General features: G+C 46.7%; 1 protein-coding gene and 1 non-coding gene across 2 annotated transcripts; one reads left to right on the top strand and one right to left on the bottom strand.

Annotated features, from left to right (window-relative positions):
• Positions 1 to 839: 839 nt before the first annotated feature.
• On the bottom strand, positions 840 to 188,720 carry Vps8 (VPS8 subunit of CORVET complex). Its single transcript, XM_051150738.1, has 46 exons — positions 188,500 to 188,720; positions 187,476 to 187,544; positions 175,935 to 176,065; positions 174,326 to 174,419; positions 171,538 to 171,570; positions 170,308 to 170,362; positions 161,607 to 161,731; positions 160,293 to 160,379; positions 157,669 to 157,736; positions 156,381 to 156,534; positions 156,218 to 156,277; positions 153,908 to 154,015; positions 150,354 to 150,434; positions 148,088 to 148,258; positions 143,046 to 143,120; positions 141,831 to 141,866; positions 140,850 to 140,940; positions 140,556 to 140,602; positions 140,013 to 140,102; positions 128,646 to 128,692; positions 127,267 to 127,489; positions 124,854 to 124,943; positions 121,358 to 121,409; positions 117,222 to 117,264; positions 111,401 to 111,473; positions 110,660 to 110,779; positions 101,334 to 101,405; positions 96,836 to 96,955; positions 95,890 to 95,946; positions 91,583 to 91,665; positions 90,519 to 90,603; positions 89,790 to 89,888; positions 83,588 to 83,677; positions 81,808 to 81,854; positions 64,441 to 64,588; positions 60,056 to 60,145; positions 57,953 to 57,995; positions 54,735 to 54,838; positions 51,012 to 51,093; positions 50,635 to 50,717; positions 43,040 to 43,120; positions 40,158 to 40,327; positions 36,283 to 36,448; positions 26,368 to 26,421; positions 3,172 to 3,252; positions 840 to 1,058 (listed from the first exon to the last, which is right to left on the bottom strand). The coding sequence occupies exons 1-46, from the start codon at positions 188,650 to 188,652 to the stop codon at positions 909 to 911; spliced, it is 4,281 nt and encodes a 1,426-aa protein (XP_051006695.1). The 5' UTR covers positions 188,653 to 188,720; the 3' UTR covers positions 840 to 908.
• Positions 74,021 to 74,128, top strand: LOC127193506 (U6 spliceosomal RNA). Its single transcript, XR_007831147.1, has one exon. It is a non-coding gene; the product is annotated as a U6 spliceosomal RNA (small nuclear RNA).
• Positions 188,721 to 243,793: the final 55,073 nt, after the last annotated feature.

The raw sequence follows: 243,793 nt of genomic DNA, 5'->3' as shown, positions 1-243,793 counted from the left end.
CCTCATCTACCAGAGATGATCCATGGGGTGGGGGTGGGGTGGGGAATCTTTAAACCCCACCCTTCTGCTTCCATGTGTCAGCTAGTTAAAGTGCTTATCTCTGAACCCTGGCTGCTCATCAGGGGTCTCCATGTACTCCCCTCAGGCGGGAGGTACCACCCCACACCTTCTTCTGGGGGCAGAGCCTTTGCAGCTCTTGGGAGCTACTATCTCACAAGCCCCATTACCCAGGGCAGTCCGCTTTCTGTGTCCGCTCTGTCCACCTATTCCTCGTGGGTTGCTCAGCTGTCCCTGTGAGCTGAACCAACGGCATGGGCATCTGGGTCTCAGGGTATGGTGACCTGCCATGTCTGCTACATGATGACATAAATTTCTGGTCCAACATATCTAAGCCTTACTCTCCTTGGCTGCCCTGACCCAGCCACAGGAATGCCTGGGCGCTGAGGCCTGTGACGGAAGTGCTGCTTGTCTGAACAGTGTGAGGGTCCCCGACTAGACAGAGTGACAGCTAGGAGACTGGCAGGCATGCAGGACTCAAACCTGAGACATTTATTGGTTTGAAGGGCAGGTCTTCTGCTTAGATGGGCTTTTCAGGAACATGTCAACAGGCATGCCTGTTTCCCAGACTGCTGCTCTCTCCAGGCCAAGCTTTGCTTTTCACACTGACAAGCTCGCTGCCCGTGTTACTTAACACCTAATGCCATTGGATAAATGTTATTTTTTTTTTTTTAAAAGACGGGGCAGAATGAAATAATATTCAGAGCAAAGTGAAAGCAGCCTGTCTGCTAGGCTGATGGTGCAACAGGGACACTACACTGAGACGGAGTGTGGCAGGGTTGGGCCTCTGTGCAGGAGCGTCCAGGGGCCCTCTCCTGCCTCCTGCAGCACTGGGCTCTTCCAGGGAGGCCTCAGTCTTCAGTCACAGGTGGAGGCGCGAGCTGCAGCTGGAAGTTCTCGTTCTGGAAGATGCTGTGGAAAGCAGGGCCGCTCTGGGAGCCAGCAAATGGCCTATAGCTATCGCCGCTGCGGTTTTGGGAGAGTTCCATTAGGAGAGCCAGCTGCAAAGAGGAGGACACACGTGAGGTGTGGGAGAGCACTACCTTGTGGGAGGAGTGAGGAAGCTGGGTTTGGAGCCTAAGGTCATGTCTCATGAAAGGGGTGTGCCTCTGGGCTCAGGGCAAGGCCCCGGGTGAGGACTACACCAGGCACAGTGGCCTCCCTGTGCACTGTCTCCCTGCAGACTCCCAGCACATCTCTCCTGTAGGCTTCAGAGTTCCCACTGGCTCTGACCTCTCTCTCTGGTAACCTGGACAGCTGGCCACCAACACGGTTTAAGCTTTAGAGTAGCACTGGTGGGTCCCACCTCTCCTCGAAGCACGGCCTCCCTCTCTACAGCTGTATGTCCACCAGTGGCTTTAGTAATAGTCTGGAAAACCTGCCAGCCCACTAAAAAGCCAGGCTGTATACCGCAGCTGCCTCCTGTCACCCAGCTGACTTTCTGCAAGTCAGGGCCTGGCAGCCTGGTTCTCAGATGCCTGTGACCATCAAAGGAGGTGAGTGCGTACCCGGATGAGACCTTGCCCTGCTACACACTCTCCCACAGTGCTAACCTGAGAGTGAAACTCAGGGCCAAGATACATGCTTCCCAAACAGTGGCTGGGGCCTGCAGACTGAGCAAGGCGCCCCACTGCCACTCTTCTCAGGAGAGCTACCGGAGCTTTGGGGGAGTCTAATGGGGACTGCTGGGGTAAGTCAGCTCCGGGAATGCCTGCAAGGGCAGGACAGGCTGGGTGGTTTTCATGGACAGCGTGCCTGGTGCTCCATAGAACCCTGAGGAGTGAGTTTAGCCCGCTTGGCTACGAGCCATACAGTGGGATGCAGGACTCAGCTCAACGTGGCAGTCTCTGTTCAGACAAGCTGCCTGTGGTTACACGCCCGTCACCTGTGCCCCGCATGTCTGCCCTGACTTCTCGCTGGTCTGAATCTTCCAGGGCTCATGTTGCCACTTGGCTGGCAGTGTAACCGGGGGCTCCAATACTTAGGGAGCCTGAGGGAAGCCCACTAAGTTGTAAGGACCAGTTTATCAAAACTAACCCAGTTCTCAGTGGAGGCTCAGCAACAGGGCCACGGTCTCTCACACACTCACTGTCATGGTCAGCTTCAGAAAGCGGGCAATGTTACTAAGACTACGTCCTGCTGATTAGGGGTGTCAAGCTCCTGCCCTCGGGATATCTAATTTCTTCTTGTTTTTCTTCTTTGTGCATGACAACTTAATAAACCACAACCAATAAACAATCCACCAAAAATCTAAACCACCTCTTGGGCTCCCAGCATTTGTACCTGCTGAAAAGTTCCCAGAATTCCAAACACCACACAATTGCAGAAACTATCTGCAGCTGGCAAAATCATGCCTCTGCCAGAGCATGAGGCAAATCATAGTTATCTGCTGAAAAGTAGCCCATTATTCTCATACCTGGGATTAAAATAAAAACATACTGTTTTGTTTGTTTTTTGAGACAGGGTTTCTCTGTGTAGCCTTGGCTGTCCTGGACTCACTCTGTAGACCAGGCTGGCCTCGAACTCACAACAATCCGCCTGCCTCTGCCTCCCGAGTGCTGGGATTAAAGGCGTGCGCCACCACATCCAGCTGAAAACATATTCTTGTAATATTTCTGTGTTTTTAAAGAACCCAAAATTCTCACAACACCTGGGTGTGACCTGGAGTGGAGGTGCTGACAAGTTCTTGTTCCCTCCTTCGGGGGGCTGGGAGCCAGCATGCGCCTTGTAGAAGGGAAGGACCCAGAGAGGTGCTCACCAGTAAGACTGCACAGCCTCTGTGGAAATGAGGAACACTCCCCCAGAGCACAGGCAGCCTGAAGGGAAAATGCTTCCAGGGCCTACTCAGGGCGGCTGTGGCAGTCTCAGGTATATACAAAGGCCTCCTGAAGGAGGAACTAGGCTTTTGGCTTGCTCACCACAGAGACAGGCCACACACATGGGCCTTCTGTGTCCTCACAACCTCTCTACCGCCTTTGTCCTTTTGCCAAATCCTGAGTGTTCTTGGGGCCAGGACTGGTGGGCCATGTGGTGAGAACAGGCATGACGGGCACCTTCCGAGCTGGAGCTGGGGGCAGGACTCTAAGAAAAAAGTATCAACCACACAGACGTTACCCTAGAACTTCCTCGGTAGAGCCGGCAGAGCTGGTCAAAGGCTTGGAGTTGCTGTGGATCCAGAACCGGTTCTGAGTTTGCCTAAGAAACGAAAGAATGATCAGAGCAATAGTGACGCGTTCGTCCCTGAGCAGCCTCTGACCTTCCTTGCACGGACGATGAGAGGCACAGCAGTTTCCCTGTGCGTCTGAAGAAAGTTGTGCTCCCAGCAACTGGGAGATTTGTTGAAGCATTGAGAAGGAATAGCCTGGCTTTCCAAAGGCCTGCTGGGATGCTCCTCCCAGCTTGGCCCTCTGTCTATGGACCCTTTCCCTAGCACGACCTCTAATCTCCCCACACTCATGACCTCCCTCATGGGCTTTGGTCCACCCACTCTTGTGCACCCATATCCACCACTTAATGTGGTCACTTCCTTCTTCATTATAACTCTGGCTGAAAGATCAGTCTGCTGCCGTTTGAAGCGGGGATGCTGAAGTGCTCCCCTCCCCCACCCCCCAGGGCAGGAGCCTGCCAGTGCTGCATCGACCTTGCCTAGGAACTCCAGGGAAGGAGCCTGGGAGTCAGCAGTGTATCTGAACACTAGCTCTTGTAGGGTGTGGCCCAGAAGGTGACCCTTGGGAGGTCACTGAGAGTTAAGCTAGATGGTACTCTGCGCCCTGTCAGGCAGGAGCTCAGCTATGCTAGCTGCTCTAACCATGCCTCAGAGCACTCTCGGTTAGAGCTGTCTGTCTCAAGTGCCCTGCATTTGTGCCTGCCTAAGACTCATAAACAACTGGCCGCATTGCCGTGCACTATGAACCTCTCAGGCAGAAAGGAAAGGGGTTTCTCAAACAACGCCCCACGGACGACCAAAGGGCTTGAGTGCGGAAGCACATGGGTGTTGACGCGTTGAGGCCCAGTGCAGATACGGCCTGAGCACAGGTAACCCTGGCTGCTGAGTGTCACCTGTGGGCCATCTCACCATGTCCTCAAAAGCACTCTGGGAAAGGTCCTGGGTGATTCATTTTCCAAGTAAGAAGGATATTAACTGTAGTTAATTAATTTGGGGAGTGTGTGCATGCCATGGTGCCTGAGGAAGGCCAGAGGACAGCTTATAGGAGTCACTTTTGTCCTTTTACTGTATGACTCGTAGGGATGGAACCCAGCTTTGTCAGATAGTTTGATATACAGAAACTTTAAGAGATTTGCAAGTTACATTTGTCTTCTCAAAATGGCTCTGTTTCTTTCCCACCCTTGGGAGACTTGGGCTGGGAACAGGCAGCACTGTGTGAGACCCGCCTTGCTGGCCTGGCCTGCAGGCACCACACAGCTATCTTCTTCCGGTGGGAGGAAAGGACGTCTGAAACACCAGGAGGCAGCAGCTGAAGAGGGCTCACAGCACCTGGGTTTCTAGGGTCCCATGTGACATAATGTCATAGCTGGTCTAGCTTATGGCTACCTCAGGTCTCGATGCACTTGACAGCATGTCTGGCTGAGGGGTGGCTCTGAGGAAGTGCCGAGCAGAGCCGGAGGACTAGAGGGAGGCCTCCTGGGCGACTTTTCATCTGCCTATACTCATTTCACCAGATTGAGCACACAGAAGGAGCCCACTACAACCTGGGAGTGTTAATGTTGGATTGAGACTTTAGAAACTACTGGCCTTGATACTATTTAGTGGGAGAGAGTATGTATCACATTTCTGACAGACTTTATAAGATGCTGAAGGAGGCTCTAGGATCTGAAGATCCAATAAATAACCAAGCCTGTGAATTTAAGCCCAAGAGGGAAATACCATCACTACTAAGATACACAACTGGAAAGCACATCCCAGCACCATTTTCACATCCCTTTAGCACTAGTGGCACAGGATGGGGTTAGAAGGCAGGGGGTGGGGTGGGGAGGAGGCACACGCCCTGCACTGGCCATTCTACATCCCTGCCAAATCCCATAAAAAGGATCAGCTCTGGTTACCCCGTAGCAAGGTGTCCTAGATTCATTTCTGTTGCTGTGGCAAACAGCCAACAAAAAGCCACTCAGGGCAGAAAGGTTATCAGGTTACAATCCTGGCTTCAGTCTAATACTTCAGTGAAGTCAAGGCAGGAAGCAAGAAGCAGCCAGGGGCAGGAAGCAAGAAGCAGCCAGGGGCAGGAAGCAGGAAGCAGCCAGGGGCAGTTAGCATAAATGTGTCATCCTTGCCTGTGCTAAGCTAGCTTTCTCTTCTCTCACACTGCTCAGGAACTCTGGTCCACAATGGGCAGGGCCCTCCTACGTCAATTAACAATCAAGACAATCCCACACAGACCTGTCCGCAGGCTAACCTGATTGGGACTGACTCTTCATCAAGACTCTAGGTGGTGTCAAGATGAAAGTTAAAACTAACTAGCAGCGGTGGATGGGCTGAAGACACCAAGAGGCATATCCATCTCAGCACTGTGGCGTGCTGGGGGTGCTGCCATGATGAACAAGTATTTGGTAGATAGTTGGGAGAGAAAGAGAAGTGAACTGGTTTGTATGCTATGAGAAAAGGAGGAACTGGAAACACGAGGGTGCTGAGGATCGGCCTGATGCGAGTAGCCCACAGTGCCACCTGAGGCCATGGTGAGGTTCCAGTCTGTGCTACTGCCAAGGGCTATGTCTGGGTCCATGGCCCTGAAGCAGCAGAGATCTGTGTCAGTGTCTGTGGCCTATGTTACCACCAAAGGCCGTGCAGACCTCTGTGGTCTGGGCTTCTTCCTGGGATCATTTTGAGTTGGACGCACCCCTCACCCCACCCACACCTTTACTGCACAATGTGGGAGAGCTGACTACCCCACCCCCACCCCCTGTTCCTGCACCAGGGCTTGAAAGCTTGCTCTGCCCCTAGCTGGGGCAGTGCTGGAGAGCTGGCCTGGATGGCGTAGGAGAAGGAGAGCCTCTTCCACCTCTTGCCAGCTGCCACAAGCAGGAGAGCTGGCCGTGGCCCTCACGTGGCCCTGGCAGTACATGCACTGGAGAGCTGGTGGGCTGAACAACATAGGCACCACCCAGGCCCAGATCCAGGACTCTGAGTTGTCTCATCTCAATATCTACTCCATGCATGAACTGCTGGAGTGTGTGAAGAGGTTGGCCCTACATATCCAAAACCACAGGATCTCCATGACACAAAGTAACAAAGGGTATCAGAGAGGAGCTAGACTGAGGAGCCAATATTGACAGAGTGGCAGAAGCCAGAGGCTTCAAACCATACCAATGACTCATTGCAATGGCCATTTCCAAGTAAAACTGTTTAGGCGAAAGGGTATACTGTGTGACACACTGTGACACATGCCACAGCTTCCACAGCAAGATTTTTTTTTAATTAAATTAAATTATTTGTATTTTTTTTCCTTTTCTTCTGTGAGGGAGGTTTCAAGGGCTGAGGATGGATATGAAGGGACGAGGAGATGAGTGAGATTGGGGTGCATGATGTGAAATTCACAAAGAATCAATAAAAAGTTAAAAAAAAAAAAAAAAAGACTTTGCAAAGGCCAAGCTAACACACAGCATAGTAGCAAGGCTAAGAAAAGCTGTTCCCTCATGGAGACACTTGTCTTTGGTCTTGAAAGGATATTAAATCATGCGTCAAATCTCAGGAAACTACACTTCATGTAGAATCATGAGATAGCATGGTGGAAAATGCAAACGGTGTTGGCCACTTCTGAAGATCTACTGAGATTTCCCTCAGACCCTGTAATAAGAAAACCTATGTTGGACACTGTGATCTCTTGAGTTTTGTTACTAACTGCGTTTCCTTCCTTCCTTCCTCTTCTATTCATCCCCGGCCCATCCTCAACTAGGTCTTACCGTGAAGCCAACACTGACCTCAAACATACATTAGTCCCACCTTTGCCTCCTGAACAGCTGGGACTAGTGTGCACCATCTTGTATAGACTAGATTGCCTGCTGCCAGAGAAACAGTGACTGAAGAGAACTTGGTGGTAACTATTTCTGTCAGCTGTGAGAAACATGGGTTGTTTTATATTATTTCTCACAGACATGCAGTTCTTCAAAACCTAGATTTTTCTCATTTACTCATTTTATTCTAGCAGATGTATTTTGGATGCAATTAAGATCTTTTTTTAGGAATGTGAAGGTCATGTCACAAGGTAGCAGAATGCTACTGCTACAAACAGAACTCCGCCATCAAGCCCCTGGGAACCACTGTGCGGCATGTACGTCTATTCTGGGCACGGGATACCCCAGTGTCTGTCCTTGGGAGCTTGCTGGCCACGTCAGAAGCACAGAAATCTCAAATAAGGTTCATTTCTGACCAGCCCTTCTCAGACCTCAATGTGAAGAGAATTGCTCAGGGATGGTGTTAAATGCTGACTCCAGGGAAAATCCCAGACATTAAGGCAGAAGGATACTTTGTTCTGGGATAGCCTGGGACACATGGTGAAACTCTTTCTTTTCAAAAAGTTTTTGTAATAAAAGCAGATTCTGGCTAGCAGGTATGAAATGGGGTTTGAAGACCCACACCTCAGGCAAATGAGGGGCGGTGGTGGTGGTGGTGACTGCACAGTCCCCTGAGGGTGACAAGACACTCTTAGATTACAGGTGTTTTTTATCTCCTGGTTCAACCGTGTCCAGCCAATTAATTAGCACTTGTTTTTTCCAAGGTGACTCAATTAGGTATGCTGCTTTCAGCATCTGCTAGGTTCACATGCACCTGGCAATCCTTGTTAGGAGTCTATAACCAGACCAGAGTGTAGTTGCTACACAGTCTATTTGCATCTTACTGGCTAGAAGGCTTATATTTTTACCACATAAACAGGTTGATGTAAATTGAAGACAGTTAGGATGTTTGTCCAACAAATACATGTAACACACACATGCACGTGGGGGCCATTTTTCAAGTCACATAACATACCCAGGGGATCTGGCAAGGCTGGCACTGAGCTCTGGCCTTGCCAAGGTCCTTTTTCTCTGTTAGGCCTTTACATTTACTGGAGATGCCAAGAGAAGGGGGTTTTAATAAGGTACCTGTGGTGGCTGAACTGAGAATGGCCACATAGGCTCATATATCTGAATGCTTGGGCCCAAGTAAGTGCGACTGTTTGGGAAGGATTAGGAGGTGTGGTCTTGTTGAAGAAGATGTGTCACTGGGTTGAGCTGTGAGATTTCAAAAGCCCACACCAAGCCCAGCCTCTGTCTGTTTTCCTGTCTGTCTGTCTCTGTGTCTCTGCCTGCAACTTTCAGATCAGATGTGACTTGTCAGTTACTGTCCCAGCACCTGCTCCCACACGCTTCCTTCCAGGGACTAACCCTCTGAAACTATAAGCAAGCTGCCAAGTAAAGGCTTTATCTTATAAACTGCCTTGGTCCACATGTCTCCTCATGGCAATAGAACAGTAACTACGACAGCACCTTAGAACAGTGAAGAACACGTAACTGAAAGTGATAGGTTCTTTCTCCTATCATGAGCCTGTCATTCCAGGTACCAAAAACCTGCCCTCCTGAGGTATTGCAGGTGCCCTGAGACCACCTAGAAGTAGAGCCACTGCAGGAAAGTGATACCCCATGAATGACCAGAGCTGCACACAGTGTTGGCGGACAAGCAGACAAGCGACTCCAGGGGAAAGGAGAGCTGTCTGTTGAAGCGCGTAGGACCTCTTAGGTGCTCGCCCGCCTTCAAGCCCTTCCTGAGCTGAGCCATGAGCATTAAAATGGTAGCAGCAGTAGTGTCCACAACTGCTGAGGTGAGGACCTAAACTCCATGCTCTAGCGAGAGGGCAGTGAGGGTAGACAGAGCCTCTGGCAAACGGATATGCACCGAAGGCTGTGGCTATGAGACTCCTGCGGTGCTGACTGGCTCCCCTTCCACTACCGCCGGCCTCATAAACTGGGGTTCAGTTCTGTGGCTCAACTGATTTCTAGAGATCATGTCAGGCCATGTCAGGCGTTGGGTACAAGGTCAGACAGTACTTTCTTTTGCAAGTTGCCTTAGTCTAATAGCTAGCTCCCTGGGGAGGATTTTTTATTTTTAAAGTTAATTTTGTTGTTTGAAATTTTATACAAGTACATAATGCATTCTGATTATTCTTTTCCTGACACCCCTCTTGTCTCCCATCCCTATCGTCCCATCAGCTCTTTTCCTAGGTTTACGGCACTGGCGTCTAGCCAGGGCCATCTATGTGTACACAACTGAAGGCAACGGTTTCCTTACCCCTGAGCCACCAGTTACAAACAGCTCAGCAGTGAGAGGGAGGGCCTCTGATGGGTCCCCACACCTGGCTCACCCTAGATCTTAATTGTTCTATCCTTAGTGCTATGCACTCAAAAATGTGTTCAGCAAACATTTGCTAAAACCCCCATCATGACTTATTTTGAGCTGTCAGTTCTACAACTGGACTTCGGAAAGGTTCCTATGGTTTTTGTCCTTGTGTGCTAGTCAAACCATCAATTTTATTTTATTTAATCAAGTTTGGGGAAAGTGTTATTTTTAAATACCAGGGGGAAAAAGTTACCAAACAAAGCCTGTGCCACCACTACAGAGGCCTGGGACTAAAGTCTGTGCTTCGAGCCCATGTGCTGAAGTGAAAACTGGCTTAAACAACCACTAACCTCGCATCTTTGGGGAGTCACCCGCTCTCTCTAAGTGGATGGGTTGTTTTGACTTTTGGTAACACAGGGAAACTGATCAGAGCTCCCAATAGGAAATGGCTAAGAGGCTGGAAGGAAAGCCATGCCCAGGACTCCAAGAGCTCTCTCCTGGCCACAGAAGACAGAATGGCCTTCAGGCCCGGCATACAAAGTCTTCCTCATGCGACCTCATCCTAATATGACCAGAGACCCAGAAAGAAAGGGGGCGCTGAAGCACACTGCAGCGGCCACAGTGATGAGGCCAGGGAACGAGACGGGGGTGCTCCATGGGAAAGCGTGGACCAGGAGAGAATGAAAATGGAGGCCACACAAGGGCAGCCTGCTCGCTAGCACTGAGCTCAGCCTGGGCTGCCCAGAGGGGTGGGGAAGGTGAGCAGCAGCATTTTCACTCCTTCCACATTCAACAGCTTTCCATAATAAACCCTCTGCGATGCAGAGGGACATGGAACAGGGCTTCTGACAGCATACTCGGCTCCACCTGGAATCTAGCTGAGTTCTCTGGAGATACTTAGCTTTCCTCAGGCTGTTTTTATGACTGTGAACGTCTATGTTGCAAAGTTATTGTGAAACTTACACATCATATGGATCTGTTGCCCATTTAATGCTTAGTAAATGGTAAATGGTGACCGAGTGTCTTCTGCTGTGAGTGCCTGGTGGAAGGACCAGTGGGCTGGGGTCAGGACGCCTGTGCTCTCATCTGCTCACCAGCTTCCTGCATAACACAGTGGGCCCAAGCTCCAATCTGCTTCAGAGTATTGCCACAATGGACCACATCCCAGCATCCAAAGGATGGGGCCCAATGAGACAACGTGTATTTAGGGCAAGAGAGCTTCAAGGAGCACAGTGGTGTTTACTGAAGCCGATCATGGCTTTTAGTGAGAATCAAAGGCAAACCAGGGCAGCCAACTAGAGGCCACAAAACAGCCCCGAAGGGAAAGAAGATTGTGAGTAGAGATGCTGCACAGAGAATATGACTTGCCAAATCAGTGTCGTGCACAAAGGAGAAGTGAGAGCAACAAGAATTCCACCAGAAAACCTCTAGGAATGGAGCAGCACGTCAGCAAAGGCAGGACACACACCCGTTCTACATGCCAATAATAAGCAGTCTAAGGAACAGATCACGGACGCACTTCCAGTCACAACAACCTCAGAGCTAAAATATCTGTGAATGAACATAACCGAAGAGGTAAAAAAATATCTACAGGGAAAACTTTAAAACCTCTGAAGGAAGAGACTGAGAAGACATCGGAAGATGGAAAGACACTCCCCGTCCCAACCCATGCTCATTGATTGGTAGAATTGATCATCCATCCACAGTGCAGAGTCAGTGCAGCCCCAACTAGAATCCCTACAGCACTCTTCATAGAAATACAAAACAAAAACAAAACAAGATTCTAAAAGTCTCCTACAACATAAAGGTGCAGGAAAAGACTTTCTAAACAGGACCCCATTTGCTGAGGAATTAAGGTTAACAGTTGGCAAATGGGACTCCATAAAACTAAAATACTTCTGTCACGGCACAGGAAGCAATCAAGTGGAGAGGATGGCCACAGAGCATGAGAATCTTTGCCACCCATACATCTGAGAGAGCATTAACATCCAGGCTACAAAGAACTGAAAAATAGTCAGGAACCAAACCAAACAAACACCCCTGCCCCCCGCAAAACCAAACAAGTCAGGAATGTGCTATGAATCTGAACAGAAAGGTTTCAAAAGAAGAAATAAAAATGGCTGTGAAATACCCTCAAAAATATTCAGCGTGGGGCATGGGGCACATGCCTTAACCTGTGGGTTAGGGGCCAGCCTGATCTCTATATAGGGAGTTCCAGGCTGGTTAGGGCTACATAATGAGACCCTGCCTGTGTCCCGACGATGCCTCCCTGCAAATGTTTAGCATCCTTAGCCATCAGGCAAATCCAAATAAAGACCCGTGTCCTGCCTGTCACCTTTGTAGAGGTCCTTCAACACGCTCTGTGGTTCCTTTCTGCTTTGCTGGCCTCTGTGGTTATTTTATAATATATACTCAAATCTAAAGATTCAGAGCTAGGATCCATATATGAGAGCGAGCACATGCCATTTGTATTCACTCAGTGCAATATTTTCCAGTTCCATACATTTACCTACAGATCTCTTTTTTCTTTATAGCTGACTATTCTGTAGAATAGATGTAGCACGTTTCCGTTATCTCAGCTGAAGGGACCTTTAGGTTGTTTCCATTTCCTGCCTCTTGTGAGTACAGTGGGAATGAACACGTCAGAGCAAGCATCTGTGGAGTCAGATGTTGAGCCTTTTGTATGCTGGGTCGTATCTACTTTTGCATTTTTTAAAAAAAGAATTCACCACACTGACTTCCTCAGTGGCTACAGCAGTTTGTACCATGAGCAGCAGCAGATGAAGGTGTCTCTCCACATCCTCACCAACACATGCTGTCACTTGTTTTATTGATTGGCTAACCATCCTGACTGTCCAATTGGCCTCCTTAAGGAGGGAGTTCTTGCCTGGTACTAAAAACTTAGCCAGCTACCCACAGCTGGAGAGGTCACAGGCCCTACAGAAGAACCTCCTGCTGCCATTTTCCTAAATCTGTATAACTTCTAACTGTATTGTTCAATGCCTAAGGCTCAGGGAAAATTAGCGAAGACGGTGTGGAAAGACTGTGGAGCCAAAGACTCAGCATGCCAGCTGCAAGGCAGTGTCTACTAGACATCTTGCAAAGGCTCCCCGCCCCCCCACTCCCGCCCTTCCCCGACTCCCCCCCTGCTCCCCCCAACCCCCCGTGAAATCCCAACAGTAAGGCTGCCTAAACAAGACCTGGTTAATGACAACACCAGTTGGCATGCCAATGTGTAAGGGGACAGCTCTACAAGACTGCACTATAGATAAAAAGTTACAGGCAACCAATGGCTGCTGAGAAAGGAAGAATCAGTTTTCTCCAGGGACAAGTCCCTTGACAGGTTATAGAACGTGTGACCCCCTAAACACATGGGCATACAATGACACTAAATGGCTTCTTTAATAGGTTGTATGCGTGTGTGTGTGTGCGTGTATACAGAGATTAAAGAAGAGGTCATAAATTTGAGAGGGAGTGGGACGCAGACGGAGTTAGAGGGGCGAGGGAATGGTGGAAGAAATGTAAATACTCACATGTGAAATTCTCAAAAAAAGAAATTACAATTTAAATTACAAAGAAATTGGGAACAAAAAAGCCTGGGCAGTGTGGCAAGTCCTTCTTCATGTGGCCGAACCTTTTAGAGGAAGAAACAGTGCAGCCCTGGAAATGACCTTGCAAAGCTCAGCATTAAAGTAAATCCAGTCGAAAATGAGGTTTTGGTGATCTGTGAGAGCCCTGGGGAGAGGCACGTGGGGTGAGCACAGCGTGTCAGCATGCTGCAAAGCTGGGTGACTCACAGATGCGGTGTGAGTGAGAGCTGTAATTACATTCCCCAAAGACAACCAGCCAGGGCATTCTGGATCCACAGCCCTGCCAGCCACATACCCAGCCTCACTGCAGAAGCCACCCTGAGGGCCAGGCCCCCAGAAGAGCCGTGAGTGTGGGGGCCTTCGTGGAGCCCTGGTGGGCACAGAAGGCTGCGTCCTACTTGTCCATTTCGTGCTCACAATCCACATGCTAAGACTGCACCTCCTAATCTGTCTTCCCACCTAACATTTCTTGGAGAGCCTTGGGTGCCTGGTATACTGAACCAACAGAGCTGTGTCCATAATTTGTTGGGAGTATGGACACAACACAGACTGTATTTCTGTTTTTCTCCTGCCCGTCCTCATCTTCACTGTAATCTGCTGCAGTCCTCAGTCAGGCTTTTGCTACCATCTGAGCTGTTTAAAGCTGGAGGCCCTAACCATTTAAAGCTCTTTATTAAAATAAAACCTTGTCCTCAGAGAAAGGAGCAAACTGCGGCTCCTGCTCTGCAAACAGCAAGTGCCCTTCCTGCTGACCTGACCCTTCAGGCCCTCTTCTGTCCTGGAGACTCAGCTAATGATGAGTTAGATAATGAAATAGCAGCTTGCTGTTAAGCTGCCCGAGAGAGGGATGGGCTGAAGGTTTCCGAGATGCAATCCAGGCTCTAGGGTGATGACCTTTCATAGTGGAATGAGCAAACGCTGGCAATGCTGGCTGAAGCTTCTGTGACGTGTGACGAGGACAGCTAATACCAGCCATGGTGCAGGGTATTCTATGCACCCTCTCATCAGTCCCCACTGAACCCCAAGAGGGACTTCTGCTGCTGTCACTTTAGAGTCAAGAAAGCTAAGGTCCTGGGGTTTACGGATGCCACGGGTCACTCTGGAAGTGGACTGCAGCTCTGAGCGGCGACCATCCAGATCCAGGGTTTGATTTTGCCTGTCATGGTCTCAGTGTCAGTCTGAAAGAAGCCTGACAAAAAAGTCACTTACAAGGAACACACATGCAGCATCAAGAGCAGAAAGGGGCTGGACTGGCTCAGTCACACAGGTGGTCTCTGATCTCTAGGGAGTCTGCTCTGGACCATCAGAGCTCATCCTATCGGGCCCTTCACAGGAGGACTCGAGAGAAAGCTGGCTGGGAGGAAAGGAGCCTCACGTAAAGACAGCTGTGTGTGCACACTGGCGCTAATGATGCCTCCTGCAGCCAGGGAGCGGCTCTGAACCTGGCTCTGACACTACACATTAGTGACACTAATTAGTTGCACTGCCGCCCTCGATAGTCATCACCTCATCTATAAAGCAGGAGGAATGTCTGCACAGCTGCTTCCCAAGCTGCACTGGGGCGAAGGAAAGGGAGGGAAAGGGCACAGCCGTCCTGTTGCCCAGAACTCACAGGGCTCTTGGTCCTGTCAGATCCTTCCATGTTTAAGCATACAGTGGCAGCCCAAGGAGGAAATAGCTACTGTCTGTACATGGCAGGACGCTGAGGATCGGACATGCTACTGTTTATACACAACAGAGTGTGCCACTAAAACACAACTGTGGCAGACATAAGGTGACATGAAGTTACAAGGTGCTATGGGTTTCCCACCAGCAAATTTGTCCAATTTCCTGGGGTGTGGATTCTGCCCCTGCCCAGTATCTTCCATGTCACCAAGAGGCCAGTATTATTAAATGCTGTTGATTATAAAAAGAAGCCCCGGCGTTTCTGTGTGAAATGCTGTATGGAAGCCTGGTACTAAGGTGGATTCTCTTAGTCTTTCTCCTCCTCTCAGCCTGCCACCCCCACGCCCAGGCAGAGTCTCTTACTGCAGCCAGCTTCAGGGAACCACCTGCTTCTGCCTCCCCGGAGCTGGGCCCGCAGACCTGCTCTGCTACTCAGCTTGCAAGTGTTTCTCATCTGTTCTGCCTAACCATTTTGTGCTCTCTCTTGCATACACTGAATGTCTCTGAATTAGTGTAATGCCTCTGAAACCCGTATGTCACCCATGCACATGCTTGGCTACTCTTTGCCTAGCCTGCCGTGAAAGGCAACACCTGGGGAATGAACGCTCACAATCCTGTCACACCAGAGTGGATTTCTAAAGCTGTTTTTGACAATCTCAGAGCATACTTGGAGGGTTTAGACATGGAATGTAGCACTTTGGTCACATTCATTAACGCCTGCCTGTCATCCTGGCATTAGGGAGGGCTGGCCACAACTGCTTTCTGGGTGTGGGGTGTCACCTTGCCACCATTCTGAAGGCAGTACTCAGTCACCACTACCAGTTATCATCAGTCAGCGCAACAGAAATGAAAAAGGCCCTAGTGGCAGGGGGACTCATGGGGCTAGGACCCCAGGGCACTGGCCTAAGCAGATGAGGTGTTTTGCCATGAGGTATATACAGCCTTTCCATAACCACTTTCTGTTTCTGTCAGAAAGGGCCATGTCTGAAAAAGATTTGTTTCTCTTTTTCTTTTTTCTTTTCTTTCTTTTCTTTTATTTTTCAGAAACAGGGTTTCTCTGTGTATTCTTGGCTGTCCTGGACTCGGTTTGTAGACCAGGCTGGCCTCGAACTCACAGCGATCTGCCTGCCTCTGCCTCCCGAGTGCTGGGATTAAAGGCGTGCTCCCACCATGCCCGGCAAGATTTGTGTCTATGGGAAGTAGAGTTACAGAGAAGGCACCTTAGAGGACGGCGTTGTTCTACTTGTCAAAAGCCTTCTTTTTTCATCGTTGGCCAAATGTTTGGTCTTGCTAAAGAAATGACTCAAAACAGAGACGACTTAATTTTCATATGCCTAATTAAAGCCTGCTGTCCTCTCATCACTTAGCTGATTGTTTCTACTTAGGAAAAAGTCAGCCAGTTATCCTGATGGGCTGTTGAGGGCAGCGGCTGGGACAGGACCTGAGTCCTGGAATACATTCAGCTCTAATATTCCTGCCCATCAGAACCAAACAAACCCCAAAACAAGAGCTACAGAGAAGGAACTGGAATAATGGGTTTAGACCTAAAAATTAGTGTGTTGGTTTGAGTAAGAACGGGCTGCACAGGCTCATATATTGGATGCTCAGTCGTGAGGGAGCAGCACTACTTGAGAAGGGTAGGGGGTGTGGCCTTGTTGGAGGAAGAGTGTTATTGGGGCTTTGAGGTTTCAAAAGCCCATGGCAGGCCCAGGCTCTTCCTGTCAGCACATCAGGATGTAGCTCTCAACTACTCCAGCACCACGCCCACCATGCCTGCCACGCTGACCACCCTGCTCCCTACTTTGCTGGCAGTGGACTGAGAGTGAGGCTGTAAGTGAGCTTTCAATTAAATGTTTCTCTAATAAGAGCCGCCATGGTCAGGGTGTCTCTTCACAGCAACAGAAAAGGGATGAAGACAATTAGCAAAACCAAGTTAACAATCCAATTACAAGGCTGTGGCACAGTGATTCTCAACAGGAATTTGCTGTCTGAAAGAGACAGACGTGACTGAATTCTCTCTGCGGGACTTGGTTGTTGGCATGAGGGAAAGAAGTGAGTGCCCATCCACAAACAAACAAACAAACACATGTAAAGAAGTAAAATTAATTTAAAAAGGAACCAGGCGATCAGTGCCAGCAGTGGGTAGAATTGAAGAGCAGGGAGTGGAGTTGAGCTCTAGAAATCAATACAGGACTTACTACTCCAGTCACTAGTGCTGGCTGGACTCCAGAGGTGTGGCAGAAAATGCTGCTTGGGACTCTGAAAGGCATCTGGTAACTCCAGATGTTGCACAGTGCCGGAAGATAAGGAGATACTAATGAACCAGACTGAAAAGAGTGCGGACTAACACTCGGTAATGGAGGAGAAGCCCAGCCCGAGGCACATGTAGGATCTGGGATATTGTAAATCTATTCCCCAAACAGCTGAGAACAAAATCTCAAAAATAAATAAATAAATAAATAAATAAATAAATAAATAAAATAACAGCAACTGACAGGCAAATTCAAAAGCCCCAAAATGAAGACAACAAAATGTAGACGCTCAATAACACTGCTGTCAGTGTACGGCGTACAGTCCACAATTCCTAGACAGGAGGAGCAGAAAATGTGACTCACAGCCTAGAACACAGCAACTGTAACACTCAGATATTCTGGAACTAGCACACAAAGAACTGGAAATTATTTTACAGCAGGGCAGTTGTGGCACACGCCTTTAATCCCAGCACTTGGGAGGCAGAGGAAGGCAAATCTTTGAGTTCAAGGCCAGCCTGGTCTACAGAGGGAGTGCCAGAACAGTCAGGGCTACACAGAGAAACCCTGTCTTGGAAAAAAAACTTAAAAAAAAAATTTTTTTAAACTACCTAAAAATTTAAATTGTGTGTTTGTGTTTGTGTGTGTGTGTGTGTGAGAGAGAGAGAGAGAGAGAGAGAGGTCAGAAGACAACAGAGGCATCCGTTCTTTCCTTTCATGACACAGGTCCAGCGCTGAACTCCAATGGTCAGGCTTGAGAACAAAGAGGACAGAGAGGGAGGGCAGGGAGAGGCATGAGAGTCAGTCAAAGGGAGAATGGATGAAGAACGGGAGACCCATGACTTTGTAAGCTTTTTATTTTAAAGGGGCTAGCAAGATGTGCAGTGAGCTGCAGCATTTGCCCCAAGCCCACTGAGCCATCTCTCCAGACCAAAGGTTTTAAAGTATCTATTTTAAAAATATATTTGAAGACTTAAAAGAAAAGATGGAATTAATAAAATACACTGTAAAAAATACCACCAAATAAATGAAAACCATAAAAACAGAATTAACATGGGGGAGCTACTGAGGAGCTGTAAGATCAGAAGGTGACATGGCCTGATAAGAGCTTATTCCTAAAGTGGTGGCGCACGCCTTTAACCCCAGCATTTGGAGGAGGCAGAGGTAGGCGGATCACTGTGAGTTCTAGGGTAGCCTGGTTTACAAAGTGACAGGACAGCCAAGGCTACTCAGAGAAACCCTGTCTTGAAAAACCAAAAAGTAAAAATAAAATAAAATAAAATAAATAAAATAAAAAATTGCTTCCTCTAAACTCGCCCAAGTGTGCCGAGACATCTGGGCACACGGGCGTGTGAGAGCACATCAGAAGGCCAGGCCCAACAAAGTATGAAACACAGCATGCCAACAAAGGGCATCCTTGCCTGGACTGTTAGGCCCAAAGCAGACCCTGGCCATGCCCTGAAGGAGAGCTTGGGCTCAGCTCGGCTGGAATCTGACCAGGCAAGCAGGACTGCTATGGGATAACTGCATCTTACACTCACCATTCCTCACCAACCTTGCAAAGTGGGTTTCTGCCTTTTCTCCCTCACCTGCCCCTACAGGTAACTACCTCCAACAGTGGCACCTAGTTCCCCATCACCTAAACCAAACCTGTGACAGACCACAGTCCCCACGCTGGTGCCCTGACTTTCCTTCTGCCCGTCACCCCTTCTGTTCCCTATTCCAACTCATAGGCTGTCCTGGCTTACAGGCTCCCTCCCAGCACAAGATGTGTCTTTAAAAACTGGCAAAGCTCTCCCACCTATTGCTAGTCTCTCCACTCCCCTCCCCTCGAGATAGCCATGGCTGTTTAAATTTCCCCCAATACACCTTTCTTTGTACCCACAGCAGCCTAGTGTGATGGTTGACTATACCCTGCTTATGGGCCACGCATCTAACACTGATAGTGATGGACGCCCTAACCTGGCATTTGACCACCCAGTGTGTGAGGCAAGGAATCAGACCAACAAGGCAGAGAACTCCCAGCTACCCCTTGGGCCTCAGAATAGGCCTGCTCCCACTGCCCTCTCTGCAATCCTGCAGCAGCAGCTTTCCAGCTGAGTTAGCCGATAAGCCCAGAGTGACTCTTTGGACCTGCCTTAGCTCTCCATCTCTATTCCAGCAAAGCCTCTTGGCATCTTTAATTGTTTCGCAGCCGTTCTGCAAGGTACACATATGTACAATTAGGTGATGCCGAATATGTGACCTGACGGTTAATATTAATAACTGAGATGGAAATAAAAAGAAATTTGTGCTTACCAACAGCCAGCTAGAAAGAGAAGTCAAGACTGCTCAGCAAATGAAATGGAACCAATGTAACTTGTGAACTTCATGTCATTTGATAAATTCTGACGCTGCGAAAGACACAGACGTGTCTGTCTATGTTTTGGAGGTGGTGAGGTACAGAATTAACAGTGGAGGAAAATAAGCTTTGATAAATTACTCTAACCCATCACTAAAACATAATAAAATAATAATAAACCCCGGGGGCAGATGGACAAGCACGCTGTTCTCGAATGTTCAGTTTCCATTAAAAACCGCAAGGTGAGCAGACACAGGAAAGCGTCAACCAGAGAAACGGGCAAAGTGCACACTAGAGGAGCCGGACACCAGATTTCTCATAAGGCTTCGGAACAGTCACCGTGTATGTGCTCACAAGGTGAAGGCAGCATGAGTTAAGAAAAGAAGAAAAGAAAGGGAGGTGGGACGGCTGCTACGGCCAATGGAGAATCCCAATAAAGCAATAAGAAGACATACGACGCTAAATGGAAGGAACCGCTGGAGTCAATGCTAGACTGAAGTAAAGAAATGCTATCTAAAGAAAACTTGAACTGGCAAAAGAGTTGATGAACAGAGAGATCAGCAGAAAACTGTGAGTGTATGAAACCTGGCACTGGACAGACATTCAGTGTCTGGTTAAAGCACTTGCTGCTCTTCCAAAGGACCTGCTTTTGGTTCCAGCACCACACAGGTAGGTGGTTCCATCACTCCAGCTCGCAGTGATCAGATACCCTCTTCTGGCCTCTATGGATACCTACATGCACACACACACACATAACTGTTCTCTGTGCCCCACATTGATACAATTAAAAAAATAAAATCTTACTTTAAAAGATTACAGAAGATGAAAAGCACAGAAAGAAGAGTAGAAAGAAGGCTTGGAGAGGCGCATGGTTCCACCAGCAGCAACACAGCCAGTGAGTCTGACAGCAGGGGGTGAAAACAGAAGAAAAGTATTTGAACATTTATACTTTGAAACTTCCAAGTTCATTAAAAGTAGCAATATTTGCACCCAGCTCATGGAACTCTAAGTAGGATATGAATGAATGATAAAACAGTAACAAGGCGGAAACCACTAGTCATTTCTATGGGACAAATGGGAAGAACCCTAAGAGCAACAGCAGCAACAATGTGGCCAGAAGTCAGTGAAAGAGTATTCAAAACCTAAAAAAAAAAAAAAAAAGAAGAAGCCTGGTAGCTGAGAATCCATATTAAGCAAAGCTGTCTTCTGAAAGTGGATGTGAAACAAGGGCTTCACTAGAGAAACAAAAGCCTTGGGAGGCGTGTGGAGGTGGCTCGGCGGCTAAAGTGCTGCGCACAAGGCTGGCCACCTGAGTCGGTCCCTGGAACCCATAATGGAAGGAGAGCACAACTCCTGCAGTTGTCCTCTGGCCCCCATGTGGCACTGAGGCACACCCACACCTACCTCTCTCTCACATGATTCCAGCTATTTCAAATGCACATGGGTAAATGAGGGGAACCAGAAAAGGTACCTGTGTGACCGTAAACTACTATATAAATGCCTGTTTAAAAAGTACCTATATATTATGCACATGATGCAAATAGGACCTGCAACAAATCAGACTTATACAACTGGAACTAAGTAGCTTAAATCAGAAACAGGACTAGAAAAACGGAGATACGCACAGTAAACCAAAGAGCACCACAAACCATCCTCCCTGGAAAAAAACTTTAAAACTAAAACAAAACAAAAAGACCTAAACAAAGCGAGAAACCAATAGAGGTGTAATTAAAGAGTATATACAGGGGACAGCTAAGACGGCAGGGAGAATCAGCACCTGGGGACCAAGAGTTCGGATAGAAGGGGATCAAAACAAAAAGCTATTAACAGAAAGCATAAACAAGACAGGTGTCATTATCACCAGAAAAGCCATCTGGTACTCCTCCCCCCATCACATACACACACACACACACCACATGCACACATGCACGCACACGTGCACACACACCACTCTGCTCCCACTGAATCAGCTCCATCAGGAGCACCGAGAACTCTAAGCACAGGAGCAGCTCCTGACGCTGAAAGCCAAGCATTTTGGAGAGCTGACTGTTGGGTGAAAGATGCAAGATACTGACAACACGACATTCCAGAAAAGGCAAAACTATGGAAACAGCAAAGAGATCAGTAGTTGCCAACTGTTTGGGGGTGGACACACTGTAAAGAGGGGATGCAGAAAGATTTGGGGCTCAGTGAAACTCCCGGGGACAATCCTCAGTGGATTACACATTTGTCAGAACCCACAGAGCGCAGAGCTTCAAGCCCGAAGTAAACCACAAGCCTTGTAATATACCAAACGCACCTCTCATCCCCTGTAGTGACCACTGTAGGACATTCCCGCAAGCTCACATCACCTACACTGGCACCTCCTCCACCTCTGGAACCTACTGACAATGCCCATCCTTCCATCTAGCTCAGTGTGCTCCAGAGGTCTGAAATCAACTAGACTTCTTCACGTTGGCATAACAATCCTGGGTGAAGTCTTCCCCTGAGCCTACGCTAAAGCAAGGAGCACATCACACCCTTTGCTTCTCCTAACTTTGGTGAAATCAACTGCTCATTCTTAGGGCTGGCCAGTTTTCCTAATTTTACAGAAACGGTAGCTTGCTTTCAATTTTTTTTCTTGTAAACAACATCAAAAGAGATAAAATCCAAAAAATAAATCATGAACAGGTTTTATTGTCTATATTCCTGACATGAACAGGAGGACAAGAAACTGGGGTCTCTCAATACCTCTCATCACCACAACACCCAGGAGGAAAAAAAATCAGCTACCAATTCCTCCAACAGGCTCGGCTCTTCGGGAAACAGAGAAGCAAAGTCTTAGAGACCAAGAACTACCTGGCACCTCACCAGCTGCCACTGTCCTCAGCCCTAGCCTAGCTTCTAGGTAGGTTATTCTGAGATGTGGATGGTCCAGGGGCACCATTAGTCCAAGGGGTCTTCTGTCGAAGCAGAGCAGCTGACCCTCAGCCTCCTGCAAACACTTGGGCAGGACAGCCAGCTTTTTAAGGACATGCCTTTTCTGGGGGCTGTGCATCTAACAGGAATGAATCCATAGCGGGTGGTCCAGTGAAACGCGCAGTGAAAGACGTACCATAGTGCACTGGTCCCGGGGGCTTTACCTAATTCTCTAAGATCCTATGGTCCACTGTGACTGCTGTGGAAATTTGGATCTCTTCTAAAGACTCCCTGTGGAACAACTACTGTGTGGGCTTACAGGCCACATGGCCCGGTTCTGACCATTCATAAGCAAATCCTGAGCTGGTCCCAGGGACGCGTGTGGACCTCCCAACTCTGTTACTGCAGCTATCCGTGGGAGCTAGTGAAGCAGAAACTTTACACACACAAAGTCTATTACATACGCAATACATGTTATACATAAACTCCTGAGAAGATATAGGTGGTGCCATGTGCTGTACACTGACTGCAGGCAGAGTAGAACTCTGACCTTCTGGACAGTGACTGCTGTGTAAGGTGTGCACCCCAGGAAGTCAGCAGAGCCCTCAAGAGAGCACTGCTGCACTGCCCCTTCATAGACAGCTCATGCCCGTGGGATCTCCTTCAGAGAGGGCTCATGCCCGTGGGATCTCCTTCACAGACGGCTCATGCCCGTGGGATCTCCTTCACAGACGGCTCATGCCCGTGGGATCTCCTTCACAGACGGCTCATGCCCCTGGGATCTCCTTCACAGACGGCTCATGCCCGTGAGATCTCCTTCACAGACGGCTCATGCCCGTGGGATCTCCTTCACAGACGGCTCATGCCTGTGGGATCTCCTTACAGACGGCTCATGCCCGTGGGATCTCCTTCACAGACGGCTCATGCCTGTGGGATCTCCTTCACAGACGTCTCATGCCCGTGGGATCTCCTTCACAGACGGCTCATGCCTGTGGGATCTCCTTCACAGACGGCTCATGCCCGTGGGATCTCCTTCACAGACGGCTCATGCCTGTGGGATCTCCTTCACAGACGGCTCATGCCCGTGGGATCTCCTTCACAGACGGCTCATGCCTGTGGGATCTCCTTACAGACGGCTCATGCCCGTGGGATCTCCTTCACAGACGGCTCATGCCTGTGGGATCTCCTTCACAGACGGCTCATGCCTGTGGGATCTCCTTCATAGACGGCTCATGCCCGTGGGATCTCCTTCATAGACGGCTCATGCCTGTGGGATCTCCTTCACAGACGGCTCATGCCTGTGGGATCTCCTTCATAGACGGCTCATTTATTTGACCACAATTTTGTCAACCATCACATGACTGGTGTAAGAACAACATGAGTAAGGTGACTTCTGCCCTCAGGAGGTGCACACTCTAATGAGTCAAGACCTGGAGTAAAGAGGCAATGTCAGGTTCGGGTGGGGTGAGCTCCACGGACAAATAACTGAGGCTTACGAGGACACTGAGGAGTTTTCAGGGGTGGGGAGGGAAAGATGACACGGACTGAATTTATTTCACCCTTTTTAACTTCACTTGTGCAGCCTTAGCTTGGGGTACTTTTCTACCTGGGCAACCGCGCTGTCCTTTTAGTAGGCCTTGCTGCCTTTCACCAGACTGTGGGTGGAAACTCCTCCTCAGCATGGGAGCGGCTGTCGGAGACCGGGCTCTGTGTGGTCTGGATCCCCACATCTCCCCCCAGAGGCTTTCCTGAGCTTTGTGTTTAAGGCACATATGACCTCTTCCATTCTCTGCACTGAGCACTGCTTGCTTGGGTCTTCCTGGGACACAGCTCTCCTCCTTTGGGAAGCCTCCCCTGCCTATCCTGGGATGGGCGCCTACATTGCACATATAATGCAGTAAAGAGGCGCTGGTACATCTAAGCTTGAAGTCAGGGGTGGTGACTTGCTCTCATTAAGAGCTTACATTTCCGGAGTGGCCAGTTAGCATGAAGTCCCTGTGGCAACTTCCAAAAGTCCCTCAGCTTTTTTATATACTGACCAATACTGAAGATTCTAGAAACGAACTAAAAACAAAATCAAAGTCCTTAATTGGTAAAATGAATGGCTTGTTACCCAGTATGCTGAATGCTGGAGATAGACTCTCACTGATAAAGTAAAAGCTGTTTAAGATGTGCAGGTGAGGAAGAATTCTTGAGAAGTTGTGCCCGCTCTTGCACAGGGAAAGAACAGGTGTACACTTGACCACCTAAGAATGACACCAAAAGCCGGGCGGTAGGTAGTGGCTCATGCCTTTAGTCCCAGCACTCGGGAGGCAGGGGCAGGAGGATCACTGTGAGTTACAGGCTAGCCTGGTCTACAAAGTGAGTCTAGGACAGCAAAAGGCTACACAGAGGAACCCTGTCTCAGAAAACTATAAAGCAAAAGACCAAACCAAAACAAAAAACAAATAAAGAATAACACCAAGGGCCATGTGTATCCAGCCACACCTTGAGAAGTTTCTTTTTCCCTGGCTGGTCAGGAACTCACTACATAGACCTGCACAGACCACTAGACTCGAACTCAGCCATCCGCCTGCCTCTGCCTCCAGAGTGCTGGGATTGAAGGCGTGCGCCACCACGCCCAGCTTCTGCATTGTACTTTTACTCACAGAGAACCTAAGATTGTACCAGACTGCTCGGCCATTTGAAAACAAGGTCCCTTCTTGGTGCTGGCAGAGCATCCTGGACACTTTACCTGGCATCATCAAGCTGTCCAGTAACAGTGAGGTCACCTGTCTAGTGCTGAGATTCTTGAGGACAAAGCCTGCATTTTCATCTCCAGTCCAATGCTCAGCTCTGTATCGAGCATAAAGAAATGCCTGACAAACGAGCAACAATAAGAACCAACATGACCAACTGAAAAGGCACACGGGAGTCGCAAGGCCCATGCTAAATGGCAGCGCTCACCACAGCCTAAGTATGCACAATGTCCCCCTGTACACTTCATGTTTATTAAATGAGACTAACAAGACAGGCTCTATTATGCCCGGCTGATGACTGGACCCAAAGGCTTATGAAGGTCATCGCAGCTGTGCTCGGAGTTGCTGTGGACGTTTGGGAAGGGGCCTAACAGGGGATGCCCAAGTCCGTAGGAACTGTGAGGATCTGGTTTCATCCTCGCTTTGCTTTCTGGCTCACGGTGTGACCAGCTGTTCCAAATGTGCTCCTGTCATGGCGCATCACTTTCTCTTAAGGTCCACACCCTCGAAGCTGCCAGGACATGAGCTCACACCCACACGCTGGATGAATCTCCTCGTCTGTACGTAACCACACACCTTCACTGCAGTGGTGTGAAGCCGACTAAGTGCTCGCATGGCAGCGAGGTGAGAACCCACCGTCCACACCTCGGGCTTGCCTGCTATGCTGCTTTGACAGAGCACAGATACCCTGTAGAGCACCTTTCAGCACTTTTCAGACATTGTGTCTTGTTTCTATCCTTTTCCCATTTGAAAATGTCAGGGTTTGCAGGCTGAGAAAAAGGACTGGTGTGTGTCACGCTGCTTTGAAGCCGAAACCCGCTGTTAGTAAACAGAGCAGCCAGTTGTCATTTTTATTCAACGACTACCTTGCTGACATCAATGCTAGCTAAAATTTAAAAAGGAGGCGGCAGGGGAAAACCAAAATAAAACACCAAAAAGCAGCACCCCAACTATCAGCAGAAGAAAAGTGGTAACAGAAGGCAGCGGGAAGCCAGGCTACTTACAACCTGCAGTGAGGCAGAGAGTGGGGCTGTCAAAGACTCAGCCCATCAGGGCCTCAGGGTTCACAGGCAGGAATGCTGGCACGGAAGACAGGCCTGGTCCTGCATCTACTGACAGCCCTTTATGTGGCCCGTGCTGAAAAGCAGCACCTCAGTATCCCTAGACAGCTTATTTTGGGCTCAGCTATCTGGAGGGAAAACATGTCACTGACAAAACTAGACAGCCTTCCCTCGGAACACATTTCATCTGCTACTGTCCTCGGACACAAGGACGGACACCAACCCTGGTGGACTGATGCTAACTCCACAAGGCTTACAGTTCTTGGTTGCCAGGAAACTGATTGCTGGGCCTGCTGGAGAAGAGGCAAGGAATCCTAGCAACGTATCAAAGCATCCAATCAGAAAAGGCCTGGGAACATTAGGGTAAGTAAACACCACTGCTATTTAGACAGGACTGACAGGAGGAGTACACAGAAGGAGGGAGGGCTTTGGACAAGACTCACCTTCCTGGCAGGAAGATCCCCTTTGGACTGATGATATGATGGAGACATTTTTACCTGGGAAAAAAGGGAAACATTTCAGTAACTTTTTAGATATAGTTAAACTTTATTTGAGCCACATTCCAAAATTTTCAACTAAATGGGTATAGCTGAGCTTAAAACAACAACAGCAACAAAGCAAAAAACCAAAACAACCCACTCCCTGTCCCACCCCGAAAATCCAAGCTTCTTTCAGGGGAACAGTGAATAGAATTTTATGGAAAAAATTTCTGGAGATCAAAAAGTCAATAATGAGGCAACATAAAAATATAAGGTGTGTGTTCATGTGATTAGATGTATATATGTCTGGAGGCCAAAGGTCACGCAGTGTCTTCAGGCACATCTCTACTCACTCACTGCCTGGAGCTCACTGCCTGGCGGGCTAGGCTGGGGTGGGTTCCATGGACCCACCCCAGGGCTGAGATTACAGGTGGGTGAACAGGCACCTGGCTTTCTATGTGGGTGCTGGGGCTGAGCTGTCGCCCTTCCCTCCAAGTTGGTTTTAATCAAGCGGTGAGAAACTACATTGCTATGGAGCTGCTTAGAACAGTGGCCAATAGGAGCCCAAGCAACGCTCGGCACAGCAGGGGCCACAGTGTGGGTGAATCAGACAAAAGGTACCTATGGCTTACAGCTCTATCTAACTAAAATCCTAGAAAATGCAAAGCAATCTGGTGTGACAGAGATCTAGTGAGGTTCTGCCAGTGGCTGGAATAAGTTCTTGGTGTTGCTGGGTGGAGGCAGGAGCATGACCTTTAGTGTGGTGATAGACTCACTTCATTTGTATATTCCTCAAGCTGACACACAGTTTCTACAGTTTATATCAATTGTCACATAAAAACACTTAGGTTGTTTGCAGAATACAGCTGAATCCCTGGTTTAAAGAAACTTATAGCCAAGAAAGGCTTAAGACCAAGAATCTGCATTTCAAATTTGAGAAACTAAAGAAGATTAAGAGAAAAACCCAAACTAAGTAGAAGAAAGGAAACAATAAGAAGCAGAGACACCAAAACAATACAGGCCAGTGCTGCTGGCTGCTCTTGGCTCCCACTAGAACACGCTGATAAGACCCACAGGCACTGCTCACGGGGCATGGGGCCTGCCTTCACGGTACCAGCAGATGCTATGTAGGCCGCTGGGGTTGGGGGAGTCAGTAGCAGCCTTACCAGTTGTGAACCCTGTGAGCTACAATAATGACAGATGTGGGTGTGTGGATGGTATGGGGGTAACCAATCCGTTATTAATTAGAGTCAAGGCCTGTTTTGCAGAAGGAAAGCCATGTTTGGTACTTTAAGTCTGACTAAGAAGCCACAGTCTGGGAGCCCACAGGACCTGGGGAAGAACCCTTACTGTTACTTTTCTGGGTGGACACTCCATCAAACTTCCCTCTAAACTCCTATCCCCTTACCCACACTTTAGTGCAGCTCTTGGGCCGAGTCTCAGAAGTTTCTTTGTGCAGTGAGTGGCAGTTGGCACAGAAACTCAGCAAAGCCAATGGGATAGCTATACCACCACCCACAATGCTCAAGGACCATTACAGAAGAGGAGGCAGAAAAATAATAACAGTTGGAGGAGGCCATGGAGAACCAGAGCAAAACTGTGTCTTCTGGACCCAGCAGGACTACTGCATCCACGAACTGACAGCTGTGGCTGCCTGTGCACGGCCAGTCTAGTCAGCATGCCAACAAGCACTGGACAGAGGCTCACGAGGACCCACCCCCTAACTGAGAAACTGCCAACAGCCGAGAGCTTCTGGAGGAGGCAGCATCAGTTCTCTTTAAAGATGTGGCCTCTGGTACGTTAACCACATTGCAGTGGATGGTCCCACAGGCAGGAGTATATGGGCAGGACACACTGGACTCGGAGGGTTATTAAAAAAAGAAGAGATAGCTGGGCATGGTGGCGCACGCCTTTAATCCCAGCACTCGGGAGGCAGAGGCAGGCGGATCACTGTGAGTTCGAGGCCAGCCTGATCTACACAGTGAGTCCAGAACAGCCAAGGCTACACAGAGAAACCCTGCCTCAAAAAAAGAAGAAGAGAAAAATGTGGAAGAGGCTAGAGAGGAGGGGATAGAGAGGAGGGGGTGGCAAGGATTAGGGGTGGGGGTTTAATATGATCAAAACACATCATATGCATATGTGAATTTCTCAAAGAATAAAAATATCACATTAAACATGAACAAGAGCCAGCACAGAGCAGCATTGGCTGGAAATCAAGTCTGGAGACACAGCAGGCTGTGAGCAAATGAAGGCTGCAGTTTGTGAGTTAAGTTAGGGTCAATCAGGAAACCAATTCAAGTTGTAGCCAAAATGAGCTAGAAATGGTCAAATGGCATAAAGAAAGAAGATACAAAACAGAAATACGAAATAAGACATGACAAAGAACCAAATTAAATGCGTAAGTTATCAGATGACTGTGACTACAATGCCTCCTACAAGAGCGTGGCGACCAGCTTGCGCTGCAATTTAATACTTGAAGCTAGAGTCTCCAGGCAACCACACACGCACACACATGCACACGCGCACACACACACACACACACACGCACGCCCATGCACACGCATTTTATATTATAACTTCTGAGGTGTGTATGCGTGAAATTGTGATTCAAAATCTCATGCTGGAGGCTGGAAGTCATAACCTAATTTCCCCAGCACACGGAACGAGATTACTGCATCTAAGCAACTCCATGTGTTCCAGGAAGCATGAGCGTCCTTGAGGATTTTGAAAGCTGAGTGCATTTTCCAGAGCTCGCATTAAGAACCAGTCAGCGTCCTGAAAAGCCAGCAAGTACCTATACAGACAAGTCCTCTGTCTGTGGAGTGCTTAGGAATTTTGTGTGTGTGTGTGTGTGTGTGTGTGTGTGTGTGTGTGTAGATTTCAAAGTGAGCAGTTCTACTTTACGGGACATAAGGGGATGTAGCTACTGTTATGCCTTGATACTTACATATTTGTGCTGTTTGGTGTTTTGGTCCACATAACACAAACTGAGACATATCTGGGAAGGGGCAGTCTCACAGGAGAGAAGCGCCTCCCTGAGACTGGCCTGTAGGCAAGCCTGTCAATCATTTGCTATGAGGGGGCCCAGACCACTGTGGGTGATGCCCACCCTGGGCAGAGGTCCTGGGTTGTAGAAGAAGGCAGGATGAGCATGCCACAAGGAGCCAGTAAGCAGCATCCCTCCATGTCTCGTTCCTGCCCTGACCTCCCTCAGTGCTGGACGGTGACCCGTGAAAGGAAACAACCCCGTTCCTCCCCAAATCGCTTTTGGTTGTGGTGTTTTACAACAGCAACGAAAACGTCACTAAGACAACATCTTACTACTTACATGCAGATGATTAAAAGAAGAGGAAACATGTAACATATTGTGAGATTTTATGTGCTAAGTACCAAAGTAGACTCACCACGGGCCCGATGCTGTTTAATCTGCCCTATCTCTTCTAGTGTGGCTTCTGTTATACATTTCAGAGATAAGAAAACTAAGTAAAGTGTTTGAGGAAGACGGCGTGCTTTGAAGTGCTCTCCAAACAGATTCAAGCTGCCTGTCCCTAGGATTTAGGCTTTTAACTGCTATATTATCTAATACCTTGGCAGAGAGAAAAAAACGGAAGATGCATATATGAAAATGAGCCTCTTAAAGCATCTTGTTAAGTTTCTACAAAAGAGCTGCTTTCTATTTTACCTCGCTGAGACCAGGAGCCTGTCACATACCTAAGATAACTTGTCCAAAGGTTTTGTTTGGTTTTTTAAAGATTTACTTATTTTTATACAGTATTCTGGATGCATGTACACCTGCATGCCACAAGAGGGCGCCAGATCTCATTATGGTCGGTTGTGAGCCACCATGTGGTTGCTGGGAACTGAACTCAGGACCTTAAGCTCTGAGCTGTCTCTCCAGCCCTGTCCTAAGGTGCTGAATTACATGAGAGATGAGTTTTTTTCAATTACCTTTTGTGGAGACCCAAAATCCAATACAGGTTCATACATACTAAGAGAGTGCTTAGCAGTTACAGCCCTGCTGGCTTCATTCAAACTGTAATACGTCCGCCTGTGATGATGATCTCTTTTCCAGCAGTGTCTGTGTGATGATTAAGATACACAGAGCAATTTGCTCTGTGCTTATCAATACTAAAAGGCCCACAGTGGGAGCACCCGATGGCAGGTAGATGTCAAAAAGGACAAAATTACAGTTCTGACAGTTCCTTCATGGTTTACAATGGAAACCCCTGCCTCTACAAATTTTTGTGGTTTCTTTATATTTCAGCAAGGAAAACTGGAATAAATACAATCAAACAATGAATACTGCCTTTTTCTTCCCTCATTTTCTCTGACAATTTCATACATGTATATAATGTTATTTGGCAACAAGATATTTACCCCTTTCTGGATTTGACATGCATAAAATCACTTCAAACCCTTAAAAGATAAAATATTCTTTAAGTTTGGACTGTTAAGTAGTCAAAGTATAATTAGTCTTTGCTGTTATATAGAAATATAATTATTTTTTAATAATATTGAATTTAATACAAAAGTCTGCCAACAATTACTTATAGATTCTTGTGGTACATTCTTTGAGAAAAGTAAATAAAATTTCCAAAAAGAAAATATCAACAAAATTGATAATAAATTAAATCTAAAGGACATATTTCTTCAAATATAGAACTTTTAAGTAGAGAAACAAGCACTATGAAACAGAAAACACAAACAGCTTGTAGCTATTAAAGAAACTAAATTTCTTATAGAACAAAATTTCACATCCAGTAGTGAATTCCAGCACATATTAGTGCCCCACCTGTGAAGTCAGAATATACAATATCGACTACAAACAAAACATAGTAATTACTGTAGGCTGGCTAGCTGATCCCAGGTTCTGCATCGAAATGATGGAGAAGCAGTCTAAGGAAGTGCACTGGGTCCACAGGCTCCACGTAGCTCCCCCAGGATCCCCCAGGCTGAGAAGGCTGCTGTGGAGTGGAGCACCATGAGGGTGCAGTCACTGCTGTCACACGACCGTGGAAGCAGGAGCGCCTTCTCACTTTCGTCATGTTTTTGGAACACGGTCCAGGAACAGAGTCGTGTGAGGAGAATGTGAGTGACTGTGCGAGCTCTCCATGAACACAAGACAGGAGTATAAAGACCTGGTTCCTTTAAACACGGAATCGGTCTTGTGCTCTGCCAGGCGCAGCTGAGAGGTGTGTTTATTTCAGAGCACTCGTTAGCATTTGCTGCGGTTATTCAACTAAATGTTTAAACTATCCTTTGTGCATCCATAGAAAGACATTTTTGGCACATGTGGCTTGTCTCTGATTGTACACAGCTTGAACTCATGGGAACTTTACTCAGGTGACTGTTCTTAACCCTCAGAGTACGTTTGTCCGAGGCGCTGAATAAAGCTGGCTGTGGCAAGAGCCTTTAGTCCGCCTCACTTATTGGCTCCACTTCCCCAGCTCCCATCATCTCTACAGCCGTGACATCACATGACTTTTATGAAGTTCGGAAAGCATGACACAGATTAAGGGTAAAAAATGCCAGCTGTGTCTAGACTGTCAGGTTCAAAAAGTCTACAAGAACTGGACTTGACAGTCGTTGGAGTGACGTAGTCCGGAAAGCACAGCAGATATATGGGGTAGCTTGCAAAAAGCAATCCATTTTTAACTTCTGCTATGTTCTTTTTGAAAAGGGAGAAATAGATTTTCAAAGGAAAGTAGATATTTAAGCTTAAAAAATGACCTCATGAAAGGACCTGCAGACGTTTTAAACCGAGTGCGGAACTAGATACAGTGGTGGATGACTCACCAGAGAAGCCTGCTCTCTTGAGATTAAGTCTGGGAGCCTCTGATGTGCAACACTGGAAGTTTAGCAGCCCCAGAGAGAGGCCTTACTTAAAAAAAAAAAAAAAGAAAGATTCCCCTGGAAATGCCCCAGGCAACGCGGCTGTGCATCCAGGTGCAGAGATAGCAGATCTGGGATATGATGACAGGCTGAGTGATGGCCTTAATAACGCTGAGCGAGCCGAACCTTTGTGAGCTCTGTTAACAAAACAATCCCTGACTCGGAAGCAAAACAGGAGTAGCATCACTTTCTTTGAAAAGCTTGGCTTTTCTGACTATATTAGAAGGAATATAAACGCACTGATGGGATGCTAGAACCCAGAACAGAAGCAGTCAAATCCCACAGCAGGGACCACTATGTGAACCTGCAGTCATGCTCCTGCGGTGTCCACACTGGACATTAAATATTAGTTGCCTACATCAATATTTTCTACAATGTGGCATTTTCCATTGCTACAAAGTTCATTTGTTGCAGAGAGGTACTATAACTAATTTAACCAACTGTGAGACACTAGGATATTTTGGTTCCTTTCAAATTTTTAAATATTAAAAATATTGTCATAAGCATCCAAGTATATAACCCCTGGCACTCAGTGTGACTACCTGTTAGATGTCTGCAGCCCCGTGCCCCGAGAGCACAGCATTTGGCAGGAATGAATGACAGATATTCTCCAAAACCTTTTCCCTAAACCCCACAAGCCCTGAAACCAAAAGGATTGCTAACCAAGTAATACAAAACGAAACACCATGGTTTGGTATCAAACCTCATCTTACAGCAGAGTCTGACCTGAGCCACAGCAAGTTATGAATAGCTTTGACCAATTTCACGTGACCCTTTGGTTAGGGGGCCCGCTGGCCTCATTCACACTGAGACTATGGTGCAACACACAAGCACGGCTCGTGTTCTCTCAGTAGCAGCTGCCCCTCGCGCGTCCTCCACTCCGTTGCTATGCAAGGCCATGCACTAACCATCCTGTTGGTGACTACATCTTCAGTTTAGATGCTGCCATTTTAGTCTCCAGATGCTGACGCTCTCTAACTTTCATAGCTGTAGTCAATATATTGGATCCTCCTGTAGTTTCTGAGCGTATGGAATAAACACTATGATAACTTTAAATGTCCCCATTACTTCTATCTCCTGCATCATTTCTGGGCTAAAAGCTGTTGATGGGTTCTGCCTCCTCCTTCTGCCATGTTTTCTTGGCTCTTTGCTCAGCAGCAAGTGGGGGCTCCGCTCGCTCAGTGCCTCTCTGCAGTTCTCAGTCCCAAGAGCAGGACCCCAGCTTATGTAACTTTAGTTGCTGCCAGCACATGAACCGTGCATTTAGCCTTTAACACACCAACTTTGGAAGACGCAGTCAAGCAATACCACTTACAGATATGAATACATACATGGTCTAGAAGATGCCTCGATAGAAAAGGCACTTTCCATGCAAGTGTAAAGGTGGGAGTTCAGATCCCAGCTGGGCAGGCATGGAGGTGTGACCATAACCTCAGGCATCAGGTAACAGAGATAGGTGTACAGGATCTGGCAGTGAGAATAGCTGGACTGGGGCTCCAGCTCAGCACATGATGTCGTCTCAGTAAAAAGCAGAAGATGAGGCAGACAACAGATAGGGCAGCAACCTGTGGCCTCCGCACACAGGTACACCACATCCACACACACAGACACACACACACAGACACACACACGTAAACACATACACACATGCATGCACACATACATGCAAACACACACACACACACATGCACACACAAACACATACACAACTGCAAACATGCACACATACACATGCAAGCACACACACGATTGCAAGCATATACACACATTCACACATGCATGCACAAAAAGAGTGTTTTCAATGTGTGCGGCTTAGTAAGCATTACTAGGAACCTGCTAGCTTAGTAAGCTAAAGCAAAGATGTATTGCTATTCAACTACACTTGTTTGAACATTGGTAAGATGAGTATTTTTACATTGTTGGGCAGTAGAATTTTTAAGTTCTTACTTTATATTTTCATCAAAAATTTAGTTATGGACAATGGCTGAAGATCCTTTCTGCATCAACGTTATTCTCAGATGTCTTGGACACACGTCTCTGCTGCCTGGTGGAAATGTCACACCAGTCGTTACAACAGATATGGAGAGGAGGCGAAGACAGGTAGGTAATAGATACAGATCCATCCCCAGCCCGGTCACTGAGCTGCATCAACCCCTTTGCTTCAAAACTATCAGTGCTTCCTAAACCAAATGTATTCATCACCATACCTTCCTCACCAGTTTGTACCCCCACCCCACACACACACCACGAGTGGGAAGATGGGGGAAAAAAATACACACACACACTATTCAGTCCAAATTACTCACCTTATAGCATTCTGTTCACCACTCACATCCACTGTGTACCTATGACCACTGAGAACTGAGCACTCCTGTTCTAAGCACCCTCTCGCCCTCTTGCTGGTTACCCACCCATTACAGGGACTGGAGACACAGCTGAGCTGGTAGAGTGCTTACCTAACACACAGGAAGCTCTGGCTTTGATCCTCAACATCATACAAAACCTGGCATGGTGACATCCACCTGTGGTCCTGGTGTTTGAAATGTAGGGGTGGGAAATGGAAGTTCCAGGCCCTTAGCTGCACAGCAAGTTCAAGGTCAGCCTGGGCCTAATGAGACCTTGTTGCAAACAACAAACCAAACCCATGCATGCTATTGTACCAAGAAAGACATTTGGCCCAAGGTAGGTACATATTAAATATTGGCTGGAGTAATGGATACTTAGCACTTTAGTATAACAAGATAACTGACAATGGTCACTCTGTTAGCTAAGTTTCACTTACGCTAGAATCACCAGTCATCTCCATGAGCTTCTGAGTCACATGAGCCCTCCTTTGCTTTGTGAGTTTCACTTGGAAGATACTCTTTTGAGAAATGTTGCTATTACCAAACACTGAGACCTCATTTTTAGTATGCGTATCTTGATTTTAGCCTTTTTATAGCAGAGAACTAATACTTCCTAAAGATGGACAAATGAAAACAAGCTTCTGATTTTACTAAAAAGCAAGTTGGTTTACAGTTCTACTGCATTGTGTGGATTCAGAATAAATGAGCAGTGTGCAGAGAACACACACCTCCCTTACTGAATAATTACCTGGAAGTTATACGTTCTGCCCACTAACACTGTTTGTGAATTCATCCTCTAAGACAAGACACATTTCATCACTGAGAACAGAGAAATGAGGCCAAGCCCAATACCAAGGAGAAGCTTGTGCACTCACCCCTAAAATGTGCACAGTCCTCTCTGTGTGCATGAACAGGAAGCTCTTGGTACTTAGACGCTGGGTCCCTACAGTAAGGGCTGATTTTGAACAATATGTTATAAAACTCTTAATGTCTAAATGTCTTAACTTTTTGAAGTTTTAAAAGAATGTTTCTGGAATGTGATAATCGGCTGCTAACTTATTATCTGTTCTGAAGAAAGTCAAACCCTGGCTGCAGACACACCTCTGTGTGTGTCCTGGCTCTGAACCCCCAGTCAACACAAGCTGTGCACACGGAGTGAGTGTCTCGTCCTAGCAACCCTCTGAGGAGATGGACAGCAGAGACAGGAGAATCCCTGCGAGGTCACAGAGGATAAAGCACAAGAGACAGTGTCCCAAGCAAAGGAGATGAGGGTCAATGCCCAGGTTGTCCTCTGCCTCCTGTGTGCACCAGGACAGGCAGGCACGCACACAGACATACACAGGTGGAGCACACATGCCACAGAGAAGAAAAACAAAACAGAAGAGGGCACCAGATCTCACTGTAGATGGTTGTGAGTCACCATGTGGTTGCTGGGAATTGAACTCACAGCCCTTTGAAGAACAGACAGTGCTCTTAACCTCTGAGCCATCTCTCCAGTCGTCAATCTTTTTTTTTTTTTTTTTTTTTTTTAAATCTTGTACTTTTGTTACTTTGAATTTAATAAATGAATGAATTAAGATGAAACTGAAGCCAGTGTGGTGGTGCAAACAGACTGTCGCAGCAGCACAGAAACAACTCTTACCTGTGACGAGGTTATCCGCGCCTTCTTACTTTCAGAAGGATTCTCACTGAGTTTGCCTGCTTTGTTACTTGAGCTGCATTTGTAACACGTCCATCTGGTCTGACCCTCAACTTCTAGGGTGCACTCCTTGCTTTGTAGACAGAATGAATGATACAAATGGCCACAGCTGTAAAACGAAGAGGAACAATTTGTACTTTTTCACAAACATGAACTATGATTAGGGTGCACCTGTATGTGGTAAAGAGAAATCTCAAGTGAACTAGTGGCTGGCTTCTCGGGGACAAGAGTCAGAGGGGCCATGAGCTCATCGATGTCCTCCCCCTTCTAAGCACCCAGTCCTGCCTATCTGAACTCCTGAGTTGTGAGTACTCATGCCTCCAGGCTGCAGAAGCTGAGCTGAGCCAATGTTCATCTTCAAACTGCAGCATTCTGATGGTTATTTTCAGGTAGATTTAAAAAAAATAATTGGGAAAAATAATTATTACAGTAGCTTGTAATAGCATGAGAGCCCTGGCCATATTCAAGGCAGACTGAGTTGGACACTGACAAAGTGCCACGCTCTAAAGCTTTAACACTGTTCCTAAGGAGGCACCCCAGAGGCTGGGGACTGAGGATGCCCCTGGTGGCCACTTCTGGCCCCCTTTCTCTAACCAGAAAGCTTGGCTGAGTCTAGAAGGCAGCACCTCTTCTGTTGTCTGGTTTCCCTTCTCAGTGCTGGTCCTCTGTATAGAACCTGTTTCTCGCACAAATCTGTCTTTCCTCTACCTAGCCCTGCTCCCTCACTGATTATTTCTAGTTCCAAACCTTTACAATGCCCAGGCTCCTGACTCCCATCCGTCTCCTGTCAGTCCTGTCTCCTTGAGAACTCTACTCTGAGTACCCAATAGGACTCTTAATTTAACACATCCAAACCCAAGTTCCTAGCTTCCACTAACTGAACTCCGATTGCACACTTTCATCTAACCGCCTACATCTCAATAACAGCAACTACATTCTTCCAGTTTCTCGGGCGAAACCTTGGAGTCACCCCTGACTGTTTTCCCCCTTGTACATGATAAGCGCACCTGGAAGCAAACGCTATCAGTTCTGCCTGCACATGGCTTCCAGAATTTTCACTTCTTAGTCCTCTGCTACCGACTGCACTGGCCATCTCTCACATGGGCTACTGAAGCAGGCTTCCTGGCCACTCTACTTCTTCCCTTGACCCTCCATAGTCTGTTCTCAACACAGCAACCAATGACCCTCAACATAGCACTCCCAACCTCAAACTGCCCAGAGCCTTCTCAGAACCAAGTCTGGCTTCTGCTCTTCCCTGGGCATCCCTTTTGTCATTTCTCCTCACTCTGCGTAGACCTGCTCAGCTACCCACTCACTGCCCCTGAAGTATGCCAGGCTGGATGCTGCCTGACAGCCTCCATAGCCACACCCCTCGGCTGAGCACACCCACACATTAGGCAGCCACTTCCTTGTGACGTAAAAGCACTCAAACATCATTTAAACAGGGAGGCACTCCCCGTCTGCTCTCTATACATTAGTAGCTACCAACCTCTATACCGTTTTATTTTTATTAATGTAATCGGTAATTACATTTTAATTAAGTTTCAAAGTTGTCTGTTCAGTCATATTAACAGAGAGGCATTCTTAACCATGCTGTGTAAAACACCTAACCCCTAAACGTCTGTCTGTCTCTGCATGTCTTATCCTTTTTTCTACAATAGCTATCACTGTTTTGCATTTCACCCATGTGTTCATACTGTTCCTTAGATCTGGTACACAGTAGTGTCTTTGTTAGGGTTTCTATTGCTGTGATAAAACACCATGGCTGTGGTGGTTTGAATGCGAACGGCCCCTGTAGGCTCACGTACTTCCATGCTTCGGTCTCTAGTTGGTACAACTGTTTGGGAAGAATTAGGGAGTGTGGCCTTGTAGGAGATGTGTTACTTGGAATGGGCTTTAAGATTTCAAAAGCTTGCCAGATGTGGTGGCGCCTGCCTTTAATCCCAGCACTCGGGGAGGCAGAGGCAGGCCGATCTCTGTGAATTTGAGGCAGCCAAGGCTATACAGTGAAACCCTGTCTTGAAGAAGAAGAAGAAAAAAAATCGGATGGCCATGCCATTCCCAGTTGGCGCTCTCTGCCTCTTATTTGTAGATGACTGTGTAAGCATTTGGCCACTGCTCCAACACCCTGCCTGCCTGCCCCCATGCTCTGGCCCTGTTAATCAAGGACTCACCATTTGAAACTGTAAGCCCCAATAAAGTCTTTCTTCTATAAGTTGCCTTGGTCACAGAAATAAAAAATGTAACTAAGACAATGACTAAAAGAAACATGGAGAAGAAAGGGTTTATTTCAGCTTACAACTCTCAGGCCACACTCCATCACTCTGGTAAAACAGTGCAGGAACCTGGAGGCAGGAACCTGGAGGCAGGAACCTGGAGGCAGGAACTGAAGCAGATGCCTTTGGGCAACACTGCTTGCTGGCTGGTTCCTCGTGGCTTGCTTAGCCTGCATGCTTGCTTTTTCTTGCGTGCTTGCTTTCCTTCCTTCTTTCTTTTATTTACTTATTTGTTTGTTTTTATGTGTATGGGTGCTTTGCCTGGTACAATGGAGGCTAGAAGACATCAGAGCCCCTGGAATTTGAGTTATAGATGGGTGTGAGCTGCCATGTGGTACGGAGAACTGAATCCAGGTCTGCTGAAAGAGTGGCCAGTGCTCTTAAGCACTGAGCCACCCTCCAGCCCCAAGCCTACTTTCTTATACAACTCAGGACCACCTGCTCAAGGGTGGTACCAACCACAACACAATCACTAATAAAGCAATGCCCATGGGCTGGCCTACAGGCCAGTCTTACAGGGGTATTTTGCATTTTCTCAGGTTCCTTCATCTCAGATAACTTTAGTTTGTATTAAACTGACAAACAAACAAAGCAGGTTCTCAGCAAACACCTTTTGAAGGAATGTGTTCTCTGTGTGCTGAGAACACTTCCTTCACTCACCTCCAGACCAGCCAATCTTCCTACACAACGGGGGTTTACAAAGCACTTACTTATGCCAAGCACTTGTTGACTGATTACAGACCCTACGATGTAGGCACTGTTACTATCTCAATCTATGAAAGATAAAATTAACTTGTCCAAAGCCTCGGAGTCAGCACATGACAGAGTCAACACTTGAGCTCAGGAAGTCTCACTCTGGAGTCACACTGCTCTGCCTCTCCTCACAGATTTTGAACAAACGGTCTTTGGTCCACCCGTGTGTGAAACGGCCCCTCTCTTGGTATTGTGGCTTAAATACTATCGGTGTGCTGCTGGTTCCTAAATGTCTAGTTCCAGTCTCAACATGGCTCTAGATTTCTGACGAGAGTATGTGCATTAGATAACCCTGTTCAGAACCTGGAGCCACCTCAAGGCCACACCCTGCAGGACAGAGTAACCATTCTCACAGTTCCTTACACTGGGCCCTCCTCAGACAAGTACCGTGCTCACCCAGTTTCTCATGCCAAAGACCCGGTTTCCACCTCCACATCCAGTGCACCACCAAGATGCTCACAGCTTTCGGATCTGCTCTGAATACGGATGCTCTGCACAGTCACCTTCACCTCTCATTCCCTTACTGTGCTTTCTTAACAGCATGACTCTCCAACAACACTTCATCCTCTCCTCCTACTGCCTTGTGTTTAGTTTCACCTTAACTCTGATCTGCAGGACTTGCACCTGTCTGAGACCCTTAATCTCCCCACTTCGCACTCTGTGCAGACTGTTAGGGCTGTGGGGAAGGAACTCTGCCCATCTTGCCCACTGCTTTATCGCCGACTGGGGCTGCATGGTCACACATACTGCTGCTTGGCTACTATGACCATGAGAGTTAACATTCCTTACCTAAAGACAATGATTTCATCGGCCATTTCCTGGCGTCTTTTGTACTGCTGTAGACATATGGAACAGTAATCCTGTTTGGGGTTGAGTCCTCTGGAGACCGATGCTCTCAGGTTACATAGTGACCAGTGGAGATCTTGGTTCAGAAGGCTGGTTGTTGTTTCTAGCAAGGTCTACGGAAGTTGAGAGAGAGAGAGAGAGAGAGAGAGAGAGAGAGAGAGAGACAGAGAGAGAGAGAAAGAGAGAGAATATGAAAGATGGGGGTTAGTGAAGAACACCACACTGAAATTGGAGCACACGCTGCAGCTGATGAGAGAACCCAGCATCCAGACTCACAAACTCAGTCAGGAACCCTCCTGTGCAGTGACGATGGATGCAGATGTCACAATGCTCAAGTCTGCCACTAGCTTTTAAGTGACGTGTGCTCTGCCCTCCTGTGGCTTACCTCAGTGCCGAGGGCTTTCAGAGGCCACATCTATGCAGCATCTCAATGGCTGACGGCTGTGGTAAGAGCAGCCTTGATCCCTGCACGGGAGGGCTTCAATGCCTGCTCCTTGGGAAGCGAATGGCCATTACTCAGTGCTGATCTCCCCTAGGCAGGGATCTCATTTTCTGATCAGCACTTAAAAGTCATTTGAAGCTGTCATTAAGACATTAGGTCACTTTAGGGCTGCCTATGCTTGTGAAGTGCGCTCAGACCAGACCTGTTCTCAGCCTTCACGCACGTCACTGGGACATGTAGGCAGGGAAGGAGAGCTGGCACGGGCCACCTCTTTGCTATACAGTTTAACTCTTAACTTTATCTGAAACGCACAGCTTTTACTTAACTGTCAAGGCATGCTGCTTTCTTCTAGTTAGTCTCGCCTTCCTCTCATCCGGTTCTACAGTGGGTCAGACTCCCCCCTCCCCCCAATTCTGTTTACACTCCACTTTCCAGGGTCTGTGTCTGTGGGGGCACTGAATCCCACACTGTGTCATCTGGGGCAAAACTTCAATTTTTAAAAAAAATTAATTTATCACTTTACATCCCAATTGTAGTCCCCTCCCTGCTATCCTTCCAGTCCCATCCTCCTTCCATCTTCATCCCCCATCCCTACTCCTCCAAAAGGGGAGCCCCAACCCCAGCTCATCAAGTCCCATCAAGACTGAGCACATCCTCTTCCCCTGTCGCCTGGGGAGGCAGCCCCAACAGGGGATAGTGACCAAAAAACCAGTCCATGTCAGAGACAGCCCCAGCTCCCTTACTAGGGGGCCCACATGAAGCCTGAGCTGCCCATCTGCTACATCTGTGTAGGGGGCCAAGGTCTAGTCTGCTCATGGCCCTTGGTTGGTGCTTCAGTTTCCATAAGCCCCTCTGGACCCTGGCTAGTTGGCTCTGTTGGTCTTCTTGTGGAGCTCCTATCACCCTCAGACCTTTCTATCCATTCCCTCCACTTTCCCACAAGATTCTGGGGTTACTCTAACTGAGACTCCCAGTAGCAAGGGTCAGGGGGACTGAAGAAGACACCTTCTGACTAGACAGGACTCCTAGTGGAGGGAGGGTAACACCAACCTACCCACAACAACTTCAACCCAAAATGTGCCCTGCCTACAAGATGTGCAGAGATAAAGAAAGAGCAGAGATTGGGGGGAATGTTCAACCAAAGCCTACCCCAACCCGAGACCCACCCCATGGGAAAGAGCCAACCCCGTCACCTTAATGATTCCCTGCTATGCTCACAGTCAGAAGCCTAGCACAGCTGTTCTGAGAGGCTACATCCAGCAGCGGCTGCAAACAGATGCAGAGACTCACAGCCAAGCACTGAGAGAAGTGTACAGAGTCTTACGAAAATTTCAGTTCTTAGGCCAGGCGTGGTAGCGCTACCACGCCTTTAATCCCAGCACTCGGGAGGCAGAGCAGGCAGATCCCTGTGAGTTCAAGGACAGCCTGGTCTACAAAGTGAGTCCAAGACAGCCAGGACTATAAAGAGAAACCCTGTCTTGAAAAACCAAAACCAAAACAAAACAAAATACAAATCACCAAAACAAACAAACAAACAAAACAAAACAAAAAAAAAAACCCCAAACCTTCAATTCCTAAGGAAAACATTTAAAAACTCTACCACTCAACTTTTCTTCTCCTCACTCCTAAAATTTTTTTCTTTTCTTTTCTTTTCTTTTTTTTGAGACATGGTTTATCTGTGTAGCCTTGGCTGTCCAGGACTCACTTTATAGACCTGGCTGGCCTGGAACTCAACTCACAGAGATCTCTTTGCCTCTGTCTCCCAGAGTCACTCCTAAATTTTTAACAGAAAGCAGAGACTGTATCAACATACCTAGATGGCACTTGGTACTTTCCCCAAGGAAAAGAATAAACAAAGTCAAGCTGGCTCTGACTGGACTTTAAAGGCTATAAGCAACTTGGAGCTAAGAGAAGACTAATGACAACTGCTAGTCAGCAGCAACAATGTTTCAGAACACATCATTTCACCTTGCCATTTTTCTATAACTATATTGAGCCCTTATATGGATTAAAGACTTTTTTACTTAATCATTTTCCTAGAAAGTTTACCATACTTCCATTTTGAACATAAAATACTGGTCTGTACTTCAATATATTCATATTCATATTCATTCTCTCTCTCTCTCTCTCTCTCTCTCTCTCTCTCTCTCTCTCTCTCTCTCTCTCTCTCTCTCTCTCCCTCCCTCCCTCCCTCCCCCGAAGGAATAAATTAAGTTCACAAGTAGTGAAAAGGTTATATGTATCTCACTCTATCTTATTATAGTAAGTAGTAATTTTCAAAGACAAAAATATTCAAACATAAGGAAAAGAAAGAATAGAAAAGAAAAAACAAGATTTTCCCCCTGTATCTTAAGACAAACTGGGACACAGGCGGCTTACTCACTTGCTCATAGTTAAAGGTGTCCAGCATCCCCAGAACAAGGCCCTGGATTTCTCCAAGTTTTCCTTTTCCATAAATTGGGTCCTATTCAGGAAAAAAAAAAAAAAAAAAAAAAAAGAAATTGTTATGGCTGTTGGCATTCTAACAGTACTTGGAGTGCTTGCTAGGCTGGTGGTGCTGCTTCCATGGTGACAGCACCTCACTCTTGCTCAGGCTTGGAACTGTGAGACAAGCCAGGCTGGTATCAAACTGCACTCCTCCTGAGGCCAGGCTTGCAAGTATGAGCTACCTAGGCCAGCCACAACACACTCGTTCTCCTGGAACCGTCTCCAAAAGATGCTTAATTCGTTTCTCTTTTGGACTCTCCAGTGTTTTGGAAAATAAAATGGAGGTGACCCAAGGCCCTTCTGCAACCATCTTCTTTGCAAGTCTAATCTTACTTTTTATCACTTCTCCTCTCCAGCTTCTCTGTGTTAAGCTCTGACTCTCCTGCTGATTCATCCCCTGCATGAGAACCAACATACCTAAGGATCTGTACAGCCATCTCTCAGCACCCGCATTTTGTCATCTCTCGGTTCAAACCAACTAAGTCCCCGTCCCCCCCCCCCCCCCCCCCCCCCCGGCTTTGGAGACAAACAGCTTTCATCACGTTTGCTCTCTGATAAAGCCATACTGCTAGGTTGGAGCTAATTAGAACCCCAGGTTCCCTCTACTACCTTTCATAGTATGTATGCCAAGCTGCTTATTTATTATGCACAATCCCCTAAATACCAAGCGGACCAAGAACTCAAAACCTCCAAACTGCAACCCACCCATCCAAGACCCTGGCGCTTCGCAGCTATTCCCTCAGCCTGGTTTCTGGGAAGGGTGAAGAAGATGCGTATCTTAGCATATACAATTTGATCGTCTCATCTATTTTTTACTTAGTGTTATATTGTGAATACCCTCTGACATCATCAAATATGAGTCATGTTAAAATACAATGTTCTTCCTGACTGTTATGTCTGGGGCCTCCTCTTCCCAGCCCCACTCACCGCTATGCAAGCTGATGACTGTAATCTTGGTCTGATTCTCTGATTCTTTCTTAAGAGCACATCTCCAGAAAGGCAAAGTCCAGACTAGAGGACATTTTTTTATGGCTGCAGGTATATGCTATATTGACAAACTGTTCTTTCCAGAATGTATTATGAATTTCCATCTTAAAGCATATTTTGTATCCCTTCAAACTGTATCTTTGACTAGATTGGTAATTACAGTTTCAGGAAAGGCTACCAGAGAGCATGCCACACTCTAATATGAGGTTATGCATAACACAAATGATTTTGTCAAGTAGAGAAGTCCAGGCACACAACAAAGATCAAAGTGGGTGCTCCTTGTTAAAGGGTAGAATATGCCGAACACAGGGCAGAGCACTGTATGCTGCCTGCACCACCCCATGGCCAGGCACAGACCAGACTGTGTCTGTACATGGACAAACTTTTGTGTTGTAACTGACCACAACTATTTACATATCATTTACCCTGTGCTAGGTGTGGTAAGGGAGAGCCAGGCAACTTGTGTTTCTAGTTCTGGGGAGGTCGAGGGAGGAGGATACTGAGTTTCGCTTGGGCTACAGAGACAGAAAAATCAAACAAAATGTGTGGGCAGGATGTGCAGCTTATATGCAAACTCGTGCTTTCATATGAGTGGTTTGAACGTGCAGACATTTGTGTCTTTGGGGTTCTTAGAACCCGACAGGACCGCAGGGTCACTGAGTGCCCATCCCAGGGGTCCTTCAGGGATGAAGACACTGAGGTTGAGAGCACGCAAACTCCAGTAAAGAACCATTATGCCAAAGGACTGCAATCTGCATCTAAAGATTTCAGAAGCCACGTTTTTATAGTCTCCCACACTTATGCCACCCTCCCAAGTATAGATACTTTTTTTTAAAAAAAACCCTAATTATTCCTGGAAAATATGGGTAACTGAACTGAATGATGAATTAACAACTGTCAGAAATGCCCCTGGCAACCCTGTTATAAATCATGCTGTAAGATTGGCTGAGCTTAGAAAGAAAAACCTGGGGACTTGGTGAGTTGAACATCAGGGGTTGCTCATTTTCAATCACGGCTTCTGACCTTAGCTGTGGAAGGCTGGGCAGTGCAGCTTCCAACAGAGACTAGCACCTGTGCTTTTCAAGAGCAGCATGGAGCTGTCTCTCATGGGTTCCTCTCAGCCGTGAGATCATGTGGAAGAAATGGGAAGAGCAAAACAGCTCTGTGGTTTTGGACTAATGACCTTGTGTTAGGGCTTGAGCAGGTCCTGCCAGCTTAAACAGGTCCTGTCAGCTTAAAAAAAGAGTCTGCATCTTGAGCAGGTCCTGTCAGCTTAAGAGAAGAGTCTCCATCTTGAGCAGGTCCTGTCAGCTTAAGAGAAGAGTCTCCATCTTGAGCAGGTCCTGTCAGCTTAAGAGAAGAGTCTCCATCTTGAGCAGGTCCTGTCAGCTTAAGAGAAGAGTCTCCATCTTGAGCAGGTCCTGTCAGCTTAAGAGAAGAGTCTCTGTATCAGCTGGAGATCACATCACTGGGCTAAAGATCTTTGTACTAGTGGTGATCATTTGGCAGTCAGTCTCCACCAGACAACTTCCTCTTTTTATTTTCCTTGCATAAAAATAGATATATTTAATGCCTTCCCTCCTTATTTAATTATGCTCTGGTGAAGCTCCCATTAGATACACTTCCTAGCCACAGTGTCGATCAATAGTACAATATTATAAAAATTGAATTTAGGGGGCTGGAGAGATGGCTCAGAGGCTAAGAGCACAGACTGCTCTTCCAAAGGTCCTGAGTTTAATTCCCAGCAACCACATGGTGGCTCACAACCATCTGTAATGAGATCTGATGCCCTCTCCTGGCCTGCAGGTGTACATGCAGACAGAGCACTGTGCACATAATAATAAATAAATACATCTTTTTAAAAAATCAAATTTAACATCTACCCTAGCATGCCCACCAAGGTGCTACTGCATTAATGGTTCTGGAGTGTGACCAGAGACACTGAAGAGAAAAGATGTCTTAAGAGGTTAAATTCAGAGAAAAAGAAGATGTCTTTACAGATCATTTCTGTATCTTCTTACATTTTGCTTCAGCATACATAATTTAAGAGAGAAGCCAGCAACACTACTCACGCTGAGGCAACACATCAATTGCAGACTGCGAGGCGAGCACAAGGCCAGCACTCAGCAGCCCCCAGCTCTCATAATTATTCTGCAGCATCCAGCTACTTCTCATTTAAAAAAAAAAAAGCTGCTGATTTTTCTCTGTAACTTGCTGTTAACTACAGAGGAAGACACACTTGGTGTCCACATACAATTTCAAAAGCACACCAGAAAAAAACGAGGCTGCTGCTTTCTCCTACTGCGTTCCGGAACTTATTCTATCATGTCCATGTGATTTGTTTCCCAATTGAGCATTATCTTAAAGTCTGAGCATGGCTCTATTAAAGAGTGCACACGTCAGGCTCCCTGGTTCCTCAGAAGGACAACAGGAAGTAGCGTTCTTAGAAATCAAGAATGACTTTAGTCATATGGCAGTGTCTGTTTAAAAATCCTTGATTTTATTTATTATTATCAGTGTGTGTGTGTGTGTGTGTGTGTGTGTGAGAGAGAGAGAGAGAGAGAGAGAGAGAGAGAGAGAGAGAGAGAGATGAGAAGCCTATGTGTGTGCATGTGTGAGTGTGTGATAGGAGGCCTGTGTTTGTGCATGTGTGTGTATATGTGTATTTGAGAGATGGGAGGTCTGTGTGTGTGCACATGTGTGTAGGTGTGTGTGCATGTGTATGTGATAGGAGGCCTATGTGCATGCATGCATGTGCATATGTGCGTGTGCATGCCTGTGTGTGGGATGGGTATGTGTATGTATGCATGTGTATTCGTGTGATATGGGGATGTGTGTGTGTGTGTGAGAGAGAGAGAGATGGGGGCATGTGTATGTGTGTGCGTGTGTGGGGGGATGTGTGTGCTGCAGCCTGTGTGCAGAGGCCAGGGGATACTTTACACAGTTAGCTTTATCCTCCTACATTTACTGGATGTTCTGAACTGTCATGCTTGTTATGAAACTTCTTTCCACACTGAGCCACCTCGCCTGCCCCACCTAACGATATCTTTCTGACTTAAGAGTGTACTGACACGAATATGTGTTCCTTAAGAGCGTCCTTACTAATCAACCACTTATGTTCCTAGAGAATCTGTACAATACAGGCCCCGAGGATCACTCTGAATAAACATGCACCAGTCAAGACAATCTGAGAATCCTCAGCATGACTCATCTTTCAGGAAATTAACTTATTTCAGTTGTGTGGGGGCAACTATGTGTCTAAATAACTCCCCCTCCGTACCTTCTACCTGGGGCATTGCTAGATTAATACGAACATGAAAAATATATTGACTCATGTTAGTTACAGAGTAGAAAGCTGGAGATGCAAAGCCAGACCTGTTCTCGCTCGGGAACAGTAAGCTGAGGCAAACCCAGCAGGGCACCTTCCTCTCCAGAGAAGCGAAGTTTACTGTTCGGAGGACAGAAAAACAAGCACTCAAGGATGGGGTGTGGTTTATCACCCACAGCCTCATGTGCTGGACACTCAACTAAGCGGCAATGCTGGGACATCGTGGCCTCTGGAAAGGATCACTGTAGGTAACACCAAAAGAGTAAAAACATCAGCAGTACAAAGGCAGTTCCGAGAGAGCCCGTGCCCCTCCCCTGAGCACTGTGACTACAGAACTGCATCCATTTTGCTTTCTGGTCACTCCCTCCTGCACAAGGCCTTGCCACAGGACGCCATACACTATGAGGTCTTCTCTTGGATGGAATGGCATGGCCTGGTGTTCTACAGTGTGAGCTACATTCCATTCTTTTGTACAGGTGCCTGGGAGGTCAACTGACGAGGGATTACACAAAAGCACAGTTGAGAGGGATTGTATGCAACCCAGCTTCTGTCTTACCAATAGCTTACTACTCACAGTGGCACCTGAGAGACAAGTATTTAGTTACGCATATCATATATACCTGAATATATGGTGCATAGGAGAAAATATCTACAAAACATATATAAGATCATGGTTATTATCAAAATATAGAAAGAACCCTTCAAACTCACAGACATGGAAGCAAATACCTCAGATAAAAAGTGAGCAAAACTTCCCAAACAGACATCTCACTGATAATGCCAAACAGCATAAGGAATGTCCTTAGCAAGTCACCGAGGGACTGCAAATTTAGAAAAGAAGATGTGGCGCCCGGGTCTAGGCAAGCTCTGCACGCCTGCCACGGGGCCTCGCCTGGGAGTCCTGCCATCCTCACGCCTCCCCAGTCTTCAGATCTAGCCCAGGTCTCACATCCAGTGGCCTGGTCTGTGCCACCCCCAACTTGGGACGAGGACATACTTCATGCTGTCGGTTCATCCTCCCTGTGACCATCTGATATCATCCCTCCTGTACCACAGCCAACCTCCAGGCCCAGCCCATCCTGTTCTCCTGGTATTCTGTGTGCTCTGAGGGTGAGGGACGAGGAGTGCTAGTCACTCAGGGCAGGGCAGGCGGTCCTGACGATGACCTGTGAGCAGAGGGATCTGACCCTTTTCTCTCATGACAGCTCCTGTGGGACAGACTCTCAGTTCAGTCACACAAGCAGTCAGTGAACAGGGTAAGAAAACCTAATGCGTGTTAACTAATTTGTTCCTCAAAAACACAAACAAATGGAGGAATGCGTAAACGTTGTAATAGCTGAAGTGTATCAGGAAGCAGGAGACGCTGGAAGTGGTCCACGCCTGTCCCTCAGGACAGGGTGAGCATTTGCCTTCTCTATCCTTCGGCGTCTCTCCTTTGTCAGCAGATTTATTTTTGTTTACTTTTCTGAGATGGGATCTGATGCAACCCAGGCTGGTTATGAACTAGCTCTGAAGCCAAGGATTGCTTTGAGCTTCTAAGCCTCTTCCCCCCCTCAGGGTGATGGCTGTGCATGCATGCACCTCCACACAAGGTTTTGATGCGGTGTTGAGTGTTGGACCCAGAGCTTCTGTATGCAAGACAAGCTATCAACTGAGCTGCTCACCTGCCCTGTCAGCAGAAATGTGTATAACTGCCTTCTCTATATCAAGAGACTGTTATGAAAAAAAGTATCTTTAAAAGATTTAAAATCTTTATACATACACAGGGGTAAGTTATTATAGCAAACAAAGATGTGTACGTAAGTTTAAGAATACAGCACCTTCCTGACTGGGGAGGAGCTAAGGAGTGCTGCAAGCAGAAAGTATGATAGGGCTACAGAGAGGTCTGCCTTAAGTCACATGATGCTTTGCAAAGGAAAAGGCAGGTTTTGGTTATAGTTACATAGCACAGTGTCTGGCTAAAGCCCACGAGACAATGCACATACAGGGAAGAACCCACTTTGGGACTTAGATCCCTTTCTTCTAGCCTCATGGAAGGTTACTTTACATGTTTACAGAGCTTGTGACTAAGAGATATAAACACATGGAAATAGTCTCCCTTGAATAATTCCTCAGTAAGTGATAGCTGCCAAGGACTGAATGTGGTAGCACACTCCTGGCTGTGATGGCACACACCTTTCATCCCAGCAGGGGGTGGCAGTGAGTTCCAGACCAGCAAGGGCTACACAATGAACTTGTCTCAAAATGCAAAACAAACAAACAAAGGAAACCCATACACAATATTCACGGTTTTTTGTCCCCTTCAATACTGGTGATGCACAAAGGGCCCCACACTAAGCAAGCAAGGGCTTCACCTTGGAGCAATACCCTGAGCCCTAAATTCCTACAGACAGAGCACTGCATGCAGGGCCGTTCATCAGATGGACGCCAGACGCCTCAGAGCATGCAGGAAGGAGAGCTGGTGCGAACATTAAAATGGGGTAAAAATAGACCAGTGGTGTCCTGTCAATACTTGAGTGTGAGTGTGTGTGTGTGTGTGTGTGTGTGTGTCTGTGTCTGTGTCTGTGTGTCTGTGTGTGTCTACTGTACATAAAGTGAGAGAAGACTGGCGAGTCTAAGTCTAACTCCTGCTGTTTCTCCAAGATCGTTCACAGGTTTTTCTAAAAATACATCTTATGAGTATTTTTAGTGTTCTCTTTTTTATGAAGCTGGAAAGTTTTAAGTCTTTTTGGCAAAGAAAACAGGAGAAAGTGTTTCTTACAATAACTCTGGACAAAAGGCTAACTAGGATTTACAGCTGGGGTGAGTTTTCAACATAGAAGTATTTTTAGAATGAACTAGAAAACTAAAATAACAATCATTACTCAGGGTGCCTACACTCACTTCATTTTTAGAGAACTAACTTACTTTCTTTCTTTTAATCTGAAAGTATGATCAGCTAGAAATAAGTAACCACTTATTTCTAGGGGCTACAGCCAATAGGAAATGCATATGTGAACCCAAGGAAGCAATGCCAAGTAAGGCCATACCCATGGGGTGACAGCATGCAAGACCGGTTCAAGGTCAGTTAGAAATTTAAGTAATTCCAAAACATAATCGATATGAGCCACAGCCTCATTTACTGCTAAAATAACTGAAAGCAATCATTACTTAGCCTCCCGGCCCTTTGAGCTCACCTGCAAGATTCTCTGCAAGATGGACGGGAGGGCGATGAACGCTGCCATGCTGTTTAGAACTTGCATGGTCAAGGACTTCAGGGCTGGTGGAACAAAACGTTAGCACTAAGGCTACTTTTGCTTTTCTTTTTAGTTAGGGGGAAACCGTCGCCTTACACAGAAACTTAGCGTTTGTTATCTTAAAATTGACAGTTGGTGTCAGTTGCAAAGACTGTACATTTTCTAGATAAATTACTTGGGTTGAGGCTGTGACAAGGGCCTCGCTCAGGGAATGACGGGAGCATGTTACTGGGAAAGGACACTGTGGGGCAGGCCTGGCAGACAGAACGTGGGTTGGTGAGGCAAGGGGCCAGCCAGGGTGGTTCTGAGGGGTTTACCTTCACAGTGCTGAAGAGGAGCCGCTGAACTGCACAGCTTCTGCGGTGCCATCATCGCCTCCAACAGTGGAAACCAGAGGGCCTGTGGCATCAGAGGACCAGAACATTGGCACAGTGTTAACGGGTAAAATGTACCTGAGCTGGCAAACACCAGGCAATGAGGGAACTTGAGCTTGATCATGAAAGGACAAGAAGCCATCTTCATCAGCTTTGGGAAGTACAAGGAGGAAGGTGTGGTCTGGAGGGTGCAGGGCTGGAGGGTGTCGGCTGGAGGGTGCAGGGCTGGAGCTCTGTATCTGCAGAGTGTGGGCGAGAACAAGCCACAGAAGCTTCCTGCTAGGCTCTAACTATGGCCAAAGAAAGGAGAAAGGCCGCTTGCCTTCAATTCTGTTATCCAAACACTTTCCAACATCAAGAATTAGGCTCTTTTTCCTCAGCCACTATACATCAAGAATGGAGGTTCAGAAGAACTCGTTAACATTACCAGCTTCGTGAAGAGATAAACAGATTCACCCACTATTTAGGACTTCTATTAAGAACTGACTGACCATCCAATTTCCTACGGTCTAGCTTGAAGAAAATACTCCATAGTACTGGGTTTTCTGGTGGGCCGTCTCCGGGAAGACAGTTCACCATCAAGTTTTTGGATGTTTTAAATCTTCTGGTGACTTCACTGTCTATAGCCACAGTTCCTGCTCTCATTTTCTTCAATACAAAACAAAGAGAAACAAAGTAAATTCATAAAACTCCTCCAAACTGCAGGGCTCACAAGCCCCACCTCTAACTGAGGTGCTCCTGAGGCTGATGTCTTCTGGAGGAGGAAAAGGAGGTGGGTTTCTTTAGGGTCTAGCCCCTGGGAGGCGGAGCGCACTCCAGTGCCTGGCACCATGTGCATTAATGTATGAGTCAAACAAATTGGACCTAGTGGGTTAGGGTAAAGGGAGGGACACAGTGGGAAAGGAGCAGGGAGGAGTTAGAAGGGGGTGCAGGATGATCAAAATACGTCGGTGACATTCTCAAAGAACAAAACATATTAAAAAAGAAATTCCCTGAATTTAGTGATTTCATAAAAATAAATTTACAGAAAGAAGAGAATTTAAATATTTTGCTATTGTCATGAAAGTTGTTCAGATATGAGGCAGAAACTAGTTGTTAGTGGAAGGAGGTGCTGAAAAGTACTAGCCGGGAGGGGTCTCCAACTGAGGAGGAAGGAGGCCAACCCAGGAGAAAGAATGAAGGACAAATAAAGTAAGGTTGTTTTGACAAAGCCTTAAGAAATCATTAAATTTATCTAAAACTGTAAGTAATGTACACACACACACACACACACACACAATGGCTGACAATGTTCACCAGCTAAGGCAGAGGGAGAAGAAAATTTTCTCCATTCTCCAGTGAAACCTACAGATCTAAGGTATATGGGCAGCAAAATTGGTCTTGAAGGATTGAAAAAAAAAAAAAGACAAAAATTGTGTGGGTAGAGGAGGGATGGGTATGACAAGGGCTGTGACGATGGCCAGCACATTATATGACGCTCTCAGGGAACTGATTTTAAAAACCTGTAAGATATAAAGGGCACAGGGATGTGCCCTTCACCACAAAACAGTGACAAAGAGTTAAAGTCAAGTGTGCTTCAGTGACAGAGAAGAACCTGATGTAAGAAGGAAAGTCCCATGGTGCCTTTTCAACTAGCATAAGGGTCACAAGACTTTTCTGTAATTTCCTCCTGCTTTCAAAATTACTTATGACTGTGCCAATACAAACAGCACATTGGGGGATGAGACCAGAACACTGTGGTTTAAAGTCTAGAGGAACTAAAAGGTGAGCAAACAAAATGGGGAGATGTGGGCGGAGGGGGCAGTGTGAGGTTCCACCATCCTGAGTACTGAGCCAGTGGAAGAGAGGAAGAGGAGGCTCTCTTCAGGATTGTACGAGTGACTGCTTTGAGCTCAGGTCACAGGAGGTGGAAGAGAAGGCTCTCTTCAGGATTGTACGAGTGACTGCTTTGAGTTCAGGTGACAGTCCCACCACTTTTCTGTTTTGGTTGATGCCCCACCTTCAGGCCAGAAATAAAAACTGCTTTGTTTTCAAAACCATGCCCCAGTATTATCAACTAACTGAAGGGTGAATAAAAAACAAAGACTCAGGAATAGAAAAATTATGTTATGAGTTTGTATGAATTCTTCAATGGTACGGCATCACAGCATCACAAAACATAGCTTCATTGATAAGAATAAAATATAATCCTAGCCTCCTGAAGTTACCCAGACTTCTGATATTGGTTGGAAGGTTCATTGAGAGCTGAAAAGTTGAAGAGTTGTTTATGTGCAGTTTGGAGACCCCTCAGATCCTGGAGGGGTCAGATGCAGTGTTTTTAAGAGAAAGCCTCTTTTAGTTCATCTTTTCCCCTAAAACCTGTCAGCCTAGGCAGCGAAAAAGTACCCAGGGTGATGACATTCCCCACATGCTGATGATGGCACTAAAAAATATCCCTCTGTGTACTTTCTACATTGCATGACTTTCTCTTTTTCTTCTTTTTGCATGTAGGTGTGATGAGTGTGTGTGCGTGTGTGTCCATGTGTAGAAGGCTAGTCCTCTAACAGTTACCACAGGCACCTGGGTCTCTGAACTCCAGCCCTCTTGCTCATGGCAAGTGCTTTAACTGCTGCCTCATGCCCAAGGCTCCTTTACTACAGGGTTTTTAAGGTATTTGTATTATTTTATCAAAAAATTTTAATGAGGAAAAAATAGCATCTATATATAAATATATTTCTTATGTACACTTTTTATAATCCCTGGCAAAAGCATAATAAATTACAAGATAGTGAAAACAGAATACATACTGAGATGTATTCTTTTTATTTTAATATATATAGAGAAAATATATATGAAAATTTAAACTTAGTTTCCCACTTCAGAAACCTGGGATGCAGGAAGAGTCCCTGAGCACTGGAGGGACAAGCACAGAGCATGAAGCTGTGTGTGGTACTACCACTTAACTCTATTAGGTGGCTGAGCCCAGGCCCTCACACGCGCTAGGCAAGTGCTCTGTCACTGAACTACAACCCCAGGCACCAACTTCACTGCTAAAACCACCAGAGACTTCAGCTCTCTCATCTACCATGCTGTAACGACCATGGTAGCCAGTGCCCATGGGTACCCTCCCTTGGTTTTACGCTTTAACTCTACTCAGTCTGTGCTGTTAGTAACCTTGGCTAGCACTAGAATCGTGAACACAGGGCATTCGGACACACTGATCGCTGGGCCTCAGCCACAGCAACTGTCAGCTAATTAGATGGGGTGCAGCACAGTAAGGAAATAGTTCAAAGCCCCCAGGCCACTCCCTCGTGGTGTACCTGAGGCTGAGACCCACCATATGACAGCCTCTCTTCACCCTGTGAGCAGAAGAGATGACAACTGACAACAAAGCCCAAGGTCGGCCACCCGGCACAAACAGAAACCCCACCCCACAGACAGACCCGGCACTCGGCACACCAACACCTAACGCGCCGCAGCTGATTCGATGGATGTGAGGCCTCTGTGAAAAGAGAAGAGCTGATGCTCCTGACAGTAACGTCAAGAGCCTTACACCCCTGGGAACAGCCAAAGTGATTAAAACCCAGACAATTAAACGCAGGTGTCTGAGAGGGCAATGAAAAGAGAATTAACTCCCAGCGTCCACAAAGAACACGTTTTTAAATGCCTGTGCAGACGCCAGCCTACCTCTCGTTGCTGCTGATTCAGATTCTGTGAGTTTCTCTGGCAGAGAGCAATTGTCTCCACCATGGTGTCTTCAATGCCTTTTAGCAGGAAGTCCTCCTTGGTATCTTGATTTGGAAAGAGGATGAATGTCACTTAAAGATATGGTACTATTACCTCAGAGCCTCTGTGAAAAATGCACTTCAGTGTGTGTGTGTGTGTGTGTGTGTGTGTGTGTGTGTGTGTGTGTGTTAGGGGCAGTTTTTAAAAACTTTTAACTGAAGAGCTGGGAGACCCACCTTGAACATAAGTGTCACCACCCCAAGGGAGGAGAAGGAGGAAGAGGAGGAGGAGGAAGAGGAGGACGAGAAGGTGGAGGACGAGGACAAGGATGAGGATGAGGAAGAAGAAAAAAAGAAAAACCTTCAGAGTGTCAGTGCCCTATCTCTTCCTGACTGAAAGTCATGTGACTAGCTGCCTCAGGCTCCTGCTCCCACAGCAGGAGCTGCTCTTGCCCGACACCCTCCTCCCTCTGAAGGGCTGCACCCACAAACTATGGGCTAAAAGAACCCATCCCTCCTCAGTCACTTTGGTCAAGTGCCCCATCACAGAAAGGAAACAACCAGAGCCAGCTTACTTCGCTCATCTCAGACCTACTTCTCCCTTAATATCCAAGGAAAGTGAAGAATCGCCACCTCCAGCTCCCCGATTCATGAATCGTTCCCTCATGGATGACCCTTCTCCTCTGTACCCCTCGCTCGCTCCTCCTGTGCAGCTGCCCTGACTCTCTACCTGTCCCCATGGCTCTTCACTCAACTTGACTTCCAAACCCTGCCTTTCTGTCCTTTCATACACGTCCAATCAGATCACCTCTCTGAACAGAAACCACTAAAGTCCCCTGATCCTTAAAGCCAGAGACTCCACCTGCGTAACAGAGGAGAGAGCCAGGCTCACCTCTCCCATGTTCTCCCTGAGGTTGCTGGCCGGCCACTTCCACACACTGCCGTCCTAAGCCCCAAAGCCCCTTTCCATGCTCTGACTGGTCCCTGAATGTTCTCAACGCCGTTGCCATCCCTACAGCACCTCAGACACACTCTGTTCAACTTTCATTACATGTTTTATCTCCCTGTGTCTCCTTCATGAGACTAAACCTTCAAACGAGGGAGGGCTGTGGTGCTGTGTGTGAGGCTGTCAGCCGGGTGCTACCTGTGTGTGGGGCTGTCAGCCGGGTGCTACCTGTGTGTGGGGCTGTCAGCCGGGTGCTACCTGTGTGTGGGGCTGTCAGCCGGGTGCTACCTGTGTGTGGGGCTGTCAGCAGGGTGCTACCTGTGTGTGGGGCTGTCAGCAGGGTGCTACCTGCGTGTGAGGCTGTCAGCCGGGTGCTACCTGTGGAGACTAAGCAAAGTGCCATGCTCTTAGTAGACAGATATTTGGATTTCTTAGCACACTATCAACAGCAAATCTGAAGGGAGGAAGCTGTAACTGAACCAGTTATAAGACTGTGAACTTTGAAAACTGGTTTCTGGACGTGTTGCCTATGAATTACCACAGCAAGCAGGAAACACCCTTCTTAGTTTCCCTTGGGTATTCATATATTTGCAAAATTATTCTTATAACATAAAATTTAAGGGAAAAAAATCACAAAATGTATCAAATACAACAAAATTAGATTGATTAAACATATACAGACAGTTCAAAAGTAATAATTAAATGTTTGACCACTGATATTAAAAGTAAATCAAGTATTTTCATAAGTTCCAAAAAGCCACAGTGTATGTAATACAAGACGGCTAAGGTACAGCACAAGCTGTGTTACTAGGACCCCAGCATCAGAGAGTATGAGCGAACTGTCTCCAGAGATGCTGGAGGAATGTGTGGAGGAAAGGGCTCAAGAGACATGTTTTTAAGAGGTGTGGCCCGGCTCACCTATGCAGGGATTCCCAGACTTTCTGGCAAGGTGTGTTAGGCTGTCAAGGGATATAAAAGTAAATACTGACTAAAATGGATTGAGAAGAAGAGGAGACAAAAATGCTTCAACGGCCAGAACAAGTACATCAAAAGATGCTCGGCAAATCAAAATGGCCTGATGACACAGACAGAAACTATGGAAGGAGAGAGGGGGGGAGCGAGGAGACAGACGGGCAAGGATGAAAGCGGCAGAAAAGTGCGACGCAGCCAACCTTACACACTGCTGAGGAAGGGAGCTGTGCAGGGACTGTGGAGGCCCGATAAACGGTGCGAGAGCACTTCCCTGGCACAGGAATGAGGCTCTGGCTCCAAGTCCCAGCACAAAGTAGTCTTTAAAATTACCACTTTACCCAGCAATCCCACTCTTGTTTTTACACCCAAAAGAAATGAAAGTGAGAACCCAAAAATTATCTACATGCCAAAGGTGTTCAGAGCAGCATTATCCAGTCGACCAAAGGTGGGATAGCCCAGGTGTCTGTTAGAGGGTAAACAGACAAAGCGGCAGACACCCACTCACACAGCGGGACACTGCAGCTTCAGAAGGCCGTTCTGACATATTTTCAACATTTGTGAAGTCTAAAGACATTACACTAAGGGAAATAAGCCAATCATAAACTCAAACACAGTAGGAGCTCACTCTTATGAGTCAACCAAACTCAGACAGTGAATGCTGGAACTAGAAAGCAGACAGATGGGAGGGTGGTGTTGGGGGGGGGGGGGGGGAGACTGCTGCCACCTATGGGAATAGAGGGTCTGCCTGGGAGACAGAAAATTTGGCACTGGATGGTGGTGAAGTGTGTATTGCAATATGGTAATATTTATTGCTGTTGATAGGCTTTGTAGTTTTTTTTTTTATTTTACCAAATTTTTTAAAAATCGAAAGAAATGTCAATGAACATGACAAAACATATCTGTGTCAAGTGTTACTGCTTAGGGCCACGGTCAACCAGAAGCTCTGTGTTTAGCACAGGGCACCAAGTTTAAGCATGTTAGTTATAGACCTACACACAGAATAGAGTGAGAGTGGAGAGGACCCACGGCGGCGAGGGGTGTCACATTCCCTGTAGGGCTAGCCTCATCCCATCACAGTGCTGTGTGGCTTTCTGTCAAGCATCCCCGGTAACCACTACAACACCGTCCTACATTAAGGTAGATAACGAGTAATTATGAGAATGGCTTGGTGCACTTATTACTAAATTAAGGCAGTATATTATATAACATTTTTCAAATCGTGAGATTAGTGGAGGAAAAGCATTTTACATGCAAGAACTTACTTTCGCCCCGCTGTGTTATCTCTTGCAGCCTGCTCTGCAGTCTCTAGGAGACAAAAACACAGGAATGACAAACACTTTGATACAATCTATTTTAGAGGTGACCCCCAAGAAACAGCTGGTGGGATGGCTCATTTCCTGCAGCAAGCCTCGACGACCTGAGTGCCATCACCGGGGCCCGCACGGTGGAAGAAAGGAGCTGTTTTCGGACCTCTGCTCGCACACTGTGCTCGCACGTGCCCATATGGACACACAGATAAGCGAGTACATAAACAATGTTCTGTGGCTGTCATTCGGCATGTTTAGTCACCCACACAGTTCCAGGGAATGGCTACGAGAGATCATGTGTCCCTGACTCTGCCCATGTGCTTCTCTGTACCACTAAGCAGTCACCAGGGATGTCCCTTAAAACAGCAGCAAGGGTCTAGATTTATGCATGCTGTGGATGAGGGTGTCAAATTTTTACTAGGTCATGAGACAAATGGGTGTTCTGGGCAGGTACTAACAGAAGGATATGACGAGCCTAGCCTCATTGCCCAGGTCACACACAGCCTTAGGTCTAATGTCATCTAACATCCAGTTGCCCTGTCTCCTGCTCTGCTGACTTCTGAATTCTCACACTCCTTACCTGACACCCACAAGGCCCTCCTAACATACATCAGAGCTGGTCCTGATATGCTGCAGCCTAAAATCTCCTCCTTTTCTAAGGTGCCTTTTAGGCCAAAGTCATAGGACTTAGAATTGTGAATTTTCAGTTTATAATCAATGTCTGCATTCACCCTTTTTCTTACTCATCCCCTTCATATCATGCCATAACTGAATGATAGATAACTTCCCAGATTCACCCTCTTCTCTCCATAACCACCGCTGCAGTGGGAAGTTTTGGTTTCTTTAAAAACTCAGTTATGCTATATAAACAGGTTTTTGTTTTAGTCCCACATGTGGGATATGGAGATGCTGGCTTTTAGTTTATCCACAGCTGATAACAGCCTCGTGCAGCTCGGAGAGAGCGGGGCATGGCCTTTACCAGCTGCGGTTATATTCTGAGGACTCTGAGAGGATATAAATACCAGAGCCCAGAGGGAGGAAGAAGGATCCTGGCTCAGTCACTGTTGCTGTTGCTAGGTATCCTGATGACTGAGATTGGTATCTTCCCAAAGAACCCGACGACCCTAACCAGCCAGAACCAAGTCTAAAGAGGTCTACACACCCAACTTCTTTCTCTCCTACCGGGGTTCGGGGCCTTGGAAGGAACCCCAAATGAGTTAGAACTTAAATCTAACACCTACACACTGCCACATCCGTGTCAAAGGCTCTCATCGGCTCATACATGTATTCATGTGCTACTGTGAACGTGGATGCTGAGACAGCTCTGCAGGTGGACAGAGGCAGATGCACAGCAGCCTGACAACACTCGGCTTTGCCGAATAGTACATTTGCTACTAAGTGGCTAAAATGGTGAATTTTAGACATTACAATCATCTCTGCAATAAGATATGTTTCTTTTTAAATTGAGATAACCCCAAATACTGGGGAGAATGAGGTGTGACTCAAGCTCCTATATTGGGAGTATAAAACGGTATTGCCTTTGCAGAAAGCACTAGCACAGGAGTGATGAAGACAATTTTATTCCCAAAGACCCCAGTTCTAGAAATATACCAAGTGTCAATCAAGAGAATGGAGACACAATGACAGCTTGCTCAGAACTCAATATTACACAACATAAAATCACTGATAAATGCAATAGGAAAGAAATCTCAAAATCATTATGGTGACATAAAGGACTACACAAAAGAAAACACTGTTGAGAAAATGTGTGAGTGGTGTTCTCTGACTGTGAAGCAAAGGTTACAGTAATGATCAGTATTTTCTTTGCATACTTGACACAAATATGTGCATTTGTCAAAAAAAATCAAATGTTATACTTAAAACTGTGGGGCCTTTTCATGTATGTAACTTTAAAATGGTGCCATAAACAAATGTGGAGCTGTTCTCAGTGAGCCCCATAATAAATTACTTCTGTCTGCATTTACCTCAGAACACAAAGACAAAGACAGACCGAGGAATGAGAGGGACAGAGGGGCAGGGAGCACAGCCAAACGCTACCTCCAGCAGCAGCAGGAAGGCACCATGAACGTCCCCCTTCTTCTCCAAGAGATGGGCAGTGACTTCATGGAGCTGGTGCTTCTGTGTAATCTAGGGGAGAAGGGAAGTGCGTCTGTGAATTCCGCTTACAGCGTACAGCGAGAACAGCCATTAAGGAGTCTTGACAGCATGTGGAGGCCGTCTGAGAGCAAACCCATCCGGCAGTTCTATTTCGAACAAATTCGTTCCTTCGCTTATTTTCCAAACCTGTCACTCATCTGAATGATGTGTATCCGCTGAAGAAAAGCCAATATAAATAAACAAACAATAATGATATAAACTAGAAAGTGTCAGCTGTAACGCTACATAAAGCATTTAGAACAAAAAAATGAAAAGAGTAGATATTAACTAATGGGGCTTTTATAAAAATAAGAATATTTAAATCAGTAAAAAAATATTAAGAATGTTCAGAAATAAAAGGGGCAAGTACAGAAAATGAAAGCAAGTGATTACTAGAGAAATACTGAGGCCTCACTGTGAAGGATTGGCTTACAGACTGTCTCAGTTTCTTTTGCCACTACTGTGATAAAATACCCGACAGAAGCGACTTACAGGGAGAGGACCCACACTGCCTCTCAGTCCAAAGACATGGTCCCTATTGTGAGGAAGTTAGAACAGCTGGTCCCACCTCAGTCACAGGCAGGAAGCACAGCAGTGTGAGGCCTGCTGGTACAAGGATCTCTTTCTCCACTCACACACTCCAGGATCAGAGGTCCTGGGCAGAGTTCAGATAGTTCTTTCTCTGCCCGTTAACCTCATCAGACAAGCCTCACAGGCGCCCAGAGCCTAAAGGTGCCACACAGGTGTGCCTGGAGGCTGAGTCCCCAGGTGATGTGAGATCTGGTGAAGCTGACAATGAAAACTGACCATCACAGAGACCCGAGGAGAAAACCTCAAACATCTCAATACATGTAGAAAATCACCTGGTAAAACACAACACCTTTTCATAGCCAAATAACCAATGTGAGCAGAACTTTCTTAAGAGAAGTTATCTATGAATATCCTACGATAAACACCATATAGATAGCAAAGTACCTGCCACGTTTCCTTTAAATCAGAAGGAGGATGGAAGGCCCGCCACCGTGGCTTCTGCTCGGTAGCGTACTAGAGCGCCAGACATCTAAGAACAAGGTGAAAGACTGGACTGTCGGAAGCCCTCGACTGTTACTAGTCTTAGAAAGTATTACTGTTATAAAATATGTAGAAATAATTTGAATTGAAAAAGAATATAGTTGATTGCTAGGTGCAAACCAGTATACATAATTCCTGGTATATCAATGCCAACAACAAAAGTGTCCCAGGCATGTGTGGTGGTGCACGCCTTTATGATCATAGCACTCTAGAGACAGAGGCAGGACCTCTGTGAGACCACGCCCAGCCTGCTCTACATACCAAGTTCCAGGCTAGCCAGGGCCACAAGCCAGGTTGTGGTGATGCACACCTTTAATCCCAGCACTCGGGAGGCAGAGGCAGAGAGATGTCTGTGAGTTTGAGGCCACCCTGGTGTACAAAGTTGAGTTCCAGGACGGCCAAAGCTATACACAGATGGGGGGAAAAAAAACTCTGTCTAAAACAAAACGAAACAAAAACAACAAAGCAAGCCTTATAGAAATGTTATAATACCTTACCAAGAGACACAAAGCGCATTGTAAAAGGCAAATCTTTCTGAATGTGAGGAATCTACTCAGAGCTGTCGGTTCTCCCTGCACTGATGCAATTCAATGTCTTTTACAATCAAAGCTCCGGAAAGTCTTTAGAGAAACTTGGTATTGTGATTCCCTAAGTGATGCAGGGCTGGTTAGAGGCAGGAAGCTGCTGGAGGACTATGAAGAAAGGGAGGAGTTTCTTAATTAGTGATTGATGGGGGAGGGCCCAGCTCACTGTGGGTGGAGCCATCCCTAGACTAGTGGTCCTGGGTTCTATAAGAAAGCAGGCTGAGCAAGCCAGTAAGCAGCACCCTCCATGCCCTCTGCATCAGCTCCTGCCTCCAAGTTCCTGCGCTGTTTGAGTTCCTGTCCTGACTTCCTTCAGAGATGAACAGCTATGTGGAAATGTAAGCTAAATAAAGCCTTTCCTCAAGTTTTTGTGGTCATGGCATTTCATCACGTCAACAGTAACTGTGACTTAGAGGGCCAGTGAGATGGTTCAGTGGGTAAATGTGCCGCATAAAAACTGGTGACCCGAGTTCAATCCCTAGATCGCACAGTGGAACGAGAGCAGTGACTCTTGAAGGTTGTCCTCTGGCTTTGCCATGTGTACTGTGGCACACTAGTGTGTGTATACATACACATGTATGTGTATATATACAAACATATATACAATGATAATAATATTCTTAAAGATCAGTAGGGAAAATATCATAAAATACCATAAATATGAGCCATTCAGCATCATGTAAGGAAGAAGATATAAGCCTTTTTCTTGATCAGCCTACAGATAGATTAAAGCCTAAAATATAAAATGTTAAACTACAAAATCTAGAAGGGACATCCTTTGTATCATTAAAACAGGACTGGAAATAACACCACAAGCTTAAACCTTAGAAGAGGGATAAATCAAAACAGAAGTAAAAGCCATGTTAAAGATGCCCCAAAGCAGAACGAAGAAGTGAAGCTCACGGTCAGCAGAGAACAAGGGTGCAGAAACCACACAGACCGAGAGGGCAAAGGATAGCAGGAAAACGGCACCCACGTGAATACCTACAAGTGACATCATTATACCATTGGAAAAAAAAAACATGCTAAGTATATGCATAAGTAGAAATGCTTTTCCATTGGTTAAAAAAATAGGAATCATTGAGGCTGTGGGCAAACGACATACACCAGAACTACCGCTGAGGATGCGGAGGGGGGTGATGGGGGGGGGGTCAGGGGAGGTGCGCGACACTGGAGACATCAGCACTAAGCTGCTCTAGCAGGTGAGGCCAACCTGAGGTGCACAGGCCATGCGTGTCCCAGGAAATGTGTGATACAGCCTGGTACACATTTAGAAGTCATGTGACGTGGAAGGCCACACCTGGGCGAGCCCGTCTCCAGAAGGAAGCCGTACAGACGTATGAACGTATGCACAAGACTGCACATTTGCAGCTCTGATAATAATAGCAAAAAATCCTGGAAGCCTCTAAACATTTTTAAACATAGAAAAGAAGCAGACTGGCAGATTTCTTTTGGTAGACAACTCTGTCATCTTTAAGATGGACCAGGCAGACTTGAATTAGCATCAGCTAATTAACAACTAGAAAGAGGGCTGGAGAGATGGGTTACACTATCTGTTCTTCCAAAGGTCCTGAGGTCAACTCCCCGCTCACAATCATCTATGATGAGATCTGGTGCCCTCTTCTGGCATGCAGGTGTACATGCAAGCAAAATCCTATATACTTAATAAATAAATAAATCTATCTTTAAACAAAATAGAGGACTGCTCTTCCAGAAGACATGAGTTCAAATCTTAGCACCCACATGGCAGCAGACAACTGTCTGTAAGTCCAGAACCTGACACCCTCACACAGACATACAGGCAGGCAAACTACCAATGCACATAAAAAACAAATAAAACAACAACAAAACTAGAAAGAGTGATCAGCAATAAGACATCTTCCTTCTGATGTCATTAATACAAATTTTAAAGCATATAAAACTATCATCTACTTTATACGCGGTAAACACCACACCAAGCATTTGGTTGATGGTGACCTCATAGGAAAGGGGCAGCCAAAGGTGCTTTATCTTTAAAATAAGTTAAGGATGCCGGAGCTGACATTAAATTGGTGGGTACGTGTAGAGTTCATACTGTGCACATTCCTAAGTACCTAAAATACTTCATAATTCAACATTTTTAAAGTATGGAGGCAACTCAGGAAGTGGAAGCAGAAAACACAGGTTACTATTTGCTAAGAGCAAAAGCAATGGAGGCTCAGTGTTACCTTTTTAATGGGAAACATGCTAGCCTCATAATGAGCGTCTCTGTCTGTTTCTGTCTCTCACTCACTCAGAAGAAAACAGGTAAGAAAGTCAAGGCAAAGAGCATGCTGACGCTGCTGGGTTATTTAGCTTTCTGCACTCTGTGGCTTACCAGGACCACTTAACCATCCCTGTCTGCATCAGGAGCTTCCTGACTTCCCTTTCCCAGGCTGACTTGGCTAGTCAGAATTTCTATAAAGCTGGAACCATCACACGGATGGTCGAGTACTTCTGAAAGCTGACTATATCAACGACTCCACCCTGGGTACCAGCACTTCTGACTCCCCAGCTTCTGCGAGGAACTTCACTCCTGGGTCTCCCTGCGCCCACCCGGAAGGGAGAGACCGCAGCAAAGTCCCCTTGTCCCGTGCATGCAGCTGGCCTCACCTGAATGGTTTCCTCCAGACGGTAGCACTCGAGGACTTGCAGTGTCTCTATGACGTGGTCGGGGCTGAACTGACACAGCAAGTCAATGAACTGCTCTGTAACATGAGGCGGTATCTGCAGCAGTTCCTGACTGACATGAACACCTTCCCTGAAAGCAAAGGCAAGAGAGTCCTGAGTAAAAAGCCCTATGGAGGCACACCTATAGTCAAAGGCTGCAGGTAACACACACCATGTTAAAACAAGGTAATCTTTGTGAGATAACAATACCCACTGTGTTCTGAATAATCAATTGAACTATACTATACAAAACGTCAAGATATGTATGGCACAGGCCTCAGCTCACAAGGGATAATTAGCAAAAGTTACACTTAGTCCTAAAAGCAGTAAGACCCAATTCAGCGTAAATAATGAGAGCTAGAGTTGCTCCGCTAACGAATGGCTTCCAGGCTCAGCCAGCGGGTCCCCAGCACACTCCCCCACCCAGGCGCAACGACACCACTGCACTGGCTACTTTTTCATTAACTCATCACAGGCTATGGTCCTTTGGGAGGTGAACTGAGAAAATGCCCTCATGAGACTAGCCTGTGGGCACTTTCTTGAATAATGATTCATGTGGTGGGCCTTGTCACCCTGGCTGATGGTCCTGCGTCATATAATAAAACAAGCTGACACTCTGCCAGAACAGCCTGACTCCTACAACTTTCTCACATCATCCTCATCAGACTCCTCACCAGACAAGCTTCTCTTTACAGCAAACAGAGACCATCACAGAAAATGACAAATGGACACAATGCAGAGACCAAAGAATGGTAGGGAGCCCAGCCCCAATGGATACAAGTACATCACAGCTTCTGCATCGATGGCTCAGGGGACACTGTGGATAGGGGGCAGAAAGGCTGTAGAAGCCAAGATATCAGGAGTCTCCTGTGAAACAATCCCTCTTAGAGATGGCTGCATAAACAAGGCTGCAGCAGTGGAACAAGGGGCACATTAGTGTGGAAGGGAACTTTACGCAAGGTCCCACTCCAGACAAAGAAGGGAGAAAGAGAGCTAGCCTTTCCCTAGGATGGTTCCCTTATTGGTTGTATTACATATGCGTGTGTGTGTGTGTGTGTGTGTGTGTGTGTGTGTGTGTGTGTGTGCACACGCACGGTTATATGTATGTAACAAATATAATTAAAGAAAAAGAGGCTATCCAGTGCCGGGCCTTAAGGTCAACAGTTAATAAATGGGACCTCATGAGGCTGAGAAGCTTCTGTAAGGCAGGAGACACTGTCAACAGAACGAAGTGACAGCCTACAGACTGGGAAAAGATCTTCACCAACCCTACATCTGACAGAGGTCTAATATCCAAAATATATAAAGAACTCAAGAAATTAAACACCACCAAACCAAATAACCCATTGAGAAATGGGGCTCAGAACTAAACAGAGAATTCTCAACAGAGGAATATTGAATGGCTGAGAAACACTTAAAGAAATGCTCGACGTCTTTAGTCATCAGAGAAATGCAAATCAATACAACTCTGAGATTCCATCTTACACCCATTAGAATGGCTAAGATCAAAAATTCAAGAGACACCACATGCTGGTGAGGATGTGCAGAAAGAGAAACACTCCTTCATTGCTGGTGGGAATGCAAACTAGTACAGCCACTTTGGAAAGCTATCTGGCGCTTTCTCAGAAAACTGGGAATAGGGCTTCCTCAGATCCAGCTATTCCACTCCTTAGAATATACCCAGAAGATGCTCCAGCACACAACAAGGACATTTGCTCAACCATGTTCATAGCAGCCTTATTCATAATAGCCAGAACCTGGAAACAGCCTAAGTGTCCCTCAGTAGAAGAATGGATAAAGAAACTTTGGTACATTTACACTATGGAATACTACTCAGTTATTAAAACCAAGGAATTCCCGAAATTTGTGGGCAAATGGACTGAACTAGAAATGATCATAATGAGTGAGTTAACCCAGAAGCAGAAAGAATCAAATGGTATATACTCCCTTATATCTGCACACTAGCCCAAGGGGCATGTCCCAGGAAAGTCTTCACTTACCAGGAAAGTGGGACAGAAGGGAAGACATCCTATTGGGACTCTAGGTGAGAGAAGCATGGGAGAATGGGGAAATACAAGGATCCAGAGGGTCCTAGAAACCTACAAGAACATTATGATGGGTGGATCTGGGCCCAGGGGTCCTGCTCAAACTATGGCACCAGCCAAGGACAGTAAGTTACGTGCAGTAAACTTCAAACCCCTACCCAGATCTAGCTAAGGGACAGGACATTCTCCACAGTTGAGTGAAGAGTGGAGACTGACTTTCACACGACCTCTGGTGCCCTATATCTGACCACGTCCCTTGGATGGGGAGGCCTGGTGGCACTCAGAGGAAGGACAGCAGGCTACCAAGAAAAGACTCGATATCCTATGAGCATATACAGGGGGAGGAGGTACCCCTCAGTCACAGTCATAGGGGAGGGGAGTAGGGGGAAAGCAGGAGGGAGGGAGGAATGGAAGAATACAAGGGATGGGATAACAATTGAGATGTAATATGAATAAATTAATTTTTAAAAGATAAGGATAAAAAGAAAAAGAGGCTATCAACTTGCGAGTGAGGGAAGGCATAGGGGGTTTGAAGGGAGGGAGAAGCGATGTAATTCTATTTCAATTAAAAACATTAAAAAATTAAAACTTAAATACTTGTAAAAAGTAGGCCGAGAAAACTACGGAGAGCAAGCCAGTAAGCAGCATCCTCCATGGCCTCTGTATCAGCCCCTGCCTCCGGGTTCTTGCCTTGAGTTGCTGCGCTGACTTGCATGGATGGTGGGCTACAGCTTTAAGCTAACTTGTACTAGATGATTTATGTGCCAACTTGATGCTATTCTTTTACTCTTGCTTGCTATATGCTTAATAAACTTACTCATTCAAAACCAAGAGCACAGCCGTCACGAGTCACCACCTGAGCGTACAGGGCTGGTGTGGAAGGGCTGGTCTGCTCTCTCTCTGCACTAAAACTGGCCTGCAGAGAGGCTTCCCAACCTCCCTCAGCACTTGCTTTAACCACCTGGAGCCGCTATGCTAACTGAGTCTATCTGCTTGGAAACCCTCGCCAGTCCTTAGAGGTGGTGGCAAGCCAATGGCTACCACTTATGCTCAGGCTGAGGACTCGACTATATCTCCCAGTGCAAATTTTCACACACAGATGCAGACATGTTTTTTCAGCAGCTTTTGCTCAGGACAACTTGTTTCACACAGCCTTAAGGCTGATGTTTCAGCTGTTCAGTGTCAACCTGTCTGAAAATAACACCTTGCCACCAGATGCTACTGGTAACAGAGACGAGACCTATAAAATCTATATGGAACTGGAAAACAGTACATATGATAGTGTGTAAAACTCCACAAGCAGTGACTTAGTGTGACAGTGAACACTGTCAGCTGGGCACGATCGAGAAGTACCTAGGAGACAAGTCTCTGGGAACCTGTGTGAGGTCTCAAGATGGAGTTAAGTGAGGTGTGAGGACTCATCCACACTGTGGGAGCACCATCCTGTGGGGGCACCGTCCTGTGGGGACACCATCTGTGGGGACACCATCCTGTGGGAGCACCGTCCCGTGGGAGCACCATCCTATGGGATAGGGTCCTCACCAGAAAAGAAAGGAGAAAGTGAGCAGCCACCAGCATTCACCTGGCCATGCTTCCTGACTGCTGCAGCTCCAGGGCCATGCCTTCCCTGCCAGGGGCTGGACTGTCAAACTGTGATGGAGATAAGCCTGTCTTTCTTCCTTTGGCTGCTTTTCCTTGGCACAGGGGGATCTAGTGGCACTGATTCCTCCCTGCTACCCATAATGACGCTTCACCTTGTGACTAGTTGTCTGGACCCCCCTGTCTAATAACAGCTGCAATCCATAAGGTTTGAGTTCTTTTGTTTTGTTTTGTTTGTCTTTAATGTGGCAAACAAAGGCCAAAGCAAACAGGCATAGCATCTGTCTGACAGCCACCACTCTGCTTTATCATTCCGAAATCTGGTCACTTCCTGCTTCCTTAGTTTGACTAATCTTCAATTGTGTCAGATCTTCTAATTTCTTCTGCTTGTGGTGGTGGTGGTGGTGTGTGTGTGTGTGTGCGTGCGCGCACACATACATTAGGTGTCTTCCTCAATTGTGGTCCATTTTATTTGCTGAGGCAAGGTCTCTCAGAGAATCTGGAACACAATTCCAACAAGTCTTGCTGGCAGCTTGCCCTAGAGGTGTCTCTGCCTCCTGAGTGCTGGGACCACGGGTGCCCTTACTGCCTGTCTGGTTTTTACAAGATTCTGAGATCAAACTCTGGTCCTCACGCTTTTGTGATAGTGCCTTATCTACTGAGCCACCTTCCAACCCTCCAAGTCTTAATGAAATTTGTGTTACAGCTATGATATTCATGAAAAGGGGTACGTGTTGTGTGTCCTGCTTTCACACATGGACAAGAGTATGCACTTCATAAGCTACCTGCAGGAGGCTCACTGGTTCTCACTATGAAGGACACTGAAAACTCACCCCTGCTTCCATCAAGAGAACGAGAGACAGAGACAAACACTGCAAAATACACAAGACAGACAGAAAGAATTGGTCCAAACCACATCTGGTACAGACACTATTTGGGCCAATCCAATGCTGTGCAGACTAAATTTAAAACCCATGGGAAAGGGAGGGCCAAACACACAAACGACCCACGGGTCACTAAGCCAATGATTCCAAAGCTCTATTAAATATGTTGGTGCAAGCTCTGCAGTCACCCTCATCTCGCACATTCTCCTGGAGCCCGGAAAGAGGCACCTACACTGCTGCATCTTCCAGGTTCAGGTGTCATTCCCGTTCCCAGGCGACAGACCAGAGGCAGCTTTGTGACACCACCACAGAGACTTCCGTTAAACACGTCCCTGAAATAGTTTGGGAAGTGATGCTGGGGCAGACTCCTACACCCTGTCACTGTGAGCATGTGCCAATGTGCCAGCACACACCCAGCTTCTGGCCTGCTGTGTACAAAGCAAGGAAACAAAGAACAAACTCAAAGGCCAACGATTCTTAGTTCCACCCGAGACGTAAGGCAGCAGCGCAAGCTGGAGAGATGGGCGGGAAGACAGCATGTGGGTTCCTATGCTTCTAAGTTTACCTGCAGGAGGCTCACATTGAAAACTTCCCCCACTCCCACTTCACCAGGGGAAGCGGGAGAGACAGACATGGCAAAATACTACAATGTGCTCTTCCCAACAGGCCCCCATGATGCACAGAACCACGTCACACTCACTCCACTCATGACGCGCTGTGAGACAGTGAGCTTCTGTAGCTGGAGTTCTTGACTTCCTAACACTGCTGGGAAAGCAGCACACTTGCTCCGGAGGGGGTGCATGGGCTGGGGCTTGGCCAGCACTTAACTGACTCCCAAGAAGCACAATGGCCAACTCCAGCCTTCCTGCCTAACGTACAGTGCTGGGAGAGAAGGCCGGTGCTCCGTGAAGACGCCAAGGACAGGAGCTCAAAGACTAAAAGCCAACTGAAGATCAGTGTGCCTGCCACGCGACCTCCCACCACATCAACCGGCCATGGCACAGAAATGAGGTAATACAGGGAAACTAGCATCTCAAACTCTCAAGAAGCAGTCTCTAGGGAAGCCCAAAGGTGGGGGGGAAGGGGGGATTCCAGCCTCAGACATCAAGCAAACACTAAACACTGACTCTTATCCAGATGAACATAAGACCCTCAATTTTTTAAATTAATTTATTCAGATTACAACTAAATTGTTCTCCCATCACTCGTATTCTCCCGTTCCTCCTACCCTCCCACCCCCCCCATTACCCTCCCATAGGTCCACGCCTGAGGGGGATCTCCTCCCCCACTTTATGAAGACCCCAAATTTGAAGGTCTATTTATTCTGGTTTCTTTTACATAGAGATGACCAACTTTCATCCCAAAATTACAAGATGAAGAGACCAAGTGATGCAGTCTGAAAAGACGCAGCAAGGAACAGAAGCAGACCCGGACATCAGAGAGGCTGGAATGTGCAACAACTAACACACTGAGAGCGCTGAGAAGAAACGTGGGCAGATGGACACACACTCTAGGAAACAAGAAAATCCTAGAGAGAGAAAAATAATACAGAAATGACAAATACTTTCAGTGTGCTTATCAAGAGCCTAGACACAGCTGAGGACAGAGTCTGCAGCTTCTCTTGATGCCCACAGACATATCCAAAACTAAAAGACAAATGAAAAAAAAAAAAAAAAACAGAACAGAATATTCAAAATTTATAGTAAGGCCTTAAAGAATAAATACGCATGATGGAACTGTGAGAAGGAAAAAGAGCGTAGGAAAAGAAATAAATAGTAACTGAACTTTCCAAAATTAAAAATACATGGTAAACCATAGATCTGAGAAGGGTAAAGAATACCAAGAAGAGCTGGGCACGGTAGCTCACATCTGTGGTCCCAGCACTTGGGAGGCAGAGGCAGGTGGATCTCTGTGAGTTAGAGGCCAGCCTGTTCTACAAAGCAAGTCGGGACAGCCAGGGCTACACAAAGAAACTCTGTCTCAAACAAAACAAAACAGAATACAACACAACAAAAATACCAAGAAAATGAATGCTTAAACAACAAACAAACAAACAAACAACCCCACAGAGGGCTTCAGACCCACATAGTGGAGGGGAGGCCAGAGAAAAAAACTAAGAGACACAGATGGGGACAGCAGAGCAGAGACAGGAAGTTCGTTTAGACCTCTTCAAACACCATGCAAGCCAAGTGGGAACAGTATTTAATGTGCTGGAGGGAAAAGCAAAAGCAGCAACTGAAAATTCTGTAATTCAGCAAAATAGCCTCTTAAAAGTTGAAAGGGAACTATTTTCCCAGACAAAGAAAAATTGAAAGAATATGTTGCTGACACATCTGCTCTACAAGAACTGCTGAAGGTAGCTCTTCAGAAATCAGGGCAGACACAGGTCAGAGCCCGAATCTATAAAGACAGAGCGCTGGGGACAGGACGCATTCTATCAGACAGCACTTGACTCAGAAGAGCGATGGCCCAGGCAGCACAAGTCAGTGAGCAGAGCATGGCGTGAAATGAGTGGTGGCAGGAGGGGACAAGCGGGCAGGCTTCTGACGCCCGCAGGCTCCATGGTGCTGTGTGCAGTCAGACTCGGATCACTGTAAAGGGACCTTGCTAAATAAAGGGTAGCCACCAGAATAGGGTTTTCTTTTTTTTTAAATAATGTTGTTTCCAATGATGTACTTACTCTTATATGTGTGTGTATTTGGGAGTGGAGGTGGCCAGAGGACGGACGGCCTACAGGAATCTCTCCTTCCACCACATCAGCTCTAGGGACTGAACTCAGGACGTCAGTCTGGAGAGCAAGGGCTCGCCATGCCCACGTTCTCCTCGGATCAATGTGCTGATGCGAGTCGTTCGGGGCCTCTGGTGTTCTTCACCGTGTTGTTGTGCTTGCCAGTTTTGATTCAATTAGACTCACAAGTGTTTAATTGGCCAACTTCCCTATCTCCTTTTTAGAATGGCTTTCCCTGTTATGAATGCTAAGATGGATGGTTTTCTATCAATCATCTTAAAAAATATTTTCTAAAACAGAAATCAAATCAGATGAAGCAATCTTTATAGCCTTTACCGACATGTAGGTGAGCTCTGCTCTAGAAAACAGTGTGGAAGAAAGAGGGTGTGGACTCACGAGAGAGAGATGGAAATGGCAGTGAATCCTCCAAGCTGCTCAGGCCTGCTAAGGGGGAACAGAAAGGAGGAACAAGAGAAGGAAGCCATGAGGCGGGACACATGGACCAAGTCACCTCGGGACAAGCCTGTATGTACAAGAGTTGGGGTTTTGCTGTGGGTGGTGGGAGCAGAAAGAACTTTAAGAAAGGGGGTGACAGTTGCCGTGCTTTGCTTGCTAAGGGTGGAAGGCTACATGGAAGAGAGGGTGTGTACACAGGAGAGACGGGAGGGGCAGGTCTGTAGATTCCGACTGCTTGCTTTGCCATGTTCTCTTACCAGGTGGTCCAGGCTAGTCTCCAATGTGTGGACTCAGGCTAGCTTCATCCCCAGCCCCCAGAGTCGCCCTCACCACAGATGGGTACCATCATGCCTGGCTTGTAGATTTTAAGGACTGCCTGATTGTGTGTGGTATAACTGAGAAGTGGAACGGCAGTGGGTCACTGCCTGCATGTCAGTCTGTCCCTTCTGCAAGAGAGTAAGTTCTTTGATGCCAGGGCTCTGCTGCTGTCAGCACGTGATCTCCCACGCCAGTCCCCATGCTCAAAGGGCCTCAGGTGAAATTACTAAATGATATGAGAGGTTGATAGTCGTTTGCTAAGGAAATAAAGAGAAAGGTTTGAGTTAGGAAATGAGTAACCATAGTAATCTCCCTGTAAGTACTGAACACAGAAATAATGTACATAGGCTACACACATGGCGGGGATGGGAGCAGAGCGAGAAGGGGATGATACGACAATTAAAATGTGCAATCTGGGCTTCTGGCAACAAAGCAGCAAAGGGAGCCAAGGCTGGCCATGGTGGCAACCATGCTGAGTCTCCACTGGGGACTCACGACAGAGGACTCAATTTTTGTATGGAAAAGCTCAAGAGCATCTATTATGTTCTAACTTTTAAATTTGAGATGCCCATTTCAACATTGAGAATTGGTATCTTAAGATGTCCCTTCAAAGACACCCACAGAAACACTGGCAGTCCCAATGACAATCATTTCCATAATCTATACTTGGCTTCTTGGCAAAGTAATTCATGCTCAGTTTTCACTTTATCTTGATTGAAGACTTAAAAATATGATATGCCATTTGATGTGAGAGTTTGCCTACCAGAAAAGCTCTATTATATATCTCAGAGCCCTCAAAGATATTAGCAGAAGCCAAATGAGCGTTTACAGGCAAGCCCCCTGGGGAGGAGCTTTGGATACAAGTTCTCTACCACACTCTCTATGCTCTACATAGCTCGTGTCCTCACAAAGGCCACCAGCGTCCTTCTGCGGAATCCTTCACGCATGCCTTCCGCACAGACGCTGGTCTGTCAGGAGTCCTGCAGGGACCGGTGGTCAGCAGAAGTTGGGGCGGGGAAGTAGGCTCAGGGCAGCACCTGGCAGGCAGGGGAGGGGAACGGGAGAGGATACAGACCTTCCCAGGCTGACGCCGCCATGCAGAAGAGCACTTGTTTCCGGAGGACTACCCCTCCAGCCATTTCATCTTTCTAAGTACAGATGCTGCATGACACTAATATCTTTGTGGGTCATTTACGTCTGCTGACAAAATTGCTATATAACAGAGATAACTTGAAGGATTTGGATAAAGAAAGAAAGATATAACCAAAAAAAAAAAAAAAAGCCAGGTGCAGTGGTGCACGACTTTAATCCCAGCAGGGGAGGCAAAGGAAGGTGGATCTCTGTGAGTTCAAGGCCAGCCTGGTCTATAGAGTGAGTTCCAGGACAGCCAAGGCTACACAGAGAAAACTCTGATTTGGAAAAAAAAAAGAAAGAAAAGAAAAGAAAGATATAAATTTCAGTTAGAAAATGTGTTCCTTTAAAATGCTGTTAACGTGCTCGCTTCGGCAGCACATATACTAAAAATTGGAACGATACAGAGAAGATTAGCATGGCCCCTGCGCAAGGATGACACGCAAATTCGTGAAGCGTTCCATATTTTTACATCTGACAAAGGTCTAATATCCAAAATATATAAAGAACTCAAGAAATTAAACACCACCAAACCGAATAACCCAATTGAGAAATGGGGCTTGGAACTAAACAGAGAATTCTCAACAGAGGAGTATCAAATGGCTGAGAAACACTTAAAGAAATGCTCAACCTCCTTAGTCATCAGGGAAATGCAAATCAAAACAACTCTGAGATTCCATCTTACACCCATCAGAATGGCTAAGATCAAAAATTCAAGCGACACCACATGCTGGCGAGGATGTGGGGAGAGAGGAACACTCCTTCATTGCTGGTGGGAATGCAAACTAGTACAGCCACTTTGGAAATCTATCTGGTGCTATCTCAGAAAAATGGGAATAGGGCTTCCTCAAGACCCAGCTATTCCACTCCTTGGAATATACCCAGAAGATGCTCCAGCACACAACAAGAAAATTTGCTCAACCATGTTCATAGCAGCCTTATTCATAATAGCCAGAACATGGAAACAGCCTAAGTGTCCCTCAGTAGAAGAGTGGATAAAGAAACTGTGGTACATATACACTATGGAATACTACTCAGCTATTAAAAACAAGGAATTCCCGAAATTTGTGGATAAATGGATTGAGCTAGAAATGATCATAATGAGTGAGTTAACCCAGAAGCAGAAAGAATCAAATGGTATATACTCACTTATATCTGCATACTAGCCCAAGGGGCATGTCCCACGAAAGCCTTCACTTACCAGGAAACTGGGACAGAGGGGAAGGCATCCTATTGGGACTCTAAATGAGAGACGCATGGGAGAACAGCAAAATAAAAGGATCCAGAGGATCCTAGAAATCTACAAGTAGAACAATATGATAGGCAGATTTGGGCCCAGGGGTCCCGCTCAAACTAAGGCACCAGCCAAGGACAATACAGGAGGTAAACTTTAAACCCCTTCCCAGATCTAGCCAATGGTCAGAATATTCTCCACAGTTGAGTGGAGAGTGTGATACGACTTTCTCACATACTCTGGTGCCTCACATTTGACCATGTCCCCTGGAGGGGGAGACCTGGTGGCACTCAGAGGAAGGACAGGAAGTAGCCAAGAAGAGACTTGATACCCTATGAGAATATATAGGGGGACGTAATCCCCCTCAAGAACAGTCATAGGGGAGGGGAATAATGGGAAAATGGGGGGGGGGGAGGAATGGGAGGATACAAGGGATGGGATAAACATTGAGATGTAACAAGAATAAATTAATAAAAAAAAAATAAAATAAAATAAAACGCAATAACCCATAAAAAAAATAAAAATAAATAAAAAAATAAAAAAATAAAAATAAAATGCTGTTAACAGAATACTCCAACTAAAAACAACTCCAAGTAGTATTAAGTCAAATACGTATAAGGTGTGTGTGTGTGTGTATGTGTGTGTGTGTGTGTGTGTGTAGATCCAATTAATTGGGCCAAAGGCTATTTTACTACGATACACAACAAGCAAGCTGCCCTCACCTCAAAATGTTTTATCTTCCCTATTTCGCAGGACGCTCCCATAGATAGGTATTTCATGGAAGAATGAGAGGGCTGGAGGTATTTGGGTTTTTTAAAAGTGTTTTTCTTTTCTTTTCTTTATGTATACAGTGCTCTGCCGGCATGTAGGCCTGCAGGCCAGAGGAGGGCATCAGATCACATTATAGATAGTTGTGAGCCACCATGTGCTTGCTGGGAACTGAACTCAGGACCTCCAGAAGAGCAGTCAGTGCTCTTAACCGCTGAGCCATCTCTCCAGCCCTTAAATGTTTTCTGAAGAACAGGAAAGGAAGAAACAATGGCAAAACCATTCTATACCTGGCTGAGGCTAAGAGCTGCAGGACGGGGCAATCTGCCTATTGTGAAACTCTTGTTCCTGGCATTCCCCGTATTTCCCTAGTTCTCTACTTCTGATTAGCTCATGCCTAGGAAGGTTCTAGTCCATACCTAGGTTAGTCGGCAGGCGCAGTGGGGGCCTCAGAGAACAGTATCCAAGGCTGGAATGCTGGGATACCCACTGCGGCTAGAGCACCCTCTCCTCGGCGGTGTGAGTCCAGAGCCACTAAAGAGGAAACAATCCCTCCAGCCCATCCTGAGCCTCCCTTAGCTGAAGTCATCACAGGAAGAGAAGGTTAAGTCTGTCAACAGATGGGACAGACATCTGTCACGTGCTGCTTGCTGTCTAATCTGGTTCTATAATAAACCACTGACCATTCTAAAGACCAGAATTTGCCTGACATCACTGTATGTTATTAAACCCCACTGAATTCCCCTCAAATAACTTAGTATCCCCATAAAAACTGTCTGCATTTCTCATTCTCTCCTTCCTGGGAATGGTGTATACATACATGCTTGTATATAGTGTTGAGCATGCAAGCCCTGGAAAACCCTGCCGAAGACTGCTGGCACACCTCTGGGCACAGTGAGAAATCAAGCTGGTGCTGATCTGGAAGCTTCCTCCTTGCTGCCTAGTTTCCACAGTGCCAGAAGGTGCCGTGCAGACCACTGGGAAGGAAAGGCATAAATGGCGTAAATACCCGGAAGTGAATTCTTTGAGCTGTAATAATGACCGTCATGGTAAGATAACGCCTATTGGTGCAGTAGTGGTTATAGGGTAAGCAACTGCTTTTAGCCTGGGTTTAAGGCCTATTGCACAGAAGGGGACTCATGCTTGACCAACTTCCTGTAGAGGCCACAGGCTCTAGAGGAAAAACCACTATTACTTTTGATTACTGGACAGAGCATCAAACTGCCTTCTAAATACTTAAGCCTATACTCAGATTAGTGCAGCTCTTGGCCCTCAGCAGAGCTTTGCCTTTTGCTTGTGTCTTGCTGGTTGTTTTGGATGGTGGTTAATACAGAGGCTCACAAGAGACCAAAGAGCAGAGAGTGAGCGGCTGCAGCGTGCGCTGCTGTAAACCGGACAGGAGAGCCGCACGCAGAGGCTGAGGGAAACCTGAGGTCAGGGCAGGCTGCTGCAAAGGCTTCTGGACAGGACAGGACCCATGTACTCAGGGACTCACAGCAGCTCCCAGACCTGCACAAGATCAAACCAACGCCATTCTAGTGTGGATGGGAAGGGCCCTGTGAGGCCCCACCCCCAGCTGAGGAGCTATTGGCAGTTGGTGGCTAATGACTGACAGCAGAGGGGCAATCAGTTCTCTCTGAGGGTGCGGACCCTGGTATGTTGCCCATGCTCCAGGGGCTGGCTGGCCGGATACCCAGGCATATGGAGGTAGAGTTAACTGGGACTCGGTTGTTACAAAACATCATGTCAAACAGCAAACTGGCAAAGGAGAAGAAGAGCTGCCAGTAAGCCAGTCAACCCAAAGACCAACAAAAATCACTGGTAACAACAAACCACATTCAACAAAACTACTGAACACAAATGGCCTTAACTCACCAATCATAAGTTTAAGACTAATTGGCTTTAGAAAAAAAGAAAAAAAAAAGATCAATTATCTCCTATCTCCAAGGAGCTCATAATGGGGAAACACATTTTTAAAAACCTGAGTCAGGCTGGGCAGTGTTGTCATCATCACATCCTTTAGTCCTAACTCTCAGGAGGCAGAGGCAGGAGGATCTCTGTGAGTTCGAGGCCAGCCTGGTCTACAGAGAGTGTTACAGGACAGCCAAGGCCATGCAGAGAGACCCTGTCTCAAAAGACAAGAACAAAACCCTGAGTCAGAGCTTTGAAATTAACCTCCAAGCACATGAAAGCTGTAAACAAGTTGGCTTAGTGAGTCTCCGGTCTAAACTAGTCAGATGCAATCTGGAGGGACAGCACATGTTACAAATGTAGCAGTCCCCAGCAGACCGCAGGACTCACGCACCTGTCAATCCTGGAGCCCCAGGTTTCATGCCGATAGGTTCTGCGAGCCCAGTGCCATCATCTATACAGACCGCCCAAACAAATACCTCAGTTACAGCCAGACCAACTGGACTGAACATGGGCACAGAATGTTCTACTCGGTAGACAGGAACATACACTCTTCTTAGGGACACATAGAATCTTCCTCAAATCTGATCACATTGTAGGTCACAAAGCAATCCTTAACATTTGTTAAGATGTAGGGTTGGCAAGATGGCTCAGTGGGTAAGGGTGCTTGCTGCCAAGCCTAATGACGCAAGCTAGATCTTTGGAATTCCCATGGTAGAAGGAAAGAACTAATTTCCATAAGTTGTCCTCTGACCTCTTACACATGTACCGTGGTATTCACATGCCACATACACTAAATCTAAAATTTTAAAATGTTCCCATGCCCCCAAAACCAAGTAGTTCTCTGTATCACATCAAGCCAGAGGTGACAACAACATTAGTATATACAGACTGAATGACATACAAAAAAAAAAAAAAAAAAAAAAAAAAAAAGAAGAAGAAGAAGAAAGAAAGAAAGAAAGAAAGAAAAAAGAAAAGGAGAGAGAGATTAGCCAGGCAGTAGTGGCACACACTTTTAATCCCAGCACTTGGGAGGCAGAGGCAAGTGGGTCTCTGAGTTCGAGGCCAGCCTGATGGACAAAGCTAGTTACAGGACAACCAGAGCTACAGAGAGAAACCCTGGAGGGGGAGAGGAAGGGGGAGGGGGAGTTGGAGGGGAGGAGGGAGAGGGAAGGCAGGCAACCTAATGATGTGCTTCAGTATTCTAGACCAAGGTTCTCAGCCTTCCTGATGCTGCAACCTTTTCATCTTTAATACGGTTCCTCATGCTGTGGTAACCCCCAACCATAAATTTGTTTTCATTGACACTTCATAACTGTAATTTTGCTACTGTTATGAACCATAATATAAATATCTGATATGCAGGGTTTCTGATATCTGATCCCTGTAAAGAGCCATTGGTTCCCCCAAAGGGGTCTTGACCCACAGGTTAAGAACCTCTGCACTAGACACTGGAGAAGACAAATACACATTCAACAAAGGCAGAAAAGCAATACAATTTAGAATGGAAACCAATGAAATGGGCATTAAGAGGACAACAAACAGAGTTAACTTTTAAAAAGAGGTGGCTCTTTGAAATGACTAACAAATCCCTAGCAAAACTAAAGCAAGCAAAGAGAAGACTCATATTAGGAGTGAAGAGAGCTGTGACCACAGCCTCATCGACATGCAGAAGACAAGGGAAACTTAGAGACTTATATTCCCCACAGCTGAAAAACCTACAAGACATATGTTCATTTCTTTTTTGTTTTGTTTTTTGAGACGGGTTTCTCTGTGTAGCCTTGGCTATCCTGGACTCAAACTCACAACAATCCTCCCACCTCTGTCTCCCGCGTGCTGAGATTACAGGCGTGCACCACCATGCTTACTGAATATGTTAATTTCTAAGTGCATATAATTTGCCAAAAATTAAAACAGATGATATCAACAATTTACACAGACCCATAACAATGTATGACTGAAGCAGCAACAAAAAGTTCCACACACCAGCACTCAGGGAGCAGAGGCAGGCGGATCACTGTGAGTTTGAGGCCAGCCTGGTACACAAAGCGAGTCTAGGACAGCCAGGGCCAGATGACATCAGTCTGAATCCTACCAACTGCTAAGGAACATCTGTGACTAAGACTTCTGAATTGGTCACACAAACAGGAAGGAAAGGAACGCTACAAAAGCCACTTTTAAGAGGCTGGGATTTCCACCAGCAAAACAAGACGAGGACACACATACACATCTCACACACACAAACAGAAAGCTACACGCGACAAATCCACATCCAACATTGTACTAACCAGAGAGTTACCGACAGCTTTTTCCTCTACATACAGATCTGACAGACTTTTCAGGAAAGTTGTACTATACAAAATCAACATATAAAAAGCAGGAGCATGGTGGCGCACGCCTTTAATCCCAGCATTTGGGAGGCACAAGCAGGCAGATCGCTGTGAGCTCCAGGCCAGCCTGATCTACAAGTGAGTCCAGGACAGCCAAGGCTATACAGAGAAACTCTGTCTTGACAGGAAAAAAAAAAAAAAAACTTTTGCAAATCAAAACAAACAGACTGAGTGAAGAGACAGCGTACAGAACGGGAGAGCTCTATCAGCTATACCCCTGCAGATGAGCCATGTGTAGAATATACAAAGAACTCAAATTGAGAACAAATAACCAATAAATATAGAGAAAAAGAGAGAAGGGCAAATAAAAACTGCATTCAGATTCCATGTTTCCCTGGTTAGAATGGCAATTGTCAGGACAAGAGACAGCGAGTGCTGGAGAGGGTGAGGATAAAAGACAAGCTGCTCACACTGCTGGAGGAGTAGAAAGCACTTCTGCCACTGTGGGCGTTCCTCAACGATAAACACTAAAAATACCCTCATGTGCGCTGGATGGTTTCATGACAACTTGACACAAGCTAAAGCCATCTGAGAGGAGGGAACCTCAATTAAGAAAATGCTTCCATTAAGACTGAGCTGTAGGCAGGCCTGTAGGGCATTTTCTTAATTAGTGGTTGATGTGGAAAAGCTCAGACCATCAAGGGTGGTGGCATCCCTGGGCTGGTAGGCTGGGATTCTATAAGAAAGCAGGCTGAGCAAGCCAAGAGGAGCAAGCCAGTAAGCGCCACTCCCTGACCATAAGCTCCTGCCCTGCTTGAGTTCCTATCCTGACTTCCTTTGGTGATGAACAGTAATACGGAAATGTAAGTCAAATAAACCCATTCCACTCTAACTTGCTTTTTCGTCATGGTGTTTCATCGCAGCAGTAGAAACCCTAAGACACCATGTGACCCAAAAACCTCTAAGCTAACACATCACAGAGATGCTCATTTGCATCAGTGTTTATTGTAGCATATTCCCAATAGCTATGTGACAGAAGCAGTCCAGGTGGCCATCTGCAGATGAACGGAGAAGGAAGCATGCTTTATATGCACACTGGTATTTGTTCAGCACAAAGAAGAACAAGTCGTAACACTTGCAGGAAAATGGATGCAATGGAGAGCATCACACTAAACAAATTAAGTCTTGGAAAGACAAGTGTGCATGTTTTCTCTTATTCCTGAGTTCTGGACTTAGCTGCATAAAATCATGTGTGTACAGATGACAGGACGGTAGAAGCAGAACTGTCCTGGGGACAGAGAGGCCAACGAGAGGAGAAGGAAGTGAGGTATGGTACATGCTTGCACTGCCTTATTATGCACCTGCATAAATTGCTCACTGTAACCCAGCACCCAGAGAGCTACTTAGAGGACGCTGCACATCACCACGCCCCACCTAGTCACAGTCAAGCTTGAGGATCCCACATGCAGACCCCACTCGCTCACACACCCACTGCTAACTCCATCATCTCCTGGGGTTTGCGTCATTGTGATTTGGGTATTTTTAGAGCAGCACTGACAATCACATTGGAACTTCCCTTCCTACACTACCAAGAAGCTAATATAAACTAAACATATGAGTGAGGGTTAGTAAACTGACGGGTGGGCTGGGAACTGGGGGTTTACCCCCATACACACCACAGAATGAGGGCAGGCTGGGGAAACTAAGATAGAAACTGGTGCTTCCTAAAGGGAGCAGTCCGCATGTGGGGCTTTGTAACTTACACCAGTGGGAACTCATTGTATATGCTTATGTACTAAAAGAACTAGTCTACTGTTTGGATGCCAGGGGCTGGTATCTTAACGCCATTTTCGTTCTTTCCACCCTTCCACGTGTGTATTACAAAAGGCAAAGCTTATTAACATACCTTGGGTCAAGAAGACTCCTCAAAAATTTGAAAAGCAAAACCTGGTTCTGAATAGAAAAATAAAAAGTACAATTAAATATTGAATTTCCAAAGTTGTGCAATGCTGAAGAACCGCTCTAGATAGCCCCTTAGAACGGCAGGCGCCAGTGTCTCCAGGGCCTCACATAGCTCTCTGAGGACTCCCAACAGTGCCGATCGCTTCACTTTTGAGTGCGGGAGGATACATATACCCTGTTACCTCAGATGGACCCTTCTCAAGCAAGCTGGCCCCAGCACAAGGGACTCAGCGGCCAGCACTAGGACCTGGGCTCAGACTGCCTCAGCCTGACTCCCTGGCCTCCACCTCTCGCCAGGACCTGCTGTGAGACGGTTATTGGTGGGGAGGGTTGGGGGAGGGGGCATTTAAGGTCCAAATTAACAACAACCTCCAAAGCCCACTCATCTGTGAAACAGAATCAACCGTAACTGCAAAGTGTTAGCCATAAGCACACCATAACATCCAAATTCTACATCCAACATTCATTGGCTATATGACCACGTGACACTTAGTGTTCAGTTTCCTTATGTGGAAACCAAACCAAACCACTCCACTCCACTCAACCTCAGCTGTATCTTCCCTGCCCTTGTCAGAGTAGTGGCAATTAAATGAGCTAAAAATTCTTATACCACATTAATACAGTTTCTAAATTCTTAAGAAGCCTAAGCAAAAATGGAGGTTTTTTTCTATGTATTCAAATTTCTTCTGTATCAAGCAGGGGGCATCCAAAGTAAAAGAGTAGTATAGTTTTGACTATATTTTAAAATCTATCCATAGCTAGGGTTGTAGCACAGAGACAGAGTCCTTGCCAGCACGCACAAAACCTAAAGCTGGATCTCACACTGAAAAGGGGCACATGGCGCGCGTGCATGCACACATGTGCACGTTTATTCATGTGCATATACACAAGCATGTATGACAGCACAGAAATGCATGCTGGTTCTCGTAAACACTGACCCGTATACGGTCATTAGCCTCCGTCAGTCCTCATGTCCTGTCCTCCCTGCGCTGCTTTACTTTGTTTTACGTGACTTTCCTCCTGGTTATAGCTTAATGTTCATTCCAAGGGTCCTGGGGACTTATTCTTCAGGAGCAAATTGCATTAAAAGTCAAGGAACTACAAACGATCTCTCTAGCACTCCCTTTTGGCCATCATGGAAATAAGTCAAGTCAATGCTGGCACAGCGGTGGCAACAATGAGGGACTGCAGGCCCTGTACACAGCACTCTCACAGAGCACTCACCACATACGCAGCCACCTCTGAAGAAGCCACGACAGAGTTCTGGATAAGTAAGATGGACCATCAGCAGAATAGGATTGTGGGTCTTAAAGCCAAAAACAGAAAACAAAAACAAAAACCAACAAAAACCTAGGGAGGCTCTTCTATGGTTGTGCTTTCTAGAGCAGTGTAGCTTAGAGCTTCAGAGATGTTTCTTGACTGTCAGTATTTACCATGCAAAAATGAGCCCCTTCCTTTCAATACTCAGACACACAGCTGCTCCCATCTATACACCCCACAACACATATACAGGACACATACAACATACATACACCACACACACCCCACATCTAACACATACACACATTCATCGCATCTAACACACACATGCACGCACACATGCACGCACACACCCATGCATGCACAGCCCCATAAATCTACTACTAAGCGGTACCCGTGAACCCGGGAGCTAGCTGCAATCCCAGCCCTCAGGTACTGCTGCCTTTCCCATGCCAGGCCCTCACCTGAAGCTGTCCAATGACTACTTCAATCTGTCCCGAAAAGTGAGTAGCGACCAGCTCCGCAGCTTTACAGGGCTTCAGGGACACCAGTTCCTGTAGTCAGTGGAAAAGACAAGCAAGGCCGTTGTCAATGTACACTTAGCGGGCTACTCACAGATATGAGGCTGGATAGCTACTCACAGATATGAGGCTGGATACCATCGTTGGGCCTTAACTTAAGGGCCACATTAGCAATCAGCATGGTCGGAACGGCCCCTACTGTAAATCAGGAGTGGGCTTTTTAATTGCCCTAGACGGTCTAGACAGCGAAAGCTTTACAGAAGTCTGGCTCCTGGCTGTGGGAGCTACGGGTGAAGAGAGAGGCAAATACTCCCTAGATTCCTGTCAGGGAGCTTCGTGCTTGAGCTTCAAATGAGAGTGGTCCAGCTGTGAGGTCCTTAGCTAAGACCCTAGCTGCACCTCTGCTGCAGGATGGACTGGCAAGCCAGAACTGTTTGTGGAAAGCAACTTTTACGTCTTGAAGAGACTAAAGTCTTAGGCATTGTTAGTTGCCCATTTTTAACAGGCTTCATGTCTATCAGATCTAAGGTTTGCGCCTGTGTCTCCCTGACCTCCCTCGGCGCTTCTGGCTGCTGATTCAAGCTCTCCTTTCTGCGATTCTCTCACCTGCCTGCACGGGCTACTTGTTGCTTTGGTTTTGGTTTGGTTTGTCAATTTGACACGAACTGGAGTTCTCTGAAAAGAGGGAATCTCAACTGTAGAATTGGCTAGATGAGACTAATCCATGGGTTTGACTGGTTTTTAAGTTGATGACTAATGTGGAAGAACCCAGTCCATCGAGGGTGGCATGGTGCCCAGACAGGTGAGCTAGCTGAGAGGCTGAAGAGATGGCTCAGCAATTAAGAGCACTGGCTGCTCTTCTAGAAGACCTGGTTTTAATTCCAAGCACCCACATGACTGCTCAGAGCCATGTGTAAGTCCAGTCCCAAAGGATCTGATGCCATCTTCTGGACTCCTCAGATACTGCATGTACATAGAAAAGTATAAATAAAATTGCAAAAAGAAGAGGAGGAGGAGGAGGAAGTGGTGGTGGTGAAGGCATCTCTGTGACAAGCTGGAGATCTAAGGCAGGGTAGGCCTCTGGGAGGATATAAAGGGAACTCTAGCTGAGACTCCTAGTAGCAGGGACCATGGAGCCTGAATAGGACACCCTCTAACTAGACAAGACTCCTAGTGGATGGAGGGGAAGAACAATCCACCCACAAAAAACTTCAACCCAAAACTTAGCATGCCTACAAGATGTGCAGGGATAAAGAAAGAACAGATAGAGCAGAGATGGAGGGAATGTCCAACCAGTGCCTGGCCCCGCCCAAGACCCACCCGATAGAAGAGAGCCAACCCCCGACACTATTAATGGTACTCTGCTATGCTTACAGACAGAAGTCAAGCAGAGTTGTCCTCTGAGAGGCTTCACCCAGCAGCGGTTCAAAACAGACACTGAGACTCACAGCCAAACATTGGGTGATGCGTAGGGAGTCTTGTGGAAAAGGGAGGAAGGAGTAAATGACCTGGAGGTGACAGGAGCTCCCCAAGAAGACCAACAGAGCCAACTAACCAGGGCCAGAGGGGTTTGTGGAGTCTGAAGCACCAACCAAGGACCATGCATGGACTGGACTTAGGATCCCTATATAGATGGGCAGCTCAGGCTTCATGTCAGTCCCCTAGTAAGGGGAGAGGGGGATGTCTCTGACATGGACTCTGTTATCAGCTTGCCTTCCCTCGATGATGAACTATGGCCTGGACGTGAGATTAAATAAGCTTTCACTGTGGTGTCTATACTGAGTGGAAAGCCACCAGAACACTGCCTTTCGATTTGTACCTCTCTCTGTGGGAACGCTTTGTCCAAACACAGCAGTCAACCACAGATGCATGCAAAGATGTGTTCTGTGTTGTCAATCACTAACTGCCAACCTACAGTACTATTTCCAGAAGAGCCTTTCTTCATAACTGAAGACTAATCTTGACTGTCAACTTGACACGCCTGAGAAGAGGAAACTTCCACTGAAGAACTAACTGTCTTCACAGCCTGTGCCATGGACATGTGTAAGGGGCCATTTTCTTGAGTGATTGATGTAGGAGGGACCAGCCCACCATGGAAGGTACCACCCTGGAGAGGTGGGCCTGGGCTGTATAAAGGAACAGCTGAGCAAGCCAGGAGAAGCAAGCCGGTAAGCAGTGTGGTGTCTCGGGGTGAGTTCCCACCTTATTCCTTTGGTGCTGAACTGTAGCCTGGAAGCCAGGTAAGTCTTCCCCTCCCTGAGCTGGTTCTAGTCGGTGCTTCAGCACAGCGTCAGAAATAACTCGAGCAGAGGCTGGTACTAGAGAGTGGGTTGTTGCTCTGATGAGCCTGAGGCTTTGTGGGAAGATGGAGGAGTATGGAACTCTGGGCAGGAGAAGGCATGGAGCGCTCAGCTTAACGAGCTACTCTGTGGGAACTGAGAGATGAGAGGGCTGAAAGCAGCTGCAGGAGATGGCGGCCTGGCTTGTGACACTCTAGACGGACTGGAGTCTTTCGGCGAGAATTGGGACTTCCACGCTGCTGGGATTGTGTCTTATATTGTGGCATTAATATTAACAGGAGATCTTGGGTCCAAACCAAAAAAGGAAAGTTATCTATCTAAGCACGATGTGTTAGTGGGCCAGCCTGACAAGCAGTGAGCGGGCTCCTGACAGCTCGTCTTGGTTGTCAACTTGAGGGACTCGGAAGAGGGAACTCAGCATAGAGCTGCCTGTCAGAATGTTCCTTGGGCATGTCTGTGAGGCATTTTTCTTTTTTTTTTTTTTTTTTTTTGGTTTTTCAAGACAGGGTCTCTCTGTGTTAACTTTGGCTGTCCTGGACTGGCTTTGTAGTCCAGGCTGGCCTCGAACTCACAGCAATCCGCCTGCCTCTGCCTCCCGAGTGCTGGGATTAAAGGCGTGCGCCCCCACGCCCGGCGAGGCATTTTTCTTAATAGCTAATTAACGCAGGAGGGCCCAACACACTGTGGATGGAGCCATCCCTTGGGGCTGAGGGGTGGGCTACATTTGTATGAAAAAGATGGCAGAGGAAGAAAGTCAGCAAGCAGTGTTTCTCCGTGGTCTTGGTTCCTGCTTCAGGCTCCTAGCTGAGCTTCCTGCAATCTACTGAACCCTTCCCTTCCCCAAGTTGTCTTGGGCCAGTGTCCATCACAGCAACAGAGACTAGAACAAAGGACAAAGAAAAGACTTCCCGCGGTAGACAAACTGAATGAATTGTGACCATCAAGGTCACACTGAAGGAATCCTTTACACTGAAGAGAAGAAGAAACCCATCAATGACGTCATTTAGAAGAATAAACTACACTAAAATAGTAGGCAAGCAAAAAGAGTGGGAAAGTCCCAAACATTACAACAACAACAACATGAAAAGAATTAATGCAAACCTTTCAATGATTACTAAATGTTAATGGCCTCAATTCTCCAATGAAAAGAACCACACTAGCATATGAGATTAAAAACCAGGATCCATCAATTCGTATTTCTTGCATTCTGTCTGATCACAAGAAAAAGAACTCAGGAAAAACAAAAACAACAAAACCTCACAGAACCTGAACAGGACACCAAAGAACAGTGAATAGTCATAGAGGTGATCAGGAGGGAAATTTAAAAATTGCTAGCATTAGGTGAGGTCCATCTATCTGAATTTTTAAGCACTCCGAATACTGCTGAGGCATGGTAACTGACAATCTCTTCTGTAGGACAGACAGCTCTAGTTCACTGAGACCTACAGAGTCCCACTCTAAGAATAGCCTCTGGGGAGAGGGGTCCACGGATCTCTGAAAAATAAAGTAAATTCCTGTATGTACACGTGTTACAGTATTAAGAGGCACAGGTTAATGGCATTGATTAATGACATCTGCATTAGATTGTAATAAATAAATAAATGCCCAGATGATTTCCCCAGATTCTAAGTTTACACGGTGTATAACGTCAATGTAATGTTTTCCTGTGTTCTTGTTCATTGTATATTACTGAAGACACAGGAGTCTTTCAATAAAAACTCCATATATTTTTTAAGATATATTTTTCTTATGTCTACTGGCTCGTTGCCTGCATATGTATCTGTGTGAAGGGGTCAGAACTCCTGAAGCTGCCATGTGGGTGCTGGGAATTGAGCCCTGGGCCTCTGAAGAGCAGCCATCTCTCCAGCCCCGTTAAGATTTATTTTTACTTATGTGCCTGTGTGAGTGAATGCCACATGTGTGCATGTGTCCACAGAGGCCCAATCACCTGGAGCTGGGATTACAGACAGTTGTGAGCGGCCCAACACAGTGCTGGGAACCAAACCTGAGTCCTCTCCAAGAGCAGCAAGTGCTCTCAGCCAACCAGCCATCTCTCCAGCACTGAAAGACTCCGTAGTTTATATGCACAGCTTTAATGTCTAAGGTGAAAAAAGTGTTCAGATGTGAGGGGAAGATGGTCATCCAACAGGAAACACTTCCTGCTTCCCCGATAGGGCGCCTTGTTCACTGATTGGCTCATCACGTTCCACGTGCAGCAGATAGACATGGCTTCAGGTTGAGATTTCTAACGGATACTGCCTGATGCAGATGAGGTAAGGTGAAAAATAAGCCAAGATGTACTATGGAGACTCAAAGACAATGATGAAAAAGAAAATAAAATGAGCGAAGAGCTAAAACAGTGCAGGAAGTTCTCACTGGGTTTTTTCACCGAGACACATTCGTACTGCTGACAGGAAGCTGTTTTCACTAACAAACACACACAGCGTTCTCAGTCCTACACATGAGAGTGTGGTCATCTCAGATTAAACATCACCCGAGGGACCGAGTGCCAGCCTTCATAGCCGATGTCTCCCCTAAAACAGGACTTATCTCCCAAGGGACTGAGTCAGAGGAGGGGCTACACGACAGCTCTCATTTTACTCTTGGTCTGTCTGTGCAGCTTGGTAAGAGGCTCTGGCCTTTATAGGACATCTTTACCTTGGGACAACAGGCTATGCTAACCAGCAGACAGCTACGAGATCATTAAGGCCTTGAACAAATTTCAAAAAGGAATAAACTAGTTGAACCAATTGTGAACAGCTCTAGAGATGGACATTGTAAGCCCATTAGTCAGAGAAAGAATGCTGTCAGCCAGAGCGAAATAGTGGACTCCAGACCCCAGGGGGTCCTCTTTCTCAGGAATAGAACACATTGGCCTTTGTGAGTCCATTTTTCTTAAAACATGTGTATATATATATGCATATATACGTGTGTCTGGTATGTGTATGTGTGTCTGTTAGTGTGTGTCAGTATAGATATTCAGAGGACACACCAAATGACCAGACTTTTATCTCCTGAGCTATCTCCCCAGCCTATCATCCGTTTTTAACCGAGCTTACCGTTCTCTCTGTATCTTGCTTAATCCTCTCCAAGAAGAGTACAAGAACGGAGGCAAACTCCTGTGACCCCGGCCACTACCTGCTTAGCAAACGTTAACATGGAAAACGCCTGTTCAAATGGTAAAGTTTTAAAAGTCTGATGGACCCCAGCTCTGGTCACAATTTGAGGGAGGGAAGGCACCCACACTTCAGCCCCAGCTCTAGCTGGTCTCTGGCGATTAGTGTTGAATCCGGCCTTCATTAGTAAATCTTAGAGCAGCAGGTGGGGGTAATGCAGAGACCCAGGCCTAACTACAGCGCTGAGAAAAGTGGTGGAGGGTCGGGAACATCACAGAAGAAGGGGTAGGAGGAAGTACGAACCAGAGGAAGGGGAGATGTGCAGCAAAAAGACATCTTTTGAACATGGCACTCGTGAACTCACTGCAGGTGCGCTTATCTGCACAACACTGAGCCATCCTGGGTTCATCCTGGATGGAGGAGGGAGGGGCCCATGGGGCTCCGCCCACCCTTAGAGACCACAGCAGTAATGGTAGTTGGGGGAGGGTGTTGTTTTCTTCAGTGGTGCAGTCATTGCTCCAGTAAATAACCTCTCACCATACCTGGGCACTCAGTGGGTCACACACAAAAGGAAGACACGAGAGGAGGAGGAGGAGGAGGAACTTGAGAAGCAGGGCTCTAGTGAGAGAGGAAGGGCAATGAGAGGAGAAAGAGCCCCCAAAACGACTGAAATTCATTATGTAAACATGAAGCTGTCAAGAACACATTTTAAGGTTTTGGAGTCAGTACCTCCATGTGATCCATCGCTTTCTGCCACACAGACTGCTTCTCCTCGGCACTGTGGCCAGGGATGGATAAGATGTCGTGGATGTAGTTGAAGACTTCTTCCTGTGGAGCACAAGACAACACACTCATCCCTTCACCACGCAGAACCTGGCGACTGCTGCTGGCGGCACCAGTCTCCATAAACACGCATTGCTAGGAGAAGAAGAGCCATTGGACCTGGAGACGGCTTGTGGCATTGGAGGAAAAACTAGTGCTGAACATTGGAGCGGACTCTTAAAACGCCGTGACCCTGTTGCGCTTACACCTGATCTGCTCCGTGACCTAACCGAGCAGCATACTTTGGTTCTGGGAAACACGTGTCCGCACTCCCAATTTCACACCAAATTTCTCTTGCCCTTGTCAGCAACGCTCCATCTGAGCTGATTCTCGTTTCATGCCTGTGGAGCTCCATCGGCTCCCTGAGGGGTCCACCTCGCCCTGTCCACTCACCCACACTCCCTCCCTCTGAGTTCATTTCTGCCTGCTGTGTACACCCACCCTTCTTCCCCAGCACAGTCCATAGTCTACATTTGGTTCCTCTCAGTGTCTGTCTCAGAGCTCAGGAACTTCACATGTTAAATTAGCAATATAGATTCTAGTTATAGCAGAATCTCAACAGAAACCAAGTGCATACAGCTGGGGGAGAGAGGCTGTGGAGGGCAGACAAGGAGGTAAAGCAGTCTTTGAACTTACCTCTCGCAAAGGGTCATGCAGGTAGCAATCAATGATCTTGTCATACTGGTGTCCTCGCTCATACATAAACTCACAGATTTGATAGCTAGAATGTGGAAACAACAGACCTCAGTTGCCGATAGGCAGGTAGTGATGTGCGTTTGACATTCAGAACCTTGGTCAAGCATGTGAAAGGGAGTGGTGTCATTTCTCGTGCTAGATACAGTCTAAGGGTTTGTAGGACAAGGGCGCCTCCGACAGTAGGGACACAATAGAGCACATGCAGATATCTGACCTTGGCAAAACCCCTAGAACCTGGCCCATGCATGTCAGATAAGGGCACTTGGCCTGTATTATGTGTCTAAGAGAAAGGAGAGCCCGCCTCTCTTCTACCTACTGCCTGAAGATGATGCTGAATGCTATTTTAACAAAAGCCTTAAAGAGACAACGTGTCAATTAAATAGCTGGTACTAGGTATCAGTAATTTGAAAAATTTTTTATATTGTTTGTTCAAAACTAAATATAACAAACTAGGTAAATAAGTGTTACCACATTGTATCTTATTTACTATGCTAAATTTTATCATTTCTACTGAACACAACTGTTATAATCTAATAAACACGAGAGATAAATTCATTTTTTTAAAAACCTAGAGCTGGGCCTATGTATGGTCCCAGCACTTGGGAGGCAGAAACAGCAACATGAAAAATGCAGGATCTACAGAGCACACTCCAGGACAGCCTGCAGCTGCCCAGTGAGAACCTGCCTCAAAACACCAAAAGTAGCCATGTGAATAGATGGGGGGGTGGGGTGCACAGGCAGACTGCTTGTTCACTTTCACATTAAAGCAAATGTGCGTTTTAAAATTTATGCTATACCTTTCCGTAAATTTTGCTAATTTTCAGAATTCATGTGGAAGGCAATAAACAAAAACCCCAGCCTCCCATGCTTACATTTTTGTCACTGAGGCTGTTAATGGAATGCCCTTTCTTAGTTAAAACAGCAGAAATGCAAAATAAACTAAGTTTCACTTTAGAGAAACAACAATACTGTTGAACATTAATAGATAGCTTTACGCAGCTCACAATTCAGCCTTTTCTGCCATGCGGATGAGCCGGCTCTCTTCAAATTGAACTATGCCTCCAGCCTGCAGCAACTCTAAAAGGACCTGAAGATTTAAAACAGATGATAAAGACACTTGGAGGTTTGTTTTACTTCCTAGTTCTCTAAGAGCCCGCTCAGCCGTGCAGCCCATGGCCTCTTATGTCGTGTGTTATCACCTGGTGACAACTGGGACAGCCTTCACTGCCGCACGGTGACTCTGCTTCTCAACACGGAAGGGACACCACAGCATTTTCAGACGCAGCACCACACAGCACACTCGCCTCAAAATATCTACATATACCTGCCTAAGAAGTCTTGTTTGTTTGTATTTTGTATGTGTGAGTATGTGTACATGCACCACATGTGCACGCCTGGAGAGGCAGATGCCAGAAGAGGGTGTTGGATCCTGAAACTACAGTTACAGGTGGCTGTGAGCCAGCACAGGGGTGCTAGGACCCCTCCACATGGGAGCCCCGAGTCCTCTGCAAGAGAAGCCTGCTCCCCTAGTCACTGCACCATCTCCCCAGCCCAGCCAGTTGTCGTCTGGCACACTTATGTCTCATGGTTTGTAAAATCTATTCCATGGACAGTGTTTAGCTTTACATGCTAATTATTTTAATTAAACATTGTGTGTGTGTGTGTGTGTGTGTGTGTGTGTGTGTGTGTGTGTATCAGCAACTCTCATAACACACAAAAGATAGTAACAATTCAAATATCTGTCAAGGGATGAATGAACTAATGGGGTAACACACATACACACACACACACAACACACACACACTAACAGAAATTATTTGGTTTCAAAACAGAAGAAAAGTTGGCTATGTGGTGCAATGTGGACGAACCTTAAAGATACTGTGCTAATGAAATCACGACCAAACAGATGGACAACGAACACTGTATGACTGAACTCACACGAGGAACCAGAACGGGAGAGAAAGAAATGGCTGCAGCCGGGGGCCCAGGAATGGGAGGACTAGGAGGTACTGCTCGGAGTGACTCTAGCTCCATTTGGGAAGGTGGAGTATCCGCAGACTGCAGATGGTGGAATGACTTCCATGCCATTGGACTTTAGACTTAAAATGGCGCATTCCAGGGCTGGGAGGCAGCTCAGCTGGCAGGGGACTTGCCTAGCAGCCATGAAATTCTGAGTGTGATTCCCAGCGGTGCACGAATCACACGCATGCCTACATTCTTCAAACTCAAGAAGATAAGGAATTTAAGGTCATGTTCAGCTACACAGTGAGTTTAAGGCCAGCCTGAACCACATAAGATTTGTCTCAAGGGGACATTTTAATCCAGGTATCGTGGTGCACACATATCATCCCAGGACTCACGATGCTGAGGCAGGAGATCATAAATTGTACACTAGCCTGGGCAACAGAGAAAGACCTCATCTCAAAAACAAAGACAAAAGCAGAAACAATACAAGCCAAATCTATCGGAGGGCACATCACTTTCACCATCGTGGCCAGAGATAAAGTAAGCAGGCCAGCTGTGCAGCTAGGATCTCAGGCCTGCAAGCGAGTGCAGGACTCAAAAGGTATGAGCCTTGTCACGGTGCCCAGGAACCTTCAGTGAGAACTTTTGTCTTTTATTTTGATGTTGAACAAAAGCGATCCAAATTACATTCGAGGCCCAAATTTAATCTATCTGGAGCACTGGGATGTACTGTCATATACAACAAACCAGAATGAAACCCATTCGTTGGGTCAGTTCGGAACAAAGTAACGGAGTGTGTTGAAGCCGGTCTTACCTACTCGCTGCCCGCTGACATCAGCAGGGACTTTTGCAAGCGACTTACTCAACGGTATTAAACACTAAACTAACTTTTAACTATGCATGTTACAAGCAAAGGGAATGAAACTCGGAGCTCATCGTTTCCCAACGTTTTGTGGTGTTTGGCTACTCTGGCTGCCAGGGCATAGCCCGTGACGGCGACATCTGAGTGGCAGCTCCATGTTTAGTGGCAACACATGGGAAGGTTAAGCAAGCCATCTTGGGATCCCTGTGGATCATCAGAATGCTACTGAAGAATCTCACTTTTTGAAGGACTGTAAAAACAAGCAGCCAAACAAAAGAAGGCAGACCCACTTGTGGCCTCCACAACCTGAAATGTTTACTTTTGGTCCCTTGACAGACACAGTGGTCAGTTCCTGGTAAAGGAAGTGAAGAAAATGTTAACAGGCCAGTTAAGCTTAAAAGTGTGAATGACTGGGGCAGCAAGGAGGTAAAGGGGCTCGCCCCCACGCCTGGCAACGGAGTCCCTGGTCCATGGTGGAAGGAGAGACTTGAGTCCGGAAAGCGGTCCTCTGACATATGCCCTGTGGCCCATGCTCAAACACACACGCGAAGCCAACACATGTAACATTTTTAAAGCGTGTCTGTCTGTAGGCGTTATACTGCGAAGAGGAAGAAAAAGATCAGTGGGTTTTTTTTTTTCTAATTTAAAAGTCTTATCTGTGAGGAATGACGAGAGAGGGTTATGGGCAGGGGTGTGTGCTGTGGGGAGGTGTGGGTGTGCGATGTACAATACTGTACATTATGAGAACACTGAGGTGAAACCCGTTATCTTGTATGCTAACTGAGAGAGAAAAAAAAAACAACCTGTTATCTGATTGGGAGAAGCAGTCACTTCACTGATGAGAGAATAAAATTGTTTTACTTTCGCCTTGCTTATTTACACAAATTTATATAAATGGCAACATTCATATTGGAACTGTACTTGGGAAGCTAACTGCTGACTATGAACACATCGCTGCATAAGCAAATGCTGTGTAACAGGGGGACAATCCGTACACGGAGTGCTGGGCTGGCAGGGGAAGGAAGTCGCCAATTTGAATTGTGACCTCGAACAACTTATTCCATCAGTTTTCACTACTTCAGAAGCTGAGGAGGGGAGCCATCCAAATGGGCACCTCTGTATATAACATGGCTAAGGTGCTGCGGTTATCTGTGTGCAGACCTGGTCACATCTACTTCCTAAGAGGTTATATGCACACACCCTGCATGCCACAATCTGCCCTCGCTGCTGCAGACAAATGGTGTAAACATGAAGTTCCCTCTCTGTTATTTGTCCTCAGTGTAGCTTAATGGAAACCAATATGCTGCCTTGTTCTCTGAGCCTCCTGCAGTGGTCGCTGGGCCACAGCAGAACTACAAAAGGGCTCACTGCTGCCAGTCTACACTCTTGACCCCAGGCTCCGAGTCTGGGCTGTGTGCTGACCAGGAAAGCCAGCTCGACAGTCACAATTCTAAATCCTGGGGCTTAGTTACTTACAAAGTCTGGTATCAATTTTAGGCGGGTTGACAGTACCCATAATTTCAGTGTATAGTTTTTTTGTTTTTATTTTATTTTATTTTATGTGCATTACTGTAAAGGCATCATATCCTTTGGAACTGGACTTACAGGCAGTCACGAGCTGCCATCTGGGTTCTGGGACTTGAACCCGGGTCCTTTGGAAGAGCAGACAGTGCTCATAACTACTGAGCCATCTCTCCAGCCCGCAGTCTATAGGTTTTTAAAGCACCCCTCATGAAAGTGGTAGGAAGAAAAACAAGTGGTGGCCAGTTACTGTCCCAGTGTTAACTAGGGGTGGGTGGTGGAGCAGTGGGATTCCAGTCTGCAGAATGGAGCCCTCTGTGCAGCAGCACCTTAGGATACGCCCCAAATCAAGTGTGCCCGCACTCAGGATCCTGTAGTCTCTGTGGGTCTGGGACAGAACAGTGAGCTGGAGGGGCACGCTAGGCACTGACTTGCTATGTAAGGAGGGGGAAGACCGTGCCACGCAGACTGCAGCTCAGTGGCCAGGGCCGTCCACACTTTCCTATGGGTTAGTTAGCTTGTCCAGATCATCTCCCGTACACACAGTGACGCTGGCACACAAGAGCTTTCTGGCTCACAGACTGTGTGAAGCGCTGGTTGGCAGGATCTGCTCCGTCTAGGCAGCATGCCTGTGGGCACAGCGGGAGGCGGGAACCTTGGTCAGGCTAGCCTCTGGCCAGGCCTGTGAAGGGTCATCCTGACTGTTTACTGACTGGAAAGAGTCACCCTAAAGGGAGGCTGCACCATTCTCTGCACTTTGGTCCTGGATGGCATGAAAAAGACAAGGCTAGCCCAGGGCCAGCATCCGCCCTCTCTGCCTCTCAGCCGTGATGGAGTACATGTGAACTAAAATAAACGCTTTCTCTCTGGAAGTGCTTTTGTTAGGGCTTCTCACCACAACAACAGCAAAAGTAGGCACAACAGACGTTTCCCACAATCTTTTGCAAGTTCTAGTGTTCATACCTGCTGTCTTTCAGAGTGGCGGGAGTCATCATCGGGGCTACAGAGGAACTCAAGGACCTGGCCAAAGGGAACAGCGGCAGTTATCTTTCCGTGTCAGCAGCTCACGCCCATTCACTTGTTGCCAACGCCAGCGTGTGCGCTGTTGTCCCAGCTGATGGCCTACCATATGCATCAGGCTTCAAGGACGCCAACAATTTAGCATGTGCCCTATACATATTCCTTTACTACGGAGAAACTGGGCTGGGAGTGCTTCACTCTGAGTCCCTTAATGCCACGGTCAGCAGGCATGGGCTTCAGTCAGGATGCTTGGATCTGAATCCTAGCCTACACATAATAGTATTTTTGCTAGAAATAATAACCCCAAGCCTGGCTTTAGATGAGTTATTTAATCTTTCTGGGCTTTCTCTGAAAAAAAAAATGAGGATAAATGGACTGACTTCAGAACCTCTGGAAAACTTAATAGATGGACACAGGGCTCTCCTGGCTCTTGGGAGTCCTCAGTACAACGCATGATCAGCACTGGCTTCTCTAGACAGAAGGTGGTCTTCACACTACTGTGGACATGTAGGGGACGCTCTGACTGTGACTGAGGAATGCCTGGAGAGTCAAAGCCGTTTATGAGGAAACTCAGACCTCCCAAAGTAGCCTTTTCTCAAGACGACCAATATGGTCTTCCCATCAGTGAAAGAGATTCTTGAGTTAGCAAATTCAGAAGGCAAGAAATTCTAAAAGCCTAGAGCAACCAAATAACTATTAGATACAATATTGATAAGCCATACTCCTCTAATGCTAGGCACTGAGGACAATCGTACCACCCAGAGCATAGCATGAAAACACACACCCCTCCTTCAGGACCCAGGCTTGAGCACAGTTCCCAGCAGGCTGTCTCGCCTATGTGTGGAGAACAGAAGGAACCAGCTCCACGGTCGCTGTGAAAGACACTCACTTGATCGAAGAGGGTTCTGTTCACAAACAAGGTATTGTCGGGCTTTGCGAGCTGCCGGGCGAGGAACGTAAAGAGACACCCCACTTGTGATGGGGTAAAATCTGAATTCTCCACCATAACCTGGTGAGCAAAACAAGCCATTTAGCAATACTCAATCTGGTTCAACGTAAAAGTGTGCAAGTGTGTGTGCACATGCACACATGAATACACGCACATACACACACCTATCAACAAGAAAGTTGTTTTAGGGTTAAAAGTAAAATAACTTAACAATAAAGGAATCCCTGGAAGGAAGCCGGTGCAGCTGCCTTCACGAGGTGACTGCTTTCTGCTCAGTTGGTGGGTTGTGAATGGACTTTTACAACCACATACAGCAGGTTTCCAATAACAGCCATTCACCTGGTTTAACTTTGTTCTCATGTCTTAAGTCTCCATTGTATATATGGAGTACATATGGTGCTGTGACAGAGGCCCTTGAGGGAGTTGTGCTGGTAAGCATAGATTGTCAACTTGACAGAGCCTAGAATCTCCTGGGAGACAGACCTCTGGGCCTGCCTGCCTGTGGAGGATTATCTTGACCATGTTAAATGAGGTAGGAGACCTGTGCACTGTGGGTGCCACCATTCCCTGGCTGGGATCCTGTCCTTAATGGAGAAGGGGACTGAGCAGCAGCATTTGGAATTACAAACTAAGAAGGAAGATGAGTCAGATAAACATCCTCAAAGATGTAGTAAAATCCCATCGTTATAAAGGCACAAAAACATGGAAGCCCAATGTTTAAAAAGAAAGCAAAAACCCACATACAACAGCACATTAGATTCACTGTTACAGAAGGAATCTGCAAGAAAATAAGAAACAGCTTCTAAGCAAAGCCCTGAAGTCTACAGTAGAACCTTTGCCAAGGACTATTAATCAAGAGAAGAGAAAACAATGATGTGTGTGTGTGTGTGTGTGTGTGTGTGTGTGTGTGTGTGTGTGTGTGTGTCGGAAAACAGGACTCTGGCGGGGGAACCCTAAGCTCCACCGGGTGCAGAAGCAGAGGGAGAAGGGTAAGTCAGATGGCAGCCTCGGGACTGGGGAACATGCGACACAAACTGTGGGACAGCCAGAGGTGCTGAGGCGGAGAGTGGCTTGTGATCAGGACTGTGATGGGGGCAACGAGCCCGTGTACAAGTGGGGGATGCAGGAAGAATGTGAGGGGACCACTCTGTGAGGGCTGAGTGGGCCCAAGGGAGGAAGAGGGTCTTGGACTGCAGCAGCAGCAGCAGCAATAAGAGTGGGAGCTCAGTGCAGAAAGCAGCCAGCACAAGCGTTCCTACATATGGAGGATGTAATAGAGACTCATTCTGAGCATGACCAGTAGGTGGATAATCTTGCCACCAACAGAGAAAGAATGCAACACTGGAGGTTGAGAATTGGGCACTGTCGAGGGCTGTCGTGGTGGATTAGCTGGGGTGAATTTACCACAGGAGAGGGTATAAAGCCCAGCACATCCACTGTGAGGCTTCCAAGTTCTAGCCTTTATCTTCCATTCAGAGACAACATATGAGACCTTGCCTGCTGTGCATGTCTCCTGGGGCCTGGTCCGTCCTTCTTACTTTGGGAGCACCTGCCCCCCCTTAGCCCTCCTGCTGTGCATGTCTCCTGGGGCCTGGTCTGTCCTTCTTACTTTGGGAGCACCTGCCCTCCCTTAGCCCTCCTGCTGTACGTGTGTACTATCACTGCCAGGCTAGACTGTCAGGAAGTTTAACCCCGAGTCACACTCCAGCATGCACTCCCTGAGCATCTACGCCACCAGCCAGCTCTGACACACAGCACATGTCCCAGCCCACGATCTTCAGAGAGCTTTCCATGGCTCAGTCACCTCCCTGCTTGGTGCCCAGGTCCTTTACTAGGATTCCGATCTCTAAGCCGTGAGCCCGTCCAAACTGTCTGACCTTACACACACCTTGTACAAAAGCAGCTCCAATTCACAACTGACTCGTTTGCCAACTCAGCGATGTCTAGCTGATTCTATCCTCCAATGTCTCCATTCTTTTCCTCCAAAATATCCCAAAGGCCATGCTTACACACTTTCCTGGCATCGCTTAGTGTTGGGTTCACCCCTCTGTCTGTAACCATACAGCACACGACAAGCCCGCGTTCCTCTACCCTGCCACTCACTTGCTCTCCCACACTCAACGCCTCCCTCCAAAGCACACTCCAACACATGAGTACATCCTGTCACCAGAGAGCAGTGACCTCCATGTTCTCTCTTCATTGATTCAAGGTGAGTGTTATCGTGGCAACACAAAAGAGCAGCAACCCCAGCAGCCATAGGGGATTCTGGAGCTCCAGTCTCTGCATATGGATCATCCTACCAAACCAGGAGAGATTTAAATTCAGATTCCAACCAACTAATGTATAAATGCTTCTTAAACACCTACTAGATTCCAGGCATGGCAGAGCTCATGCTCTGGGCATGCTACGACAGTCTCCTTGAATATACTAAAGGCAGGACAACAACATCAGTGAAACTAACATACTAAATACCACTACCAATCTGCAGTTCCTGCTCTAACCAAACTAGATGCCATATGGGAGGACACAGAAAATGGTCAAAAATCTAACAGAGTAAGGGAGGGAAGAGGCATGGCGGGCTGAGCTGAGAGACAACCCATGCAAAGATGATGATGATGACGACACAGGTGAAGAATGACATGCATGTGGAGGCGGAGAGGATGATGGGAAAAGCAATCAGTTTATATTAGTCAAGGACTATAAACATGGAGGATCCTAGATGCCACGTTAAACCACCGTGATGGATATAGCAAAAATTGCTATATGTGAGGCCATGGTTTGGATGCACCTGTGCCGCAAAGGTATATGATGTGCAAGCTTGGCCACACTTGGAAAGGCGGTGGGTGTTTGATAGGCGGGGTCTAGTGGGCAGGAACTGGGTGACTGAAGACGTCACTGGGATGAGATTAACGCGGAACTGTCATATAAAGAGTGTGGCTGGTCCCTATGTCTTTGACTTCTTGACTCCCTCTCACCTTCCCTGGTACCATGATGCCATCCACCGCATTGTGGCAAGGCCAAGGGGACCTTTACTGGAAGCCAAACAGGAAGCTTACGTAGTTTTAAGATTTCTGCTTCCAACACTGTGGGCTGGGTAAGCCTCTTTCTTCATAAAGCCCCAGGTCTGTCTGAGGGTAAACTGCAGTAATGTACGCTCAAGCGTCTACTCTTCCTCCTACCTTGTACCTGAGCACATCGTGACCCTGAGTGCTTCAGTGTCTCTTAGTACTCCTCAAAGTTCTGGGTAATGTGACATAAGCAGATTTGTGGTGCACAACTTCAAAGACGTTTCCTTCAAGCCCTATTTCCTTCTGTGTCTTTGTGACGTGGGCTTCTTAACTGCAGAGGAACAGCTGGCTCTGGGCAGCTACGCTGAGCCAGACAGAAGCCGGGTGCCAAGGGTAACCCTAATGAACCAAGCTCGGCTCTGGGGGTGCTCAGGCCGCTCCATGGATAGGCTGCCTCCCTCCAGCCTAAGGAAGAATGCTACACTTCTATCACAGCTAAACTACTGTCATTTTGAGTTATCTCACAGATATAATTTAATTCCAACTGACCTACCAGAGAGATAACAGAAAAGTAGATAGATAAAGGCAGGGTTACAAATAGGTAGACTGTCTGGGAATCTAGGTGAAAATTCTTTATATGTACTACCTGGATTTAACTGGCTTTATTTAATAATTCAAAATTTCTATTCTCATAGTCATTGCCACTTACCACACAAGGCTAATAAATAGATGAATTCATATGATATGTTATATATATAGAGAGAGAGATACTGTGTACATGCTCTGCATATTACAAAGAATATTAATTATTAATGAATATTAATTCATTAACACAGATGTAATGTGTTTATGCTACATACAACTGAAAGACAATTTAATTCTGGCCTCAAGACCGAAATAATCTAAAAGGAAGGAACCTCCGTTTTACAGGCAGATGAAGACTGACAACTGTAAGCTCTCCACGGAGCCTCTGAAGAGCTGCACAGACACCAGGGACGGGGCATGTCTCTCTCTGCAGGCACTCATAGCAACAGCACGGGTCTGAAAATAGGTCTTACGTGTCACCCATCACCTTAATACCATAGCGGAAAATGGTCCTACCACAGTAGCCAACTAAGGCTGAAGAGACAACTCTTGGCGTTAGTCACGTCTTAAAGCTGTCTCTACTCTTACACACCGTACTAACAAAGCAGGCACCACAGCGAGCATTTCTCACGATCACAACTTGTAGCCCAGCACCCAGCCTAACACATTTTCAATTAATCATTAATATTCTACTCAGCTTTTGAGGACCAAACACCATAATATAATGCTAGTGCTGCACCAAATAGCTCAACTGAACAGATTATTTCAAACCCTGCTATAAAAAAAAGCAATTAGCTTGTTGTAGTACCAATCAATAGAAAGACTTTCAGTCTTTGATTACTTACTTTCAATAAAATATCCACAATACGCTGTTGGTATTCCACAGCTTGCTTGTCATTTTTAAAATCTTCAAAGGTCTAAAGGAGAGAAAGATAAAATTTTAAATGACTGTTATTTGCTAATTCTAGAAAGAAACAAGTTACTAAATCTTCCTGTCACTAGCAGGAAACACCTGAATTTATTTCCTTTTATAAAATAATGCTTAGATGATCATTAAAAACATTTGTGAAATAAAAATGTCTATATTAAAATTTTTAGGGAGTATTATCCAGTAATATTTTTCATCTCAGATACATTTTGTGGAAAAACATGCACTCAGAATGTTGCCCCCACCGCATACAGATATCTAGATCATATATATGGAGATATGTGGATATATATATCACAGGCACCCCATATATACACATGTACATATACATATGGGGGAGTGCAGGTGCCAGAGGTACTGGATACTCCTGGGACTGGAATTACAGGCGGGTGTGAGCCACCTGACGTAGTTGTGGGAAGTGAACATGCATATACATGTACCACACGCCTGCCTTGTGCCAGTGGCGGCCAGAAAAGGACATCAGATCTCCTGTAAGTGGAGTCACTGACGGCTGTGAGCTGCCATATTGTTGCTACAAACAGAACCCAAGTCTTGTGCAAGAGCAGTGAGTGCTCCTAACCACTCAGCCTAACTCCAGCCCCGGTTATTCTTATATTAATGATAAGATACTTTAATGAAATTACATAAACTATAGCACTTAATATATCATGACATCCCAAGACCTTAAAATGAATATATATATAGTTATTATTATTGTTATTATACAGCCAAAAAGAGTTTGAGAAAAAAATAAGACAATGTGACAAAAGAACAAGCAGCAAGGGGCTGTGGAGGGAGCAGCCGTCCTCGAGCTCACAGCTAAGCACTAGGGACCCTGGAATCGGGCTGTCCCTTCAAGGAAAGGAATGCGATACCTGCTATCCGCCCAGAAGGCTGGCAGTGGACATGATTTCTAGCCTGGTGATCTTTGCTCTGTTTGTGGCGGGAGACCACACCAGACCCTCCCCCAGATCATTAACATAAACTTGTTTTTCTCAGTCAATCTATCATATGGGAAATTTTTAACTAATTGTTATTTGCTATTTTTAGAAGGAAACAAATTGCTAAATCCTGCCCCCATCTCTGTACTCAATTTACAGAGCTACCTTTACAGAAGGTGTCATGTCCACAAAAAGAATTTCAACGTAGTCATGTCTGACCTTTATTTAGCTTACTTTGTTCCTCAAGGAAATTTATATACGCCTTGTTCTGCACGTAGGATTGAGTTAATTATCACTAGGATAGTTCGCCAAATTGTACTGTGGTTAAATATATACCTAAACTGAATTACTTGGGGTCAGACTCTTGAAGTTTGAACGAACACCAGCCACTGAACTGTACGAAGCAGACCGACCTCCCTGCCCCCCTGGACTATCTCTCTGCAGAGACCCATGCAGGACTGAGCAGGCTGGAACCAAGGCCTGAGAACAGAAGGGTAGGCTGCCACAGGCTTGGTGGTTTACAGCTATGCAATTCATAACAGCCAGGAAATGAAACCAGCTGTTATGTCCATCAGCAGAAGAATGGCTAAAGAAAATGTGGACCATAGACACAATCCAATTTTATGCAGCCATAAAGAAAAATAAAATTATGAAATTTGCAGGAAAATAAATGTAATTGGAAATCATTATGTGAAGGTGTTATGTTGGTGTGCAGGCAACTCAACTGCCTTCCCTCAGGGGCCTTTAAGGTCCTGACAATGTCCTATGTCACCACTTGTATCCTATGTCACCACCTGCCACCCTGACACACACACACACACATTCTCTCTCTCTCTCTCTCTCTCTCTCTCTCAGTGTGTGTGTGTGTGTGTGTGTGTGTGTGTGTGTCACTTCCTCGGCTTCTTTACCTCTCTTTGTCCCCTGGGGTGCCCCTTCCCCCTTCTTTTCTGCCCTCCTCCCTTCTACAATAAATCTCCTTTACCAAATATGTCATGTGGAGGCCTATTATCAATATTATAACATTGGAGCCGAGACTGGTGGGGCTTTTCTGGTACTGTCTGGGCACACCGGAACGCCTTCCACCTGCCACGCTGCCCACAACAGATGTGTCTTCTGTTCCACTGATCATAAGCTCTGCTCCATCCAACACTGAACGACAGATTGGTAGGTTTTCCCTTCCTGTTTGGTGTAACCAACAAAAGCCAGCAGTTTCCGTTGACCTCCTCTTGGATCCCTTCCCTGGGTCTCTCTCCTACCAACATGGTTCCCCCCCCCCCCCTTTCTCTTGCTTGAAATCCTGGTACTAGGTGAAACTGAGTCACTCGGTCTTCTGCCCTGGCCCTGGCAAACCGTGTGATAACCATGTTTGACCAGCTGGTGCCAACACATCTCCAGCCCCTCGAACCCACTGGAACACCACAGGTTGGGTTCAAGGCTTATTTCTCTCTTCACCCATGGGAATGGTATCCCCAACTCAGACCTCCAAGCTTTTTGGAAACACCTAGCTTCTAAATTGTCTCATCACACCACCCTAGTGATGGGGTGGGGGGTGGGGGCATTAAAAACCTTCCTTTTTTTCTTGCTCTAAATCTTGGTTTTTCGCTGCCTGACCATTCTCCCACACTCTCCCTTGCAGCAGGTCAGCTCCAGCAGCACACACCGACCCGCCCGTGCGTCTGCACACCACTCTGAAGCAAGCAGTTTTCTCCAGACCAGTTTTGCAGGTCTGTAGAAACTGCCGGTCTGTGAATCTAATCCTGAACTCTACTTGGTCTAATTCTTCCACTTGGAGCCGCTTGCCCTTCCCCCGACTCCTACAGCAGGCCTGCAGAATTTCCAAGCGAGCACTCTTCCCTTCCCCCTTCTTCAATTAACTCTATTTAAAACAAACAAACAAGCAAACAAACCCTGGCCTCATTAAAAGCCTAAAACAACCACAGACAGGTGATTCCCAGATTCCTAAAACTCTGTCTGCCTTTCCAAAATCTCTGATATCTAAGGTTCTTTTTCCCAACTCTTAAGATTCTCAGCTCCATGTGTTTATGTGTGTAACTTAAATGCAACTCGCTTAAAGATAAATCAACACAGACGTTTTCAAATACTCGCCATGTGACTCCATCATCTTAAGATAACCACACGGTATGAAACAACATTTATAAAACTTCTTTGTCCTAATGAACTTTCTGTCTATTATCCTATCTCCTCCTTTTAGACTAAAAAACCAGCAAGTCTCATTTCAAATTGGTATGGATTTCTGTGGAAATTCAAAGTTATATTTTTACAATATGATAGATAAATAGATAGATAGATAGATAGATAGATAGATAGATGATAGATGATTCAATCCCGGTTTGAAATTTCAAGGTTATAAAGGTCTCTTCAGATAAACAAGCTAATTTAAAATATATGTCTAATTACTTAAGTCTTTACTAGTTCTTGAATGAATGAATGAATGAATGAATGCTGTTTCTCCTTTTGCCAGCTGCCTGTGCTCAGGGTTGGCCAATGGGTTTGATATAAAAATGGGTGGTTCTTAAAAAAAAAAAAAAAAAAAAAAAAAAAAAAAAAAAAAAGGGTGGTTCCAAAGATACTTTTATATTAATTCTAGAGACATTCATTAAGCCTCCAACCTAACAGGGATGAAACCTAAAGCCCTAGTCTTTAATAATTAAGAAACACAAGTTAATAGTCACTCGTAGTATAAATGATCAAATCCTTTAACATGTCCAGAAATATATCTGTAGTCATGCAAACAACCAATGTGATTGATTTCAGGATTAAACTTTATTTAGCATCCTGTACATGCTTTCAAATTTAAATAGAAAGTAACTTTAAAAAAGCAAAATTTGTCTACTTAGATCTACTTGAGATATATGTGGTCCTCAAACAGTCATCTGTAGAATATGCCATAGCTGTAGATCATAACACTGTTTTGTTTGCAAGGTGTAGTTTACAACAAATAACTAAAGACAGACAAAGATTGCTTAAGTCAAATATGCTAACCCTCAAGCTTGTGGGCCCTCTGCTGAATATGGCATTTAGCATATGTAAGCTTATTATGACATACAGAGACTCCCAAGTCCTAACAGTAGCTCCCTATAGTCTCCGAGAAGATTTGGGCACTACAGATGACTTCGACACTGGACTGTGGTACTCTGACCACTGGGAAAGACTGCCCCCCACGGGTAGGGCCCAGCCTGACTGTGGACAAACTGGACACCCGGAGAATTACTGTCTCATGTTGCTGATAACGAGGTGAGGTCCATCCGTTTCTCTCATGTTCTTCTTCCACAGAAAAGCTTCTCGCCCTCTGTGCCTGATGGCCAGACCATCGCTGCCCGCATTGCCACAAAAACCACGGGAACCTGGAACAACTGTCTAGGTATAGACTATGAACTTAATAGTCATTTCTCTCATTTTCATAGATTCATTTAGGTTACAATTTATCCTCAGGTCTCTGATCACACTGATGGCTAAGCTAACTATGGCTTGACAACTAGAGGACAGGCAATTAGCTCCTTATCCCAAGGTAATCCACTATTGGTCAATTCATCAGCTGATTAAAAACTACTAACTACAAAAAAAAAACAAAAACAAAAAAAAAACAAAACAAAAAAAAACTACTAACTACTAGACCTCCTATTTAAAAGGCAAACAGGTCTGCCGTATTCACAGAACTCAAGTTAGACAGGATTCAGACACAGTCTGCCTTGTTACCTGACTCAAAAACCAGGTCTCAGATGTCACCTTTTACTGTCCCTTTAGCTACAGGACACTGCCTGCTCCCAGCATGGTTTCAGATAGGCGCTCCCAGTCATGCTGTGGGACCCTTTTCCTTGTCTGCCTGTGAGTGGCAATCACCACACTCCTGCACCAACACCAGCGGTTGCTGAGCCGTCCCTTCTGGCTGATGTAAATGCTTCCTGCCTGCCGTTCTCGACAACCTACATCCAAACCCTCATCTAGGACCTTCTCCTGTGGGTGAGATTTCTCCTTCTACCGGCAGTTTTGTCTCTCCCTCCTCTGCTGCTGAAAATCCCAGTACCAGGTGAAACCGTGTCTGCCCAGGCAATCATGCCCTTGGTCTCTGACCATTCGCTGATGAGCCACTGAAACAGACTGCACCAGTTTCCTCAAGTCAAACCTTGCTCTTAGGTTGCCGTGAAGGGGCACTGACTCCTCTTCCCATGGGAAGTCCATTTGCCGGTCCTTCTAGGTTCCCTTCTGGGACGCCATCTGGAGAATTTCAGATCCCTACACCCACCACCTGCTTTAAGGGCTCCTAAGCTTACACACCTCTGCAACCAAACTTGGCCTCAACATCCCTTAAATGACAGCGATCAGGTAAATGGAGGGAGCTTCCCTACATTAAAGCCTTATTTCTTCTTCATTGCAAACCTCCCCTCTCTGCTTGCTCTCCCAAAAGTTTCAAATATACACCTAAAAGAATTTTCGGGGCTGGAGAGATGGCTCAGAGGTTAAGAGCACTGACTGCTCTCCCAGAAGTCCTGAGTTCAATTCCCAGCAACCACATGGTGGCTCACAACCATCTATAATGTGATCTGCTGCCCTCTTCTGGCCTGCAGGCATACATGCAGGCAGAACAGTGTGTGTGTAATAAATCTTTAAAAAAAAAAAAAAAACCAGCCCATATATACGTTCCAATGTCCTGTCCAGGTGTTTTCCACATTCAGGTATCCACAGGTGCTCCAGTCAGCTGGACCTGCACTCTCTGTCCCAGCCACAGATGTTCTCACAGATCCCTAGACCACAGCAAAACAGCTGGCTCTCCCAGGACTTCTCCAGCCCACCCCACCCCCATTCTTTTAGGATCCCCAATGATGTCTCTGGCCCCAAGTCAGCAGGAAGTAGCCATTTTTTAACACAGCATCCTCCTTCCCACCTCACCACCCCTCCCTGGTTCCTCTCCTCATTTTTAAAAATTAAACGAAAAGGGAGAAATGTTATGTTGGTGTGCAGGCAATTCAGCTGGTCTGCCCTCAGAGGGCAACGTCCTATGTCACCACCTGTGTCCCATGTCATCACCTGAGCCAGGTGTTGTGCAGGATATAACTTGCCTGCCACTCTTGCATCGACCTGTGTGTGTGTGTGTGTGTGTGTGTGTGTGTGTGTGTGTGTGTGTGTGTGTGTGACTTCCTCAGCTTCTTTCCCTCACTTTGTCCCCCTGGGATACCCCTTCCCCACTTTTTTCTCTCCCCTCTTCCCTTCTACAATGAATCTCCTGATGCCAAATATGCTGCATGGAGGCCTATATATCAATATTGTAACAGAAGGAAATAAGCCAGACTCACAAAGACAACTATTACATCCTTTCTTCCACGTGCAGAATCTAGTTCTACAGTGTGTGTGCATGTGTGTACTTCTAGGTATACATTTGTGGGTCACAGGACTAGAAAGTGGGTCACAGAGAGGTAGAAGAGACCATCAAGAAACTGGGGTACGGGGAGGACATAAGATACATGTGAGGGGACTTCCTGGAGAAAGGAAAGGAACTAGCTGACAGGAAAATGGAGGAGGAGGAGGGCCATGATGGAGAGGAACAAATGAAAACAAAATATAATGGATACATGTGTGAAGACGCCATGAGGAAACCAAGTATTTAATATGCTAACCTTAAAGTTAATTTTAAAATGTATTTTAATAACAGTAAAAAATGCAAAAATAAAGAAAAATAATTATAGTCAGGCTGCTGAAAGGCCAAAGTTTTAAAGCCTAATTATCAGAGTTAGTTACCATACCCTCAAAACAGTACCAAGCACAGCACTTAAATATTTTATATTATTGCTTACTGTATTCTGAATATAACAAAGATTAAAAACAGTGGGTTCTAGGTGGCAGTAACATGTTAGAAAGGCACCAAGTTCACACAGGACTACACACAAAGAGATGGAAACTGAGTCACACCTAGGTGCTGAGCAGGAGTGAGAAAAGACCCTGGAACACCCTTTCCTGGCCTGCACTTAGCAGCCTGGGTTCTGAGGAATGTTAAATTAACAAAGAGCACAGTTGCTGTGTTCTCCACCAAGAAAATGGACTGCATCCTGCGCCCATGCTGTTTGTAAGGGATCTGCTCAGCCGTGCACTTTCAAGACTCTCAGTTCTACTCAAGCCAGAGGACTTGCTATGGATTTTCTCCACCTTTTCTTTCCTCTAATTGACAGGCCCTTCCCTTCCTATTTCTGCCTAGCGCATGGCAGGTGCTTTAAAAACAACCATTGAAAACAAACAAATCAAAAACATCCATTGAGTTATCTAGTTAGTTATTTACACAGAAAAGTAAAAGGTGTTAAACTTTTTCATTACTGTGCTGTGCAGTCAGCTAGCTGTGCCAAGGTCACAGGAATGATTATTAATCTGGGAAGTTCAATCAGGAGATACTTGTATACTTGGACAAGTTAATTACAACCGTGCCTGGAGAAAAGAGGATGGACATGAAAGCACTTCAGTTCCAGCTTCTGACTTATTAAAACATAAGGTACACACACATACAAACACACACCATGTACATATACACACCAGGCACACACATACCATACACACACACAATGCACACACACACAATGCACACACACACAATGCACACACACATGCACATACACACGCACACCATGCACACACCTTTCTCCCTCATTCCAGACTGCTTATAATAGATGTCACTGAAGATGCAAAGGGTACCATTTGCTACAGAAGTGCTATTCAACTAATACCCCAAAGCAAAGAGAATTAACAAATGTTCTATAGACATTGACAAGGGAAAGAATTTCCTTAGCTACTTTCCTCTTGGCAGCATGCAGTCACTACTTTGAAATACACATTGAACGTTTGTTTCTATAAACCTAGTGAAATGGTGACATAAGAGTGTGAATGCTATGATACAATGTTATGATACGGTGGTAGGAAACAGCTGCCAAATTGGCACATCACTGCTAGAGTAGCACTCGGCAAAGAAATGTAGATCTGAAACTCAAGTTCAAAGCTATCTGGAAATTTGGACATAAACAATTAAAAATTATTCTGAGGTCTGGATGATATGATGGCAAGATCAACAAACATCCTACGTGAAAGGGCCTTTCGGCAAACATGCCATACTTTGTAGGCTACATGGGGTCTCTGTTACATATGCTTTCACTTCTTTTTTACAGTCCTAATAATACAGACATTCTTAGCTTATGCAGGTTTGAGTCAAATGGGGCTGGACTTAGTCCTCAGACAACTGTTTATAGGACCCTGCCCTATCTCCTCACAGAAGCCCCCAAGTAAAATAATGTAAGAAAAATAAGCAAAAAGAATTGCTCACAATTCATGTTTAAAGGCAAAACTAGAATGGAAATAGCTCTCAGATCCTGCAAGGTTCACTGAAATAGGCTCTGAGATCCTGCAAGGTCCACTGACACAGATGGCTATCATCTCCAGGTCTGACCACGCCTGTCAGTTCTCTTCCCTTTTTCCAGACGCAATTAGTCACTGTTTCTGAAGTCAGATGATCAAATTTAACCAACACAGTCTATGATGCAATGAGCCTCTCATGGCACTCAGCTTCTTAAAGGAATTTACTCAGTTGTACACTATAACTTATAAAAGTAGTGTGTGCACACAGAGACAGGCACATCTTACAGAGCTGGCATTTGAATGTTCATCTGGTTTCATTTCTTCCAAATATTGTATCTGTAAATGTGTTTTACATACTTGTGAACTGGATGACCTTACTAAACACCATGACATAAGCAGTCTCCATCTTACAAAGCTAAACAAGAAAGTGCAATACTGCACTATCTAACTGGAAAGAGTCATCACATTTTCTATAATTATTCTTCTATACAATCATATAAAACAGAAAACCCAGTTCACCCAAATTCACCTCTAATTAAACATTTAGGAAGTGTTTTCAACAGAGACCTTCCACAGCCCACTTCAACTTCAGCTAATTCCAGTGTGTTCACGACATCTACTGCAGAGATTGCACCATCTAGCCAAAAGCTTCATAAAAGCCAAAAATGGTCCTTTTTGCTTTCTGACAAGAGAGACAAGGGAAGGAAAAGGCTGTCAGGAGAGAACAAGGGACCAGCAGTCTGAAACATTTCAGCTCCTGACTCGCTAGAGCATTATCAGGTGGGGTTCTCTGCCTAATTCACACCCAGGCACACGCATACACACACATACACACACAAACAAACACATACGCAATAAACACACGCACACGAACACACATGCGCGCACGCACACACACGTGTGCGCACACACACTTTGAATTTTAAAACTGAAGAATCAAAGTGTCCCTTACCAGTGCCAACACGTTCAGAAATTCCCTTGTGTCAAAATGTAGCAAAGTCCGAACATAAGGATAGACTTCTTCCTCCGAGGATGCTTCCACAGAATGCAGACGGATCAGAAACTCAAACACCTGCAAGTTAAAAGCAACTGTGCATTATTTTCTATCATCTTAGATCTTACTGGAGAGCAAGGATTCCCATATAGAGGAAACAAAGGCAGGATGAATTCACTTTAATCTGCCACTGACTTACCTAATGTCCCTCGTAAATTCTCTCTTAACCAAACTGTTAGCGTTGTTGACAGTGTGGACTCTTGTCCTTACAGTGGAGTTCCTTAGCTATGTGTTCAACCATAGTGTTTGTCTTCAGTCACTATGCTGACTAGCTTTATGCCAACTTGGCATAAGCTAGAGAAAAATGCCCCGCTAAGACAAGAGCATGCCTGGGAGGCATGCCATTGTAGGTGGTCCCACCCCTGGGCAGGTGGTCCTGAGTTCTATAAAAAAGAGCTGAGCAAACCATAAGGACAAGCCAATAAGGAGCACTCTTCCATGGCCTCTGCACCAGCTCCTGCCTCCGGGTTCCTGCCCTGACGCCCTCAGTGATGGACTGTGCTAGGTAACTGTAAGCTGAAACAAACCCTACACTAAGTTGGTTCTGTTGGTTTTGTTTATCACAACAAGAGAAACCATAACTAAGACGGCCATGTTAAAAGGTGAAGACAGTAAATGTGCCATGAAAAGAATGCTCACCTGGTTTTTAACCAAGGGAACAAGATCTTCAGGGATGTCACCAAGGGGGTAGGCACGGCCTGCCAGGCAACAGCTAGAAAAAAAGAAGAGCACATCTGATGCCTCAGTTTCTCCACCCTGAGATTCTGCTTCTATCATGGCTGTAGACTCAACTTTTGACAGGTTGGGTTCAGAACGAGATTACTGCTGTTCTGTAGGCAGCTGAGCACAGATAAGGACGATGCAATGGACACTTCAAAAGGCCAGAAGAAATGTATCAAAAAGAAGATGGTAAAAAGGCTGCAATGATTGGTCCAGAAAATAGCTGGCTTGTAAACTGCCTTCACAACAAGGTTTATTGTAATTAAAGTTCCTCAAGGCCATGAGGGGGCCTCAAGGTGGAAAGAGAACTTTGGACAGAAACAATACAATATGGTGATTTAAATGTAATGGTGTCTTAAAGGGAAGGGTTAGGGTTTAAAGCCTAGAGAGGAGTTTCACTGAAAGGAGAATGAGAGAGTGGAAGAGAATAAGAGAGAATAAGAGTAAGACCTGCTGGGCGCCCCGGGACAAGCCCAGGAGCGGTGAGCTAGGCTCTGTACCCTGTGCTCCATTTCCCGGCCTACAGCTCTTCCTGCATTCCTCTAGGCCTGCAGTAACAGGGACAGCCTAAGTGCACAGAGTTAGGACATAATGAACAAGAGCCAGGGCACAACGGCACCATCAGAGCCCAGCTGCCCTACTACAACAAGCCCTGGGTACCCTAACACAGCCGAAGCACAAGAAGATGATCTTGAATCCAATCATAAGATAATAGAGACCTTTAAAGAGGAAATGAATAAATCTCTTAAAGAAATACAAGGAAATACAATCAAAGAGATGAAGGAAATGAATAAAACTGTTCAAGATCTAAAAAATGAAAATAAAAGCAACAAGGAAAATACAAACTGAGAAAATCCTGGAGATGGAAAACTTAGGGAAGAAAACAGGAATGACAGACGTAAACACCACCAACAGAATACAAGAGATGGAAGAGAGAATCTCAGGCGTATACAACAGGATAGAAGAAATCAATACATCAGTCAAAAAAATCCTAAATCTAAAAAGTTCTTGACAGAAAACACCCAGAAAATCTGAAACACTATGAAGAGGCCAAACCTAAGAATAATAGAAATAAAAGAAGATTCCCAGCTCCAAGGCCCAGAAACTATTTTCAACAAAATCACAGAAGAAAAATTTTCCAGCCTAAAGACAGAGATGCCTATAAACATACAAGAAGCTTATACATCACCAAGTAGATTGGACCAGAAAAGAAAATCCTCCTGCTACATAATAATCAAAACACTAAACAAAAAAAGAATATTAAAAGCTGAAAGGGAAAATGGTCAAGGAATACATAAAGGTAGACCTATTAGAATTACACCCAACTTCTCAACAGAGACTCTAAAAGCCAGAAGGGTCCGGGCAGATAGATGTCTTACAGTCTCTAAGAGACTAAAGATGCCAACACAGACTACTATTCCCAGAAAAACTTTCAATCACCACAGATGGAGAAAACAAGATAATCCATGATAAAAACCAAATTTAAACAACACATACCCATAAATCTAGTCCTACAGAATATATCAGAAGGAAAACTGAAAAGCTTCTCTAAGGCAAAGGCCACTGTCTAAAGGACAAAACAGCAACCTACAGAATGGGAAAAGTTCTTCACCAACCCTACATCTGACAGAGGACTAACATCCAAAATATATAAAGAACTCAAGAAATCAGACATAAAGAAACCAAATATCCCCCATTAAAAAGTGGGGTACAGAGCTAAACAATTCTCATCAGAGGAATCTAACGGCTAAAAGTCATTTAAATAAATCTTCAACATCCTTAGCCACCAGGGAAATGCAAATCAAAATGACTCTGAAACCATCTCACACCCGTCAGGATGGCTAAGATAAAAAACTCAAGGGACAGCTCATGCTGGTGAGGATGTGGAAAAAGAGGAACACTCCTCCATTGCTGGTGGGAGTGCAAACCTGTACAACCACTTTGGAAATCAATTTGGCTGTTTTTCAGAAATTTGAGAATAGTTCTACCTCAAGACTCAGGTATACCATTCCTGGGCCTATACCCAAAAGACGCTCCACCATACAAGGACAGTTGTTCAACTATGTTCATAGCAGCTTTATTCATAATAGCCAGAATCTAGAAATAAGCTAGATGTCCCTCAACCGAAGAATAAAGCAAATGTGGTACATTTACACAATGGAATACTACTCAGCTACTAAAAACAAGGAAATATTGAAATTTGCATGCAAATGGATGGAACTAGAAAAGATCATCCTGAGTTAAGTAACCCAGACCCAGAAAGACAAACATGGCATATACTCACTTATAAGTTGCTATTAGCCATAAAATACAGGATAACCAGGCTACAATCCACAGACCCAAAGACGCTAAGCAATAAGGAGGCCTAAGCAGTGATGGTGGTGGTGGTGCTTCTTGAATCTCATTGAGAAGGGGAAATAAAATAGGTATCAGGAGTGATGGAGGGAGAGAAGTAGGTGGGAGAGGGGCAAGGAGGGGAACAGGGGGGATCAAGTGTGGGAGGACAAAGAAAAGGAGAACTGGAATCAGTCGGGGGAGGGGGATCTCTGCGGCAAACTAGAAATCTAGGACAATGGAACTTCCTAGGAGTCCATGAGGGTGACCCTAGCTAAGACTTCAAGCCATGGGGGACATGGAACCTAAACAGCCACCTCCTGCAGCCAAAAGAGATTTCCAACGGAAGGACGGGGACCCCACACAGCCACAGAGCCTTCAACCCACAATCCGTCCAGCCTACAAGATGTGCAGGGGCAAAGATGGAGCAGAGATTGAAGAAAGGGCCACCAATGACTGGCCCAACCTGAGACCCATGCCATGAGAGAGAGCCCACCTCTGACACTACTCCCCCCCCCCGACACTTTTAATGATGTTGTGTTACACTTGCAGACACGAGCCTAACATAACTGTCATCAAAGAGGCTTCACCCGGCCACTGATGGAATCAGATACAGAGACCCACAGCCAGACATTAGGCAGAGCTCAGGGAATCATGTGGAAGAGAGGGAGAAAGGACGGAAGAAGGCAGAGAGGGCAAGGTCGCCATAAGAAAACCTACAGAATTAACTAGCCTGGCCTACTAGGGCTCACAGAGACTAAACCACCAACCAGAGAGCATTCATGAGACAGACCAGGGCCCTCTGCACACGTGTAACAGTGTGCAGCTTGGTCATCATGTGTGACTCCTAAAAGCGGGAGCAGGGACTGTCTCTGACTGTTGCCTGCCCTTGGATCCCTGTCCCCTAACTGGGTGGCCTTGTCTAGCCTCCTGTCCCCTAACTGGGTGACCTTGTCTAGCCTCCTGTTCCCTAACTGGGTGGCCTTGTCTAACCTCCTGTCCCCTAACTGGGTGGTCTTGTCTAACCTCCTGTCCCCTAACTGGGTGGTCTTGTCTAACCTCCTGTCCCCTAACTGGGTGGCCTTGTCTAGCCTCCTGTCCCCTAACTGGGTGGCCTTGTCTAGCCTCCTGTCCCCTAACTGGGTGGCCTTGTCTAGCCTCCTGTCCCCTAACTGGGTGGCCTTGTCTAACCTCCTGTCCCCTAACTGGGTGGCCTTGTCTAACCTCCTGTCCCCTAACTGGGTGGCCTTGTCTAGCCTCAGTAGAAGATGTGCCTTGTCCTACTGCAACTTGATACACCAAGGAGGGTAGATATCCACGGAGGCCTCCCCTTCTCTGAGGAGAAAGGAAGAGGGGACGGAGGGAGGGAAGGTGGAAAGGAGGGTCTGGGAGGATAGGAGGGACAGGAAGCTATGACTGGGGTGCAAAGTTAATTAATTAATTTTTTTAAAGAATAAGAGAAAGGTGGGCTACCATGAGTGGGATGAGGAGGGGAGAAAGGTAGGCTACCATGAGTGGGATGAGGAGGGGGGAAAGGTAGGCTACCATGAGTGGATGAGGAGGGGAGAAAGGTGGGCTACCATGAGTGGGATGAGGAGGGGGCGAGAGGAACCTCTATCGGCAGCGCTTCATCTCTGGCTGTCTTCATCATTGGGCCCTAAGGACTCTTGGACCAAGGCCCAGAACAACGGGAAGCACTGACTTTCTAGAATCTTTTAAAGTAAGAAGTTTCAGAGCACTTGATTCGGCACAGCACAGAGCTGACGGGGAGCATGGTGGACAGAGGTTCCATGAATTGAGAGCTGTCCAGTCACAGCACACATAGCTCCTTCCAGGCACCTGTGGCTTGATTCAGACTGGAGGGGTCAGGTCTGAAGGTGCAGCAGGCCCACGTTCTAACAAAAAGCTTTTGACTGTTTTCACCTTAAGGCTTTGGGAGGGAATTGTATTAACTCTTGTCTTAAACATCGCACAATACAGACATTAATCAAAAACATCACATGGCAGCCTATAAATATGCGTAAGTTTTAAACTCGGCTTCCCAGGTACCGCTCGGAAACGAGCCGTGGTGATGAGCGCTGGGAAATGGCTGCTTTTAAGGAGAGCTTCAGTGTGAGAAAGAACTTGCCCTGGGGCTTCACCTCTGAATCAGGATTTCTTTCTTTTTTTTTTCTTTTAATAATTAATAGTCTGACTTATGACCTGAATTATTTATGAAAATCTGAATATGCCTCTTAATTACTTTGGTGGAGTAGGAACAAACTTTACACCTCTCTCTGAACCCGTTATCAGTTTTTAATAATAGAAACAACTTGGTACCAGACACTCTGAAGTTTAAAATATGATAAGAAAGCGCTAGGCAACCGCTGCTACACTCCTCCTCACTAACGAACGTAAGAGGTGTGAGTCTGGGGCCAGCATCTACTCCAATGTCTGCTCCAACGCTACAGGACTAAGTGATGCTCTGAGAGGATCTGCCCCCTCCCAACCTTCCTGCCAGGTCCACCCAGACTGAACCCTCACCCTCTATTAGAATGAACTCTCTTCTATAGGTCAAGACACAAACATTGCAGTTTTATCTCTGTCACTAATGTCTCGGTGACTTAAACAAAGCACTTGCCCTTATATGTAAAATTGGGGTAACACATGTCACCCAGAATTTCTGGAAGGAAAAGTAGAGTACACTACACAGCAGGTTTCTCGGCCACCAACAGAGCGTTCTTTGTTGTGGGGACCACCCTGTGCACTGTGGGGTATCAGCAGTTTGCCTGCCTTCCAGGCCTATCAATACTAACACAGAATGACTTCAGATATTGACAGACATGGAATCTGCTCTACCTAAAGTGGCTCTGAAAGAATGAAAAACACTACACAGAGACAGGATACTGTTAAACCACTTCAAACATGAGGGAGTGGGGAACACAGTCACAGACACACCAGAACCTCTCACCTGATGTACACGTGGGGGAGTGGGGAACACAGTCACAGACACACCAGGACCTCTCACCTGATGTACACGTGGGGGAGTGGGGAACACAGTCACAGACACACCAGAACCTCTCACCTGATGTACATGTGGGGGAGTGGGGAACACAGTCACAGACACACCAGGACCTCTCACCTGATGTACATGTGGGGGAGTGGGGAACACAGTCACAGACACACCAGGACCTCTCAACTGATGTACACGTGGGGGAGTGGGGAACACAGCCACAGACACACCAGGAACTCTCACCTGATGTACACGTGGGGGAGTGGGGAACACAGTCACAGACACACCAGAACCTCTCACCTGATGTACACGTTGGGGAGTGGGGAACACAGTCACAGACACACCAGGACCTCTCACCTGATGTACACGTGGGGGAGTGGGGAACACAGTAACAGACACACCAGGACCTCTCACCTGATGTACACCAGGAGCTTGTTGCCCATGACAACTTGTTCATCTGAAACAGAAAGAAAGGCACTTAGCAGTTCTTTCTCCAAACCTTTTCAGAACTGTAACATTTATGTTGGGAAAACCCTCAAAATTGGTTTTGAGGTAAATATATCTCCAAATAACATAAAATTGAGATGGCAGATTACTTTTCTCTCTTTAACTTTTCTGTTAGATTGCATTTGTAGACACATGTAGAGCTAAGTAGATGTTTGCGTATTGCTGACAGCCTGAAAGCACGGAAGTGGAGAAGGCTGATGGACGGCAGCTCATGGCCAGTTACTGGTAAGACGTAATTACGGTATGTTCCCATTGGTCACCCACACCTACAGCGCACAGGCCTCAGGAGGCCATGTTTCCAAATAATACACCTTAACTAAATCGCCAGTTATAAGCCATGCTAAGAGGTTATGTTATTTGGTGGGACTTTTAGAGCACCAAAAAGGTAGCTAGATGGTTTTAGCCTAAGGGGTAAAGGTAGCATACCGTGGGAACCATCATAAGGTGAAGTGACTAGGACACTCGTGGAGCGAGGAACACGGGACCTGTCACTGGGGGTGGTGAAGAGCTGGAACGTCTGGGTTTTACTCATGAGTCCCAGACATAATTCAGGGACGAAAATATCTTTATCAGGAATATTCATAATTATTGAAGTCTGTGATAGTCTACAAGTAAAACTGAACTTCTCAAATCTACATGAGTAGTTATTATATTTTGCCTAAATTCAAAATGTCGTTTTATCCACCTCAACTAGTATGACACAGGGCAGCAATCACCTCACTGATGCAGCAAGTTCAGGTTTACTGACTGATTAAATAAATACTCTGTGTGTGTGTGTGTGTGTGTGTGTGTGTGCGCGTGTATGTGTGCGTGTGTGCATGTGTGTGTGCGCGCGTGTGCATGTGTGTGTGCGCGCGTGTGTGTGCGTGTGTGTATGTTGTGTGCTTGTGTATATGTGTGCGTGTGTGTGTGTGTGCGTGTGTGTAGGTCAGAAGACAACGTTGGGAGCTGGAGTTACTTCTCTCCTTCACCCTGTGGGTCTGGGACTTGAATACTGTTAGCCTTGAAGGCATTGAGTCATCTCGCTAGCCCAAGATTATGTAAATACTTTATTAAAAAGCTCAGGAGAGGTATATCTAGCTTGTAGCATATTCCTAGAGAGATGACTGTGCTCGTTAGCACATCCCTCCCCACCAGCACACTCCCAGGTCTTCCTCTAGAGTGGGAAATCTGGCATCTGTACTCTAAGCATCCAGCCGTGCCTGACTATCAACAGCTGATTAGTGGATGTGCAGGAATGCAACCAAGATCGAGATGCATTCTCCACTATGCGAGTCTTCCCAGTGCATCCTGGGTAGTTTTCTACTGTAAAGACTCAACAACTCCATTTAGATTTTTCTGTGCTAAACTCCACATTCATTAAAGGTAGGTAGGTACATGTGTGAAAACCAGCTGTCAAGTCTATTTCAACAATACAAGGTTTGTGCTGTAATTAGATTTAACATATTGAGACTAAACAAAATGATTCCTGCCCCCATCATTGGTTTAAAAAAAAAGGTGTGTGTATGTTGGGGGGGGGGAAGAGAGCGAGAGGGGGGGTGGAAATCAGTCAAGGTGCGTGGGGGGTGGGGGAGAAGAAAGGGCGAAAACCCCTGAAAGCCTGCACTTAATACAGCAAGTACCTATGAGAATTAGATGCTAGAAGCCTGAGGGCATCCAGAACCCTCTTCTCACCTGAGGCCTTTCCCTGAGGTAAGCGCAGCATAAGTGACTTGCACACCTGACACAAAAGTGCTCAGAGAGCCTAAGGAAGTGACAGATGCCACCGGCAGGACGAGGGCGGTGGCTGCATCCACGTGGAGTGCAGTCCAGTGGCTCATGCTCTAGGTTTAATGCCCAGTGCCATCCAGCAGCTCAACTTATGAGACCGACAAAACAAACAAGGAAACCTCAATGGGAACAGCCGAGCCCAGGACCTCCACACACTGTCCTCCTAGTCTGGACTCAGCACCTCTAAGATGCTCTTAAGGCACTGTGAAAACAATCACTGCTGCTGTTAAACATTCAGCTGCCTGAGGCACTGTTATCTCTGAGGATTAAGAAGACCTTTTAAAGAGATAGAGTGCAGGATGAATCTGCAGGGTTTTAAAAGCCCAACACATTCCTGGACTCTTAGCAATGCTTGCCCACACGAGAGCTGCCTACTCGACAACCAAAGACTGACTCTGAAAACTCTCATCTGTCAGAGAGCTGGAAAATCCTAACAAGAGCAAGCAGCACGCAGGTCTCTGTGAGCCGAGCACCCTGGGAGGGCGGGGTCCCGTATTCCTAAGTAAGGTCAGTCTTCGGGCCACGGTTCCCTGTCCTGCTGTGGGGTCTTCCTAAATGTGCTTCTGCCATCGTAGATGGCTGCCATGAGGTCCTCACAAGTCCCAGTGAAGTCAGCACCACACCATTGGCCTCCCAGACTGGGTCTGGGCACTATGTCCCTGCTGAGCAGATGACAACCCGGACTGTGGGTGGCATCTTCAGAAGGAAAGGTGCTAAAGACAATATGGTAAGAGAGCAGCACATGTGCTGGAGGAGCCCGAGTGGCTGGCAGCAGAGACAGCAGAAAAGCACCCGAGCCCTGGGTTGTCTGGGATGACTACAGGACAGGGCCAATGCGCTGAGCACCTCATCAGAGCTGTGAAGTCCTTCTCTGTGCTTGCCACCCACTAGCTACCAATCTGTTCGCTAGGAAAAAAGTTACAGTGGACAAATGCTATGGGAGATTTCCTGCTCAAAGAGGATAGAGAGCCAGATAAAGGTCGGCTGTTCCTGACTTTGTCACTTTCCTTTATGAATGACCAGAGGAAAGACCCACGAGAGTGGGCAGAGGGCTTGCTGGGGGGGGGGGGGGGGGCAGAGAGACAGGCAGATGCCTCTCTCTGGCTGCAGCTTATTTCTGGCTGGTGGCCTGGATGGAGCAGACTCTGTCTCAGGTCTGTCTTCCCACTTCCCAGGCACAAACGCTTCGGAATTCTAAGACTTGCACTGTGTAGGATTCAGCTCAGACTTTTGTAAAGCAATAAAAAAGTTAATTATATTGTTGTTTCAGTTCAGCTACATGGCAATTAGGTAAGCCTGGCAGGAATCTGCTGTTCAAACTAAAGAAACTTTAGTATATAATGCCACCAGCTCACTTACCATGATCATAAGACATTCTGATAGCAAACAGTTACTAAGCCTTTGGAAATTACTTTACAAAGGGAGTTAGGCTACATAAAACTTGAAAAGTTAAATACCATAGTTATAAGTATTTGAAGATGCCCCATGAAGCTGTCATTCATCTAAGTGATGAATATTTTCTAGAAATTAGCTATAAAAACTGGAAGAACTGAGGCATGAGACAGAATAATGAAATAACGGTAAAGACCTCCGCAGCAGTTTCAACAACAGATCAAACAATTACAGAGGGCATGCAGGCCACAGAAGATTTGAACAGAACCATGAGCCAACAGCAATTCCAGAACATTCCATCTAACAGAATACTGTCAGTATGTGCTCCAGTGTGTTTGAAATACTCTCTAGAACAGACCAGATATTAAGCCATAAAATAAATCCTACCACAATTTAAAAGGCAGACATACAGTAATGTCTTTTCTAATGAAATGGGAAATCTTTATCAGAAGAAAATGTTTCAGGCGGTGGGGCGCAGCTGGCAAGTGAGCTTCCGTGGATAAAGAACCCGTCGCACGAGCTTGAGCACCCGAGTCTGCACCCCAGCACCTACATAAAAGCCAGTTACGGCCAAACATCCCCCTGATCTCAGCACATCCTTACAACATGCAAATGCCTAGAACAGCATTATCCCAGCCCAACAGCTCCAGGTTCAAGGAGAAATCCTGTCTCCAGACACAAGGCTGGGGAGGGGCCGTACACCAGCTCAGTGGCTGGTGCGTGCTGTATGGCGGCCTGAGTTTGATCCTGCAACCCAAGGAAAGCTGGAAGGAGATAAGCAGAGTGGCTCTGCAGTGCAAGATCGGCCACGTTGGGACAATAGTCTTTAGAAAAATAAAAAATAAAATTAAATAAAAGAGAGAGAGAAAGAAAATTAATACCTGTGAGGGTTTTTCCTGCATTCAGAGGAGGGGCAATGACTCTGAAAAGTTTCTAAATGAAAACAGAAAAACCATGGTCATTCCAAAGCACAGTACTTTTAAAGACAGCCAAGAACATCCAAGTTATGAAGCCTTTCTTTGCCAGTTAGCTATTTGCTGTGAGACTAAACATGAAACTTACTACATGAACAGAGCTTCTTAGAAGAGAAGCCAGGGACACTCCGATGCCATGTGCCCAGTTAGCGACACCAGCTACTTGAAGGTCTCTGTCTAGATCATGATTTCTGATATTAAAAAACTTAGGTTCTGAAAAGAGCTTTATTACCCCGAGAACAGCAATCAGATGAAAGAACTGCCACCCCAGCAAAGTGGCAATGCAGACACCTTTTGGCTGGAAACGTCTCAGCAGCTGCAGCCCCAGGGAGAAGCACATTACCTAAGGTCACCTCCAATATACAGGGACCCAAAGAGGCCACTGCCAGGGTCCTCCAGAGGAATTCCTGGCTGGCTTTGGATGGTCTGTAACTCATAGAAATGCCACTGCCTCAGCTTTAAGTACAAGGATTATAAGGCATGCATTTCCATGCCCAGCATTCTAGTCTGGGGGAAAAAACTGACTTGTTTTGTTTTGTTTTTTTTGTTTTTCAGGACAGGGTTTCTCTGTACAGCCCTGGCTGTCCTGGACTCAAGCTGTAGACCAGGCTGCCCTCGAACTCACAGAGATCCACCTGCTCCAGAATGCTGGGATTAAAGGTATGTAGCACCACGCCCAACAAAACCTGACTTTTTAAAAAATAAAAACTTGTGTGAATATTTATTATTTGAGATACATACCCTTTAAATTATTTACATTGTTTCTTTTGTCATATTGGGATAATGACTAAAAGCCCTTGTACAGCTGTAACCGCGGCATCCGGGTGCTCAACTGTGTAACAGTTCAGCCAGTTCATGCTGCTTACTCATCACTGTGACCGAACACAGCAACTGTTCACCACGCTTCAGGCAGGCTCACAAGCTCTAGTTACAATTTACTTTAATCCACCCTATTTAACTTTATTTTTTATTCTGATCACAGTTTTCCATTCCCCAACTCCTCCCATATAACCCCCACCTCCTCGCCTTCTTTCTCTCTCTTTAGAAAACAAACAGGCAAATAAAAACAAAATTTTTTAAAGTAGAAATATACAAAAAGCCTGAGACACACATATGCATGTATGTGTGTATATATATTCATATGTACATATAAACATATATATACATACACATACACACACACACACATGCAAAGGCCATTAAAAAATGAAATCAGAAACCATAATATAGAAGCAATAAGCCAGTAAGGTTAAAAAAAAAGTTCAAACACAGCAATGTGAAACAATGACCCTCAAGAACTACCCCTGACTTTGTTTTGAGTGGCCATCACTGCTGAGAATGGGGCCTGCCCTGTGTGGTCTGTCTCCCCAGGGAAACGTCACTAGACTGACTATTAGCACCAAAATGCGCAAATCCGTCTGTCCATTGGCACCAAGAAGCCCAAGAAGATGGAGCAGACACGTGCAGGTCCAGCCACTCCCAGTCACCCAGCGGGTGGAGGCAGGAGACTCCCAGGATGAGAGGCTAGCCCATGTGGAGAGATGCTCACATTATCTGAAAGGTCTCCTCCTGAAGCCCTAACTCTGCCCCATTCCCTTCTCCTTAAGGCTGTGGGTGTGACAGCCTCTACTTTGTGTAGTCTTAGAAGTAACCATTAGTGTGTCCCACATGCACTGGCTAATCATCCTTTTCCTCTCTGCACATTGCAGTCCCTCCTCCAATGCCCCTTGCTCCCCACCACCACTCAGACCTAAATTAGTAGAGGTGAGAGCATTCCTCCCAACACAAGGCATAGGAGATCCCAGTCTTCCATTCTGGAAAAAGGGAAAAGTTTCAAGAGGTGAGGCAGACGCACGCTGCCTTCTGACGTAGACCTCTTCAACACTAAAGCAGTCAAACCTTACACACTGGGAAAGGGAGGCACTGACAAGCCGACCGTCTACACTTCATTCTCCGAAGGTCTGCTTAATAACAAACCAGGCTGCCTACTGAAACCTGCTCAAGTAGGAAAGCACTCAGAGCCGTGAGGCAAGCTCGGCAGCCCAGTGCTCCACTGAAACACAGGGGTATAAACATAAGCCAGACTACAAAAAATAAAAGTATACAAAATGAAATCATCAAAAAACAACATAAAAACACAGCAACCATCTACATTTTCTCAATTATTTCTGTGTCTATGTGTGTGAGGGGTAATGCCACAGGATGCATGTGCCAACCAAAAGACAACTTGTTAGAGCTGGTTCTCTCCTTCCACCATGTTGCCAAGAGCCTTCACACACTGAGCCATCCCACAACCCAACCTCAACAACCATTTTTATCAATATGGAACGAATGCCTCCAGTGAGAATTGTTTTTAAGGAATTATTTTTGAGAAATACTGGAAATTGCATTACTTCTTCCTAGTAGTGGTTTAATGGTGGCATGAGTGTTCTGCATGGAGGAAGGATAGAACCTCACTGAGGGGACAGCTGACACGGCTAAAGCAAAGAACAGACTTTCAACATCAACAGTCGGGGCTAGAAACTGAACAAGAGAAAAGGGGTGTGGCCCAAATCGAAGGTGGTGTGCTCAAAGAAACAGCAACTGAATAACTACTGACCAAACCATATTAAAGTGAGTGTCTGGCTCCCCTGGGGCACCGCTGTCACCACTGCAATAAGTAGGGGCTGAGAAAGCCACACGTGTCTGCAGCCACACCATCCACAGTGACAAGATGGTTGCAATCAAAGCCTCCCCCAGTGAGGCAAACAATGAGAGCACTGTGAAAGCCTTAATGCTCGGTATTCAGCAAAGCGAAACACTGGCAAGTCACATGACTGCTGGCTACTTTCAGGACCGTCCCACAGAAACAGCACCGCCCAACACAGCATCACGCAATGCAGCAAACTTCTTTAGGAGAAGTTCTAAGAAAAAGTTAGAAGCAACGAAGATAAGAAACTGAAGACTCCTGAGACTACAGGTGCAGTGCTGCCGTAGAGAACGCACAGCACACCAGAGGTCCTGAGTTCAATCACCAGCAAAAAATAAAATAAAAATAAAAATAAAATACCACCTAGAAGTCCCAAGCCAAGGGCCAGTGAGATAGATGGCTCAGTGATGAAGGCGTCCTGGCAACCTGAGTCTAACCCCCAGGACCCCACAGCAGAAGAAAGGGAATCAACCCCGATGCACACACACACACATATGGTTGACCTGCACACACATACCTGTCCACACACAAATACAGACTTACATGCACACACACAAAAATAAATAAATGTAATAAAATTACTTTTTAAAATGAATACAGTTCTAATAAACTGATATAAGTTTTAAATTATTAGATGAAAAGAAACTGTTCAAAGTAAACGGGCAGTGGAGCAAGATTGGACAGTATTAACTGTCACGTGAGACAGTGTCTTACCTCCATTGGACTGATGAACTCATTCATGCCTCTGTTGTAGACGTAAATCACAGCGTCATACAGACGGTTTTCCCAGCACATAAGAACCACCTGGAAAAGGAACGCCCTCTTGACACGAGTTCCACACTACCACACCAAACACCCCCTTCAAGGCCTGAGGATGAAGGCCTTTCTCTTCCCTGAGCTGTGCTGCTCCCTCTTCTGTGATGGAAACTGAAATGTGGAGTCTCAGACTTTATTGGTGGGATGGCGGTGGCATTGCAGGTTCGATATTAGCTCAAGTAGTGCAAGAGCTAGGTTAAAATATCCCTTCTAATTTTGTTTCTTTGTAACCTTACCTCCTTTCAATATTCATTTTACTTTAATCAATAAGACAGTTCTTTTAAAATCTACAAAACATTTCCTTAGCACAGAACAAAGTGACAGACAGACCCGCCTGGGGCTCTACCCTCCTAGAACCTATGCTCGCTCAGCTTGGACACCCATCAAAGACAACAACATGGTGTAAGTCAGGCCTCATGAGGAGGGATACACGAGAGGTTTGAATGGAGGAAAGGAAGTGATAAGGCTTTCAAAACGTGGAGTGACTCTGCAGGAAGAGGCTGGTGACTCTGTGGGAGGAGGCTGGTGACTCTGTGGGAGGAGAGACTGACACCGAGAGATGAGAGTATGAGGGGACTTTGTTTTTTGTTTTTTTTTTTTTAATGTGGGAAAGATCAGAGCATATTACACTGTATTTAAGGAAAAGATGAAAATACTGGAAAGAAATAAAAATGTCTTCTAGATGTGACCACCACATAAAGGGAACTAATAACATGTTCTCAGAGTGCTGGGCTCTGGTCAGACTGTGCACTCTACATCAAATCACCCACATACCAGAAAGGCATGCACACAGAGGACCGGCTCTACCTCAAATGCTCACCGGCATCAGAAAAATACTAATGGTGGTCCCAAGGCTTTTGTTCTGTGTGCACTTTACAAAGGGTTTGGTCCTCCAAAGACACCTGAAAGCCACTCATATCCTAGCTATGGAAGCTTAGACTCCCAGGAGAAACACTCACTATGAGGACTAATGCAATTAAAGAACTGTGAAATGCCATAAGCCCAGAAATGACCCTCAAGTAAGAACTGAAAGCTCGCTGGACCTCAAATCTACTATCAGCCACAGCTGCCTGAGCCCAGATACACCATCAGCCACAGCTGCCTGAGCCCAGATACACCATCAGCCACAGCTGCCTGAGCCCAGATACACCATCAGCCACAGCTGCCTGAGCCCAGATACACCATCAGCCACAGCTGCCTGAGCCCAGATACACCATCAGCCACAGCTGCCTGAGCCCAGATACACCATCAGCCACAGCTGCCTGAACCCAGATACATCATCAGCCACAGCTGCCTGAGCCCAGATACATCATCAGCCACAGCTGCCTGAGCCCAGATACACCATCAGCCACAGCTGCCTGAGCCCAGATACACCATCAGCCACAGCTGCCTGAGCCCAGATACACCATCAGCCACAGCTGCCTATACCCAGATACACCATCAGCCATAGCTGCCTATACCCAGATACACCATCAGCCACAGCTGCCTGAGCCCAGATACACCATCAGCCACAGCTGCCTGAGCCCAGATACACCATCAGCCACAGCTGCCTGAGCCCAGATACACCATCAGCCACAGCTGCCTATACCCAGATACACCATCAGCCATAGCTGCCTATACCCAGATACACCATCAGCCATAGCTGCCTATACCCAGATACACCATCAGCCACAGCTACATGAACCCAGAAACACCATAGGCCACAGCTGTTGGCTTATTATAAGATATTCTGTGATTTGCCTCTCACACCAACCTCTTCATTTCAAAATGAAACTAACTGATTTTTAAAAACTATTTATTTACTTATTATGTATACAGTGCTCTGCCTGCATGTATACCTGCATGTCAGAAGAGGACACCAGATCTCAGTATAGATGGCTGTGAGCCACCATGTGGTTTCTGGGAATTGAACTCAGGACCTCTGGAAGAGCAGTCAGTGCTCTTAACCTCTGAGCCATCTCTCCTGGTCACCTAGCTGAGTTTTCAATGACATCATTCTCTTAAATGTAGAGATGCTCTATTGTTAATGAGAAGGGATCCTTGGTTGGAAATAGCCTGCCAGGTGAAAGCCATGTTACTGAGCAAACTGAGTAAGGGTCAGACAAGAAGATTTCCTGTGTGGTTTAAAGCTAAGCTGCCATGAGCTCTGAAGAAGGTTGAGGAGACAGAAGACATACGCTCTTGGGAGCATTTATTACCTAACTCTTAAGTACACAAACTGGGTCTGTAGGAGGCAGGCAGGCCTTATCCGCCGGGTGAATATGACCATGAGGGAATGGTGCCTGCCCAGGCGGGCGGACAGTCCACTCACCTGCTGAATATCCAGGCTGGTGATGTCCATGTGCACAATGAGGGCTTCCACGTTTTCCATCAGTTTTTTATCTTGGAAATGAACAATCAAGTCTTTCATGACCTGGGGTGTAATCCCCACCAATTTATCACTTAAAATATATGGCTCAAGGCACTCCAAAAACACTCCTTTCGCCACTGAATTTTCACTTAATTTGTCATACATTTGGCTAAATAAAAGATCCCTGCAACAGAAAGAAGAACAGAAAAACAGTAGTTTTAGGAATATTCTGAATACCCACTACATTCGGTCTAAATATATCACGTCATTTTCAAACTTCAACTTGCATCAGTTTAATTGAAACAAACTTTACATTGCGATACCATACAGAGCAAATCGGCGTTTACACATAAGAGATGCTGCCGGATGTGGTGGTGCCGTGACCCTATCATTCAGAAAAGTGAGGCAGCATAAGTAGGAACTCAAGGCCATAAAACAAAATGGCCTCCGAATGACCAGTGGGTGAGGGAGCTTGCCACAAAGTCTAAACTCATCTCAGGTCCCACGGGGTAGACAGACGGAGAGAAACGACTCTGCAAGCTGTCCTCTCACCTATATGCTCGGGCCCTGGAACATTCTCCCCACGGAATAAATACATTAAGTATAAAACACATGAAGTTGACGAAGTTCAGCTGCCTGCTGAAAAGCACACTGGGGATACCAGTCAGAACTGACCACAGCTCTCTGGCCTACATCCTGTGTTCAGTTCTCAGGGCAACTGCTTCTTAGGGTAGCAACACTGGTAGCAGCAGGCAGGCAAGAGGCAGACACGACAAAACAGGAAAAAAGTACCCAAGGACTGTGTGTGCGCCCTTCTCCCACCTGTGGCCCCTCAACCTTCCCAGTGACCCACAGAGTCAATAAGCTTTCTCGTCATCTCCGATCCCTCGCTCCTCCAGGGGAACTAAAAGTTCAGCAGAAAAAGTTAACAGACAGGACACAACATCTGTGATGGACGATGGGCAGCAGCATACAGTGCTGGTAAGATCAAGGCAAGACCACTCAGAGGCTGGGATCAAAAGGCCAGAAAAGCCAGGCTCAGCATGTCTTAGGCATATCGAAAGAAACGAAGATCTACAGCATGAGCTCGCTACTGGGGAGAAAACGCGCTAAGCATCAGGAAGAGAGGTCAGCACGCATGGCCTCGCCAGTTACACACTACTGTCCAGGGTGCTGACGTGGGTCCTAGAAGGGCTAACTGAAGCCTCACTGTGTACTGTTTTCAGCTTCATCTCTAAAACACAAAGTGCAAATTAGGAATAATTCTAGTTAAATTCATAGAATTCCCAAGGAAGACATTACTGCCTTCAACTAAAGCAAGACAGGCAACGGATACTCACTTCCGCTGGAGCAGGAGGCAGTAGTCCACTATGACTGGCACTGTATCCTGGAAGAGAGCATAAGCGAGCATCAGGCCTGACCCACAGCACACTGGGAAAGTGAAGGTCGGCTTCCAATGCTGTGTGACTGCTAGCAGGTGTTGGCAAGCACGCTGTCCCAGAAGCTTTAGGAATAAACACTTCAATCCAAAAATCTCCTATAAATTATCCCCAAATACATGGGTGGAGGGCTTTCTTCTTTCCTTCCCTTTTTTTTCTTTAGATTTTATTTTTGCTTTAGATGCATGGGTGTTTTGCCTTCATGAATATCTGTGCATTACATGTATGCAGCCCACAGAGGCCATAAAAGGCATTGGACCCATTAGAGTTGGAGTTACAGACAAATGTGTGCGCCGCCATGTGGGTTCCAGGAATCAAACCCGGGTCCTTTGGAAGAACAGCCAATGCCCTTACCTGCTAAGTCACCTCTCCAGTTCCCCCAAAGTCTAAATCTATCTTAGGTCTTTACTGCAGTTATGTAACAGAAGAAGAAAAAGAAGGCAATGGGGGGGGGGGGAGAAAAGCAATTAAGAAATTGTATCAAATTCAGTATGTGAATGAGAAATAGACAAGAAAAATTTTCTATTTAAATATAGCATCATCTATAGTACAAGAGTATAGAGTTTACAATGACATTAAAATAAGCAATAGACATCAAACTGAAAACATACGAAGTCCTGATGGCACTTCAAGTGGTTGAGTTACCCTGTTTTTGTCATAATGTTCTAAACTGACTGTATACTTGATTTAGCTTCTCAGTTTCGTATTTCAGAGTTCATCACATATGGACTCATATCAAGTAAGGGGAAAAGTCATAATTTTGGCCTTTTCAAGTAGTAGCTTACTATGGCTGGACACCTAAGAGCCTCAGCTTGCACTGGTAGCCTTTCACCCCCCAGAATGGGACACTACATTCAAGACACCTAGAAACTCAGCGGAAAAGCATCACCGAAGCTTACTGGACAGAGGTCACAACGGGAAGCCCTTCTTGCTCAGAGTGAGAACTCTGAGGAGAACCTGGAATCCTGAAAGACATTCAGATGTGACCACAGAGGAGCTCAGCCATGGCATGTCATAGCAAAATGTCAAAAACACAAAGCAGAAAAGCAACACTAAACCCTGTCAGGGGAAAACTCCAAATTACACATAATCTGACACCAGATCTGTCACCAACACTGAGAAGCAGGAAAACATGTTTATATATTCCAAGCACCGAAGAACAACTGTCAACTAAGACTGCTACATGAAGCCAAGTTCTCTCTTAGGACTGACAGAGAAGTGAGCGCTTCCAAAGCGAGTAAGGCAATCCCTGACAGCCGAGCCAGCGCTGCAGAAGAGGAAACCGCTTCACCCACAAGGACACAGGAGAGAATGCATTTCACAAGGAAAACAGAGAACGGAGCACTATAGCAAAGATGGAATCACCCAAGAAACAAATGAGGGGAAAAACTGCCAATGATTCACCCAAATACAACCACCAACAAAACCATAGGAAATAGCAAACCCACCCCAACAATAACCTTATATGCAAAAGGCCGTAATTAACCAAGTAAGAGTCGGAGAAAGAGACTAGATGAAAGACAGACAGACAGACAGACAGGAGCTAGGGCTGGGGACATGGTTCAGAGCTTAAAGCACAAGCCACATAGGCGTGAGACCTGGAGTTCGGATCCTTCAAACCTGTGCTGTGGCTGTATGGTGTGGTGCCCCATGGTAACCAGCACATCAGAAGCCAAGCTAACCACATCAGTGATCTTCAGGGTCAAGTGCCTCAGTAAGATGGGACACAGGAAGACTCTCCTCATGGAACATGGACCTTCACACAGGAATGCTCACGTGACCACACATGCACAAGACATATGCACCACACACATATGCACAAGGGAAAAAAAACAGTCTGTGCTGTCTGCAAAAAGCCCATGGAACTAGCAACGGGGGCCACAACCTGGGAGTCAAAGGGCAGAGAGCAACCTACCGAGCAGATGTAAGCTGTGAGCAAGCTTCCTTACAGTTTCCACATCTAACAAGCAGACAGCAAGCCAGGACTAGTCAGGGGAGACAGAGAGAGACCCATATACAGAAAGAGAAGTGCTAATGCAGCGTGTGCAGCTAACATAAGCACGCACCAGCCCCGGGACCCATTAGATTGTTCTCTGACCACCAAACATGCACTACGATATAAGTGGACACACAGACCCACTCTGACTCACTGCCGTACACATAAGTAAGTATATAAATAAATAAATACAATTTTATAATATTTTTTAATTGAACTACTTCCTTGTTTCTTGTCAGACCACAAGGGAAACTAGGAATCAACAGCAAGCGAAACCTCAGAAACTACATAAATATGTGAAGACCACAGAGGAAATTTTAAAACTGCTAGAATCAAATGAAGATGAAGAAACAATCTAGCAGCCGAGGCACACTCACATTAAAAACTCGGAGACACTGCAAAGTAAGTAACTGAACAATGCACCTCAAGGTTCTACAGAAGTAAAAAGCCTCCATAAACAAATAAGTAGAGAGCAACAAATAATAAATATTGGGGCAGAAATTAATGAAAGAGAGTAAAAGAGTAAAATACAAAATATACCACGGCCAATTCTTTGAAAATATTAACACGATTTACAATTCCGCAGCCAGACCAACAAAAACCAAGACAAACATGACCCAAATTTATGAAATTACAGATGAAAGAGAGCTGCTACCAATGAAGTACAAATCACTAGGGAACACTTTAAAAATGTATTATTCTCAAAAGTAGAAACACCTAGAAGAAATGAGTTAGTTTCTAAATGTGTACAACTTGCCCCAGTTAAAGCCAGATGACACCAACAATTTACACAGACCTCTGAGAAGCAATGGGACTGAGCAGTGGTGAGAAGTTCCCCACAGGCTGCCGCCCAGGACCAGGCGGCAGCAGTCTGAACCCCACCAGGCTGCCAGGGAACATCTATCAAGGCTTCCGAAACTCAGGGGACAGTACGCAAGTCATTCTGAGACAGTATTTCCAACAGCAAAACGAGACAAGGACACTCACACACAAACAAAACAAAACACAAAACACAACAGACAATTTCCCTGGTGAACACAGGTGCAGATGGGAAGACAACAGACTATCCATAGTTGGAAGATGACACACTTAAAAGGACCTCGGGAACTCCATAGGAACGGCTGCATCTGACAACACTTTCAATACAGGTGCGGGAGACAAGGTCAGCCTTTATATATAGCAATAATGAGTTTACTGAGAAGAAAGTCAGAAAGAATACCCCATCCACAATTGGATAAAAAAGGAACAAACATGACCAAGGCAGTAAAGGCCTCCATCATGAGAATGTTCAGACACGAGAAAAGAAACTGTACAGACACCAGGTACTCGAGAAGTCTGCCGTATTCCTGGGCAGGCAGAGTGAATATTATGGGAATGGCTATATTACTATAATCTGTATTCTACAGATTTATTTTAATACCTTCAAAATTCCAAAGACTGGCCTTTAGGAAAGGCACAACTACTAAATAGAATCACAGTCTGACTTCAAAAGACAAGCGAGGCTGCTGGCAGCAGGCATGAGGCGCCACCTGCTGGCAAAATGCAAATTAGCACAACTCACATATTAACTAATTAGGTTAGTTTATTTTTCTATTTCCAGTTACAGCTCCTTTGTTTTTTAAATTTGTTTTTCTTGAGGCAAGGTCTCAGCAACCCAAGCTAGCCTCGAGGCTATGGTTTTTCTGGCTCGGATTCCTAAGTACTAGCATTTAAGATTAAAGTACAATAAACTGCCTAGAAACTGACAAACCCAAATTATCCCACCAGCAAAGAAAGTCTTCCTTAAAGTACTACATATAGATGGAGAAAGCTACTCCCAGGAAATAAAACTATCAGAGGAAAATCCTGGGGGGTTGGGAGATGACCAAACTGGTAAGGTACTTGGCATCAGCATAAGGACTGGGTGCAGTGCCCAGCACTGGTGTAAAGCTAGGCATGGCAGCATGTGTGTAGCCCCAGCACTGGAGACACAGAGACAGGAGCAGCACTGGGGGTTGCTACCCAGTCAGGCTACTCCAGTCAATGAGCTCCAGGGTGAGTGAGAGAGCCTGTGTCAAAAAATAAGGTGGAGGGCAATGAGGGAGACACCCAGCATCAAGTTCTAGCTTTCACATGCACACACCCACACGTGCACACCCAGACACAGGCTCAGAAACAGACAGTCACACACACACAGTCCCAGACACACAGAGAGACACACACACACACAGACAGACACCATCGCAGACACAGTCACAAGCACAGACAGACACAGACACACACAGGCACAGATGCACAGAAACAGTCGCAGACAGACACACACAGACAGGCACAGGCACAGACACACACACACATAGACACCATCGCAGACACAGTCACAAACACAGATACACACAGGCACAGATGCACAGACACGGTCGCAGACAGAGACACACACAGACACAGACAGGCACAGGCACAGACACACACACACATAGACACCATCGCAGACACAGTCACAAACACAGATACACACAGGCACAGATGCACAGACACGGTCGCAGACAGAGACACACACAGACACAGACAGGCACAGGCACAGACAGACACAGACACAAACAAGAAGCAAGAAAGGAAGGAAAGAACCTAACGCTAGCAGTGGATGACGCCCTTATGAGTTGTTGCCCAGGAAGGCCTTTTTGGTCCCCAAAACAATAGAGACTGTGGCCACTGCTGCTGACTGACCACAGGAACTATATGGTAAGACCCTACTGTGCAAGACAGCAGATGCCTTCGCTGCAGGCCATAAAGAGACAAGGAGCTGGAAGCCTCCTCTCTGTTGCCATTTCAGTGCTAGAATGTGCCATGCAAGCTGCTGGGAGAGAACTGTCACAGATGGTGTCACTCGGCGGCAGGCCCACCAAGGTATACTAGGGGCCGGCCGGCCAGCCAGTCAAGGTGCACCCACTGTCGCAATTATGGGGATAAGCAACGCTCTCCTAATTGGAGTTGAGGCCCGCTCTGCAGAAGGGAAGTCACTTCTGGCACAGTCAGCCCGGTCAGAAGTCTCCTAGTGAGGAAGCTTCTACTGCTGTTTTGCTAACTGGGCGTGACGTGCTGTCAACTTGCCTTCTACATGTTCATGCTGATGCCAAAGCTACTGTGGCTCTTATGCCTGGGGAGGGAAGCTTTAGCAACAGCCCTCGGCTGCTGCAGAGAATCGGCAGCTTATCTAAGTGGTGAGAACAACAGGGTTTCTATCCACCTGCTCCAGCATGTGTTGCAGAAGAGGAGCGTAGAAAAGTGAGGACCAGAGGAAGGGTGGAGTGTCGTGGCCACTGCACTCTTGAACTCTCAGCAGCCGCTCTGCCTACACAGGCCTGCCCAGGATTCAGCCATCGACACTGTGTCCTGGCACAGAGAGGGTCCCTCCCACCTCTCCCTGTGGGTTCATGGGAGGTTTACTCATTGTTGAGGGAGGGGTCTGCAGGCTCTACACCCCCTTGAGGATCTACAGGCAGTTAGCTAAAGAAAGACAAGACGGGAGACAAGACACACGGGGGATGGGGTTAGAAGTAAGGTATGAGCAGGAAGGAAAGGGAGACAAGAGAGGACAGAAGGGGTATAATTAAAACATTACATACACACCCATGTATGGAAATATAATAAAATTAATACAATAAAAAAACTTAAAAAGAAATGCCCCTCCTAGTCAGAAGCCATCCTCTCTTGTTTGAATACATCAAACAATAGAAAGGTATAAATCCAAGAGCTATTTTTCCAGAAGCTTCAAACTGAAATGCACTGTCTCCCGCTTCTTGTCCTTCTCCTTCTCTTCCCTCCTGCCCTCCCTCTCTTCCCTCTCATCTTGCTAGGAGGCCAGATGGCCTCAAAATCACCATGGGACGGGGACAGCGTTGCACTGAATATCCCCAGGTCTCAGTCACCTCCAAGTTGGAGCTATATGAAGCGCTTCGCCACATTCAGTGCCTTCTCTTGACGTCAGCCCACTCAGACAACCCTACAGGTGGGTGCTGTGTGCTGCACACAAGTGCACAAGGCCAGATGTGCCCAGTGGCCGGCTTCCATGGGCTGCGCGCACCTCAGCCTTTGTCAGAGAGGCTTCCTTGTGCAGTGGGTGGTACTTAATGCAGAGACTCACAGCTGGTCCAAGTGCAGAGAGTAAGTGACTACTGAGTGCTTAGCCCCAAATGAAGCAGCTACGTCTTCATCTCCAAGGCCGGGGGACACCATCGGGGGTGAAGGGGGCAAAAGAATGTGAGAGCCAGACACAGGAAAGAGTATTTTAGCTTTACTCAGGTACGGGCCCTGTGTGCAACCGACCTGCCAGGCCGGGCATGTCCCTCATACAACACTGCTCTGACTGCTAAGGAGTTCATCAACCACTTCCTGGTCCATTTCAGGGCTGCTCTGGAGGAGGAAATTCACTTCTGGTACTGTAAACCTACTCAAGAGCCTGTGGCTCAGGAGGAACCCTTCAGTGATGGGGACACCAGCCCATGGCTTAGGAGGAACCTTCAGTGACAGGGACACCAGCCCATGGCTTAGGAGGAACCTTCAGTGATGGGGACACAAGGCCGTGGCTCAGGAGGAACCCTTTAGTGATGGGGACACCAACCCATGGCTTAGGAGGAAACTTCAGTGACAGGGACACTAGCCCATGGCTTAGGAGGAACCTTCAGTGATAGGGACACAAGGCCATGGCTCAGGAGGAACCCTTTAGTGATGGGGACACCAGCCCATGGCTTAGGAGGAACCTTCAGTGACAGGAACACTAGCCCATGGCTTAGGAGGAACCTTCAGTGATGGGGACACAAGGCCGTGGCTCAGGAGGAACCCTTTAGTGATGGGGACACCAGCCCATGGCTTAGGAGGAACCCTTTAGTGATGGGGACACCAGCCCATGGCTTAGGAGGAACCCTTTAGTGATGGGGACACCAGCCCATGGCTTAGGAGGAACCTTCAGTGATGGGGACACAAGGCCGTGGCTTAGGAGGAACCTTCAGTGATGGGGACGCAAGGCCAGGCTCAGGAGGAACCCTTCAGTGACAGGGACACACACCTTGCTGAGGATTGTTAGCAGTTAATGTTGGGGGCAGGGGGGAGGCATTCCCTCCAGTAAATAACCCCAAGCCATGCACACAGGAGCAACCTCCTTTAAACTCAGTGGGCCACATGGAAACAGAATGAGAAGTGCTGAGAAGAAGCTCGGCAGGCGTGCTGGGTGGTTAGGAAATACTAGGGAGGGAATACATTTTCAGTTTGAAATTTATTTTTAACTCCTATCTCACTGTATCTTTCAAATCTAGTAGACAAATTTACTTGAATCTTATGTTTCAACTTGTTAAGTTTATACATAATTATTTTGCTTGGATTTTCTTACCAAGATCATTTTCGATCTTGATTCTTGATGCCATCTACCTCTGACAGCCCTGTCACTAAACCTTTACTTAAAGCACTGATAGAAACTTGGGTATGAAGGGATGCACATGCGCGCGCACACACACACACACACACTGCATGCACATACACACACACACACACACACACACACACACACACACACACTGCATGCACACATACATAGATGCAAAGACTAATGACAGGACCGTGGCATTACCAGGCGGTAGAAGCGAGCATGTGCTCTATACAGAATGTTGTCCTGTGTCCGGCCTCAGACTCTGAAGTCTGAAGTTGATCATCAGTGTTCTTCCAGGGGAATGGGGACGTCAAATGCCACTTCTACATACAGACAGTACTATGGCAAAATGTTTACTGAAAACTGCCCTTTTCACCCTGGGAATAAACTGATCATACAGAAAAAATAACTTAATAGACAATAACAAGCCACTAAAAATGTCTTTGTGTACGGATGCTTAGGCATCCACAGTAACCCAAAGCTGCTCAGAGGTTGCTCATCGTGACTCAGTGCTCCAACCATACCTGAGATTCTAATCCTGAGTATTAAGATGTGAACTGTTGGGTGTGGTGGCGCACACCTTTAATCCCAGCACTCAGGAGGGAGAGGCAGGTGGATTTCTCTGAGTTCAAGGCCAGCCTGGTCTACCAAGTGAGTCCAGGACAGGCACGGCTACCCACAGAAACCCTGTCTTGAAAAAAACAACATCAAAAAATATGTGAACAATTACACTGTATCTATACATGTCATATATGCTGGGCTAGAGCTGTAATTTCTCTAACATGTAACATTTATCTGGACTTTTCCAACTGTGTTCTGTGCTCATGAAAAGGAGTTTTGCCCAACTGTACAATGGTGCACCACAGATATAAACCCTGGAGCTCAAATGTTCATGTTCAAATGCGGACTTCATTGCTTACTAGTCATGCGACCTAGAACAATGTCCACACCCCTCTGTGCCTCCATGTCCTTTACAGAGGCGAGCAGCAACAGCACCTACCTCAGAGGGCTCTGCTATGCATTAGGTGGGCTGACACTGCTTTAATCTGGCTCTGCCAACAGTTAACACTCACTCAAAGCCTGGTCCGAGGTGTAAGGATGCCGACTGGTGGTTGAACTTTTAGGAGATGCAGTCTGTGGGAAGTTAACTAGGTCTCTAAGAGAAATAAATGTTTTCCTCACTGGAGTGTATGAGAACAGACTGCTTAAGTGAGCCCAGGCACACACACTGACATCATGATGACATTTACCACAAAGCCCTCACCAAAGCTTACCAGACACCACTGCTAAGCTCTTGGATTTAAAAAAAAAAAAAAAGTAAGCTGAACAGATCTATTTTTTTTTATAAAGTAATTAGTCTTAGATTTTTTCATGACACTAAATAGATTAAAGTGTACTAATAGAGTCTGTCATATAATATGCATTAGATGTTTAGAAACCAAAAGATTAAGTGTTAACTAGAGTTATTTATTTTAAATTTTGAGATGGTTCCATGTAGCTTACTGGCACTGAATTTGCTACATAGCCAAAGATGACTTGAGTTTCTGAGCCATCCTCCCGCCTCCAGCTCCTGTGTGCTGTGTCTACAGGCGTGTGCTACCCAAGGCTTGGTATTTGATAGGCCGGCATTGTCCTATCCCATGAAGTTATCACTCATGGCTATCTACTTAATTCATTCCTGCTCATCTATGTTTCCTCTTGTCTGCTCTGAACGCAGCACCACATGGCTGTTAGGAGGTGGGCTGTCGAGACAGGAAGAGTCGGCTCTGTCTGAATCCAGCCTTTACCGCCTTAGCAACAGTGCTATGCTGCAAAGTAGCTTAACCTCACAAAAAGGCTGTCTACATTCTGTGGAGCTGTAGTCCAATGAAATGCAAGCCCTGCACTCCACATGCTGTCCAGTACATGCAGACTTGCTCAGTGATGACTGGTCTCTTGGCTTGCATGGCTGTTGGCTGGCAGGCTGGTGAAATTCCTCAGCACTTTCGTAGGAAAAAAATCTGAAAATAATCTCTCCTCTCTGAAACCTTAGAAGATTATTTCAGCATCTAACTTTAGGTAAATGCTTCTCTCCGCATTTGTGAATGCTGTGATTGACAACTGTTATTCTCTGAGTATGAAGCATCACCCACCGGTTCGCGTGATGAGTGCCTGGTCCCCGGCGCTGTGGTGTGTGTGACTCTGAATACATCTGCCTGTCTCTCCCTCGGTCTTGCCCCCCATCCTCTGGATGCTTCTTTGTAACAAAACATACTTCCCAGTGGTCATTCTTTCAATGAACGCCATCTTACCACCTCTTGGTGAAGTGTGTTTTTACTGAAACGTTAAAACTTGTCTTTTCTATCTACACTTCACTGCACATTTTTAATTATCAACTGTGTACATATGTGTACAAGATGTGGGGAAGGGGGGCACATACATGCGCCATGGCTTGCAAGTGGATGTCACATGACATTTTGGAGTCAGAACCCATGAGATATAAAGATCAGACCTCAATGGCCCATGAAGACACTGACTTATACAGGTCACTATTCCTAAGCAATTCTGTTCCCTTTCTTTTTGCCATGTGGCTTCCTCAACAGTTGCTTATTTCATACAAGCCAAAAAGATGACTCAGCAGATGAAGGCACCTGCGTCCAAGCCTAACGACCTGAGCTGGAGCCACAGGACGCACACAGTGAAGAGAACTAACTGGCTCCTAGGAGCTGTCTTCCGTATTCTATACACACACACCATGGCACATACTAAAAAGTGGGAGCTCGCATGCAGCTCAGTGGTGCAGTGTGGACCAGGGATGTGTCAGGCCCTCACTTCAACATCTAGCAAGAGGAGGAGGGGGAGGAGAAAGACGAGTAACAGAAGCCACTGTGACTTAAAAACACTAAAATTTACCATCTAGCTCTTTTCAGAAAAGCTGTTGTTCCTGATACTCAGTATTTATTTATAGAAGGCTTGGAATGGCTAGGGAAAGTGGTCTTGTGCTAAAGTGTTTGCCCCATGGGGCTGGAGAGATGGCTCAGTGGTTAAAAGCACTGGTTGTTCTTGCAGAGGACCTGAGTTCAATTCCTACAGCCACATGGTGGCTGGCAACCATGTGTAACTCCAGTTCTAGGTAAGCCAACACCTTCTTCTGACTTCCTTGGGCATGTGGGACACATACATACACGCAGGCAAAACATGCATATATATAAAATTAATAAATGAATCTTAAAAACTTAAAAAAATAAAGTATTTGCCCCATATAGAAGAGGGCGTAGATTTCACACACACACATACACACACAGGATGGGGGGGAGAGAACTATTGCTATAGGAATTTGTTGTAAACACTTACAACAAATATAACTTGAGATCACTGCAAATAGGAAAACTAGCATAATACATATGCGTATCTCTAAGCTCTTCCTTGGCTTGCATTTTCATTAACTTCCAAGATAATCTAAGCATCTTCATTAGCATATTTATAGACTATAATATACATAGACATGCATATATTTATATTATATATACATCTTGAGTCACAGGTGTTGTGGGAACTAAATTTAAACTGTAGCAGCTCACTCCTCCCTTAACCACCCTAGTTAACATAAATGTCAGCCATTAGCAGGATGTTATGCAAAGTAAGGTGTCAAGCCACAGGTGTGTCCTCCCCTTCACACAGCAGCGAGCAGCTACGCCTGTCTCTTCCCATCTGACCAGACGCTTCTTTAAAATTTAGTCTTGTAACTATTTCCCTGCAAATGCTGAAAACACGAAGGATGTGTAATAGCCACAAGCCAGCAGTCACATGCGTGAGGCAGGGGTGGGGTGATGAGAGCATCCTCAGCACAAAGGCCAATGGGGGCGTGAGGGCACCTGCAGCTGACGAGGCGTACCTGGAAGTGCTGCTCCATCACTTGGATTTTTCCCTGGTCTGGGCACTTTTTCAGAGCCCGATCTGCATAATGGAACAGGATCTCTACCATCTGTAAGAAAAATAGCTTTGTGTCAGAATCAAAGGGTATGGCTATATTTGTTCAATATTTATTTAACAGGCATGGCTAACTCGGAATCCTGCTTTATCACTGTACAGACGAGGAGATAGTATTAATTTGATAATCCTTCCTAAGAAATATCTGCATGGTCCAGACCTCAGTGCTCCTATATTGCTCAGGAAATCAAAACCCCAGCCGTCCTGTCCTGCAGAGGATGGGCACATCACTGAGAACCTGGGTGCCCACGTACCCCTTCTCGGTGTTCTCTTGACTGTTTGCTGTTTTCCTATCCGTGGGGAGACTTTACACAGCACTGCAGACCATGCCTGGGAATTACACTTCTCTCCTTGAGTACAGCCACTTGCCCGACCATCCCCAAAGATAGCTGCAAATGCCAAAAGCAAATCCGCACCGTGGGGTTGACGCCAGCATTGAGACACTTACCCGATCAGCAACAACAGCCTTCCTCTTACTGACATCCCCTGAGAGCCCTTCAGAGAAACAAAGTCCAACATAAAGCAGAGTTAGTGCTTGGCCTTCCCTCCACAACCCAGGCTAACACCACATACAACCACAGCAAGCCAGGTATCAAAACGCCAGGTAATGGAGTGCCTCACTCCCATCACACTAACAGCTTATCAAAGTGTGCTTCTGGTTTGTTCTCAACATAAACTTCCCTTATGGAAAGACTCTTTACAGCAACACTTCCAACTCCACTGCGTCTGCCTACTTACTTACCCACGACTGCTTTTGCCTTTCCTTCATGAAAAGACCACGCGAGAGCCAAGGCTTCTGTGAGACAATCCTGCTTCAGGAGATGATCCATTCTCTAGAATGGGGAAAGGAGACATGCCAGACCCTCTGACCAACTACCAATAGGAACCCCAATTCTACCTTCCTGGAACTGCTGTACTTCAGCAGCACCGTGCAGCATCTCAGCGTAGGACTTGGACTAAGCAAAGCGCCTGGTAAAGCCCTGGGTGCAGAAGGAGGGCCTAGACTTGAAAAGGGGACAGCAGGACTACCACAGGAGAAACGGCTGGTACTAGCACAGTAGCCATCTGCCTCGGTCTTAATAACAGGCTCTGCGCTCCCTGCAGACAGCAATGCACCAGCTAAATGCAACTCCTAAGATTTCCTTGTAACTTCTGGCACAGTGTGACGACACTCCCGTCAGCAAGTGGAAGTGCCGGCTGGTACTTTAAATGTGAACTGCCTTTAAAGGTTGGGGCTGGCCTTAATTTTTCCCTTCCTCCTTCAGGGAACCAGGGCGGAACTATCCTGGGTTATGAAGCGAGCTTGAGACTAGAATTGAAACACAAGGATGGTGAGCCGGGTCCCCACTAGGATAGAGCGCCCTTCTGCAGATTATTTCAAATGGGCATAAACTCTTGATGAAGCCATGTTATCTTAAATAGACTCAACCTCAAATCTTTTTTTACACTGGTTTGTTGTAATAACTTAACACAACAGACTGTCCCTTATAAACACTATACAAACAAAGCTGTGCTCTCCCATCAGGGATTACTAACGCACTCTTCCTCAAGCAGTGTTCTCTGATAGCAGAGCAGTCACAGCTGTGCCAAACCCAAACCAAGCACCTAACAGGCAAAGTGGCTTTTATGTGTTTTTCTGAGATAAAGGTCTGCAAGGCCAAGGACAACAGGAGGCAGCTGATGCTCCGGCTCCCACACAGATGGCCAGCCACTGTGAACTCACCTCCCTCCAGCTCCTGAGCATCATCACGTACACAGACTAGAGAACAGAAAGGAGATGAGAGGACCATTAGCAGAGTGGCTCGGAGGCACAGTTCCAGCCACGCATCTCATTGCAGGTCTCGTCAGTGATCATGCGCACATCTCAGGTGGAAATATACCCTGGAACTTACTGTAGGGCCCTCGAGTACCCACAATGAAGAGTAAAGAAACAAACACCCAAAGGAAACGCAGACAAGCCAGGCTTGCCTCCTGCACCAACTTGGCAATATTCTGGCTAAATTTTAATAATGAAGATTTATTGAATAATAAATCATAATAATGAAATAGTAAAACTGTTCATTTTATGTTAAAAAAATAAGTGGCTCTCATGCCAATTATTCTAAGTCAAACACCTCAGTGCACCTTAGTATACCTTGATTTGATCCAAACTAAAGTGCATTTAGTTCTACAAAAATATACATGATAAGGTCCTTCCAGGCTGTGGTGTCTAGGTTACTCGTCAACGTGGGAGAAGGGCCTCTGGGCACGCTTGCAGATTTTCTTGATTACATTAGCTGATGTGGGCAGGCCCATCTTAACTGTGCTTCAGGGGATCCTGAACTCCATAAATGAGAGAGGATCATGCACTCGTTTGCTCTGCTTCCCAATCGTGTGAGCGCAGCATGACCAGCTGCTGCTCGCTCCAGCTGCCCTTCCTGCCCTGTCACAATGGACCATGCCACGACGGTGAGCTCAAATAAGCCCTTCTCCTTGAGCTGCTTTCTCACAGCGTTTTCCACAACAGCACAAAAAGATCCTAGGTATCATCTTGAAACTCTTCTGAGGAAGCTGATCTCAAGCACCCTCATCCCCTACATAAATGGTCACCGAACGAGGTGGCAGGTACTCAGGTTACGACAATCGCTTAGCTAAGTATATGCTGATTAAAGCATGGCATGAGCATTCTAATCGAAAAGGAAAACTAGATACTTGATATTAAAACAAATTTTAAGGACGACTACAAAAGTATATCCCTGAATCTTATTAGCACCTAAACACAAGTAAAATTAGACCTCACCTGAAAAAGAAAAATTAAATAAGAATCCTTGGGTACATAACTGGTATAAGATTTGGATCAATGCTGATCAGAATTCACTTTGCAAATGTACTGTTCTTCAGCAGCAGCCTTCGTTCTTGTCTATCCTGATGACTCAGAAGTGGAGTGAACAGACCTCACCTTTGTTCCCAGATAGAAGATCTGACCGCCATAGCTACTGATGGACTGATAGCAAGCCTTCTCTCCAACCAAAGCCTGCAAAATGAACAAACAAGCTAAAATTACACAGACTGGAAGTTTACTTAGGATTGTCAGCCAGGGCGGTGGTGGTGCATGTCTTTAATCCCACCACTCGGGTGGCAGAGGCAAGTGGATCACTGCGAGTTCGAGGCCAGCCTGGTTTATAAAGCGAGTCTAGGACAGCCAAGGCTACACAGAGAGACCCTGTCTCGAAAAGCCAAAATAAAATAAAATAAAATAAAGATTGTCAGTTACAGGGCTGTGAGAAGCTCAGCAGGTGAACACTCACGCGCAAGCCTGATGAGCCGAGTGCCAGCCCCAGCACCTCTAAAGGAACAGAAAAAGAGCACTGACTCCACAGAGCTGTCCTCTGACCTCCACACATGCTGCTGCACACACAAGCGACAGAGAAAAGGTTTTAAAAGAATGCTGAATGCAGACACAGTTTAGGCCAGTATACTTTAAACCTATCAACAAGTAAGAAAAAAAAAACCTGTTGCTTGACTGCCAGCAGAAGTGACTGGAAAGACAAAGATCAAGAAGTCATTCATCACTTCCATAAACAGCCTTTTTCCTCCTCAGAACAATGTGGAAGGGGAAGGAAATCTCACTGCAAACTACTGCAGCCGGCCACTTTACAGGGTCATAGGGAGACAATGCTTTTGGCCAGGAGTGGGACTGCTTGAAGTGATACCTCCAAGTTCTGTGGGGTATGTGAACTGTGCCACTCCGGGGAACTGGCGTGGCCAAACCCTGGACATCTCACATTTGAGACCAGTAGGAGTCAGAACTGCTCCCTCCCTGCTCTGTGCCTACATGCCCTGGTGCACATATGGCCTCCAACTCTCCAGGTAGTCACATAGCCGGTGCATGGACGCAGATAAAGCATCACCAGCATGCCAGCCACAATCCGTGGAACACATCACCCCAAAAGCCCCTCCCCACTCCCCAAGGTTCGTATAGTATTTGCTCACCATGAAAAAATGGACATAAGTTGCTTCACCGAAAAGACCATCTAAGAGCTGCTGTTTCAGCTCGGACAGCTCTGAGCTAAGGGAGCTGTAACCCTGAACGCCTCCAAGAAAGCCTTCTCCCCACCCCACTCCCGTGCCCAGCTCTGGTGGCCCCGAGGGATGGAGTAGAACAAGGAACCACAAAGTTCTTCAGGATAAATAACACAAAACACAGGAGAGAAAGGGAAAGTAATGCAGAAAAGTAGATTTTCAGTACCAGGCATTATTTCCTGCCTGTGGAATGGCTCTTAAGTCAAATTAGACAGCTGTTGGTTGCCACCAAGATATGAGTGCCACTACTGTACCTTTAGGGCTATCATGTCATGCTGGTCACTGTAGTGGTTCAGAGGTGTCATAGCTGGGTAGGGCTACGAAAGTTTTCCTCCTCTAGCAGCTTGGATAGTACCTTCCAGTAGTCTTGAACTGGGGACAGTTTCTAGCTCCTTTAGCACACATCTCATGGTACATAGCTGTGTCCCTCAGGAAGCAGCGGGGCAGCTGTTCCTGCAGCTGGATGTGGCCACACAGCACCACCTGATAGGAAGTGCCAAGCAGAAGGCTGTCCTAAGGTTCACACATCTCAAAACTACTGCAAAAGAAGCCAAGATGCCTTTGGGCCACTTCTGCCCGATGATCTGCACGGTTGGCTCAGTCCGACCAAGGCCACCAGGCCGTGCGGTAGCAGATCACTCTGCACACCTTAACGTGGCACCATAGGTCTCCCCAGGAAATCTCACCTTGCATCTATCACTCTGTCGAGTCCGTCCATCCTTCATTCTACAATCTCTAACCAGCCGTCAGTCTCTTCCAGCAGCTCTACTTTTACCTCAAGCACTGTGGTCTTCACCACTAGATACCTGGCTTGCACCAGTTAAAGCATCTTCCATGTCTTCATCTAACTTATGAACATATGGAGCAGAGTTATACTAATGTATACACAACCCAGAGACTTGCACGTCCATGTTTGTTGTCACGATATTGACAACAGGCAGGAAATGGAACCAGCCTAGGTGTCCTTTAACAGATGAATGGATAAAGAAAATATGGTCCATATGCACAGGGAATTTTATGCAGCCATAAAGGAAAATGTACTCCTGGCATTTGCAGGAAAATGTGTACAGATGGAAATCATTATGCTAAGTCAGATAAGTCAGACTCAGAAGGATCAGAGTAACTGGTTTCTCTCATATGCAGAACCTAAATTTAAAAACTTACATATACATGTATGTCTTTGTGTAAGTGTGTTTATGTGTGTATGCATTTATGTGTGTGCATTTATATGTGTATTTATGTGTGTATATGTGTATGTGTGTGTTTGTGTATGTATGTATGTACGTGTTGTGTATGTATGTGTGTGTTTATATGGCTGTGGATTTATGTATGTGTTTATGTGTTTTTGTGTGTATGTGTGCATATTTGCATGTGTTTATGTGTGTTTATATGTGGGTATGTATTTATGTGTGCTCGTAAGTCACAGAACTAAACAGGCGATTATGAGAGGACAAGAAGAGATCTTAAGGGAGGTGACAACAGAGCATAAAGGACAACCCGCAACATGAAAGCGGAAGGGAACCAGGGAGACAGGGAGAGTGGGGGAGGAGGGGAAGGAGGAGAGGAATGAGAGCAGAGTAGAACACATCTACGTATGAAGACACCATGATGAAGCCACTGGTCTACGCTAACTTGTTAAAAATTAATACAGAAGACTGAGGGGAAAGCTGTTGCACCACCTGTGTCAGGTCTGACCTGGTTTTGACTGGTTTTCCCCTCTCCTGTGCTTTCCTCCCTCTTTGAATATCAAGCAATCCCTAATAGAAACACAGAGTGAGTTTTACTTCGGTGGTGCCTGGAAATTCCCATGTTGTATTCCTGGGGCCTGCTGTGTTCCCTGGCCTCGTGGGGATGCTTGCATGACATCCCAGGGATCGGGCCCAGGCCTCGGAGGTGCAGGCTAAGCACTGTGTCACTGAGATCATCCTCCTCATCCTGCTTCTGAGACTTGATAGTACTTACCAGCCAGCGAGTTCTCTGTGTCAAGCACAGCTGCTGAGGTGTGACGGCCCTGAGCACGCTGGCCAGCTGCCCGCTCTAGCTGGTCTCGGTGAGCACTGAGACCTGGAATCTGATGCTGCCCCTGTCCTCGGGCAGCCTCCTTATACACTGCTGCTGAAGAGCTGTCAGCAGGAGACTCCAGGAGACTGCTCGAGGACTCTCCCCAGCACTGGCCACAAACATGAGCCATCTTTCTTTTCCTGGACCCTCGTCCCTGTGTCCTCAGTGAGAGTCCGTCAGGTCTAACTGTGTTCCTCTTCCCTGAGCCACAAGCTAGAAAATCAGACGACTGGAAGGAAAGAACTAGCAAGCTCATAGCACTTGTTTCCAGCTTGGTCTAGGATTTGTCATCCGTCACTTCTGGTGTCCATGGTCCTGAGAACTGTCTGTTTTCTTCCTATGTATTAGTAGCAGTAGTGGGGTTTTTTGGTATTTTAAGCAGGAAAGTAAATCTAATTCCCATTCTCTATCTCGGTTAAATTTGTAAGTTTAAAGACCAATAGTAATCTTATTTAAGATTCATTTATTTTATTTGTGTGTATGAATGTTTTGCCTGCATCTGTGTAAGCGTGCTGTGTGAATGCCTGTTCTATGTATGTGCTCTGCGTGCATGCCTGTTCTATGTATGTGCTCTGCATGAATGCTTGTTGCCAAAGGAGACCTGAAGAGAGCACTGGCTCCTCTGGGACTGGAGTCATATGTGTTTATGAACCACCATGTGAGTGCTGGGACTCAGACCCAGGTCCTCTAGCAGAACAGCCAATGCTCTTAGCCACTAACCATCTCTCCAGCCCCTAACACCCTGCCCGCCCCAGGAATGCCCGCTGTCCATCTCTCCAGCCCCTAACACCCTGCCCGCCCAGGAATGCCTGTGTCTGAGACGTTGGCAGCTGCTGCTGCCTTAGTGCACTCTTATTGCATGACCATCTCTTATTCTGGATTTTCCTGGTTTTTACATTGTGTGGCTAGAACAGCCTTTGTATATATTTCATTCTCTGAAGTTACAAACAGGAGAAAAAGTGGAGCAAAAGCTACAGATGTGCTGTCGACACCATTAAAGACAACCATTATTACTGTTTTTATAGGATGTTTCCCACGGATCTCTCACAGTGGTATACTTTTCCTATTTGAGAATGAGCGGCTTAGCAAACACATGATCACAAGCTCAAAGTGCTTAACTACGCTCTGCTTACATAAATTGCTTAAGGCTTTATCGTAGCTGCCTTTCTGTAGCATTAATACCAATATAAGCCCTGTCCTCCCTATATTCCTGACCCAGTTCCTAAAGCATCTTTTTTCTTCTCTCCAAGCCATCTCTGCCTTTTAATGCCCAAAACTACCATGCCTGGCATATCTCCCAATGCTTCAAAAGCCTTGCAGGCTACCTGTCTCCAGTCAGTCTCTCCTTAATCTACTAGACTTACTGTCACCAGCTCAATTCCTAAAATACTTCGATTTTACAAATTCACTCTTAAAAACATTTTTTTCCTTATGAATAAAAATTAAAACTCCTTTAGGTTTTCAGATTTAGTTTTACTTTATGTATTATGGGTGTTCTGCCTGCATATGTGTTTGTGCACACTGTGCATGCAGTGCCTGTGATGGCCACAAGAGGGCGTGGGATCCCTTAGGAACTGAGTCACAGACTACCTGTTAGCTGATAAATGGGTGTCGGGAACTGAACCCAGGTCCCCTGAAAGTGCTCCTAAGCCCTGGGCCATCTCTCCAGCCTACTCTTAGTATTAAGTAACAGAAATTACTGTTTAGGGGTCATGACCCTGAATCCTTACAAACACACCCACACCCACTTCAACACGCTGAGGCAGAAAAACCTTAGCAGTCCCAATTTCAAACAAAAGAGTGGAAAACAACACCACCCTGGTGATGAGAGCAATGCTGGGGTCAGGCGGCACGTACCAGCGCCTGGCTGACGTTCCCTCCGGTGGCCAGGGACTTGAAGTGGCTGCTGTTGTAGACCAGCTGGACTTCTGAGATCTCCATTGTCTCCAGTTCTTCCTGTGTCTGCCGATCAATCACATGCAACTTCTCCACGCTGTCTAACAGCACAACTGTGCGTGAGTTTATCCACTGCAATCCAAGCACAAGACAAAAATCAAAGTAAGGACCACTGCAAACCTTTCATGAACCAAAGGGGGCTCAGCCACTCAGAATGGGACATTGAGGACCTTACGCAGCTAGTAACTTAAATAGCAGCAGAGTCACGGTAGGAGCAGCTCTGTGATGGCCCAGAGAAAACAGCACTAAGTGTCTCAGTCAGGTGACTTTCAGTCATATAAGGAGGCTGACTAAGAACTCACATACACTGCAGAATGTTGGGTCTGTTACAAGATTTTTTTGAAAGGCATGTTGGTGCAAATGACCTTAGTACAACAACAAACTTATTTCAACTTTTTACATTAGTGAAACAAAACAACTTAAATCTCACAAACCTAGATGGTCAGATGACAGTTCTTGGCACTGAAATAATGTATACTTGAAAAGACCAGCTGAGACATCCAGCCTCACGGACCAAACCACTACTGGATTCCTGGACTCTCTGGTGGCGGACAGCCATTGGTGGACTAGCTGGACCACGACCTGTAAGCACCCTATTAGATCCCTTTAAATATACATAGATATGTCAGTTCCTCTCGAGAACCCTGACTAACTCACTGAGCGCTCGAGTGCACCCGAATTTTAATAACAATTCATTGCATGATGTCTAGGGTGGAATTTTCCAATTGTCCTAACCATGCTGGTCCTCACAAAGCACTTTGGCTTTTGTCTTGTTGGATTAGAGATGTGTGGGTGGTGGTCTGAATGAGAACGGCCCCCATAGGCTCATATATCTGAATGCTTGGTCCTCGTTGGTGGAACTGTTTGGGAAGGACTAGGAGGTGTAGCCTCGTTGGAGGAGGCGTGTCAATAGGGATGGGCTTTGAGGTTTCAAAAGATAACACCATTCAAAGTTTTCTCTCTGCCTCCAATTTGTAGATGAGATGTGAACTCTCAGCTCTGGCTCCAGCACCACGCCTGCCTGCCTGCCTGCCTGCTGCCATGTTTCTCACCACGATGGTCACAGACCCACTTTCTAAAACTGTGAGCCCTTAATAAATGTTTTCTTCTATAAGTTCCCTTGGTCATAATGATTTGTCAAAGCAGTAGAACGGTAACTACGACAGGATATTCAACCTGTATTTCTAAATGAATAGAGTATGAGTGAGTTTACAGGAACAGCATGCACCAGGCATGGTGGTACACTCTGACAGTATGTGCCAGGCGTGGCGGTACACCCTGACAGTATGCGCCAGGCATGGCGGTACACCCTGACAGTATGTGCCAGGCATGGTGGTACACCCTGACAGACAGTATGTGCCAGGCATGGTGGTACACTCTGACAGTTCTAGCCTATGAGAAGTTGAAACAAGAGGAATATTTGAGCCCAGAAGTTCTGGGCCAACCAAAGAAACGTAGGAAGACTTGGCTGAAAATGTAACGTGCAACTAAGTTTATGCATCATCTAATATTTCTTAAAATACAACTATTCCAACAATATCATAAAATATTATGTATTACTGAATTGAAGGAAAAAATTTTCAGTCTTTTTACTGGATAAATGAACCAATAAATTATAATTAAAGCCAGCTATATTCATGATATATACAATGTTTTCACAGAACATCAGCTATTAGATGCTAAAACCAGTAATAATAAATACCTAGAAACATAAAACATACTATTCTCAAAATTAACCCACTAGTGAAAAAGAAAACAAAACCCGATACAGAAAGAAGTCCTGGGGACTGAGAGTTAAGGTAGAGAGAAAATTTGGTGACATTTTTAGTCACAAAAAAAAAAGGCTAAATCCTTTAAGAGAAGCTCCAAAGTGCAACCATGCGCATACACAAGCTGCGTACACACTGAGGACTCCTGAGTTCTGAACCCGACTCCCCTTCAAGGCATTAAGACCCTCAAGAAAGCCCCACCTTCCCTGCTGGTGCTCAGCAATAAGGACGTGGCATCACACCCAAGTCAGGCTCCGTGCCACAGCACTGCAGGTTGGGGGGGTGTGTGTTAGCATGTGCACTTTATACATGAACAATGGCCCTGGTGGAAGCCTTAATATGCCTGGGACTCGGGAAAACCGCATGAAATAAACTGGAACATGGTTTACGACACTCACAGTAAAGTTGATCAGATCGTAGTACAGATGAAGGTGCTTTTGCTTGGTTACGTGTATTGCGCCCGATTCGTCTCTCTTAACCTGAGGATGAGAGTGGAAACAGCCTGGATGTCAAGTTTATTGGAAGAACTTTTTAAAAAAATATTTGTATCCCACCTAGAGTATGGGTCTCATTCAGTACATAGAAACCAAAAACACTGATAGATAAATCATTATGTAAGTGAAAAACCTCAACTGCTGTGTGGTCTCCACTTGAGAGGAGCGTGGAGACAGCTCCACTGGCACCCGAGGAGCTTGCCTTCACGTCAGCCTGCATTGTCTTGCACACCCGCAGCAGTGTGACAGATGTCCTTCTTCTGGGTCTCAGTTGCTTCCCTCCCCTCTGCTCCCCTCTCTCTCCGTGTTGTCTGTGTACGGTGCCCTCTTCACTGTGTCACGTGCCCATGAACACATGAGCTCTGACCACAGCTGTAGCCATGCAGGAGTCGCTTACTTCTGGGGTTCCCAACTGTGGCACCATGCTGCACTTTACATGCTATAGGTACCAAGTGTCTCATACACTGGGGAGGTGAGTGCCAGCACCTGCTACTCTCAAAGGTTTTCTACAGTCTTCCCCATGCAAACTCTACCTCGACCCTGTCCCCAACCTATTTAACGTTCTCCCTCCCTTTCTAGCATGTTCCATTGCTCATTTGTAAAGATCTGCTTTCTTCTTTCGCTCTCAATCACATTCCTGATTTCTTTTGCCTTCAAAAATAAAAAGACGCAGTTTGCTTCTCAGACACTGTTCAGCCACACTCCTCCCTCGCAGCCGGGCACTGTGGTCGCACAACTTTGCTCTGCCTGAGACGCAGTTCTTTCTGGACTGTGGAGCTTCCACTGCTGACCAGGACCTGGCTCGCTGTGCCTGGTGCATGACTCTGCAGCCTTCCCTCAGTGGCCATCCTCTACCTCTGCATACCTCAGAACTGATGCTGTCCTCAGCCCCGTCCCCTCCCTTCTACATGCCTTGACAAAACAACCTTTCCTGCTGCCTTTTCTTTCTCCTCTGCCTTTCATTGAGTGCTGGGGAAAACCATGTGTTGTGGTTTAGTTAAATCTCCAGCAAAGAGCCATGCGATAAAGACAAAGACACATGGCCTGTGACATCGCTCGGGGAGGGGCAGGGCGGGGCGGGGTGGGGGTGGCCTTATCATCTTCAAAAGATAGTGCTTCCTGGATGGAAATTGGGTCACTGTAGATGTGCCTGCTCATGCGCTCACACTTGCTCCCTCCCTCTCTCTCTCTCCTTCCCTCCTCCCTCCTTTTCTTTCTCTCTCTCTCTCTCTCTCTCTGCACCCATCATGAGGTAGGTAACTTTGCCCTACCATATGCACTCACTATGGTGCAGCACCTTCCCACAGGCCAATTGATCCACAAACCAAAATCTCTGAGCCCAAATGACCGTCATCTCAATGGCTGCAGTCACTGGGCTGCACAAGGGCTAACGTGAGTGTTCTCTAGTCTTCTGCCCTTCTACTCGCTCTGTCCTGAAATCCTCATCTGCTCTTCACCCTGCTGTCTGCTCACTGACATCAAATCAACGCTTAACACCTGAGAGTCCCACTTTCATTTCTAACTCAGTGTGCTGGAATCTGAGGGTTTTTTTTTTCTGAATATTTTATGACTCTACCATACATAGGTGTGAGGCCTGGGACTCGTGCCTTTTGGTTCCTAGACGCTGCATGATGAGAGGCTTGCCTTTCTCCTAAAATGCATTGGCTACGGACACTGCACTAGCTTTAGTACAAGCTCACAACCTCCTATCTTCAATAATCTATTATTTGTGCTACTTCTAGACTGATCTCAAAATGGCATTTTAATTACACCTTTACCACTTTATTTACCTAGAAACCTATAGCATCTTCTCCTGTTGCTGCCTAGAAACCTATAGCATCTTCTCCTGTTGCCGCCTAGAAACCTATAGCATCTTCTCCTGTTGCCGCCTAGAAACCTATAGCATCTTCTCCTGTTGCCACCTAGAAACCTATAGCATCTTCTCCTGTTGCCGCCAGTCATGCTTATGTCAGGGGTGTCCCATCAAGAACTGACAGACTTTTCTGTAAACGGCGATCCGCTAAGTATTTTAGCGTCTGTGGACCACACGGTCTGTCGTGTCAGGCTCCAGCACTGCAGCGAGAGAGCAATCATACAGAACATGGTACTGGGCATGTGCTGCCGCCTATAGTCCCAGCACATAGAAATAAAGGCAGGAGAAGCAGGGGTAGAGGCCAGCCTTAGCTACAGTGTGAGTTTGAGACCAGCTTGGAGTATATGAGAATTTGTCTCAAAAAAAACATAATAATTAAAATATAAATAAATGCACATTACTATATTGCACTAAAATAGGCCACTGGGCATATTTGGTTCATGGGTCATGAGTTCCCCCAACTCTAAATCCACCCCATAGATTAAACTTCACACTCTCCTGAAGACCAACTCTGCAAACATTTACCAACCATCCTGCACTCCTTACACAGGAGAGTCAGCAGCTAGACTCCCCTTCAGCTTAGTGAGGAAGACATTGGGCAAGCATTTACGCGTGCTCACTGTTCGGACTGCCCTGAGGAGAGCAGAGCAGGGTCAGGGAGGTAGAGAAAGCCGTGCTAACTACGAGCAGGGCAAGAAGAGCACGCACAGCTTTGCTGACAGGCTCTCTGTGAGCAGAGGGGCTTCCTGGGGAGCCACGCCGAGTCTAGGACAAGCTCCCCATGTGGTTTACACCAGGGAGGCCAAAAGGCAGAAAGTGAAGACAGTGGGGACTGACGGGCTACAGAACACTGTAACAGCACGGTTGAAGGGAGCAAAGGGCCCTGGAAGGTTTCTGGCCAGAGAAGCGAGGCGCACAGTGGTGTACATGCCCCACTGAGAACCCAGTGTGACTACACAGACACATGCTTTACTCGGTGACGAAGTTCACTGCCTTCCTCCTCCAAGCCACAAAAGCCTACGCTCCTCTCTGAACAGCCCAATTCTATGAGCTGTCATTAACTACTTAATTCTCCTCAAACAGCTCAGCACTTCAGCTGCTCTCTCCGGCAGCAACTCTGGCTTTGCCCTTGAAACAACACATCAGCTGTGTAAAAGAATGTCTTAAGCTTCCTTCGTTGGCTTCCTGTGCTAATGGCACTTGCTCTCTAACAAGTAAATACACAGACATGTGTAGACTGCACTACTGCAGGCATGTTCTCAATCATGTACACACAATTCCCACATACAGACCAACCACTACTTATTAGTTGAAGGAGGAGGAACCAAGAAATAAACCATGAAGACGAAGGAGCCAAGAGAGTTCAAGATTTTTCCATTTTTCACATTAAAGCCTTAAATGCAAATTAAACAAGCTACACACATTCTCTCCAAAGGCTATGACAGTAACATAGGGCTGTTTTCTTTTTCGGTTTTTTTTTTTTTTTTTTTTTTTTTGGACACAACATTAAATAACCAGCAAATCTGTAGGAAGAAGTATTTTTATGAAGATTTACAACAGATTTCCCCATCACACCGTGGCTTACCAGGAGAAAATGAACCATGTCTCCTCTGCAGAAGGCAAGCATCGGATTCACACAGTTACTCACTGCCACGAAGTGCCAGGCCAGCAACGGAACACTGGAAGGATCCATCTAAGTAAAAGAAAAGAAGGGAAAATATTCATCACAGATGACAACCAGAACAAAGTTTAAAAAAAGAAAATCTATTTAAAAAACAGTATCTGACTAGCTCTTTGGTAAAACCCTGCCTGAATTCCAACAAACCTTCTAATGAGCAGGGGCTGGTGGGAAGTGTCAGGGGGGTGTCTGGGTTGGTGATCAGGATTTCAATCTTGGCTGGGGTTGGGTTACAGTACATGCATCTGTCCAACAAATATAACTCAAGGTTTGGGTATTTATTGTATATACATTTATACCAACAAAACCTAAACAAATATGAAATTCTAGCTATTTATATACATGCTGAATGCCCAAGGCAGAAGGTTCTGGTTTCTGTATTTTACTCTAAAATCCATGAAAAAAAAAAAACTAAAATTTCCTGATGGGTAGAAAGCAGGATAGATACATATATATGTAATAAAGGCAATAAAGTAAGATGGTAATTGTAGAATTCAGATGGCAAGAACACTAGTATCTCATTAAAATTCTTTCAACATTTTTACTTGAAAATGTTCATGAATGAAAACATTAATAAAGCATACAAAAAGATGCAAACATCATGATAAAAGACTCAGCGAGTCAACGAAGCTAACGTAAAGAATGTTAATGATAATCTCTACCAGTCTGCCACCTGGAAGGACAGCCCTGCTTCTCTCAGTGCCAAGATACAGCAGTACATCAACAAAGAAACCAGAGTCATCTCCCTCGGTATCTAGGCGGCTGCACTCTCCACGGCTATGGTGTTTAAAATGAGAATTGCACTCCCACCCCAGGCTTATAGATTTGACTGCATGGTCCACAGTTGGTGGAGCTGTTTGGGAAGGATTAGAAGGTGTGGCCTTGTTGGAGGAGGTGTGTCACTGGAGGAGGGTTTAGAGGTTTCAAAAGCTCATGTCAGACCCAGTCTCTCTCTGTGTCCCTGTCTCTCTGTCTCTGGCTGTCTGTCTGTCTCTCTCCCAAGCCCCCACTACCCTGCCCCTTCTCCACCTCCAACTTATAGATCAGATGTAAAAATCTCACCTATTACTTCAGCACTATGCCTCCCTGTCTTTGACCTCACTTCCCACCATGATGGTCATGGATTACTCTCATACTGTAAGCAAGCCCCCAATCAAATGTTTTCTTTTATAAGTTTCCTTGGGCATGGTGTCTAACTTAAGCCAATGGCATCTCATCAATGTCCTTCCAAAGACAATGCTAACTCTCAGGCCAGGTGTTGGCGCACGCCTTTAATCCCAGCACTCAGGTGGCAGAGGCAGGTGGAGCACTGTGAGTTCAAGGCCAGCCTGTTCTACAAAGTGAGTCCAGGACAGCCAAGGCTACACAGAGAGACACTGTCTTGAAAAACTGAGAAAAAAAAAAAAAAAAAGATGCCAACTCTCTTACAAACAATATCGAAAGCAAAAGAAAAGGGAAATATAACCTGTATACATTCCCCCACATACTTTATTTTTTCCCCCATCTCCCATGTACTCTTGAACACTTAACAATCCTATATAAATGCTAAGTAAACAGGTGCTGTGCTGCCTCGTTTAGAAAACAATGACAAGAAACATGTCTTTACATGTTCAGCATAAAAGTAACTCCTCTGATTATGATGTGTGGCTAGTCAGATCCACAGATGCAAACCCCATAAAACCACCTGTACCTTCCTGAAGCAGCAAATACCAGAGACAGAAACCAAGGAGAGCAGTGTGGTGCCAACTCAGATCAGCTTTACAGCGGGTGTGCTCGCTCTTGGCGTCGAGGCAGCAGTGAGTACCCCTGCCTCAGCACAGCTGTCCCACGGTGAGCTTAGGCACTGCAGGAGGGCTGCACTGCAGCAAGGCTGCACTCCCTACACAGCTCGCCCATCAGTGTCACAGCCAGTGACCTCCAAAGGGCAGGGAGTGGAGCTAAGAAACTGCGTGAATGAAGGGCAGCAATACACAGGCCACCGAGCCAAGGTTAAAAACAGAAGAAAGGCTTAAAATCCTGAAGACACCAAGGACAACCTCACATGACCCCGAAATACCACTTTAGCCTGCTTGGCTTTCTTAAGTCAGTGTGCTTGGGAGCCCTTTCCATTCCACAGTTAGATTTTTGGACAACTGCATGGAATCTACCCTGCAGATCACTCCCTCCATCCTCCTGACTTGCTCCCTCCTTTTGCCAACAAAACAGAGTCATGCTCACCCGTCCATAGGGAAAAGTCATCCATACTTTCAGGGATGGTTTCAACCCAATCACCAATATCTACAGGAGAAAACATACATTATTTTCAGTATTTACCTTGCAGTTATCAAACTGTGTTCAAAGTCTCTAAAAGCTCAGAGCTCTGTCTTCTAAGCACACCTACCTTTGTTAAAGACGCCATGGCCAGTAGTGAGAACTGTGTGATGGGATGGTCTTTCAGCTCGGGCTTGGAATGCAGGGGTTCAATGCAGCAGACTTCACCCTTGGAGCCGCTGAACAGACACCGAGATTCACATGTTCTCACACCCATCACTCTCCTGAACACAGAAGACATTCACAAGCAATTTAGAGATTATCCAAGGCGCTCTCACCTCCGGCCTGACCGACTGCAGCCACCCCCAGCTACACGGCCCACGCAAGCAGGACGGACCTGCCGCTCTTGAACCAACAACACTCCACCAACTTCCTCTGCATAAAAATGAAACCCGAACTCTTCACCCATGTCTTAATTCTGTAAGCTCTGGCTGTTGCCTTCATCCCTTACCTACTGCAGGCACCCCTGGCACCCCCACCTGCCTACCTCCTGGCCTTGTGTTGGAACAACTGTCTACCTGGGGCATTTCGTCTACATTTTTCATGTTCTGACTCACTGACCACTCAGCTCTTCCTTCTCAAAAGCTACCTCCAACAAAATCCTTCCTGAGTTACATTCAAGTGTTTGTGAACACATGCTCTATCTCTTCCCACCATTCAAATCTACCTAGTTGACAATTATCTCTTCATCTGTACCTGTCTCCCTATGCTCACCCTAACTATTCTGTTAAGAGTCAGGGTCTTGCCTGGCTCAGAACTCTAACTCTGGTGTCTAGACAAATGCCTGTACGTAAGAGATGCTCAGTAAACATTAGTCAGGTAAATGGGTCATGCTGACTCAGCAATTACTCTGTGCCCAGTATTTAAGAAACTATGAAAAATGTAAAAAACAAATATAGACACTAACCTTGAGAATCCACAATACACATTATACACTGTATTGTACACTTTTTAAACCTTGGCTCCACAGATACTCTTCAGGTAGTTAGACCACTTTTGCTGCTATTTAACAAGTCAAACAGGGCAAGAAAACCCTTTTTGTACCTAGCCATTACGATCTTAACCAAGTGGGCTTGGAGTCTAGTCTAAAATCAGTGCACTACCCAGAACAGCTTCTAGCCTGACAGCACAGAAGAGTCTCCTGGGGTGCTGCAGTCTAGAATCCCAATTCAGACCTGAAAGACAGCCGCGGAGACCAGGCCTAGACCCCGACATGTCCCACGAGCGCCCCAGGTAACTGGAGCACAGCCAGAAGCTATTTGCAAACACCTGGACTTTGCAGAGCTCTCTATGTTCAATGTCAAACCAATAAACAGCTAGTCTTTGCATTTTTCAACAAATGTCCATTAGTTTCTTACTTAAACGTTAGTTCAAAAACAGAGCCTCCACTGTCGTTGCAAATGGCAAGAGTTGGGTCATCTGTAAACTAAACAGAGAAGGAGTTTACTTTCTTATAAATTTTTAAACAACCAAACAAGTGTTAAGTAGCTCATGGGGGGGGGGTGAATTACAAATTTTAAAAACAAAATATACACTTAGCACCTGAAATAACCGAGTTTAGGTTCATCACAAAATTGTCCTTATTTCCAATAATATGAACTTGGTATCTCTAAACAACTGAGTCTTTCCAAAAGCAAAACAGGGTGGCGAGATGTCCCAGAGGACCACGGCGTCCATCACCAGGCCTGATGACAAGAGTTCTATCCCTGGGATTCCCACAAGTTGTCCCCTGAGTTCCAAAAGCTCAGGGTAACACATGGCCCTTCCCACAACACACACACACACAATAACTTTTTTTTTTTTTAAGTAAAACAAGCCAAGTGCAGTGGTGCACACCTGTAATTCCAGCACTTGGGGAAGCAGAGGCAGCTGGATTGATGTGAGTTCGAGGCCAGTCTATCTCGAAACAAACAAACAAAACCCATATAAACAAAAAAGTAAAACAACTTTTCATCAGGATAAAAGAAAAAAAACTAACTTCAATTGATAAAAACCCTGCTATTCTTATGTTGGTCGTTATATTAAGCTTTTATTAAGCGGGCAGGACCATGTAGATACACGGACATGGGTGACTTTTTACTGAAGACATACATGGTAAGATTCTCGGGGTCTTCAGGAAATAAATTTGTTTGAGGCAGTGTTCTGAGAAGCTAAGGAGTAGTTACTTTGCCTACAATAAACGCTTCCCAAAAGAGTCTCCCTGGCCATTTTAAAAGCATATCTGAATGATTGTAAGCTAACTTGCAAAGCTCAGAATAATGGCTTTCACAATGAGGCAGTCCTAAGGTGAGGCGTGTTATGGTAAATGCTACCGGGTGCAAAAGGAAAGGATGTAATTTGTATCATTTACAGGGACTTGCCTCCCAAAGCCTGAAGGTTAGTCAATCACTCTGAATGGGCCACTTTTACTCAGACGGAGATAGCTGAGATACAGGAGGCAGCTGTGCAACACTCCTCTATGCCACACACCAGCATAACAAAGAAGTCCCCATCCTTGCTCTCAAAGCCCAGAAGAGCAGCTGCCAAGGGCAGAAGCATGTGTCCGTGGATGTGTGTGAGAGGTCCAGTCCAGAGCAGGAAAAGAAAGAGAACTCATGTTTCTGTTTCGCTTTTCCTTTCTGTGTATGCACTTTTTAATCCGGTACAGTAGCACATTTGTAGAATTATGCATGTATACTAATACATAGGGTCCAAGCTTGGAGCTGAACTAGTTAGTTACTCAAAGGCAAGTAGACGTTAGTCCTGGGCTCCTTAACACTGACGAGCATCTCTCCATCTCTGATGCCAGAGTCTGCAAACCCTACTTTCAAACCATTCCCCAACAACACAGCTCTGGAACTGCGCTTTAATCTCAGCTGTGTCCTTCTCTTTTTTCCTATGCCTTTAAATCTTCTGTTTCTTATTATCTCATCCAGTAATTTCTTTTTTTTTCCCTACAAAAAAGACTAGTTATTACTTCAAGCAAACATTTATTGAGCAGTTACTACAAGCAAAACACAGAAATAAAGGACGAATGGATTCTGATTTCAAAGATCTTAATCCATTAAGAGAGATAAAACACACACAGACAACAATAACATTAGAAGTTGGCACGCGCTATAGAAAAAGAGGTTGAGCTAAATCAGCTTCACGCACCAAGCGGAGAGACTCTAACTCGCCCTAGCTGTTTCCAGCGTTCGTTCCTAAGTGCTGCTCTGTCACAGAAGGCTTTTTGTAACTAACCTAGATGCAGATCTATAAACTCCAGATGCTACAGGCTTTAAAAAGCATGTGTATGGATAGGAGAGCTGCATAGCTAAGCAACCAAGTATGCGCATGATTAAATCTAGAAGAGCTGATTTTAGAATCCCCTTGATATAGTCCTTTACCTTTTACGCTTCTGAACATGGGCTTGCCAGCACGAAAAGGCAGCCTTCACGTGAGCTATAAATGAAGCCTGTTACCTAAGTCAGTTTTATGTGTTTCAGGCCTGAGAGTAAAAAACCAACACTGAGGCCTTTAATGCTTTCCCTTTAGAGGCCTGAAAGAAAATAAACCAAATGATTCACTTCTAAATATAATCCAAGGCCTGGCTCTTCCACAGTTGGTGCCTCCAGCCTCAGGCACCTCCCAACAATGGGCAGCCATACACCCCTCGGCAATAAAATCTTGGCCAACTGAACAAGGCGAAGAGACCGTTTAAAAACTCCATATGAGTTTTTAGCAGGGCATGGCTTCTCTGCTGCCAAGCTTCTACTATGGGATCAAATCAAGTTGGCGTTTTTGCCGCTTACTGCTAGACTTCAGTTAAGCCTGAGGCTGAGTGTGTTCAAACTAGCCCATCTCTGGTTTTTAACTTGAGAAAATATCTCATTGGATTCATTGAATAATATTCGACTTTGTGTTAAATAAATTTAGGGGTTTCTGGTTATCAAATATTTAATGTGGCTATAGAAGCACAGTAATAAAGAGGGCTAACACAAGGGGGAGGAGAAGCTGTCACCTTGATGTGCAGGATGGCTGTCCCCGGAGGATGGGCATCTGTTATTGATCTGAGAAGCTTTCCACTGGCCAAGTCCCACATGGTGATCTGTAAGACAAGCAAGGGCTTTAAAAACAAATGTATTGCTCTTTGGACTTACATAGCCTGCCTTTTGGCTGAAATAACCTATTTCTCATCTATAAACATTGCAGGCAGGAAGTCATCACATTAAAGCACTCCCACACGCGGAGACTCCTCCGCCAGAGCTCTGCACCTTTACTTCATCTTCAGTGCCCTCCCTCTGCCTAAGCCACTGAACACTTAGACTTTGTGACTTCAGGTAAGTCAGTCTGTTGAGCACGGACTAAAAGTGCATACAAAAGACACCCAATCAAACCGACTGTGATCCGGGCATGAGAGCCATCATGACCACAAAGAAGGAAATGTCAAGGCTATTGTCCGAGAACGCGGCAAGATGAACAGCATTTAAGAATGGCCACGGCAGGTGGGGAGATGCCTCAGTTGGTAAAATGCTTGCTCTGTGAGCATGGGAGCCTGAGTTCAAGCCCCAGAACGCATCTAAAAACGCCAAGTGCTGGGGCAGGAGAGACGGCTCAGCAGTGAAGAGCACTGCTTCTCCTGCAGAGGATCCGAGGTCATTTCCCAGCATGCACACAGGGATTCACGATGGCCTGTGACTCCCATGCCTCCAGGCCCAGTGGGAGCCTGTGCCCGTGTGCACACATCACAGAGAAACACGCACATGTACTTTAAGACAAAAATCTTTCAGGAGAAAAAGAACAAGGCTAGGTGTTGTGGCACGGCTTGTGATTCCAGCCCTGGGAGGCAGAGGCAAGGAGAGCCCTGGGATTCACCAGTCTAGAATAACTGAGGGCTATGACTGAAGCTGCCCTTCCGACCCCATACATGTGTGTGTGTGTGCGCACACACGCACGCACGCACACACACACACACACACACACACACACACACACACAGACATATACACACACACACACACACACACAACCAAAAACTACATGAAAGCACCACAATTATGCGCGACTACCCTAAGAGGATACGAAGCTGTCGACTAAGATAGACACCATTAGAATATGAAAACTACAGACTCTGGCTCAGTGACAATTATTTTAAAAAATCTAAATAAGGCAAAAGTCAGACGAGCAAATCTCAGGTTGGCACTAAAAGGCATGTCACCCCCCAGGTACATCACTTCATAACACATAACATGTATTTTGGTCTTCAAATACTGATTTAAAATACTCGGATTTTATTTTAACATCACCTGGAAGGCAAAGGAAACTGTCATCTTACCTGTCCTTTCGCAAAGCCACAAAGAAGTCTTGAGCAGTCGTTGTTGATGCTGAGGGCAGAGATGGCTCCATACTGCCCTCCGACACTAGTGCTACCCAGGCAGAGCCGCAGCGCTTGATTCTGATCTGAAGAAGGGAAGCGGATCAGATACTAAGACAAAACAGCAAGGCCTACAAGAAAACATAATTCAAAGCTTGCTGATGACAGGTAAGAAATTCATTAAAAAAAAAACATTCTCTTGAACTACCTTATTCTACAACTAAATTTTTTGTTCTTTATAAAATATTAGGAATACAGGGAGTGTGAGTGTGAGTGCGGGGTGTGCGTGGGTGGGTGTGCGCGCGTGTGTCTGTCTGTCTGTCTGTCTGTGTCTCTGAACCTAAAGTTCACTATTCTGTATGTCAGCTGTCCAGGAAGTTCCTGGGGTCCACCTGTCCCCACCTCACAGCACTGGGGTTGGAGGCAGGCTCAGCCACCCAGCTTCTGTGTGGGTGCCAGGGACTGGAGCCTACATCCTCTTGCTCACATAGTGTTTTGCCTGACTGGGCCACTCGCAGCCCTGAAGGGCACTTTCTTTAAAAACTTCAAAATTCAAAAGGTATTAATTTAAAAATTGGCTCAGTGGTTAAGAGCACCAGAGGACCTAGGTTCAGTTCCCAGGACCCTCAAGGCAGCTTCCAACACTCTGAAACTCCACTCTCAGGGGACCTGACGCCCCCCTCTGGCCTCCACAGCACTATACACATGTAGTGCCCAGACACATGCAGGCAAAAAAAATAATTTTTTTATTAAAAAGATTTTTTTCAAAAGAATTTGCTAAAATTCGCATTTATGCTATCCATGCAGAATGGTTGGCCAAGCAAATGAACTGAAAAGTGAAAACAAAATTGTAAACTGTTAAGTTACCTTAGAAAAATTGTGTTTAAGTTTTCCTAGGAAGTACTCAAATATTTATTAAATGTTATTACCTTACAACTAAATGCAACTAGCCTAGGTCCTCTCCTAGGCGATGTTCATTTTGCATAGCATTTGTGGACTACACCTATTTGAAAATAATGAGATTAAAAGAATAGTAATGGAGGCTGGCGAGATGGCCTGGTGGTCAGGGACACTTGCTGCTCTTGCAGAGGAGGCAGGTTGCTTCCCAGCACCACATGGCGGCTCACACTCTCTTCTAGCCCCACCCAAAATGAACACTGTGCGAATAATTTTCTGTGTTCATAAACTGGCTGTGATAACACTCGGGGAGCTGTGACAATTAGTGGCTGTACTGTACCTGGCACGCAGAAACTACTCCACAGTTTTTAAGTTATTTTAGATTTCAAACTCCAAAGGTAAACATTCAAAAAGAATAAACTCACAGATATACAAGGTCTGGTGTGCTTTAAAAATCCTACTGTAACTTCGCATACAGAATTATATAATTACAGTTTTTCCACACACATATCCAAACCAGCCCCCCACGAACTTTTTATCTTTAATTTAACCTTATAATTAAAACCTTTTATTCTAGAGGGTTTTTTGGTGTGGTTTATTTGTTGTTGTTGTTGTTGTTGTTGTTTGGTTTGTTTTTTGCCTCCAGTTGTAACACCGTGTTTTCTTTTGCTCTACTGAAACTGCCTACCGCTGGGTGTTGCATGCCCTAACTTCATACATGGTGGATTATCCACACGCCCAGAGGAGCCACAGGACAACCGTGGTGAAGCAATAGTATTCTATGTGTACTACTGCTGTGTACAGGTAAGACAAAGACACGGCTAAAAGTAAAGGGCAGAGAACGGATAGTGAACTCTCACACCAACCCACAAGTCCCCACACCTAGGCACAGACGACTCACACTGCACGCGCTGAGACTCTCTGCAGCTTGCTCTGGCATCCGAGCCCTACAGGCACTAACAGACTTGCAGTTGCTTTGGACTTCACACACCTCAATTTAAGTGTTGTTGTGTCAGAGAAAGCAGGAAGACTGAGCAATCTTACCAGACAGACAGTATACAACTTAAGAAAAAGAAAACTGGCTGGAGAGATGGCTCAGTGGTTGGGAGCACTGCCTGCTCTTCCAAGGGACCCAGGTTCAATTCCCAGCACCCACATGGCAGCTCACAACTGTCTGTAACTCCAAGATCTAACACCCTCACACCAATGCACATAGATTAAAATTAAATAAAATTAACAAAGAAAGAAAGAAAGAAAACTACAGGAAGAGCAATGGAAAAAGACGAGGGGAAAGGCTTTCCTAACTTCTACAGTAAGCGCCTATGCGTGGCCAGGTGTGATGGCGCACGCCAAGGACCAGAGGAAGGAGGATCCGGAGTTCAAGACCATCCACAGCTACATAACAAGTTCAGGGCCAGCCAGGGCTACATGAGACACTGTTGAAAGAAAAGCCACAGATGCCTATGTTACCCTGCCTGCAGTTCCCACATAATAAAAACAAGTCACGAGAGGAGAGAAAGTGGATGGCAAACCTTGGTCACTCCTGAAATACATGCTAACTTTACATCCTACGGTGAAAGTCAGTGAAAAGGTCTCAACTCTTCCCTTGGCTTTTTCAATGTTTTTATCTTGCTTCTACGATGTCCCTGATAAGGCACCATGCCTGTCAAGTCTGGATTTTTATTTCATCTTTACTAAAGAGCTACAGGCTCTGCAACTATAAATCGTGCGATTTTAGGGATATTTCTTACATTCGCTTAAGCTCCCATCTTCATCTACGCAATGTAGAAAAGCAGTCCACCGCCTCAGTACTTCACTGAGAGAACAGATTATTAAAATAAAATAATAATATATACAAACGGCCAAATCAATGACCCTAGAATATGACTAATGTAAGGTTCTATTTATACACAATATTCTTTTAAATAGCAAAGATGATGGCAGGAGATGGATTACACATAAAATGTAATTTACTTCTACTCCATGAAGCTATCTTTCAATTTGTATTTCATATATACACACCCTATTTTTATGGTGCGTCAACTATGGTAAGTGATGCTGTGTGTAGCCTGTCTATTGTGGGGAAAGAAGAGCGGCTTTCTCCTGTGGTCCCTATGAATCAGCACAGCTGCGGGGTGGTAGCTGTGGTAGGCTGAAGTAACGTACATCAGTGACAGTCTGCAGTCACAGTGACGGGACAAAAGTGTGCACGCAGAAGAAAGAAGAGAGAGAGAGTGAGCACTCTGCCTGGAAGGCTGGCTCTCCTCTCCCCTGCATCCTGGAGCCTCCTCTGTCTAGCTAAAAATGCACTAAACTCATAGCACATCTATTTCTCACAAACCAAGTAGCATAAAGTTACGCCTAGTTAACATCAGCAACGCAGTACTTTAAAACAATGTTGATGCTATGAACAATCTGAGAGTTATCAAGTGACACAAAGAAGTTAGTATTAACAGCAATCATGTATCTTACAAAATAACTATGAGGACTTTAAATCCAGAACTACAGAAACCCAAAAGAGGTGGGCATGGTAATCCATGCCTATAATCCCAACACAAGAGATACTGGCTGGAGGACTGCCACAAATTCAAGGCAGGAATAAAGAAAGAAAGGAAGGAAGGAAGAAAGAAAGCAAGCTATTTGCCATTGCTGTGAATTAGTTATTTTTCATCAGTACTGTAGAAGCATCCCTAATCCAAACCAAACCTAAAGTACTCAAAAACCCAACCGTTCCTGAGCATCAGACTGACACTCCAACACTCGGTTACAGATGCTCAGCCTGTGAAGTCTACACAAATATTCCACAATCCAAGACTCGAAATCTGAAGCACTCCCGACCCCAGGCACCTGGACAAGGAAAGCTCAAAGCACACCTTCCTTGGGGTGGACCTCATGCTGGGCTTAACAGTAATGTGAAAAAGAGCAAGGCCACAAATAATAGCTTATGATCTAACGTTGAACGCACTTCAAGAATTCTTCTTTCCATATACCAAAAAGAACCCAGTCCTCTGTATTTTCATCTCTCATTTTTAATTAAGTTTCAAAGACAGTCAAAGAAGGAAACAGCCACGCGGAATCAAATTTATCCATAAGCAGGTAAGTCCCCCTTGCCAGTAGTCACTGCTCTCAAATGCTACTTTATTAACCTTTGTTCATTCACACTATAACAAGCTCTAGTGCCAAGAGAAAATAAAAAAGGAGAGTTCATGGTAAAACACATTTGTCACATGTGGAACAAAATGGCAGATGCACTTTAACTGGTTCGTTCACACAGTCGAATCCTCTTCCTTCTGTGACGCTTTCTAAGCCCATGGCTAACTGGCTACCTTCTAGAATGCTGCTTCTACGAAAGAGTCAGGGTTCACTCCCAGGCACCCGTGCCACTGTGATGTTAGTGTGCTCTAAAAACACAAGCAGCTCCCTGACCAACAGCCCGCTGTGCAAACAAAAGAGCCGTGGGTGCTGGGAGCACAAAGCAGGTGTTTCAGAAAACCCTGGAAAGGGCACATTACTTCACAAAAGTATCAAGAAACTGGGTATCGACACCAAAGCAAGGTTTTGTTAGAATCTGTAATTCTGTCCTCATGCATTGACTGACAGGTAATTAAGTTGTATGTGACTCATTATTGACAAAGTTTATGACAAAAAAAAAATGTTGCTGCACACTTCCATTGGCAGACACTAACTTCAAGGAAAATCTCAGGGCTGTATGAAAAGATTGCAGGAAATGGAACATACTGACAAATACCTGAAAGAATTCCATATTTCTTAGCTAAGATAAAGCATTTAAAATATGCATATATTTTTGAAATCTTCACAATGCCTGTTTTAACCAATTTTTAAGTAGCTATTTATTTTTCTTTCATAAGAAGGCATTAAGTGTAATTGACAATACTTGCTTTCAATGTTAAAAAGCTCAAAAGAAAAATAGAACTATTCGTGCATACCAAATTTACTATACCTTTTCCTTTTGAATCCATGGAGAAAAGATCAAAAGAAAGGGAGAAAAAGACAAGAAATCAGTTCAAAAGTTCAGAGAAAAATGCAGGCAAGCTCTGCGGAGCATAAGTGATGAGCTTTGTTTATCTGTGGGAGTGACACACACTGGACTTGATTAAATGATGTTCCTAGCATTTGTGGTTACAGTCAGGGATTGGTTCTGGGAAAAGAGAAAACATGCAACAGTCAAGTTAAAGCACAGAAAGTAAACCCATGTTTCAGTTAGACAGCAACAAAGCAGCTCCCAAGAGACACAGGCCAGAGCACACTAGGAACAGAGGAAAATGGAAGAGTGGGGAAGGTGGAAGGTGAGAACCGAGACACACCACGTGCTGCACACTGAACTGCACCGGGTGACTTTTAATGACTGAGACGGGCTTCACAGAGAGCCTAATGGTGCTCAAACAAACTTGGTCTTTCCACCAGGTTTCTTCTGTGATAAATATAGTTGTTTTTCTTTTGATGGGACAGGGACTCTCTGTGTAGCCCTGGCTGTCCTGGAACTCACTTTGTAAACCAGGCTGCCCTTGGACTCAGAGATCCACCTGCCTCTGCCTTCTGAGAGCTGGGATAAGAGGTGTGTGCCCCCACCACACAGTATTTTCCCTGCATGTACGCCTGCAAGCCAGATAGGGCACCAGATCTCATTATAGTTGATTGTGAGTCACCATGTGGTTGCTGGGAATTAAACTCGGAATCTCTGGAAGAGCAGTCAGTGCTTGCAACCTCTGAGCCATCTCTCCAGTCCAAAGATACTTTTAAAAGACCATATCTAACCCAGATTGCTAGTCTAGACACTTCATAGTATCTGCCACTTGTTCTTGAGCTTTTTAGAATATTTGAATGCTTTTGTTAGAAACCATTGTCCAAACATTGGTCTCTTACAAACAGCGAGTGAAATTTATTAACTGTACTATTAAAACTGAATCCAAAACCAGAGTGCTACACCTCTTCCACAGAATGTGCTCTCTGGTGTGCTCTCTTTCCAGTGCAGCCATAAGAAAAGATTATTGTTTCATCACATCTACAGAAAAGTTGCTGAGGATTTCAGAAAAACAGCAGGGAGGTCTAAGGAAGTGAAGGAGACAGCATCAAGGAGGAACACACTCTTCATGTTAGCATGATTGTCTGCAGCAAGCACTACATGATAACATCACACACTCTCCACGTTAACATACCTGTCTGCAGCAAGCACTCCATGACATCACACACACTCCATGTTAGCATACCTGTCTGCAGCAAGCACTCCATGACATCACACACACTCCATGTTAGCATACCTGTCTGCAGCAAGCACTACATGACATCACACACACTCCACGTTAGCATACCTGTCTGCAGCAAGCACTCCATGACATCACACACACTCCACGTTAGCATACTTGTCTGCAGCAAGCACTCCATGGATGACAACAGTCATACACTCTTCCAAACCCTTGATAAGGAATGAAGAGAGTTAAGGCCGAGCCGAGGGAAACTGAGCACTGCTCAGTGGGAAGAAAGATTTCAATGTGTGCTCTCCTGGCAGATAAACGTGTGCAGACACTCTGTTCTCTACCGTCTTTAATCCTTCTCTTCTTTACTTCATTTCTTGTAGTTCCTTTTCTCTCAGGGAAAAGAATTGCTTAAGACGGTGGAGACTGCTGGTCTAGGGGCCAGTGTTAGTTAATTCTGCCCTTCACTCTGTGCATGTCCCTTAACCTAGGTTTTCAATCACGTCACACACATAAAATTATCCCACTGAATGACAGTAAGACCCTTACTCAATGTTTCTGTGTACCCTGGATGTCCTGGACTCGCTTTGTAGACCAGGCTGGCCTGCCTCTGCCTCCCTGAGTGCTAGGACTACAGGTGTGCACGCCCAGCCCCTAAAGTCTAGTGACCTAATACCAATTATCCCCTCAGAGAAGAGCAAGGACCTCCCCACTGCTGGAGACCATGCTTGGTTTTCTGGAAGGCAATTCGGCAAGAACATGAAAAGTCTTTAATATTTGTGTCCGAGACCAAACAATTCCACTTGTAGGAATTTGTTCTAAGCATGATCATATGGAAAAAGTACAGAAACAAAGCTGCAAATGACACTACAGTTTAGAAATAGCTTAAGTGTTTTCTTGAGCAAAAGAAGCTTTTCATGAATCCATTTGAATGAAGACTGTCTGTGAATTAAAACAATGCTCCATGCCTGTACTCTCAACACTGGGAGGCTGAGGCAAAATGACTGCTATGAGTCTGTGGTCAATCCAAGCCACCTAGCAAGTTCTGGGCTGGCCTAAGCTACACGGTGAGACATCTCAAACGAACAAAGAAGATGCCGCACACAAATACAGAAGTGCATGGGGAGGTGGCCACTGTAAAGAGAGGCAGGCTCTAAGTTGTCCGTGGTCCCCTTGGACTATGCACACAGCGATATACACATGTGAGGAAAGGGTTGAATAGCTACACAGAAATGCTAAAGAGTAGTCCCAGATATTAGAATTTCACATTTTATATTTTCCAATTTGCACACATCTATGTTTTGTACATTTTCTACTATGGATACATATCAATTATAAAGAAAAATACCATTAAAGACTCAATTCTAAAGTTCTTTCAGGGAAATTGCACTTTTGTTTCTATCCTTCTGCTCTTCAAGAAATAAAACTCTATTATTTAAATCATCCACATTTGAAAAGAATGGGTATTACAATTATATGTTAAACAAAGCTTTGGGAATAATGGAAAATTTATAAATGGAAAGTCAAATTGTTCAGTGACAATGGAAAATAACTAGTTATTTGCCAGGATGGTAACAATCTAAGACTCCACAGAAATCAAACTGTGGTTCTGCTAGTAAAGTGCCCTCAAGTAACCCTTCCTGGGCAGCCCTGCTATTTCTTATCTGAAGGATACGCAGGCCTTGAGACCCAGAGGAGCACACTCACACTCAAAAGGGCTGAGTATATTATCTGGCGGGTTTTTATTTTTTAAAAGATCAAAATGGTCTGCCTGCATGCTGAGTTCAAAAGCAAGAGATGCTGGGCAGTGGTGGTGCACACCTTTAATCCCAGCACTCAGAAGGCAGAGGCAGGTGGATCCCTGTGAGTTCGAGGCCAGCCTGGTCTACAATGCAAGTCCAGGACAGCCAGGGCTACACAAAGAAACCCTATCTCAAAAAAAAAAAAAAAAAAAAAAATCAAAAGCAAGAGACTAATGAAACTAATTAGTTAGCCTCAGAGAAAGCTGAAGAATGTAACTAATTTCTGCCATATAAATAAGTTATTTGTGTTCTCTTAGAAAAGAAAGGAATTACAGGCTAGCATTTCTTTTTTCTCAGTTTAGAAAGATTGTCAATGGAAATGACTCGAAGCCTGCAGAACCCTTTTCCTTGATGACTGTTTTGAGCACCCAAGATTGGAATATGGCTTGGAATAAAACAGTATCACCACCACCAGCTGGGGGAGCCACGCTGACAAGCCAGGGTTCTTCTCCGCACTCTTCTTCTGTCTAGGTGTACAGAACAGCAGCAGCTGTGCTAGCCGCAACACCTGACACGTGTGTAAGGCAGGAGGGAGCGTGCAATGTATAGTGAAGGAAAGCCACCAGGCACGGAATTTTTAAGTTAAAAGTACCAACTGCTACTTGTTCATGTTTTCCTTGTTGCACCCATGAAAATCAAGTCTACCATATAAAATACAATTACAGGACATATAAAACTTAAAAAGGAATCTTACTATCTAAAATAAGAAAATACTTAGACTCTAAAGTAAGAAAATACTTAGAAAGTTACCAAATATTAAAGCCAATCCGTGAGATGTACCCACTGCTATGAGACTGGACACTGCCTGGAAACAGAAGGGAAAACAATCAGGGTTGAACTGGCTAGAACCGGCTGGCCTGCCTGGCTCCAGGCACCAGCTGATGCTCCAACCACTAAATAAGAAACTTCATCCAGAAAGCAAAATGAGAGATCACATCGAGGGCACTTTTACTTCTAAGAATTCCTCTAAGTTTAAGAGGAATGGTATCAAAATGTCATACATTCAGTTTTATATATAAACTATGTCATTTGGCTTCCTTTAAATCGGCAGTTCTCAACATACAGGTCACAACCCTTGGGGGATGGTCAAATGGCCCTCACAGGGGTCGCCGAAGACCACCGAAAACACAGGTATTTTTACGTTATGATTCATAACAATAACCAAATCACGGTTATGAAGTAGCAACAAAAATAACGTTATGGTACGGGGGTCACCACAACATGAGGAACTGTATTAAAGGGTCGAAGCATTAGGCAGGTTGAGAACCACAGCTTTTTTTTTTTAATTTATTCAGATTACAACTCAATTGTAATCCCATCACTTGTATCCTCCCATTCCTCCCTCCCTCCCTCCTGCTGAGAACCACCACTTAAAGCAACTTTAAAATTAAAAAAAAAAACCCTCCCTGGCAGTCCACTAAAGAGGTATACTGCCCACACAGGGCCTCTAGCAGCAGGGGGGGGGGGCGGCGCGTGGCGTTGTAAGAACCCTTTTTTCCAGTTCATCACTAGCAGGCAAGAGACAGACACCAGAATGTTCCTCTTGAGCCCACTTCCTCACCAGTGACTCACGAGCAAGCCCTCGCGGAGGCTGCTGAGGGAAACCAGACCACTCCTCATAGGCTCCCAAGCCTCCTGGAGCGTCACAGCCACTCCACACAATACCTGCAGGCTTGGCCCTGGGAGCCATAGCGGTGGGACTTGTGTTTAGCTGGGTGAGTGAGCTCAGTACTCCAGGGCAAGCTCACAGGGGGCTGGTGCTGGGAAGGTCTGCAGCTCCATTATCGGCTCTCAAGCAAACGCTAAAAGCTAAACAATAAAGCAGAAAAGCCAAAGCCCAACACGAACAAGTTTTAAACTTGATTACGGAGAGTGAAATGGCTGAAGAATGAGTCATCCTAGCGCTGAAATACTCTAAGAATAAACTTGAGAACTCAGTGAAATAAAAATCTTACCTTCAGGGGTTAAAGGTATACTTACAATTGCTGTAGGCAGACCAGCATCTACTTTGTCCTAAATGAGATTTTAAAAAAAGAAAAATTTGAAAAGATAATGGCATTGAAAACAAGCCTGGGGCCTCTCTTTGGCACACTGACTGAACGACTTGGGCGGGAAGCGCACCCTTAGCCTGCCCCTCTGGTAACCGTGATTACAAACTCACAGACATCAAAATCAACAAGCAGGAGAGCAGATCCGTTTTATTTTACCAACAGTAACACAAGTTTCGGGTGCTGATTATAAATGGAAATTTAAGGAAGAGAGGAAAAGAGGTTCGCTTTTCCCTAAGGTAAATCTCAGGCTTGCATAGCTTTAAGTAATACCCACAGCATGGGTGACACAGCTGTGCGGCAGCATCTTCATCCAGCGTCCAGAGCTGGCACAGGCCTGATATAAATCTCTGATATACATCTGTGTCCTGTTCCGCATAGAGAAAAGCAGGGATGAGAGTGCAGATGAAAAACATAAACTACATTCATAAGAATGTAGGAGCCATCTGACTTCAAAAGGTATAAGTGACAGAAGAGGAGAATGTTTTAGCCTTAAAATTGGAATTTCACTGGGTGGAGCAGGGAACAGAGTGAGAAGAGTGTAGGGGATGGGCCAGCCAAAAGTAAATATTATGGGAATGCCATAAGGAAACCTGCAATTATGTATGCTAATTAAAAAAAAAAAAACACCCCGACGTTGAGATGAGTGGAAAGCATACAGAAGGAAAAGGAAAGTGGCACAGTTAAGCAATGAGCTAAAGGTGAGAAAGCAGGGAGAGGAAATGGACAAGGAGAGGAAGAGGCAGAGAAGGGGCAGAGTTAACTGACTGAATTATGGAATTAGTGATGGCGCTGCAGCGCTCTAGGGTAGTGGTTCTTGAAGGCCACACTCTGTGACCATCACCTCGATGCTGATCACAGTGCAGAGCCCTTCCCCTAAGGCCTGTCCCTGATGCCTCAATTCAGAAGGCGTGGCTGATCTCCAAGAAGCTGCATCTTAAGAGTCACCCGAGGAGAGCCTGGCTCACTGGACATGTTATTAAACAATAATAAAACCTTGTGCTGAGGCATCTGCAGTATCTTAAAATGATAGTACCTTAAAGTGATAGCTTCCTTAAAAACCTAATTTCAATTTATTTTAAATATGGTCATATGTCATATTACTTTGAGAAGGATCCCAAAAATTAAACAATAAGACTCAAAAATGTCATGTTTCCTGAGGTTTTTTTTTTTCAACGCATGAACTCCACGAAAAGTCAGGGTGCTCAAGGTCCAAGCAGGCCTGATAACATCGCTGTCCACAAGGCTGACAGCACAACTGAGCAACTATTCAGGGGAAATCCCCCGAAGAGAAGCAGCTTTACATGCTAACCAGTCAGCCATCATGGAAAAGCGCACAACTAAGTGGAGCTGGTAACCCGAGGTCAGCAAAGCACCACATCAAGGCTGGAGTAGCAAGAGCGGCTCTGAGAGAACAGTGCAAACACTCTGCGATTTATTGCAATCGCCTTCTCCTCCCCCTCCCCCTCCCCCTTCCCATCCTCTTCCTCCTCCTCAAGAGGGAGGGAAAACCCTTCTAAACAACAGGTTTATCTAATCAGCGCTCTGCGTCTGAGTTCTAGTTCAGTCTCCACTATTCAAAATATTTTTTTAAGCCGCACAGGTGGGTCAAATGACTGCTCTGGTTCATCTTGGTTTTGAAAGGAATGAATTTCATCACCTACATAAGGATTAAATTCAGAAAATGTCATGGAAACATGATCCTCAACAGGTGGTTTCCATTCTGGCAAATATGAGTTACTGCCCACCCAGCGGAGGGAGGGCACTGCTCAGCTCTCCGCGCTTGGCCATCTCTACCAACATCCTGTCTGGTGCTATGTGCACCAGCTGGGTCAGGACACCGCAACTGCCCAGGACAAACAGTATCTCCTAACTGCAAAAGAGCTTTCTCTAGCAGAACTGAAAGTGAACCACAATCGGACGTCACGACTCCTACTGTCCCATCTCATTCTCTTGAAAAATAAATTAAATATGTAAAATGTTAAGTTGAACTCCATGAAGAGAACATAAAGCAACAGCATGGAAGCCCCTGGTGTCCTCATCATTGTATTGCCATCCTTATCACATACGGGACTTCTGAATTCAGAAAACAGACTGGATGGATTAAATCAAAGTGTCGGCTGGGAGACCAAAGGAGGAGTGTGCTGAGGGCCCACTGCCTTATATATCACAGAACACTGTCACACTCGCCCAGTACTCTAAACATTCCCACGGCAGCCACGGTACCATGGCCATGCTCGCCTCCTCCACCCTGAGCTGCCTTTGAGTTCCTGAGTCAGGGCGAGTTTACCTCCTTTCACAGCTGTGAACGGCAGTGAAGTGGGGCGCGTGGAAAAGGGCTTGTGAATTATCTTTAAATCATGTGGTTATAAAAGATCCTGACCAACCACCTGTCCCTATAAAGAGGCTGAGAAACAAGCCCTTCACTTCAGCCAGACCCAGAGGACTGCGACCAACCTGAGAAAATGCCCCCCCCCCCAGGAGAAGGCAAGCATGTGCCCTCTGCCTGCTGCTTGCTGCCATGCTTCAGGCAGGCTCGCTGAAAAGCTCACAGACCTTTACCCTCAGGGCTGCACCAATCCCCATGTCAGGATGTGTAGCCATGTCTTACAAGTCAAAGACAATCAGAAAACCCGTAAAAGCCAGGCTGTATTTTTCTCTAACTCCAGCACCATGCCAGCACAGGTCAGCACGCTGCTGCGCAGAGAAGGGACACTCACAGCTGCAGACACCATCTGCGCAGATATCCCCTTTAGAAGTGAGTGCCGCATAACCGACCCATGCAGGGAGAGAGAATCAGGCAACTTCTTCTTCCTAAGAACGAGAGGAGGAAGAGACAGTTAACAGGTCACGGGGTGAAGAGGCAGGCTCCCAAAGCTGAGAGAAGGAAATGCACTTTAAATGGCAGAAAGTAGCACTGTGTTATTGTTATTAATTAAAAATTACATAGTTATTATTGTTAACTTAATAAGAGATATATGAGAGGCTCAAGCAAGAAAATGAATAAACTAGCACTCACCTTTCACTGCTCCAAATGACCCCTGGCCAGCTGACACAGAACTGGGTTCTCTGTATAGACTCCCCTCCTGCTGATGAGTCTGCAGCGCCCTCCTTCCCTCCCCCACCTGTGACAGCTTCAAACACCCCCGACCCTCACCCCCACCCCCACCCTCACTCATCACTCTCTCTGTTGCTCCTGCTTATGGCTCCTTCCTCTTACATGCCTCATCGCCATCCCTCTTTAAACCTTTACCTTTAAGCTCAAAGTGTGCTCTGCCGATCCAGGCCCTACGACTTGGATCCCACAGCCTAGCAGGAGGGGCTGATAAACAGCTCGGAAATACAGACACATAGACCAGAAATATGAATGCCACGCAAATGGAAAAGAAAGCATCCTGCTTATTGGGGCATATGAGGCACGGCTACCAGGAAACAGATGTCTGCTCTGCCCGATAGATGAGGATGTTGAGAGCACAGTGTGGGGAAGAGTGAGGACAAACAGGCACGGACTGGAAGGACAAGGGGTGAAAGTGCTCAGACACAGGCTCGATCTGGCGAGCAGCGCCAGGCCTGGCACCACACCAAGGACTTCTGCCTACCATGTACCAGTCATGCCCAACCTGTGCCCAGTGAGCCACATGCAGCCCAGGAGACGCATGAGCACTGCTCAGCACAAAATCAGGAGCTTCTTTGAACCATTGCAAGATTGTGTGTGTGTGTGATTTTTTTTTTCAACTAAATCACAGTTCTCAAGAGAAAACCTGTGACAATATCAAAAGGTTGGGCACCCCTGAAAGGCAACCCAAGAGCACCGTCACTCTTAACAGGGAACGCAGACCATCAAGGACATTAGTCTGCTTGGAAGACACTATGAGGAGGAGGAGGAGAGCACGGCTACAAGGATCCCTGCCCCGAGGTGGCAACCTGACAGAGGGAGAGGCCAGCGCCTGGGCAGCACTCAGGCCTGCACACCGTGTTACCTCCGCGGCTCTCTTTTTTGTGTTCTCACTAAGAGTTTGGACGGTGAAAAGCTGCCGAAGCTGAAGTTACTCAGAGCTTGGAGACTTGTCCCCAGTCTTTAATCATCTTTGAGATTGTCCTCTGAACCTCCTCCAAGGAAATGAAGAATTCTGGGGCTGACCTTGAAGAGTGGGTGTGGGAGAGTGCAGGAAACACAGGCAGCCAGGCAGGCCGAGCTCCAGCTGCCCTCTCCAACTGCTAATTACACTGTGCCATAAGACATTGACCTTAAACGGTTAAATTAGACTGTACCATAAAGATAGTGACTTTAAATAATCATATACTTTAGCCATGTACAAGAATATTTACCTCTTTAAGTTGGCCCTGTCACCGCTGTCTGAGCTTGCCACAGACGAGGTATCGTAAGAGTGAGAGTCGATGGTGTCGACGTTTAACAATGTGGGGTCCTCGAGAACAAAGGGGTCATCTTCATCGTCGGTCTAAATTGGAAGAAGACAGAACCATAAACACAGGACTCCAAACTCTCTGCATGAAAGTGAGACAGACAGGCACTGCGGGTTTCCCCACGGCCCCGCGGGGAGACAGGCACTGCGGGTTTCCCCACGGCCCCGTAGGGAGACAGGTACTGCGGGTTTCCCCACGGCCCCGCAGTGAGACAGGTACTGTGGGTTTCTCCACGGCCCCGCAGGGAGACAGGTACTGTGGATTTCCCCACGGCCCCGCAGTGAGACAGGTACTGTGGGTTTCTCCACAGCCCCGCAGGGAGAAAGAAGGGCACTGCGGGTTTCTCCGCCTGCTTCTGCTCCGCTCCTCTTCCATACACTCTCAGTTACCAGAGAGGTATGGCATGGGCCTCACAGAGCGAAACTGCAACTCCACCCAGAGATCACTGTCTAAAGAGTCCACGTCAAGAGCTGCACACCTGTAATCCCAGAGCTTGGGGAGGCAGAGGCAGGCGGATCTTAGTTCGAGACCAGCCTGGTCTACACGGTGAGTCCAGGACAGCCAAAGTTACACAAAGAAACCCTGTCTTAGAAAACCAGAAAGGGAAAAAAAAAAAAAAGATTTCATGTCAAACCCCTCTCTTACAGCAGGAAGAAGCAGGAATGGTGGTGCAGATCATTGTTAAGTCTATATAGATGCTTTACCGGGGAACTCACAAGCAATGGCTAATTAGAAGAAAACAAATGTTACCTGACTATAAATGTCTGCTATACAGAAAAAGGCATTCTGGGTAGGAAACATGTGCAGAAGCCTTGATTTCATAACATGGATTTTACTTGGGGGCAAGGGAGTGACCACAAATGGCTGGGGTGTAGGAGTAGAAACCTAGAGATGCTCTAGAAAGGTGGGCTGGGGTCCAACCCGTCACAGGCACTGTTTTCCATCAGGCTTGGTGGCAGCAGGGCCTACAGTCCCTAGCACAAGGCCTGACGTGCAACAGTACTCACGCATTCATTACCTAGAATACTGTCTATGGCGGGCACTGGGAAGGCTATCGAGACTAAGCAGAGACAAGATGGGAATCCGTTTTAGAAAGATAAATGGGGGCCGGGTGTGGTGGCGCACACCTTTAATGATAGCACTCAGGAGACAGAGGAAGTGGAATTGCTATGAGTTCGAGGCCAGCCTGGTCTACAAAGTGAGTCCAGAACAGCCAAGGCTACACAGAGAAACCCTGTCTTGAAAAACCAAAAAAGAAAAACTTAAAAAAAAAAAAAAAAAAAAGATAAACGGGGCCACATGCTGAGTGAAGGGGAGCAGGAGAGGCTGTGGCAGGGGAGTATTAAAGACCACTTAGAGGGCTAGTTGAACCAAGGAAGGAGAAGAGATTCCAGCTGAGGAATGCAGAAGCCAAGGAAGGCCGTGAGGAAAGAGACAGCACTGAGCTAAAATCAAGGCCCTGGTGACCCTTTAAATGGGGGGAGAGGGATAGGAAAGGTAAAAGAAAAGTACCAGAAGATTCCAATGTGTCAAAGGTGACACCCCTGGCCATCAGCCTACAAATAGTAGATGAAGAAGAGCAAGGCCTCCCTGGCTGCTCTCACCTCCACTTTCTCCAGTCACTCTGAGCTGTGGGTCCTCGCCACTGCTCACTTTCAGTGTCCTCTGCGCCTCACTCCCCCTACGTGAAACACGCTCTCCCCTCGGTTCCCAACAGATGTGCCTCTTTGTGTTTGTGTGGACTCTTACAGGTCACACTCCCTAGCTTCTCCTCAGCTCACCATTACAATGTTAATCCCCAGGAATATTTGTAGCTCTCTTCTCCTGCTGCTCAGACACTCCTTATTTAAGCAAGCTTTTTCATAACCACAGCTTTAAGTGCCATGCGGTAATGGCTCTGAAATCTGTCTTCAACATCAACATAAAGGAGTCTATAATTTCACTGCATTCCAGAATTCTCCACCACACATAAGTCTGCTAAGAAAGAGTTTGTACTTGGCAAGGAGGCAGTTACTTGAGAGCTGTAAAAGACTGCCACAATTGCTGTAGGAAAAGGAAATAATTTGGAAATAAGAACAAAGGCTAAAGGTCATAAGCAAGAGAGTCAATCAAAGCCTTATTTGATTTTCTTAAGTAGCCTGGACACATAATTAAATAAAGCAGATCACCTGAGCAAAGCCAGGCTTACAAGATAAGTGAAAGAAAAAGGGAAGGAAACAAAAGAATTGAGGAAGTCAAGAGGGATTTAAGTCTACTGCTACACAGCAAAGTTATCAACTTTCCCAAACTGTAAAATCCATATGTTCTTATCAGTTCTTATCAAATTTAGCAGACTGTGCAAGTCCCTGAACCTTGCATGGTGAAAGTCCAAAACTGCAATGTCAATTTCAACAGCAGCAGCAGCAGCAGAAGACCTGAGCTCCCTCAACAACTAGCTATCAAGGGCGCCTGTTTATTTACTGACTTGTGGCTTATTAGACTTATGAGCATATTTGTGCATGCGTTGTGTGTGTATGTGTGTGTGTGTGTCTGTCTGTGTGAGCATTTTGTCTACAGGCCTTTGCAACATGCTTACAGTGTCTGCAGAGATGAGAAGGCAGCATCAGATCCCTGGGAACTGGAGTTACAGACAGTTGGGAGCCACCATGTAGGTGCTGACTACCAAACCTGGGTTCTCTCCAACAGCAACAAGTGTTCATAACCACTGAACCAACTCTCCAGGCCCATATTACTTTCTTTTTTTTTTTTTTTCTTTTTTTTTTTTTTTTGAGACAGAGTATATTACATAGCGTAGGCTAGGTAGCCTTGAGCTCCCTGTGCAGCTAAGAAGGACCTTGCACTCCTGATGGCTGCTTCTCTGCAGCAGCTGGCCAAGTTCTCTCCTCTCCTCCTCTCCTCCTCTCCTCCTCGCCTGCTGTGTGTGTGTGTGTGTGTGTGTGTGTGTATCAGTGTGTGTCTGTGTGTTTGTCTGTCTGTGTGTATATGTTTATATCTGTGTATCCGTGTGTCTGTGTGTGGGGTGGGGGTGTGTCTGTATGTTACCAGTGATAAAAGCCAGGGCCTCACATGCTAGGCACGTGATCTCCCACTAAGCTCTGTTCCCAGACTTAAGATCTGAAGTCTCAATCCTTAGAATGTGAGAGTGTGATGCTGGGGCAGCCACAGACAGACCAATTAAATCAGATTCCCACACAGGTGATCCTCTAATCTGCAGCGAAGGTGACGGCGCAACCAACAGTCTCTCTCTCAGATTAATACAGACAGAAAGCCACTCCAGATGGGTTACAGAGCTAAATGTGAAAGGGAAAACAGTAAATATTTTGGGACAAACAGGATATCATCATGGCCTCAGGATGGCAAAATTTCTTAAACACAGGAAACACAACTAACTAATCACAATGGGAAGGTTTAAAATGCTCAACTAAGAGACTAACTCCGGTCTCAGATGAAGCCATTAGTGGTATGAAAAGATGCAGGGTGAAAAAAGAGAAGGGCTGTGGCTGTATGACATATGCACGGAACTCCCACAAATCACTTTCTTTTTTAATAATTTATTTTGTTTTTATTTTATGTGTATTAGTGTGACGGTGTCAGATGCTCTGGATTTGGAGTTCAGACAGTCGTGAGCTGCCATATGGGTGCTGGGAATTGAACCCAGGTCCTCTGGAACTACAGCTAATGCTCTTCACCCCTAAGCCATCTCTCCAGCCCAAACCACTTCCTTAAAAAGAAAAAGGGGTGGGGGTGGGGGTGGGGGGAAGAGACATCCAAATGGCCAAAACCCACTTCGAGGCATCTAATGTCATCAGTCTTCAGAGAAATTCAAATCACAATCACTATGCACTTTTCATAAAGTATGAAAGGCCAATGAGGGCACAGGAAAACAACAGCTAACAAGTGTGTGAACAACCTGACCTCTCAAACATTTCTCCTGAAGAATATATTAAAATAGCCACTGTGGTAGCCTGCAGCAGTGTTCACAAAACCTGAGTTATGCATGGTCACTTACATTCTGAAGGGCATGCACAGGAAAATGCGAGAATGCAGTTGTGTGCACACAAGACATGATAAGACTATGCTCAGCTGTAACTACTAAATGTCTGTGAAGAGGAGGATAAATAGATATCACACACAAAGAATTACAGAGTAGTGGTAACTAATAAACGGAGACACAAGTATGTGTGCCATGAATACATATGTAAGTACACATACATACACAAGAGTTCACTATGGTGTGTGTGTGTGTGTGTGTGTGTGTGTGTGTGTGTGTGTGTGTGTATGTGTGTGTGTGTGTGTGTGTGTGTATAAGGTTCAAAGTAAGCAAACCAGCCCATAGTAGTAGGAGCTGGGACCACCATTACTCTAGCTTGGGTGCTGAAGGCCAGGAGGAGCTCCTGGGACAGGCTGTGCATGCTGCTGCGTAAGCTGCTCAGTTGGTCAGGTGCCTCTGTGTTTCACTCTGATGATGCATTCATTGTGTGTGCACACTGAAGACGCTCACAAGATCGTCCTGGCCACTCAACAGGAGGACCGAAGGGAACCCAACATTACTCTGAGACTGGGAAACGGTAAGGTCAAGACACCAGGTCATGACAAGGTCAAAGAACAAATTTAGTGGAAGAAAGGAAGCAGAAGAAAAAGGTTTATGTCAGAGATTGTACCCTCCAACTTAGTACTATTGATATTATCCTGTTTATCCCAAAATATTTACTGTTTTCCCTTTCACATTTAGCTCTGTAACCCATCTGGAGTGGCTTTCTGTCTGTATTAATCTGAGAGATGATCGGATACGCTTCCTGGAGAGAGACTGTTGGTTGCGCCGTCACCTTCGCTGCAGATTAGAGGATCACCTGTGTGGGAATCTGATTTAATTGGTCTGTCTGTGGCTGCCCCAGCATCACACTCTCACATTCTAAGGATTGAGACTTAGGATCTTAAGTCTGGGAACAGAGCTTAGTGGGAGATCACGTGCCTAGCATGTGAGGCCCTGGCTTTTATCACCGGTAACACACAGACACAGACAGACACACAGACACAGACACACACACAAAGAGGGAAAGACTTCAAAGGCCTGGTAATGTTATTATTTCATGTTCAAAGTCTTAAGTCCACAATGTCTCACAGGTTTCTATCTTTCCATTTTAAAAAACATTTTAGGGAAAAATTTTTGTAAATAAAATAAAAACACCTTACATCCATTTTTCCCAACCTCCCTCAGGTTGGTATAAATCAACATTATAGAATACACACATATAAGTATCCTGGAGGAAAAACTTATTTACCTGCTGCCATTTTTTGATTTGGTAACAATTTCCTTTAATAACCATCCTGATAGTCTTCACAATGATTTTATTACTTTCTTTCTTTCTCTTATGGACCTGCTACTCCCTAAGCCTGCCCAACTTCAAGTCTCATTTCTCTCTCAAGGACTGAGGTTGTCATATGGCACTATTTAATCCCAGCATCCAACTCACAGACCTAATTCAGTAGGCACCAAATTATACTCAAGGTGACAACTGTAGGGTAAAACGCCAGAGTTCACCTCCAGGTTTTGAAAAACCACCAGTCCTTGAGCTCAAAATCCACCAATGCCTAGGCTCACCCCAAGCTCGGGACTTGAAATCCCACCAATCCCCACCCTGGAAATCTCTACCCTGGAAAACTCCGCCCCCAAGAAGCCTTATATAGAGCCTGCTGTCTGCTCAGTTCACTGCTGCTTGTGGCCCACCCACGCAGAGGCAGCCACCCTCCTGGGCTTTCCCCTCCCAATAAATCTCCTATGTGAAGTGTGGTGTGTGGTGTGACTTTGTGGTACTCCTCGACTCCTGACTGCCAGGATACCTTCCCTTCAGAGCTGCAGCACTTGCTATCACAGCACTGCCTTCTTGCTGAGCTGAATCGTCAGCAGTGTTTACCACTCCTCAGAGACAGGAGAGTTGTCCCTGCACAGTTTGCTTCTGTGATGGATGGGAGTCTCATCCATGGGAACATTTTTTTAAATTGATTATCCTTTTAGATTTGTTATTTTTATTTTATGTGTATTTTGTGTGTATCTACAAACACCATGTACACTCCTCTTATCCGAGGAGGTCCCAAGAGGGCACCGGATCTCTTGGAACTCCAGTTAAGGATGGTTATGAGGCACCACGTAGGTGCTGGAAACTGAACCCAGGTCCTCTGCAGAGCAACAAGTGTTCTTGATTGCTGAGATATCTCTCCAGCCCCAAAGGAGCATTGTTTTTGTTGCCAATGTTTACATAAAGATGTGCACACAGGGGGCTGAAGAGATGGCTCAGAAGTTAAGAGCACTGTCTGCTCTTCCAGAGGTTCCGAGTTCAATTCCCAGCAACCACATGGTGGCTCACAACCATCTATAATGTGATCTGATGCCCTCTTCTGGCGTGCAGGTGTACATGCAGACAGAGCACTATATACACAATAAATACATAAATCTTTAAAAACAGCCGGGCGTGGTGGCGCACGCCTTTAATACCAGCACTCGGGAGGCAGAGGCAGGCGGATCGCTGTGAGTTCGAGGCCAGCCTGGTCTACAAAGTGAGTCCAGGATGGCCAAGGCTACACAGAGAAACCCTGTCTTGAAAAACCAAAAATAAATAAATAAATAAATAAATAAATAAATAAATCTTTAAAAAAATATGTGCAAGTAAGTCTGTGAACATAGTCCATTAAGATAATTTTATTCCATACTCAGTAAGATAGCTCCAATGAGAATGCATTTAAACTATCTTAACCAAACAAGCTAAAATTAATTTCCTTACCTCTAAATAAAATATTGTTAGAAGTTAATAACTAAAGTTAATAAATAAATTAATTAACTAACAACATTTCACTGCAAGATATTCTTTCAGAGTACAAAGTTACCAATGTAAAAGCTGAAAACATCTTAAGTCTTAACATAGATCATACAAAACACTTTCAAAGTCAAATACCATCAAAGTAATTATAACATCAAACTGTTTTTTTTTTTTAAGCCAAGGAGATGCTCAGTGGTGGGGTGCTTGTCCAGGATGCACAAGGCCCTGGGTCTGATCTGCAGCACACAAGGAAACAACAGTCCTCACACAGAGTATAGCTGGTAAACTATGCAGTACTATATCCAAGCCTACTGCACAGACAGAGATGCAACTCTCCAAGAGCTAAGAGGAATCTTTACGCCATCTGTCCAGCCTCCTGTCTCAAAAGGACCGAGAATGCAGCACGCATGAGGCCCTGAGTGGAAGGGGAAGAGAGAAGAAGGAGAAGAAGAAGGAGGTAAATAAAAGAGAGAAGAGAGGGAAGGGGAGAGGGAAGGGAGAAAGTGAGAGGAAAGGGAGGAAGGGAGGGAAATAAACTTGTTAATTCAGGGGAGAGGTCCTAGAAAGTATAAGAAAGGCAGCTGGACCTGAGCCTGGAGAGCAAGGCAGGAGGCAGCATCCTCCACGGCCTCTGCATCAGTTCCCACCTCCAGGTTTCTGCCCTGAGTTCCTCCCAGGCATCCCTCAGCAATGGACTACACAGTGTGAGCTGAAAAAAACCCTTTCCACCCAAGTGGCTTTTGGGTATGTGCTTAGCAAAGCAACAGAAACATAACTTGGACACCCATATCTTAGTACCAAGGCTGGACAGAGCAACATAAACCAGCCTCATTGGGGGCTCACCTGAAGGGAGGAAGATGCACAGTGGTCCCACGGAGTGCCCAGGGTAAGGAAGTGAAATGACTTATGCAAAATAGCTATGGGTTACAGAACTAAAATGAGGTGGTATCCCCATCCACACCATGGTACCCAATATTTCTCTTCTGACATAAGCAACTAACTGGATCTTTTCATGTTGTACGAGACCTTGCTAATGTTTTATTTTTTATTTAGTATCCAATTAACAGCCAGAATCCCAAAAACAACTAGCACTAGCACTTGCTTGGAAAGGACAGTGAGCCGCCAGAGATCTGCCTACCCTCTGTAAAAAGCTTCATTGTATGAGGTGCGATGCTGACCACGGAATGTCTTACAGGTCTGAAAAAGCATCTCGGAGAGTAGTTAAAAACAAACAAACAAGCCAGGCAGTGGTGGCACACACCTTTAATCCCAGCACTTGGGAGGCAGAGGCAGGCAGATCACTGTGAGTTCAAGGCCAGCCTGCTCTACAAAAGTGAGTCCAGGACAGCCAAGGCTACACAGAGAAACCCTGTCTTGAAAAAAAACAACCAAACAAACAAAGCAGAAGGTAGGTATGGGGAATGGGTGGAGTCCTGAGTGAATGTGTAGTGCTCACACAGCACGACCATGTCAAGGGTCCCAGGGCCCCAGACCCACGCAAAGGACAAGCCTTCCCCAGGTCCTGTGGATGCTGACAGTGTGTGCAGCCTGAGACTATGCCCTGCGGAGACCCCTACCAGGATGAGCTATGGCTGCCCCTTCTCAGCTGTATCTAACAAGCCTGCCTCCTCAACCCAGATGCAGAAAACGAACGCGCTGAGGTTCCTGGATGCTGCTGGGACATCTCCATCAGGGCACATTGTGCACCTAACCCAGCGTTCTCTTTCGGTGACTGTGGCTTTTTCCTTCACCATTGCCCTGGTTAGGTCGATCCCCGAAGCTATACAAGGTCATTGGGAAAAGGCATCCTTTGTGGGTGGATTATCTCCCTACAAATTATTGTCCAGAGAAGCCATGCTCTGTGAAGGGACTCTAGACGGCCAGGGCAAGGCAGGTATGACTCTGGCAGGCCTTCCCTTCTTTCCATTCCCTCTACCTTGCTAAATTGTTAGATGACACTAATGGTATGGCTGCTACAGGACAACCAAGTGCTTTGTAAATGAGTTTACAGGACATGCCACAGACGTGTGTTTTGTACTGTAAGCCAAGGAGGAAATGGCAAAGCCGGGGCAGGCTACTGCAATTACTTTGTGAGATGGGTATGATGTGCCTGTCAACTGCCTTCTAGACATTTATTTCTAACTTCTGCTGCTGATAGCCTTGGTTACAAAGGAAGGCTTATTAGCAATGGGACGGGGTCACTCACAGAGAACTCAGTAATCAAACTGTGGAAATTAAGTGGCTGTTGCTGTGGTATGGTATCACCCCTTCCAACACTCAGATGATATAGTGGGAGAGGAGGAAGAGAGCACGTAAGAACCACAGGATGAAGTGGAGTGCTGCAGTATAGCTTTCACCTCAGGGGACACATGGCCATGCCATTGCCATCACGAGCAGAGATAACCCTGGCTCTGCGATTACAGAGCAAGAAGTGACAGAGCGTCACCAGATCCGCACCTGGTATCTTAGTAACTGCTCTATTGCGATAAGACACTGTGACCAAGGCAACTCATAGAAGAGTTTATGGGGGCGTGGGGCGGTGGGGCTTACATTTTCAGAGGATTAGATAAGAGTCCGTGTTCATAATGGCAGGGAGCACAGTAGCTTTTGAAACCTCAAAGCCCACCCTTGGTGACACACCTACCCCAACAAGGCCACACCCCCTAATCCTTCCCAAACAGTTCCACCAACTAAGGACCACAAATTCAAATATAGGTGCTTATGGGGGCCATTCTCATTCAAACCGCCACAGCTGGATTCCACCCACGAGGCTCTCCTGCCTCACAGCTGCATGCAGTTTGGAAAGGTCCAATAGTATATAGGAGGTAGAAAGACAAATGTGGTGGCTGTTCTTGGTTGTCAACTTGACTACATCTGGAATTAACTAAAACCCAAGTGGCTGACCTGTGAAGGATTTTTTTTCCTTAATTAATTATTTGAAGTAAGAAGACCCATTTTTAATCCAGATCTTTTGGGAAGGGAAGATCCACCTTTAGTATGCCCACAGTCTACCATAGCTTGCCTCTGGTGGCAGCCTGTATAAAGGACAAGAAGAAGGAAGCTTGCTCTTTGGCCGCTTGCTCTCGCTCTCAATGGCAAGTCCACTCCTTCAGCGGCAGGGGCCTACTTCTTCAGGATTCTGGCATCTACTGAAGAACAGCCGAGACATCCAGCCTGGCGAACTAAACACCTACTGGATTCTTGAACCTTCAGTTGATAGTCAGCCACTGTTGGACTAGCTGGAAAGAGCCATTCTAATCAATCAATCTCCCCTCCTCCCTCTCTCTCTCTCTCTCTCTCTCTCTCTCTCTCTCTCTCTCTCTCTCTCTCTCATACACACACACACACACACACACACACACACACACACACACACGCACAACCATTCTGTAAGTTCTGTTTCTCTAGAGAACCCAGACGAATGGAGCAAAGGCAGGGCCTGTAAGACAGCTTTCATGAAGGGTGCTAATGATATAACTGTATTTGAGACATGCATTCTCTTAAAACTCAGCCAAATAAACTCACTGCCTCACCAGGTCAGACTTGTGTAGAATCTTGGCCGATGACTGGTACCTTATCTCAGGTGAATGCACTTTTGTTCATGAACCCCCAGAAGGGTAACAGAACAGCTGGGCACAGAGGCAAAAGACGAACAAGAAGTGGTTTCTACCCTTGGGAAGTTCAAAATCTAGCCCAACGCTGACCAGCAAAGCATTCTGCTCTGACGAAGATACTATGAGTCTGTGCTGAATACTATGGTAGCCACTAGCCACACATGGCTGCTGAGCCCCTGAAACTGACTTTGTACAACCAAGAACCTGAAATATTAGTTAACTGTAATTAACACAAATTTTAAGTTGACACACGTAGCTAGTGGCCACCATACTGGACAATACACATCCAAATACACACTGTAATTAACCCAAAATGTATGAAAAATTAATGCCACAAAGTGGTAGTTGTAGTTGGTCTTTACTATTTTGTGGTTCTTCTTTTCCCACCCTTTAGCTCCCTGGTTTCACCTATCATTGGATAGGAGAGAAAGAAGGACAAAGGAGAGAGAGAGGGGGGTGGGGGGAAGGGATCCTTGAATCTTAATTTCTTTCTTCTTGTTTCTTCTTCGAGCATGACTACTAAAAAATTGCAACCATTCAGGGGGCTGAATGACCAACAACCACCAACAACCCACCCACAGAACCCTAGCATTTATATACCCTCTGAAACGTTCCCAGAATCCCAAATGTCACACAATCGCAGAAATTGTCTGCAGCAAAACCACACTTCTGCTAGGGCACGAGGCAGATCACAATCAGCTGCTGCAGGCAGTCCGAAGCAGCCCCAGAGCCCCACACCAGACATTAAAACAAAAGCACATTTTTATAATATTCCTGGGGGTGTTTAAAAAATGTTTTATGTGCATTGGTATAAGGGTGTCAGATCCCTTGAAACTGGAGTTATATACAGTTATAAACTGCCATGTGGGTGCTGGGAATTGAACCCAGGTCCTTTGCAAGAGCAGGACAATGCTCTTAACCACTGAGCCATCTCTCCAGCCCCTACTCCTGTGTTTTTAAAGAAACCAAAACTCCAAAATTGTCACTGCAGACAATGATGAGTAATGCTCACCTACCTCGTTCAGTATGCTTTCCAGGGTCGGAGGGGTGTCTACTTGAGGAATATCAAACTCCTTGTCGTCAATCTAAATAAAAACATTAAAGTTCTCATGAGACTTTTCCTCTTGTAATTGTGAGATTTTTTTTTTAATTGGTTTTTCCTAGACAGGGTTTCTCTGTGTAGCCTTGAGTCTCCTGGACTCACTTTATAGACCAGGCTGGCCTCAAACTCACAGAGATCTGCCTACCTCTACTTCCCTGCATGCTGAGATAACAGGCGAGTGCCACCATGCATGGCTGTGAGATGTTTTAAACAACTAGAGCCACTGTCAAAGGCATGCTCCCCACTGACTGGACCAGATAATCAACTCAGTAATCCCTACCCAACACATCCAGTGCCTCTCAAGGCTAGGGTCACCCTGACTGTGCCACTCTGACAGCCCTATTCCTTTCTAGAAATTTGAAGGATGGCAAAACACCGCAGCTCATGCCAGACTCTCCTCTCCTAAGTTTAGACTTGGTTCTTTTGTGGTAAGGGCTGAGTAAGTTTTAAAAGTTGTCACTATATACTCTTTTTTTTTTTTTTTTTTTTTTTCCTCTGTGTAACAGCCCTGGATGTCCTAGACTCGCTTTGTAGACCAGGTTGGCCTTGAACTCTATTGGGATTAAAGGCATGTGCCTCCACACCTGGCCTTAAATACTCTTATAGTCAGAGAAAGCATTGCTATTCAATCAAGAAAGCAAGCAGACAAGGTGCAAGGTAAGAATTCTAATACTCCCATCAGCTCAGAGGCCTTGAGCACAGCTGCTCACCAGTGCCATCCACAGAGTGGATTACCAGCATGGAGCTCAAAGGACACCACCAGAGCGCTCGGTAAACGGTAACAGACCTCGCAAGGAAGATTGATGGGCCCTCGTAAAACCGTACAGACTCCTGCTAACTAGGCATGCAGAAACGACAGGTTCAGAGTATTTGGGTCATAAAACACACTAACCCAAGTTTTGTTCAAAATCATCACTTGACAAAAGTGAAGCTTTTACCAGATCATTTTTGAACTCCAGCTCCTTATCCAGATCTATGTAAGAGAACTTCGAAAGAGAAGCTTCTAAGTTGAAAGACTTGTTCAATTCTTCCTCCGCAGCGCTAGCACACAGGTTCTGTTCCACATTCTCCGGGCCTGGTTCACTTTCCATATTTGATCTCAATAGCTGTATTCAACCAATCCGAAAAATTACGTTTCTTGCTTTTGGCCTTGGACTGAGGATATGGAATGATGAGCCTTTGGGCGGGAGGCAGGTGTTACCTAGACATCCTCTTCTCGGATGGACACTTCTGAGAAATCCTTGGTGAGATTGCCGTTGGTCATCTGTTTGTTTGCCAGAAAAAAGAGAGGGGATGGAGGTTAGGATGTGAGTGGAGGGTTCCTATGGGAACACAAAGGAGAAAGTTTAGGTCAGAATTGAAGAGGTATGGCACTGGGGCCTCCACCCAAGTCATAAAACAAGTAACAATGGCATGAAACTCAAAGCAGATTTCTATACCTGCAGCCACAGGGCAATCTGGTGCCAAAACTTCCAGTTAACTCCACCCTTTTCTTCCAGGACCTCAGGGCAGCTTTCCAGCTCCCCTGGCGGGAACCATATACACCAGCTTGGTTGGCACCAACTCTGGGCCGGCTGAGCATAAACCCCTAGGGAAGACACTTAGCTATTTAATACCACTAGCAAATCTAAGAGCTGATTTAAGGTGGAATCAGCAGTGACCCTAGGATAAAATAATTACACAGAGCCAGTCACAGAAAAACATGGCTATCTTTAGGAAAGAATGAAATACTTAAGAAATCTAGAAATGTATACATTTTTCTGTATATTTCACAGCTCAAAACAACAAGACCTTGTATTATATATGAAGAAAAAAAAAAAGATAAACTCGTTGGGCGGTGGTGGCACATGACTATAATCCTAACATTTGGGAGGCAGAAGCAGGTAGACCTCTGAGTTCAAGGCCAGATTGGTCTACAGAGTGAGTTCCAGGACAGCCAGGGCTACATAGAGAAACCAACCGAGTCTCAAATAAGTAAATAAATAAACAAACTAACTACCTGGCAAACCTGGAAAATGTTCATTTCTAAAAACTATGTTTTTTTAAAGCACTGTAAGTTTAATGTTAGCTGGGCAGTGTTGGCGCACACCTTTAATCCCATACTCAGGAGGCAGAAGCAGATAGTACTCTGAATCTGAGGCCAGCCTGGTCTACAATGTGAGCTCCAGGACAGCCTGGGATACACAGAGAAACCCTGTCTCAAAAACAAAACAAAACAAAAAAGTTTAATACTTAAATTTTACTTTGAATCTCTTTAGATTATGTTTCAATTAGACTACAAGTGGTCAGATTTTTCAGTCTGCTCACCTTTGTCGGTGTAGAATAAAAACATGACCAAAACCATAATCCACAGTAATAACAGAAAAATTAACCACCGTTCTGTTCCCTAACCAGGGTGTTTGCCATAGTGCAGTGCCCTTCCTATACCCAGCAGATGTACTGTTTACTTTCGCGCTTCCAGTTTTCCATCACTCATGAGCTAAGCATGCTAAATGGAAGATCCCAAGATTCGTGAGTGAGTCATGTTGTACTACTGGGCATGGTGTGGTGAGAAGGCGGCACCACCCTGCTCCATCCCATTGGGGATGCAGTTACCCCTCTATGCAACCCTTGCTGCCCTTCTGCTAGCCACTCAGTGCCTGTCTTGGTTATCAGATCAAGTTTCACAATATCGAAGGCTTCTCTCAAAGTAGCTCCTATGTTAACTTAACAAGGACCCCACGGCACAAGAGTAGTAATGGCGGCAATGCCAAAGAAGCCACCCACTGTTCCCTTTAAGGGAAGTAGTAAAAGCTCCCAACTTGTAAGTCTGTAGCGACACAGCATCCCGGGAAGAGCATCTACGAAAGATGTGTTAACAGGCTGCAGTCACTTTTACTATAGAATATTTTTCTATGTTATTATTGTTATTAATCTTATATCATGCCTAATTTATAAACCAAACCTTCATAGTTTAGTTTAGTCATGGACTTACAAAAGAAATATTGTGTATGTGGTTGGCTCTCCTTACCCATAGGTTCTATGTCAATAAAAAAACATCAACCATGAATCAAAATCACTTTTTAAAATTGTTTCTGAAGCTGGGCATGGTGGTCTGTGCCTTTAATCCCAGCACTCATGAGGCAGAGGCAGGCAGATCTCTGTGAGTTCAAGGGCAGCCTGGTGTACATGGTAAATTCTCCAGCCTACCAGGCCTTCACAGTGAGACTTTGTCTTCAAATAAAATAAAATAAAAAACAAGAATTTTTAAAATGTTTCTGAGCAAAACATACAGGCATTTCAGTCATCACTGTCCCTTCAACAGTACACTACAGCAACTATTCTTACAGTGTAAGATATTGTAAGCAACTTAGAGATGGTTTAAAATACACAGAAGGATGGATGTGAGTAACTGTTTTACATAAAGGACTTAAATGTCCAAAGTTTTGCATAAGAGGGCCCCTGAACCAATCCCCACGCTAACTAACCAACTCCAGTACAGCATGTGCAGACCCGGGCACTGCCTGAGTTATCTCTGAATGTCTTCCCTAAGAATAAAAGGGGACAAACATAGCAAAGCTCTGTGTCAAGCTCCTTCATACTACACAGTGCTCAGAGGGAACAAACGCCATTCCCACCAAGCCTTGGCTCCACAGTAAACTTACGTAATAGTAAGTTAGTACTTATTATTAAAACTGTTGGTGAAAGAAAAGTTAACACTTGCAATGGTTTCACTTAGAAATGCCCCTCGCAGTCTCAGGCATTAAACGCTTGGTCCCTAGATGGTGGCACTTTGGGGAGGCTTAGGGGGTGTGGCCTCACCGGAGAATACATCACTGAGGCAAGGGCCATTCCCAGTACACACTTCCCGCCCTGATGGACTCTTTTCTCTCTGGAGCCATAACCCTAAGTAAACCCCTCTGTAAGTTGTCCTCACCAAGGGGCTTTATTACGATAGGAGAGTAACTAACAGAGCAGCTGCTGGGCCATTGAGAAAACCTGGTTTTTTAAAGAGCTGTTTACTTATGTGTGTGCACTGTCTGAGTGTGTGTGCGTGTGTGACAGGGCACCTGGCCTATGAGCACGGGCAGAGGCCAGAGAGTGCATCGAGTGTCCTCTACTACTCTGCGTCTCGTCCTCTGAGGCACGCTCTCCCTCAAGGTCTGCGTTTCCCAGACAGACTGAGAGCTGAGAGCCCCGTGATCCTCCTGCCTCCGCTCCCCTGGGGGAAGCACTGCTGCTGTGTTACAGCCGTGTGCAACATTCTGGCTACTGGGTGGGTGCTGAACTCTCAACTCCAATCTTCATGACTGCACAGGAAATGTTCTTAGCTACAGAGTCCCCTCTCCACCCCTAAGCAAACAACTTTTTCTTTTGTTTGCTTGTTTGTTTTTCTGAGACAGGGTTTCTCTGTGTAGCCTTGGCTGCCCCGGACTCACTTTGTAGACCAGGCTGGCCTCAAATTCACCTGCCTCTGCATCCATGAGTTCTGGGATTACAGATGTGCACCACAGCACCCGGCTGAAAACTTAACTTTTAAAAATTAACTTAAATTGGGGATACCATTTGCCAATGGGGTAAAAAGATTATCTGCCTAGTATGCCCAATATCTTCTCTTCCATTCCTAGCACGCATGCACACGCACATACACACAAACACACACATATGCACACGTGCACGTGCACACACCGCACATGCACACGCACATGCAACCCACTAAGTAATTAGTGTAACTTATACGTACATTGTGTTTAGGACTGACACTTAGGGTTAGACAACCTATCCAGGGCTCATGCCTGAAGATAGTCTTTATCTAGGAGTGAGTGGGCCGTGTGGACTTCCCCCATCCCCACTGGCATGTGCTCTAGTGTGGTCTTACTACACAACCATATTATTAATATTTCAAGGGTAACATCCCTATCATATTATATGGAACAATCTCACATCAGGCATCCTGGTCATCTAGAACTTACAAGCCCTTTTTTTTTTAAGATGTATTTTTTTATTTTATGTGTATATTTTGACTACATGTACACCTGTGCACCATGTGCATGCAGTCCCCTCACCGGCCAGAAGAGGGCTCTAAACTCCTGGAACTGGAATTAAGAGGCAGCTGTGGGCTGCCATGTGGGTGCTGGGAACAGAACCCAGCTTTTCTTCAAGAATAGCAAAGTACGCTTTTCTCCAGCCCCTTGCTGTTACAATCTTTACAGCCTCTCTCCTGTGATGCTCCCTGAACCTTAGGTTTAAGGGTTGTGTTACAGGGGTACCAACTGGAGCTGGGTACTTCTGCAGCTTTAACTAGAGGCAAAGAAGAAAGAGAGACTAAGACAGACAGTGACAGAGAGACAGATGGGCAGCCTGCTGGCTGAACCATCTCAGCCAATAAAAGCGCTTCCGCACAAGCCCGATGACCTGAGTTCACTGCCCGGGACAATGGTGGCAGAAGAGAACTGACTCCCACGTTGTCCTCTGACCCCACATATGCGCTGCAGCATATGTGTGCCTCCTGGCAAGAAAAAGATGCACTTTTTAATTGTAAAGCCAGCTATGGTGAAACACATTCGTAATTTCCAAACTCATACAGTGAGATGAGAAGATACAGAATCAGCTGGGAGCTCGCAGGCAGCTGGCCTGGAGGTCACAGCAGCAGAAACAGGAGCCTCTGCCTGAGCAAGGTGGAAGGAAAGGAAGGGCAACTCCTTTTTTTGGTTTTGTTTTGTTTTTGTTTTTGTCTTTCGAGATAGTGTCTCTCTGTGTTAGCCTTGGCTGTCCGGGACTCACTTTGTAGACCAAGCTGGCCTCAAACTGGCCTGCCTCTGCCTCCCAGTGCTGGGATTAAAGGTGTGTGCCACCACACCCAGCAAGGCCAACTCCTTAAAGGTGTCCTCACTTCAGTCAGGGAAATTACTGGGCTCACTCGGTTATCCACCCACTCTCCCTTCTCCCCTCCCTCCCTCCATCCCTCCCACTATCTCAGTTCCTCCCTCTATTTCCCTCCTCTTCTCCCTCTTCCTCTTTCTCCACACAAAATAAATAAATAAATACTTTAAAAGAAAAAGAAAAAAACCAAGGCAGATGGAGCCTGAGAAGTAATGACTGAGCGTTCTCCGACGGCTGTGTGCGCATGAGCACATCAGGTTTCAATCTAGACGTTACCAGCCCCTATCTGTGACTTTGGGCAATCTGGTTGCTCTGAACCTTTTATTTCTACATCTGTAAGTGGAGCAGCGTGAACATCTGTGTTGTCTGTATCGCTTCCCCGGAACGGCACGTCTCCATTCTGGGAAGCGTTCCTTCCGGTGGCGCTTTCTGTGGAGGCTGCCAAATATAAACAGGACTGGGAGAGGGGGTCCAAGTAGCCCTCTTTTATACAGAAGTTACAGACCACCTGTCAGCTAAGATGCCAGCTTCATGTCTGCCGCTGGCAACCCACCGCTACGGGCAGAACTCTTATTCTAGGCCCACGCTCACCAGCAAGAAGGAAAGCAACCTTTTAACAAGTGCTGGTCAGGGAGAAAGAGAATCCAGGTTCTAGTTTTCCAAGTCAGTTCTGCCCACAGTGCCTGGCAGTGTGGCTGCACTGGCCAGGGTGCCCACTCCCCTTCACACCTACCCCTCCTGCCTCACCTCGCCTCTCCTCCCTCCCTCCCTCCTTCCCTCCCTCCCTCCCCCCTCCCTCCCCCACAGTCTTCCTCCTCTCTGGGGCCTCAGGACTCCTGGGAGTTCTAACAGAAGAGTGAGATTCCTGGTAATAAAGGATACACCAACTGTAAAACACTGAGAATGAAGCCTAGACACAGTAATTTTCAAGAAATAACACATTATCCTTTACAAGTTCCTCTGAATCAAGATCAGCAGTTTTGTAAACATCGCTCATATCTTCTGACCAATGAGCAGTTTGGTCTGAGACTAGCAGGACCCTAGCAAAGTCACCCGCACCCTCAAGGCCCTGGGTTATTACACTGTGGATGCTCTTGCTCTAACTCGCTCTGCAATCACGCTTGGCCCCATTTCACTTCAACATTATTCTGTTTCCACGAAGGAACTCAACTACTTCCTCATCTTCAGGTCCTTTGTCACCCGCTTTTGTTATATGGTGTGTGTGTGTGTGTGTGTGTGTGTGTGTGTGTGTGTGTGTGAGCAAATATTCTCACTGAAGTCAATTGGCTGATACAAATGTTAACATGGTGGCTTTTTTGCTGTTGTTGTTGTTTTGTGTTTGTTTTTTCAAGACAGGGTTTCTCTGTGTAGCCTTGGCTGTCCTAGACTCACTTACAGACCAGGCTGGCCTTGAACTCACAGAGATCTGCCTGCCTCTGCCTCCTGAGTGCTGGGATTAAAGGCGTGCACCACCATGCCCAGCTACCATGCTTTTTATTCCTTTTTTTTTTTTTTAAGTTTTTTTTTTTTTTTTTAAGTTTTTTGAGGCAGGGTTTCTCTGTGTAACCTTGCCTGTCCTGGACTCACTTTGTAGACCAGGCTGGCCTTGAACTCACAGTGATCCACCTGCCTCTGCCTCCCAAGTGCTGGGATTAAAGGTGTGCGCCACCACCGCCCAGTCATGCTGACTTTTTAGAGGTCATTAGAGCAACTTGTGCTAATTTTCAGAAATGAATACAGAGGTTGGGTTGCTGGCTCAGTCAGCAAAGTACCTGCCTTGAAACATGAGGGCCTGAGTCTGGATCCCCAGCGCCCACATGAAAAGCTGAGTACAGTGGCATATACCTGTGATCCTAAGCTGTAGGGGTGCTTGGGGGCAGGGGCCAAAGACAAGAGGATCCCTAAGGCTTGCCGGACAGCTGGTCTAACTGAACTGATGAGCTCCAGGCTCAAGGGAGAGACTTTGTCTCAAAAACTGCAGAGGGGAGGGACAGGGGAAGACACAGGACGTTAATCTTTTACATCCACACACATATGAACACATACAGACTACACACACACACACACACACACACGCATGCACAAACACAAACATGCATGTGTGCATGCACATACATGGGTGGGTCCACCTGAACACACCTGTGGAGGAAGCACATGGTATATGATGACTGTCTTATCTTAATTACAGGACGCTGCAAATACAGTTTCTATGACACAGGGGACTTTTTGATGTAACTAAATAAGGGCCTGGAGATGGGGACCGTAGACTGGATTATCCAAGTGCCCCCAACATAAGCAAACGGATCTTTTAATAGTAGATGGAGGCAGAAGACTGTCATAGTCAAGGAAAGCAATTGACAACAGAAACAAGGTCAGAGAAACGCTACACTGCAGACTCTGAGGCTGAAGGAAAGACATCAGGAGCCAGAGAAAGCAGACATTCAACAAAACAGATTCTCTCCTGGAGACTCTAAAGCCAAAGGCCCCTCCTGACACCTTAATCCTATTAAGATAAGTTATAGCTATGAACTACTGTGATGGTTTGAATAGGAACGGCCCTCACAGACTCTGTTTAAATGCTTGGCCCATAGGGAATGGCACTACTAGGAGGTGTGGCCTGGCTGGAGTGGGTGTGGTCTTGTTGGAGGAAGTGTGTCACTGTGGGGGTGGGAGCTTGGGGTCCTATACATGCTCAATCTCTGCCCAGTGTGCAATTCCACTCTCAGCTCCCCCAGCACCGTGTCTGCCTGCACACTGCTTCCTGAACCTCTGAAACTGTAAGCCAGCCCCAATTCGATGTGTTCTTGTTTATGAGAGTTGCCTTCGTCATGGTGTCTCTTCACAGCAATAAAACCCTCAGACAACTACAGAACTAAAATAATAAGCCTGTGTTGTTTTAAGTCACCGAATGTCTGATGGTTTGTTATGGCAACAACAGTAAATGGTTATGGCTAACAAATTTCAATTAATTTGCTTCTTTCTGGTCACATCTCAAAGTTCTGAAACAGGACAGTCAGCGCCGGCTTTCATACGCTGAGCAAGCTCTTCCTCTCCGCTTGTAGAGCAGCGATAACATGCTTACCTCCCCACAGCTGGGGAGACACTGTTTCGGGTCTCACACAGCAGCAAGCCAGCACAAGGCTGACAGTGAACTGCTCATGACTTCCCCTCAAGGAGGACTCTCACACAGCCAGTGCTTTTACAGTTCTTGAGAGGATGCCTCCCCCACCACAGCACTTCCAGACAACGTCGGCTGGTGTATCCACCACGTCTTGGGCTCTTCTAGAAAGAAGTCTGATTAATCTGATAGCAAACACACTACAGACACATGACTGCCACACATGCTGCTAAACTAACAGTCCAGACCTCTTCACAGGTCCAACATCTTCACAATTCTCAAGGTTGTTTCTTCTTAAAGTTATTCCCAAAAATTAACAGCCAGGGCAATTTTTTTAAATGAAAGAGAGAAAAATATATCGTATAAACAGGAACGATAGCATTGTAACAGTGGCTCTCGAGTGGCCCACACTGGACCAGGTTCTGACTGCAGCTAATGCTCCCCTTCCCCCTCCAGGTCCCAGGAGTCTGCGACGCGCCAACGTTCTTTTCCTTCTGAGAGTCCTTACAGGATGTTTGGGGACACCTCGCTTAAGAAATCTTTTTCCAAACACTGTCTTGACACATCCCTTCTTTTGATTTACTAGTTAACTTATCACAGTTAAAAGTAAGTTTTTTAAATGAGTTGCCATGAAATCCTGGTAAGGAGACGATGGTAAATTACTTTTGCTTCTGCCCGTCTTGTTATTGGGGGGGAGGGAAGGGGGCAGGACTCGAGATAAGGTTTCTCTGTGTACCCCTGGCTGTCCTAAAATTCATTCTGTAGACCAGGCTGGCCTCAAACCTGCAGAGATCTGCCTGCCTCTGCCTCCTGAGTGCTGGGACTAAAGGCGTGCGTGCGTGCGCCGCCACGCCCAGCTGCTTCTGCCCATCCCAATCCAAGTATTTCTTCCTCTGCTTCTTTGTTCTGTTGTCTTGTGAGGGGAAAAGACCACAATCTAGTTCATTTGTATTTGTTTTCTATTAGCTAGTACGTGATGCCATTTTCAGCAGCCCACCAACAGCTACAGGCTAACTACCACTCCAGATTCTGAGCCTGCGACTTCAGACACACGGGTGCTCCCTACTTCCTCCTCCCGCACACGAGTCTGTTTCCACTCAGTCCTCCTGGAGCAGCTTCCGCCATCGGACATGGTGAGCCGCATGCCTGTAATCCCAGACCACAGAGGCAAAAGCGCTGCTATGAGGTCAAGGCCAGCCAGTATGAATGACAACGGTTTCCACCGTCCCACCATGCTTCCTCTTCCCATCCCTTTTCCTCTTTACGTATCTAAGTTCCTTCCTTCCCTCCTTGTGTGCGCTTTCCAACTGTGGCTTGGGCACTACCTTCCTTCCTCAACCATGCATCGTCTAAATCTCATGGGCCTGCCCCTACCCCCACCCCCCTCCCGCTCTTTTGCTCTCTTGCACTCTCTTCCTCTCTCCTCCACTCTCAAGCCCAGGCTGGCCTTGAACTCACTATGAACCCAGCCTAGGCTCTCAAACGCTAGGGTTACAGGCAGGCTCGGTGACAACCTGCTAAGGCGTGTCTTCCTCAGCACTGTCTTGCTACTTCCCGTCTTCTGATTCACTGGTTAATTTACCATATGATTGTCTTTTCTCCCCAACCATGCAAGAAAAAGGGGAGCCATACTTATAAATCTCTGGGCTTAATGGCTTGCACACTACAGACAATCAATATTTGGAAGGGAGGAATAACACCTGGGTTGTAAGTTAAGCACACCGGTGCTGTTACCTATGTTTCAAGGCTATCATTTGACTTAGAGTACACAGAGATCTGTACCACAGTGAGCCAAATTACAACTGAGTTCTACTTCCACGGATTCAGGCCCACCCCTGCCCGACTGCTACACTTTGAGGTACCTAGAGTTCTGTTTTTAAGGTTCAGCGCCACAACTGAGTTCTACTTCCACGGATTCAGGCCCACCCCTGCCCGACTGCTACACTTTGAGGTACCTAGAGTTCTGTTTTTAAGGTTCAGAGCCTTGAGCCATCACAGCCGCAGAAAGTAACTAGGGCACCACTGTACTCCTAAGAGCGCCCCTTCTGCATCATCGAGACTTCTTTTTTTCTAATTGAAGAACGTTCTTAACAATCTTTCAGCTTCTGTATAACATGACACGAACGCCAGGATTTCCAGCGGTTTAATGGGTTTTCCCATTTATTCAGCCTGTTCGTGAAAATAGCAGGCACGTATCATTATCTCTTTAATTTAAAGGAACCCAATTATCTACAGAAAAGAGGGAAAAAAGAAAAAAGAAAAGGTATGATTCACGCAGCCAGGGTATGCCATTCATGTTTCACGTGAGTGCGGAACAGGAAGTGGGTACCTGCTGCCCTTCTTCAATCTCTGCTCATGCATGCGCCATGTAAAGGCAACTGACTTCATCTGTGCTGACAGCAGTAAGCACCACTGTGCTCCAACGTGGAGCAGATGCCAGCAGCACTGGGATTCTTAGGAGCGCATGTCAGTCTCCCTGGAACGTCTCAAAGGTGCTCAGTTTGGGAAGCCTCCAACCATGTGACTTTGGTGGCGCCACCAACTGTGTGCCCAGGAGCCTAGGCACAGAAAGTGTGCACAGGACATCTGTCTCCAATCTGGCCTGACTCGAGGTCCTTCCCAGAACTTGTAAATACCGAAGGCAAGCATTTCCCTCAACTCTAGGGTACACCAGCTTGGAGGGGCTATTGGGAACACATTTTTCACACAGAGTTACAGAACATAATGAGAGGTAATCAGAGAAGCAGAGATGGGGACCCAGATGTTGGAGGTCTTTTGTGGGAGAGGGAGCGGTACCCAGTTGACTGATACAATGACACCCAATCACTTCCCACATTTTTAAACCAGTATGTCTCTTTTGGTTCAAGTGAATTTGAATTGATTTTCTGGCACTTGTTACAGAGAGGCCTAACTTTCAAAAATGTAATCATTGCCGGATTTTCTGGCACTTGTTACAGAGAGGCCTAACTTTCAAAAATGTAATCATTGCCGACGTTAAGGCCAAGAAGCCATGAACAGTGAGAAGTCCAAGACGCAAACACATAATGCACCTACAATGCCATATACAGCGAAGGTAGCCCAAATGAAAACTCAGGGCCCTGGCTAACAGAGAGCAAACTGACCTCCTGAATATACACAAAGGTTACTGGGAACTGTGGGTCAGGAAAAGACGTCACCCAACGTCTATGAAACCTAATAAACAGATCAAGAGTTAAACAGAGCTCATTAAGTCCAAAAGGCCATACGGGTCACATGGCAGTGCTGGTGTACAGTTTTAATCCCAGCATTTAGGAGACAGGGGCGGGCGGATCTCTGAGTTCAAGGGCAGCCTGGTGTACAAGACACCCAAGTCTACACAAAGGAAACACCGGGGGGCAGGGAGACAAGACCACACTGAATAGATAAAACAGCTCAGTCAATACAATGTCTGCTATGCTGGCATGAGGACCTGAGTTTAGTGATTTGATGACATCTGTCATTAAGTTTCCAGAACTCACAGAAAAAGCCAGGTCAACTGTGGCCCACAACTGTAATCCCGGCTCAGCACTGGGGAGGTGGAGACACACAGATTCCTGGGGCCCAGTGACCTGTCAGCACAGCCTACACATCAGGCTCCAGACCCTGTCTCAAAAGCAAGGCGGGAAGCCGTCAAGATGGCTCAGGAGGCAAAGCTCTTCCATGCAAGGGTGACAACCTGAATCTGAGTCCCACATAATGGCGGAAGGTTGTGCTCTGACCTCCACATGCGTGCCTTAGGTGGCGCACATGCAAAGTCTGGGGAGATGGCTCAGCCAGAGGCACAAATATGTGGACCTCAGATTGATAACCCAGGCCCTGCATTAAAAACACTGAGCAAGGTGGCGAGAGCCTGTAATCCCAGCATGGAGAGATGGGGACAAGAGGGTCCCCTAAGGCTTACCAGCTCATACATCTAACTGAATCAGCAAGCTACCCAGAGAGCAAGAAGTCTTGTATCAAAGATAAAATTGAGGGTCAGGAGGGATGGCTCTGCGACTAAGAAAATATACTGCGCTTACATAAGACCAGAGTTTGGTTCCCAGCACCAATAGGGGGTAGCTCACAACAGCTTGTAACTCCAGCTCCAGACTCTGGAGACACCTGCATTCTCACACACACACACACACACACACACACACACACACGCACACACACACACACACACGCACATGCATGGACTGGACACACCTCTGGCTCTACATGCATGTGCACACACATGAACACTTACACACAGCCACAAAAAAGGTAGACACACAAGTGCACACCACGCACACACACACATACACGCACATGCACGCACCGCACACACCTCTGGCTCTACACGCATGTGCATACACATGAACACTTACACACCATCACAAAAAAGGGAGACACGGAAATGCACACCACGCACACACACAAAGGCTTTACTTCTCCTGGCACAGTGGCTAAAATGTCTGTGGAATAGTAGGCCAACGTTAAAGAGTCACCAAAACTACTGCAAATTCGAAAAAGCAGAAAGTACTCACCAGCTGCCAAAAGTCCAATTACAAAGGAAAAATATAAAGGAAAAAAAATCATCTCATTCCGCTGGAGGGTCTGTAAGGAAATTTCTCACAGTGCTCAGTCACTTCAACCATACAAAGCGCAACAGTTCAAACAGAACCTCTCCATCTTTATTGTGCAGACTACAAAGCGGGTCAGCTCTGGCTAGAGGATTCAATACTTTTCTGCTTAAATGTCAACATGAGCAAACCCATGACTTAAACACATGTGAGTTCCCCATCCTCGGTCTACATTGGAAGCACTTCAAACACACAAAAAAGTGTACCACAAACCCACACACAACGACGTGTAATTTTCTCCCAAACAGAGACACCTGGAATAGGGTTAGCAGCACTAGCCAACATCTGTGCTTACGTTACTTGGGTTTGGGTTTGGGTTTGGGGGGTGGTGCAGTAGAGTGGCCGGTGCTTAAGATTGGACCTTGCAGTCACTAGCATTCCGGGTAAACAGAGCCCCGCCTACTAAAAGAAGGCTCTTGTGGCCACTCCGGAAAACCCTAAGATTTAAGTGCAGTCTCTAAGCCTTTCTTTGAAACACGCCCATTTAGGACACCCAAACTCTGGATTGCTGCGTCCCTCTGTCCGCGAGTGCCACACCTGGACAAGCAGCCAAGGCACGGGGTGCCCCCAACTCCCACCCTGCGGCCCTCGGGCAGGGGCACACTTAGCAGGAGGCGAGGAGGACCCGAACCCACAGGCTGCACATTTGAGTCCTACGGGGTGAGCTCCCACCCCGAGCGGCGTGGGAGGCAGGGCACCCACCTGCCCGCAGCAGCCCCAGGCCGTGGGCGCGCCTGTCCCACAGCCTCGCAGGAGTGCGGACCCGGGTGGAAACTGCTGACCCAGACTCCTGCGCCAGCCCGAGGTGGCCGCAGGGTCCCCCGAGAGCGACTAGGGCGCAGCGCGGTCAGCGCACTCCCGAGGCTCCAGCCCCGCACCCGCCGCCCCGCTCCGCCCCGCCCCGCCCGTTCGGGACACGCGTTACCTGAGTCTGCATCCACTTTGACGGGACCCCCGGCCCACGTGACCCGGCGGAGGCCAGCCCACGCACGCGCAGTCGCTGCAGCTCGAGGGCGCGCTTCCGCTCTCTTCCGGGGAGAGGCTCGGCGGTGGGCGGTGCGAGCCTGTGCGCCACGCCCTCCTTAAAGGGAGACGCCATCCGGACTGCTGGTACCTGTACCGTCGCCGGGGGCCTCGGAGCAGGAGCACAGTCTAGTAAATAGAAATCCTTGGATGGGAGAGGAACGTCCCTTTAGCCCTGATCTGTGAGTTCACCGACTCCAAAGTCACGCCTGCCATCCCAGAGCGCAGGTTCCTGAGGCTGAAGGATCTTAGTGAGTTCAAACTAGCCCGGGATAGAGTGAGGCCTGTCTCAGAGTCAATAGATGGATGGATGGATGAATCGTTTGGGGGTTGGAGGAGTGGGGTAATATCCACTAATTAATTTTCTTTTAAAAGGCGCACAGAATTGTCAGGTTTCGTGGGTACTTGTTGGGGGAAGGGGAAGTGTTATTGGTTTTGCAAAAAGCATAGACACTGAAAACTGTTCTCCAAATTACCGTTTTTTGTTGTTTGTTTTTTCAAGACAGGGTTTCTCTCTGTAACAGCCCTTGGCTGTCCTGGAACTCTCTTTGTAAAGCAGACCGGCCTCTAATTTGCAGAGATCTGCCTGCCTCTGCCTCCCCCAGTACTGGGATTGCAGGCGTGGGCCACCACGCCTGGCCAAACTATCATCTTTTTGAAAGTTAATCTTAACATCCAAAATACAGCGTGGGCCACATTATCAAAAAAAAAAAAAAAAAAAAAAAAAGGCATCTTTACAGAGTTTGCTTTTGTTGTCGAGTTTTGTTTTTAATTTGCCACTGGAAATTTCAGAACCATTTGGCCTTTACAGTTCCCACTGTAGCTATCATTAACCCAAGGAGACGAATATTATACTCGCTGGACCTGCATGTAGTGGAAAAATTAGGAGGAAGAGTGCCAGAAGATAACTCCAGAGGAGTTACAGAAAACACTCAGTGTGGCTACCTCGGTTGACTGTCAACCAGGCTCACTCTCCCTCAAGGCCTGGAACAGATCCCTAAGTGAGAAAAAGCCCTGCCATGTAGGTACTTTGAGGCCAAAAATTTGGTATACAAACACAATCTCAGTTAAGACAGGCTGATTACACTGATAAAAAAAAAAATTATAGGGCTGTCATTTTTAGGGTCACAGATGAAAGAAAATAAATCAACAACTTACCTTAAAAATGAGACTAATGAGCCAGGGCACAGTGGTGCACGCCTATAATCCCAGCCCTCAGGAAGGCAGAGGCAGGTGGATCTCTTTGAGTTCCAGGGCAGCCTGGTCTACAAAGTGAGTCTAGGATAGCCAGGGCTACACAGAGAATCCATGTCTCAAAAACAAAAAGAAAGTAAGTTTTGAGCAGAGGGCAGCCCAGCAGACACATGAAAAGCGGGACTATAGGAGATTAAAGATGGGGACGTTGTTAACTGACATTTGCAAAGGCTTTTCCAGTAGTCATGCACTTATTCTGGATAACTCTGGAAGGCAAACCAAAGACTTGCGGGTGGATGCTGTAGAAGAGCAGCTTTAACTGGAGCTACCTCTGAAGCCCCTTTACCGTGACAGTCTTTCATATACCCTCGCTCGCTCACAGCGTAGCACAGTTGGAACAGTGTCACAAGCTTGCCTGTCCAGTGCTGCTTAACTAAAAATAAAAATAGTGTATGCTTATTATAGAGAGCTTGGGAAATTTGGGGAATGTTTTCAAGTAGAAACTACCCATATCCCTCTTTGTGGCTGACTTTCATTAAGTCTTTTTCTTCGAATAATTACATTTTATCATTTTTGTTTGGGTTTGGAGGAGAGTTGGTAAAAATTTTATTTTTTACTTTTTTATTTTGGTTTTTGACAATTTCATACATGTACAAAATACATTCTAACCACCACCACCCCCCCCCCGCCCACCTCTGCCAACATTCCCACCCTCCCTTTCCCAGATTCATGACTTCCTAGAGGTGTCTTCAATTTTATTTCATCCGGCTGAGCAGTGGTGGCGCACAGATTTCATCCCAGCACTCGGGAGGCAGAGGCAGTCAGATCTCTGTAAGTTCAAGGCCAGCCTGGTCTACAGAGTGAGTTCCAGGACAGCCAGGGCTACACCCAGAAAAACCCTGTCTCAAAACAAAACAAAAAAGCATTTGTGATTCATAGGAGGCGGTCAGAATACCAACTTTAGCGGACATTTCAAAGTTAATGGAAGACACTTTAGGGGTTCAAGGCTTCAGAGGTGAAATGATTGCAGAGGTGGCGGAGACAGCCTGAGAAGTGAAGTTTGAAGAGGCAGCTGAGTCGCCTCATAATAGAACCTCAAAAAAAAAAAAAAAAAAAAAATAGAACCTCATAGAGTGAGGAACGGGTAGACTCCTAAGACAGACTCTACGTCTGGTGAAGAGTCTGTGATCATGGGTGCAACAAGAAAGAATTTGGAATACAAATGTTTAAAAAAAAAAAAAAAAAGCCAGGCGTGGTGGCACACACCTTTAATCCCAGCTCTTGGGAGGCACAGGCAAGTGGATCGCTGTGAGTTCAAGGCCAGCCTGGTCTACAAAGGGAGTCCAGGACAGCCAAGGCTACATAGAAAAACCCGGTCTCGGGGGGAAAAAAAAAAAAAACAAAAACAAAAAACAAATGTAGATGAAAAGCAGAGACTGAAAAACTAAGTTCCAACTATGAAGGCATTTCTACTGTGGGCAAAACATCATGGGAATAACAGCCCACGCTCAGGGAAGACTCACTGACTTCAGGAGACCGCCTCAGGCACCCCGGTCTTCAGCAGCTACTGAAGATGAATCGGCATCATCGACATGGAGGCTGATGATGACCTCGGTCACAAAAATATTACCACTCTCCTTGATGCTTCACTTTATTGTTAGTTCTTCTTAGCAGTAAAACATATCTAGCTGAGGTATGTATGTTGTCTTTCCATGTGATTGACTACTGACTATCCTACAGACTAATGTAATATTATTACCTTGACTATTTTTTGGCAGGGGGTGGGGGGGGTTGTTTCGAGACAGGGTCTCTGTGTAGCCTTGACTATCCTGGACTTGCTTTGTAGACCAGGCTGGCCTCGAACTCACAGCGATCTGCCTGCCTCTGCCTCCCGAGTGCTGGGATTAAAGGTGTGTGCCACCACGCCCGGCACCTGGGATATTCTTGCTCCAAAGTAGCCATATGACTCACTCACCTGCCCCAGGATTTGTCAGTGTCTTTGCAAGTGTCTGGGAAGTAAATACAAGAGAGGTGGGGCACAATTTACCCTCCTCCACCCAGGTCTCCAGGACGCAGATTGTTCCGTCTGGTGGCAGTCTCAACTCGTGGCCTCATTCTCCAAGGAACAAGAAAAGGAGGAGAAAGCCCACTAGCTGTGACTTGCGTTGGACTGTACGTGAGACGTACCCGTTCTGCTTAGGCTGTTGGCCAACACCAACCCCCTGGCCTGCTTCACTGCAGAGGAGGCCAGGACACAGGACAGGGGAGCAGAGACTGGACTGTGCCATCAACGGTGGCAGCGCTGGCATCTGGGACAATAACTGGTGTGTGGTAGGAATTCCAGAAATTTTTATGAAGCCAATAAACAAATTCTGCAGTGGTAAGCTTGTATTTGTAGGAGGAAGGGGGAGTATCCGTGACCTAAGGATGTGTCCTGAGGTGGGATTTAAATAACGAAGACTCTTCCCTGGAACATCCCCACCAGCTCATTGAGCGCTTAATGTGTACGAGACACCGCACTTGATGACAGCGACCCAAGTGAATGAAAGTGGCCCCTCCCTGATAGCAGGCCAGGGATCCATTACAGAAATAAACTATGGGAGCTCAAAAGGCCAAATTCTCCCGCGTTTCGTTCAGGAAGAATGAGATTGTGTATCTAAACATTGCTAGCATGAGGAGGCATCAGGCTTTCAGTCAGGAATGGCTTCCCACGGCCATAGAAGGGAGGTCTGTGTTCTACCGTTGTGTTGTCCGCATCAGGCTGCCTTTGGCCTGTTCATTGTCTCCCTGATGCTGGCGGATGTATCCCTCAGCCCTCTTCCACTCAGCGGAGAGTAGGCCACAGCCCCTGGCCACTTAGTTGGAACTAAGGTTGCTCAAACATTTCAAGACCTTCCCCTTCTAATACTTTCAGAAACCTGCTGGAGTTTCTGACCTCCCCACCCTTCCCAAGCCCCGCCTATAACACGACAAGGAAAAAGGCAGACTTCTTTGAACTCAGCCTGCTGTCTTGGGATCGCAGCCAGAACTTGGTGACAGAAAGAGGCTGGAAAAAGGAGCTTGGGGCATGACTCTGGACTGAGGGACCAAGGGCAGGGCTGGTAGAAGATTGGGACTTAGACAAAGAAAATGCCAGGGGGAAGCCGGGCGTGGTGGCACAACGCCTTTAATCACAGCACTCGGGAGACAGAGGCAGGTGTATTGCTGTGAGTTCGAGGCCAGCCTGGTCTACAAAGCGAGTCCAGGACAGCCAAGGCTACACAGAGAAACCCTGTCTTGAAAAATCAAAAAAAAAGGAAAAAAGAAAGAAAGAAAGAAAATGCCAGGGGGAGAGTGGACATCAAAGAGAAACTTGACCTGCCTTACCATTCTGCGCCAAGAGAGCTTTGCTTGCATATAAGGGCATGTTACAGTTTAACACAAAAATATGAAAAGTTACAGTCAGCTGAGAAGGAAAAACCCTCAAAAGGACAGCAGCGTCCCATCGTGCTGGGCCCACACTGCTCAAACTTGCCATCCTTCCACGTAGTTAAACCAATCCCATAGCTCAGGATGTCTATTCCAACCATCATGTCTGCTCTCAAATTAGCTAGAAAGCGTTTACGATCAATTCATGTGTGCCCAGTCAAACCTGGAGGGTTACAGTGATCATTCGCAGCATCCCACAGTTGCTTAAGATAGGAATCCAGGCACAATTTAACTGGGTCCCTCTGACTCAGGCTTTCTCATAAGTCAGCAATCAAAGTGTCAGCCCAGCTGCTCAAGTTGGGAAGGATCTGCCTCCAAGACACCCAGTTTCTAGCAAGATCCTGCTCGCCGCCATCAGTTGGGCTGAGGGCCTCCAATCCTCAGTCTCCATAAGGCAACTCACCACATGGTAGCTTCACACGAGCAAGCAGAAAGAACCAGCAAGAATATGAGCAAGGCAAGCCAGAACCTTCTGAGAGCTGGTCTTGGAAGTGACTCCCCGTTGTTTTATACTAAGTTTGCTCATTCAAAACACCAACTCAGACTACACATGACTGATGTCCAGGAAGTAGAGTCTCTGGAGCCATTTTCTTTTTGTTTATTGATTTTGTGTATATCTGTGTGAGTCTGTGTGGATACAGGGGCACATGTGCTGTGAGTGTCAGGGAGTTGGTCTCCTGCCATCTCCTGGAGCTGGGGGTAGACGGTATAACTCAGGCTGTCAGTCTGCACAAATAAGCACTTCTACCCACTGAGCCATCTGGCCAGCCCTCCAAAAGCCACTTCAGACTCTGTCAGCAAAGAAGGGTCTGCCCCTTCTTTCTAAGACTTCCTGAATTTACATGTGCCAAGCCTGCTTGCTTAATACTCGTCCACAGTTCCTAGAAAACACGAGTATTCTGGATGTCAGTATGCCCGTCTAAAATTGAAAGCTTGGGCCAAGGAGATGGCTTAGTCAGTAACGTGCTTGTCTTTCAAACACGAGGAGCTCAATTCAACCCCAGAACCCACTTTTTAAAATAGCTGCACACTAAGATCAAAAACTCAAATGACACCACATGTTGGCGAGGATGTGGAGAGAGAGGAACACTCCTTCATTGCTGGTGGGAATGCAAACTAGTACAACCACTTTGGAAAGCTATCTGGTGCTTCCTCAGAAAAATGGGAATAGGGCTTCCTCAAGCCCAGCTATCCCACTCCTTGGAATATACCCAGAAAATGCCCTACCACACAACAGGGACATATGCTCAACCATGTTCATAGCTGCTTTATACATAATAGTCAGAACATGGAAACAGCCTAAGTGTCCCTCAGTAGAAGAATGGACTAAGAAACTGTGGTACATTTACACTATGGAATACTACTCAGCTATTAAAAACAAGGAATTCCCGAAATTTATGGACAAATGGATTGATCTAGAAATTATCATAATGAGTGAGTTCACCCAGAAGCAAAAAGAGACAAACGGTATATACTCACTTATATCAAGACACTAGTCCAAGGGATACGTACCATGAAAAACTTGATTTACCAAGAAAGTGGGTCAGAGGAGAGGACATCCTATTGAGACTTTAGGCGAGAGTAGCATGGAAGAATGGGGAAATAGTAGGACCAACAGAGTCCTGGAAACCTACAAGAAGAACTTTATGACAGGCAGATCTGGGTCCTCAAACTAAGGCACCAGCCAAGGAGAATATAGGCAGTAAGCTTTGAACCCCTACCAAGACCTAGCCGACGAACAGGATATTCTCCACTGTTGAGTGGAGAGTGAGATCTGACTCTCACACAAACTCTGGTGCCCCTTTTCTCTGACCACGTCCTCTGGATGGGGAGACCTGGTGGCACTCAGAGGAAGGATAGCAAGTTACCAAGAAGAGACCCGATATTCTAAGAGCATATATAGGGGGAGGAGGTCTCCCTCAATCACAGACATAGGGGAGGGGAGAAGGGGGGAAGTGGGAGGGAGGGAAGAATGGGAGGAAACAGGGGAAGGGCTAACAATCTAGATGTAATATGAATAAATTAATTAGAAAAAAACTAAAAATAAAAAATAAAATAAAATAGCTGCACACCTGGTGATGTGTGCTCACAATTCCAGGTTGAGGCTCCCTAGTGAACCTGTCTGTCCTATTTGGTGAGTTCGAGGCTTGCAAGAGTCCCCTATCTCAAAAATAAGGTAGACATTGTTTATGCAAAATATTATCCAGGCTTGTCCTCTGCCTTTCAAACACACACACATGCATATGCAGCCACATAAGCATAAATAGGCACATATGTGCACGCGTACAGAGAGAGCGCGAGGGAGCTTTAATCCTGAAGGAAAGCCACATCATTCTGGAGAGTAGAATTGTTCTGCGTGCTTCGAGAGACCAGCCTTAAGGAAAAGAAAGATGGTTGGAGGAAGTCATAGAGTCGGGGTTCAAATCCTCCATCTGGCACGCTCTGTGTTGCGTAAACAACCCCATTGGTATGCTCAGAGTAAATGAACTGGCTTCTGTGATCCATCTTGAATGCAGGAGAACTATCTGACAAGGGGATGGAGAGGTGGCTCAGTGGGTAACACACTTGCCTGAGTCTGGATCTCTGGCACCCATGTAAAAACTGAGTGGGGGCACAGTCCTTCAGGAGGCAGATTCAGGGCATTTTCAGGACAAAGTGGCCAGCTAAACTCGCTGAAATGACCCACTTCAGGCTCAGTGAGAGTCCTTACCACCAATCTTGAGCTTACACACACACACACACACACACACACACACACACACACACACACACTCCTGCAAAAGAAGGAAGACAGCATCTAAGATCGTTTCAAACATAGCTTAATATTCCAGAGACTTTTAAGCACGGCTGTGACAGCCAGTGAGCTTGCTGTGTCACTCCAGGCCATTCATATAACCTCCCCAAAAACTAACTTCAGCTAGCTTGCTCTGCTTACCTTGTTGGGTTGCTCAAAGGGATGGCACGTGTGAAGGGTTCAAGGATTTTTAGAACATTTCATAAACTAGGCAAGCCAGGCATGGTGGCGCACGCCTTTAATCCCAGCACTCGGGAGGCAGAGGCAGGTGGATCCCTGTGAGTTCAAGGCCAGCCTAGTCTACAAGGCAAGTCCAGGACAGCCAAGGTTACACAAAGAAGCCCTGTCTCAAGAAAACATAACTAGGCAAAAACATAAACTAGGCAAACAACATAAACAAAAAACATAAACTAGGCAAACTCTGACACTAATGGCCACAAGGTGGCAGTGGGGAGCGATAGGCTTGGGTTATGGCCCATGGCCACAAGATGGTGCTGGCATTCAGTAACACCTGGCTCTTCCGGAAGACTTTAAAGGGCCCTAGAAAGGCACTTCATGATAGCTGGTGCTACACCTCAGTGCACCAGTCAGGTGGAGTGGAAAGTCGGGAGTTTGCACAGCAGTGCGGGCTGTGCCCTGACTCCCTGAAGCCCAGGCTGGTGGCTCTTACCCCATGCAATGTGGAAGTACTCTCACATTGTCTCTAGTCGTACCCTGGAGCCCAACTAAGTCTACTGTCCTCTTCACAGCGTTAGCACATTTTTAAAAGCCTGAGAAATGGCCACAAATAGCATCCATTTCTCAGACTGCATAGAATGACTGTTAAGCTTTGGAGTCAAGGAAGATCTTGATTTATATCAGTGATCTAGGCTGCAAATTTGGCATAAGAATTTTACCTCACGGGATTGGTATAGAGATTAAATTAAATGAGATCAGTTATGTGGTTATAGTACATAACACCAAAAGTACTCACGCAGCACTTGCAAAGTACCACACATTCCCGAGCAGCTTATTTATTCTAAGTATTTTATTCATTTAATTCAAGGCCAGGCGTGATGGTGCATGCCCTTAATCCCAGCACTCTGAAGGCAGAAGCAGGCAGATCTCTGTGAGTTCAAGGCCAGCCTGGTCTACAGAACAAGTCCAGAACAGCAGAGAAACTCTGACTCAAAAATCAGCGGGGCATGGTGGCACACGCCTTTAATCCCAGCACTTGGGAGGCAGAGGCAGGCAGATTACTGTGAGTTCAGGGCCAGCCTGGTCTACAAAGGGAGTCCAGTGTACAGCCAAGGCTACACGGAGAAACCCTGTTTCAAAAAACAAAAGCCAACTTTATTCATTTAATTCTCACCTCATAGGTATCTGTCTTTATTAAGTCCATTCTGCAAAGGAAGAAACAGACATACAGAGAGATGCTAACTCACCCATTTGTAGCTAATCAGTAGAAGAGGCGGGATTGAAACTGTCTTGAGAGGCGGCATCTTTACAGCATAATGGTGCCAGTGCTCAGCTGAGAGAAAATGCCCAGTAAGTGTCAGATGTGGGTTCACAAAGCAAGCTGAGGACCTCGGCTCCTGGGACAGGGTACGGAATGAGACAGACTATCCTCCTCTCCCACAGCAGTGAGGGTAGGTAACTCATGTGAGAGAAAACGATAAGCACTCAAGTTAGCTAACGCGCACACTATTTTAAAGAAGGAGGAGGAGAAAGTGGAAGAAGAAGACGACGACGACAGAAAGTGGCTGCAACAAAACCGTTGACAGACTTTTGGACCAGAGACCAAGGCTTGAGCGCATACGCAGTTCGCTGGCTTCCGGGGCACCCAGGTCGGCTAACAAACACAATACAGTGTTGTGTTTCTCACCTGACAGTGAGAACCAGTGATCTTCCTTGCAGAACTACTGTGCAGGCTGGAGACCGGTGTGAGTAAAAGGCCTCCGCGGCGTGGGGCAGAGGTCTAATCTTCACTAGTCCTATCGTCCTGCAGATACGCACATGGCTTATGTCGCTTCCCACTGAAGCTGCCCCATTACCTATTTGTAAAGCGGCAAACACGCAGGCTAAAATGGCTACCGTGGAATCGCCATAGTATTCGAAGCTCATCATGGACAGAAACTGACCATCTCTTGGTGGGAAGAGACTGGGGTTCAAAGACATTGTGCTAGTGTGCTTTCCTTCAGGATGGTCACAGGCAGAGGTATGGAGGTGTGGACATTTAATGTGTGACTTTGGAAAGCTGGAGCACACAATGCGCATTAGGAGGCAGAATTTTCTCCTGTTGGTACAAAATGACAAAACAGGTAGATAGCAATGGTTTAAAATTAGCTTTGAAGAATGGAAAATAATTGAGAAGAACATGCCAGAAACTGCCAAAGGCAAGGAGACTAGAAAGGGAGGGCACATGTGGAGAACAGCAAGCCGTCCAGACTGGCAACGTGAACTAGACCTGAGAGTGTGAAGGCAAGAAGTGAACTGCGGGGCTGCAGAGATGGCTCAGCGGTTAAGAGCATTGACTGTTCTTCCAGAGGTCATGAGTTCAATTCCCAGCAACCACATGGTGGCTCACAACCATCTATGATGTGATCTGATGCACTCCTCTGGCCTGTAGATGTACATGTAGGCAGAGCACTGTATACATAATAATAAATAATAAATCTTTTTTTAAAAAAAGAAGAAGAAGAAGAAGTAAACTGCGCTGGGCAGTGATGACTGCGCAGGGCAGTGATGGAGAACACCTTTAATCTTAGCACTCGGAAGGCAGAGGCAGGTGAAACCTTGTTAGTTTGAGGCCATCCTGGTCCACAAAGTGAGTCCAGGACAGCCAGGGCTACACACAGAGAATCCCTGTCTGGGGGAGTGGGGGGGGGGTGAATTGTAAACTGGGTACACCTTTAATCAGAGCACTCAGGAGACAGAGGCAATCAGGTCTCAGTGAGTTCAAGGCCAGCCTGGCCTACATGGTGTTCCAGGATGGCTAAAGCTACAAAGGAGAGACCCTGCTTGCAGGCTGAGCTGTGTAGGTCACATATGCATTCCTAAAATGACAACAAGGTGGGAAATTACAAACCCACAAGGACTGTAAACTCGAGAAGCATTATCAGTCAATAGAAATGTCAAACAATTTGAGGAAAATGGATGGTATTTGGATGAATATTAACTGACCTGGCAAAGAAGAAAGAGCTACCTGCCAGGCACATGGGTTCAAAGATGCTTTAGACCAGAACTGATTTGTTAGGAAAACCCAGAATCAAAATAATAATAACCACAAATGAGGGACATGGGCACAGTGCGGCCTCTGATGCTGATGGGCCGAGCGAAGAGCTGGAGGTCGGCCCTGCACTCCAGGCCTAGCCTGCCTCTCAGGCTCTTTACATTCCACCCATTAGAAGAAATACAAGAGGTCTAGAGAGATGCAGGTGAGATGCTCTGCACTTGGGAAAGGCAGGGGACAGCAGGCAGATACCACACCGAAAGCAAGCAGAGTCAGCAAGTGTCCATCCTTCCCGAGGGAAAGAGGGTCAGGGAAGCCCCAGCTGTATGATTGGTCTAAAAGACCTATTGGTACCACCAGGGCTGGGGAGTCCCCAGTAAACACTGGCTTCCTACCTGATAGCCATAAGCTGTGACCTACCACTCACACAGCTCAATATAACACACACACACACACACCTCACACAGCTCTACACACACAGAGAGAGAGAGAGAGAGAGAGAGAGAGAGAGAGAGAGAGAGAGAGGAGAGAAAAGGAGAGAGAGAGAGCTTTCAATGAACAGTTTAGGCCTCATTAAAAATTATCTGAAATGAATAGTGAGGAAAAGAAAAAAGTCTAAAACACAAAGACTTAGGAGGAGAAGAGAGGGATGGAGGGAGGGAGGGAAGGAAGGAGGATGGGAGGGGGAAAAGAGGAGGGGGAAGGAGAGAAAAAGAAAGCAGAAACAAGTCAGAAAAACACAAAAAATTAAGCACCATAATTAATACCTTAGAAAACTAGAGAGCCATTGAACCCAGGAATCAAGATGAGGGAGGCTACCAAAAAAAAAAAAGTTCTCAGAAGCTGGGGTGGGTGGGATTACACACCTGTAATCCCAGCACTCAGGAGGCAGAGGCAGGAGGATCACTATGAGTTCAAGACCAGCCTGGTCTACAAAGTGCCTACACTGAGAAACCCTGTCTTGAAAAACTGAACCTCCGCCCCCACCCCCCAAAAAAAAGGAAAAGAAAAGAGAGAAAGAAAGGCTCTCAGAATAGCTAATGTATGAATTTGTATATGTTTGGATGAAAACATCTCCTGAAAGTAAAATCATCAAAAACACACATTAAAATAACTCCCGTAAGGGGAAAGGAGTGTTTAACTACTATTCCAGAGGGCTAATTAATGTCATTATAACAAGATTCCAGGAGGAAGAGGAGGGGAAGCTGGAGGAATACCTACAAAGAAAACACTTAATTTTTTCTAGGACAATAAAAGAAAAAATACCACATTAACTTACATTATTATAATGCTTCAAACATCAGACAAAAAAAAGAGTAGATACTTAGACCTTCTAGGGAGAAAAACTGGGTCACCTACAAAGGATTAGGGTTCAGAATACATTAGAAAAATGCTGGAATGGGCATATGAGATCTAACTGAGCAGTGAAAATGTTCTAAAAACTAGTTTATGGTGATTATTGAATAACATTGTAAATTTAGTAAAAAAAAAATCATTAAATTGAAAGGGGTGAATTTTAAAAATCTAAAATATACTTCAATAACATTGTAAAATACAGAATTTATAAGATAAAAATATTTGTACCAAAGTACACAGAACATTTAAATGTGAAAATGTACATTATAAAATAGTAAAGGAATGCATATATAAATAGTAAACATCATTAAAATAAATTATCATATAAAGTAAAACAAGCTGGTATTGGTGGTGCACACCAGTAGGATTTGTCAAAGGAAGCAGAGACAGGCAGATCATGAGTTCAAGGCCAGCCTGGTCTACAAAGTGAGTTCCAGGACGGTCAGGACTACACAGAGAAACCATGTGTTAAAAAACAATCTGCTCCCCCCCCCCAAAAAAAAGGCAAAGTGAAACAGAAGGAATTCAGGTACCAATGAGATGATTCAGTAGGTAAAGGTGCTTGTTGCCAAGTCTGGCAACCTGAATTTGATGTCAGGACTCATATGGTAGGAGAGGGTAGCAAACTCCCACATGTTGCCCTCTGACTCTGCGCACACACACACACACACACACACATACACACGCGCACACACACACATGCACATGCATGCACTCACATGCACACACACACAAACGCACACAAACTCATGCATGTATGCACAAACACACACACACAGGCTCACACTTTTGCGAAATAAATGTAAAAAGGAATAGTAAGAGCTAAGAGCTAATAGAGCCATTTCTTCTAAAGTCTGGAAGAGGGTTTTGAACCTGGGGTTCTCTAGTTGTCTGCCCACAGAACACAAGCAATGCTTTCAGACATAGCTGGTTTCAAAAAATGTGTCAGACAGACCCGTTCTTATGAAGACTGAAGACCTAGGAAAAAGAGAAACTATTAATACAGGTCAGAGGTAAAAGAACTTTCTAGAATGAGGGATCCTCAGGGTAACAGCTGTGTGACAAGCCAGGAAAGCAGCTGGTCCTGCTGGAGCAGGAAGACCACAGACTTCAGTTTGAGTGCTGTTGCTATAGCAATATAGACGGTGTAGACAATTGACTCATTTTGCTACTATAATGTTATACCCTCTGGGGAGGGGGATGCTTTTTATGAAGAAATGTAGGTACTCATGGTTTTGCACGCCTATCGACTCATCTATTTGAGAGGAGGCAAGAGGCTCAGTTGAGCCCAGGGGTTTGAGACCCCCCCTGGACAACAAAGGGTACTCAGTCTTGAAAATAAACAAAATAGAAATGTAATCATACTTTATTATATTGTCTAACTAAGAGGAATATTAGCATAGTGGTAAGAGTGTAAATTCCGAGTATTGCTATAACTGAAAGCATGCTCCAAGGATGTGGGGAGGACGTGGCATTGTATATAAGCACGTATGCAAACTTTAGTCTTGCCACAGTTCAAGCTACCCCAGGAGCAGACCCTGAGACAGGGATCTGCTCAGTTATCCCGGAAGTGCAGGGGACACTTAGAAAATTGAAAAAATGAGCCCGGTGACACACACCTTTAATCCCAGCACTCGGGAGGCAGAGGCAGGTGGATCGCTGTGAATTTGAAGCTAGCCTGGCCTACAAAGGGAGTCCAGGACAGCCATGGCTACACAGAGAAACCCTGTCTCGAAAAAACCAAAATTGGGAAAGCATTAGAGGGAAGAAACAGCAGGTGATTATAACACACAAAGTGTGGTAAGGCCGCAGGAGCATCGATGAGAGATGGGGCAAAACACACACTTGGGAAGGGATCGAGCTGAGGGTGTTTATGGTCCAGCTTCCGAGAGTGCAGGGTGTGAGTGAGGGGACAGTAACTTCCGGGTCCTCATCTAGCTCCTCCAGTGTGTATAAAGCCAGAACTTTCTCTTACAGAGACAGACGCCTTGGCCATTGGAAGTGAGAACTAATGCTGCGTGAAATGGCTGAAGAATCCAGGTGGGGTATAAACAGCAGCAGCAGCAGCATGAGAAAACATTGACCATGTCCCTAACAGGACAGTCTAATAATGCAGTCATGAGGGTAAATACCTGAGAGATAGATAGATAGATAGATAGATAGATAGATAGATAGATAGATAGATAGATAGGTTTTATAACACACACGCGCGCGCGCGCTCGCGCACGCACGCACGCACACTACCTGTTAGGCCAATGAGCGGGCTCAGCAGGTGAAGGTTCTTGCCATCAGGTCCGACTTCTAAAAGCTGGACTTGGCACCATGCGGCCTTCCAGCTAGGAACTTGGGAACGGTAACTCTTTAGTAAGGCCGTGGAGGAGCAAGTGGGAGGAGGTGAGAGTGAGTTGGGGCACAGCACAGTGAGGCAGCAGGCCAGACATCTGGGGAAAGTCAAAAGGCCTCAGGGGTGTCTGGAAACCATTTCCAGTTCAGGAACAGGAGGCCGTGTGGGAATCCTAGGAGGACACAGTTGAAAGAGCCGAAGCAGGGGGCTCATCGGCAGGATCCTGACACATCTGGGAGGCGAGACAGGGGAGATAGTGAGGAGATAAGAAACCTAGTGACAGAAGTGTGAGAGGTTGAGGTCAGCAGTTCCAGGGGCTACACCGTGGACACAACCCCGCCTCGCTCAGGGAGTCCAGACCCTGACTTCCGTCCCTCTTCTCATCTCTCATTCTGGCCAGGTTTTTAATCTCTCCTGACCTCAGTCCGCAAATCAGAGCAAACTGAACTGATTACCAGTCTACTGTGAGCGTGGTACATGCACAGCATGCTTCAGAAGCAGACATGCATGCAGAACGCTCGAGAAACAGCCATTCCCTGGTCCTTACGTCTGACACCCCAGGCCCCGTCCTCAGCTGCCCTAGTGTCCCTGGTCCCTCCTCGGCAGCCCTGCCCCCCACCAGATCTTCCTGCAGTAATGGAGGTAGGAGGCCTCTCTGGGGTCTGTATCTATTCCAGTTGGTTGAGCCTACAATATAGGGGCTATTAAATATTTTGACTATCACTCTTGCTAATAATACCTCCTCGGCCTACCTGACAGCAGCCTGGTTAGGATCAAACGAAGCAGCAGACATAAATGGCCTCTGCAAGGGCTCCAAGCCCTGCCACCACACAGTGGGCAAAATATTGTTTTAACATCAAAATGCAAAGGTATTGCCGGAGAAAGATGTGGTCACAAAGGCCATGAACACAGAGCTGTGATGAATTGCAGGCTTGGAACAGCCCAGGGGAAGGGAGACGGGAGGTGGGGGGGGGGGGGGGCGGGGCTGGAAGCAGCGAGGCAGGGAAGGGAGGGAGAGAGGGGTGGAGAGGGGAGAGGCTGTAACCAGGCTGATTGTGGTGGTGTGGCACTGTGTGAAGGCAAAGGGGGTCAAATTCCCTGTGTCCTGACCTAAACGGGGACACCACCACTAGGATCTCAAGCTGGGCTACAGCCCTAAAACACTTGTAGTTACCAGTCTCACCACCACTACCATGCCTTCTTTCTCCTTTCTCTCTCCTTCCTCCCATCCTCCTCCTCTGTCCCCCACTCCCTCTCTCCTTCTCTCTTTGAAGGTTGAGCTAGAAAAGCAGGCAGTGTAAGTCCTTGTGCAGCTTGAACTGTTTTGTGTCATTGGTAGAAGCGCAGGATAGCAGAAGCCACAGCCACCTTGAAGTTCGCGACGCCTCCGCTGTCTGATGCTTTCAGAACCGAGCTTCATGTGTGGTTCTCCTACACTATTTGTCCCAGCAACTCTCTTCTCTCCCAGGGTCCTCCACTGAGGAGCGTGCTGAAGCACTAATCTTTTGTCACTGCTCATAACTGAGTTAGCTCCTGTGATCCCTGGTTTACAGCCGGGGAAAGCAAGGCTCAAAGTAACAGACAGAACATACTAGAAGGGGTAAGTCACCGGGCTGGTGGCAGTGCATGCCATTAGTCCCAGCACTCGGGAGGCAGAGGCATGTAGATGTCTGAGTTCGAGGCCAACCTAGTCTGCAGAGCGAGCTCCAGGACAGCCAGGATTACGCAAAGAAACTTTATCTCAAAAAATTGAATAAATAAATAATGATAGAAGAGGTAAGTCTTCTCTTCCATTTCCAACGCCCTACGTCCAAGCCCAGTGCCCACCTCAGTGACTTCCATCTGCCCACAGAGGGATTGCCCATGACTAAGCAGTCTCCCTACTGCGTCCCTGTCTTCCCCCCATCCTGGCTCTTGCTCTCATCCCATCATACTATGTTTAATAACTGCCAAAGGTTCCTGGACTCCCTCAGAATAAGAGGTAAGGTCCTCGGCTCACATGCTTAGCCCTCTGCAGCTGAGCTGCAAACTCCAAGCCCCAGAAGAGCCTGGTGGGTTAAATGCATGGGTGCCACAAGCAAGTGCTGCTGAGTGAGGGGAAGGGAGGTGCAGCCACCATGTGTCCAGCAAAGATGGCCATGTGGGTACAATTCTAGACTTAGGGTCAGCTCTGGAAAAGCCTGAAGTCTGGAGTTTTTTAGTCAGTTAGTCTTCAGTCTCTCTCTCTCTCTCTCTCTCTCTCTCTCTCTCTCTCTCTCTCTCTCTCTCTCTGAGTGGGTGATTTATCTTGGTTTTTTTGTTTTGTTTTGTTTTTCGAGACAGAGTTTCTCTGTGTAGCCAAGGCTGTCTTGGACTTGCTTTGTAAACCAGGCTGGCTTTGAACTCACAGCAATCTACCTGCCCCTGCCTCCTGAGTGCTGGGATCAAAGGCGTGCGCCACCACGACCAGCTGGGGTGATTTATCTTGAAATGAATTTGAGAGAAAGATTTGAACATGACGCTTACCCTCTTTTTCCTGGTCCAGTCCTGGAGCTGATCTGCCTGCCTTGGGGTCCTGTACAAGCCAGTCCGCGGCACTGAGGACACAGGGGTGTTGTTGTTTAGATGCTATCTGGTTCCTTGATGAAGAAGGAATCCTCTGAGACAACTCAGTGGAGGGTGGAGAATGTGGGTGCTGGAATCAGGATGGTGAAAGATTTGAGAAAGTTGTTTAGTCCCAGTTCTGATTTCCATAACTTGAGGTTGCCACGATGCTCGGGGTCCATCCAGGGCCATCAGCACATCCATAAATTAATGGCTTAAATTAAAAGTGGAGACGGAGCTGGGTGTGGTGGCACATGCCTTTAATCCCAGCACTTGGGAGGCAGAGGCACAGGATCGCTGTGAATTCGAGGCCAGCCTGGTCTACAAAGAGAGTTCCAGGACAGTCAAGGCCACACAGAGAAACCAAAGAAAAACGTGGGGACTGAAATGTTGTCTTGTTTTCTTGCATGCCTTTCCCTTTCTCAATAAATGGCACCTTCATTCTTCTATGACTCAGGCCGGAAACCAGAGAGTCATCTGTCTCATTCAGAGTGAAAGTCTGACTCTGCGATGGTCCATGAGGCACTACCTGGGGCCTGGCAGCTGCCCGTCCCTGTGCCAGCCACTCTGGCCTCCTTGCTGTCCCTCAGATGTAAGGGACATACTTATGTCTTAACCCTTGGCACTGGCTGAGTCCTGCCTGGGAACCTGCCCTCAAGTTGCCATATAGCTTGTTTACCTAGCCCGACTGTGTTTTAGTTGCTTTGCTCCTTCCCTACTGTCACCTGCCTAGCTTCTCTCAATTGGACAAAGGGCCACCATGGGAGCCACAAAGGGTGGGGAAGGGGAGCGTGAGGATGGGGGTGGGACACTTGGCTGAGCAAGAGTAGGGCCAAGTCTACTTGCAAAACCATACACTGGACAGAGGGTGCCTTGGTCCTGGAGATTCCCTCTTTATGACTTGCACGGAGATGTTAATAAGCTAACAGATGCCCAGATAGGAGATGTTTTCTCTCTTCTGTTTGTCGTGTCTCCTGTCTCTCATCAGGAGTAAGTGCCTCATGGACAGGAATGCCCCTTTTGGTCACTGCTATATTCCCAGGCCATATAAAGGCTCCAAACATTTAGTATGTGTTCAACAAATCAGTGAATAAAGTAACCCCTTGAAAATTTCTGTTGTGTCGTGTGAAGAGGTCGGCACTAAAAATAAAAGTTAGCTGCGTCTTTAATGAGTTTTCATCTCCTCAGATCACTTAAAATTTCCCACCTCCTGGCAGGGCGGAGGTTCTGAACATCCATTAGCACCTCGATGCCACCCTCTGCTACCGCAGCTTTCTGCCGAGCCTCACAGAGTCTGGGGTTACCGCCATCCGATACCGACTTCATGTCTCCTGCATTAATCACATGCCACCTTGCCAACTCCAGTTCCATCAGCTAATGTTTCCTGCCATTGTACTGGCAGTGACGGACTGTCTGCATCACAGGCTAGAGGAGATGGAACCGTGGCCGACAGCCTGTCTGGATCTGCACATCCAGCTACCTGCTGCTCTCTGTGGACCTGGAGCCTCTCAGGTATCCTTGAGGCAGTGTGTCCAAAAACGTACTTCCGGTTCCTTACTTCACTATGGAACTAAAGCTATCCTTCCTGCCCCATTGCGGCTCTCAGCCAGCTCTGAGGACCTGTCCGTCCACACTTCAGCACCAAGGCTGTCTCCTGGTTCTTTTGTACTGCCTTGCTCGTTTGCTGTTGTGCAGCCTCTGACTGCTCTTTTGCCCTGTTATTCCACCACCACCCCCCGCCCCCATCTTACCATCACTCCTGCGGCCACCAGCATGGCCTTAAAAGTGAATCTGAGCCCCTCTGTTAAAAATCTTTGAGAGCCGGGCCATCGTGGTGCACGCCTTTAATCCCAGCACTTGAGAGGCAGAGGCAGGCAGATCGCTGTGAGTTCGAGGCCACCTGGTCTACAAAGAGAGCCCAGGACAGCCGAGGCTACACAGAGAAGCCCTATCTCAAAAAACAAACAAACAAACAAACAAAATCAAATCAAATCTTTGAGTAGTGTCCATGTCAAGACACCACTCCTAAGACCCGTGTGCTCTCGGGCCTCTGCCCACATCTCCAAGCTTAGCTTCCATGTTCTCTGTCTGTCATTCTGCTTCTGGAAACCAAGGTGTCATTGCTCCCAGACCCTGCTGTGGGGTCCCACACTCTGTGCCCTTTTTTATTTTATTTATTTATTTATTTATTTAAATTTGGTTCTTTGAGACAGGGTCTCTCTGTCCTGGACTCGCTTTGTAGACCAGGCTGGCCTCGAACTCACAGCGATCCGCCTGCCTCTGCCTCCCAAGTGCTGGGATTAAAGGTGTGCGCCACCACCGCCCCGCCCAACACCCTGTGCTCTTCTTTCTGCTTCCTCCACCTCCCAGGGGACATTCCTTCATCCTTTGTCCTTTTACAAGGACAATAAGAGTGCAGGATGTCCAGCTCTCTTACCTGTGTGAATAGAAGTTGTAACTTTAATTCTTCTGAGCCTCTATTTGCTCCTCCATAAAATGTGAGCCTGAGGCCAGGCAAAAAGATGGGGGAAATGTGAGGTCCTGAGAAGGGAAAGGAGCCCATATCCCAGGTTCTTTCCAGATGGAAGCAAGAACTCCTGCACAGTTGGCAACACTTTCAGGGGAGGCTGCCTCTGTAGTATTCCCTTCACATTTGATATTTTATATCAAAACAGCAATGCCCCAGGCTGAAGGCCCATGGGTGTCTGTGATCTTTTGTAAACATCATTCCATTTCCCCGGACAAAACTGCTTAAAGCTATCATACGTTCTCATTCCCTCCCCCGGGGAACTAGATTTCACTTCATTGATTGTGAGCCTGTGGTGTGGAACTCAGAACCACCCCAGGACAGAATAGTCATTTCCTCCAAAATCCTACATATAACTACTGTGAGCTGTGCCTCTCTCCTGAGGGGCCCATGGCCATGCTTGGACTACGCTTGGCCACTCTTGGGTGTGGTTTACTTCTTTCTTTTGTGTGTGTGTGTGTGTGTGTGTGTGTGTGTGTGTGTGTGTGTGTGTGTGTGTGTGTGTGTGTGTTTCAAGACAGGGTCTCTCTGTGTAGCCTTGGCTGTCCTGGACTCGCTTTGTAGACCAGGCTGGCCTTGAACTCACAGCGATGCGCCCTCCTGCTTCATAAACTGGCTGCTACCGAAGGTCTTTTCAGCCCTGAAGCCTTGAATCCTGGCTTGGTGTGACTCTTGGGGAGCATCTCAGGCTGCTGGAGGGTGACGGGGGGGGCCCTCCACTGTACCCCCAAACACTGACACACTGAGCCTGCAGCCCAGCAAATGCTGAGCAGCGCACTGAAAGCCTGCTGCCCCGTTATCACGCAAGCCCCCCTCACACAGGGCCCTCTCCCTCTTTAAGCCACTTACTTCCATGGCTGTTTGGACACCTGTGGCTGCACTTAAAACAAGATGGCGGGTGCACTTCTCTGTGCCGCACACTGGCTAACTGGACCTGAGGTCCAGCCTTCGAATATCAGCCGGTAAACACCGATTCCATTTAACGGGGTGAATTAAATAAGCACTACCGTTGGGGAAGACATTTGGGACTGGTGAGAGGGTCAAGTGGGTGACAAAGGCACCTGCTACCAAGCCAGACATCCTGCCTGCCCTCCCTCCCGGGGCACACATGGTGGAAGGAGAAAACTTGCAGAAGACTCCAGCAAGCTGTCCTCTGACCTTCACACATGCGCCATGGAGCAAAAGCAGCCACACGCACACGTAATTAAATGTAATTTCTTTACAGGTGGTGGGGGGAGCTTTCAGCAGCCGGTCTGCGGCATCATTGTTTCAAGGTGGCCTAAGAGCGGCTCCACCTCCATGGCTGAGTCTGTTTCACACCTCCGGACACCCAGGGCTTCGGATGGGATGACTGCTTTGCCAAGGATTGTCCAGGCAGGGGGCTGGTGGTGGACAGGCAGCATTCCAGAGCCTGTGCTGACATACAGGCTCATCATCTACTGCTGAGGAAAGTCTAAGAAGGAAATGCTGATGAAATTGCTCAAGCAGTGGGAGTGTGGTGGGTCCGAGTGTGGCAACGCAAGCAGCCAGGTCTCCTTTTACGCTCAGCAACCTCATCTCAGCCTGGGGCTCGGCGATGCCTCCTCAGCCCTGCCCACCTGCCAGCCTCCGGAAGGACAGAGTTAACATCTCAGCCATTTGTGCTCCTTTGGGCTGCATTACCATTACACACCAGACACCTCTTGTGTCGATGGGCAAAAATCCATATGCATTTTTCCTCAGTCACGGAGAAATGTGAGAGCCTCTTCCCTTCCTCATATGACACAGTATAGATGAACCACTGCCTCCTCTTTTTAAAAAATCTGAATTTCCAAGGTCATTATTGAGTATCCATAAGAAACTTGCTTCCAAGCAAAGTTTTGCAGTGTAAATTTCGTGCCACTCTGGGGGGAAAAAGTCTCCTCTCATGCCTAGCTGCTCCTATATGCCAGCCTCAAACCACAGGAGCCATATCCGGCCAGGGCCACTGTCAGACCTCAGTGGGCACGCTGAATGTGCTACCCAGAACACTGGAACCGCACTGTGAAACACAAAGAGCTCACCACTTTGTTAGCATTTTGCAGACCCTGACAGTCCCCATCTGACTCATATTTTTAATTACCCCTAAGAATTGGAGTGGAGGACAGAGTACACCACCTAGAACAACCCTAGGGGCGTCGGGGGCAGTTTAGGTTCAGCAAGTCTCACAAACTGTAACATAGTGAGAAGTGTGTGTGTGTGTGTGTGTGTGTGTGTGTGTGTATGTGTGTGTGTGTGTAAGGAAACTCACCCTCCACTTAGCTTAGCTCATTGCTGGGCGTGAAGGGTGGCCTCCCACACTCTTCCTGGCATGCCTTCTTCTTTTTTTTTTTTTTTTTTTTTAACTGAGTCCCATCCTTCTGGCTCCTTTTGCTTTCTGAGAGGCCTGGGCCTCTCCCCCAGAGCCCTATTCCCCAGCAGTTGCAGCCCTGCCCTGCTTGCCTTCCTCCTCACTGCCTTCCTCAGGGGACCCTCTGGCTTAATTCCTTTATGCTCCATCTCCCGGCTAGCTCTCAATCCCTTCCTTCTGCGCGCCTCTCCCCCTCATGTCTCAGTCCTGCCTTAATTTATTCCTCCTCTGTTTTACTTTCGGAGTGTTTCTACCACTGACATTAGTCCAGAGCCTGTGGACCCTCCTCAGGAACCTACCCTCAGAGTCCATACCCTCCTAGGGGTCAGTGCCTGGTAAAGGAGAGCGGAAGCAGAGCCATTGTTCGGGAGAACTAGCTGCCGTGGACTGAAGCCATTGAAAAGCTGCCCAAGAGTGGGAGGCTCTCAAGAGCTACAAAAGCCCCATTCATCGTATTTCATTTTGCAGACGCCCTGGAGGGCTGCGGGCACCTCTGCGCAGACATCCTGGTCCATGGAAGAGAGAAGCCTTGGCCAGTTCTAAGTTGTGGATCTAATCCCCTCAGATCACAGCCAATCGCGAATGGCTCACAAACAAACAGACTTCCTGTAGGCCCTGTGCAGAGCGGAAGGGACAGAGCATGGGACAGCGCCTGGTTGCCCAGCCCCTCCCTCTCTATTCGCGGTTGTTTGTACGAAGGTAGGGATACGGGGAAATGTCAGAACGCCGTGAAACGAAGGCGTGATCTAATTTATTTTTGCAGAAGATTAAAAACGAGACCTGAGATGCCGATTTAAGTCAGCCGTTCTGAAAACGGTTAGACAAGACGAATAAGAAGAGGGCCCACGTGTAAAACGCTGCTGAAGAGGCCTGGTGCGGCCCAGCAAGCCTGCGTCTTACTCTGAGTGATGTGAATAATTTATCTCATTTCACCCTGCATTAAGTACAAGCAGGGCAATCTTCAGTTTATTTCAGAACACATTTTAACCCTTGCCTGCCTCAGTCTACCGTTTCCTAGGGGGAGGGGGAAGCTGGGAGGTTTTCTGGGAACCCTTTCTTCTGCTCTTGTGCTAGACAATAGTAACTAGCCCCCCTAGTCCTTTTGCAGGGATCCCCAAGGATTCCATAGATAGAGCAGCCAACCAAGGCTATTTATTGGGGCACTCATCCCTTATAACCTTCCAACCTTCCCAGGCCTGGGCTGGCTTCCCAGTATGGCCAGGTTCCTCCCGTTTCACTTATTCATTCCCTTCATTCTAGGCCAGAAGCACAGTCCAACTTTTTGCTTCTCTCACTGGCCTCATCACCAGAGTATGTCACCTGGACCCTGAACTCTGATTTTTCACCACTCTTCCCTGGTGTGGAAGGACGCAGGCCAGCCTTCTGCACCCAGACCTCAAGGCCTCCTCTGGCTGGGTACCACCACCTCGCCTCCTCCTCCTCCTCCTCTTCCTCCTCCGCTTCTTCTGCCCCACACATCCCCTTCCACCCCTCAGCCAAGCTCTCACACCTCCATTTCCACTTTGATTTTTGCCCTCCTCCTCAAAAGAACTTCTCCCTGCCTTCCCGGTACCCACTTGAGCCGAGATTCCTGTCACTTCATGGGTTTGTGGCCACACTGAGCTACCCACCAGCAAAAGAGAGTGCTCCTGGAGTGCAGCAGACACTAGGATATCTGCCCAGCAAGCAGAGCATGGAGAGACACCCCCAAGGTGTCTGTGATAGGCACTCAGGTGGTTCTTTAAGGAGCAATAAAAAGAAAAGAGGAACCCTTTCTAAGACACTCGCTCACATTTCCCAGACGATTAAGAAGGCATTCATTGCCCATGACAAAAATGAGGTTTTTAACCTGGGTTTCCGGGAGGAGGTTTTCCAAGCTGTTCCTTGACATCACTGTTGCCCTCGTCCCGTTAAAGGAGGTGTAAGAGACTGAGACAAGACCTTTGTCTGTGAAAGTGATGCACAGCAGGGAGGGGTCAGAATTACTGGCAGAGCTCAACGGAGCCACGGTTTTGAACATTTCTGAGCTTCTGGTCCTGCCCTTCTAGATAGTATTCAAGGCTTCTTAGATGACTACAGCATGCCTGGTGCAGCAGCCACTGAGGCTGGACAGCAAGGCTGTGAGCAGCCTACGGCCCTATCTGCCCCTCCCTTCCATCCTAGAAGGTGTGTCCTGTCTCCTCATCCTGAGGGGCAGGGTCTCCTAGTTTTACAGGCTACCCTGCTTTGCTCCCACCTGAGACCATCTCAGACCTTATCTTATACTCTAGAATCTCAGAACAATTTTCTCTTTGTCCACTTTCCAGCTGTGTCTCTTGCCTTAACTCTCTTTTAGAATGAGGCGAGAAATGAACGGAGCAAATGAATGATATCTCTCCCCCCTCCCCCTCCTCCCTTCTGTGTTTCCTTATCTGTGAGATAAGCCCAGAATTGTCCCCATTGGCCCCTGTACAGTCCATATCGGAAGGATGACGTGACCTGCCTGGGTGAGGCAGTTAGCTGTAGGTGGATCATTCTTTCTTAGAGACTTTCTTAGAGAATTCCAAGTCTCTGATTAAGCCTCTCATAGCAAATGACCTTGTCTGGTAGTGGCCTACATACCCACCCAAAAGACAGGGCTCAGGCAGGATGGGGTTACTTCCCCCTATGCCTCCTGCTAGACCCACTTCCAGCTGCAGACACCCTGGAAACAACTGCAGGTGACCCAGCCCTGGCAAAAGACAATGCAAACAACCAAAGCCAGAACAAGCGGTGACCCCATCAGCTGGCTGCCGGAGAGGCAGTTAGACTCCGAGAGGCTCTGCTGCAGAGCTGCAGGGGTCAGATGGACCCAGGGACCCTCAACTCTACAGCAGTGCCTTAACGTGCACCTGGAGAGACCTCCTGGTCTTCTGTGCCAGTCAGCATCTGAAAGAGCATCCTACACAGATGAGGATGATTCAGCATGGGGGGCGGGGGTGCAGCGCAGGGGAGGGGGAGGGGGAGGGCAGATGTGTGGGAGTCTGGGTGTGTATCCTAATGAATTCTCTGCACTGGAAGAAAGGATTGGCTTACTTTAAGTGAGGTAGAAGACTGACAAGAGGGGGAATCCCTCAAGTGTGACAAGGGGAGCGGTAATTAAAATAGTAGATTGCTGTGGGGGGGGGGGGAGGCTAGAAGCGGGTACACTGGTGTGTAAAGACCAAAAGGCACCCTAGGAAGTGTCTGACAGAAACAGTTCCCAGGGGTGTTCTGGGGAGAAAAAAAAAATCCATCTGGAAACAGAAAAAAAAAATGAAACAAGACTTTGCTGCATTATTTAAAGCTTTCCAGAGGACGGGGTGTACAGGAGGGAGAAGAATAAAAGTCCTTTACCGACAAGGAATTAAAGGACTCATAAGGGCTTTTAAAAATGACTCAAGAAAAATAAAAAGGACACAAAATGGTGTAAGCCGGCAAATTAATGGCGGCCAAGATTCTAGGTTCGTTCTTTAAATCTGCTTAACAGGGAAAATGAAGGAGGGCCATTGGTATGGTAGGGGAGTCACTGGGCCCTTGAAGACGCAGCTCCATAGATCAGTGGCCGACCTGAAAGTGAAGTGTCTGCCAGGACGGGCCGAGCTAGCTAGGAATCAGGCGCCACAGTGGCCACCATCTGCTTCCATCAGAAGGGCCTGGCTTCCTGGCTATTTCAGTCGTTCATGGGAGACTCCATATCATGCCCAGAGTCAGCAAAGCCTACAGACGCCCTCGCAGCGACCCGCGCTGGCATTAGAAGGCTCTCCCGTGGACGCTGTTGCTTCCTGGCTTGGCGCCCTTGGGCTGGGTTCTGAACCTGCTTATCTGCAGCGAAGATGAACTGGGACTAAGTGTAAACAAGAGGCTATCAGCACTGGGCAGTGCGGGCAGTGAACGAAGGCTCGGTCACTCTGGCTGCCCTGCTTCATACCAAGGCAACTGTACCAGTTCTGGGGTAGGACAGGAGGAAGTCTAACTGGCCCTCCCCGCATCCCTCTTTGCCCCCTTCGTATCTGCGAGGCTAGCTTGGGTGAGTGATTTTCAGGATGCTAACAGGCTTGTACCCTTGCTGGGAGTCATTTACACTTGCCTGTTTCTTAAAAAAAACTGTACTAGATCTCTTCCTCCACCCACCCCCGACTCCCTGACAGGGTTTCTCGCATTGTAGACCAGGCTGGCCTGCCTCTGCCTCCCTAGTGCCAGGATTCAAAGCCCGCACACCACCACCTCCCACTCCTCTTTAACGAGGAGACCTCTGACTTGTCCTTGGCAGTGGAGATGATGCGGAAGATGAGGCCCGGGCCTCCGGAAACCCCAAAGCACGTGCGGGTTGCTCAGGTCTCCCAGCTTTCCCTGTGTTCTGAGCTCTGGTCTGCCCTTGTACCTGGTGGTGGCCAGGAAAGACCTCAGCATGGCTGTACTCACCACTCCAGGTTGGATGAGAGAATGTGTCACAGATACCACCAAGCCAAGGACCTTCAATTTGCATCTGCCTGGGTCAACCTCACCAGGCATCACTCTGTGCCCTGGAAGATGGGAGAGAGACACACTGTGGTCCAGTCCCCCAGTTCACCAACTATGGCGTGGCAGAAGTGGTCGACTCCCACCTGCAACCCTAGCCTAGTGTGCCCACCTCCCCAGAAGGCCGTCTGACCCAACTGTGATCCATGGGTTAGATGGGAGCCTGTGGCCAAACTGTAACTTGAAGCAAGTCCTTTGGGTTCTCTGACCTTCTGTCGACCCATCTTAAAATGGGAGCAATTACAGACACCTCAGGTGACTATAAGAAGAGTAAACTAGGAGGTATAAACACAGTGTCTTTGTAAACACAGATCCTAGACAAAGGACTGTTAATTATTGGTCGATTATGCACGAGGCACAGCAACTCAGACCAATTCAGGATTTTTTGTTAAAAATGGGGTCTCATTATATTTCCCAGATAGATTGACTCCTCCCCTCAGCCTCCTGGGTAGCTGCAACTTTAAGATATACTCCACCATGCCCAGTTCAAGGAATTCTTTTTAGATGTCTTATCTAGAAGCTAGAATGCAACCTCAGTTTTTTTTTTTTTTTTTCTCTTAGCTTCTATTACACTCTGGCCTTTCCTCTTACCACAGCATTTATCAACCTGTTCTGCAATTGTTGCTTTACATCTTAATATTCTACTGTCCCCTGTTGACCTCTTCTTGTATATAGGGCGTTCATCCACTCAACAAGAGGTATTCTCCACTCTCTACCTCCCCAATACACAACGGGGGCGGGGGGGGCGGTCCTCAATATCTGATGGATGTCTGGCCTAAGACACTGGGAAGAGGGTGTGGAGCCGGTGTTAAAGATGTCAGACGTGTGGCCACCAGGGGGCAGTCGCGCTCTTCCAAGCAGGACCACTTGAGTACTGCAGAGCCTCTTCTCAGAGGCAGAGAGGGCTTTGCAAAAATTACTCTGGTTAATAAAGGCCAGAGCCTAGGGTCTGGGTTCTCTCTTTGTGTCTGGCACCAACTCTGTACAAAGACAGGCCCATCTACCATGGTGCCCTGAGTCCTGCTTTCTGCCTGTAGCCTGAGTGCCCAACAGTCGGGAGGGCCAAACCAGGTTGCTCCCGGTGGAGAGAATAGCGGTCTCTGCTGACAGGATCTGAGGGCCAGTGGACATGTAGTGCATACATATGAGTCTACGAGTGACTCATCTACTGGAATTCTCAGACCCCCCTTCATTCAGCTCTGGCCATTCACACACAAAGTGGGCCAGCACCGAATAAATGGAGGTCCGATGCAGGGTCAGCCTGCACTGACTTGCTTCGTGGCCGGGGCCAGTAGCGTAGCTTCCTTTCTCTGAGCCTCGGTTTCCTCACTTATAAAGTGAGGGCTCTGAGAGATGGCTGAGTGTTTAAGAGCGCTGGCAGCTCTTCTGGAGAACCCTGCTTTGATTCCTAGCATCCACAGAGTGCCTCACAGCCACCTTTAACTCCAGTTCCAGTGCACCTAGCACCCTCTTCTGGCTGTCACAGGTACTGGCTGTCACACACACACACACACACACACACACACACACACACACACACACACAAAACAACCATGCTCATAAAAATTGAAAGTGGGGGAGGGGAGAAATGATGTGGACTTGGGGGTGAGATGGTTAATGGCTTTTCAGGCTCTGACATTGATACTTTGTTAACGTCAAAGCATAAGCTACCAAACCAAAGGCAAGGAATTATTTTTAGATTCCTTACCCAGAAGCTACAACGACACCCTCTTCCTTTCCTTTTTAGCATCCATCTTATCCTAAGCTGACCTCTGCAGCAACTCTAGTCAATCTGCTTTGTAATGGTTGCTTTGCATACTAATCCTGCAGCCCTCTGCTGACCACTTCTCCCTGTCTCCCGTGACCTCTTGTCTCTTGGGTACAGACTGACTCAAGTCCCAGGCTCCAGGTAGGTAATGTGGCTGGCTTCTCAGCCTAGAATGGAACTTGAATCCTTAGGAGGGGCTCCCTCCAGCCCTGGCTTCCTACCTGACAGAACCCAGCCTCGCTTGGCTGGACATTTAACAAATGTTGCTCGGAGGTTCTCACTCAGCTCTGTGTGTGTGTGTTTCCCAGGTGCAGCTGGCTCCACGTGTTTCTCCTTGACCTCAGGTTTCCCAGGCCCCTCCCCCCTAGTTCTCAACACACCTGGCATCTCTCCTGGTCATCTGTGTTGCTAACAGCTGGTGGGGAAGAACCCTGGGTCAGACCTGCTGGCCTGCGACTCTGCCAGCAGATAGAGTCAGGACCTCTGGCTCCCAGGATCCCTTGGGGCTCACGCCAGCCCCCCTCTCTTCACCTCCGGGAGGTGCAGGCCAGATGACAACCTAGCAAGCACACGCTGCTGTTGAAATGAGGGGAGTGATGTTTCTCTATAACGTGTGTGTCCCCCCACCCCACCCTTGAAATAAACCCAGACTTAAGAACAACAGAAACACGTACAATGTGTTTTTAGTAGAACCCAGATGGAAGGCTGGAGGCCCAGCGGGCTGTCTCCATAGAGGATTCCTGGCTCTGGAATTTTGCCCTCTCCTCCCCACCCCCTCAGGCACATCCCCTCCCAATCTCTGGGCCTGGGTTTTCTGGTCTGGAGTAGGCTCCCCCCTAACCCCCATGTCATCTTCTTGGTGGTGTTTTGGACAGGCACGTGATGGGACTTGGGGGCAGGGAGCCAGGGGGAACCGTGGCCACCTCCTGGACACAGCTCAGTGGGGTGAGACCTATGGTTTCAGAGATCTGGGGAGAGGGCGGTGGGGACCAAGAGCAACCCCACCCAAACACCTGGATCTGCCGAAATACAACAAAGAGAGTAAATTAAGACATCTGAAAAAAAGAACTGCAAGGAATTCCACTCACCCACGTGGTCCACTGCTTTTTGTTACATAGTTACAGTTTTCCATATTAACATATGCAAATCCAGCCCAGTGCGTGAAGATTTAGGATACAAAGCCCTTTCTCCCTTCCCCCCAAATGGTCCAAGGATTTGCCTATGGGATAAAGAACTCTTCACCAGTTCCATTCGGAGTCTACTCAAACAGAAATGTTGGTCTGCTCTGGGTGAGGGCAGTTTCAGGGAAGGAAAACAGAAACTACCGGTAGAAGCCGTTGCTCCTGTAAGTCCTACCAGTCACTTTGCACCAAGTATTCCTGAATGGCCGGCCAATGGCTGCCTTATACCAGGGGCTGCCGTGGGAACGGGGAGATGAGGCACGAAAGCAAAATCATCAGCGCTCAATCATCGGCGCTCACCTCAGAGTTTTCAGGACCTTCTAGAAGAGAAGAAAATCAGAAATGATAATTCACCATCTTCTGGAAGGGCTGGGTTTGGTCAGTGAGGGGTTGCCTCCAGGACCTCAAGACAGAGCCAGTTGAACAGACATGAAGTTTGTAGACAAAGTCAACGTAAACCTGAAAAACATTAAAAAAAAAAAAAAAAAGCATGGAGGGCTGAGAGCCATGTTGTAGGGAGAGAACATCCCATTGAAGGGATAAAGGAGGAAGAAGAAAAGTCATAAAGACTCAGGTGAACAGGGTCAGAAAGTACGAGAAGGGAGACAGCATTGAGGCCAACAGGAGATGCCAGGAGAAAGAGACTGTCCAGAGGGCCAGTAATATCAATAGTAACACCCAGAATGGGACCTTCTGATGCTTAATTGGGAGGCCACCTGGGCCCCTGACCAGCAAAGGGGGGTGGGGGGAGATGGTGAGAGCATGCCCAGCTAGGCCCAAGGGAGAGCAGACAGGCAGGCAGGCCGAGGTCATGCGGCTGCTGCTGAAGAGATGGCTGGCTTTGCCAGTACAGAGCCCACCAGCAACACCACCAGCCTCCAGCAGGCAAGAGTTGCTTTCCAACCCCACGTCCCACGAGAGTCAAAGACCATCTTCCTGCCCTCCTGCCTTCCTGTGGGAAGAAGTATCACAAGTGCTCTTGGCAGGGTGCCCCTGAAGGCCCTTTGAGTCCCAGACTCTTGGCCTGGCACCTCAGGAGGGTGATTTCTTCTGTGGACTTAGGGACCTTACCCGCTGTGTCGGGGAGGGGTGTGCAGCCATGACTCTCAAAGACAAAAAGCAGACCACCAAAAGGCTTGAGTGAAAGAGGGGAAGAGAGCTTTTGGTTTTGTTTCGTTTTTTAGCAGAAGGAAAGAGGTATCATCTTGGCTCCCCAGACCATTGGGCCTGTTTTTCCGTCTCCTCCATCATCTCTTTCCTCTGCTCCATTTGACAGTCACCTCTGGAGCAGCAGTAGACGGAAGTGGCGAGAAGACAGGAAGTGCACACCCAACTCTGCCCAGCACACAGTAGGCTCTCAAAGGAGCCTTGCCGCCATGAACCGTGAACCAGAAGGCAGCCCCACAGAGTAGGTGCACAGGGCCCCTCTGCCAAGGCCCGGCAGTGGGCAGGAAGGCTACATCCAGGTCTGAGCTGCGGTCTCTTGTTCTCAGCCGTGTAGCCCCCACGCTGTCCTCTGGGACCCTCAACACACAAGACCTGATGCATATGCACGGAGGAGTGGGGCCCAGAGTGGAAGGAAGTGGCCAGACAGGAAGGGAGAGGACGTATTAAACACCCCCACCCCCACCCCACCCCCCGCTGGCAGTCCTATGAGAAGGTTTAACGTCCTCCTGACAGGTTTTGGAATACATCACTGGGAACAGCTGACATTTCAGCCAGGTTTCCCCAGGAGTCATTGGCAGCGGAGTCCGGTGGGAGCCGAAAGCAAATGGCCCTGACTGCTCTGACTTCGAGGGCTGAGGGCTGAGAGCTGAGGGCTGGAGGCTGCCCTCCGTGAAGGCTGCGGAGAGCAGAGCTGTGGCTGCAGACCCAGTGCCGGGAAGGTGGTTCGGTAAGCATCTGCCTCTGGGTGGAATTTGATTAACCTGGAGGGAGAAATTCCGTCTCTCTCTCTCTCTCTCTCTCTCTCTCTCTCTCTCTCTCCTCTCTCTCTCTCCTCTCTCTCTCTCTCTCTCTCCTCTCTCTCTCTCTCTCTTTTAACGGAAAGCTCTGAGTGGCATGTCGCATATGTCTTTTATTAATAAAAGATGAGAAAAATGGAATCATTATTACTACGCAACTGTAGTTCGTTGGTGAGGCCTACTCCTTCAAAGCCTGGGCGCTGGGCTAGCATGCCGGAAGAATGAACCGGACCTTGGTATGAACTCCTTGGGGAAGCACCTGTGTAGGAGGCACCTCAAGCAGCTGCAAACGGAGCCATGCCTTTTGAGACTCTCCGTGCTTCCAGACCACACCGTAGCCCTGGCGCCAGCCCCAGAGGCCAGCTGACCTGAGAGTGAGGCTCTGCCCTCCTACAAGTGCCATGTCTTTTTTCTTTTCTTTTCTTTTCTTTTCCAGGAAGTCCAAGTCAGAGCTCATACTCCTGTACTGTTGACTTAACACAGCTGTTCTGGGAAGCAAAGACAGGCCCCATGGGCTGCTGTCCACAACCACTTACCCAGGTACCTGATGTAGCCAGGCACTGTGCTAGGTGACAAGAATGAAAAAATAAAATAAAATAAATAAATAGTGTAAAATTAAAAGCCTTGCCTTCCAGAATCTCACAAACTAATAAAGGTACCCAGAGAAGTCTGAAATGGTAACACAATGTACACAGGGCAGCAGGGGGTAAGGGGTGGGAGGTGGGGGGGTGAGGGAACCCTAGAATACCAACTGTGCTCCAGAGACCTGGAAGTGGGGGAGTTCACACCCATCCTCTTGACGGAGAGGCTGTCACCCTCGTCAGGGATGAGTGGAGGTAATCTACATTCCCCCATATAGTTCTGAGACTGTGTGTGTGTGTGTGTGTGTGTGTGTGTGTGTGAGAGAGAGAGAGAGAGAGAGAGAGAGACCCTGATACTAAACTTTGATACTTTGGCTGAGTTCTTGCTGCATCCATGCTATGGCTGTGGTTGTTAGGCCGACCAGTGGGCATTAAGAGGGGGCCACACATGATCCAGGAGGGAGCCAGACCAAACTTCATATCGCTTCAGCCTTTTGAGGCAAGGACAGAGCTACGGATAAAACAAGACATCTCTGTTTCGGCGACATGCTTATCCGTCCACTTGTGGCTTTTTTTTTTTTTTCCTCTTTGGGGGCCTCCTTCGGTGTTTTATGAGGTTGTTCTTAGGGTAGCCACATGTCCCAGCCCTAGAAAGCCTGGACCACATGGTCAAAGGACTGATGTCACACTATCGGGAGCCAGGGAATGGTGACAGGGTTAGAGGGAGGGCCTTCCTCCGTCTGGAGGAAGATGGTTCACAGGAGGCCAAGGTCTAGCCACGTGTCAGCTGTCTGACCCAGATCAAGCCTGTCCTCCCACTGTTCTTTGGCCTGGAACTTGGGAGCCTTCAGCTCCCATGGGTCTTTTTCATAGAGAAGTCATTTTGCTTATATCAGGCACATGGAAACAGATCCGGGACTAATGAGAGGGAACTTCCCTCTTCCAACATGAGGGAGAAGCCCGGGACAAATGGACTGCCACTCATGGCCAGGCTCTTCATGACTTCCTATTCTACAGACGCTGGGTTCTATTTAGTGGTGTAGCTGCCATTGCGGTCAGAGGTTACCAGCAGCCAGAGCTATCTACAAGATGGAATCTGTTCCCCAGCAGAACCATGGAGAATGTTTATATATCTCACCTCCAGGCCCCTAATGAATTCTGATTCAAGCCACACAGGCCTAGGGATCAATAGTTTTAATCATTTCAAAAAAAAAAAAAAAAAAAAACACTACCCACTCTGGGTAAAATTACAATGTGCAAAACACTCAATGGAGCTTAAAGGCCACAACCTCATTATCATTGCATTAGATTCACATTTCAGTAAGATGGAAAGAAATGTTCTCACACGCCACCCGCTCCCCGGCCCCCTTCCCCTCCCTCAGCCCTGTAGACAAACTCTGGAGGACAGCGATGGTTTACAACAGCTGTCAAACACCAGAGCCACTGGCCCATTCCCAGCATGCACTCTGCCCGAAGAGGAAGCTTGCTGAAGTCACTGGAGACCTCAGTGCAAATCAGCACAAATGTCTCCCAAATCAAGTTTGCGATCCTGGGAAGTTTAGTGAAAACAACCCTGCTGTCAAAGTTTGGCTTCTCACAGCTGCAGGGGTTAAGTCATCAACACAGTATAAACCCAGGGCGGCAGAGCCCTGTCCTGCCCCAGGCCCCAGACGCCCTCTGGGATACAAAGGGTTTGAAAACGTCTTAAACTCCTCCAGTTTGTTTATTTTCCAATGTTTAATGATATTGTCCATGCAAGCCCCAGCTCTTGCTAACAATTAAAGTTTCCCAATTTAGGAGACAGCGTTCACACAGGAAGCGAAGCAAACATTCATACCAAGGGCACACATTTCGAGGGAAGAAACCCCCGGTTGCCTGGTTAAGTGTGCAAAGGGAAAGTGTTCGGCAGGGCCATGCCAGCCGGGAGTCAACTTCAGAGAAGGCTGGCAAAGGTCTGCCAGATCTCACTACGCTGCCTCTACCAGCACCGGTTTCATGGTTGGAGCCTGGATTGAGCTGTGTGCCTGGGAGGTTCCCTGGAGCCCCCACACATGCTTGTGGACAGTCAGCATTGAGAGTGGATGTGGTATGCCCTCCCCGCCCCATCCTATTCTTGGATGCCAAGCTGCCCACAGCCACTGCAGAGTAGGTCCCAACGCTGTCACATCCAGTGGCAGTGCTGCTACATGTGGAGTCTTCCTGACAGCACCAGCTGGGGTTCTGGAACAATCCAGTGGCCTCACTGTGTCCTGGTATGTCTTTCCACCCGTATTGTTACCTGGAGGCCCAACAGGACTAGCTGCTGTGACTCTCACAGGCAAGTGGTGTTAGGATATTGCTCCCAGTCTGCCTAGCAACCTATGATGTCACTAGGTAGGCCACCTACCCAGCATATAAACGGACAAAACCCACCTACCTCTCTTTCTTGTTACTCTTACTCTCTTACTCTAACGCTGTCTCTGTCTGTCTGTCTGTCTGTCTTTCGTTCTGTCCCCCTGGGGTGCACACTCCTCCTGTCTCTCCTCATACTCATAAAATAAATTCCGCATAGTATCTGTTCTGTGGCGCATATTTCTTTTTTTTTTTTTTCTTTTCTTTTTCTTTTTATTTATTTATTTGGTTATTCAAGACAGGGTCTCTCTGTGTAGCCTTGGCTGTCCTGGACTCCCTTTGTAGACCAGGCTGGCCTCGAACTCACAGCGATCTGCCTGCCCCTGCCTCCCGAGTGCTGGGATTAAAGGCGTGCGCCACCACGCCCAGCTGGCGCATATTTCTTATTATCACATATTTCATTGGTATTTAAAGTTAGTGGCCTATACAGGGAACAGGGAGAATGTTCTATCGCCCACCTTTAATTCCCCAACTCCTAAAAGATGGATGTGCCCCACATTTTTCCAAATCTAGCTATCCCATCTGAACCCTGGCTAGCACATAACTGAGGCTCACAGTAGCCTCCCCCCCCCCCACACACACACCCTCTCTTCCTGGTGCTTGTCAGTCTTGGCTGCCCTAAAGAGTCATCACAGAGCTTGCCTGAGCCGCAATCCCAAAGCAAAACATCAGGATCTCTAGGCATCTGTAATGTGTCAGCCTCCCTGGTTGAGTGAGCACTCCTTCCACAGAAGTAGAACAGGGCAAGGGGGGCGGGGAGGGGGTGCGCAGAGACATGGGTGTAAGGAAATGTGGGTGGGAGAGAGGGACTGATGTAGGATAGAGCCTGTGTCACACCTTGGGACACACGGGGAACACGCAGGCTGCCAGTGACTCGCGCTACTGTTGCTGGCGTGTTTCGGCTGAATCACGCTGGGAGAGTCCAACGAAACAAGTGCAGGGAGACTACTCACTGCTGGTGACTTTCCAGCTCAGCCTCGGTGGTGGCATCGGCATGTCCGAAGGGAGGAGGATGGTCAATGGCAGAGATAGAATCGTATAATTGTCAGGACTTTGGGGCTGCCTCTGATCTGGCCCTGTGTGAGTTTCCGAAGGACCTGAGGCAGCTGGCCATCTGTTCCAAACACAGGTGTGGCCAGGAACTGACCTATGTTAGCTAGGAGCACAGAAAGCCTATTACACATTTATCCCTCATTCACCTCTCTGTGCACTCACACATCCTACAGCTGTGGGGGGTGTGGGGGGGACCTCGGATACTTAAGCAGCCCCATGTTTCTTGAGCTGCTGCTTCTTCTTCTTCTTCTTCTTCTTCTTCTTCTTCTTCTTCTTCTTCTTCTTCTTCTCCTTCTTCTTCTTCTTCCTCAGAAAAAATTGAGTCTAAGAGAACTCCGTGGAGGCAGAAGCAAACCCAGGAAGAACCATTCTAGCTACAGGAGCGTCAAGGCCCCAGGCCCAGCCCGCTCACCTCCTCATAAAAGGCAGCCTCAAGCTCTCTTGTCTCCAGGAAAGGGAGGTTGGAAACCTCTCATTTGTAAGTGAAGACATGGAGTCCAGAGCAAACAGGTGAGTCCTTACCCATAGTCAGTCACAACTTCTGTGTCACTGATGTGACTGGCTAGGTGTGGATGAACACAGAGCCCGCTAACACCGGCTTCATGGTAGTACCCCTTACGCCCTCTTGAGTGTTGAGACAACCCCGCCACCCCCTCCCATTTAAACAGGAGACCTGGCTCTCTCTTTTTCCCCCTGAAGAAAGCTTTCTCAGGACATGGAAGTCAGAGGAGAACTTCAGGCATGTCTTTAGGCTCCGGGTTTACTGCTCAGCTGGGCTAGATCCCTCTGGTATATTTGATGTTTTACCTGTTGCTTGTTTAAATATTTTTTAGTATCATACTTAAACCCACTACCAAAGCTTCCAAAGTATGACTAGGAACCAGATTAATAGCAGAAATACCACTAACTGAAGACTCTAGACTCAGCCCCTCTTTGCTCATGTTCTCAGCCAGATATGTCTGAGAGCTTCTGGAATGATGAAAGAGCATTCTTTCCGGGGACAACTTGGAGTGGGAGTTTCTATTCGTACCCAAGAATGTTTATTGGCCCAAGGTGAGTACCCTCACTTCTAAGATATAGTAAAAGATTAAAAGCCACATGGCCTCAGGCAAAAGCCTGTGGCCTTTTACAGCTAGGCAGGCCAGGCAATGTTGCTCACTTGGGGCAGAGCTGTGCTCGGAGGGCAGGTGGTCCTGTGGCCTGCAGTCTACTTGTGTGGATGCCATCCTCTTTGGGAGCTGCCTTTGGCTGAAGGCAGCCACCATTCCCAGGGACACAGAGCTGGAATTGGGTTGCTGCTAACAGGCGGGCAGGCGTGTGGGGGGTTGTGGAGGTGTGAGGGGTGTGGGGTGTGTGGCCTCTCTGAAAGGCTGCCCAAGCTTTCATGCATTCCTTGGAAACAGCTGATGATACCTTGGCTGGCAGCAGTTTCTCCGTGAGTAACACCCAGCTAACCTGCCCACAGGTCTTTCTCTCAATCTGCCCTCAGCAAATTCTCACCCACGAAATGGAAGCAATGAGTCCTGCCTTTCAGTGCTTTTCTGAGGGTGACATGAAAGCATTACTCAAAGGAAAGGGTTGACATGCTTTAAAGCTAAGAAGTGACCAATCCCTTTCTGATATACTGGCATCCAACTAGTCACCCCAACACACACACACAGACATGACATGGCAAGGCACAGCATGGACGCAGGCACACATGCACACACATAAATGACGGTGCAGAATTCAGTAATCTTTGTAGCTCTGAAAATATCTGATGCATTACACCATTGCTATATGACAGGAGATCTCAGTGTATAGAGACCTGTGTGCCAGGGTGCTCTGCAACATCACAGGAAAGAGAGGCTTTTATGAGGGACATTTGCTATAGCTTTAAAAGAGAGCACGGGAGTGGCTCTTTTGGTCCAGGGGTGCTAAAGCTGTGGAGTTGGGAAAACAAGGAGGCATGCCTGGGCCAGTCCTCCAGGCTGGCTGAAGACAGGATTTCATGAGAGGGTAAGAGGAGGAGCTGAGGGTGGGAAGAGAGTTCAGGACCTGGCTGGGTGAGGCCCTGAATGTTTAACTGAGGTCCTGGGATCCTGCCAGGATACTGAAAAATTGAGGAGGTCTCCCAGGAGGTCAGCCTTAGGGGGAGGTAGGAACTAGGACGGGGTATCAGGAAGAGGTCATACCAAGAGCGGGCTGGCACGGACCACACCCTTGTTGGGGAATTGGTGGACCAGAAGGGCATAATCCCAGGGCAGGGATGCTGACCTCTTTCGTACATGGCTCTTACTAAAACCTGCCACTGTGCAAAAACCTCTGAGCTGGTGAGCTTACACTGGATAACAAATGAACTCACTCCCCAGCAATTGTTTGGGGAAGTGAAAGAGGAAACTGACCTCAAAATAAAGGTGCCTGACTCACTGTCTCTGAGGGACCTTGTGCTTGGACACCGTCTGAGTCTCCTGCTAAACACTTCCTCTGGCCACACCTTGGCTCTCAGGAATGTTGACACCGAAAGGGAGCCCCACGTTAGAAACACCTATAGACTTCAAGAGCCAGAGCCAGACTAAGACCCACTCTGCCACCCCTCGCCTCCTTCAGCAAGTCACGTACGTTTTCCTAGGCCTTGATTTTCAAATCTATAAAATGGTAATCATACCCCTCACCGTCCATTTGTGGGACTTTTACGAGGTCAAATCACCTAGTAAACTTGAATGTACTTGAAGCTCTTCGGAAGTGGGTGCTACAAACATGCCAGGCGTAATTGTTGCTATTGTTGTGAACTGGGCATCGCTATTGCCCCCGCTGCCATAGACTTGCGCATCTCTGCTGAAAGGTCAAATGCTGTCCGTGGTGTTTGAGTAATTCGCAAACACCTCTTGTTTAGATGTGGGCCAGACCCCAGAAGGATCCACAGACACTGTCTACCTTCTACCTGATAAAAACAAAACAAAACAAAAACAAAAAACAAAAAACGGGCCTTGTGTCAAGTCCTAGGAAAAGCCTGGAGGGCTTGGCTGAGAGCACTTTGGAGAGGAGGCCATGGGGAGGGGGGGGGGGGCTGATTCAGCCTTGCTCTGCAGGGAAGGTGCCAGAATGCAAGGCAGGGAAAAGCATGTGACTCAGGGTGGGGCTTTCTGGATGCTGAGGAACTATGACCTTCTTCATCCCTTGGAATCCTGGGCTGCAATCGGGCCAGACGATGTCCCCTCCCCCATCCTTGCCTGCCTTTGCATCCTCCTGCCTAGATATCTATCACTGCAACCAAGTGACTCACCAATCCCGTGACTTGTGAACTTAACCAAAGCTGCTCTCATCTGGCTCACCTGGGAAATGGGTCTAATAGTCCAGATCTGCCTGCCATTCGGTGCTGAGGCTGGGGACGGTACCATGGGCAGAGGAGTCTTGAGATGACGTCATGTCTGGGGGTGAGTAGTGGTGGCTGGAAAGATGCTCTACTCTATCCACAAGAGAAGATTTAGGGGGAATCCTAGGAAACTGGTCCCCAGAGCTTGTAAGCTGGACAGAAATTATCTCTGGGACACATAGCTTTGAAATATCTCTTAGCATTATATATAAAACTTCTCCCCCCAAAAATTTTATTTTATTTTACTTGTATTCGTTTATTTTTATTTATTTCTTCGGCTTTTCAAGACAGGCTTTCTCTGTGTAAAGCCTTGGCTGTCCTGGACTCACTTTGTAGACCAGGCTGGCCTCAAACTCAAACCCTCCGCCTCCCAAGTGCTGGGATTACAGGCATGTGCCACCACACCTGGATCAAAAAAAAAAAATTTTTTTTTTTCAAACACACAAAACATGGGCTGGAGAGATGGCTCAGAGGTTAAGAGCACTTCCTGTTCTTCCAAAGATTGTGAGTTCAATTCCCAGCAACCACACGGTGGCTCACAACCATCTATAATGAGATATAGCACCCCCTTCTGGCCTCCACGTGTTATATGCAGGAGACTATTGTATACATAATAAAAATAAATTACTCTTAAAACACACATACACACAAACAAAACAAATAACAACATAGGAAACTAGGACAATGTGTGGTAACTGCACTCTTCCCAAGTGTCCCTGAAATTACGGGAAGGAGGCCAAGCTTGGCTGCAAGAGTGACACCTCAGGGCTGCCAACGGTGTATGCAAGGGAGAAGGCTGCGATACCAGAGCAGAACTAAAGGAGAGGCTCCTGCTCCAAGAGGCCTGGATGGAGAAAGGGAGGAGGCCAGAGGTGACCACCCAACAGAGACTTCCCAGACCACAGGGCAGCAGGCAGAACTAGCACCGGGCCCGGGGAGGTCCTGTATGCCCTGCTCAGAGCATGATGGGAGAAAAACAGACGTGAGCTGTCCTGAGGAAGCCAGAGAGCCACTTTTGCTGGGCACTGAGATACAGCAGATGGGTGGTGAACTTCAAGGCCCCTGGAATCAAGTCAGATTATTCATGGACACAGAGGGACCCCACTTTGCCTCTGTCACTTCACTTTGTTCCCCAGTCTCAAATGATAGCCAAAGTTATCAGCATAGTGTATATGTATCCGTGTGTGTGTGTGTGTGTGTGTGTGTGTGTGTGTGTGTGTGTGGTGTATGTATGGTGTGTGGTGTACATGTGTGATGTGTGTGTGTGTTTGTATGTGGTGGTTTCAGGTTGTTTCCATAGTGTAGTGGTTATCACATGCACCTCACATTTGTATGTGGTGTATGTGTGTATATGTGGTGTGTGGTATTGTGTGTGTGTGGAATGTGTAGGGGTGGTAGGTGTACATGTGTGGTGTATATGTGTATGGTGTGTGTGGTTCATGTGTTGTATGCGTGTGTATGTAGCGTGTTTGTGTTTCATGTGTTGTATGCATGTGTATGTAGTGTGTGTGTGTGGTACGTGTGTGTATGTATGTGTGGTGAGGTGGGGCTGGGCAGGGAGTTGAGTCTTTTCCTTCACATGCCTCAATCAGATCCCCACCACACTCCCAGGTATCAGCCTAGCAGGCTGCATCCACTTCTGTATGTCCGGACTGTCCGCCACCACACAGTCCTTCCTGCATCCACTTCTGTATGTCCGGACTCTCCATCACCACACAGTCCTTCTGTATGTCCGGACTGTCCGTCACCACACAGTCCTTCCTGCATCCACTTCTGTATGTCCGGACTGTCCGCCACCACACAGTCCTTCCTGCATCCACTTCTGTATGTCCGGACTGTCCGTCACCACACAGTCCTTCTGTATGTCCGGACTGTCCGTCACCACACAGTCCTTCCTGCATCCACTTCTGTATGTCCGGACTGTCCGTCACCACACAGTCCTTCTGTATGTCCGGACTGTCCACCACCACACAGTCCTTCCTTGGTGCATGGCCATTATCATAAACTGAGGAGCTAGACCTCTGGGCCCAACCCCCAGGCTGATGACCATGTGCCCTTGGACAGATCAGCTAACATTTCTAGGCTTCTACTCCCCCGCCCTGTTTTTGTGGGTCACAGTGGGACCCATGTCATGGCTTCTTTGAAGAAATAAACATTGGTGCTGTGGACAAAATACAGGTTCTAGGGTCAGGAAGTCCTGGGTTGACACCTCAGCTTGACACAGGCCAGATGAGTGACTGGACAAGTTATGTAACCTCTCCTAATATCACAAGTGGTATTAAAGGAGGTACGAAGGTCGCTTTCCCTGCCAGGTGCAACAGTGAATGTCTGTGCAGCACAGTGGACGCACACAATAGGTACTCGGTAGTTGCTTCTCTCCCCTCCCCCCACCTTGTTCCGATAGCAATCCATTTTCTGTGTGCTCCAGACCCCACCATTGGCTCAAGCCACAGTTCGCTTTCTCCGGGTTTGTCTGTGGAGATCTGTCATCTAGTGGATCTTCTTTCGTCTATTTGAGGTTTGCTAGACATTTACTATTTGTCCTAAGCTGCACGAGGCACCAGGAAGGGCTCCGGTGGAATTCTTGCCTGGAGGAACTCATAGAAAATTTGAGTGATCAAATACAGGCGTAATCTTTGGGTCCTGTGGTGAGTGGCGCTGTGGCGGTGCACGTAAGGCGCGTTTGAACACAGCATGTGGGGTGACTTCATTGCTTTCAGCAACTGAAGGCCTTCAGTTTAACTCAGTAAGCAATGGCCAACCCAAGCTATGTCTGAGGCATGGCCCCTTCATCCTCAAGCAGGACAGGGGCCCAGAGGAGAAAAAGACAGTAGATGTAAGGGTACCTCAGCTAGACAAGGTCCCAGGACCTCAGGGCAGTGAACTGTGAGGGATGAGGACTGCATGGAGGAGGCAGTACCTGAGGCTTGGAGAATACATTGATTAACCAA

This window comes from Acomys russatus, chromosome 8 (genome assembly GCF_903995435.1).
Source record: "Acomys russatus chromosome 8, mAcoRus1.1, whole genome shotgun sequence".
Classification (NCBI taxonomy): domain Eukaryota; kingdom Metazoa; phylum Chordata; class Mammalia; order Rodentia; family Muridae; genus Acomys; species Acomys russatus.
The sequence above is the reverse complement of the archived record's forward strand: the minus strand, read 5'-3'. Positions and strand labels throughout refer to the sequence as shown.

Bases quoted from the DNA above. Each gene is read 5' to 3' on its own strand.
- Vps8 (XM_051150738.1), bottom strand. From the start codon at position 188,652: ATGGAAAGTGAACCAGGCCCGGAGAATGTGGAACAGAACCTGTGTGCT. The intron at 95,947-96,835 runs GTGAGTGTCTTT...CCCTTTGGCCAG, and splicing joins ACAGAACCCTCTTCGATCAA to GTCCTTGAGTTCCTCTGTAG. The intron at 60,146-64,440 runs GTGAGGCCAGCT...CTTCTCCCCTAG, and splicing joins GTCTGGAGGAAACCATTCAG to ATTACACAGAAGCACCAGCT.